This window comes from Phyllobates terribilis, unplaced genomic scaffold (genome assembly GCF_046119375.1).
Source record: "Phyllobates terribilis strain yellow unplaced genomic scaffold, ASM4611937v1 Scaffold_5__5_contigs__length_657084704, whole genome shotgun sequence".
Taxonomy (NCBI): domain Eukaryota; kingdom Metazoa; phylum Chordata; class Amphibia; order Anura; family Dendrobatidae; genus Phyllobates; species Phyllobates terribilis.
Window position 1 is genome coordinate 32,384,232 of NW_027362765.1, and position 231,954 is coordinate 32,616,185.

The 231,954-nt window shown below is 45.5% G+C and overlaps 5 protein-coding genes across 10 annotated transcripts in view; 4 read left to right on the forward strand and 1 right to left on the reverse strand.

The window, feature by feature from the left end:
- LOC141271855 (uncharacterized) overlaps window positions 1-15,332 on the forward strand; it is a 25,476-nt gene extending 10,144 nt beyond the window's left edge. For both annotated transcript variants that reach the window (XM_073682050.1, XM_073682051.1), the window contains exons 2-7: window positions 10,689-10,839; window positions 10,969-11,148; window positions 11,231-11,354; window positions 11,404-11,501; window positions 11,700-11,790; window positions 14,850-15,332. In XM_073682050.1, coding sequence (XP_073538151.1) covers window positions 10,762-10,839; window positions 10,969-11,148; window positions 11,231-11,354; window positions 11,404-11,501; window positions 11,700-11,790; window positions 14,850-15,040 — 762 coding nt within the window. In that variant the 5' untranslated portion in view covers window positions 10,689-10,761 and the 3' untranslated portion in view covers window positions 15,041-15,332. The remainder of the gene's footprint in view (window positions 1-10,688; window positions 10,840-10,968; window positions 11,149-11,230; window positions 11,355-11,403; window positions 11,502-11,699; window positions 11,791-14,849) is intronic.
- Window positions 1-18,330, forward strand: part of LOC141271404 (uncharacterized) — a 106,246-nt gene extending 87,916 nt beyond the window's left edge. The window contains exon 15 of the mRNA XM_073681490.1: window positions 16,698-18,330. Coding sequence (XP_073537591.1) covers window positions 16,698-18,155 — 1,458 coding nt within the window. The 3' untranslated portion in view covers window positions 18,156-18,330. The remainder of the gene's footprint in view (window positions 1-16,697) is intronic.
- A 41,477-nt stretch (window positions 18,331-59,807) lies between these two features.
- On the forward strand, window positions 59,808-225,034 carry LOC141271843 (uncharacterized). Of its 4 annotated transcripts, none has more exons than XM_073682032.1 (7): window positions 59,808-59,848; window positions 218,636-218,778; window positions 218,908-219,087; window positions 219,171-219,294; window positions 219,378-219,490; window positions 219,674-219,764; window positions 222,856-225,034. In XM_073682032.1, exons 2-7 carry the CDS (start codon window positions 218,701-218,703, stop codon window positions 223,953-223,955), a joined length of 1,686 nt encoding a protein of 561 aa, XP_073538133.1. In that variant the 5' UTR covers window positions 59,808-59,848; window positions 218,636-218,700; the 3' UTR covers window positions 223,956-225,034. The 4 variants fall into 4 exon arrangements, with proteins under 4 accessions (XP_073538133.1, XP_073538131.1, XP_073538134.1 ...); XM_073682030.1 differs by lacking the exon at window positions 59,808-59,848 and adding an exon at window positions 217,868-217,952; XM_073682033.1 differs by lacking the exon at window positions 59,808-59,848 and adding an exon at window positions 217,868-217,952 and having other exon boundaries at window positions 219,378-219,475.
- Window positions 125,140-128,486, reverse strand: LOC141271405 (uncharacterized). The gene is made up of 4 exons (XM_073681491.1): window positions 128,381-128,486; window positions 127,954-127,978; window positions 126,247-126,860; window positions 125,140-125,605 (listed from the first exon to the last, which is right to left on the reverse strand). The coding sequence occupies exons 3-4, from the start codon at window positions 126,537-126,539 to the stop codon at window positions 125,140-125,142; spliced, it is 759 nt and encodes a 252-aa protein (XP_073537592.1). The 5' UTR covers window positions 126,540-126,860; window positions 127,954-127,978; window positions 128,381-128,486.
- On the forward strand, window positions 139,024-170,410 carry LOC141271829 (uncharacterized). 2 transcript variants are annotated; one of them, XM_073681999.1, is made up of 11 exons: window positions 139,024-139,090; window positions 159,762-159,927; window positions 160,057-160,212; window positions 160,296-160,419; window positions 160,500-160,597; window positions 162,008-162,115; window positions 162,245-162,424; window positions 162,508-162,631; window positions 162,715-162,812; window positions 163,011-163,101; window positions 167,661-170,410. In XM_073681999.1, exons 2-11 carry the CDS (start codon window positions 159,850-159,852, stop codon window positions 169,313-169,315), a joined length of 2,712 nt encoding a protein of 903 aa, XP_073538100.1. In that variant the 5' UTR covers window positions 139,024-139,090; window positions 159,762-159,849; the 3' UTR covers window positions 169,316-170,410. The 2 variants fall into 2 exon arrangements, with proteins under 2 accessions (XP_073538100.1, XP_073538101.1); XM_073682000.1 differs by lacking the exons at window positions 160,500-160,597; window positions 162,008-162,115; window positions 162,245-162,424; window positions 162,508-162,631.
- Window positions 225,035-231,954: the final 6,920 nt, after the last annotated feature.

Sequence of the window (231,954 nt, forward strand, 5' to 3'; positions counted from 1 at the left end):
CTCAAACCTTTTTCTGCAATTCTCAGGTGTGATTAAATTCCAGAAAGCTTCTTAGCCGACTCTAGCAATGTGGTTGACAAGGACTATCGTCCTTGCATATGAATCAGAGGGGAAGGATCCCCCAATTTCTCTTAAAGCTCATTCCACTCAAGCAATCTCCGCTTCTTAGGCGGAGAAAGCGGGAGCTTCAGTAGGCCAAATCTGCCAGGCAGCAACCTGGTCTAGTATATCAACATTCAGTAAACATTATAAATTGGATGTATTGTCCAGTCAACAATTAGCCTATGGCCGTAAAGTCCTTCAGGCTGTAGTCCCGCCCTAAATGTTCCATTTTTTGATTTGGTATGTCTCCTGTCGTGCCGTTATGATGGACGTACAGGTAAAATAGGAATTATTCCTACCGTTAATTACTTTTCCAGGAGTCCATCATAACGGCACCATGTTTCCCTCCCCTGCTCTTGACACTAATGTGAATGTAACATTGGTATATGTGTATAATAAAATAGAGTTGCATCCATCCTGGTTTAAATGATTAGTACAAACACTTAGGCTGTGATGGGGGGGGCTTTCAACCTCTCATGTGTTTCCTGTCCCTAGAGGAACAGAGGACTTAACTCCTGTCGTGTCGTTATGATGGACTCCTGGAAACGTAATTAACGGTAGGATTAATTCCTATATTTTTAATAATGTAGTAATGATATAGTGTTTGAAGGAGGATAGGAAGATAGCAGAAGAGAGGGTGAGATTGAAGATTTTAGTTAGGTGAGTAGTGACGACTGGAGAGAGACTGGAGTAGGTGTGAGGGAATGGGGTCAGTAGTGCATGTATTAGGACAAGAGGAAGAGAGGCGCCTGGAGACAAATGTTGGGAGTAAAGGGAGTCAAGGCACTTGGTGGCTGAGAGCTGATTTCCTGACGGATATTTTCTCTGTAAAGTAGGAGGCCAGATCATCAGCACAAATGTCTGTGATAGAGGCCTGCGCTTTTGGACTGAGGCGGGAGTGAAAGGTGTTGAAGAGTTTTTTTGAGTTCTTAGATAGCGAGGAGATCAGGGTGGTGAAGTAGGTCTGTTTGGCGAGGTGAAGGGCAGAGTTATAGGTTTTTAATATAAATTTATAGTAGATAAAGTTCTCTAGTGTGCGAGTTTTCCTCCATAGGCATTCGGTACTCCTAGAGCATTGCTGGAGAAATCGGGTTTGCGATGTGAGCCAGGGCTGTGTTACTCTGTGTTTGCAGGTTATGAGGGGGAGGGGTGCTACTTGGTCCAGGGTGTTTCTAATATTGTCATTGTAGTAATATAGTTCTAACATTTCTTTAGATAATGACAGATCTCTTACCAGATCATCTAAATCTGATTGGCTGTACAAGTGCGGCTAACCTTCCGGTTGTTCTGGATCAGGGAAAACATCATGCCCATCAACATCTCCTTCATCAGGATCAGAACTATCAGTTTCAATTGCCGTTCCTGTTGAGGAAGGGGCAGTCACTGGATTTTTTACATCATGTGGTACTGGTTTACGAGCAGGCTCACAGTCCGGATACACAATTTGTGACTTGTTTCTCTTTGAATATCCAGCGATTTTAGTCATGCAAAAATAACAGTCTGGATGGTGATTTGTCTGCTCGCTCCAAACCATCTTCACTGCAAAAGCTATTCCTTTCCTTCTACCATTCAACCAGTGCGTTAGCCCAGAATAACAGACAGTGCAACAAATATGAGGTGCCCAGCTTTTCTCTTGATCTCCAATTTGACAGCCAAAGTAATACTTGTAAGCAAGATACACTCGCTTTGTAAGATTCTTGCGCTAATCATAAGTAGTATATATGCCACATGTGTAGCAGAAATTGTCTGGATTAACTCATTTGCTTGTATCCATCTTAAGTTTTAAAACTGATTGCACTATAACAGATCACTTTATTGAATTCTGTCAAGCTTGCCTTATATACTGACTGGTGACATCAGCTGATAAACCTGTCTGAGCACATCTGGACAGGTCTGAACATCAGGGCTGTGGAGTTGGTAAGCCAAACCTCCGACTCTGACTCCTCAATTTCCATGACACCGACTCCACGACTCTGACTCCCTCATACATGGCTCATGTTTAAGTGATAAATTTACTGTAGCACAGATTAATCTCAGCTAAAAGTCTAGACCCTTAGATCAGGAATAGGACAGACATTTATAGGACATTTCATAACTTTCCCAAATTCTTATGAAAAAATAATCCCCACAAGCTGCATTGAACTACTGTACTCAATTTATTATATATTTTCGGAGTCGGTCCATTTTATACCGACTCTGACTCCATCAAAATGGACTCCGACTCCACAGCCCTGCTGAACATGTCTGTTAAAATGTTTCTAATATTTAATGCATTAATATACGTGCAAAGCTGATTCACTTGTAATCACTTAAAATCTAGACATGTCAGGCAAATTTGGAGTTCGCATTTGGAATCGGCGCTTTCAATTTAGTATAAGGCTATGTACCCACGATGCAGAAATGCTCAGGATTTTTTCCTGAGCGTTTCTGCATCTCCCTGGCAGAAAAAAAACGCATGCGGATTGTACCTGCGTTTTCCTACCAGGGACATGCTTAAGTGAAGCGTTCTTCACTTGCATTTCCGCATGCGGGTTGACGAGCGCTTTCCAAGCGATTTTAGCATCACTTGGAAAGTGCTTGTCAACTTGGTCACACTATATAAATCCATGCAAACGGCATGGATTTATATAGTGTGACCGAGAGAATGTAAAAAAATAAAAAAATAAATGTGTACTTATCCTCCGATGGCCCGCGCTGTCTTGCTTCACCGTCCCGGCTGCCGGCTTTGGTGGATTGAAGGACCTGCCGACGTCGAGTGACCCGTCACATGACTCTGACGTCAGCGCAGGTCCTTCATTCCATCGCGAAGTGCCGGAAAGCAAGGAGGAGCGCAGCGCGGGCCGCCAGAAGGTAAGTATATATTTATTTTTTATTTTATTCCTTTTTTTACAGCTTTTTAATGGTACCTGGGTGTGGATGAGACTCTCCTCTCCTCTACACCCGGGTACCATCCGCACATTAGAACGTGCCAATTACGCAAGTACAGATGCAGTCTTGCAGAATTGGCGCGTTCTAATGCAAGTCAATGGCGGCGAAAACACAGCACTTCCGCAAAATAATTGGTAATGCTGCGTTTTTTTCCGCAATGATAATCCGCAGCGGAAATTTCCGCAGCATGTGCACAGCACATGCGGATTATCATTGGGGAACATGACAGGCCTTCTACCATGCGTTTTTTAAGCGTTTCTGCAGCCTTTTTGCCGCTGCGGAAACGCTTAAAAAACGCATCATGGGCACACAGCCTAAATCACGTGTTTTTCTCTCAATAGCAAAATCATTGTTGTGCAGTGTTACACTAGTATATACGATTTATCTCTATGTATATTTATAATTATTTGTATTCAACAGGCGGAGAAAAAGTAAGATATTTTTGTTCCTATAAGACTATTGAAAATAATGAAAATCAATTACAACATAGTCATTTTCTCTTTTTTTTTTTTTTTTTTGAGTCTCCCAGGACTTGAACCGACAGCCTCTATAATTGCAGACATGAGTTAAAGCCACAGGCTCTGTGATGTCACTGGGAGAATTTTGTATACTTGATCTGTATTGCAGTCACTAACCACACAGGCAGATTATACTGAGACATAGAGATACAGTACATTGTATATGGCAGTGTATTTTTATCTCTCTGTATTCTAGAGGGAGAATAAAAGAGATTTTTTTTTTCTTCACATAAAATTACTAAAAAAATAATGAATAACAATTACATAAATGTCTTTTGTACTGCGCTTTTTTAAAAAAATAATAAACCTCACTGATCAGCAAATAAAAAGGACATATTTGGTGTCCCTAAAATCGTAATGACCGCCTGCACAACACCAATCGGTAAATGGTGTAAAAAATGGTGGCATTGATATTTTTTATCTATTAAACCCATAAAAAATGTAACACTGAGGCCCAGTCACTTTTTCTGCATAGAAATTCTGTTGTGTTGAACTGTCCAAGCAAAGTGGATGTGATTTCATGAAAACTGCTCCTGCTGTAGTCTAAAGACGAACTGTGCGGTTTTGGTGCTTTTTTTTTTCTAGAGCAGGGGTGCAAATCTCCAGTGCTCAAGGGCCACCATCAGTGCATGTTTTCAGGATTTCCTTAGTTTTACATAGGTGATAATTTAATCACCTGCAGAGATGATGATTCCAATACCTGTGCAATGGTAAGGAAATCCTGAAAACATGCACTGCTGGTGGCCCTTGAGAACTGGAGTTGTGCACCCCTGCTCTAGAGGCTTCTATGTGGAGCTTAAAAAAAAACGCATGTAAAGAACTGCAGGTAATTTTTTAAGTTCGGAATCAAAGCTTTTCTATACTACAAAAGACATATTTAGGCTGTGTGCCCACAATGCGGATTTAATGCGTTTCTGCGGCTGCATTTCCGCCGAAAAAACGCATTGTCTGCCATGTTTCCCAATGATAATCCGCATGTGCTGCAGGTTATCATTGTGGAAAAATCCGCAACACAACCATTTCTTGTGCGTAAACTCGGCGAAATCGCCGCCATTGACTTGCATTGAACCGCATAAAATCCACATGTATGCATGCGGATGTTATGCGGTTCAATGCGCGGATGGTACCCGGGTCTGGAGAAGAGGAGACTCTCATCCGAGCCGGGTACCATTAGTAAAAGAAAGAATTTAAAAAAAAAACAAAAACATTATACTTGCCTCTCCGGTGGCCCCCCGGTCTCCTGTCCGGTGGCGTCCTCTGTCGTCGGCGTCTCGCGGTGTTCTGAAAGGACCTTCGCTTACATAATTTAGTCATGTGATGATCATGCGACCGCTGACCTGTCAGCTGACTAAATGAGGTTAACGCAGGTCTTTTCAGAACTCCGCGCGACGCTGAAGACAGAGGACGCCACTGGAGAAGGAGACCGGGGGCTGCCGGAGAGGTAAGTATAATGTTTTTGATTTTTTACGTCTTAATTTTTTTTTTTACTATTGATGCTGCATTTAAAGCCGCATAAGTTGGTCACACAATATAAATTGGAGGCCTGACAGGAAGTGGTGGAGGCGGAGCCTGCCGTGTGCTGCAAGAGTTGTGCTGTGTGTGGAGAGAGCTCCTGGGAAGGGAGGAGAGCCAGGTGGAGGTGACTGAGCGGACCGGGAGGACCAGTAGGAGGCGACCGGAGGGACGAGCGCAAGAGAGCGCTGTGGCAGCGTGCAGTGCCGGCCAGCGGAGGGTGCCAGGTGGTGGTGACCAGGAGGTGATCAGGAGGACCGGTAAGAGGCGACCGGAGGGACAAGCGCGCTGTGATAGCGTGCAGCGTCCCTAGAGGAGGTGAGTGAGGGGCAGGAGGCCACGATAAGCGGCCCTACTGAACCCAAGTTTGTACTGTACTGTATTGTAATTGTATTGTATTCCCTAGTCCATATTTAATTGATTACCCCCCCGTCCATATTTAATTGATCACCCCCGTCCATATTTAAATTGATTCCCCTGAACACCCCCGTCCATATTTAACTGATCCCTCTGACCACATTAAATTGACCCCCCGTCCTCATTTAATTGATCCCCGACCACCCCCCGTCCATATTAAAGTGATCCCCCTGACCACATTTAAATGATTGACCCCCCCAGCCCATAATTGAGTGATCCCCCTTGTCCTATTTAATAGATTCCCCTTGTCCACTTTTACTCATCCCCAGTCCCTATCTATTTGCCTTATCCCCCACCATATTTAATTAACCCCTGTCCATAATTAATTGATTGATTCCCCAGACCACAATTAATTATTTCCCCAGTCCATATTTATTGATATTATTGATACTTATTGATCCCCAGTCCTTAGTTAATTGACCCACCGTCCATACCTATTTATTTGCTTTACCCCCCATCCTATTTAATTAAACCCCCTGTCCATAATTAATTGATTGATTCCCTAGTCCACAATTAATTATTTCCCCAGTTCATACTTATTGATCCCAGTCCATAGTTAATTGACACACCGTCCATACTTAATTAATCCACCTGACCCACTCAGCTGATCCCCCGTCCATACTTAATTGATACTTAATTGATCCCCCGTCCATACTTAACTGATCCCGCGCCGATATCTAATCGATACACTTGCACATCCCTAATTGATCCCCGTCCATACACCTATATATAAATAATTGTGTTTTGTACTTGTACATATATACTGACTGTATCCCCATATTTAGAATGACGTCCATGTTGGCCGGAGCCGTGCAGTGTACATCTTGCGCAATGTATGCATTCCCTGAGCTACCGCTCAGGGATCCATACTGCTGCGAGAGATGTGAGCATATCGTGCACTTGGAAGCCCAAATCCTGGATCTAAGTGCTCAGATAGCGGTACTGAGGAGCATCGACAACATGGAACGGAGTTTGCTGCTCACCGAGCAGACACTCAATGGGTCAACACTGGGGGTGGAGCTTAGTGGGGAAGCGCAGGCTGAACAGGCAGGGAGCTGGATAACAGTTAGAAGGGATAGAGGGAAGAAGTATAGGAAGGCTGGTTCAGAACCGGCATTATTGGAGCACGACAGATCCTCTGACCGCCGGGGGAGTGTATGCTCCAGTAATGAGGGGGAGGGGGGAAGTGTAGGGCAGGCTAGACAGGTCCTGGTAGTGGGTGACTCTATTATTAGGGGGACAGACAGGGCAATCTGTCACAAAGACCGGGATCGCCGAACGGTGTGCTGCCTTCCTGGCGCTCGAGTCCGGCACATCGCGGATCGGGTTGACAGGTTACTGGGTGGGGCTGGCGAAGACCCAGCGGTCATGGTCCACATTGGCACCAATGACAAAGTGAGTGGTAGATGGAGGGTCCTTAAAAATGATTTCAGGGATCTAGGTAGGAAGCTTAGGGCAAGGACCTCCAAGGTAGTTTTCTCAGAAATACTACCAATCCCGCGAGCCACACAGGAGCGCCAACGGGAGGTTAGGGAGGTGAATAAGTGGCTAAAGAGTTGGTGCAAGGCAGAAGGGTTTGGGTTCATGGAGAACTGGGCCGACTTCGCTGTCGGCTACAGGCTCTACCGTAGGGACGGGCTGCACCTCAATGGGGAGGGTGCAGCGGTGCTGGGGAAGAAGATGGCTAATAGGTTGGAGGAGTTTTTAAACTAGAGACGGGGGGGGGGGAAACCAAGGAAATAGGTGGGATGTGAGGCAAGCAAGGGGGAAGGGGAGAAGTGAATATAATGAGGGTGGAGAGGGGGGTGGGGATAGTACAGTTAGATCGTTAGAGAAGAATAGGATGCTAAATAACCCCAAAGTTTTATCTTGCATGCTGACCAACGCAAGAAGCCTGACCAATAAGGCGGATGAGCTGCAGGCGCTTATATCGGAGGAGAGGTATGACATCGTAGGTATAACAGAGACTTGGCTAGACGATAGCTACGACTGGGCGGTAAATTTATTAGATTATAGTTTATTTAGAAGGGACCGGAAACAGGGGAAGGGCGGAGGAGTCTGCTTATATGTAAAGTCACGTCTAAAGCCCAGACTAAGGGAAGATATAGGAGAGGGAGAAGAGGGGGTCGAGTCCATGTGGGTAGAGATAGAGGGGGCAAAAAATAATAATAAAATATTACTGGGGGTCTGCTATAAGCCACCCAATATAACAGAGGAGAATGAGAAACTGCTATTAGGACAAATAGACAAAGTAGCAAAACATAATGAGGTGATTGTAATGGGGGACTTCAACTACCCGGATATTGACTGGGAAACAGAAACCTGTAGATCGCAGAAAGGAAAAAGGTTCTTGACAAATATCAAGGATAATTATCTCTCCCAACTAGTGCAGGAACCAACGAGAGGGAAGGCCGTGTTGGACTTAATATTGACTAATAGGCCTGATAGAATAACTGAGGTACAGATAGGGGGGCACCTAGGTAATAGTGATCATAATATTATCAATTTCAAAATGCCCTTCAGTAGGGTTATCAATAAGGGAACAACTAAAACATTAAACTTTAGGAGGGCGAAGTTTGATCAGCTGATAGAAAACCTTCAACTTATAGACTGGGACAAAGTTCTTAATCAAGGAAATACGAATAGTAAATGGGAAACCTTCAAAAGAATTCTGAATACTCAGTGCGAGAGGTATATACCGTATGGGAATAAAAGGGCCAGAAATAAGAGGAAACCAATATGGTTGAACAAGAACGTAAAAGGGGCGTTAAATAGCAAAAAAGAGGCATTCAAGAGATTAAAACAGGAAAACAGCAAGGAGGCACTAATGTGTTACAAGGAAAAAACGAGAACCTGCAAAAAACAAATAAAAATAGCAAAAGAGGAAACAGAGAAACGTATTGCTAGGGAAAGTAGATCAAATCCCAAACTGTTCTTTACGTATATAAATAGTAAAAGGATTAAATCGAATAATATTGGACCGATAAAAAGTGAGGAAGGCAAAATCATAGAGAAAGATGAGGATAAAGCTAATCTATTAAATAAATTTTTTTCGTCAACTTTCACAAAGGAAAAAGAACTAACAGGCGAAATGAGAAGTGACAAACTTAATCCTCCACTAAGTATGACAAATCTAACCCAAGCTGGGGTACAGAAACGCCTCAGTAACATTAAAATAAACAAATCACCAGGACCTGATGGCATACACCCACGGGTACTAAGGGAACTAAGTAATGTGATAGACAGACCCTTATATCTTATATTTAAGGACTCTGTTGAGACTGGGTCTGTACCACTTGATTGGCGACAGGCGAATGTAGTGCCAATATTCAAAAAGGGAGCGAAAAGTGACGCCGGAAACTATCGGCCGGTGAGTCTGACGTCCGTTGTGGGCAAAATTTTTGAAGGCTTTATTAATGAGGCAATCATGGAGCATCTTGATGCTAATAATCTATTAACCCCGAACCAACATGGATTCATGAGGAATCGCTCCTGCCAAACAAACCTGATTGACTTCTACGAGGAGGTTAGCTCTCGAGTAGATCAGGGGGAACCAGTGGATGTCGTGTATCTCGACTTCTCAAAAGCGTTCGATAGCGTGCCACATAATAGGTTGGTATACAAAATGAGAATGATGGGGCTGGGGGAAAATGTCTGCAAGTGGGTAGCTAACTGGCTAAAGGATAGAAGGCAGAGGGTGGTTATAAATGGAATATACTCAGATTGGGTAAGCGTCACTAGTGGGGTACCACAGGGGTCTGTACTAGGCCCAATGTTATTTAATATCTTTATTAACGACATAGTCAACGGGATAAATAGTAAAATATCAATATTTGCAGATGACACAAAGTTATGTAAAAAAATTAATACAAAAGAGGACAGTGCAGACCTACAGAGGGATTTGGATAAGCTGGGTAGGTGGAGCATTAAATGGCAAATGAGGTTTAACGAGGAAAAATGTAAGGTTATACATATGGGAAGGAAAAATGGAAGTCACCAGTACTCACTGAATGGGAAATCATTGGGGAATTCAGAGATGGAGAAGGACTTGGGCATCTTGATTGATAGCAAACTAAATTGGAGTGCCCAAAGTCAGGCCGCTGCTGTAAGGGCAAACAGGGTAATGGGATGTATCAGAAGAGGTATAGCTGCAAAGGATGAGAACATTGTTCTTCCACTGTACAAAGCACTGGTCAGGCCACACTTGGAATACTGTGCTCAGTTATGGGCCCCAATATATAGAAAGGATATAAACGAGCTTGAAAAGGTACAAAGGAGGGCAACAAAATTAATAAGGGGAATGGAGGGACTGCAATACCCAGAGAGGTTGGCAAAACTAGGACTATTCAGCCTGGAAAAGAGAAGGTTGAGGGGGGACATAATAAATGTGTACAAATATGTTAGGGGACAGTATAGAGACCTTGCCCGGGATTTGTTCAAAAGGAGGGATATTACGGTAACAAGAGGGCATTCACTAAGACTGGAAGAGAAAAGGTTCCAGCACCAGCATAGGAAGGGGTTCTTTATGGTAAGAGCAGTGAGAATATGGAATTCACTGAGTGAGGAGACGGTAATGTCGGATTCACTAAACCAGTTCAAGCGGGGACTGGATGCATTTCTAGATACCAGGCAGATTTCTGCATATACTTAAAAATAAAATAAAATAGTAGGTTGATACAGGGATTTATTCTGACTGCTGGTTTCAGAGTCGGGAGGGAATTTTTCCTCAGGTGAAGATTGGCTAAATCATTTGGGGTTTTTGCCCTCCTCTGGATCAACTTTAGCAATTACAGAACTAACAGGTCGAACTTGATGGACGCAAGTCTTTATTCGGCTTTACTAACTATGTTTACTATGTTTACTATGTTTAAATCCATGCCAGTTGCATGTATTTATATAGTGTGACCAAGTTGTCAAGCACTTTCCAAGTGATGCTAAAATCGCTTGGAAAGCGCTTGACAACCTGCATGTGAAATCGCATATTTAAAGCTCTTCACTTACGCTTCTACCTGGCAGAAAAAACGCATGTAAAATCCGCTGCATTTCTGCATCATGGGTACTTAGCCTAATAGCAAAATAATTTTCCAATGAACGATAAATACAAAATCTTGATTACATTTTCTCCAATGTGTCCTCTTATTAGCTCCAGTAATTGTGTTATTACACAGGATTCTTCATGATGTTACATCGGCTCCTCTTTTTCCCCTTCAGGTCCCTACAAAATCGGATCCTCTCAGTGTAGGTTTTTCTATATAAGAGAATTTTCCTGATTGACCCTTCAAGGATGGATAGGGACAGGGATAAGATGGCGGAGAGGATATTGCCCCTCACCCTAGAGATCCTCTTCCGGCTTACTGGAGAGGTGAGAGATTCTGATGATGTCACATTACATCATTCTTATCTATGGGAATAACAGATTGACAGAACTGGAGAGGTGAGGACTCTGGAAATGTCTGTAGTGAGATTTATAAATGTGTCTCTTCATAACCAGGATTACACAGTAGTGAAGAAGACCCCTAGTGAGCACTGTCAGGCCCCTGTGTCTGAGGGATGGGGAAGACCCCTGAGTCCAATCACAGGGCCTCCACCTCACCCCCTGATACATGAGGACATCAATGACCAGAAGATCCTAGAACTCACCTACAAGATGATTGAGTTGCTGACTGGAGAGGTGACACTGCTGGGAATGCTGGGACATTATACAGTAATGCTATGAAGGGATCGGGGGATGACGGTATCATTGTATGTGTCAGGTTCCTATAAGGTGTCAGGATGTCACCGTCTATTTCTCCATGGAGGAGTGGGAGTATTTAGAAGGACACAAAGATCTGTACAAGGACGTGATGATGGAGGTTCCCCAGCCCCTCACATCACCAGGTAATAGACAGGACTAAATGAATTCAGTCCCTGTATGTGTTTCCTCCAGTTCTATCCAGTAAGAAGACAACACCAGAGAGATGTCCCCGTCCTCTTCTTCCACAGGACTGTGAACAAGAAAATCCCAATGTTCCTCAGGATCATCAGGTAGATGAAGAGAAGGGGTCATGTGATCTCCACTATGATGTGTAGACGGCTGTGAAGGTCTTATTCTCAGTCTTGTTTTATCCACCAGTATTCTATGTATTATACTTGTGGAATGAGAATTGTGGAGATGGCAGGATTAGAGCTGATCATAGATGTGACTTCTCCGTCTGTCTGTGATTTTTACATTATTTGTTTCAGAATGAAGCTCTGACCCATATTAATACTACAAAGACATATGTGAGGGGTGATGAGCAGAGTCAAGAGGAGATTCCTACAGATAACCGCCCAGGTGAGTAGTAACCACTGAATACACAGGAGTCACAGATCTTTCTCATTCCCTGGCTGTGGCTGCTTTTTTGGATTTGTACTCCCATCGTATCACAATTAAGTGGTAACAATTCTTCTGGTAGACCACCACATGCTCTTCAACCTCAAAATGTCCCCATTACATTCTGCCCAGATCTCTAAACTGCAAAGTAAAATGACAGCGTACATTAGAAAGATATTATGTATATGATGGGCCTCTAAAAGAAAGCAGAGGCTAATGATGCTGTTGCCTTCCTAGAACCCTGATATCTCATTGGATGAATCTACCTTCTCTTCTGTGCTGCTGAATGTTCTCATATGGTCCCTACAAGACCAAGTTCAGTCTTTTTGGCTAAACTTTGGTTTTCTGATGGAGACTTCATTCCATATGCAGTGAGGGGCAAATGTGAATTTCTGTACAATATCAGCAGAGTTACTCTTTATCCTGAGTTTGCAGGTTTTGTGAACAAAAAACGGACTAACTTCAAAGAGGTTCACTATCAACTAGAAAAAAATGGTTATGCCTATGAATCATTCATCTCAAGCATTTCTCTAAGTTGTGCGTGGTTGACGGCCAGGGCCGGCGCCAGCACCCGGGCAAGTGCCGGGGCCCTGAGCAGGCAGGGGGGCCCACTTGCGGTTGGTCGTGCTCCCTGCCGGGCTATGGGTGGAGGAGAGCGGTGTCAGCGCCCGCTCTTCTCCCCTGCTTGCTCAGGGCCCCGGCAGCCGGATACTTACCTCTCCCCGTGCCTCCGCAGATCCGCTGTCTTCCAGCTCTGCGCTGCCTGTGACGTTTCAGGTCAGAGGGCGCGGTGACTTCTTTCCACCGCGCCCTCTCCTGAGTCGTCACAGGCAGCGCAGAGCGGGAAGACGCCGGTGACACTGGAGTCTGGACCTGAGCAGCGGCAGCAGGTGAGGAGTGGTGAGGTGAGTATTGGATTTTTTTTTTTAATGTATGGAGGCATGGGGCATATGGGGAGGTGACAGCCTTCATGGGGCATAATATGGGGAGGTGACAGCCTGCATGGGGCATTATATGGGGAGGTGACATCCTGCATGGGGCATTATAATGAGGGGGGTGACATCCTGCATGGGGCATTATAAAGAGGGGGGTTGACATCCTGCATGGGGCATTATAAAGAGGGGGGTGACATCCTGCATGGGGCATTATATGGGGGGTGTGACAGACTGCATGGGGCATTATAAAGAGGGGGGGTGACATCCTGCATGGGGCATTATAAGGGAGGGAACAGCCTGCATGGGGCATTATAAGGGGGCAACAGACTGCATAGGGCATTATGTGGGGGGAACAGCCTGCATGGAGCATTATATGGGGGCCAGTATCCTGTACGGAGTGTTTTATGGGGGCCAGTATTCTGTATGGAGCAATATATGGGGACCAGTATTCTGCATGTAGCGTTCTATGGGGGCCAGTATTTCGTATGGAGCGTTATATGGGGGCCAGTATTCTGTATGGAGCATTATATATGGGGGCCAGTATTCCGTATGGAGCATTATATATGGGGGCCAGTATTACGTATGGAGCATTATATGGGGGCCAGTATTCTATATGGAGCATTATATGGGGGCCAGTATTCCGTATGGAGCATTATATGGGGGCCAGTATTCTGTATGGAGCATTATATGGGGGCCAGTATTCTGTATGGAGCGTTATATGGGGACCAGTATGCTGTATGGAGCATTATATATGGGGACCAGTATTCCATATGGAGCGTTATATGGGGACCAGTATTCCGTATGGAGCGATATATGGGGACCAGTATTCTGTATGGAGTTTTATATGGGGACCAGTATTCTGTATGGAGCATTATATATGGGGGCCAGTATTCCGTATGGAGCGTTATATAGGGGCCAGTATCCTGTATGGAGCATTATATGGGGGCCAGTATTCCGTATGGAGCGTTATATGGGGACCAGTATTCTGTATGGAGCGTTATATGGGGGCCAGTATCCTGTATGGAGCGTTATATGGGGGCCAGTATCCTGTATGGAGCGTTATATGGGGGCCAGTATCTTGTATGGAGCATTATATGGGGGCCAGTATTCCGTATGGAACGTTATATGGGGGCCAGTATCCTGTATGGAGCGTTATATGGGGGCCAGTATACTGAGTGGAGCGATTTGCCGGTTTCTGAGCTATTGTAGAATTTACAATAGATATCGCTCATGTAATGTAAGAAGTGAAATCTTTGCATTGTAAAATATATATATTTCTCTGCGGTATCTGTGCATCATGAATCGTGGTATGTGTTAAAGGGGCCCACTGAGACTCTTTCACCCGGGGCCCAGAAAAACCTGGAGCCGGCCTGTTGACGGCTCTGATTTATTCATATTTGCCAGAGAAATATTGGCACGGCTTGAGACCCTGGTTTCATGGCCTGACTTTACGTCATGAATTTCACAATGATTTCAATAGCATTGGTGACTATTTTTAACCCACAGATACTTTCTGGAAATTAGCCTGCAGTGGATGTTTTAGAATGAAAATTGCAAATGTGCTACTTTAGTGTCCAACACATAGTGCCCAGATGGTGCTTCGCACACCATAAATATTTACGTTAATTCTTTCCGCCAAATATTTGAATACTAACTCTGGTTTGGGCGCACTGCAAGGCTCAGAAGTGAGGGGGAAATTTAACTTTGGGAGAGCAGATTTTTCTGGATTGGTTTATGGAAGTCATGTTGCTTTTCAAGAGTCTTCCAGCGATTTGTAATGTGGAAATGGATAAAAGTGGGTTTCGTTTTTTTATGATCAGAGTAGAATTTTTTGTTGGTATGATCTTGGCCTAAATAATATTTCTTGATGACCTATTGATTCTAGTATTTGGAAAACTGAACAAATAAAAAAGGTCAAACATCATGATCTACTGGTTCAAGCTCTGAGGTCTACTATTGGATTATGAACTTTTTTTAAAAAATTTTTTCAGAATTTGCTATTTTTTTCGGCATTTTAGAAGTGTTAGAAAAATATAAATTTGTAAGTATATTTTATTCAGAAATAATAATATTTTTTCTTGACAGATGACTGTACCAGGAGATCAGAGGGACAAGTGACATCTGTAATTTTCAAATCAGAAGACCTTGATATCACACAAGATATAACTGAAGTGAATGTCATTACTCTAGATCAGGGGTCTCAAACTCGGCTGGGTATATGGGCCGCACATGGAAAAAATTTGAATTTGGGGGGCCGCATTCTTTGTTCAATGTGACATTTTTAGTGATACCATTTTTTTTGTATACACCTTTTGAACATTTTTGCCGTGTTTTTATGGCTTGGGTCGTTATGGATGTGGCGATAATAAACGTGCACTTTTTTGTGTTTACTTTAGTTTACATATAAAACAGCATTTTTAGTGCCCAATATTTTTTCATGCTTTATTTTATTTTTTATTTTTTTTACAATTTTATTTCCCCCAATTGGCCACATACAGTAATATTGTCTTACAATTAGCATCATATAGTAATAATGGAAAACATCTTGTAGTAATGTTCCCCATCCAAGTCCCCATCTTGTACTAATGTTCCCCATCCAGGTCCCCATCCTGTGGCTATGTGCCCCATCCAGGTCCCCATCCTGTGGCTATGTGCCCCATCCAGGTCCCCATCCTGTGGCAACGTTCCCCATCCTGGCGCCCATCTTGTACTAATGTGCCTCATCCAGGTCCCCATCTTGGGGCTATGTGCCCCATCCAGGTCCCCATCCTGTGGCAATGTGCCCCATCCAGGTCCCCATCTTGTGGCTATGTGCCCCATCCAGGTCCCCATCTTGTGGCTATGTGCCCCATCCAGGTCCCCATCTTGTGGCTATGTGCCCCATCCAGGTCCCCATCTTGTGGCTATGTGCCCCATCCAGGTCCCCATCTTGTGGCTATGTGCCCCATCCAGGTCCCCATCTTGTGGCTATGTGCCCCATCCAGGTCCCTATCTTGTGGCTATGTGCCCCATCCAGGTCCCCATCTTGTGGCTCTGTGCCCCATCCAGGTCCACATCTTGTGGCTATGTGCCCCATCCAGGTCCACATCTTGAGGCTATGTGCCCCATCCAGGTCCCCATCCTGTGGCTCTGTGCCCCATCCAGGTCCCCATGTTGTGGCTCTGTGCCCCATCCAGGTCCCCATGTTGTGGCTCTGTGCCCCATCCAGGTCCCCATGTTGTGGCTCTGTGCCCCATCCAGGTCCCCATCCTGTGGCTATGTGCCCCATCCAGGTCCCCATCCTGTGGCTATGTGCCCCATCCAGGTCCCCATGTTGTGGCTCTGGTCCCCATCTTGTGGCTCTGTGCCCCATCCAGGTCCCCATCCTGTGGCTATGTGCCCCATCCAGGTCCCCTCTTGTGGCTATGTGCCCCATCCAGGTCCCCTCTTGTGGCTCTGTGCCCCATCCAGGTCCCCATGTTGTGGCTCTGTGCCCCCTGTGCTGTTCTTCACACACATAAAATAGAAAAAAAAAAAGATGATTCTCACCTGTCCTCCGTTCCCTCGGCGGCCTTCCTGCAGATGTGGCCCGCAGGCACCACAGAGTCCGACCCCTTGACGATCCCGACCTGGTCCAGGAGGAGCCGCCGACAGCAGCGCTGCATTGCCGCACAGAGACTGTCTCCCAGCACAGCATTTTCAATGTCAGCCGCCGGCCAATCAGAGGCCAGCAGCTGGCATCTGCATATGGCAATAACGTCATAATCGCTGAGCCGACACGCAGATATCAGCTGCTGGCCTCTGATTGGCCGGCGGCTGACATTGAAAATGCAGTGCTGGGAAACAGTCTCTGTGCGGCAATGCAGCGCTGCTGTCGGCGGCTCCTCCTGGACAAGGTCGGGATCATCAAGGGGTCTGTGCCTGCGGGCCGCATAAAGTAGTCTCAGGGGCCGCATGCGGCCCGCGGGCCGCGTGTTTGAGACCCCTGCTCTAGATAAACCCTCATCCTTTCACAGCAAAGACCTATCATCTGTTCATTTTAAACAGGTCCTATGTTCGAATTCATCTCAGACTATAAATAAAAATAAAAGTCACCAAAGAGATGTTAAAAATGGAGCTGCTCTTATAGCAAAAAAGCCATTTTCAAGTTTAGAGTATGGAAAAAGTTTTTCCCTCAAAACGTCTTTTGTTACACATGAAAAAATTCACACAGAGGAGAAAAGATTTCCTTCTTCTGAGTGTGGGAAATATTTTAATCAGAAATCAAAACCTGTTAGACATGAGACCGAACAAGTAGTAAAGAAGCCATATTCATGTTCAGAATGTGGTAAATGTTTTGCATGCAAATCATATCTTATTACACATCTCAGAACTCACACAGGGTTGACATCGTTCTCATGTTCAGAATGTGGGAAAAGTTTTGCAAAGAAATCAAATTTTATCACACATCAGATATATCACACAGGAGAGAAACTATATTCATGTTCAGAATGTGGTAAATGTTTTGCATACAAATCACATCTTTTTATACACCAGAAAGCTCACACAGGGGAGAAGCCATTCTCATGTTCAGAATGTGGGATATGTTTTACACATAAATCACATCTTGTTAGACACCAGAAAATTCACAAAGGGGAAAAGCCGTATTCATGTACAGAATGTGGGAATTGTTTTATAGAGAAATCAGCTCTAATTGCACATCAGAGATTTCACACAGGGGAAAAGCCATATTCATGTTTAGTATGTGGGAAATGTTTTGTAATTAAATCAAGTCTTGTTAGCCATCAAAGAACACACACAGGGGAGAAGCCATATTCATGTTCAGAATGTGGGAAATGTTATGCAGAAAAATCATCTCTCGTTACACATCAGAGAACTCACACAGGGGAGAAGCTAATTTCATGTTCAGAATGTGGAAAACGTTTTAACTGCAAATCAAAACTTGTTGTGCACCAGAGAATTCACACAGGGGAGAAGCCATATTCATGTTCAGAATGTGGGAAATGTTATGCAGAGAAATCATCTCTCGTTGCACACCAGAGAACTCACACAGGGGAGAAGCCATATTCATGTTCAGAATGTGGGAAACGTTTTCCACAGAAATCATTGCTTGTTATTCACCAGAGAATTCACACAGGGGAGAAGCCCTTTTCATGTTCAGAATGTGGGAAACATTTTAACCAGAAATCAGGTCTTGTTAAACACCAGAGAACACACACAGGAGAAAAGCCTTTTCCATGTTTAGAATGTGGGAAATGTTATGCAGGTAAAATAAATCTTGTTAAACACCAGAGAACTCACACAGGGGAGAAGACATATTCATGCTCAGAATTAAGCAAATATTTTACCCATAAATGGGATCTTACAAAGCATAAAATATCTCTTCTGGGAAGAAGCCATTCTCATCCCTAGAAGTTGAAAAATGTTTTGCTTAAAAATTATATTTTGTTGACAAGCAAGAAAAATTCCCACTGGAAGAAACCATATATTTTGGCAAACTGTCTCTCTTTTGTGTTTTCTTGTACAATCAAAGTAAAGAGAAATAAGTAAATGAGAAGAAAGGGAAAGCAATTTAGCCTGCCTGGAGGTGTGTTTGGGGTCATTGTCCTGTTGAAAAATAAATGATGGTCCAACTAAACGCAAACCGAATGGAATAGCATGACGCTGCAAGATGCTGTGGTAGCCATGCTGGTTCAGTATGCCTTCAATTTTGAATACATCCCCAACAGTGTCACCAGCAAAGCACCATCACACCTCCTTCTCCATGCTTCACAGTGGGAGCCAGGCATGTAGAGTCCATCCGTTCACCTTTACTGCGTCACACAATGACATGGTGGTTGGAACCAAAGATCTCAAATTTCCTAGCAGCTATTTTACCATGACGGCCTACTGCACAAAGTCTCCTCTAACAGTTGTTGTACAGATGTGTCTGCTGCTAGAACTCTGTGTGGCATTGACCTGGTCTCTAATCTGAGCTGCTGTTAACCTGCGATTTCTGAGGCTGGTGACTCGGATAAACTTATCCTCAGAAGCAGAGGTGACTCTTGGTCTTCCTTTCCTGGGGTGGTCCTCATGTGAGCCAGTTTCTTTGTAGCGCTTGATGGTTTTTGCAACTGCACTTGGGGACACTTTCAAAGTTTTCCCAATTTTTCGCACTGACTGACCTTCATTTCTTAAAAGTAATGATGGCCACTCGTTTTTCTTTACTTAACTGCTTTTTTCTTGCCATAATACAAACTCTAACAGTCTATTCAGTAGGACTATCAGCTGTATATCCCCCAGACTTCTGCACAACACAACTGATGGTCCCAACCCCATTTATAAGGCAAGAAATCCCACTTGTTAAACCTGACAGGGCACACCTGTGAAGTGAAAACCATTTCCGGTGACTACCTCTTGAAGCTCATCAAGAGAATGCGAAGAGTGTGCAAAGCAGTCATCAAAGCAAAAGGAGGCTACTTTGAAGAACCTAGAATATAAGACTTATTTTCAGTTTCACACTTTTTTGTTAAGTATATAATTCCACATGTGTTAATTCATAGTTTTGATGCCTTCCGTGTGAATGTACAATTTTCAAAGTCATGAAAATACAGAAAAATCTTTAAATGAGAAGGTGTGTCCAAACTTTTGGTCTGTACTGTGTATGTATGTATATGTGTGTGTGTGTGTGTGTGTATATATATATACAGTACAGACCAAAAGTTTGAACACACCTTCTCATTTAAAGATTTTTCTGTATTTTCATGACTATGAAAATTGTACATTCACACTGAAGGCATCGAAACTATGAATTAACACATGTGGAATTATATACTTAACAAAAAAGTGTGAAACAACTGAAAATATGTCTTATATTCTAGGTTCTTCAAAGTAGCCACCTTTTGCTTTGATGACTGCTTTGCACACTGTTGGCATTCTCTTGATGAGCTTCAAGAGGTAGTCACCGGAAATGGTTTTGACTTCACAGGTGTGCCCTGTCAGGTTTAATAAATTGGATTTCTTGCCTTATAAATGGGGTTGGGACCATCAGTTGTGTTGTGCAGAAGTCTGGTGGATACACAGCTGATAGTCCTACTAAATAGAGTGTTAGAATGTGTATTATGGTAAGAAAAAAGCAGCTAAGTAAAGAAAAACGAGTGGCCATCATTACTTTAAGAAATGAAGGTCAGTCAGTCCGAAAAATTGGGAAAACTTTGAAAGTGTCCCCAAGTGCAGCTGCGAAAACCATCAAGTTCTACAAAGAAACTGGCTCACATGAGGACCGCCCGAGGAAAGGAAGACCAAGAGTCACCTCTGCTGCTGAGGATAAGTTTATCCAGGTCACCAGCCTCAGAAACTGCAGGTTAACAGCAGCTCAGATTAGAGACCAGGTCAATGCCACACAGAGTTCTAGCAGCAGACACATCTCTACAACAACTGTTAAGAGGAGACTTTGTGCAGCAGGCCTTCATGGTAAAATAGCTGCTAGGAAACCACTGCTAAGGACAGGCAACAAGCAGAAGAGACTTGTTTGGGCTAAAGAACACAAGGAATGGACATTAGACCAGTGGAAATCTGTGCTTTGGTCTGATGAGTCCAAATTTGAGATCTTTGGTTCCAACCACCGTGTCTTTGTGCGACACAGAAAAGGTGAACGGATGGACTCTACATGCCTGGTTCCCACCGTGAAGCATGGAGGAGGAGGTGTGATGGTGTGGGGGTGCTTTGCTGGTGACACTGTTGGGGATTTATTTAAAATTGAAGGCATACTGAACCAGCATGGCTACCACAGCATCTTGCAGCGGCGTGCTATTCCATCCGGTTTGCGTTTAGTTGGATCATCATTTATTTTTCAACAGGACAATGATCCCAAACACACCTCCAGGCTGTGTAAGGGCTATTTGACCAAGAGAGAGAGTGATGGGGTGCTATGCCAGATGACCTGGCCTCCACAGTCACCAGACCTGAACCTAATCGAGATGGTTTGGGGTGAGCTGGACCGCAGAGTGAAGGCAAAAGGGCCAACAAGTGCTAAGCATCTCTGGGAACTCCTTCAAGAATGTTGGAAGACCATTTCGGGTGACTACCTCTTGAAGCTCATCAAGAGAATGCCAAGAGTATGCAAAGCAAAAGGTGGTTACTTTGAAGAACCTAGAATATAAGACACATTTTCAGTTGTTTCACACTTTTTTGTTAAGTATATAATTCCACATGTGTTAATTCATAGTTTTGATGCCTTCAGTGTGAATGTACAATTTTCATAGTCATGAAAATACAGAAAAATCTTTAAATGAGAAGGTGTGTCCAAACTTTTGGTCTGTACTGTATATATATATATATATATATATATATACACACACATATATATATATATATACAGTACAGACCAAAAGTTTGAACACACCTTCTCATTTAAAGATTTTTCTGTATTTTCATGACTTTGAAAATTGTACATTCACACTGAAGGCATCAAAACTATGAATTAACACATGTGGAATTATATACTTAACAAAAAAGTGTGAAACAACTGAAAATATGTCTTATATTCTAGGTGTAACGGGTCTGGGAGGCGGAACCTCTGGGCTACTATACAAGGGAGCGGTCCTTGTAAGGGAGCGGGTGGCGACCAGGCAGGCAGTCACAGCAGGTGACCGGAACAGTCTCTGGGTGTACGGGCAGGAGGTCACGGCAAGTGATCAGGGCAGTCTCTGGAAGAACGGGCTGGAGGTCACAGCAAGTGACCGGGGCAGTCTCTGGAAGAACGGGCTGGAGGTCACGGCAAGTGACCGGGGCAGTCTCTAGGTAAGGGGTAGGTATGACCTGTGATGGCTGAACCTCCAGGTAGGCTAGCAAGGCAGATGGAGGATGTGTGCTCCCAGGTGAGCAAGCGAGAGTCTCTGGAATAGCAGGTGGTCACAGCACGTGACGGCGGAGCCTCCAGGTAGGCAAGCAGGCAGGTAGTGGAGAAGCGCTCCCAGGTGAGCGGGCAAGAGTCTGGAATAGCTGGTGGTCACAGCATGTGACAGCGGAGCCTCCGGGCAGGCAAGCAGGCAGGTAGCGGAGAAGCGCTCCCAGGTGAGCGGGCAAGCTGGTCCATAGACAGACTGACCGGAGTTGTAAGGCAGACCGTCGGACCTCAGGCAAGCAGGCAGGTAGCTGATGTGCGCTCCCAGGTGAGCGGGCAAGTTGGTCCTTAGACAGACTGACCGGAGTTGTAAGGCAGACCGTCGGACCTCAGGCAGGCAGGTAACAGGAAATCAGGCAGGATTTGGACAGCAAGCTGGCAGGAATCTGGCAGGTAACTAGCAACGGGACCTGAGGGCTGAAGCAGAGTAGAACGGTGCAACAACATTGCTCGGGCACCTCCATTTTGGAGGAGGTGCCTTATATATGGTAAAGTCCTCCGGCCATTGGCCGGGGACTCCTTAGGACGGCGCGCGCGGCCCCTTTAAGAGGGAGGGAGGGTGCGCGCGCGCGCCCTAAGCACAGTGGCCGGGAAGGAGCGCGCGCTGCCAGCAGAGCGGGAGAGGGACGCCGGGCACGGAGCAGAGCGGTGAGGGGAACAGCGTCCCTGCCTAGCAGAGGGCAGGGACGCCGGCACTACAGTACCCCCCCCTTTAGGCCCCCCCTTTTTTAGGCCAGATAGAAATTTAGCTAGGATGAGAGGGGCATGGATGTTCTCCCGGGGCTCCCACGTTCTCTCCTCAGGACCAAACCCCTTCCAATCTACCAGAAAAAAGGTCTTTCCTCTTACCCTTTTGGTGGCAAGAATGTTCTCTACCTCAAACTCGTCCTCAGCAGAAACCAGAGCAGGAGGCGTACCTGTAGACTTGGAAAAAGAGTTAAGCACCACGGGTTTGAGGAGAGATACATGGAAGGAGTTAGGGATCCGTAAGTTGGCCGGGAGTTTCAATTTATAGGCCACCGGGTTGATCTGACTGATGACCTCCAGAGGACCGATGAACCGAGGCCCTAACTTGTAAGAAGGTATCTTGAGTCGAACATATTTAGATGAGAGCCAGACTTTATCTCCTGGACGAAATTGTGGAGGATCCAGGCGTTTTTTGTCAGCGTGTCTTTTCATACGCTCGGATGACAGAAGGAGTGCGGACCGGGTACTCTCCCATATGGAGGAAAATTTGCTAACGAGAGATTCCGCAGCCGGGTTGTCCACAGAGGTGGAGACAGGAAAAGGAATCCGAGGATGCTGACCAAAGACTACAAAAAACGGGGATTTGGAGGAGGATTCGCTCTCGTGATTATTATAAGAGAACTCGGCCCATGGTAGGAGATCCACCCAGTCAGAATGGTGGGCATTAACGAAGTGCCGGAGGTAACTGGTCAGGTTCTGATTGATCCGCTCCACTTGACCATTGGACTGTGGGTGGTAAGCGGAAGAGAAGTCCAGGGTGACGTCTAGTAGTTTACAAGTGGCTCTCCAGAAACGTGAGGTGAACTGTACCCCACGATCCGACACGATGTGGAGGGGCAGGCCATGAAGACGGAAGATGTGGCGGATAAAGTCTTTAGCCAGCTCGGGTGCAGACGGAAGGCCTGGCAGGGGAATAAAGTGAGCCATCTTGGAAAAGCGGTCAGCGACCACCCAAATGACCGTACAACCGGCAGAGACGGGGAGATCAGTTATAAAGTCCATTGCTATATGCTGCCAGGGGGCAGCAGGTACAGGAAGCGGAAGGAGGCGTCTGGCTGGCAGATGTCTCGGGACTTTGTTGCGGGCGCAGGACACACAGGCAGAAACAAAGTCTATTATGTCCTTGTGCAGGGTAGGCCACCAATAGTGCCGGGCAATAAGCTGGAGGGTCTTTTTCTGACCGGCGTGGCCAGCTAGTTTAGACGAATGGCCCCAGTGTAGGATCTTCTCCCGATCAGGTACTGAAACAAACGTCTTACCGGGAGGGAGACGATTTAGACTCACGGGAGCCACCTGCATTACTCTGGCGGGATCGATGATATGTTTAGGTTCTTCCTCGAGATCGGACACCAGGAAGGATCGGGACAAGGCGTCTGCTTTGACGTTTTTGTCAGCCGGGCGAAAATGAAGAACAAAATCAAAGCGAGCAAAAAACAAGGACCACCGGGCTTGGCGCGGGTTAAGTCTCTGGGCATGCTGGAGGTAAGCCAAGTTCTTGTGGTCAGTGTAAATTATTACCGGATGAAGAGCCCCCTCGAGTAGGTAACGCCACTCCTCCAACGCCAGCTTGATGGCCAATAACTCTCGGTCTCCTATGGAATAGTTGCGCTCAGAAGAGGAGAAGAGTTTGGAGAAGAAGCCACAAGTTACCATTCTCCCGGAAGATGATTTTTGAGTAAGTACCGCTCCGGCTCCAGAGGAGGAGGCGTCAACTTCCAGGAAGAACTGCTTGTTGCCGTCCGGGCGATGCAGCACCGGGCGGAAGAGAAGGCCTGTTTTAGGGAAAGAAAGGCCTCCTCTGCTTCGGGCGGCCACTCTTTGGGATTAGTACCCTTACGGGTGAGCGCGGAAATTGGGGCAGTCCGGGAAGAGAAGTGCGGGATGAAGAGGCGGTAATAGTTGGCGAAGCCCAGGAACCGTTGAATAGCCTTCAACCCCTCTGGTCGGGGCCATTTCTCGATGGCAGACAGTTTCTCAGGATCCATTTGTAGGCCGGTCTGAGAGATAATGTAGCCCAGAAACGGAAGCGAGGTCTGCTCAAAGAGGCACTTCTCATATTTAGCGTAGAGATGGTTCTGCCTGAGCCTGAGCAGGACCTGACGAACATCCCTCCGGTGAGTCTGGAGATCCGGAGAGAAGACCAAGATGTCATCCAGGTACACCACTACGCAGGAGTAGAGAAGGTCCCGGAAGATGTCATTGACCAACTCTTGAAAGACGGCAGGAGCGTTACAGAGGCCAAAGGGCATTACCAGATATTCATAGTGGCCGTCCCGGGTGTTGAATGCCGTCTTCCATTCATCCCCCTGACGGATACGAACCAGGTTGTACGCCCCACGGAGGTCCAGTTTGGTGAAGATTCTAGCCCCCCTCAGACGATCAAATAACTCCGGAATGAGCGGAAGGGGGTACTTATTCTTCACCGTGATCTGGTTAAGGCCTCTATAGTCTATACAGGGACGGAGAGAGCCGTCCTTCTTTTTGACGAAAAAGAAGCCTGCTCCCGCCGGGGAGGTAGATTTCCGGATGAATCCCCTGGCCAGATTCTCCTCAATATATTCGGACATCGACCGGGTCTCAGCAGCGGATAATGGATAAATACGCCCACGGGGAGGAGAAGTACCAGGTAACAGGTCGATAGGGCAGTCGTATGGTCTATGAGGGGGTAGTGTCTCTGCCTCCTTTTTATTAAAGACATCAGCATAAGTCCAATAAGGAATCGGAAGTCCAGGTAGATTAGCTGGGGTAGGAGAAGGACGGACGGGATGAACGGGAACCAGACAGGTCTTATGGCAGCCCTGTCCCCAGCGAAGGACTTCTCCGGTCTGCCAGTCAAGAACGGGTGCATGTTTCTGGAGCCAAGGTAGGCCTAGCAAGAGGGCGTGAGAGAGTCCAGGCAGAACATGGAAGGAGATACTTTCAGAATGCAGCATTCCCACCTGCAGAGTAATGGATTCGGTGATGAGTTGGATGGGGCGTGGTAAGAGCCCCCTATCCACGGCAGCAACAGACAAGGGTACAGCCAGAGGTTTGGTGGGCATGCGGTATTTCTCTACCAGGGACTGTGAAATAAGATTCCCGGCTGCTCCAGAGTCCAGTTGGGCTAGTTCGAAATAACGGTTCTCCCCGTAGACGATTGAAACTGACAACAGCAGGGATGGAGAGGATTTATTCTTGTCTAGGTGGACCTCTCTGAGCGAACCTAGACACAGGCGTTTCCCGACCTCTCCGGGCAGGCACGGATCCGGTGCTCCTTACTGCCACAGTAGAAGCAGGTCCCCTCGGCACGGCGTAAGTCCTGACTGGTCTTGACCATCTTGGTCTGGTCGACCTGCATAGGCTCAGGAGGGTGTACCTGGTTAGAGACAGAAGGAGTGACGGGTTTCTGAAAAGTAGGAGCTAGACGTGGTAACCTCCTCTCACGGGTGACCTCTCTGGCACGCTCCTGGAACCGTAGGTCAATCCGGGTGGCAAGAGTTATTAAGTCATCGAGAGTGGTAGGAATGTCCCGACCGGCAAGTTCATCTTTAATACGGCCGGACAGACCCTCCCAGAAGACGGAAACCAGAGCGTCGTTATCCCAGGCCAGCTCCGAGGCAAGGGTACGGAACCGTATGGCATATTGGCCCACGGTGAGACTTTCCTGACGGAGGCGTAGCAACGATTATGCGGATGAGGTCTTCCGTCCGGGTTCGTCGAAGACTTTCCGGAAAGCCGTGAGAAAAGCAGGCAAGTTGGACACCAGGGGGTCTCCTCTCTCCCATAGAGGATTTAGCCAGGCCAGGGCCTCCCCGGTGAGATGGGACATGATGAATGCAATTTTGGCTCGGTCGGAGTTAAACTGGTGGGACAATAGTTCAAAGTGCAGGGTGCACTGATTTATGAAGCCCCGAGCCTGGGCTGAGTCGCCTCCGAAGCGAGGAGGTGCAGAAAGCCGAGGTCCGGGGTAGGATATCATGGTGTTAGTGGACAGCGGAGCTGCCGGATTGCGAGACATGGCACTACCTACCCCTTACCTAGAGACTGCCCCGGTCACTTGCCGTGACCTCCAGCCCGTTCTTCCAGAGACTGCCCCGGTCACTTGCCGTGACCTCCAGCCCGTTCTTCCAGAGACTGCCCTGATCACTTGCCGTGACCTCCTGCCCGTACACCCAGAGACTGTCCCAGTCACCTGCTGTGACTGCCTGCCTGGTCGCCACCCGCTCCCTTACAAGGACCGCTCCCTTGTATAGTAGCCCAGAGGTTCCGCCTCCCAGACCCGTTACACCTAGAATATAGGACATATTTTCAGTTGTTTCACACTTTTTTGTTAAGTATATAATTCCACATGTGTTAATTCATAGTTTTGATACCTTCAGTGTGAATGTACAATTTTCAAAGTCATGAAAATACAGAAAAATCTTTAAATGAGAAGGTGTTTCCAAACTTTTGGTCTGTACTGTATATATACACATACACGCCTATTTAAATTTTTCACTCTTTGTTTAATTGTAGCCATTTGGCAAATTATAAAAAGTTCATTTTTTTCTCAATAAAGTACACTCTGCACCCCATCTTGACTGAAAAAAACAGAAATTTTTGCAAATGTATTAAAAAGAAAAACTGAAATATCACATGGTCATAAGTATTCAGACCCTTTGCTCAGTATTGAGTAGAAGCACCCTTTTGAGCTAGTACAGCCATGAGTCTTCTTGGGAATGATGCAACACGTTCTTCACACCTGGATTTGGGGATCCTCTGTCATTCTTACTTGCACATCCTCTCCAGTTCCGTCAGGTTGGATGGTGAAAGTTGGTGGACAGCCATTTTCAGGTCTCAATTAGGTTTAGGTCAGGGCTCTGGCTGGGCCAGTCAAGAATGGTCACAGGAGTCTGATTACTTTCCGTTCCCACTGGGTATATGGTCTTTATATGGTCAAGATCAATGAGTCTCATTTTATTGAATAGAGAAGCTCCAGGGACAAAGACCCCATCTCGTACTAACACGCTGGAGGCCCGAAGTATCCAGTCACGGAGCCCGGATTCTCTAATATTTGGCTCTAGTATTTCTTTTAGAATAAATCACTTTCTCATACAGTCCTGTAGTAATGACTTTGTTAATCATGTTTTGTAGGAGGGTTCGTCTGAATTCATCTAAATGTCATCAATTTATGCTCAAGAAACAATAAACGTCCTTCCGCACTTTTACCACGTGTGTCCAGTGTCAGTTCTTCTACTTTCCCTAATAAAAAAACCTTGTTGTCTCCGACCAAACCTGCGGATTGTGATTATACAATTGTAATAACTTTACTCCAAAAAAGTATTTATAATCCCGCAGCATGTGTATAAGATCAGCAGATTCCGCTTCGTCTTTTGGCCTCTGTACATATGCCATACTTGTGGAGAAACTGGTCATATATGCCATATGGATAATATATAGTTGTGACACACTGCTGCTTTCTCTTAAGGCTCCTTAACATGTCAGTTTTTATCGTATGTGTTTTAGCCTTGTTTTTCACTTACAGAACTCGTAGCTGTCATAGTCTATGGAGAGGTTCACATGTCCGTGTATTTTTGTGGACCGAGTATTCTGTACAAAATGACAGACATATCTAATTTTGATCCGAGTCTCAAACTCACCAATGCAAGTCTGTGGTCCAAGAAAAAAATCTGACAGTACTACGATGCCATCCGTGTGCTGTCCATTCTTGTTTATCTTGTATTATTTTATTATTATTGTTTATTATTAGAAGTTTGAGAAACCTCCATCAGTTCATTTTTTCATCCGAAAAGAACTAATGAAACTTTGACCTAACTGATGGTAAGAACTGATACTCTCTAATAAGATTCAGATAAAAAGAATGATGAAATTCAGACCATTGTTTCTTTTTTTTTCAGAACGAGAAAGCTCAATAAGTCCTTGGGGATATAGATCTGACTAGTGTTGATCGAGTATGTATCATTCAGGCGAGCACGCACCGAGTATTTTGGCGTGCTCGGCGTTTCATTCACTGTCACCGCACCTGCAAGTGTCACGGCTGTTAGACAGCTGTGACACATGCAGAGATTGTCTAACAGGCAATCTCTGCATGTGTCACAGTTGTCTAACAGCCGTGACACTTGCAATCGCTGCGACAGTGAATGAAACACCGAGCACGCCAAAATACTCGGCGAGCACCCGTGCGTGCTCGCTGGAAAGGGTTAATGATACATACGCGATCAACACTAGATCTGACCACTTCAAATATCTTTGTCCATTGTTCATCATTAAATGGTCCCAAAGTCCCTTTTCCATTTACCGCTACCAATCCACGATATTATTTATAAAATGGCGGTATCCAAATATTTGGAAAAGTCCAAAAGTTCTCAAGAAATTAGCAATTGTGCTCAGCATCATGTTTGGCTGCATTGAAAGTTTTGTTTTATTTTGTTCATCAAAACTGACTACATTGATAAAAACACATTAACCTTCGTCAGGCTGCATAATTTTACAACGTTAACAGGCTGCAGAGGTACAATTGTACCTTCATATATACCTCCACTGTGGGAAGACTTTCTCCTTTACTTGGTTTCAGAAACTAAAGTTCATTCAACTGCAAATGTTATGCTGATATCTATTGGCCAGTGTTGTTACTGCTCACTTATGTTGCTGTCAATTAAGTTGATTCAAACTGGGAGTGGCTTCTACTTCTCTTCCTGCCTCCCTCCTCTCAGTAGCCATTTTTCTGTTCATCTCATTGCTGTGAGCACACACATTTCTAGGCTTGTGAAGTCTTCAGTTTCTTGGATACGAAGGTAGGAAAGTCTCACAGCATCTAACAGCCAGTTATACCTTCATTCGCCTTATGTGGGGACAGAACAGACAGAAATTGTCTTTGAGCCTGGACTTGGCTTACATATATTTTGTATGAAACTTATCACTATAGGTATGATTTTTATACGAAAAATGGATAATAATTAGTATCTACATATTGTTTTACGATGTTTTACTTATATTCAGCACAAAATAAAGATGGTGGCTCTGTTACAATTTTCCTATTGGTTGAAAAAACAGTCGAAGATGGAATGAAAATTCTGAAACCGTATACGGTTTACATAATATATAAATGACATTAATAAATAATTATCACTAGAAATAGTTTACTTTTTTATCTGCACTTTAGAATCGAGTTTCATTCTACTTGCCACGTGTTACTGAACTAAATTACGAAGCCAAAATTCATCTACCAAGTCATCATGAGTGATAGTGATGCTGGATCTAGTTTCCGCCATAATCCAAGAAAACGTGTTTGCAGGTTAGTATCATTTTGTGAAAAGCCAATAATGTAGTATTGTGTAGTATTTCGGAAAATTATTTATTTTTCATATTTACAGATTTACGTCTGACGAAATAATGCGAATGCTAGAAGAATCTGATTCTGAGCATGAGGAAGAACCATATGTTGCAGCTGATGAGGAAAACTATGTACCACAAGTGGATGTTACTGAAGAAGATTCAGACATTGAACAAGAAATGGTCATAGAGCAGGAAAAAGAATACAACTCAGACGAAAGTGTTGAGGATGAGTCTGTGCCTCAAAGTGCAGGCGACATTTGGACTGCTAAGGATAAAACTCAGTGGTGTAGTGATCCACTGCCAAATGCACAAACAAAATCTCGTAATGTCCTACGACAAAGAGGTGGCCCTGCAGCAATCAGCAACCTGTATACAGCAAAAGAGCTATTCAAGTCAATCATGACTCCCGAGATGTGTGACATCATATTACGAGAAACGAATCGAAAGGCCAAGAGAGTTTGTGATGCTTACAACAACGAACTGGTACAACGTTTTCCTGATTCTTCTGAACGGCCACCACAAAAAACATTCAAGCAATTTACTGAAACTGAACTCCATGCATTTTTGGGCATATTTATTGCTGCTGGTGTGCACAGAGACAACAAAGAGAATCTGGAGGAAATGTGGAATGTTGCTGCTCTGCCTCTTATACGTGCAGCCATGTCTCGTGACCGCTTCAAGATGATACTCAGATTTATCAGATTTGACAACGAAAATACACGTGCAGAACGTGTGCAAACAGATAAAGCTGCACCAATACGGGACATCTGGACAATGCTGAACAGAAATCTGGAGAGAGCCTACAAGCCATATAATTGTATCACCGTCGACGAGCAATTATTTCCATTTAGAGGCCATACTAAATTTACCCAGTATATACCTTCAAAACCAGCTAAATATGGCATAAAGATTTTCTGGGCTTGTGACTCGTCAAACGCCTACCCATTACAAGGTCAGCTCTACACTGGGAAACAAACTGATGGTCCTCGACAAGTAAACAGTGGTGAACGAACAGTATTGGACCTAGTGAGCTCGTATAAAGGCTCTGGAAGAAATGTCACCACCGATAACTTCTTTACAACCATGGAACTAGCTAAGGTATTGAACTCCTGGAACATGACACTAGTTGGTACAGTCAGAAAAAAACAAAAGGTTCCTACCTAGCAACATGCAGCCTGCCAAAGAAAGGCCTGTAAACTCGACAAATTTTGCCTACAATCATGATGCAACAGTCTGTTCATATGTACCAAAGAAGAACAAATCAGTCGTGCTTCTATCATCTATGCACATGACGGGAGAAGTTGAAGAGACACTAGCAGCCAAGCCAGAGATAATAAAATACTACAACAAAACAAAAGGCGGAGTTGATGTTATGGATAAAATGTTGGGAGAGTACACTGTAAAACGACGAACATTACGTTGGCCTCTGGCATTTTTCTGCAATATGATTGACGTCACTGGGTTAGCATCCTACATCATCTACAGAGAACACAATCCAAGCTTCAGGACAAAGGATCAACGAAGAAAGTTCCTGAAAGATCTCGCAAATCAGCTGTGTATGTCTGCAATTGAAGATTGTAGTACAAACCGAATGATGATGAGAAACCATTTTCTTCAAGGTGCAGTAGAAATGGTGCTTGGACGATGCATTCTGGTAGCATCGCAAGCAGCAGCTGGCCCTCAAATACCTCATGGTAGTCGTGGACCCTCCCCTGTTGTTGGAAAGTCTTGTGTGGTTTGTGTGAAACCCATTTGCGATGAACACTCGGTAGCAAAGACAACATGCATTACTTGCGAAGAAAATCAATAAAAAAAGTTTCTTACATTTTCTTTTATAATGTAAATGAACAGTTTTTTTACTTGTTTATAATAATAAAATAGCATTATCATTAAAAAAAATATTATTCTTTTTTCCTTGCATTATCTTCATTCAAAATATATGAGGGTACATTTGTACCTATGCAGCTTATGGATGCAAAAATATCTCGACCCCTTATCTTGGAAGGGGGTGGAGATATTTTATTGAAATTTGGCCAATATATTCTGGACCAAAACTGCAGAGATGTCACGAAATTTCTGCCCTCTACGGCTTTTCGAAAAAAAGTTATTGCAATTTTAAAACGGAATAGTTACAATTGTACCTACTCAGCCGGACGAAGGTTAAAAATAAATTCTTCTACTTGCTGAACCTAAATCATTATTGGACAATAGATGACTAATTCCCTTAATACCTGATGAAATCCAGTTTTCAAACACATCTAATTGTGGGAATTAAGGTAGGGTATTGATAAAAAAAAAATAACAAATTCAGCTATTATAATCCATAATTTGCCAATATGTTAGATTAGTTGTTACATGCCACCTACTAAATACATATATTTCAGTAGCCCAACATTTCGGATTTTAAAAACATTTTTCAAGTTGTTATAAAATATTCTAATTTACTGAGATAATGATTTTTGTGCTTTCATTGGCTGTAAGCCATAATCATCAACATTAAAAGAAATAAACACTTGAAATAGATCACTCTGTTTGTAATGACTATATAATATGAGTTTCACTTTTTGTATTGAAGAACTGAAATAAATTAACTTTTTTATGATATTCTAATTTAGTGACAAGCACTTGTATACACCATGAATTTAATTTTTTCAAAATTCTGTGGAAGCAGGGTTGAAAAGCAATGTCTGACTTTCATTTTCATTTTCATAGATTTTTTATCTATTTTTACTTTTGTCAGATTCAAGTTATTTCTGTGACCATTGAGGGTTTTTCTTTCATTAAACGAGGGGTACCAACAATTTTGACCACGTGTGTATCTATCACAATAAATTACATCACACTTTTCCCTGTGCCAGAAGTCCACTGCCGTGGAGTAACCCTTGACTCTGACCTGTCCTTCAAACCTCACATTCAAGCTTTTGCCACCTTCTGCCGCCTCCAACTCAAAAATATTTCCAAAAACCATCCTTTCCTAAACCCTTAATCTACTAAAATGTTAGTCCATGGGCTCATCATCTCCCGCCTCGACTACTGCAATATCCTCCTCTGTGGCCTTCCTGCTAACACTCTTGCACCTCTCTAGTCCGTTCTTAACTCCACTGGCTGACTAATACATCTCTGTTTATCCTTGCTACTCCTCTGCAAATCCCTTCATTGGCTTCCAATTCTCCAAAGAATCTGTCTCCGCAGTATATTTCTGAACTAATCTCCCGATATCTCCCAACATGTAATCAATCTCTGGTCCTCTCAAGACCGCCTTCTCTTCTCCACACTTATACGTTCCTCACCCAATCACCTCCAAAACTTCTCTCGAATATCCCCCATCTTCTGGAATTCTGTGCCCCAACACGTCCGATTATCCACCACACTTGGAGCTTTCTGACAGAACTTGAAAACCTACCTCTTCAAGAAAACTTACAGGCTGCAATAACCCACATTACCACCACCTAAGCTGCCACAACCGCCCTATCTACTGTCTCCTTCCCCATTACCCTATAGACCAGGCCTGGGCAAAGTGCGGCTGAGGGGCTAAAAACACCGAGCCCTCCCCCGCCCGCTGTCTGCATCAGCGGAGAATGCATTTGTGAAGGGGGGGCTGCCGGCCCCTTCTTCCACCAATCAGCGTGTGAAACAGCTCATGTGATTACATAATTTCATCAGCTGTGCACCGTGGAGAGTCAGTGCATCGGAGACAGGAGCAGAAGCAGAGCGCTGGGGGAGCTAGGTGAGTATGTAGTATTCTTTGTTTTCATGTGTGTAGGATGTCTGGCTGGACATGTGCGGCTATGGGGATCTCCTGCTGTACATGGGGAGGCTATGTGATGCTCATGCTGGACATGGGGAGGCTATGGGGTGCTCATGCTGGATATGGGGAGGCTATGTGATGCTCATGCTGGACATGGGGAGGCTATGTGATGCTCATGCTGGACATGGGGAGGCTATGGGGCGCTCATGCTGGACATGGGGAGGCTATGGGGCGCTCATACTGGACAAGAGAAGGCTATGGGGCGCTCATGCTGGACATGTGGAGGCTATGGGGTGCTCATGCTGGACATGTGGAGGCTATGGGGCGCTCATGCTGGACATGGGGAGGTCATGTGGGGCTCATGCTGGACATTTGGAGGCTATATGAGGCTCATGCTGGACATGGAGAGGCTATGTGGGGCTCATGTTGGACATGGGGAGGCTGTGGGGCTCATGGGGGTCTCCTACTGGACATGGGGAGGCTATGGGGCGTTCTTGCTGGACATAGGGAGGTTATGTGGGGCTCATGCTGGACATGGGGAGGCTATAACAGAGAAATTCATGTCTAGTTGGCAAAGATGGCGCTGAGAGACGACTTCACCCCTCCCATCAGAATTCCTAAGGCGTTACTGAGGCCAAGAGATACATGGATGAGCAAATTGCAGTGTGTCAAGTTATCAGAAAGAGCAATGAATTTTACTAATCCCACCTAGGAGTAGAATACTATATAACCCCATGTCTACGTAATAAAGTATGCCATTTTGCGTGGTTCAGTCTCTGTGTGAAGTTTTTAACCAGATTAGCAAATTTGGTTGATTAGCTTCTTTGCATGTACTCGGACATCTTTAATTTGAAAGAGAGCAGTTACCTAGTGTATCTTAAAGCAGTCTCTGGTGAGGTGTATCTGAGCGGTCTCTGGTGAGTTTGTGGTGTCTAGATTGGCCCTTAGGGACAGCCCTGTGCAACTGGGCGGGTCCTCGCTGTGTGATTCCAAGAACTCTGGTGTGTAGTCACTCCTGGCTAACTGCTGCTCTGTGGTTTCTGAAGTGTTCGGTCTCATTAGAACGATCTTTGTACGCAGGGTCGTACAAGTATACACTTGAGAATTTAGGAAAATTTCTTGGTTTATAACGCGGGCACGCCTGGAGTGACGTTGCTGATAAGTCGTGTATTAAGACGCCATTAGGATGCGGGGTCAACCAATCCTCTATTAAGACGTGGAATACGCAGGGAGCCAACTGCATCGTTAAGCCGTATATTAAGACGTCACTAGGATGCAGGTGCGCGGGTGTTCAGTGCTTCATTAAGTCGTAAAAGAATCAATTCAGTGCTCGGTAGGGAGTGTAGGGACCTGTTACAATTCTACTTGTGTATCAGCTGCCTGGTCTGATCATAAGTCTAAGGGGACGGGACTCCTGGAGACAAAATCATGGAAAAACTAAAGACATTGTTTGTGTTGCAGTAGCGACAGGACCCCAAAGATATAGTTGCTAGAAGAGAAGGAAGGAAATATGTAGAGAAAACCAAAAAAGTAATGTCATTGTGTGGGTTGTTCCCAGGGGGTAGATTACAGTACGGGATGTTGAATGCAGCAATTTGTGAAAACGGGAAAACTGGAAGATCATGGGTTGTTGCAAAATGCATACATGTGGAAAAAGGTTGCACTGAGTTTATCGAAAGAAGGGTTTGTGGAAATTGAGGATAGGGATAACAAAGGGAACTTAACTGGTTATTTCTATGTTAGAGAGATGGCTCCGCCACCGCCCTATAATGGCGGCACAATGAATTGTTGGGTGTGTTCTAATTGTGGCCAGCAGAATCCATTGTCAGCAGATTATTGTGTTGCATGTCACATGCCCCATCCAGGAGGCCCACTCCTCGCTACTACCCAAGCCACTCCTAGTGCCCCATCCTCATCCGTTATACCTATGTCCGCCCAAAGTTCCAACCCTTCCTGCAGCGGCCATGTTACTACACCCATTGCATCACCTCCGGCCTCTGACCAGATGTCAGTGGGTGTGCTCCTTCCCAGTGGCATGCACCCTTCCGGTAGTGTGCTTCATTCCAGTGGCGGCCATCTTGGCGCACCCAGAATACAGGCCGCAATACACACTACACCCGGAATACAGGCCGAAATACACACTACACCCGGAACATCAATCGCAACATTTACTCCTATACCAGTGTGTCCAGTTGTCACTCCGGATGGTGCGTACTATGTCCCAAAGAATATGTCCCTCTCTATCCTCATTTGCCTAGCGCCGAAACTCTATTTAATTGTCCGGAGTTCCGGCAGGCCCTTAACCAAAGTAGAAATACTATGGAACTGGAGGAGCCGTGGGATGAAGAGGCGGCAGCACCACCTCCACCATCAGCACCATCAGCGTCCACACCAATAAGCGATCCAGAAGGTAAACCGGCTTGTGTGACATTTTGTACTCCAATATCAGAATTCTCTCCGGATCGGAAGGATTCCCGTGCCACCCTTTCAGATGAAGAATACCCACAGGTGTGGAAACCATGGACAGAAAGAATGATTTGGAAGTCATCAATGGTACGAAAAGCAGGTCTGGGGGATCTGGTAACACAGCGGGTGAATGCTATAGTTAATGCATCAAACCCTAGATATCAAAATAGAGGAGGAGGGGCTAAGACTATTGTGCAAGCCAGAGGTAATGCTATTCAGGAAGACTGTAACAGCATTGTACATTCTTCAGGACTGGTCAAGGCAACAGACCTGGTAGCCACCAGACCAGGGAGATTACCATGCAGGCTTATCATTCATGCAGTAGGTCCAGTATAATGATCAGTGTGTGTCACAACTTAGAGCTATAATCAACAATATTCTGAACTGTGCTGGAACAAGGAACCTTACTTCTATTGCTCTTCCTGCTATAAGTTCTGGAATGTATGGATTTCCTATGAAAGCCTGTGCCCAAGCAATAGTCCAAGCTATATGGGAGTATAGAGGACTAACTACGTTGGAGGAGATAAAACTAATCAGCAATGACTATCATAAATCTCAAATTCTCACCCCAGCTGTGGAAAGTGCCACAGCTAGATCAGACCCACTCAGCCGCCAGATGACCTCAGAAGATAACCCAAATGAACTATTTCCTGGACAAACAAGCCCACCTCCTGTTGCTGTGGAATTCTACAGAAGAATCAGACAAATTCAACAAACTTATTCAGCCACTTGGAAAGATCTTCATGAAATCACTAGCATTAGAGCGGGAGATGCCTTCTGGCCAATAATTCAAGTAGCTCTGAATGACAGCCAAGTGACAGACAAGGAGACTTACCAATCAGGAGGAGCTTTTTGTCAACAACTTCAGCAATGGGCCAAGGAGCGGCTCACAGACACATCTACCAGTGTATCGGACTGTACTCAAAAATCAGGGGAGAATGTCGAAAAATTTTACACCAGAATCTATATTCTGTTCAAGGATCAAGAGTTCGATGAAGGTCAGAGGATCCAACAGAATCTGCTAGTCACTTCATTTGTTAGGGGACTCAGAGAGGAAATCTCAGCGAAGCTTACAGACTCCAGACCAGAATATGTGGACATGTCCCTGCGAAAGGTACTCCTCATTGCTAAAGCTATAGAGAAACAATTGAATGCTATACCAAGGCCTGCTCCAGGACCTACTCCAGCACCTGCACCGACTCCTGTTCCTGTACCTGCTCCTGCTCCAGCTGCTCTAGCAGTCTATCAACCTGCAGATAATCAACAAGAACAGTTGCCATATCCCCCCAGGATACCCACAACAACTATACCGCTCACCCCCACAATGGATGGGTCCTCCACAAATGTACAGAGGACCAAGTTTAACACTAAGGGAACCAATCTGTCACCGTTGTAACCAACCAGGTCATTTCAGAAGAGGATGTCCAGAGAATAGAGGGGATTCTTTCTATGGCTCGATGCCACTCTCCCACAACCCGCAATTTGAAAGAAGAGATTCTTCACGCTATCAAGGGAATCCACGGTACTCCCGCCAAGAGTACAGACAGACATCACAGCAGCCACCACAGAGAGAGTATGAGACAATGCCAAGAGAACCTGTGCAGAATTACAGATACCAGCCACCGCAACAGATGTACCAAAATAACAGGGACCCACCACGCCTGTTTGTGGGGGAAGACCAGAATTACCCCGCATAGGACAGTGGCAAACCCGTGCTCACCTTGACCTCAGTTCAAAACGTCCCCACTAAATCTGGACTGATTTCTACTGTCAAAATAGATGTAGGGGACAGAACTTTACCTTTTCTAGTAGACACGGGTGCAGCCAGATCAGTAATACGGTCAAGAGATTTACCCTATGAATCGCTTATATCTGATGATTTCCTTTCATGTGTGGGAGTGGATGGAAAACCATACTCATCCCGACTAACATTTCCATTGCCTATTGGGAAAGAACAGAAGCTGCTGACCAGATTGCTCGTTTCAAACACCTGCCCGCTTAATTTGTTGGGAGCAGATCTACTCCAGAAGTTAAATGCTCAGATATCATATGATGAGAATGAAATGCATCTAGATGTCTCTACTCCGTTATCATTAGAGGAACAAACAAAGGTACATGCCCTCCAATAGCGTGTCATCCAATTTGCAATAACCGCCATACCACCGCATTATCTTGACTGCATACCACCTGAACTCTGGTCTCAAGGTCCTGATGATATAGGCCGGCTGCCTGTCCCGCCAGTCCAAGTTTTCTTGAAAGAAGGTGCACGGATTCCCAGACTCCCACAGTACCCACTGAAAGCAGCCCAAGAAGCGTCATTAGATGCCCAGATCCAAGAATTACTCAAGAAAGGAGCATTAATTCCCTGTGTTTCTCCTGCTAATACTCCATTGTTTCCAGTGAAGAAGAAAACTGCAACAGGAGAACCGGATAAATTTAGGATGGTGCAAGCTGTGAATGCAGTTACAATCCTGGAGACCCCAGTGGTGCCAAATCCACATACATTACTCAGTGTAATTGCCCCTGAGGCAACGCATTTTACAGTAATCGACTTGGCAAACGCCTTCTTCAGTGTGCCTCTGCATCCAGACTGTCAGTATCTTTTTGCTTTTACACACAGAGGAGTACAGTACACCTGGACCGTTATGCCTCAAGAAGCTCAGAACTCCCCTCATCACTTCACACTGACCTTAACTACCTGTCTCCAACCCTGGAAGAGTGAGAACCCTGAAGTCCCATTGATACAATATGTCGATGATTTACTCCTCTGTTGTTCCGATGACCAAACTTGCCACAGGTTCAGCTATTCTTTGCTCCGATTTCTGGCCACCATCGGATGCAAAGTTACTCTGCGAAAGCTACAATGGTGTTGTACCAAAGTTGTGTTTTTGGGTCATTGCATATCCCAAGGTACCAAGCATCTCACTGAAGAGCGGAAAACTGCCATCTGTGACATCCCGTACCTGAGAACTGTCAAACAACTCCAAGCTTTCCTGGCAATGGTCTCATACTGCAGGCAGTGGATCCCTAATGCGTCAGTTCTCATGCAACCTCTATATGATCGGGTCCACTCTTCTGAGCCTGACCTGCATTTTGACCAAGAAGCTGAGGATGTAGTGGACCAGTTGAAAGAACTCATAATTTCAGCCCCTGCACTGGGGATTCCCAACTATGAATTTCCATTCTTTCTATTTGTCTCTGAAGCGTGTGGTCATGCCTCAGGAGTTCTGGCACAAAAACATGGAAGCCACATGAGACCCATCGGATATTATTCCAGTAAATTGGATCCAGTGGCGCAAACAGCTCCAACATGTTTCAATGCAGTGCTGGCAACTACATAACTCCTCCACAGAACAGCAGATGTTGTACTTAAACTGGACCCTCATGATTTGAAAGCTATCATTGCACAAACCCTGCACAACCATCTATTTATGCAACGTTGTGTCAGAATCCAATGTTAGCTCCTTTTACCAGAAAATATAGCTCTTTGGCAATGTACTGTCTTGAACCCCTCCACTCTGCTTCCTCTGTCAAGGGGGGACTGCTCTGAAGACTTAGGGGGGCCCTCAGAAGACCATGAATACCCTGATTCGAGTGACCATTATTGCCTTGAGGTCATGAAGGCAGAAACATCTCACCTACCTACTGTCTCTGAGCAGCCACTGCCTGAAGCGGATCTGATACTGTATACTGACGGGTCCAGATATGCAGATGAATATGGAACTTACCATACCGGATATGCGGTGGTGTCCCCACCAACGGTTGTTTCTGCTGGACCACTGCCATCTTATATGTCAGCTCAAGATTCCGAACTGTATGCTCTGACTGAAGCCTGCAAGTGCGCATAGAGTTGAGTGGTCAATATCTACAAGGACTCCAGGTATGGATTCAGGATTGCCCACGACTTTGGCCTGATATGGGCCATGAGGGGCTACAAGACAGCCAGTGGAGCTCCAATCCAGAATGCAGCGGCAGTGAGAAGTCTGCTAGAAGCTCTGAAGTTACCTAGGCAAGTGGCTGTGATCAAAATTAAGGCTCATGGGAAACTGAATTCGGAGGAAGCCTAGGGGAATCATCTGGCTGACATTACAGCAAAAGCAGCAGCTATGGAACCAATATTTCCAGAGGATGCAGAGGTGTCGGGGGTACGGAGGTGTTTGTGCTCACCAGAAGTCAGAGACAACGAGGGGATGAGGAAGAAAAGAGAATGAGAAATTTGGGGTTGGAAGAAGTAGAGGAGGGAGATGAAGAGGACTAAGACTGGACTTTAGTGGACCGGCAGAATGCTGTAACAGAAGAAGAAAGACAAGGATGGATCGGACGGGGAGGAACGTTTTGTAATGGCGGAATCTGGAGAGTGGGAAGAAGAATATGTCTGCCAAGAGCGCTGTATCCTGCAGTGGTTCAGTGGGGTCATGGAAAGGTACATAGAGGGAAGAATCAGATGATTTCAGCTATCAATAAACTCTATATTGCACCCGAGATCCCAGTTCTTGCTACAAACTAAACTAGGAGCTGTGAGATTTGTAACACTTGTAATCCCGGGAAGAACAGAACATGTGCCAAAGAAGAAACTGGCAAAGTCACAGTATTCTTTCCAGAGAATCCAAATTGATCATATGCAATTACCCAAGAGTGGAAGATATGAATATGTTCTGGTGGTGGTGTATATGTTTTCCGGCTGGACAGAAGCACACCTAGTAGCAACATGACTGCTAGAACTACAGTGAAAAGGCTTCTGGCAGAACTTATGTACAGATTCGGGATTCCAGAAGTGATTGAAAGTGATCAAGGACCCGCCTTCACTGCAGAAGTTACCAAATCAATCTGGGAGATGATTGGGGCGGATTTGGGCCTGCATACTCCTTATCATCCTCAAAGTAGCGGAAAAGTTGAAAGGATGAATGGCACTTTGAAAAACAAAATTCTTAAAGCCAGTAAAGAATTGTCACTTCCAAGGCCGGAGGTGCTGCCTATTGCCCTATACTCAGTCCGAAATATCCCAAGACAACCCACAGGGCTCACACCATATGAGATCTTGTTTTGGGGGCCACCTAGAAGGGGTCGATATTACCCACAGCAGCTTAGTTCAGGGAATAATAAGCTTTTGCAAGTCCGACAATTTTGTTATCGGACTTGCTAAAGAGTTAAAACTAACACATGCTACAGTGTACTCTTCTATTCCATGCTCAGATCTTGAACCAGGTACTCACAGCATCCAGCCTGGAGATTTTGTCTGGATAAAGAATCACGTGCGAGGCACACTGGATGCCAGATTTGAAGGGCCCTACCACGTGTTGCTTACATCACCTACGGCTGTGAAGGTCGAAGGCCGAACATCATGGGTCCACGCATCTCATTGCAAGAAGGCGGTCTCGGACCCACAACCCTGATGTTCCTTTTTCTGATGACGGTAGCTATGGGGGAAGCCTTTGTTACGGTAACACGTGCATTCCAAGCAATTATTACTAAAGAGAATGATATTCCAGTTTTCTGGTACAACACTTCCTTGAATGTGGTGACTTTCCAATTTGATTACTGTGGAATAGTATCTTGTAGGGGGTATGAGAGATTGAGTAGTGACTGGTTAAGAGCTTTGTGGGTGGACGCTGACCAATATATCTGTGTCACTGACAATTACTGGGGACAAAAATGTGATTACTGGGGTGCTGTTGGGTGGAACACAGGTGACTACGACTGGGAATACAAACAACAATCTGCTAAGGAAAAAAAGGATAATAACAGGAAATCTTTGCTTGACCATTTCAAACTACTAAAAAGACCATTTAAACCTGGGTGTAGGGCTATGGGTACATGTAATGGGTAGACTATCACCATAGAGAATCCTACAGAGCAAGATGGAGGAATATATATATTAGGATCCTGGAGTGAAGGAAGGATGAAAGGTATGGGAAAGTTCAAATTGGCCAGTAATCCTAATAAAATGGGTCCGAAGATAAACCCATTAGCCCCTCGGCACCACAGGATGGAAGATATGGTAGCCATAGCCAATCCCACTTATGAGGATACCCTAACCATAGAAACGGGATTTTCAGATCTTAACTGGTGGTTAGAATGAATGAAGTATACAGCAACTAAACATAACTTTAGTGATTATTATGTATGTTCAAAGGCCATTCCACATTTGGGTACAGTCCCTCTAATTTTCCCAGAGGAGGTGCAAAGGTGTCTCTTGGATACGTATACCAACAGGACTTCAAATTCCAGTGTCTGCAGCCCCTGGAGAACAAAATATTTAATTACCGCCGGAATATCAAGCTCCGTGTTACGCTCACGCCCAGACTGACTGGCGTGAGCGTGGTTAGTGGTCCCACTGAGCCACGAACCGAGGAGTGCCTGGAGGAGTGTGACTAGGGGCCTCGCCAGATCCGACCACTGACACATGGCAGCTTAATCGACTCCGTGGTCCAAGGAGGGACATGGGAGGTGGCCCAGGTGCAACTCCAGGTCAGACCCCGGTCACAGCTGTTGACCCACACCGCGGAATGCAGGAACGGGCAGGTTTGGCTGGTATGCAGACAGATGGGTACTGGCAGGCACGGCTGGTATGCAGACAGGTGGGTACTGGCAGGCATGGATGGTATGCTGACAGGCGGGTACTGGCAGGCAGGTAAACAGGCTGGATAGGGACCAGTACAGACTGGGATACAGGAACAGAGCCGCAGGTGCGGAGAGCAAGCGGAGCAGAGCAGAGCCGCAGGTGCGGAGAGCAAGCAGAGCTGCAGGTGCAGAGAGCAAGCAGAGCAGAGCCACAGGTGCAGAGAGCAAGCAGAGCAGAGCCGCAGGTGCAGAGAGCAAGCAGAGCAGAGCCGCAGGTGCAGAGAGCAAGCAGAGCCGCAGGTACAGAGAGCAAGCAGAGCAGAGCCGCAGGTGCGGAGAGTGAGCAGAGCAGAGCCGCAGGTGCGGAGAGCAAGCAGAGCAGAGCCGCAGGTGCGGAGAGCAAGCAGAGCAGAGCTGCAGGTGCGGAAAGCAAGCGGAGCAGAGCAGAGCCGCAGGTGCGGAGAGCAAGCAGAGCAGAGCTGCAGGTGCGGAAAGCAAGCGGAGCAGAGCAGAGCCGCAGGTGCGGAGAGCAAGCGGAGCAGAGCAGGGCCGCAGGTGCGGAGAGCAAGCAGAGCAGAGCCGCAGGTGCGGAGAGCAAGCAGAGCAGAGCTGCAGGTGCGGAAAGCAAGCAGAGCAGAGCCGCAGTTGCGGGGAGCAAGCGGAGCAGAGCAGGGCCGCAGGTGCGGAGGGCAGGACAGGGCTCTGTTCACATGGAACAGACAGGGATAGGGAAACACGGGAAGATAACTAGAACACAAGAGGTAGATACGGAGGCAGGGAAACAGGACAAGCAGAACCAGATACACACAAGGTACTTGCTAAGAAGTAGCGAGCGGACACAAAACTCACAGAAGTGCAGAGACAACGGGTAGGAGTTAGATACTGGTTGAGACACTGCAGGAAAAGGTAAGGATCAGACATGGAGACAAACAGGTAATGGGCTAGGACACAGTTCAGACAGGAACTGACACAGGAACGAGATACAGGAACGAGCCTGGGCATTCAGCCCCCAGGTTGGCGGAAATAGACTAGAAGTCACAGATACAATTAACTGGCCTGGGTACTCAGCCCCCAGGGTGGCGGAAACAGACAAGGTTCAGGACAGGACCAGGCAACTACAGTTGCACAGAACACACTGAAAGAAAGTGTAGCTCAGGCACCTCCCACTGGGTGGAGGAGGTTTAAGTATCCAGTGACTCACAGCAATAGGCTGGGGACGCATTAGGACTGCGCACACTGTAACTTTAAGAATCAAGAAATGCCAGCGCTGCCTCCCTAACCCAGCAGACAAGAGACAAGCACACAGCAGGTAGAGAAGCATAGTGCGCAGCGTGGACTGGTAGGTAAGTTGGCGGTCTTGCATGGTGGGAGATGGTAAGCCATGCCAGCACGCCGCCAGGGATGTTACACTCCGGACAGGGAATAATCATCTACCCAGGAAGTTACACTTGTTTCCAAAATACCTGGGGGAGTGGGAATTTCTTAGGGAATTTTACACAAGGTTACTGTGGGAATTACAGTACTATAGAGGGTACAGAGGCCCAGGACCAGAAACAATCTCTGAGTGACGTGTACTGGATTTGTGGTGACATGAAGATTAGGACTAGACTGGAGGGCAAATGGACTGGGGAATGTGCCTTAACTAAAGCAATAATGTCTGTTTTCCTTATATCTGAATCCCAGGAATCCAAAGAGGAAATAAAGTCTGCGTTTGCAGGTACATACAGGGCCAAGAGAGAAGTTAACCCCAAAGGCAGTTTTGACCCACATATATATATTGATGTTCTTGGAGTGCCTAGGGGGGGTGCCAGACGAATTCAAGGCCCGAGACCAAGTGAAGGCGGGATTTGAGTCCATAATACCCATAATAACCGTCAACAAGAACGTAGATTGGATAACTTACATATATTATAGCCAACAAAAATTTGTCAATTACACCAAAGATGCCTTACAAGGGATAGCTGACCAACTAGCACCCACATCTACCATGGCCTTCCAAAACAGAATAGCTCTGGATATGTTACTTGCAGAAAAAGGAGGGGTATGCAAAATGATAGGTGAGCATTGTTGTACTTATATCCCAGACAATACCGGCCCCACAGGAAAAGTTACTAAGGCTCTCAAAAAATTGACAGATTTAAGTGAAGAACTGGAAAGGAATTCAGGTGTGACTGATCCCTGGGATAAATATTTTTCTTGGATGAGAGATTGGAAGAGTTGGTTAATCCAATGGGGAATTATTTTACTAAGTGTGATAATTCTAATTAGTGTATTGCTGATCTGTGTGATTCCCTATGTCAAGAGGTTAATTGCCAAAACAGTAGATGCAGCAGTACCTGTCAGCGTCTTGTCCGAAGAATCTAATGAAGAGGCCTATGAACAAACAGTTCCCCTTAGAACAAAGGGGTTGTACCAGAGAGATTACCGGAAGTAAATGGGTTTGTAAAGTTAATATCCATATTTCTGTGTTAGGGGTGGCCCTCGATTACCCAGTCAGTAGATATTTTAGGGTCTCCACCCCTTTCCTGTAGGTCTCCGTTTGAGTTAGATTTAGGAAACGTCGGTGGGTCCGTCTAAAAGGGATGGGGCGCCCGCCACATCGTAGGGTTCCAGAATAGTCTTAACATAGGGTCAATTCTATCTCCCCCTCTGATTTTTAGCATATGGATATTAAAAGCAAATAATTGATTTTAGGGGGGTCTATCAAGGTAAAATATATATATTATAGAAAATCAATTAGTTTATTTTAATAGATTACCTAATCAGTGTGAATTAATATAGATTTGATGCAATAATCTATGTGTATGTATGTATGCAAATGTGTATATGCACATGGATTATGATAATAGTTAATGAATATATAACTAACAGTTTCTGTTCTTATTGTAGGCATGAACAACTAAATGATTTCCTGGGAATGACGTATGCATGTGCATGGCTGATAACAGAGAAATTCATGTCGAGTTGGCAAAGATGGCGCTGAGAGACGAACTCACCCCTCCCATCGGAATTCCTAAGGTGTTACTGAGGCCAAGAGATACATGGATGAGCAAATTGCAGTGTGCCAAGTTTTCAGAAAGAGCAATGAATTTTACTAATTCCACCTAGGAGTAGAATACTATATAACCCCATGTTCACGTAATAAAGTATGCCATTTTGCGTGGTTCAGTCTCTGAGTGAAGTTTTTCGACCAGATTAGCAGATTTGGTTGATTAGCTTCTTTGCATCTTTAATTTGGAAGAGAGCAGTTACCTAGTGTATCTTAAATTGGTGAAACCTCCACACATACACACACGCATATACATACAGTACAGACCAAACGTTTGGACACACCTTCTCAGTTAAAGATTTTTCTGTATTTTCATGATTATGAAAATTGTACATTCACACTGAAGGCATCAAAACTATGAATTAACACATGTGGAATTATATACTTAACAAAAAAGTGTGAAACAACTGAAAATATGTTTTATATTCTAGGTTCTTCAAAGTAGCCACCTTTTGCTTTGATGACTGCTTTGCACACTCTTGGCATTCTCTTGATGATCTTCAAGAGGTAGTCCCACACACATCCTGATATGCATGGCACCCCACATCCTGGTACACATGGCACCCCTCATCTTGGTATGCATGGCACCCCTCATGCTGGTGATGCATGGTACCCCTCATCCTGCTATGCATGGCACCCTTCATCCCTCTTTCTGGTACGCATGGCCCCCTCATCCCTCTTCCTGGTATGCATGGCAGCCCTTATCCTTCATCATGATATGCATGGCACCCTTCATCCCTCTTCCCTGTATGTATGGCCCCCTCATCCCTCTTCCTGGTATGTATGGTCTCCCTCATCCTGGTATACATGGCACCCTTCATCCCTCTTCCTGGTATGTATGCCCCACTTATCCCTCATCCTGGTATGCATGGCCCCATTCATCCCTCTTCCCCTCTTCCTGGTATGCTTGGCACCCCCCCATCCTGGTATGCATGGCACCCCTTGATCCCTATCACGCTGCACACAAAAAATAAACAATTATACTCACCTCCTCTCTGCTCCAGTGCTGTGTCCTGCTCTGCTGCAGACACTGTTCTCACTGTATGAGCAGCGCATGACGTCACTGCCATGCGCCCTCACTCTGTGAGATGCTCTGCCGGAATAGTTACTGCTCCCCACGCCGGGACTATGGATGTGACCAATGACCATTCACTCTCCTTAATAGTGCGCACAATGTATCCGCAGCGCAGCTCCTGCTGCGGCTCGTCGGTCATGTGTGACCGCTATTAAAGAGCATGAATATTCACTACAACCCACGCCCATGGGAGTGGTTTGTAGTGAATATTCATGGTCTTTAATAGCGGGCAAACATGACCGCCGAGAAGATGCAGGAGCCGCGCTGCGGGTACAGTGTGTGTGCTATTAAGGAAAATTAATATTCATTGCTCTTCACACCCATGGGCGTGGAGAGCAGTGAATATTCATTTTCTTTAGCAGCGGGTACAGTGTAGGATGCAGCAGCTACTGCTTCCTGTGCCCCGCTCCTCCGCCACTGGTGCATCCCCACCACCCACAGCATATATATATTCGGACTATAAGACGCAACCCCCACTTTTCTCTAAAATTTTGGAGGAAAAAAGTGCGTCTTATAGTCCGAAAAATACTGTCGTTTTTTTTTCCGCCATATTCTGAGAGCTATAACTTTTTATTGTTTGGCAAACAGAGCTGTATGAGGGCTTATTTTTTTGTGGGACAAGTTGCAGATTTCTTTGGTGCCATTTTGGGATACATAATATTTTATATTTTTTGATTGCTTTTTATTCAGATTTTTCAGACACAGAATGAACAAAAACCAGCAAGTGAGGTATTGTTTTTATTTTTTTGCGCCGTTCACCATGCAGTAAAAGTGATAACATAGCTTTAATCGTCTGGTCGGTATGAATACAGTGATACCAGATTTATTTTTTTTTTTTCATGCTTTGCTATTTTTACACACTAAAAACAATATATTACAAAAATGAACTTGGTTTTTCATCAATATATTCTGAGAGCTTTAACTTTTTTATTTTTTTGCCGAATGAGCCATATTAGGGCTTGTTATTTACGGGACGGTTTGGCATTATTATTTATGCCATTTTTTTTACATATGACTTTTTGATCGCTTTTTATTCACTTTTTTGTGAGTCAGTATGATGAAAAAGTGACATTTTTGGCATGTTTTTTATTATATTTTTTTATGACATTGCCATATGGAATAAATAACAGCCAATTTTATAGAGAGGGTTGTTCCAGACGCGCTGATAAAAAAAAGAAAAAAAAAGTACACATTTTTTTTCTGATTTGTGTGTGCTTCTTTGTGTTTTTTTTTTTTTTACTTTTTTACATGTTGTAAGGTTGCAGCTGGACAGGTTGTGGATGGGAGGAATGTGTCCCTGAGGTGCCAAGCCTCGGTGATGTAGTATCCAGAGAAGCAGCACATATAGTGCTGAGTGATTGTTAATGGGCCCAGACTGTAGGACCGTGTTTAACGAGAAGCTGAAAGAGCTGGGTGGGATCGGCTGCTCACTTACCTCCAGCCCAGGTCTTGAAATGTCCTGATTTAAGGCAGCTGGGTCTTTCCAAGTCTGTCTGTGAGTATGGCAAGGTGATCAGGTCTTGCAGGTGCTGCTCAGACTATGCTGTAGGCAGAGAAAAGCACTTTATTTAACCCCTTTACGACCTTGGGATTTTCCATTTTTGCATTTTCGTTTTTTGCTCCCCTTGTTCCCAGTGCCGTAGCGTTTTTATTTTTTGGGCAATATGGCCGTGTGAGGGCTTATTCTTTGCGGGGTGAGTTGTACTTTTAAACGCCATTACTAGTTTTACCATACTGTGTACTGGAAAACAGTAAAAAAAATTCCAAGTGCAGTAAAATTGCAAAAAAATGCAATTCTACAGTTTTTTTGGTTTTTTTTTCCACGTTCACTGAATGCTAAAACTGACCTGCCATTATTATTCTCCAGGTCATTACGACTATGCAGATACCAAACATGTATAGGTTCTTTTTTACTTAAGTGGTGAAAAAAAAATCCAAATGTTGCTAGAAAAAAAAAAATTTTCTGAGACCCGTAGCGTCTCCATTTTTCTGGATCTGGGACCGGGTGAGGGCTTAATTTTTGCGTGCCGGGCTGACATTTTTATTGATACCATTTTGGGGTAGATATGATGTTTTGATCGCCCGTTGTTGCATTTTATTGCAATGTTGTGGCGAGCAAAAAAACGTAATTCTGGTGTTTAGAATTTTTTTCTCGTTACGCCGTTTACCGATCAAATTAATTCTTTTTTTATATTGATAAATCGGGCGATTATGAGCGCGTCAATACCAAATATGTGTATGTGGGGTTTATTTTTTTATTTTGAATGGGGCAAAAGCGGGGTGATTTAAACTTTTTTATATATTTTTTATTTAATATATATATATTTTTTTTTTACACTTTTTGCTTGCTTCTATAGTCTCCATAGGAGACTAGAAGCAGCAACTGTCTGATCGCTTCTGCTACATAGAGGTGATGAGCAGATCACCTCTATGTAGCAGAAATGCTCCTCTACTATGAGCGCCAACCACTAGGTGGCGCTCATAGCGATCTTTACATGACAACCACTGGGGTCTGCTGCAGACCCAGGGTTGTCATGCCCACCCATCAGTGACCTGTGATCACGTGACGGGGTCACCAATGGGGGGGTAGGTGACCCGCTTCCGGCGCTGCGCTGTTAAATGCCGCTGTCAGAGATTGACAGCGGCATTTAACTGGTTAACAGCCGTGGCTGGATTGCGAACCCACCCTCCGCTGTTGCGGGCACATGTCAGCTGTAAGAATCAACTGACATGTGCCCGGTTCAGTGCGGGCTCAGTGCTGGAGCCTGTGCTGAACCGGGGGGTGATGGCCTGGGGCGTACTATTACGCCCCAGGCCAGTAAGGGGTTAAACGGCTGAGGGCGCCGTGCTGTATGGACTTGTTATTTTGAGTTTTGTTCTGTGATATCTTTTTGTGTCGGAAAAAGGCTGTTTTGTGTTTGCTTCATGAGCGGTTTATGGTGTCAAAATAAATGAACCTTGATACTATTATGAAAGCGCCTCCTGTGCCTACCTCAACCGTAGCCGAGTGAGTAGCAAATCCTACAATGTTTTATTTTACTTTTTTACACTTTTTCACTGTGGGACATGTATAATTTTTACTTTCATTACTGGTCTCATACACTGCAGTACTCGTCTACTGCAGTGCATGAGACTGTCAGTGTCTCACTGACACAGCCTTTGAGACCCAGCTTATAGCTGGATCTGACAGACCACCGTACCCTGGGATCATCACTTGACCTCAGGGTACCACAGTAACCATCTCATAGAAAGCTGACACCGGCGGGAATTGCCGCTGCTGGGTGGTGCTTTTCCCTTATTCCTAATTCCCATTTTAAAACGGCGATAAGGAAATAAGGCCCCTTAAAGACTGCAGTTTTAATGCGTATCGGCGGTCATTAAGGGGTTAAATAACTCCTGTCCGTGTTGTTTTTGTGAACAAAGAAACTTTTAAAATGCCTCAAACTTCTGTGTGTGAATCAGACATGAGCTTAAACGAGATAAAAGATTACAGCCCGGGGAAGACGGGAAACATTCATATAAACGCTTGGTGTTGCTGTAGGACCCTGGCCAAACATTCCAACGTCGGTAAATGAGACATGAATGAAAAACGTATTCAGCTGCAGACTCTGAGGAAGAAACTGCGTGTGTGTGTGTGTGTGTGTGTGTGTGTGTGTGTGTGTGTGTGTGTGTGTGTGTGTGTGTGTGTGTGTGTGTGTGTGTGTGTGTGTGTGTGTGTGTGTGTGTGTGTGTGTGTGTGGCCTAATATACACTGCTCAAAAAATAAAGGCAACACTCAAATAACACATCCTAGATTTGAATGAATTAAATATTCTCATTGAATACTTTGTTCTGTACAAAGTTGAATGTGCTGACAACAAAATCACACAAAAATCATCAATGGAAATCAAATTTATTAACCAATTGAGACCTGAATTTGGAGTCACCCCCAAAATTAAAGTGGAAAAACACACTACAGGCTGATCCAACTTTGATGTAATGTCCTTTAACCCCTTTGCAACCCAAGGTGGTTTGCATGTTAATGACCAGGCCAATTTTTACAATTCTGACCACTGTCACTTTATGAGGTAATTACTCTGGAACGCTTCAACGGATCCCCCTGATTCTGAGACTGTTTTTTCGTGACATATTGTACTTCATGATTGTGGTAAAATGTCTTCGATATCACTTGCGTTTATTTGTGAAAAAACGGAAATTTGGCAAAAATTTTGAAAATTTTGAAATTTTCAAAATTTGAATTTTCATGCCCTTAAATCAGAGAGATCTGTCACACAAAAGAGTTAATAAATAACATTTCCCACATGTCTACTTTACATCAGCACAATTTTGGAACAAAATTTTTTTTTGTTAGGGAGCTATAAGGGTTAAAAGTTGACCAGCGATTTCTCATTTTTCCCACAAAATTTACAAAACCATTTTTTTAGGGACCACATCACATTTGAAGTCACTTTGAGGGGTCTTTATGACAGAAAATGCCCAAAAGTGACACCATTCTAAAAACTGCATCCCTCAAGGTGCTCAAAACCACATTCAAGAACTTTATTAACCCTTCAGGTGCTTCACAGGAATTTTTGGAATGTGGAAGAAAAAAATGAACATTTAACTTTTTTCACAAAAATGTTACTTTAGACCCAATATTTTTCATTTTCGCAGGGGTAACTGGAAAAAATGGACCCCAAAATTTGTTATGCAATTTCCCCTGGGCACGCAGATACCCCATATGTGGGTAAAAACCACTGTTTGGGCGCAGGGCAGGGCTCGGAAGGGAAGGAGCGCCATTTGACTTTTTGATTGTAAAATTTGCTTGAATAATTAGCGGATGCCTTGTTGCGTTTGGAGAGCCCCTGATGTGCCTAAACAGTGGAAACCCCCCACAAGTGACCCCATTTTGGAAACTAGACCCCCCAACGCACCTATCTAGGTGCATAGTGAGAACTTGGAACCCTCAGGTGCTTCACAAATTGATTCGTAAAAATGAAAAAGTGGAAAAAAAAATACTTTTTCATTTTTACGAATCAATTTGTGAAGCACCTGGGGTTCCAAGTTCTCACTATACATCTAGATAGGTGCCTTGGGGGGTCTAGTTTCCAAAATGTGGTCACTTGTGGGGGAGCTCCACTGTTTAGGCACATCAGGGGCTCTCCAAACGCAACATGGTGTCCGCTAACAATTTGAGCCGATTTTCCATTCAATTTGTTAGCGGACACCATGTCGCGTTTGGAGAGCCCCTGATGTGCCTAAACAGTGGAGCTCCCCCACAAGTGACCCCATTTTGGAAACTATACCCCTCAAGGATTTTATTAAGGGGTATAGCGAACATTTTGAACCCAGAGGTACGACACAGAATTTGATAACATTAGGTCATCATATTGAATAAGTTGTCATTAATCTTGAGCGCAAGTGCTCGCTACTTGAGTTTGCATCGGGTACTCAGGTATGCACCATGTATCACGGGTGCTCAAGTGAAATGCTCGAGTCCCTGCCCGCATGTTTCATGGTTATTAGACACCCCCAAAAAAACATGCGGGGATCGCTCGTGCATGGCAGGCAATCCCTGCGAGGTTTTTTTGGCCGTGAGGCATATGGGGCGGAGACTCTAGCATCCGCGATACTCAGTGCATACCCGAGCACCCGATGCAAACTCAAGTAGCGAGCACTTGTGCTCAACACTAGTCGCCATATCGTCATCTTTTTTTTTTTTTTTACATTGGAAAAAAGAAACAACCCCAACCCTAACATTAGCGCAACCCCAACCCCAGCCCTAGCGTTTATTTTTTACGCCGTTCCTCATGCGGTATAAGTGATGAGATTACTTTATTCTTCGGGTCGGTGCGATTACAGCGATACCAGAATCATATCGGGTTTTTATGATTGACAGCTGTCACACACTAAAAGACACATATTTTGTAAAATCTAGTTTTTGCATCGCCATATTTTGGCCGACAGAGTCATGCGATGGCTTGTTTTTTGCGGGATGAGTTGACGTTTTTATTGGTGCCATTTTCAGGCACATGACATTTTTTGATCGCTTTCTATTCCTATTTTTGGGAGGCAGAATAAACAAAAACCGACAATTCAGGAATTGTGTTTTTTTACATTTTTTTATTCTGCTCCGGGTGAGGTAAAATTGATAAGGCAGATTTATTCTTCGGGTCAGTACGTTTACAGCGGTACCACATTTATATCGTTTTTCTAGGTTTTGGCGCTTTTACACAGTAAAAGCTATTTTATAGAAAAAAATATTCTTTTGCATCACTTTATTCTGAGAGCTGTAACTTTTTGATTTTTCGGATGATGGAGCTGTATGGCGGCTTGTTTTTTGCGGGACGAGATGACGTTTTCAGCGGTACCATTTTTATTTATATTCGTCTTTTTGATCGCGTGTTATTCCATTTTTTGTTTGGCGGTATGATGATAAAGCATTGTTTTTTGCTTTGTTTTTTTTGTTGTTTTTTTACCGTGTTCACTGAAGGGGTTAACTAGTGGAACAGTTTTCTAGGTCAGGTCGTTACGGACGCGGCGATATCAAATATGTGTACTTTTATTGTTTGTTTGTTTTTCATGATAATATTTATTGATGGGTACATTATATTTTTATTTTTAGTGGATTATTTTTTTTATTTTATTTTTTAATATTTTTACAATTTTTATTTTTATTTTTTTTCACTTTCAGACAGTTTTTTTACTTTTTTACTTTGTCCCGCTATGGGACTTTCACTTTTTTTATTCTGATCGCTTGCATGGCACAGGAATGCAGCACCATCCCTGTGCCATGCAGGCTGTCAGCGCTGGACAGGGAGAAGATAGTTTGGAGATGCACTGCGCATGTCCAAACAATCTTCCTGCTGTCTGGTGACCCGGATGTTGTCATGACGACATCGGGTCGTCATGCCAACACCCGGGAAGCCGCGGCAGACAGCGCTGGAAGCCGGAAGAGGAGGTGAGTCAACCGCACCAGCATATGGTCTCACAAGGGGTCTGAGGATCTCATCTCGGTACCTAATAGCAGTCAGGCTACCTCTGGCGAGCACATGGAGGGCTGTGCGGCCCTCCAAAGAAATGTCACCCCACACCATTACTGACCTACTGCCAAACCGGTCATGCTGAAGGATGTTGCAGGCAGCATATCGCTCTCCACGACGTCTCCAGACTCTGTCACGTCTGTCACATGTGCTCAGTGTGAACCTGCTTTCATCTGTGAAGAGCACAGGGCGCCAGTGGCGACTTTGCCAATCCTGGTGTTCTGTGGCAAATGCCAAGCGTCCTGCACGGTGTTGGGCTGTAAGCACAACCCCCATCTGTGGACGTCGGACCCTCATACCACCCTCATGGAGTCGGTTTCTAACAGTTTGTGCAGACACATGCACACTTGTGGCCTGCTGGAGGTCATTTTGCAGGGCTCCGACAGTGCTCCTCCTGTTCCTCCCTGCACAAAGGCGGAGGTAGCGGTCCTGCTGCTGGGTTGTTGATGCTGGCCCCCTCCACGTCTCCTGGTGTACTGGCCTGTCTCCTGGTAGCGCCTCCAGCCTCTGGACACTACGCTGACAGACACAGCAATCCTTCTTGCCACAGCTCACATTGATGTGCCATCCTGGATGAGCGGCACTACCTGAGCAACTTCTGTGGGTTGTAGAGTCCGTCTCATGGTACCACGAGTGTGAAAGCACAACCAACATTCAAAAGTGACCAAAACAACAGCCAGAAAGCATTGATACTGAGATGTGGTCTGTGGTCCCCACCTGCAGAACCACTCCTTTTATTGAGTGTGTCTTGATAATTGCCAATAATTTCCATCTATTGTCTATTCCATTTGCACAACAGCATGTGAAATTGATTGCTAATCAGTGTTGCTTCCTAAGTGGACAGTTTGATTTCACAGAAGTTTGATTTACTGTTTGATATTCTGTTGTTTAAGTGTTCCCTTTATTTTTTTGAGCAGTGTATATGGGTTTTATCAGTAGATGTAAGGAAAATCCCAGAAAGCAGCAAAATGATAAAAATAGTAATACTCACATTAATTATCCCCCACTGCTTGGGTCTTCCGCCAGTCTCTGTATTTCCTATTGAGTCCCGAAGAACATGTGATTCCTACAGCCAATCAGTGACTGAAGCAGTGACTGACGTAGAGATTGGGAGCATAGAGGAGCTTTCTTAATCAGCAATTCAATTTGTGTTCCAGCCCATGCAAGACAAGAGAGAATACAACATCTACACTTTACATCTCCTCATAAGTTTCACCTTATTGTGTCAAGTAATTGTATTATTACTTGGGATTCTTTATGATGTTCCATCGTTTCATCCTCTTCCCATTCCGGTCCCTACAATATTGGATCCTTTAGGTGGAGATCTTCTATATTTACAGTATTTTCCTGATTGTCCTTTCAAGGATGGATATGGACAGAGAGAAGATGGTGGATAGGATATTACACCTCACCCTAGGGATCCTCTTCCGGCTTACTGGAGAGGTGAGAGATTCTGATGATGTCACATTACATCATTCTTATCTATGGGAATAACACATGGACAGAACTGGAGAGGTGAGGACTCTGGAAATGTCTGTAGTGAGATTTATTAATGTGTCTCTCCATAACCAGGATTACGCAGTAGTGAAGACCCCTAGTGAATTCTGTCAGCCCCCTGTGTCTGAGGGATGGGAAGAACCCATAAGGATATCAATCACCAGAAGATCCTAGAACTCCTCTACAAGATGATTGAGCGGCTGACTGGAGAGGTGACACTGCTGGGAAATTATACAGTGATGCTATGAAGGAATCAGAGGGGATGACAGTATCATTATACGTGTCAGGTTCCTATAGGATGTCACCATCTATTTCTCCATGGAGGAGTGAGAGTATTTAGAAGGACACAAGAATCAGTACAAGGACGTCATGATGGAGCTTCCCCAGCCCTTCACATTACAAGGTAATAGGATTAAATACACAGGGCCTATAATTATCTGTATGTAAAGAATGAATTCAGTTCCTGTATGTGTTTTTTCCAGTTTCATCTGATGCGCCCCCTGGGTCGTGGGGTACTCGGTAGCCGGGCCGGTCGATGCAGGGGGATGTCACAGTGGCAGTGACCCGGTCCGTGACCCAGGGCGGTCAATAAAAGGGGAAAAGTAAAAGGGGTATAAAGTTTTTTTAGAGATAATGTTCGTGACGCCACCTGTGGTATGCGGCTATATGGGGCCGCCGCTGCGGCGCAGATCCTCTAGAGATGATCGTGACGCAGCAGAGTTGGTTCAGCTCTCCACAGGCAGAACTTAGCTCCAGGGCAGGGCATAGTGATGCTATGAGGTAGCTATTGCTGGGGCTGTGTAGTGCAGGGCTGGTGATGGCGCAGCAATAATTCTAGGACACAGTGGGGTGCAGTCTTCAGGTTTTACTCACAGTTGTTCAAGACTTCAGGTTACAGTTACCGGTGTGTAATCGCCCACTTCGTCCTGTCTCCTCTGGGGTATGGGTCCAGCAATCTCTCAGGTACCTTAGGAGCACTTAACGGGACCCCGTTCTATGTACCTTTCCCAGTCGTTTCACTGCGCTGGCTCTCGCCCTCCTGCCCTGTGCCTCACAATCAGTGTCTCAAGCCGGTAGCCTCGGATCTTGTCGGGCGACATGCAGTTCCCTGGACCCTACGCGGCCACCTTTTCGGCGATGTAATTGTGGTGGTTGGCAGCTGAACCTTGCAAATATGGCAGCCTCCGGTTATCTAGCTGAGCCTGGTTGTTCTCCACTAGTTTAGGGGCCGGTCCCCTCTGCGGCCTGATCCCTCCAAGTCCGTGTAAATTCGGGTGCACGGGTGGCTTCCTGCACTTTCCGTGCCCCTGGGATCCCCTCTGTCTCTTGAGCCTTCCCTCTGCTCCCATCCTGTCTTACTCTCTCTCCTGGGCCCCTCAGACTAGGTCCGCTCCCCTCTGTCCTGAGCGGAGCTCCTTCTGAACTCCCACTCCCCACTGTTTCTCCTCTGTACTGACCTCACTGAACTCCTGCTCCCAGCACTGGAGCAGGAGACTGGCCTGTTCTAGAACCTTCTACCTTCTTTTTATACTCTTCCTGACGGTGCTCCCCTGACCTACTTCCTCCACCCACACCCACTACATGGTTCCCCCTCTCTTGGTTCGCCACCTTCCAACCAGGGGGCAGGGCTCAGCATTGTACACGTGCATCTTGCCCCTGCCTGCTGGTCTGGAATATTGTAGTGTTGGATGCAGGTGGGTGGGTCCCGGGCAGTACTCCTTCCTTACCTGAGAGTGAGGTACCACACCTCTGGGTGAGATGCAGTACCTCTGTGGCGACTGAACCCGCAGGGGCGCCACATACCCCCCTGGTAAAACACAGCATGTCCGCCGGCTGGAACAGAGCAAAAAACAAGGTATTTTAGACATACAAAATTTTTTTAGAATGCATTCACATAGAAGAATAATACACAATGTTTTCTTCCCTTTATGGGAAGCACTTTCTTTGAATGTTACATGTTTCTTATCAGCACTCGAGTATTCCAATTTGCTCGACCCGAGCAACGAGTACCCGAGCATTTTAGTGCTCGCTCATCACTAATTATATATATGATATTGCATTAAGAAATTAAAGTAAATGTGTTAAAAAATGTTTTTACATTTTGGAATTTGTTAAAAAGAGTATAAGATTAAGAGGTGTAATAATTTTTTTTTTTTATAACTTTTTAACTGAGTCACTGGGGGTTGCTGCCATTTTTATTTGCTGGTGTGTGATCATAATGCTTAAATACTGAAAATATGGCAGCCACATGTCATAGGAGACTGCGGTTGGCATCTAATAATAGATGAACTGGTCACAGAACACTATGCGCTGGACTACAATTTCCCATTGCCTGTAATTGCTGAGCGGAACAGTCATCTCATTGTAGCAATCAAATCATAGTATTTAGGTAAACCACAAGTGTCCCTCCCTCCCCACATCTATGCTTTCACTGTCTGACCCAATACTTGGCTGGACTTTTAGAGGGTGAGAAATGGTGACTCTAGAGTGTTTTCCTGTTATATTCTTAGCAGGTGCTTTATGGAATCACATCCACAAAAAAGCAGCAGAAAATATGCAGCATTTACGCTACTTGTGTCTAAATTTCCACGCAAAGTGTATGTGAGTCCATGAAATCTCCAACTTTCTGTTGTCTAAAGACGCTGCTGAACTCTGCTGTTTTGGTGCTCATATGTTATACAGAGTCATTACAAACAGAGTGATCTATTTCAAGTGTTTATTTCTGTTAATGTTGATGACTATGGCTTATAGCCAATGAAAGCACAAAAGTCATTATCTCAGTAAATTAGAATACTTTTTAACACCAGCTTGAAAAATGAATTTAAAATCCGAAATACTGGCCTACTGAAATGTATGTTCAGTAAATGCACTCAGTACTTGGTCGGGGCTCCTTTTGCATCAATTACTGCATCAATGCGGCGTGGCATGGAGGCGATCAACCTGTGGCACTGCTGAGGTGTTATGGAAGCCCAGGTTGCTTTGATAGCAGCCTTCAGCTCGTCTGCATTGTTGGGTCTGGTGTCTCTCATCTTCCTCTTGACAATACCCCATTGATTCTCTATGGGGTTAAGGTCATGTGAGTTTGCTGGCCAATCAAGCACAGTGATACTGTTGTGTGTAAACCAGGTATTGGTACTTTTGGCAGTGTGGACAGGTGCCAAGTCCTGCTGGAGAATATAATTTCCATCCCCAAAAAGCTTGTCGGCAGAGGGAAGCATGAAGTACTCTAAAATTTCCTGGTAGACGGCTGCGCTGACTTTGCTCTTGATAAAACACAGTGGACCTACACCAGCTGATGACATGGCTCCCCAAACCATCACTGATTGTGGAAACTTCACACTAGATCTCAAGCAGCTTGGATTGTGGCCTCTCCACTCTTCCTCCAGACTCTGGGACCTCGATTTCCAAAAGAAATGCAAAATTTACTTTCATCTGAAAACAACACCTTGGACCACTGAGCAACAGTCCAGGTCTTTTTCTCCTTGTCCCAGGTAAGACGCGTTGTCTATTGGTCATGAGTGGCTTGACACAAGGAATGCGACACTTGTAGCCCATGTCCTGGATACATCTGTGTGTGGTGGATCTTGAAGCAATGACTCCAGCAGCAGTCCACTCCTTGTGAATCTCTCCCAAATTTTGAATGGCCTTTTCTTAACAATCCTTTCAAGGCTGCGGTTATCCCGGTTGCTTGTGCACCTTTTTCTACCACACTTTTTCCTTCCACTCAACTTTCCATTAATATGCTTGAATACAGCACTCTGTGAACAGCCAGCTCGTACACACGCGGCTCCGCTCCATACACCTCGTACACACACGGCTCCGCTCCGTACACCTCGTACACGCGCGGCTCCGCTCCGTACACCTCGTACACGCGCGGCTCCGCTCCGTACACCTCGTACACGCGCGGCTCCGCTCCGTACACCTCGTACACGCGCGGCTCCGCTCCGTACACCTCGTACACGCGCGGCTCCGCTCCGTACACCTCGTACACGCGCGGCTCCGCTCCGTACGCCTCGTACACGCGCGGCTCCGCTCCGTACGCCTCGTACACGCGCGGCTCCGCTCCGTACGCCTCGTACACGCGCGGCTCCGCTCCGTACGCCTCGTACACGCGCGGCTCCGCTCCGTACGCCTCGTACACGCGCGGCTCCGCTCCGTACGCCTCGTACACGCGCGGCTCCGCTCCGTACGCCTCGTACACTCGCGGCTCCGCTCCGTACGCCTCGTACACACGCGGCTCCGCTCCGTACGCCTCGTACACACGCGGCTCCGCTCCGTACACCTCGTACACACGCGGCTCCGCTCCGTACGCCTCGTACACACGCGGCTCCGCTCCGTACACCTCGTACACGCGCGGCTCCGCTCCGTACACCTCGTACACGCACGGCTCCGCTCCGTACACCTCGTACACACCCGGCTCCGCTCCGTACACCTCGTACACACCCGGCTCCGCTCCGTACACCTCGTACACACGCGGCTCTGCTCCGTACTCCTCGTACACACCCGGCTCCGCTCCGTACACCTCGTACACACCCGGCTCGGCTACATCCACACTGTAAACCCCTCCTGACCCCACACATAAACTTCCCCTCATCCAGCACCATAACAACCAGCACAGCAGAGTCCTGCATCCACTGAGGCCCCTGATCATGTGACCCCTGACTCCTCCCCTCCTGTGACCTCATCACAGGTCCTGTGCGCACAGAGCAGCCATATATGTGGTGGCGGCTCTGCAGGTGGAGGTATGTGGAGATCCCCCATTACTGGGCGCAGGGGGCATTAACCCCCTCAGTGCTGAGGCTATTGTGACCTCTGCCTCCCTTATTCCTAGTGCTGTGACCTTTCTCTTTCCTCTGTATCAGGTTATTACGGGATGAGTTGTATTTTGTCGCCATTTTCGGCTCCATATAATGTAACTGATGTAACATATATTTGGTAACAGATGACAGATGGCCGCTCCTCTGTTATCTCCAGTAATAAATGTACAACTACTGTGATAACAATTACATATGGGGAATATTTGTTGTATGACTTTTCCACAATAATTTCTCATTACTTGGGAAGAAATATCACATTTATGTCATCAATCTCCGAGTATCAGAACGTTTGTTATTTTTCCTGGCTACCATGGTAACAATCGACGTCCTGCGATCACATAGCGAGATGCTGATGTAACGTTTAACCACCTGGATGAGACAGTCGCTATTGACCACAGCATCCGAGGAGTTAAACAACCCGTGCGATTGTCATCATGTAATAGTATGTGACAGCGAGAAAACTGCATCTGATGTACAGTAACGGCAAAGAGCAGGAGAGATGAAAGGGATTTTCCATGAATCGAGAAATAATAAATACAAAATCTCCTGATATGTTTCCCCTTATTATCTCCAATAGTTGTATTATTACTCAGGGTTTTTTATTACTTTACATCGGCCTCATCTTCTTCCCATTCAGGTCCCTACAATATCGGATCCTCTCAGTGGAGATCTTCTATATAAGAGAATTTTTCTGATTGACCCATCAAGGATGGATAGGGAGAGGGACAAAATGGTGGAGAGGATATTACACCTCACCCTAGAGATCCTCTTCCGGCTTACTGGAGAGGTGAGAGATTCTGATGACGTCACATTGCATCTTTCTTATCAGAAGGACAGAACTGGAGAGGTGAGGACTCTAGAAATGTCTGTAGTGAGATTTATTAATGTGTCTCTCCATAATCAGGATTACACAATATTGAAGAAGACCTCTAGTGAGCACTGTCAGGCCTCTGTGTCTGGAAGACCCCTAAGCCCAATCATGGTGCCTCCACTTCACCCCCTGATACATGAGGACATCAACGACCAGAAAATCCTAGAACTTGCCTACAAGATAATTGAGCTGCTGACTGGAGAGGTGATACTGCTGGGAATGCTGGGACATTATACAGTAATGCTATGAAGGGATCGGGGGGAATGACCATATCATTGTATGTGTCAGGTTCCTATAAGGTGTCAGGATGTCACTGTCTATTTTTCCATGGAGGAGTGGAAGTATTTAGAAGGACACAAAAATCTGTACAAGGACGTCATGATGGAGGTTCCCCAGCCCCTCACATCACCAGGTAATAGACGGGACTAAATACACACGGACTATGATTAGCTGTATGTAAAGATTTAATTCAGTCCCTGTATTTGTTTCATCCAGTTCTATCTGGTAAGAGGACAACACCAGAGAGATGTCCCCGTCCTCTTCTTCCACAGGACTGTAAACAAGAAGATCCCAATGTTCCTCAGGATTATCAGGTAGATGGAGAGAAGGTGTCATGAGATCTCCCCTATGATGTGTAGACGGCTGTGAAGGTCTTGTGTTCAGTCTTGTTTTATCCACTAGTATTATATATTTTATACTTGTGTAATGAGAACGGTGGAGATGACAGGATTAGAGCTGATCATAGATGCGACTTCTCCATCTCTCTGTGACTTTTACAATATTTGTTTCAGGGTAAAGATCTGCCCCATATTAATACTACAGAGACATATGTGAGGGGTGATGAGCGGTGTAAAGAGGAGATTCCTACAAATGACTACCCAGGTGAGTAATAATCACTAAATGCAGAGAAGTCACAAATTCAACTTCCAAATAGAAGCCATTTGTCCTGATGTCAGGATCTCTGCTACCTAATCCTGAAATTGGATAGGTATTTTATCTAGGAGAGATCTGCTAAAGCCATTTCAACAGAAGTAAGTTTCAGCTTTCTATCTTTCTACTGGTACAAAAAATGTATAAACTTTAGGAAAAGATTCAGATCTGTTAGTAAAATTGATTCCAATGAAGTAATAGTTGGGAAATATCCTCTTGGCTACATCTTTCTGTTACTGAGCGGCACATCCTCAGAAAGCCATGATTGTAACATTATTGCACTTTGTACTGTAGTCAGGGGCCCAAGTTTACCAGTGGAAAAAAGGACCCATCCTGCCAAGATAATTTTCCTATAAGTTTGGTAAATTAACCGTGCAGTTTCAAATATATAAAGCTGTAAGGGTTCTAGTCAAATCATTGTAATTCTGGATTTTCTCACAATTGACTTAATTTTAGGTCTTAACAGAGTTTATGGATTGTTAATTTGAATTTTTTTTTTTATATAATATAATTAGTATTGCATACAGTATGAAATATTTTTCCCAATACAGTGACAATCCCACTTGTCTTGGCAGCAAATTCACAGATCTTAAAGCTCCCATACACATTAGATAGCTGTTGGCGAAAAGAACATTCGGCCGACAGCTGTCTCTCACGACTCATCCTTACACAACAACACTCAGTTCGGTCCAGCATTCCTTTGTTCTCTATGAAAGAGCTGTTGCCAGACTAACCTGGTAGTGGCGTATTTCCATGACAACAAAAGGATCAGCCATTGGAAATCCAACAGGGGAGGGGGAAGGATGAATTGGGAAACACCTATACACTGTCAGCAGATCCCATTGATATTAGAGCTGTAGCGTCAGCGTCCCTGCCTCCTGCTAGGCAGGGACGCTGTTCCCCTCACCTCTCCGCTCCGTGCCCGGCGTCTTCCTCCCGCTCTGCTGGCAGCGCGCTGCTTCCCGGCCACTGTGCTTAGGGCGCGCACGCGCTCCCCCTCTCTTAAAGGGGCCGCGCGCGCCGTCCTAAGGGGTCCCCGGCCAATGGCCGGATTACCTCGCCATATATAAGGCACCTCCTCCAAAATGGAGGTGCCCGAGCAATGTTGTTGCATAGCCTATCACTCTGCTTCAGCCCTCAGGTCCCGTTACCAGATACCTGCCAGTTACCTGCCAGTTTCCTGCTTGATACCTGCCTGATACTTGTCTATCTGCTTACATTCCTGCGGTCCGACAGTCTGCCTACCAGCCCTGCCAGTCTGTCTATGGATCTGTTTGCCCGCTCACCTGGGAGCGCTCATCTGCTACCTGCCTGCTAGCCTACCTGGAGGCTCTGCCGTCACGTGCTGTGACCACCTGCCTGTCCAGAGACTCTTACCCGCTCACCTGGGAGCGTCCGCCTGCTACCTGCCTGCTAGCCTACCTGGAGGCTCTGCCGTCACGTGCTGTGACCACCTGCCTGTCCGGAGACTCTTACCCGCTCACCTGGGAGCGTCCACCTGCTACCCGCCTGCTAGCCTATCTGGAGGCTTAGCCGTCACTTGCCGTGACCACCCGCCTGTCAAGAGACTGTCCCCGTCACTTGCCGTGACCTCCTGCCTTTCTACCCAGAGACTGTCCCCGTCACTTGCCGTGACTACCTGCCCGCCTACCCTGGGAGCCACCCGCTTCCTTACAAGGACTGCCCCTTTGTATCGTTGCCCAGAGGTTCCACCTCCCAGACCCGTTACAGTTTGCTCAGGCCATGGAACCCGGTGGCACCCAAGCTCCCTCGCTCTCGGACTTATGTCATGAACTTTCCCGTCAGAGGTCCCAACAGGAGTCCATCCTGAGTCACCTGCGTCGTGTTAACTCCCGCCTGGACACATTGTCTACCTCTTCGGGAGCTGCCTCCATACGCACACTTACTACCCCGGCACTGCCGCAGCCCATCAACACCATGGCATCTCTTCCCGGTCCCCGCCTCTCCGCTCCTCCTCGTTTTGGCGGAGATCCCAGCCAGGCACGGGGCTTCATTAACCAGTGCACTCTGCACTTCGAACTGTTGGCACACCAGTTTTCCACCGACCGAGCCAAAGTAGCCTTCATCATGTCCCATCTCACGGGAGAGGCACTGGCTTGGCTAAATCCTCTATGGGAGAGAGGAGACCCCCTGGTGTCCAACCTGCCAGCCTTTCTCACAGCTTTCCGGAAAGTCTTCGACAAACCAGGACGGAAGACCTCATCCGCATCATCTCTGCTACGCCTCCGTCAAGGAAATCTCACCGTGGGCCAATATGCCATACGGTTCCGTACCCTTGCTTCGGAGCTGGCCTGGGATAACGACGCCCTGGTGTCTGTCTTTTGGGAGGGTCTGTCCGGCCGTATTAAAGATGAACTCGCCGGTCGGGACATTCCTACCACTCTCGACGACTTAATAACTCTTGCCACCCGGATTGACATCCGGTTCCAGGAGCGCGCCAAAGAGGTCACCCGTGAGAGGAGGTTTCCACGTCTAGCCCCTACCTTCCAGAAACTCGTCACTTGTCCCGTTACTCCCCAGGCGCACTCACCCGAGCCTATGCAGGTCGACCAGACCAAGATGGTCAAGACCCGTCAAGAGTTACGCCGAGCCGAGGGGAGCTGCTTCTACTGTGGCAGTAAGGAGCACCGGATCCGTTCCTGCCTGGAGAGGTCGGGAAACGCCTGTGTCTAGGATCGCTCAGAGAGGTCGTCCTAGATAAGAGTAAACCCTCTCCATCTCTGTTGCTGTCGGTCTCTATCATCTGCGGGGAGAACCGTTAGTTTGAACTAGCCCAACTTGACTCTGGAGCTGCCGGAAATCTCATTTCTCAGTCCCTGGAAGAGAAATACCGCATTCCCACCAAACCCCTAGCTGTACCCTTATCTGTCGCTGCCGTATATGGAGGCCTCTTACCACATCCCATCCAACTCCTCACCGAATCCATAACCCTGCAGGTGGGAATGCTGCACTCTGAGAGCATCTTCTTTCATGTTCTGCCTGGACTCTCTCACGCCCTCTTGCTAGGCCTACCTTGGCTTCAGAAACATGCACCCATGCTTGATTGGCAGACCGGAGAAGTCCTTCGCTGGGGACAGGACTGCCATAAGACTTGTTTAGTTCCCGTCCATCCTGTCCGTCCTTCTCCTACCCCAGCCAATCTACTTGGTCTTCCGGTTCCCTATTGGTCTTATGCGGACGTCTTTAATAAAAAGGAGGCAGAGACATTACCCCCTCATAGACCATACGACTGCCCAATCGACCTGATGCCCGGCGCTACTCCTCCCCGTGGGCGTATTTACCCTTTGTCCGCTGCTGAGACCCGGTCCATGTCTGAATATATTGAGGAGAATCTGGCCCGGGGATTTATCCGGAAATCGACCTCCCCGGCGGGAGCAGGCTTCTTCTTCGTCAAAAAGAAGGACGGCTCACTCCGTCCCTGTATAGACTATAGAGGCCTTAACCAGATCACGGTGAAGAATAAATACCCCCTTCCGCTCATTCCGGAATTATTTGACCATCTGAGGGGGGCTAAAATCTTCACCAAGCTGGACCTCCGTGGGGCGTATAACCTGGTCTGTATCCGTCAGGGGGATGAATGGAAGACGGCATTCAACACCCGGGACGGCCACTATGAATACCTGGTAATGCCCTTCGGTCTCTGTAACGCTCCCGCCGTCTTTCAAGAGTTGGTCAATGACATCTTCCGGGACCTTCTCTACTCCTGCGTAGTGGTGTACCTGGACGACATCTTGGTCTTCTCTCCGGATCTTCTCACTCACCGGAGGGATGTTCGTCAGGTCCTGCTCAGGCTCAGGCAGAACCACCTCTACGCTAAATATGAGAAGTGCCTCTTTGAGCAGACCTCGCTTCCGTTTTTGGGCTACATAATCTCTCAGACCGGCCTACGAATGGATCCTGAGAAACTGTCTGCCATCCAGAAGTGGCCCCGACCAGAGGGGTTGAAGGCTATTCAGCGGTTCCTGGGCTTCGCCAACTACTACCGCCTCTTCATACCGCACTTCTCTTCCCGGACTGCCCCAATCTCTGCGCTCACCCGTAAGGGCACTAATCCCAGAGAATTGCCGCCCGAAGCAGAGGAAGCCTTTCTTTCCTTAAAACAGGCTTTCTCTTCCGCCCCGGTGCTGCATCGTCCGGACGGCAACAAACAATTCTTCCTGGAAATGGACGCCTCCTCCTCTGGAGCTGGAGCGGTACTTACCCAAAAGTCGTCTTCCGGAAGAATGGTAACTTGCGGCTTCTTCTCCAAACACTTCTCCCCTTCTGAGCGCAATTATTCTTTAGGAGACCGAGAGTTATTGGCCATTAAGCTGGCACTGGAGGAGTGGCGTTACCTGCTCGAGGGGGCTCTTCACCCGGTAATTATTTACACGGACCACAAGAACTTGGCTTACCTCCAGAGCGCCCAGAGACTTAACCCGCGCCAAGCCCGGTGGTCCTTGTTTTTTGCCCGCTTTGATTTCGTTCTTCATTTTCGCCCGGCAGACAAAAACATCAAAGCTGACGCCTTGTCCCGATCCTTCCTGGTGTCTGATCTAGAGGAGGAGCCTAAGCACATCATTGATCCCGCCAGAGTAATGCAAGTGGCCCCCGTGAATCTAAATCGTCTCCCTCCCGGTAAGACATTCGTAACAGTACCTGATCGGAAGAAGGTCCTACACTGGGGTCACTCGTCTAAGCTAGCTGGCCACGCCGGTCAGAAAAAGACCCTCCAGCTTATTGCCCGGCATTACTGGTGGCCTACCCTGTACAAGGACGTAATAGACTTTGTTTCAGCCTGTGTGTCCTGCGCCCGCAACAAGGTTACGAGACACCTGCCAGCCGGTCGTCTCCTTCCTCTTCCAGTACCTGCTGCCCCGTGGCAGCATATAGCTATGGACTTTATAACGGATCTCCCTGTCTCTGCCGGTTGTACGGTCATTTGGGTGGTCGCTGACCGCTTTTCCAAGATGGCTCACTTCATTCCCCTGCCGGGTCTCCCGTCTGCACCCGAGCTGGCTAAAGACTTTATCCGCCACATCTTCCTTCTCCATGGTCTGCCCCTCCACATCGTGTCGGATCGTGGGGTTCAGTTCACCTCACGCTTCTGGAGAGCCACATGTAAGCTGCTTAATGTCACCCTGGACTTCTCCTCCGCTTACCACCCACAGTCCAATGGTCAAGTGGAGCGGATCAATCAGATCCTGACCAGTTACCTCCGGCACTTCGTTAATGCCCACCATTCGGACTGGGTGGATCTCCTACCATGGGCCGAGTTCTCTTACAATAATCACGAGAGCGAATCTTCCTCCAAATCCCCGTTTTTTGTGGTCTTCGGTCAGCATCCTCGGATCCCATTTCCCGTCTCCACCTCGGTGGACAATCCGGCTGCGGAATCTCTCGTTAGCGAATTCTCCTCCATTTGGGAGAGTACCCGATCCGCACTCCTTCAGTCGTCCGAGCGGATGAAAAAACACGCTGACAAAAAACGCCTGGATCCTCCACAATTCCGTCCTGGAGATAAAGTCTGGCTCTCGTCCAAGTATGTCCGGCTCAAGATTCCTTCCTACAAGTTAGGGCCTTGGTTCATCGGCCCACTGGAAGTTATCAAACAAATCAATCCGGTGGCCTATAAATTGAAACTCCCGGCCAACTTGCGGATCCCTAACTCCTTCCATGTATCTCTCCTCAAACCCGTGGTACTTAACTCTTTTTCCAAGTCTACAGGTACGCCTCCTGCTCCGGTTTCCGCTGAAAACGGGTTTGAGGTAGAGAACATTCTGGCCACCAAAACGGTAAGAGGAAATACCTTTTTTCTAGTAGATTGGAAGGGGTTTGGTCCTGAGGAGAGAACGTGGGAGCCCCGGGAGAACATCCATGCCCCTCTCATCCTTGATAAATTTCTGTCTGGCCTAAAAAAGGGGGGGCCTAAAGGGGGGGGTACTGTAGCGTCGGCGTCCCTGCCTCCTGCTAGTCAGGGACGCTGTTCCCCTCACCTCTCCGCTCCGTGCCCGGCGTCTTCCTCCCGCTCTGCTGGCAGCGCGCGCTGCTTCCCGGCCACTGTGCTTAGGGCGCGCGCGCTCCCCCTCTCTTAAAGGGGCCGCGCGCGCCGTCCTAAGGGGTCCCCGGCCAATGGCCGGAGGACCTCACCATATATAAGGCACCTCCTCCAAAATGGAGGTGCCCGAGCAATGTTGTTGCATAGCCTATCACTCTGCTTCAGCCCTCAGGTCCCGTTACCAGATACCTGCCAGTTACCTGCCAGTTTCCTGCTTGATACCTGCCTGATACTTGTCTATCTGCTTACATTCCTGCGGTCCGACAGTCTGCCTACCAGCCCTGCCAGTCTGTCTATGGATCTGTTTGCCCGCTCACCTGGGAGCGCTCATCTGCTACCTGCCTGCTAGCCTACCTGGAGGCTCTGCCGTCACGTGCTGTGACCACCTACCTGTCCAGAGACTCTTACCCGCTCACCTGGGAGCGTCCGCCTGCTACCTGCCTGCTAGCCTACCTGGAGGCTCTGCCGTCACGTGCTGTGACCACCTGCCTGTCCAGAGACTGTTACCCGCTCACCTGGGAGCGTCCACCTGCTACCCGCCTGCTAGCCTATCTGGAGGCTTAGCCGTCACTTGCCGTGATCACCCGCCTGTCAAGAGACTGTCCCCGTCACTTGCCGTGACCTCCTGCCCTTCTACCCAGAGACTGTCCCCGTCACTTGCCGTGACCTCCTGCCCTTCTACCCAGAGACTGTCCCCGTCACTTGCCGTGACTACCTGCCCGCCTACCCTGGGAGCCACCCGCTTCCTTACAAGGACTGCCCCTTTGTATCGTTGCCCAGAGGTTCCACCTCCCAGACCCGTTACAAGAGCGTTTGGCTAACTTTAACCTTATGTATATCGGAGCCTGAAAGAGGTTAGCAACTACCTTGACTCAGTTACTCTTTTTGCAATAAATGCCTAAGGATAATGCAACAAAGATCCCCATACCTTTTTCTGCCCATTTTCATATTGTCTTTCTGCTTTGATTCCTGTGCCATGTCATCAGATCTGTTCTCACAGCCATTCCTTAATCCTCAGAATCCTCTGCTCCCTTCTTGCTACATTTCCTATTAGCCCATGTGCTGGGCTACAAGCCAGCAGTGAGTACACACAGTATCAGCATGATCCCCTGTACAGGACACTGTTACAGGAAATAGAAGTAATACACAAAGCACCAGAACAACAGCCCTGCAATAAAGATTATCCTCTACTCCCCCTCATTGACGGGTGGATGGATGGAGAGTATACAGTAGTGTGTGCACATAGGTATACACCAAGCTATATACATACATGTAACATCCCTGGCGGCGCGCTTGCATAGTGCACCACCTCCCACTATGCAAGACCGCAATCTTACCTGTCAGTCCAGCCTACAAACCTTGCTCCAGTTCATGCTGTATGCATGTCTCTTGACTGACTGCTTAGGGCGGCGGCCCGGTTACTTCCTGATTCTTATAGCTGCTGTGGGCGCACCCCTAATGCGTCTCCAGCCTATTGCTGTGAGTCACTGGATATTTAAACCCCCTCCACCCAGAATTAGGGGCCTGAGCAACACCTTCACTCAGTTAGTCTTTGCTGCTGAATTGCCAGGTCCTGTCCTGTTTCTAGTCTGTTTCCGCCACTCTTGGGGCTGTATACCCAGGCCTGTTTACCTGTGACTTCTAGTCTGTTTCCTCCACTCTGGGGGATGTATACTCAGGCTCGTTCTTGTATCTCATTGCAGTAGCAGTTCCTGTCTGAACTGTATCCTAGCCTGTTACCTGTTTGTCTCTATGTCCGTACCTTCCCTTTTCCTGCAGTATCTGAACCTGCACCTAACTCCAACTCGTTGTCTCTGTACTTCTGTTTGTGAGTTTTGTGTCCACTCGCTACTTCATAGGAAGTACCTTGTGTGTATCTGGTTCTGCTTGTTCCTTTTCCCTTCCTCCGTATCTTCCTCCTGTGTTCTAGCCATCCTCCTGTATTTTCCAGTCTGTTCCATGTGATCAGAACCCTGTCCTCTCTGCCTGCACTTTCAGCCCTGTTCGGCTCTGCTTGCCCACCGCTCCGGCGGCTTCCCTCTGCTCTGGCTTGCCCACCGCTCCGGCGGCTTCCCTCTGCTCTGCCTTACCCACCGCTCCGGCGGTTTCTCTCTGCTCTGGCTTGCCCACCGCTCCGGCGGCTTCTCTCTGCTTTGCCTTGCTCACAGCACCAGCGGTTTCTCTCTGCTCTGACTTACCCACCGCTCCGGCGGCTTCTCTCTGCTCTGCCTTGTCCACCGCTCCGGCGGCTTCTCTCTGCTCTGCCTTGCCCACCACTCCGGCGGTTTCGCTCTGCTCTGCCTTGTCCACCGCACCTGCGGTTTCTCTCTGCTCTGCCTTGCCCACCGCTCCAGCGGCTTCTCTCTGCTCTGCCTTGCCCACCGCTCCGGCGGTTCTGCTCTGCTCTGCCTTGTCCACCGCTACGGCAGTTTCTCTCTGCTCTGCCTTGTCCACCTCTCCGGCGTTCCGCTCTGCTCTGCCTTGCCCGCCGCACCTGCAGTTTTCGCTCTGCTTTGCTTGCTCACCGCACCAGCAGTTCCTCTCTCCTCTGCCTTGTCCTCCGCTCCGGCGGTTTCGCTTTACTCTGCTTGTCTACCGCATCTGCGGCTCTGTACCTGTCTCCCAGTCTGTACTGGACCCTATCCAGCCTGCGCTCCAACCTGCTAGTACCTCCCTGTCTGCACTCCAGCCATGCTTGCCAGTATCTCCCTGTCTGCATACCAGCCGTGCTTGCCAGTGCCCACCTGTCTGCATACCAGCCTTACTTGCCAATACCCACCTGCCTGTATGCCAGTCTAACCTGCCTGTTCCTGCATTCCCCGGTGTGGGTCAACAACTGTGACCGGGGTCTGACCTGGAGTCGCACCTGGTCCCTCTGCTCGGTTCCTCCTTGATCCACGGAGTCGACTAAGCTGCCGTGCGACCTTGGTCGGATCGGGTTGATACTTATTTACGCCCCTCCAGGCACTCCTCCGGTTCATGGTACAGTGGGATCACTAATCACGCTCACGACAGTCAGTCCGGGCGCGAGCGTAACAATACAGTTATAAGGGAGTGCTGTAACTGCAGGGACATGGAGTCTGCAGCAGCATGCACAAGAGCAGTGTGAGCTCTGCTGAATGATGCCATGCCTACCAGTCAGTTACCAGAGCCCCGAACTGAGGTAGATTTTGACATGGATTTACAGGAAGTCAGGAGAGTTTCAACCAGAGATCATGTGACCAGAAGAGCAGCTCAGATTATTAAATACTTTGCTTTTCCAAATCATTCTGTAAAGTGCTTATTAACATTTTGGAAATATGATAAACGTGCCCCATCGGGGATAAAAATTCCTCATTCTGCCGATTGACGTAGTTCCCAACGGTTTGACTCCCACTGATCAATAAGTTTTCGTCTATTGTTTGGATAGATGATAGCTTGTTTTAACTGGGCAACCCTTTTAATAAAGATTGTGTTTTTGACAGATGACTGTTCCAGGAAGTTAAAAGGACATTGGATATCGTCAGATTTCAAAGCAGAAGTTGGAGGCATAAAACAACATCCATATGAAGAGCATGCCGTTATTCCAGATATACCCTCAACGCTTCACAGTAAAGATATATTGTCTGAACATTTTATACAGGTCCTATCAAATACTGTTAAGCAAACTAAAACTTACGAAAGGGGTGTTAAATCGCAAAGAGCCCACCCAGGAAAGAAACCATATTCATGTACAGAATGCGGGAAGTCTTTTAACCAGAAATCAGATCTTTTTAGACATCAGAGAATTCACACAGGGGAGAAACCATTTTCATGTTCAGAATGTGGGAAATGTTATAATGTTCTATCAAATCTTGTTAAGCATGAAAGAATCCATCGAGGGCTGAAGCCATTTTCATGTTCAGAATGTGAGAAATGTTTTAACCAGAAATCAGATCTTGTTACACATCAGAGAACTCACACAGGGGAGAAGCCATATTCATGCCCAGAATGTGAGATATGTTTTTATCATAAATCATCTCTTATTAGACATCAGAAAATTCACACAGAGAAAAAGCCATTTTCATGTTCAGAATGTGGGAAATGTTTTAGGCACAAATATAAACTCATTACACATCAGAGAATTCACACAGGTGAAAAGCCTTTTTTATGTTCAGAATGTGGGAAATGTTTTAGCATTAAATCCTCTCTTGTTTATCATCAGAAAAATCATTCAGGGAAAAAGCAGTTTTCCTGTTTAGAATGTGGAAATTCTTTTCACCAGAAATCAAAACTGGTTATACATCAGAGAAGTCACACAGGGGAGAAGCCATATTCATGTTCAGAATGTGGGAAACATTTCAGCAATAAGTCTGCTCTTGTTCTCCATCAGAGAATTCACACAGGGGAGAAGCCATTTTCATGTTCACAGTGTGGAAGTAGTTTTAAACAGAAATCAGATCTTGTTAGACATGAGAGAAGTCACACTGGGGAAAAACCATTTTCATGTTCACAATGTGGGAAACATTTCAGTGTTAAGGGAAATCTTGTTGCACATCAGAGAATTCACACAGGGTTCAAGTTACTTTTACTTTCAGAATATGGAAAAAATAGCATTAATTCAAATATCGCACAACAGAGAATTCAAAGAAATAAGCCATTTTCATGTTCAGAATGTGGAAAACTTTATAGCACTAAATCATATTTTGTTATACATCAGAAATCTCACATAAGAGGGAAGTCATTTTCATGTTCAGAATGTGGAAATTCTTTTAACAAGAAATTGGAGCGTGTTATACATCAGAGAAGTCACAAAGGGGAGAAACAATTTTCATGTTCAGTATGTGGAAAATATTTTAAAAAGATGTTAACTCTGGTTACACATCAGAGAAATCACACAGGGGAGAAGAAATTTTCATGCCGATGATGTATGAAATGTTTTGCTCTTAAAACAAGTCTTGTCAAGCATGAAACAAAACACATAACTGAAAAAAGTATACAAAATAAACAGTCAAAGTAAAATCACATATCATACATGAGAAAGAAAAAACAGGTTGGAGCAGACCTTTGGGCAAATTGTAGCCTACGTTCCACAACTGTCACTTTTGTTGAGTCTGTTTGGCCTGTTGCCAGGGACAGTCAAAGGACTGAGAAGGGTGAGTGAACCGATTAATGATTCTGATTCTGCTGTCCAGCCATCCTCTGTGGAGCTTAAAGATATTACAAGGAGATACCCAAACATCTTGATTCTATTATTATGCTGGTGATTAGTATTTGTTGTCCTTTGCTGCCAGCTACTGGCCCTTGTTATAATAGGCTTTGCAGCTGTAATTTCCTACTGTTCCTCTCTGTCTCTGTAACTCCTCCTATCTTCCTATTTCCTCACATCCTGTTCTTTCTGGTCAGTGTCCTCTTGGTAGAAACATGCATGAGAGCTGGAGAGAGGATTTTCCTGTTACCTAAATCTCCTATCTTCTATCCATCATCCTTTGCCCATCATGTTGCCTAGACATTGCTACCTTATCATTTATAAAGGTACTGTCAATAAACTACCTAAAAGTTCGTTCACTGCATCTTCCTTCTTGGATTATCTACGAGCAACTGATCAGGCTAGAGAGGAGAAAATAGTGAGTAACCTATCTACCATTGTGTGGACAGAGATCCATAGTCACATCCCTCAGACACATCTCGCCTACGTACGTCATTGGCAGAATAGTAACGGGAAACCTAAGCCATCTTCGCAAAGGCATGTCCATGAAAAGCTCAACAGGATCTAGTTTCGGACATCCGACCCGATGTCCGAAAAAAAAAAATGCGCGGGAGTGTGTTTTAGGTCCAGAATGACCATTTGAGCATAAAAGTTTTCTACGGAAAATTGCACGGTGATAATGTCCTATTATGAGCGCCGCAGGCAGCACCAAGTGAAAAACGGACCCGAAAACGAAGCAACGCCCGACCAATTTTTATTCCAAAGTTGAAACTTAACGGTGTTGCCATGAAATCTGAGCGATGGGGCCGCATTCCGTGCGTCCGTTTTTTGCGCTAAAGAGTGTCAAATCCTTGTCTGAAATCCTGAGCAATGTCTGAATTCCGCCCGGTCATCCGATCGACTCGATCCAGGTGTCATTCCGTCCATCTCGGCGAGCCGATCGATTTGAGTACAGACTCACACCTGATATCTTAATGGGAACCCCAGAACTATTAAAAAAAACTGCGGCCATTTGGATTTTCAGCAAGAATGGCCTTTTTCGGCATCAATTTCTCCAATACCACACTACTTTTAGCTGTGAGTCTGACATATTGTAAAGCTTCATGTCCTGAGACTCCTGATCCAAGACTCACCCCAATTCGTCAAATGGTTTGCCCGTAATGGGTGCCGATAGCGGATCCATTTTTTTCAATTTAATCCCCTTTTCTCCCATAAAAAAATTAAAATCTCAAAAACCTTGCGTCCCAAAGCCATAAAATGTAACATACACCAAGATGTATATATTATCAATTTCTTCAGAAAATTTGAAACCACAACGACAAATATAGCCCGTGCTGCGCCATTTTAAACATTGCCTTTTTCTATCATTCGGGTAAAAATCATAACCTTAAAATATTAATACCTCAAAAACCTTGCATCCTAAAGCTCTAAAATTTGACATACAGCAAGATGGATATATTAACAATTTTTTCTGATAATTTGAAGCAAAAACGTCAAACACAGCCCGTGCTGTGGCCTTTCAAGCGTTTCCGTTTCTCTCATGCAGGTAAAATTCATCACCTTTGGGAGCTTAGAACCCGTGAATGATAGCTGCTTTTACCTCTCTGAAAGCATTATCCAGTAGATCTCTTTGAGATCTTTAAATCAAGTCCAAAATTGTTACTATAGATCCATTTTTGCACCCCCAAACTCATGATTAAACAAAGGAGGGAAAAAGGGTTTACCGATATTAATGCCGCAAGTGGCACAAGCCAGAAACAAAGGTCACAGGGAAGTAGCGCCCGACCAATTTTTATCGCGAAGTTGAAACTTAACGGTGTTGCCATGAAATCTGAGCGATGGCGGCGCATTCCGTGCGTCCGTTTTTTTTTTTTTTTTAACAATAAAATTTTTATTGAAGTTTTTCAACATAACATAGGAGAAGGGTATCAGGTACATCACATGTGACATTTAGAGTATAATAAAGCATCTGAGAGAAAATATCAAGAAACTTCTAGAGTCATGAACCTGGGGAACAAGAGAGGAAGGGCGGCAGAATATACGCCAACCTCTCAGCAGGGGAGGAGGGAAGGGAAGGGAAAAACCAGGAAAGGGTATATTCTCCAAAATAAATACCATCAGAACTAGTTTCCATGGAAAAGCAAAATATGGTATACCGGTAACTGAACAAATTACACCTAAGATTTTTGGGCATGAAAAAGTGCTTTAACTTCCGGCCATGCGCACCACCGTTGTTGGGTCTTGTCTAATTTCGAAGCGTCCCATGACAGAATCATTTCATAAGAGTTATATGAGTCCATTCTCCACCAGATGTCATCCGTTGATGGAGCAGATTGGTATTTCCACTTGGAAGCAAGGGCTTGTCTGGCCGCAGTTAATACAAAAGAGCAGAGCCATCTGTTCTTGTACGGGAGGTCGGTAATGCCTATGTTCAGTAGGGCCAATGCTGGATTCATTGGGAAGTCATTTCCCGCACAGGATGATAATATTTTAAATACATCTTTCCAAAAGCTATTTAGATTAGAACATGACCACCAAGAGTGCAAAAGTGAACCTATTCCTCCACATTTTTTCCAGCATAAGGGAGATGTTCCCTGAGATAGGTGAGCTATACGGTTTGGTGGTAAATACCAACAGAGTTGGATTTTTTTTTGCAATTTCTAGGTGGTTTATGCATGATGAACTTTTAAGGGGCCATGATAAGGCTAATTGCCATTGGTCAAGAGTAAACGAAGTGCCCAAATCCGATTCCCGTTTAACCATGTACGGGAGCTTAGTATTATTAGAGGGAGAGTTGAGAAAGTTATATGCTACCGAAACACCACTGGAGAATCCTTTCTTCCCCAAAATAAAGTGTTGTATTGTGGATGGAGCTAGCCGTGGCACAATTGTTGGAGAAGAAGATAGAAAACTTCAGTTGAATATAGGAAAAGTGAAGATTACCGGGGAGTTGATATATGGAGGATAATTCGTCAAACGTTTTGATAGAACTAGCTGAAAACATAGATTGTAAATTAGGAATGCCGTAATCTTCCCAACGGCGGAAGTGGGAGAATGGGACCACCAAATCAACGCTCCTAAGCGAGATATATTTCAACGGAATGTGTATAATCTTTTTAAAAATCAGCTCTCTCCACATTTTAAGAGCATGTATCATTGTCGGGAGGGAGCAAGATTGAGACTTCGGAAGCAGAAATTCCGCTTCCAACATGAGTCTAGTGGAATGAAATTTGGTATCCGATTTTTCCATTTGAACCCAAGAGAGATTGGACTTAGTGTCCCACCACTCTCTAAGAGCATCAATCGTGCATGCTTTATAGTAAAGGTGGATATTCGGTAGTCCCAAACCTCCCTCTCCCAATTTATAAAACGGCAAGGAGCTCTGGAATCTGGATTTTTTGCCACCCCAAATAAAACGAAGTAGTAGAGTTTGGATTTCGTCTAGTAGTTTTTTTTGTATGGGAAGTGGTATACATCTTAGAAGATATAGAATTTTGGGTAAAAAGGTCATTTTACACGTTTGTATACGGGCCATCCAAGAAAGTTCTAAGGTGCTCAGTCTTTTGAGCTCTGGCTTGATTGAATTTAGTAGCTCTGAAATATTTTTAGTGACTACATTTTTTGAGGGGGAGATTAGGTGAATTCCTAGGTAGATAATAGAGTTTTTAGCCCAAGTAAATGGCAGAGATTTTTTTAAATTGGAAATCAATCCTGGGGGACAATCAATTGGAAGGGCCATTAATTTCGCGGAGTTCAATTTGTAAAGGGATACTTCTGAGAACTGAGAAAGAATGGATAGCAGTGCTCGGAGGGAAGTTTCGGGGTGTGTTACAGAGATAATTACGTCATCTGCATAGAGACCAACTGGGTGAGCCACGGACCCTATTTTTATTCCAAAGATATCTTTACAAGTACGAATCTCTTGCGCCAAGGGTTCCATTACCAATGCAAAAATTGCAGGCGACAACGGGCACCCCTGGCGGGTTCCATTCGAGATATGAAACTGGTCTGAGCTAAAGCCTGCTGCTAATACCTTCGCACTCGGGGAGGAGTATAACGCCATTATATCCTTCTGTATGTGTCCAGTTAACCCGAATTTAGTCAAGACTGCTTGGAGGTATCCCCAGTGTACTTGATCAAACGCTTTTTCTGCGTCTAACGAAACTAGCACACTGGGGACCCCAGATTTTTCTGCTCTGTGGATCAGGTTTGCCTCCCCGGCACAAAACCCATTTGATCTGGCGCTACCAGCTGAGGGAGGACCGTATTAATTCTTTGAGCTAGGATCTTAGAATACAATTTAAGATCACAGTTCAGTAGTGAAATAGGTCGAAAATTTTCAGGTTTATTTGGGGGTTTGCCTGGTTTTGGGAGGGTAACAATAGTTGCTTCCAAGAATAATGGGTTGATTTTACCCTTGCTTCTCCAGTGTAAAAATAGACGCTGCAAGTATGAGGATAACTGCTCCGAAAGCAGTTTATAAAATTCGTTAGCAAAGCCATCTGGCCCTGGAGTGGAGTGTAATTTAGACGCTTTAATTGCACTTTTTATTTCACCAACCTGTATAGGCGAGTTCAAAGATTCAAGTTGGGATTGTGAGATTTTCGGTAAGTCTGTAGATTTTAGAAATTGTTCTATATGTGGAGTCGAGGGATGATGGATGGTATTGTCCGTGTTCAGATTGTACAGATGAGAATAATAGTCCGCAAATGCGTTGGCAATCTCTATTGGGTCATAAATTTTATCCCCGTTCGGCTGGAGAAAATGGTCAATCCTCCCCTTAGCAGTCAGTTTTTTCACTCTACGGGCCAGTACAGCGCTTGCTCTATCACCCAAAAGCATAGTATTTTGCTTTAACCCGCTTTAAATTATGTTCATAGTTGAATAATAAGAGTTTCTGAAGGTCATTTCTACTCTCCAGCAAAGCATTATTAACTGCCGGGGACTTGTTTTGTTTTTGGTTGATCTCCAAAATTTTAATTTTATTTATGACCGATTGCACTTCGCACTCTCTGCGTCTCTTTTCTCGTGAAGCCAATTTTATACATAAACCTCTCATAAAGGCTTTTTGTGATAGCCATAAAGTCTCATCGGAAACTTCTCCATTGTCATTAATTTCGAAAAAATGTTTCAGTTCATTTGAGAGATATTCCCTATTATGAGCAGATTTTAAAAGAAAAGTATTCAAACGTCAGGTAAACGCAGAGGGTGGAGCGCCGCCATCAACGAGTTCCAATGTAATTGGGGCATGATCAGACCAGGTTATCGAATCTATATGTGAGGATTTACATAATGGTAAGGCTGTTTTATTTACTAAAAAATAGTCTATTCGAGAAAGTGATGAAAATCTAGGGGAAAAGTATGTATAATCCCTTTCGTTGGCATGATGGTATCTCCAAACATCGTGGAGAGCTTCTTCTGATATAATACCTTTTAAATCCTCCCGACCCGTATTTCGATCCGAGTCCGTGTCTAAATCTCTAGATACAGGGGCGTTGAAATCTCCGCAAATTATCAATGGTCCCTGAGAGACGGAACAAATTTTTTTAAGAACTTTAGAGAAGAAAATTTTGGGCTTATCATTAGGGCTAGGTCACAATCGTGTATTGGGAATTATTTAGTAAACAGGATAGGACTATGTATCTCCCTCTGGGATCAGTATAAAGGGACAACATGGAGTATGATATGGTATGTTTTATGAGTATCGCAACACCCGCTTTTTTATGTGAGGCATTAGCCTGAATTATTGTGGGGAAGTGAATATTGGATAATCTAGGTGCGTCTTGGGAAAGCAAGTGAGTCTCCTGTAAACAGATAACTTCGCATTTGGATGATCCTATCTCTTTCCAAAGGAGAGACCTTTTAAAGGGGGAATTTAAACCCCTTACATTAAGAGATAAGATCATAATACCCATGGTGGAGTTCAAAGTTCACGAATACGATCAAAGAATAAAGCATTTGTACATCAATACATATTACTGACATGGAGAGAGATAGAACAATACAATATCGTGCATTTAGAGAATCGGGACCCAATGGTTGAAGGCTCATTAACCAAACATAAACACATTTAGGGAAAAGATAAAATAGAACAACTAAAAACACATATATGAAATAAATGTTCAAATGATAGCGAACCATCTGGATATACACTATCGAGTGGGGGTATTCAAAGAGTACGGACATAACAGAAGAGGACAACCGAGGTTGTCAGGACCGTACTCCCGTGCCTTAAGGCAACAAAAGGAAACAGCAAGTACAGATTCAGAGATTAGAGGTGAACTCCTAAAAAGGAAAAATTGCAGACCTCAACGATTTACAGTGATCCAATCAGTTGGAATTTTTTGATACTGTTGCTCTGAGGGGAGAGGTGAAACAAACCCCTCCGGAAGAAGCTTCCATTTGGCGAGTTGTTTTTCTGCATGTCGCGGTGATAGGCAGACCACCACGTCATCATCTTTAATGATTAACAATTTGACCGGGTGTCCCCAGCGGTAGGGAATGTCGACGTTTCTCAAAATTGCTGTGTAAGGAGCAAACTCTTTGCGTTTTGCTAAAGTGGCGGCTGACAGATCTTGAAAAATAGTGATCCCTTGAAACGGAGCAGGCAGATCTGGTTTATCTCTGATGCAGCGTAGAAATTTTTCTTTGATGATGAAAAAGTGAATCCTTGCCAGAGTGTCTCTAGGCAGTGAAGGATTTACATGTTTAGGTTTAGGAACCCTGTGAATTCTGTCCACTACCAACTCAGAGTTTGATGCATCTGGGAGTACGGACTGCAGAAGATTGTGAAAAAATTGGGATAAATCAGAGTTTTTAACGCTTTCAGGAATCCCACGAAGTCTCACGTTATTCCTACGAGACCTGTCCTCCTGGTCTCCTATTTTATTTCTGAGATATTCTGAGGTATCTTTTAGTTCGTAGTATGCATCGACCAGAGAGTTGTGACAATCCGCAAAATCCACCATTTTGTCCTCTAACCGTGAGGTACGCTCCTCCAGATTTCTCACATCTTTTTTCAAGGCACTCAACATTTGTTTCATGTCATCTTTTAAAGACTTACGCAGAGTGCTCAGTAGTTCTTGCATCGTGTTTTTGGTTAATGGAGCATCTGCAGTCCCTGGGTCCTCTCCCGTAGTTGAACTTTCACGGGAGGAGCGACCAGAGGGTGGCGAGGAGACTCGTTGGGTTTCGCTCAGATTGGATGTAGATTGTGCCGCTCCTCGTGAGAAAAATTCAGTCAGTTTAGTAGGGGACGCTGTTTTACGAGGTCTGCCCCTGGTCATTTTTGGTTTTATTAATGGGATCAAGATATAAAAGTACTAAGCGTGTTCTCTGTCTTGGAGTATTAGCTTAGCTTCACTGTTCTCTGTGAGTAGAAATGCGTCATGCCGCTTTTTTAGAGGTCTATGCAGTAGGAGTCACCTCATCTTGGGGCTAACATGGTGGGCTAAGCACCGGACAAAGTCATGTTACTATATATTGGGAATGACTTGGTGTTATCTACTTTTCCCAAAAGCTCCAGCAGATGGCAGACTTGCATTAGAAAACACAGGGGAAGACCCTCACAGCAGTAGCGTAGAGACTATAGCTTATAGCATAGGTAACTCCACGCAGCTGTTTCCACAGGGATGGAAACACGGTGTAAATAAAAAAACAAAGTGGGAGTCCAACCCATGTGGGGTTAAATTGCAATTACAGTTCTGGCCCGTCTAGCCCTTATTGAGGAATGGGGAGTGGAGTGCTGCAAACCTCGCTCTCCGTATCCAGAGGAGAAGGACCGAGTAAGATGGCCGCCGTCTTATCTTCCTTCCCGACTGACTCCCTCACTCACCACCGACTCTGAACACAGGACTCCGGTGCCGGTTCCCGTGGTCACCTCCGTTACTGCTGATCTCCCAGAGACCGTAGAGCTCACTCAGTGACGGACCGCTCCGGGGGGAGAGCGGGCGGAAGCAGTGATCCAGGAGGCCGCCCGACCAGGCCTCCGACTCCGCGGTGTTCCACAACGGCCTCTCAAGAGCTCCGGACTCACACCCGACGTCTCTGCCGACTCCCGACGTCTACTCGGTGTTGTTCCCGGAGGGTGAAGCGGTAAGCAGCCGGGTATAGCCGAGATAGGACGCGGGTATCAGCAGGAGCCTTGCTCCACACGTCCGTCTCCTTCGGCCTTCAGACACGCCCCCCCGTGCGTCCCGTTTTTTTGCGCCAAAGTGTCAAATGCTTGTCCGAAATCCTGATCAATGTTCGAATTCCGCCCGTGCATCCGATCGACTCAATCCTGGCGTCATTCTGTCCGTCTCGGCAAGCCGATCGATTTGAGTACAGACTCACACCTGATATCTTAACAGGAACCCCAGAAATATTAAAAAAACAGGTGGCCATTTTGGATTTTCAGCAAAAATGGCCTTTTTCGGCATCAATTTCTCCAAAACCACACTACTTGAAGCTGTGAGTCTGACATATATTGTAAAGTTTCATTTCCTGAGACCCCTGATCCAAAACTCACCCCATTTCGTCAAACAGTTTGCCCGTAATGGGCACCGATAGCAGATCCATTTTTTTCAATTTAATCCCCTTTTATCCCATAAAAAAATGAAAATCTCAAATTCCTTGCTACCCAAAGCCATAAAATTTAACATACACCAAGATGGATATGTTAACAATTTTTCCTGAAAATTTGAAACCACGACAAATATAGCCCATGCTGCGCCATTTTAAACATTGCTTTTTTCTATCATTTAGGTAAAAATCATAACCTTAAAATATTAATACCCCAAAAACCTTGTGTCCTAAAGCTATAAAATTTAACAAACAGCAAGATGGATATATTAACAATTTTTCCTGAAAATTTGAAACCACAATGACAAATATAGCCCGTGCTGCGACATTTTAAACATTGCCATTTATTATCATTCAGGTGAAAGTCATAACCTTAAAATATTAATACCTCAAAAACCTTGCGTCCTACACGGCCTCCTCAGACCCAATCCTGGCAATCATGAACCTCTCAGACCCAATCCTGGTATGCATGGACCGCTCAGAACCAATCCTGGTATGCATGGACCGCTCAGAACCAATCCTGGTAAGCATGCACCTCCTGGACCCAACCCTGGTATGCATGGCCCCTTCAGACCCAATTCTGATATGCATGGCCCCCTCAGATCCAATACTGATATACATTCACCTAACAGACTCAATCCTGGTATGCATGGCCCCCTCAGACCCAATCCTGACATGCATGTCCCCTTCAGACCCAATTTTGATATGCATGGCCCCCTCAGATCCAATACTGATATACATTCACCTAACAGACTCAATCCTGGTATGCATGGCCCCCTCAGACCCAATCCTGACATGCATGTCCCTCTCAGAACCAATACTGGCATGCATACCCTCTTCAGACCCAATCCTGGCATGCATGGCCTCCTCAGATCCAATCCTGGTATGCATGGGCCTCTCAGACCCAAACCTGGCATGCATGGCCCCCTCAGAACCAATCCTGACATTCATGTCCCTCTCAGACGCAATACTGGCATGCATGACCTCCCTAGACCCAATCCTGGCATGCATGGCCCCCTCAGACACAATTCTGGCATGTATGGCCCCCTCAGACCCAATCCTGGCATGCATAGCCCCCTCAGACCTAAACCTCGTATTCATGGCCCCCTCAGAACCAATCCTGACATTCATGTCCCTCTCAGACGCAATACTGGCATGCATGACCCCCCTAGACCCAATACTGTCATGCATGGCCCCCTCAGACCCAATCCTGGCATGCATGGCCTCCTCAGACCCAATCATGGTATTCACGGCCTTCTCAGACAAAATCCTGGCATACATGGCCCCCTCAGATCAAATCCTGGCATGCATGGCCCCTCAGACCTAATTCTTCCATGCAAGACCCCCGCAGAACCAATCCTGGCATGCATTGCCCCTGAAGACCCAATCCTGGAATGCATGGCCCCCTCAGACCCAATCCTGTTATGTATGGCCCCCTGAGAGCCAATCCAGGCATGCATGACCCCCTCAGATCCATTCCTAGTATGCATGGCTCCCTCACCCAAGTATGGCATGCACTTCCCCCTCAGACCCAATTCTAGCATAAATTTGCCCCCTCAGACCCAATTCAGGCATGCATGGCCTCCTCAGATCCAATCCTGGTATGCTTGGCTCCCTCAGACCCAATCCTGGCATGCATGACTCCTTTTGTACCAATTCTGGTATGCATGACCGTCTCAGACCCAATTCTGGCATGCATGGCCTCCTCAGACAAAATCATGGCATGCATGGCCCCCTTAGACCCAATTCTGGCATGCATGGTCCCCTCAGACCCAATCCTGGCTTTCATTACTCCCTCAGATCCATTCCTGGTATGCTTGGCTCCATCAGACCCAATCCTGGCATGCATGGACCCCTCAGATCCAATCCAGGAATGCATAGGCCTCTCAGACCCAATCCTTGCATGCATGGCCCCCACAGACTCAATACTGGCATGCATGGACCCCTCAGACCCAATCCTGTTGTGTATGGACCCCTCAGAACCAATCCTGGTAAGAATGCATCTCCTGGACCCAATCCTGGTATGCATGGCCCCTTTAGACCCAATTCTGATATGCACGGCCCCCTCAGACCCAATACTGATATACATTCACCTAACAGACCCAATTCTGGTATGCATGGCTTCCTCAGACCCAATTCTGGCATGCATGGCCCCCTCAGACCCAATCCTGGCATGCATGGCCCACTCAGACCCAATCCTGGTATGCATGGCCCCCTCATACCCAATCCTGGAATGCATGGCCCCCTCAGAACCAATCCTGGCATGCATTGCCCCCGTAGATCCAATCTTGGAAAGCATGGCCCCTCAGACCCAATCCTGTCATGTATGACCCCCTCAGAGCCAATCCTGGCATGCATGACCCCCTCAGATCCATTCCTGGTATGCATGGCTCCCTCAGACCCAATTCTGGCATGCACTTCCCCCTCAGACCCAATTCTGGCATGCATGGCCCCCTCAGACAAAATCCTGGCATACATGGCCCACTCAGACCCAATCCTGGCATGCATGGCCTCCTCAGACCAATCCTGGCATGCATGGCCCCCTCAGACCTAATCCTTGCATGCATGACCCCCACAGAACCAATCCTAGCATGCATGGCCTTCTCAGATCCAATCCTTGCATGCTTGACCCCCACAGACTCAATATTGGCATGCATGGCCCCTTCAGACCCTATCCTGGCTTGCATGGTCCCCCATAACCATTTCTGGTATGCATTGCCCCTCAGACCCAATTCTGGCATGCATCACCCCCTCTGACTCAATACTGGCATGCATGGCCCCCTCAAACCCAATCCTGGCATGCATGGCCCCATCAAACCCAATCCTGTCATGCAAGGCACCCTCAGATCCATTCCTGGTATGTATGGCTCCCTCAGACCCAATTCTGACATGCACTTCCCCCTCAGACCCAATCCTGGCATGCATAGCCAATCATACCAATCATGGCATGTATGGCCCCCTCAGACCCAATTCTGGCATTCATGGCCTCCTCAGAGCCAATCCTGGCATGTATGGCCCCTTCAGACCCAATCATGGCATGCATGGACCCCTCAGAACCAATCCTGGTATGCACGCCCCGCTCAGAACCAATCCGGGTATGCACGCCCCCCTCAGACCCAATACCTCAGACCCAATCCTGGCATGTATGACCCCCTCAGACCTAATCCTTCTATGTATGGTCCCCTCAGACCCAATCCTGACATGCATGCCCCTCTCAGACCAAATACTGGCATGCATGGCACCCTCAGACCCAATCCTGATATGCATGGCCTCCTCAGATATAATCCTGGCATGCATGGGCCTCTCATGCCCAATATCGGCATTCATGGCCCCCACAGACTCAATACTGGTATGCATGGCCCCCTCAGACACAATCCTGGTATTCACGGCCTTCTCAGACAAAATCTTGGCATACTTGGCCTCCTCAGACCAAATCTTGGCATGCATGGCCTCCTCAGACCCAATCCTGGCATGCATGGCCCCCTCAGACCTAATCCTTGCATGCATGACCTCCACAGAACCAATCCTGGCATGCATTGCCCCCGTAGCCCCAATCCTGGCATGCATGGCGTCCTCAGATCCAATTCTGGCATGCATGGGCCTCTCAGGCCCAGTCCTGGCACGCATGCCCCTCTTAGACCCAATACTGGCATGCATGGCCCCCTCAGACCCAATCCTGGCATGCATGTCCTCCTCAGATCCAATCCTGGTATGCATGGGCCTCTCAGACTCAATCCTGGCATGCATGGCCCCCACAGACCTAATACTGGCATGCATGGCCCCCTCAGACCCTATTCTGACAGGCATGCCCCCCCCCAGACCCATTCCTGGTATGCATGGCCCCCCAGACCCATTCATTGTATGCATGGCCCTCTCAGACCCAATACTGGCATGCATGTCCCCCTCAGACCCAATCCTGGCATGCATGGCCTCCTCAGATCCAATCCTGGCATGCATGGGCCTCTCTATCCCAATCCTGGCATTCATGGCCTCCTCAGATCCAAACCTGGTATGCATGAGCCTCTCAGGCCCAATTCTGTCATGCATGGCCCCCTCAGACCCAATCCTGGCATGCATGGCTCCTCAGACCTAATCCTGGTATGCATGGCCCCCTCAGACCCATTCCTGACATGCATGCACCTCTCAGACCCAATACTGGCATGCATGGCCTCCTCAAATCCAATCCTGGTATGCATGGGCCTCTCAGATCCAATCCTGGCATGCATGGCTCCCACAGACTCAATACTAGCATGCATGGCCCCCTCAGACCCTATCCTGGCATGCATGGCCCCTCCAGACCCATTCCTGGTATGCATGGCCCCCTCAGACCTAATCCTGGCATGCATGGCCAACTCAGACCATAACCTGGCATGCATGGCACCCCCAGACCCATTCCTGGTATGCATGGCCCCCTCAGACCCAATCCTGGCATGCATGGCCCCCTCAGACCTAATCCTGGCACGCATGCCCCCCCCAGACCCAATCCTGGCATGCATGGCCCCCTCAGACTAAATCCTGGTATTCATGGGCTTCTCAGACAAAATCCTGGCATACATGGCCCCCGCAGACCAAATCCTGGCATGCATGGTCCCCCCAGACCTAATACTTGCATACAAGACCCCCGCAGAAACAATCCTAGCATGCATTTCCCCTGTGGCCCCAATCCTGGAATGCATGGCCCCCTCAGAGCCAATCCAGGCATGCACGATCCCCTCCAATCCACTCCTACTATGCATGGCTCCCTCAGTCCCAATTATGGCATGCACTTCCCCTCAGACCCAATTCTTGCCTGCATTGCCCCCTCAGATCCAATCCTGGTATGCATGGCTCCCTCAGACCAAATCATGGCAGGCATGGCCCGTTCAGTACCAATCTTGGTATGCATGACCGACTCAGACCCAATTCTGGCATACATGGCCCCCTCAGACAAATCATGGCATGCATAGCCCCCTTAGACCCAATTCTGGCATGTATGGCCCTTTTCAGACCCAATCCTGGCAATCATTGCCCTCTCAGACCCAATTCTAGTATGCATGGACCCCTTAGAACCAATCCTGGTAAGCATGCACCTCCTGAACCCAATCCTGATATGCATAGCCCCTTCAGACCCAATCCTGATAAGCATGGCCCCCTCAGACCCAATACTGATATAGATTCACCTAACAGACCCAATCCTGGTATGCATGGCTCCCTCAGACCCAATTCTGGCATGCACGGCCCCCTCAGACCCAATCCTGACATGCATGCCCCTCTCAGACCCAATACTGGCATGCATGGCCCCCTCAGACCCAATCCTGGCATGCATGGCCTCCTCAGATCCAATCCTGGTATGCATGGGCCACTCAGATCCAATCCTGGTATGCATGGGACTCTCAGACCCAATCCTGGCATGCATGCCCCCACAGACTCAATACTGGCATGCATGGCCCCATCAGACCATTCCCTGGCATGCATGCCCCCCCTAGACCCAATCCTGGTATGCATGGCTCCCTCAGACCCAATTCTGGCATGCACGGCCCCCTCAGACCCAATCCTGACATGCATGTCCCCCTCAGACCCAATACTGGCATGCATGGCCCCCACAGACTCAATACTGGCATGCGTGGCCCCATCAGGCCTTATCCTGGCATGCATGGCCCCCCCAGACCGATTCCTGGTATGCATGGCCCCCTCAGACCCAATTTTGGCATGCATGTCCGTCTCGGACCCAATACTGGCATGCATGGTCCCCTCAGAACCAATCCTGGCATGCATAGCCTCCTCAGATCCAATCCTGGTATGCATGGGCCTCTCAGGCCCAATCCTGGCATGCATGGCCCCCTCAGACCCAATCCTGGCATGCATGGCCCCCTCAGACCTAATCCTGGTAAGCATGGCCCCATCAGACCGAATCCTGACATGCATGCCCCTCTCAGTCACAATACTGGCATGCATGGCCTCCTCAGATCCAATCCTGGTATGCATGGGCCTCTCAGACCCAATCCTGGCATGCATGGCCCCTACAGACTCAATACTGGCATGATTGGCCCCCTCAGACCCTATCCTGGTATGCATGCCCCCCCCTAGACCCATTCCTGGTATGCATGGCCCCCTCAGACCCAATCCTGGCATGCATGGCCCCCTCAGACCTAATCCTGGCATGCATGGCCCCCCCAGACCCAATCCTGACATGCATGGCCCCCTCATACCTAATCCTGGTATGCATGGCCCCTCAGACTTAATCCTGATATGCATGTCCCTCTCAGACCCAATACTGGCATGCATGGCCCCCTCAGACTCAATCCTGGCATGCATGGCCTCCTCAGATCCAATCCTAGTATGCGTGGGCCTCTCAGGCCCAATCCTGGCATGCATGCCCCCCTCAGACCCAATCCTGGTATTCACAGCCTTCTCAGTCAAAATGCTGGCATACGTGTCCCCCTCAGACCAAATCCTGGCATGCATGGCCCCCTCAGACCTAATCCTTGCATGCAAGACCCCCGAAGAACCAACCCTGGCATGCGTTGCCCCTGTAAACCCAATCCTGGAATGCATGGCCCCCTCAGACCCATTCCTGTTATGTATTGCCCCTCAGAGCCCACCGAGGCATGCATGACCCCCTAAGATCCATTTCTAGTTTGCATTGCCCCCTCAGACCCAATTCAGGCATGCATGGCGCCCTCAGATCCAATCCTGGTAAGCATGACTCCCTCAGACCGAATCTTGGCATGCATGGACCCTTCAGTACCAATCCTGGTATGCATGACCGTCTCAGACCCAATTCAGGCATGCATGGCCCCCTCAGGCAAAATCATGGCATGCATGGCCCCCGTAGGCCCAATTCTGGCATGCATGGCCCCATCAGACCCAATCCTGGCAATCATGGCCCTCTCAGACCCAATCTTGGTATGCATGGACCCCTCAGAACCAATCCTGTTAATCATGCACCTCCTGGACCCAATCCTCGTATGCATGGCCCCTTCAGACCCAATCCTGACATGCATGGCCCCCTCAAACCCAATACTGATATACATTCACCTAACAGACCCAATCTTGGTATGCATGGCCCCCTCAGACCCAATTCTGGCATGCATCGCCTCCTCAGACCCAATCCTGGCATGCATGGCCCACTCAGACCCAATCCTGCTATACATGGCCCCCTCATACCCAATGCTGGCATGCATGCCCCCCTGAAACCCAATGCTGGAATGCATGGCCCCCTCAGAACCAATCCTGTCATGCATTGCCCCTCTCAGACCCAATACTGGCATGCATGGCCCCCTCAGACCCAATCCTGGCATGCATGGCCTCCTCAGATCCAATCCTGGTATGCATGGGCCTCTCAGATCCAATCCTGGTATGCATGGGACTATCAGACCCAATCCTGGCATGCATGCCCCACAGACTCAATACTGGCATGCTTGGCCCCATCAGACCCTATCCTGGCATGCATGCCCCCCCCCCCCCCCCCCCCGCACCCAATCCTGATATGCATGGCTCCCTCAGACCCAATTCTGGCATGCACGGCCCCCTCAGACCCAATCCTGACATGCATGTCCCTCTCAGACCCAATACTGGCATGCATGGCCCCCACAGACTCTATACTGGCATGCATGGCCCCATCATGCCTTATCCTGGCATGCATGGCCCCCCCAGACCCATTCCTGGTATGCATGGCCCCCTCAGACCCAATTTTGGCATGCATGTCCGTCTCAGACCCAATACTGGCATGCATGGTCCCCTCAGAACCAATCCTGGCATGCATGGCTTCCTCAGATTCAATCCTGGTATGCATGGGCCTCTCGGGCCCAATCCTGGCATGCATGGCCCCCTCAGACCCAATCCTGGCATGCATGGCCCCCTCAGACCTAATCCTGGTAAGCATGGCCCCATCAGACCGAATCCTGACATGAATGCCCCTCTCAGTCACAATACTGGCATGCATGGCCTCCTCAGATCCAATCCTGGTATGCATGGGCCTCGCAGACCCAATCCTGGCATGCATGGCCCCCTCAGACCTAATCCTGGCATGCATGGCCCCCCCAGACCCAATCCTGACATGCATGGCCCCCTCAGACCTAATCCTGGCATGCATGGCCCCTCAGACTTAATCCTGATATGCATGTCCCTCTCAGACCCAATACTGGCATGCATGGCCCCCTCAGACTCAATCCTGGCATGCATGGCCTCCTCAGATCCAATCCTAGTATGCGTGGGCCTCTCAGGCCCAATCCTGGCATGCATGGCCCCCTCAAACCCAATCCTGGTATTCACAGCCTTCTCAGTCAAAATCCAGGCATAAATGTCCCCCTCAGACCAAATCCTGGCATGTATGCCCCCTCAGACCTAATCCTTGCATGCAAGACCCCCGAAGAACCAACCCTGGCATGCGTTGCCCCTGTAAACCCAATCCTGGAATGCATGGCCCCCTCAGACCCATTCCTGTTATGTATGGCCCCCTCAGAGCCCACCCAGGCATGCATGATCCCCTAAGATCCATTTCTAGTTTGCATTGCCCCCTCAGACCCAATTCTGGCATGCATTGCCCCCTCAGACCCAATTCAGGCATGCATGGCGCCCTCAGATCCAATCCTGGTAAGCATGACTCCCTCAGACCGAATCTTGGCATGCATGGACCCTTCAGTACCAATCCTGGTATGCATGACCGTTTCAGACCCAATTCTGGCATGCATGGCCCCCTCAGGCAAAATCATGGCATGCATGGCCCCCTTAGACCCAATTCTGGCATGCATGGCCCCATCAGACCCAATCCTGGCAATCATGGCCCTCTCAGACCCAATCTTGGTATGCATGGACCCCTCAGAACCAATCCTGTTAATCATGCACCTCCTGGACCCAATCCTCGTATGCATGGCCCCTTCAGCCCCAATCCTGACATGCATGGCCCACTCAGACCCAATACTGATATACATTCACCTAACAGACCCAATCTTGGTATGCATGGCCCCCTCAGACCCAATTCTGGCATGCATCGCCTCCTCAGACCCAATCCTGGTATGCATGGCCCACTCAGACCCAATCCTGCTATACATGGCCCCCTCATACCCAATGCTGGCATGCATGCCCCCCTGAAACCCAATCCTGGAATGCACGGCCCCCTCAGACCCAATCCTGGCCTGCACGGCCCCCTCAGACCCAATCCTGGCATGCATGGCCCCCTCATACCCAATCCTGGTATGCATGGCTGCCTGAAACCCAATACTGGCATGCATGCCCACCTCAGAACCAATCCTGGCATGCATTGCCCCCGTAGACCCAATCCTGGAAAGCATGGCCCCCTCAGACCCAATCTTGTTATGTATGACCCCCTCAGAGCCAATCCAGGCATGCATGACCCCCTCATATCCATTCCTGGTATGCATGGCTCCCTCAGGCCCAATTCTGGCATGTACTTCCCCCTCAGACCCAATCCTGGCATGCATGACCAATCATACCAATCATGGCATGCATGGCCTCCTCAGACCCAATACAGGTATTCATGCACCTCCCGGACCCAATCCTGGTATGCATGGCCCCCTCAGATCCAATCCTGGCATGCATGGCCCCCTCAGGCCCTATCCTGGCATGCATGCCCCCCCCCCCCGACCCAATCCTGGCATGCATGGCCCCCTCAGACACAAGTCTGACATGCATGGCCCCCTCCGACACAATCCTGGCATGCATGGCCCCCTCATACCTAATCCTGGTATGCATGGCCCCCTCAGACTTAATCCTGATATGCATGTCCCTCTCAGACCCAATACTGGCATGCATGGCCCCCTCAGACTCAATCCTGGCATGCATGGCCTCCTCAGATCCAATCCTAGTATGCGTGGGCCTCTCAGGCCCAATCCTGGCATGCATGGCCCCCTCAGACCCAATCCTGGTGTTCACAGCCTTCTCAGTCAAAATCCTGGCATACATGTCCCCCTCAGACCAAATCCTGGCATGCATGGCCCCCTCAGACCTAATCCTTGCATGCAAGACCCCCGAAGAACCAACCCTGGCATGCGTTGCCCCTGTAAACCCAATCCTGGAATGCATGGCCCCCTCAGACCCATTCCTGTTATGTATGGCCCCCTCAGAGCCCACCCAGGCATGCATGACCCCCTAAGATCCATTTCTAGTTTGCATTGCCCCCTCAGACCCAATTCTGGCATGCATTGCCCCCTCAGACCCAATTCAGGCATGCATGGCGCCCTCAGATCCAATCCTGGTAAGCATGACTCCCTCAGACCGAATCTTGGCATGCATGGACCCTTCTGTACCAATCCTGGTATGCATGACCATCTCAGACCCAATTCTGGCATGCATGGCCCCCTCAGGCAAAATCATGGCATGCATGGCCCCCTTAGACCCAATTCTGGCATGCATGGCCCCATCAGTCCCAATCCTGGCAATCATGGCCCTCTCAGACCCAATCCTGGCATGCATGACCCCCTCAGATCCATTCCTGGTATGCTTGGCTCCCTCAGACCCAATCCTGGCATGCATGGACCCCTCAGATCCAATCCAGGAATGCATAGGCCTCTCAGACCCAATCCTTGCATGCATGGCCCCCACAGACTCAATACTGGCATGCATGGACCCCTCAGACCCAATCCTGTTATGTATGGACCCCTCAGAACCAATCCTGGTAAGAATGCACCTCCTGGACCCAATCCTGGTATGCATGGCCCCTTTAGACCCAATTCTGATATGCACGGCCCCCTCAGACCCAATCCTGACCTGCATGGCCCCCTCAGACCAAATCCTGGCATGCATGGCCCCCTCAGACCTAATCCTTGCATGCAAGACCCCCGAAGAACCAACCCTGGCATGCGTTGCCCCTGTAAACCCAATCCTGGAATGCATGGCCCCCTCAGACCCATTCCCGTTATGTATGGCCCCCTCAGAGCCCACCCAGGCATGCATGACCCCCTAAGATCCATTTCTAGTTTGCATTGCCCCCTCAGACCCAATTCTGGCATGCATTGCCCCCTCAGACCCAATTCAGGCATGCATGGCACCCTCAGATCCAATCCTGGTAAGCATGACTCCCTCAGACCGAATCTTGGCATGCATGGACCCTTCAGTACCAATCCTGGTATGCAGGACCATCTCAGACCCAATTCTGGCATGCATGGCCCCCTCAGGCAAAATCATGGCATGCATGGCCCCCTTAGACCCAATTCTGTCATGCAGGGCCCCATCAGACCCAATCCTGGCAATCATGGCCCTCTCAGACCCAATTTTGGTATGCATGGACCCCTCAGAACCAATCCTGTTAATCACGCACCTCCTGGACCCAATCCTCATATGCATGGCCCCTTCAGACCCAATCCTGACATGCATGGCCCCCTCAGACCCAATACTGATATACATTCACCTAACAGACCCAATCTTGGTATGCATGGCCCCCTCAGACCCAATTCTGGCATGCATCGCCTCCTCAGACCCAATCCTGGCATGCATGGCCCACTCAGACCCAATCCTGCTATACATGGCCCCCTCATACCCAATGCTGGCATGCATGCCCCCCTGAAACCCAATCCTCGAATGCATGGCCCCCTCAGAACCAATCCTGGCATGCATTGCCCCCGTAGACCCAATAATGGAATGCATGGCCTCCTCAGACCCAATCCTGGCATGCATGACCCCCTCAGATCCATTCCTGGTATGCTTGGCTCCCTCAGACCCAATCCTGGCATGCATGGACCCCTCAGATCCAATCCAGGAATGCATAGGCCTCTCAGACCCAATCCTTGCATGCATGGCCCCCACAGACTCAATACTGGCATGCATGGACCCCTCAGACCCAATCCTGTTATGTATGGACCCCTCAGAACCAATCCTGGTAAGAATGCACCCCCTGGACCCAATCCTGGTATGCATGGCCCCTTTAGACCCAATTCTGATATGCGCGGCCCCCTCAGACCCAATCCTGGCCTGCACGGCCCCCTCAGACCCAATCCTGGCTTGCATGGCCCCCTCATACCCAATCCTGGTATGCATGGCCCCCTCATACCCAATGCTGGCATGCATGGCCCCCTCAGATCCATTCCTGGTATGCATGGCTGCCTGAAACCCAATACTGGCATGCATGCCCCCCTCAGAACCAATCCTGGCTTGCATTGCCCCCGTAGACCCAATCCTGGAAAGCATGGCCCCCTCAGACCCAATCTTGTTATGTATGACCCCCTCAGAGCCAATCCAGGCATGCATGACCCCCTCAGATCCATTCCTGGTATGCATGGCTCCCTCAGGCCCAATTCTGGCATGCACTTCCCCCTCAGACCCAATCCTGGCATGCATGACCAATCATACCTATCATGGCATGCATGGCCCCCTCAGACCCAATACAGGTATTCATGCACCTCCCGGACCCAATCCTGGTATGCATGGCCCCCTCAGATCCAATCCTGGCATGCATGGCCCCCTCAGGCCCTATCCTGGCATGCATGCCCCCCCCCCCCAGACCCAATCTTGATATGCATGTCCCTCTCAGACCCAATACTGGCATGCATGGCCCCCTCAGACTCAATCGTGGCATGCATGGCCTCCTCAGATCCAATCCTAGTATGCGTGGGCCTCTCAGGCCCAATCCTGGCATGCATGGCCCCCTCAGACCCAATCCTGGTATTCACAGCCTTCTCAGTCAAAATCCTGGCATACATGTCCCCCTCAGACCAAATCCTGGCATGCATGGCCCCCTCAGACCTAATCCTTGCATGCAAGACCCCAGAAGAACCAACCCTGGCATGCGTTGCCCCTGAAAACCCAATCCTGGAATGCATGGCCCCTTCAGACCCATTCCTGTTATGTATGGCCCCCTCAGAGCCCACCCAGGCATGCATGACCCCCTAAGATCCATTTCTAGTTTGCATTGCCCCCTTAGACCCAATTCTGGCATGCATTGCCCCCTCAGACCCAATTCAGGCATGCATGGCGCCCTCAGATCCAATCCTGGTAAGCATGACTCCCTCAGACCGAATCTTGGCATGCATGGACCCTTCAGTACCAATCCTGGTATGCATGACCGTCTCAGACCCAATTCTGGCATGCATGGCCCCCTCAGGCAAAATCATGGCATGCATGGACCCCTTAGACACAATTCTGGCATGCATGGCCCCATCAGACCCAATCCTGGCTATCATGGCCCTCTCAGACCCAATCTTGGTATGCATGGACCCCTCAGAACCAATCCTGTTAATCACGCACCTCCTGGACCCAATCCTCGTATGCATGGCCCCTTCAGACCCAATCCTGACATGCATGGCCCCCTCAGACCCAATACTGATATACATTCACCTAACAGACCCAATCTTGGTATGCATGGCCCCCTCAGACCCAATTCTGGCATGCATCGCCTCCTCAGACCCAATCCTGGCATGCATGGCCCACTCAGACCCAATCCTGCTATACATGGCCCCCTCATACCCAATGCTGGCATGCATGCCCCCCTGAAACCCAATCCTGGAATGCATGGCCCCCCTCAGAACCAATCCTGGCATGCATTGCCCCCGTAGACCCAATAATGGAATGCATGGCCTCCTCAGACCCAATCCTGGCATGCATGACCCCCTCAGATCCATTCCTGGTATGCTTGGCTCCCTCAGACCCAATCCTGGCATGCATGGACCCCTCAGATCCAATCCAGGAATGCATAGGCCTCTCAGACCCAATCCTTGCATGCATGGCCCCCACAGACTCAATACTGGCATGCATGGACCCCTCAGACCCAATCCTGTTATGTATGGACCCCTCAGAACCAATCCTGGTAAGAATGCACCTCCTGGACCCAATCCTGGTATGCATGGCCCCTTTAGACCCAATTCTGAAATGCACGGCCCCCTCAGACCCAATCCTGGCCTGCACGGCCCCCTCAGACCCAATCCTGGCATGCATGGCCCCCTCATACCCAATCCTGGTATGCATGGCCCCCTCATACCCAATGCTGGCATGCATGGCCCCCTCAGACCTAATCCTTGCATGCAAGACCCCCGAAGAACCAACCCTGGCATGCGTTGCCCCTGTAAACCCAATCCTGGAATGCATGGCCCCCTCAGACCCATTCCTGTTATGTATGCCCCCCTCAGAGCCCACCCATTCATGCATGACCCCCTAAGATCCATTTCTAGTTTGCATTGCCCCCTCAGACCCAATTCTGGCATGCATTGCCCCCTCAGACCCAATTCAGGCATGCATGGCCCCCTCAGAACCAATCCTGGCATGCATTGCCCCCGTAGACCCAATAATGGAATGCATGGCCTCCTCAGACCCAATCCTGGCATGCATGACCCCCTCAGATCCATTCCTGGTATGCTTGGCTCCCTCAGACACAATCCTGGCATGCATGGACCCCTCAGATCCAATCCAGGAATGCATAGGCCTCTCAGATCCAATCCTTGCATGCATGGCCCCCACAGACTCAATACTGGCATGCATGGACCCCTCAGAACCATTCCTGGTAAGAATGCACCTCCTGGACCCAATCCTGGTATGCATGGCCCCTTTAGACCCAATTCTGATATGCACGGCCCCCTCAGACCCAATCCTGGCCTTCACGGCCCCCTCAGACCCAATCCTGGCATGCATGGCCCCCTCATACCCAATCCTGGTATGCATGGCCCCCTCATACCCAATGCTGGCATGCATGGCACCCTCAGATCCATTCCTGGTATGCATGGCTGCCTGAAACCCAATCCTGGCATGCATGCCCCCCTCAGAACCAATCCTGACATGCATTGCCCCCGTAGACCCAATCCTGGAAAGCATGGCCCCCTCAGACCCAATCTTGTTATGTATGACCCCCTCAGAGCCAATCCAGGCATGCATGACCCCCTCAGATCCATTCCTGGTATGCATGGCTCCCTCAGGCCCAATTCTGGCATGCACTTCCCCCTCAGACCCAATCCTGGCATGCATGACCAATCATACCAATCATGGCATGCATGGCCCCCTCAGACCCAATACAGGTATTCATGCACCTCCCGGACCCAATCCTGGTATGCATGGCCCCCTCAGACACTAGTCTGGCATGTATGGCCCCCTCCGACACAATCCTGGCATGCATGGACCCCTCATACCCAATCCTGACATGCATAGGCCTCTCAGGCCCAATCCTGGCATGCAAGGCCGCCACAGGCTCAATCCTGGCATGCATGGCCCCCTCAGACCCAATCCTGGTATTCACGACCTTCTCAGACAAAATCCTGGCATACATGGCCCCCTCAGATCAAATCCTGGCATGCATGGCCCCCTCATACCTAATCCTGGTATGCATGGCCCCCTCAGACCCAATACTGGCATGCATAGTCCCCTCAGACTCAATCCTGGTATGCATGGACCCCTCGGACCCAATTCTGGCGTGAACGGCCCCTCAGTCCCTATCCTCACATGCATGGCCCTTTTAGACCCAATCCTATTGACGTAACATGTTGCTGGGTGTGCCCTCTTCTCCGATCCACTAGAAATCGCAGTAGGGTTCAATGAAATAGCTGCATAGTGCGTATAGAAGCCATGAGGATTATCTAAATAGCTCTCTGTCCGTGAGCATCCTGCTCCCCCAGCAGCTGAGATCTGAGACCCCAAAGTCAGAGGAGCATTTTCAGATACTGATATTTAGTGTGAGACTTTGATAGTATGTGTCAAATACGGCACTCACTCTCACTGTCTCACACTTAGCATTAACCGGGCAGGGGTGCCTCGCTTCTTGGGGTGCTGCTCTTCAGGGAAATAGCGTACATACACATGTGAGGAGTCCCTTGAAAGGGGAGAGCTAGTGCTGCAAAGTGTATATCTCCGATTTTCAATTGGACCTTCGGAACCGGAGCAAACAGTACCAATTTTAGACATGTGAGGTACTGGAACCACTCTTACTATTAACAAGTGCCACCCCTCATTGTATAGGTCTTCTTGAGCTCTGTACACACTACAAGTTTGGGCCATCTTGGACCTTCACAAGCCAAGATATCAGCACTGGAAAGTAGCTAACCTCATTTAGTAGACATGGGCCGCCTGGTCAGAGGGGGATCACGGCTCTCAGGGTGTTGCTTCTCAGTACAAGGTGCCTCTCACTCAGGAGATGAATCCCTGGAAAGCTGACGGTCCAGTCTACATAACGTATATCTTGGATTGTTTATCGGACCCACGGTTCTGGAGAAATCCAGGTGAAAGTGAGATAGGGAAATGCCATTGATTCCTACCATTGACTTAACATGGTGCTGAGGGTGCCCACTTCCCCGAGCCACCAGAAACCGCAGGAGGGATCAAAGAAAAAGCTGCGTAGTGCATATTGAAGCCAAGAGGATTATCTAAAAACATCTCTGTCCCTTTGCAGTCTGCTCCCTTAGCGGCTGAGATCGGCCCCCCAAAGTCGGAGGAGCATTTTCAGATGCAGATCTTTAGTGTGAGACTTTGATAGTATGTGCCATATACGGCACTCACTCTCATAGTGTCACACTTAGCATTAATCAGGTAGGGGTGCTTCGCTTCTTGGGGCGCTGTTCCTGAGGGAAATGGCATACATACACATTTGAGGAGTCCCTTGAAAGGGGAGAGCGAGTGCTACAAAGTGTATATCTCTGATTTTCGATTGGACCTTCAGAACCGTAGCAAACGATACCTGATTTTGGACATGTCTGGTACAGGAACCGCTTTGACTATTAACATACTCTGTCCGTTTGCAGTCTGCTCCCCTAGGGACTGAGATCTGCGTCCCCAAAGTTGTAGGAGCGATTTGAGATGCAGACCTTTAGTGTGAGACTTTGATAGTATGTGCCATATAGGGCCCTCACTCTCACAGTCTCACATTTAGCATTGGCCGGGTAGGTGTGCCTTGCTTCTTGGGGCGCTGCTCCTCAGGGAAATGGTGTACATACACATGCATTTCTTGGCAACAAAAACGCTGCTGAAAAAAGTGCGTTTTTTGCCCCGTTTTTGCTGCCAAGAGATGCAGAAACCTTGATGATTTTTAGTGAGACTTTGATAGTGTGTGCCATATACGTCCCTCACTCACAGTCTCACAACTAAAAAATTACATCGCTATGTGCGCGCATTGAGTATTTGATTGCAGAATTTTCTGCAAGGTTTCTGCATCTATTGGCAGCTGATGAAAAAACGTGCATTTTTTGCCCCATTTTTGCTGCCAAGAGATGCAGAAACCTTACCGATTTTTAGTGTGAGACTTGGATAGTATGTGCCATATACGGCCCTCACTCTCATAGTCTCACATTGAAAAATGAGTTACCCTGAATCAAGGGAAATATTATGCCGGTGATTATCTTCACGAAGCGTTCAAGACCCTTGAAAGATAATGGCTTCCAGATATAGGATTTTCATGCAAGCATGGATCTCCCTGCCGATTTTTAGTGTGAGACTTTGATAGTTTGTGCCATATATGGCACTCACTCTCACGGACTATATCTCATCCAATATATTCAACCCAAGTCCGACGGTAATCCTGGGGTTAAAGGGATGTCCCACGTTTCTTTTTTCAAATATCTTTATTTAGCTCCAAAAAGCATTCATTACTGTACAAAAACGCTTAAAAACACATGCCAAAAATGCATTCAAAAACGCGCATTTTTTCAACAGCATTTTTGCTGTCAAAAGATGCAGAAATCTTGTAGAAGTTTTTGCAATCAAATACTCAACATGCGCACATTGCCTTAAAGAGATGTTCCACGTTTCTTTTTTCAAATATCTTTATTTAATTCCAAAAAGCATTCATTGCGGTACAAAAACGCTTAAAAAATGCATGTAAAAAAAAGCATGCAAAAACGCACCAAAAATGCGCGTTTTTTTTCAGCAGGAGTCCCATGTTTTTCCATGGAATATCGATATGTGCACACGTTGAGTATTTGATTGCTGAACTTTCTGCAAGGTTTCTGCATCTCTTGGCTGCAAAAACGCTGCTGAAAAAAATGCAAGATTTTTGCTGCCAAGAGATGCAGAAACCTTGCCAATTTTTAGTGTGAAACTCTGATAGTATGTGCCATATACGGCCCTCGCTCTCACAGTCTCACATTAAAAAATGACCTACTGTCATGGTTGCATTACTGACTGTGGCCTAGGGATGTTGTGAGTGACAGCTCAGCCGTCCTATGGAATCTGGAGTGTGCTGGGTTGTCAGCATTTTGATTGACAGCTCTGCTGTCCTACCTGGTTCAGTCTGTGGGTGTTTCCCCCAGGTGTTCTCATCCTTCAATCATTTGCAGGGTATTTGACTAGGCAGCTGCTAGGAGTTTGTCAGTTATAACTCTTCTTAGCTGGATGTGGTTGCTTAGTTCTGTGCCTCTGTGCCTCTGTGCCTCTGTGCCTCTGTGCCTCTGTGCCTCTGTGCCTCAGACCCTAGACCCTGTTGCTGAACCTAGGATTTGTCGTGACTATTCTTGTGGATTTCCCCTTCTGCTTTTTGACTCCTGGCATCTGACCCCATATTTGATCCCTGACAATCCATTTGTTGTATTCCCTGGTTTTGATGCACCCTCCTGGCACTTGATCCATGAAGTGTTTCCTGACCATGCCTTTGACTTACCCCTCTGTATTATGAGCCCTCCTGGTATCTGACCTTGAACCATCTGACCACCCTGTATCACGGCTTGCCCTTGAGTAGTGACTGCCACATTACAACTGATGGTATACTTTTTTTTTTGTCTTTCCTTGCCTGTATGGAGCCTGTTAACACTCTTTGTGACCAGGTGGTGAATTTGAATCAATGATGCAGGTTCTGCCTAGGGAATGCCAGTCTGGGATCATCACTGTACCAGTTGCAGGGACAAATAACTAGTCTTATGAAAACTTCCTTTAGTCCTTCACTGCTAGCGGAGACCTCAATGCCTGTCCCTTATGATGTCCAGTTGTTCTCCCCCCGAACCTGTAGTGGCCCTCCCTGATACATTTTCTGGGGACAGAACCCAGTTTAGGGTGTTCAGGGAGAGCTGTAGGCTATTCTTTACCCTTCAACCACAGTCTTCAGGCAATCAGTCCCAGTGGTGGGACTAGCTATGTCCCTGTTTTGAGAGGGGCCCCCAGACTTGGACATTTTCCTTGTCCCCACAAGCTCCAGAATGGTCTTCATTTGATGCCTTAGGGGTTATCTATGACGAACCTGACAGAATCCAGGTTGCTGAGGCTAGGATCATGAACCTGACACTGGGGAGCCACACCCCTGCGTACTACTGTACTGAGTTCCAACAGTGGTCCACTGAGTTTCTGTGGAATGATGCAGCCATGAGGTGCCAGTTTCATACAGGTCTGTCTGAATCCCTGAAGGGTGCTCTAGTTCTGCATGATCCCCCTTGTTCTTTGATGGAAGCCATAACCCAGGTTGTATGGATGGACCGCAGAATTCGTGAGAGGCATGGTAGTTTGCGGGATGCCTTGTATCCTTCCCCGGAGCAGACCCGTTTACTCATGGTAGGACAAATAGAAGTTGGAGCTGCCAGTTTTTGTGCCGTGGAGAAAAAACAGACACGACCTTGGACTCTGTTTCTACTGTGGTCTCACAGGACTTTTTATTTTTTTTATTTTGTTTAACGACTGTTCAGCTCGCCCCAAGTAAGTAAGATGTCTGAAAAATGTCTACGTCTGGGTGATAATCGAGGAGGTCATCCAGACTTCCAGGTACCCTTTTTCTCCTCAGATAAAGTACTACTCAAAACTATTTTGCCTTTCAAGAACTAGGCATTGCTAGCATTGGCTTCCATTGACTGCGGGTCTGCAGCTAACTTTATTGATTCTGAAATGGTTCATAAATTAGGATTAGGGACAGTTAGGCTGGCAAAACCCATCCAAATTTTTGCGATTGACCAAACTCTGCTGCTTCAGAACTGTGTCAAATTTGTAACTATGGAATTCATACTTTAAATAGGTCATGCACATGGGAAAGAAAAACAGCAGTCACCCATACATATTAAATGGGAAACCGTTGGGGAAATCTGACATGGAGAAGGACCTGGGCGTCTTGGTTAATAGCAAATTAAATTGGAGTGCCCAGTGTCAGGCAGCAGCTGCGAAGGCAAATAGAGTCATGGCATGCATCAGAAGAGGAATAGGGGCATATGATGAGAACATTGTATAAAGCGCTGGTAAGGCCGCACTTAGAATATTGTGCACAGTTCTGGGCTCCGGTGCTCAGGAAAGACATATTGGAGCTAGAGAAGGTACAAAGGAGGGCGACTAAGGTAATAAAGGGAATGGAGGGACTAGAATACCCAGAGAGGTTGTCAAAATTAGGCCTATTTACGTTGGAAAAGAGAAGGCTTAGGGGAGACCTCATAAACATGTATAAATACATCAGGGGGCAGTACAGAGATCTCTCCCATGACCTGTTTATACCAAGGATGGTGACAAAGACGAGGGGGCACACTATGCGTCTGGAGGAAAGGAGGTTCCTGCACCAGCATAGAACGGGATTCTTTACGGTCAGAGCCGTGAGACTCTGGAATTCTCTGGGAGAGGAAGTGGTGATGCCCAACTCACTTAAAGAGTTCAAGAGAGGCCTGGACACCTTTCTTGAGAACAATAAAATTACATCTTATGCTTAGTTAATTAATCCAGGGATTTAATCTGACTGCCAGATTGGTGTCGGGAAGTGAATTTAAATTGGCCTATACCGCATGGTTTTTTGTTGCCTTCCCCTGGATCAACGCTGCGGAATAGCTGCAGTGCACAAGAAATAGGCTGAACTGGATGGACGCTTGTCTTTTTTCGGCCTTATAAACTATGTAACTATGTAACTATATGACTTCACTCAGAATCCATCCCGTTTTGTCTTGGTTAGGGTACCTGCTGGGGTGGTACTGAGGCTTCTATGGTTACTCATTCACAATCCAGTTATTGATTGGTGTCAGAAGGAATTTAAGTGTGGCCCCAAATGTCATAAGAAATGTCTAAGCTCTGTGCAAGTATGCTCCACAAGTCTGGAGGGTCTACCGGGGTACTTGATTGACTTTAGACATGTGCTCTCAGAAAAAGAAGCAGAGATATTACCTCCCCCATCACCCTTATGACTGTGCTATTGATCTTGTCCCTGGTGCTAAATTACCTATATACCACCTGTATAATTTATCTGGGCCTGAACGTACAGCCATGAAAAGTTATGTGAATGAAAGTTTACAGAAGGGTCATATCTGTCCTTCCTTCTTCCCCTGTAGCTGCTGGATTCTTCTTTGTAAAAAAAGAAAGATGGGGGAGGTTGGTGGGGGTCTCCGTCCTTGCCTCGATTTCCAAGAACTGAACAAGATCACGGTTGAGAATACATACCCACTTCCACCCATCCCTGACCTTTTATAATCAGCTTACTGGGGCTAAATGGTTTTCTAAACTGGATCTTAGAGGGGCTTACAATTTAATACGCATTCGGAAGGGTGATGAGTGGAAACCGGTGTTTTTAACATCGGAGGGTCTATTTGAAAATCTTGTCATACCTTTTTGGTTAACCAAGAGTTTCAAAACTTTATGAATGATGTATTTTCTTATTGCATTGGGAGATTTGTTGTTGTTTACCTTGATGTATGTATTTTCTCGCCTGATTTGGATTCTCATCGTGAAAATATATGAATGCTACATAGTAACATAGTAACAGTTTTTAAGGTTGAAGGAAGACTAAGTCCATCTAGTTCAACCCATAGCCTAACATGTTGATCCAGAGGATGGCAAAAAAAAACATGTGGCAAACACTAAGCTCCACATTGGGGAAAAAAATTCCTTCCCGACTCCATACGACAATCAAACTAGTTCCCTGGATCAACGCCCTATCAAGGAATCTAGTATATATAACCTGTAATATTATACTTTTCAAGAAAGGCATCCATGCCCTTCTTAAATTTTAGTAGTGAATCACTCATTACAACATCATGCGGCAGAGAGTTCCATAGTCTCACTGCTCTTACAGTAAAGAATCCCCGTCTGTGATTATGATTAAACCTTCTTTCCTCCAGACGTAGAAGATGCCCCCTTGTCCCCGTCTCTGGCCTCAGAGTAAAAAGATCAGTAGAAAGGTCTTTGTACTGTCCCCTCATATACTTGTACATAGTAATAAGATCACCCCTAAGCCTTCTTTTTTCCACACTAAATAACCCCAAGTGTAATACCCTGTCTTGGTATTGCAGACCCCCCCAGTCCTCTAATAACCTTGGTCTCTCTTCTCTGCACCCGCTCTAGTTCATCTATGTCTTTCTTATATACCGGAGACCAGAACTGTACACAGTATTCTAAGTGTGGTCGCACTAATGACTTGTATAGAGGTAAAATTATGCTCTCCTCATGAGCATCTATGCCTCTTTTAATGCATCCCATTATTTTATTTGCCTATGCAGCAGCTGCCTGACACTGGCCACTAAACGTGAGCTTGTCGTCCACCAATACACCCAGGTCTTTTTCAGTGACAGTTTTGCTCAGTGTTTTACAATTAAGCATATAACTATACATTTTATTTCCTCTGCCTAAGTGCATTACCTTACATTTATCCCCATTAAAGCTCATTTGCCATTTATCAGCCCAAGCTTCTAGTTTACATAGATCCTCCTGTAATATAAAATCGTCCTCCTCTGCCCCAGTTTATTACAAAGATTGAGGGAAAATTCTTTGTTTGTGAAAGCTGAGAAATGTGTGCATTTTTTTTAATTTTTTTTTAATTTTCTTCTGTTCAGGTGGTTTCATTTCTGGGATACATTTTGTCGGCTGATGGTTTTAAAATGGATCCTGGGAAGGTGCAAGCTATAATAGATTGGGTTCAACCTTGTGACCTAACCTCGTGACCTGAAAGCGTTGCAACGTGTTCTAGGATTGGCCAACTATTATAGGAAATTTATTAAGGGGTTTTCTCGTTGTTAAAATTCTTACTGACCTCACATGTAAGGGGGCGCACCTCAAGATTTGGTCGCCAGATGCTATTGGGGCTTTTTAAAAATTGAAAAAGCATTTTGTCTGCTCCTGTTCTAATCCAACCCAATCTTCAGGAACCATTCATTATAGAGGTGGATGCTTCAGAGGTCTGACCGAGTGCCAAATGTGCATTATACTTCTATGTATGCCCCTGATGAGTATAATTGTCTTCTTCTTCTATACTTTAAAGAACAGCAGCAGAACAGGGGACATGTATACCATGATAAGGGACATATACCAGGATTGGCTGTATGTTTTATTTGGGATTGAGGGGGGGTCCCGGTCCAAATCTTACACCGGGTCCCATCAGACTATAGTTACATGTGTATTATACTACATGGATGACTGAGCTGTGCTGTATATTATATGGAGGACTATGGGCTGTGTATTATACTACATGGATGACTGAGCTGTGCTGTATATTATATGGAGGACTATGGGCTGTGTATTATACTACATGGATGACTGAGCTGTGCTGTATATTATATGGAGGACTATGGGCTGTGTATTATACTACATGGATGACTGAGCTGTGCTGTATATTATATGGAGGACTATGTGATGCATTATATTATATAGAGGACTATGGGCTGTGCATCATGCTACATGGATGACTGAGCTGTGCTGTATATTATATGGAGGACTATGGGCTGTGTATTATACTACATGGATGACTGAGCTGTGCTGTATATTATATGGAGGACTTTGTGATGCATTATATTATATAGAGGACTATGGGCTGTGCATCATGCTACATGGATGACTGAACTGTGCTGTATATTATATGGAGGACTATGTGATGCATTATATTATATGGAGGACTATGGGCTGTGCATCATGCTACATGGATGACTGAGCTGTGCTGTATATTATATGGAGGACTATAGGCTGTGTATTATGCTACATGGATGACTGAGCTGTGCTGTATATTATATGGAGGACTTTGTGATGCATTATACTATATGGAGGACTATGGGCTGTGCATCATGCTACATGGATGACTGAGCTGTGCTGTATATTATATGGAGGACTATGGGCTGCGCATCATGCTACATGGATGACTGAGCTGTGCTGTATATTATATGGAGGACTATGGGCTGTGTATTATACTACATGGATGACTGAGCTGTGCTGTATATTATATGGAGGACTATGGGCTGTGTATTATACTACATGGATGAATGAGCTGTGCTGTATATTATATGGAGGACTATGGGCTGTGCATCATGCTACATGGATGACTGAGCTGTGCTGTATATTATATGGAGGACTATGGGCTGCGTATTATACTACATGGATGACTGAGCTGTGCTGTATATTATATGGAGGACTATGGGCTGTGTATCATGCTACATGGATGACTGAGCTGTGCTGTATATTATATGGAGGACTATGGGCTGTGCATTATACTACATGGATGACTGAGCTGTGCTGTATATTATATGGAGGACTATGTGATGCATTATACTATATGGAGGACTATGGGCTGTGCATCATGCTACATGGATGACTGAGCTGTGCTGTATATTATATGGAGGACTATGGGCTGTGTATTATACTACTTGGATGACTGAGCTGTGCTGTATATTATATGGAGGACTATGTGATGCATTATACTATATGGAGGACTATGGGCTGTGCATCATGCTACATGGATGACTGAGCTGTGCTGTATATTATATGGAGGACTTTGTGATGCATTATATTATATAGAGGACTATGGGCTGTGCATCATGCTACATGGATGACTGAGCTGTGCTGTATATTATATGGAGGACTATGGGCTGTGCATCATGCTACATGGATGACTGAGCTGTGCTGTATATTATATGGAGGACTATGGGCTGTGCATTATACTACATGGATGACTGAGCTGTGCTGTATATTATATGGAGGACTTTGTGATGCATTATATTATATAGAGGACTATGGGCTGTGCATCATGCTACATGGATGACTGAACTGTGCTGTATATTATATGGAGGACTATGGGCTGTGCATCATGCTACATGGATGACTGAGCTGTGCTGTATATTATATGGAGGACTATGGGCTGTGTATTATACTACATGGATGACTGAGCTGTGCTGTATATTATATGGAGGACTTTGTGATGCATTATACTATATGGAGGACTATGGGCTGTGCATTATACTACATGGATGACTGAGCTGTGCTGTATATTATATGGAGGACTTTGTGATGCATTATATTATATAGAGGACTATGGGCTGTGCATCATGCTACATGGATGACTGAACTGTGCTGTATATTATATGGAGGACTATGGGCTGTGCATCATGCTACATGGATGACTGAGCTGTGCTGTATATTATATGGAGGACTATGGGCTGTGTATTATACTACATGGATGACTGAGCTGTGCTGTATATTATATGGAGGACTATGGGCTGTGCATCATGCTACATGGATGACTGAGCTGTGCTGTATATTATATGGAGGACTATGGGCTGTGTATTATACTACATGGATGACTGAGCTGTGCTGTATATTATATGGAGGACTTTGTGATGCATTATATTATATAGAGGACTATGGGCTGTGCATCATGCTACATGGATGACTGAACTGTGCTGTATATTATATGGAGGACTATGTGATGCATTATATTATATGGAGGACTATGGGCTGTGCATCATGCTACATGGATGACTGAGCTGTGCTGTATATTATATGGAGGACTATAGGCTGTGTATTATGCTACATGGATGACTGAGCTGTGCTGTATATTATATGGAGGACTTTGTGATGCATTATACTATATGGAGGACTATGGGCTGTGCATCATGCTACATGGATGACTGAGCTGTGCTGTATATTATATGGAGGACTATGGGCTGCGCATCATGCTACATGGATGACTGAGCTGTGCTGTATATTATATGGAGGACTATGGGCTGTGTATTATACTACATGGATGACTGAGCTGTGCTGTATATTATATGGAGGACTATGGGCTGTGTATTATACTACATGGATGACTGAGCTGTGCTGTATATTATATGGAGGACTATGGGCTGTGCATCATGCTACATGGATGACTGAGCTGTGCTGTATATTATATGGAGGACTATGGGCTGCGTATTATACTACATGGATGACTGAGCTGTGCTGTATATTATATGGAGGACTATGGGCTGTGTATCATGCTACATGGATGACTGAGCTGTGCTGTATATTATATGGAGGACTATGGGCTGTGCATTATACTACATGGATGACTGAGCTGTGCTGTATATTATATGGAGGACTATGTGATGCATTATACTATATGGAGGACTATGGGCTGTGCATCATGCTACATGGATGACTGAGCTGTGCTGTATATTATATGGAGGACTATGGGCTGTGTATTATACTACTTGGATGACTGAGCTGTGCTGTATATTATATGGAGGACTATGTGATGCATTATACTATATGGAGGACTATGGGCTGTGCATCATGCTACATGGATGACTGAGCTGTGCTGTATATTATATGGAGGACTTTGTGATGCATTATATTATATAGAGGACTATGGGCTGTGCATCATGCTACATGGATGACTGAGCTGTGCTGTATATTATATGGAGGACTATGGGCTGTGCATCATGCTACATGGATGACTGAGCTGTGCTGTATATTATATGGAGGACTATGGGCTGTGCATTATACTACATGGATGACTGAGCTGTGCTGTATATTATATGGAGGACTATGGGCTGTGTATTATACTACATGGATGACTGAGCTGTGCTGTATATTATATGGAGGACTTTGTGATGCATTATATTATATAGAGGACTATGGGCTGTGCATCATGCTACATGGATGACTGAACTGTGCTGTATATTATATGGAGGACTATGGGCTGTGCATCATGCTACATGGATGACTGAGCTGTGCTGTATATTATATGGAGGACTATGGGCTGTGTATTATACTACATGGATGACTGAGCTGTGCTGTATATTATATGGAGGACTTTGTGATGCATTATACTATATGGAGGACTATGGGCTGTGCATTATACTACATGGATGACTGAGCTGTGCTGTATATTATATGGAGGACTTTGTGATGCATTATATTATATAGAGGACTATGGGCTGTGCATCATGCTACATGGATGACTGAGCTGTGCTGTATATTATATGGAGGACTATGGGCTGTGTATTATACTACATGGATGACTGAGCTGTGCTGTATATTATATGGAGGACTATGGGCTGTGCATTATACTACATGGATGACTGAGCTGTGCTGTATATTATATGGAGGACTTTGTGATGCATTATATTATATAGAGGACTATGGGCTGTGCATTATACTACATGGATGACTGAGCTGTGCTGTATATTATATGGAGGACTTTGTGATGCATTATACTATATGGAGGACTATGGGCTGTGCATTATACTACATGGATGACTGAGCTGTGCTGTATATTATATGGAGGACTTTGTGATGCATTATATTATATAGAGGACTATGGGCTGTGCATTATACTACATGGATGACTGAGCTGTGCTGTATATTATATGGAGGACTATGGGCTGTGTATTATACTACATGGATGACTGAGCTGTGCTGTATATTATATGGAGGACTTTGTGATGCATTATACTATATGGAGGACTATGGGCTGTGCATTATACTACATGGATGACTGAGCTGTGCTGTATATTATATGGAGGACTTTGTGATGCAATATATTATATAGAGGACTATGGGCTGTGCATTATACTACATGGATGACTGAGCTGTGCTGTATATTATATGGAGGACTATGGGCTGTGTATTATACTACATGGATGACTGAGCTGTGCTGTATATTATATGGAGGACTTTGTGATGCATTATACTATATGGAGGACTATGGGCTGTGCATTATACTACATGGATGACTGAGCTGTGCTGTATATTATATGGAGGACTATGTGATGCATTATACTATATGGAGGACTATGGGCTGTGCATCATGCTACATGGATGACTGAGCTGTGCTGTATATTATATGGAGGGCTATGTGATGCATTATATTATATAGAGGACTATGGGCTGTGCATCATGCTACATGGATGACTGAGCTGTGCTGTATATTATATGGAGGACTATGGGCTGTGCATTATACTACATGGATGACTGAGCTGTGCTGTATATTATATGGAGGACTTTGTGATGCATTATATTATATAGAGGACTATGGGCTGTGCATTATACTACATGGATGACTGAGCTGTGCTGTATATTATATGGAGGACTATGGGCTGTGTATTATACTACATGGATGACTGAGCTGTGCTGTATATTATATGGAGGACTTTGTGATGCATTATACTATATGGAGGACTATGGGCTGTGCATTATACTACATGGATGACTGAGCTGTGCTGTATATTATATGGAGGACTATGTGATGCATTATACTATATGGAGGACTATGGGCTGTGCATCATGCTACATGGATGACTGAGCTGTGCTGTATATTATATGGAGGGCTATGTGATGCATTATATTATATAGAGGACTATGGGCTGTGCATCATGCTACATGGATGACTGAGCTGTGCTGTATATTATATGGAGGACTATGGGCTGTGTATTATACTACATGGATGACTGAGCTGTGCTGTATATTATATGGAGGACTATGGGCTGTGTATTATACTACATGGATGACTGAGCTGTGCTGTATATTATATGGAGGGCTATGTGATGCATTATATTATATAGAGGACTATGGGCTGTGCATCATGCTACATGGATGACTGAGCTGTGCTGTATATTATATGGAGGGGTGCATTATAATTCTATGGAGCCCCATGATTTCTATGTATGCCCCTGATGAGCATAATGGTTTATTTTATTCTATACATTAAAGAACAGGCCTCACAAATGAATTACTATTTTTATTATTACTGAACTATTACAATTACAAATAAACCAGTTTATAATTTTTTAATTAGTTTTATTTTTGTATTACTAAAATCTCTGTACCTAAATCTGTTGATCCAGAAGAAGGCAAAAACCCCAGGACACATTCAGCCAATTTGCATCACGGGGAAAAATTCCTTCTTGACCCCTAGAAAAGGTGATCAGTCCTAGAACCCTGGATCAAAAGTACTACTATAGGTGTTATAGTGTCGGCCATCACTACCTCTTGTGATAGAGCAGTCAGGCTGTGGAATGCCCTGACTGTAAAGAAACCTTTCCTGTTTACGAACATGTTTTAATACAGTGTAACATAAAATAGGTATTCAAATGTCCATTCAGCAAATTTGAATTTACTCTCCTTAAAGAAGTGCAGTGCTGAGACATCTTCCCGGTGTTAAATTTCCCTATTAAATAAAGCATTTTTCTATGTACATTCACATTGTGAGGCGTCATAATTAACCCTTTCTGTCTCCATGCAGAGAGTTGGGGCAGCCACGGCCTCGATGTGAATGCAGCATCATGGCATCTGATTCTCAAGCTGCTCCTAGGAGTCTGAGAAACGCATGCCCTGATGTCACATTCACATCGTGGCCACGGCTAACTCCGCTCTCTGCACGGAGGCAGAGGAAGGGGGAATGAGGCAGTCCCGCGATGTGAATCTATTTAGAAAAATGCTCTGTTTAATAGGGTAGATGTAACACTGGGAAGTTGTCCCAGTGCTGCACTTCTCCTTTAAGTTATAAAACATTTACTTTATTAAACAACTCCCATCACCCCAAACCCCCACAAATCAATGTGTCATTCTTAAACACTTTTGACAGGTCATAAGGTATGTCAAAAGTTACTGATCACAGAAGGTCTCATAAGTGAGACCCGATATGATCAAAAGCTTTTGACATGTCCTGACATATCCAACAAAATCCATAGAAATGTCCATTCAACAGAATAAGTGTCCTTTTAAAAGTGTCCTTTCCATTGTCCTGGTGTAAGTCAACACTTTTTCCATTTTTCAAAAATATCCTTTACCCTGGGCAAGTTACTTTTCCAAAGTTTCTGTGAAATACACCTCTTCACCTCCTCTTCATCTGGCTGATCATCCTTAAGAAGTCTGAATATATATAGTCCACTCGCATTCTGTTCGGTCTTCTCCTCCACCTATCATACAGATGTGGTCCATTCAGTGGGAACTTGACCAGGCATTCTTTTAAAGTTGGTGGTTCGGTCCCAATAGTTAGGGGATATAAGGAAATAAATCTTTGAAAATCCTCATCTTTGGTCTCTATGGCGGAAGGTCCAGGCTTATTTTTCTTTTTCTCGATTAAACTTTAATTCTTTTTCAATTGCAGCTCTGTAAAAGACATATTTTAGTGAAAAAAAACACAGGAAAATGCAGTACTTGTGAAAGAATGATCAAACAAAAATATTCTATTTTTCAAGTACTCACAGTGAGGAGGAAGGCTTCTCTTGCAGTCTGTCGAGAATTTGTGTTGTCATCATGGATGCCTTCACCATATTTTCCGTTGTCTTCTCCCTGTAGACACGTTCTGCTGTGGGATTTGAATGTGCCAGGTATTTTGCAAATATGTCTTTGTGATTAGTGTCCTTGCAATTGGAAGCAATTAATGTCTCTGCGTTCCTCCTGATCTCTTGGCTCGTCAGTCTTTAATCCAAATTTGTGCAATAGAAGAAATAAATGTTAAAATACATGTTTGTAATGTTGATATATAGAATCTAAGTGTCACTATTCAGAAATACTTACTTTTTATGAAATCTTGCGATATCATTAGAAACATTGTGGATTTTTCCCCCCGATGAAGAAATTCTTGATGTCCATTGATTTTTTTTTCAGGAATGTAGGCCGGACTTTTTCAATATAAATTTGAAACCACTAAAAAATAAACTGAAAATGTTAGATCAATCATAGAGAAGATAGATAGACAGACGGATAGGAGATAGAAAGATAGATATTTACCCTTTCATCTTCTTTATTCAAAATCAATACCGCAATCTGGTTTGCTGCTGTCTTGTGTTCATGTATTTCGACACCTACATGACTTTCAGGATAAGGATCTCTTTTCTTCCACTCCTCGACCTACAAGATAAGAAACTGTGAAATTTGCATTAATAAAGCTATAACTAATTGATTTATAAAAAAAAAAAAAAAAAAAAGGGAAATGTACTACAGGTTACTTACAGTCATATTTTGCACCACACCAGGTCGTTGTAATTTATTCAACATTATATAGCATTCAAGATAGTTGCAAATAACTAGCTTGTCACTATCTAGAAGCCTTTCATCCTGGTCCGCCTTGTTTATGGCCTTTTCAAAATCTGTCTTTGCAACTCTCAGGATAGATTGCATCTCGTCTGGTCTTTTCATCTCGTCCAATAAGCGGTTTTCTCTGGAAATACAAGAAATTCAAATTACATTGATGAATAAAGTAACAAGGCACATTTTCTTCCTAGTAACAAGGTACATTTTTTTCCTATTAATTCTTTTACACTTACTTCTTCAAGATATTCTCCCTGGAGATTCCTTTGCTTAGCCTCTTCTGAAATACTCCTAGCTGGCTGAGGTACATTCCCGCTGCTCCATATGTCTCCTGGTCTTTATGATGAAGGGATGTTGCATTCATTAGGTAAGATATGAACCGCTTAACATTTTTCATATAATTAAAGACAGTCTGGTGAGTGTTTCCGATTTCCAATAGTTTGTCAAAATAGTCATTGGTTTTCTCGATGTCATATATAAACTTCAGTGAAGGCTTCTCCTTGTCCATGAAGTACATAAAGCGAGCGATGTTCTCTACCTCCTGCTTGCAAGGTTTTTGATAAATATCTTGCAAAGCCAGCAATTGGTTCCAAATCCAGAGAATGCCTCGTGTACATCCCAGCCTCGGCCATTTTAAGTCATAGTGGATTGCTCCAGACAACATTGGGCTCAGTTGTTGCTGCTTCAGATTCCATCGGTGATTCTTCTTCTTCTCCTTCATCTTCCTCATGTGGCTCGGCTGTGTCTTCTTTGGTTTCCTTCCTTCCTTTGGCTGTGGCAGCTTCACAATCTCCCTTTGAGGTTGCATCTTCTTGTTCTTCGGTTGTCATCTCAGCTGTTAGGAGTCCTTCTATCCTCATGTTGTGAACCTTCTCGCAATGGCCATTCTTCTGGGGCATTCTTGTATGACATGGCTGATTAATGATTTTAAAACCACGTCCATTAAGAAATGCAATTACTTTTTCCAGGCACCCACCGTTACATACCGGCTCCTCCACCTCATTATACTCAATGGCCAGGCCCTTTTCTGCCACAGCAACCAGATTTTTCTTTGCTTGTGGGAGGGTAGCCTTGATCTCATCCTCGCTCCTGTTTCTTTTGCATTTTCTTCTTAGGTGGGTGCCAAGGTTCTCATCTATCTTGTAACAGATCGGGCAGGTCATCGGGGTTCTGTTGTGCACCTTGGATTCCATGCTTAAACCTAAGAATTAAAACAAAAGCAAAGAGATACAAAATGAAAAGGTTAAGTTGTTTTTTTTAAAAGCTGTTGGGTTGGTTAAAAGAAAAAACTGTATGTAAAGAAATCAAAAAGAGCAAAAAGTAAAAATCAGGTTGGACAAAGCAGTCCAGTAGACAGAGCAAAGCAGTCTGTGGAGATCAGTCCTGTAGAGAGAACAGAGCTTCACTGGATCGCCAAGAGCAGTCTGAGCAATTAGACTCTGATCTGGCCTTTTATACACAAAACTGAGACACCTTGACCAATACGATCAGTCTCTGTAATGATAGCCATTGAGAACGTTTGAAAAACATTCCCATTTTCTGGGTGTGAAAACTAGCTCTTAGGGGGCATGGCTGACACTTAAAGAGATAACTGTTTGCAAAAACTGCTCCAGAACATCGCCATCAATAATGTTAAATATGCTAAAAGTAAAGAAAAATATGATGAAAGATAGATAATAGTCACCGGAATAGAGCAGCACAACCATTAAACAGAGAAATGGTGCCAGGTGCCCGGTGTTAAAATCAGGACTCATAATAGAAGACACAAGGGACAACCTTAAGTACTCCATGGTAAAGTAAAATCAATGTAGCATTTTTATTCCATCATACAAGAGGATCCATGTTGTGGCATCACACCAGCTCACACTGTTATGTTCAAGCATGAGATTGCTGTGTGAGATGCTGAAATGTCATAACATGTATTCTCTTCTAAGATGGAATAAAAAACACAACTTTACCTTGGCATGCTGTAGGTTATTCTTTATAAGATAGATGGAGAAGAATAGAAATAGATTATAATAAGTAAAGGAGAAATATAATATAAATTATCTTTTTCATCCAAGTGACGTGGTAGGACGACTGGTACACATTTGGGCAGTGTCCCTCCTTCTGTCTGTTGGATCTTCATGCCTTTAAAAGACAAAGACAATGAAGATTGAAATTACAACCTCATGAGGATAAACAGTTTGAGGGTTTTGTTTTTTTGTTATTTTCCAATAACTAATGTCAAACAGTGAGTACTATTAGTGCCTTGAGGGGCTCCTTTCCTGCCCCATCCTCTATTTCTGGAACCTCATTATCCTGAGCAGGGGAGAGGGCGATTTTGGATAATTAGATGGGTATATGAATAAAATGACCATTAGTATACAATCAGGTGTTGCATGCACAAACTAGCTATAGACTGTTTCATAATTTTGATGTATTCACCTGGTAGTCCAGATCTCATCCGGTTCACTAATCTTCCTCTTGATCAGTCACGTCCACTTGGAGTCTTCAGTCCTCTTCCCTGCGGTCTCCCTCCTGGGCAGTGCAGGCTTCGGCATTCCTAAGGAAAAGTTAATAAACCTTATATTTTACTGTATTTAGAAGCAAAGTAGGAAATATATTAAAACATACACTGCCATACCAAGTCCACATTCCTAGATGTTTGAGTTCTCAAAATGCTAATGTTTTTAAAAGGTCACTGATTTTACCTGGGTGATTGTTGAGTCATGGCGACACTAAGGTGTAAAGGCTAGGTTCATAATTGGATTAAAAAGTTAGCATGTGGGGGCGTGGCCTGGCTATGGAGGAGTGAAGTCGCAGGGTTGTTTGCTCCCGTCCCTGGCCCAGCTTCGGGGCATGCCTATCACATCAAATCGAGCCAAAATACTGCCAATGCCAGCAAAAACGAAATGGAACATAACACAGACCAGTGTGAGTACCCAGCGGGCATCTCCAACGAACATTACACGCTATCTGAGAAGCACTGCACTTGCTTCCCCTGCACAAGCGGGATCTAAGATGGCGTCGGCGGGCCCTGCACAGCGCTCCTCGGCTCCTGCATCGGAGGCTCTGAGCCCACGTGGTAAACGCTCCCCATCAAGATCAATAGACCGGACGATGCCTTCGTCGGCGGAGGACTCTCGGATGTGGGAGAATACAGGAGACCTCACCGTCGCAGCTACGGAGGACCCCCCCCCAGTCCAAGATGGTGGACCCTGGTTTCGCGCCTCCGGGATTCAGGTGCGTGGTGGGGGATAGCTACGTGCTCCAACCCACAGACACTTCAGACTCGGCAGGGCTTACCTCTGCTGCGGGTCCGGACTTGCAGAGACCCTAGTGGTCCACCGATGACGAGAGATCCCCTGAGAGGGGCCCCTTTCACACATTATTGCGCTCCCCCTCTCCTGGCTGCTCAGAAGAGAGCCAACAGGATGATATATCTCAGCATGAAGCAGTGTGGAGAGATCTCAAAGCTCGAATACGAGCTATTCCAACCAGGGAGGACATGGAGTCCTATATGTCCAGACTGGAGTCCTCCTACAGAGCTGAAACCGCTGCCATTAGAGGGGACATGCAAGAGTTAACAGAAAAAGTGTCCGCTGCTGAGTCACACACAGCATCCATCGCCCAACAAGTTAAATCTCATGAACAAACTTTGTCCTCCCACTCATACCAATTGGAATACCTAACAGATTTGATAGATGATATTGAGAACAGAGAAAGGCGCAATAATATTAGGATTAGAGGACTTCCAGAGACAATTGAGCACAATAAATTGGATGAGACACTGCGCAATTTGTTCAACTCTATTCTGGGTCGGCCCTTAGAGAGTGAGTTGGAATTAGACAGGGCCCATAGATCCCTGGGTCCCAGACCCTCTGACATGTCAAAACATCGAGATGTGATTTGCCGGGTTCATAAATACAAAATCAAAGAAAGCATCTTAATAAGGGCCAGAAAAATGGATTCTATTCTTTATCAAGATCATTCTGTACAACTCATGTCTGATTTATCACGTCACACACTTCAGAAGAGGAGGACTTTAAGACCTCTATTAGAGGTTTTGAGACAGCAGAACATATTATATTCTTGGGGTTTCCCTTTCCGCCTACAAGTCCGCCATTCTGGGGTTTTACATGTGGTACGCTGCCCTGGAGACATCCCGGCTTTTGTTAAGGGCTTGGGGATCCCCCACGTATCTATATCATCCGAGGATTGGCCAAGTCTCCCAGGAGGCCCCAAGTCGGATCTCAACCCACAATCACAAAAAGTGACAAGAAACAAAGCCAGATAAGAATCTAGAAGAGAGATCAATAGGAAACACGTTTCGTATCCCCCAGATTGAAACATCTCTCACAAAAAGGATCTGTGGTCAATTCTCTAGCCCTCAGTGCTAGTCAAGCTGGTGAAAGAAATTAGAATGTTATGTTCCTCTAAAATGTTCTCAACGTAGTTGATGTTTTAAATACCTCACATATGTGACTGGATATCAGTGACAAAACTAATTATACTGTGTCAATGGTATTCAGTTCTTGGGAGGTGCAGATATCTTCTCACAAGGTTATGTGATATATTGATTTGAGATTTAATATAGCGATAAGCAGATGTTAATCTATGTCAGTTTTTGGCTGCCTTTATATCAAAGTTCTAGTACAAAAGGTTTGGCCTGTTGTTTGGGCTTGGGGGGGGCAGCTCCTCGGTAGAAAGCCCATTCTCTCAAGGGGTTTACACACTGCTGGCAGGTGTAAAATAGACTCATCTCCCCTCATCAGACTGTTTTCTTTATTCTAATTTTATTTTTTGTTCCCCTTTCACTTTCTCGTCCCTTTCTTTATATTTCTGTCTCCCATCTTACCCCACCCCCTTCCTCACCATTGGTAATCATGTCATCTATTAAAGTAGGTTCATTGAATGTAAGAGGCTTTAATGTCCCACAGAAACGTTCTCAAATTTTATACTCTATGCACAAACAAAAAGTTCAGGTTCTTATGTTACAAGAAACGCATTTTAAAATGGGGCATGTGCCTGTTCTTGGTGATCGGTATTATTCTCGATGGTTTCACAGCACTAATCCGGATTCACGCTCTAAGGGTGTATCCATAGCCATACACAAATCGTTGGCTTACACCTTCATAGATTCCCTCATTGATGATAAAGGCAGATATGTGTTTTTAAAACTTAAAATAGCGGAATCAATATATACAATAGCAAATTGGTACCTCCGTAACAAAGACCAGATCCCCATGTGTAGGTCCTTTCTAACATCCCTCTCTGAATTCGCAGAAGGTATTCTGATTGCAGGTGGAGACTTTAACTTCACATGGAATCCCGCGCTAGATTCATCCTCAGGAAGGGGTGTTGTCCCTTCAAGAAGGCTCCGATCACTGAAGCGGGCCATCCACGCCCTCAGATTGACAGACGTTTGGCGAATCTTAAATCCTCATGGTAAGGATTACACATATTTTTCTCCTGCGCATGGTTCATATAGTCGCATTGATTTCTTCCTGTTGAGTCATCACGCTCTTTCCTTAAACCCATCTGCCACAATAGGCGACATGTTGTGGTCTGATCATGCTCCAATTTTTCTATCCCTATCTATTCCTTCCTCTGTCCGATGCTCGTGGACATGGAAAATGAATGATCACCTTCTCAAGGATAGTACCTGCATGACGGAATTAAAAGATTCTGTTGATTCTTTTATGCAAATTCACAAAACAGATCAGACCTCAACTCCTCTGCAATGGGAAACTCTAAAATGTGTCATGAGAGGCGTGTTGATCAAACATGGTTCAAGACTCAAAAAAGAAAGAACACAGAGGGTGAATGACCTGTTGAGACAGATACACATATTGGAGACATCGCACAAACATACATTGTCACCTAATACACTTGCAGAACTATCAAAAAAAAGGAATGATCTTAAGATCTTGCTTGAGCAAAAGTATCTAAGACATAGGGAGCAAACTAAAAGTTTTTTTTATGAATCGTCAGATAAATGTGGACGGGCACTCTCAAGATTGCTTCATCCTCGTTCTGTGGCAACATACATTCCATATATCAAGAAACAGAATGGGGAGGATGCCCATAACCCTTCAGAAATTATCGAGATATTTCGCTCATACTATGAGAAATTATATAATATTAAAGGGCAATATTCTGATCTCTCTCCCTGTGACCTAACTGCCCGAATTAAAGAGTATATACAGGATACTTCTTTACCATCCTTAGATAGCCAGGTCTCTGGGGAACTGGAAAAAGACATTATGGAGGAGGAGGTCAATCTTGCTATTCAATCTACACCATCTGGTAAAAGTCCTGGTCCAGACGGATTTACCCCAGCATTCTATAAGTCCCTTAAAACTCAACTATCCCCTATTATGCATAAAACATTTAACTCACTAAATGATAAGACGTGTTTCGTCCCCCAATCATTGGAAGCCCATATTAGTATCCTTCCTAAACAGGGTAAAGATCTTACAAGCACGGCTAATTATAGACCCATATCATTAATAAACGTAGACATTAAAATACTCTCCAAAATTCTAGCAGAGAGACTGGCCCCATTGTTACCCTCCCTTATAAACACAGATCAAGTAGGATTTATTCAGGGCCGAGAGGCAAGAGATAACACCATTAAGACTATGTTGCTAATCTCCAAAGCTAAAAGCAATTCCGTATCTATGGGCCTTCTATCTGTTGATGCAGAGAAGGCTTTTGATAGGGTTCATTGGCAATTTATGAAGGAAGCACTAAACCAAATAGGCATTGGACCACGATTTTTACAGTTGATTTTCTCCTTGTATTCAGGTCCTACTGCCAGAGTTAGAGTTAATGGAGCCCTGTCCTCACCCTTTAAGATACAAAATGGGACTAGACAGGGGTGCCCTCTGTCCCCCCTTCTGTACGTGATAGTGATGGAACACCTGGCCAACGCTATAAGGAAAAATAGTAGTATTCAAGGGGTAAAAATAGGTACAAGGACTTATAAGACAGCACTATATGCAGATGATCTCCTCCTCTATGTATCTCAACCTCAGACATCTCTTCCTTCGTTAATGAAGGAGTTTGACAGATTTGGGTTCCTGAGTAATTTCAAAGTTAATTACTCAAAATCGGAGGCATTAAACGTATCGTTGCCGCAGAGAGAGGTTAGACAGGTGATGGACAACTTCCCTTTTAAGTGGAAATCGGAGGCGATAAAATACTTGGGAGTGCTCGTTTCTTCTGACTTGTCAAAAATGTATGCGCTAAACTACCAGTCTCTCTTGGAACGTACATGTAAAGATTTACTAAATTACAGTAAACTGAGAATGTCCTGGTTTGGCAAAATGAATGCTGTAAAAATGGATATACTTCCCCGCTTTTTATATATTTTTCAAACTGTCCCTATCTCTCCCCCATGCAGCTTTTTCAGCAGATTACGTACAGTATTAACTAGGTTTGTGTGGGGTAAAGGTAGACCTAGGATAAGTATGCAGACTTTGAACCGCCCTAAGGCAGCTGGTGGAGCTGGATTTCCGAATTTTAAAACATATTTTCAAGCCTCTGCTTTGGGTCGCCTTCTAGACTGGCACTATAATTCTTTGACAAAGCAATGGGTCACTGTTGAGCAGGAGGGAGTAGTTGTTCCTTTGAAGCACCTTCCTTGGCTCTTCGCCTCAGATGTTTCCTCAATTGGAGGTTTGTCTGAATTGACTAGGGGTACAATCAAAATTTGGCATGCAATTATGAAAAAATACTTTTCCTCTAGTACAATCAGCCCTCTTATGCCATTATTCTCCAATCCCTCCTTCCCTCCTGGATATTTGAGGGATTCTTTTATGGGATGGAGAGCTAGGGAGGATGTTCGCCTTCTGCAGATATTCGAAAATGGTAGATTTCCATCATTTAATACAATACAAGACAGATATCCGTCTACAAAACTCCAGTGGTTGGAATATCTACAGTTACAATCGTTTTTGTCGTCCAGGGGGGCAGTGCCCCTGTTCCAGTGTACACCATCTTCCTTTGAGAGACTGTTTTTGCAGGAAGCTCCTCCCAACCATGTAATATCCATGCTTTATAATTGTCTGATGGGGGTAAATATCTCAGGAAAGCTTAATTTTCAACATAAGTGGGAACAGGAATTGGGACATGTCATACCCTCATCAGACTGGGAAAAAAGTTTCTTGTTTACACACAAAATGTCGGGTGCAAATTATGCGCAGGAGAAAAATTTCAAAATTATGGCAAGATGGTATCGGTATCCTGTGAAACTCCACTCCATGTTTCCGGCAACTTCAGACATGTGTTGGCGATGTGGAGTGGAAAGGGGATCTATGCTCTGGTGGGAATGTAGTCGGATCAAACCTCTGTGGGATAAAATATTCTCTAACTATAACCTAATTACTGGAAATAGGGTTGAGAACTGCCCTGAGATAGCCCTACTTTCCATTCTGCCTTCATCGATTAGATCCCAAAAAAAAGATATTTTAAGATTTTGTTTAACGGCAGCTCGTGTGGTGATTCCACGTTATTGGAGGTCACCTCAAATCCCCCCAATCTCAGAGTGGTATAATGAAATGGCTAATATCTGCAGAATGGAGGAGCTTTCTGCTGATTTCAATGATTGTGCGGATAAATTCATGAAGATCTGGAGTGTTTGGATCTTGTTTCAAGACTCGTCGGAGTTCCACGGGCTATTTGGGTAAAAACTGATGAATAGGCGAATTGGATCCGGATTGGTGCTGGAGATCATTAGTGAAATTAAAATAGAACCTTAGCTCAGATTCCCCTGCCCCGTTCCCATTCCTTAAATCCTTCTCTCCTTTCCTATTTTCACTTTCTTATTACTTCTTCTCCTGCTCTCCCCCCCCCCCCCTTTTTTTTTTTCTCTCTCTCTCTCTCTTTCTTTCTTCTTTTCTCTCGTTTTGGCATTGTTGATATTTGATATATACTCTTGGTTCCATTGTTGGAACAGACAAAAGTAAGCTTATATTGCTGGATAAAGGTGCCTCAGTCTTATAAGAAAAATAGTAGATATGTGAATATATAATATTTTGATCGTCGAGACTGAGCACTGGCTCCTACTGATGTTGATTTTGTATGTTTATGTCTTTTATTATTTCAATAAAAAGAGATTATACTAAAAAGTTAGCATGTTACAAATACCTAGTTATGTATGGGCTGGTACCAGGGCTGTGAAAAGTGTAATTTTTTTTGTAACTGACAAACATGGTGGTGGAGGTTTATTGTGAAAAGGATGAACGTTTAATGTTATAGTAGTTATGAAGACCTAAATAGCTTTTCATAGCTGGGACACAGCTAACAAAAATAAAATAAAAATGTGATATTATAGAGTGTCCACAGGTTTGGGCAGTGTCCTCATCAAGGCGACGTAGGTAGACAATGGGAACACATTTTGGTAGTGTGTCCCTCCTTCTGTCTGTTGGATCTTCATGCCTTTAAAAGACAAAAAAAAATGAAGACTGAAATTACAACCTTATATGAGATCAGACAGTTTGAGAGTTTTTTTTTTTTATTTTATTTTCCAATCACTAATGTCAGACAGTGAACACTCATTACCTTGAGGGACTCCTGTCCTGCCCCACCCTTTTTCTCTGGGACCTAGTTATCCCGAGCTGGGGAGAGGGTGATCTTGCTCTGAAAAAAGATAATTAGATGGGTATATGAATAAAATGACCATTAGTATACAATCAGGTGATACATGCACAAACTAGCTATAGACAGGTTTATCATTTTGGTGTATTATTCACCTTGTAGTCCAGATCTCATCCGGTTCACTAGTTGTCCACTTGGAGTCTTCAGTCCTCTTCCCTGCGGTCTTCCTCCTGGGCACTGCAGGCTTCGGCATCCCTAAGGAAAAGTTAGCAAAACCTTATATTGTACTTTTTTTTTAACTGCCAAACATGGTGGTGGAGGTTTAATGTTCAAAGAATCAAAGTTTAATGTTATAGTAGTTATGAAGACCTAAAATAGCTTTTCATAGCTGGGACACAGCTGAAAAAAAAAAAATAACAATGTGATATTACAGAGCGTATATGAATTTACTACCCACAATATATTACCTTGAAGTGCTGTCTTGAGCCTCATCACTGGTTTCTTTCCCTGCCTGTGCCACCAGTTTGTATGCATGGCATATGTCCATCAGGGTCTTCTCTCTATGCGTCCTTTCTGCAGTCATATTGGTGTGTGCTACATATTTTGCAAAGAGACACTTCTCTGAGTCTGAATAGTTTGGGAGAGTCCATGTCTCACATACCCTCCTCACAAGTTGACTTGAGATCACCAGAAGTTTGTACCATGAAAAGAATACAGAAAAAATAAAATACATTGCACTACATTAATTATTGAAGAATGATAAAAACCAGGGGTGTTGGGGTCCCCCATTCACATGAATGGGGTCCATGTTCAGGTTGGGGTACTGTTCTGGTACCCGAGCTTGAACTTTTAATAAACTGTTCGGCGTTTGGCTGAACCCGCCAGACCGGAACAGTCAGGGGTTCGCCCATCACTACTTCTGAGCGCCATTCATTGCATATTTTGGGTGCTGCACATCTTATTGGCGCTCAACTGATCAGTGATTAATAAGAGATCAATAATATTAGCCCAGAACAGTTTGCTACCACTGCCATCCTACCTAGAAAGGAATACAGAAAAAAATACATAGCACTACATTTGCTATTGAAGAATGATAATGTGCTTTTTATTCAAGAATAATTGGTCATTTTTGTAAATCTTACTTATTATGGTACCGTGCAATGTCATTTGAGACATTGAAGATCTCCTTCCCCGAGGTTGAGAGTTCTTCCTCACAAGCTTTGGTCTGACTCTTTCATAGTAGACTCTGAACCACTAGAAATAAAACAAAAGGAAATATTAATAATTAATATAGTAAAATAATAGAAATGTGTCATCATTTATTAAATCAGAAATGAATAAGGAGCATGACTAAATCTCACCATTTCTTCTTCCTTAGTCAGCACAAATGTCGCCACTTGCTGTGTAGCGGTCTTGTGTAACTTTACACCGATAACAACGAGCTCTTCCCCCATCATATGTGTGGCTAATCCTCTCCTTCCACTCAGACACCTAAGGATGAAGAGACCAAAGGTTCGACATAAAGAAAAGTAAACCAAAAATGAGTATGAGTAGTGAATAAAGAGAAGAGAGGAACTTCCAGTCATGTTCTGTACGACCTCCGGTCGCTGCAGATGCTTCAGGACAAGCAGGGCCTGTAGATAGTAAATCGTTTTCAGCTGGGTGCTTTGACGAACACATCCATCTTTGGCAGCTTGAAGACACTTTAAAAATGATTGCTTTGCCACATCCAGGATCTTCCGTCACTCCTGAGGTGTACTTTGTGATGTTGTCAGTGCAAGGTACCTAAAAATAAAATTAATAATAGAATATTACAGTATATACAAGCCACACACAGCACAAATATATAAAAAAATATCTACTTCAATACTAAGTGTATGAGGGTTATGATATCTCATAAGAAGAAGAAAAAAGTGTAACAAAAATGAATGTAATAAGGTAATGAAGGGGACCAAAAACAAGGGGTGTTACTCACTATGCAAACAATTAATTACAATAGGAGAGGAAAGGCTGCATAGTATAATAGAGTGCACACAACACAATAAAAGGAAATCAGATATTATTATGTTACAAATATGAACAAAACAAACCATTAAAATCAATTCAAAACATTCATGATCAATATGGTGTAATGGGAGATAGCAAAAAATGGGAGGAAATAATTTACACGGAAGGACTGCCCAAATACAGCAGATTCAGGTAATTAAATGCCAAGGTAAATGCTATATGTGAAATACCCAAAACTGGTGAGTGTTCAGGGGGAATACAACAAAGTGTCAATGCCCCATAAACAATCAAGCAATTATGCAGAGTGTTTGCATCAAATAAGTGGAGTTATAATTAACCACTTGTACTCCCTAAGATAATCACATGGTATAAGATACACATACACTAAATAAACACCACCAAGAGTCAAGCTAAACAAACCACAGGGCCACCTATGGTAGCATTAACACATATATGGCTCAGTGGTTAGCACTGCAGTCTTGCAGCGCTGGGGACCTGGATTCAAATCCCACCAAGGACAACATCTACAAGGAGTTTGTATGTTCTCCCCGTGTTTGCGTGGGTTTCCTCCGGTTTCCTCTCACATTCCAAAGACATACTGATAGGGAATGTAGATTGTGAGTCCCAATGAGGACAGTGATGATGATGTATGTAAAGCGCTGTGGAATTAATGGCGCTATATAAGGGAGTAATATAAATATATCATGAGCAGACACTAATATGCATTTTACCTAATATAGACCTCCAAATACCAATATTGCCAGGGCCATTTTGCTTTGCAAAGGCAATTCTTAACTGTCAGATTGCTAATTGAAATAGCAGGGTAATTGCATTACCAAGCTGCAGGTGTCAATATTGCATTCCTTAGTAATTACCAAGCAGTGTTTTAAGGTTGAGGGAAATTAAATGGAGGAGAAAATATATACATTTAGATTTTACATTATCCATAATTTCATATTACTTCAATATAAATATTAGCTCATAACCCAGCTTTTGCTGACAACTTCTCTTGATATTCCCTTTGACAACCTCTTTTGTATATCCTCGGTCACGGTCCTAAAAAACTCACATGACCTAAACAGTGCACGGTTTTTTTCAAAGAGGTTGGAGGCTCTCACATTGTAAGTCATGAACCTACGCACATGTTTTAGGTAGTTGAAAATGGTCTGATTTGCCAGATTCAGGTCCCGCAGATTTGTAAAGAAGGAGTTGACTTTTTCTACATCTTTTACAAAGTCCAGATTGGCAACCTTGGGGTTCATGTAAAAGAGGAACCTGGCTACATCCTCAACTTCCTGTCTGAAGTGTCTCACCCCCAAGGTGTGCAGTAAATAGTTGGCGAAGCCCACCAGCAGTGGGTCCTGCAAAGAGTGGCGTTTGTATAGTCCAGCTGCCAGCATCTTCTTTCTTGTATCTGCTGTCCATTTTGTCTGCAAGGCTCTGTAATTGGTGAGAAATAAAGAAACAGCTCAGGCATTAGACATTTTTTAACCAATTCTCCCTTTACTACTTTTTGTCACAGAACATAACATATAGCTTACTAGCAAACCTGTATGATCAACCATCAGCCACAGTCAGGCTTGCAATATAAACTCATAAGCAAAAGGATGTCAACATGTAGATTAATTACATAGTGTTTCATGTATAAACATAAGAGTCAAATAAAATGGGTAGATCAGTTCAGCAGTTAGTAGACAAGGTGCACAAGGTCCAAGAGGAGTAGGTGCGGTGGACGAACAGAGATCTTGGGCCTACACTCAGGCTTAACAAGCAATATCAAAATAGGACGAAGTCCAGCAATCGTCAGATGGAAGGAGGAGATGAAAAATAAAAAATATCCAATATTTCTCCTCCTTCCATCTGACGATTGCTGGACTTCGTCCTATTTTGATATTGCTTGATAAACATAAGAGGCATAACAGTTGAAGGGAAAGGGAGGGGGAGAAGGAGGATGGGGGAGAAAGAGGATGGGGTAGAGAAAGCTAGGGTATACAAGGACATACAGAAGGGTGCACATTTTATGTCAGAAAAAGTAGACTTTAGCAGTGCTAAGAGGATATAGGCCATCTATACATACTGACCTCTGTGTGGTTTGATTGAAACCCGCTTCCTCCACATTTTCTTCGTTGTGACCATCCTCGGGTAGCAGTGTAAGTTTAACATCTCTGGGACCTTCTTCTCTACTGTCTTCTTCTTCTTCCGGTCTTCTTTCTTCTTCATCATCAGCATGCCAGTATTCTGTAGGCTCTTCAGGCTCCAATAGGGTGGGTACATACTCAACATCATCTTCACGCTCTTCATGTGCCGGTGTAACCTCCATTTCTCCTTCTGTCTCCTCTGGGACCAGTACACCTGCAACGTTCTCTTCTAGCATCTCAGTTTCAGCAGTGGTTGGTTGCTCAGATGAAGCACCAGCAGTAAGTGGTGTAGAGGTAGACAGTTTGTTGAATATTAAAAACCCTCTTTCTTCCAAGAAGAGGACAACATTCTCCAGGGATCCAAGAGACAAGATCTCTTCATAATCGATAGCTGTTCCCTTGGATGCAATGTTGACCAGAGTCTTTTTGGCCGATTCCAGAGTAGCTTCTCTCTCTCATCTTTACTGCTCAGTCTCATACATGTCCGCTTTAAATGGGTAGAGAGGATTTTCTGTGGCCTGAGGCATAATGGGCAAGTCTTCGGAGTTCGGTTGTGACTGTTAAAAAGGCAGAGGTAATAGTTATTAAATGCTCCATTTCTGATGGTCCAAAGCTTATCCATAAGAAAAGCATCTCATGAAAGTATGAAAGTACACAATTACACCAAAATCACTATGTACACTCTAATGTAAATTTATCAAAAGCAATTGTTTAGCTGAAGCTTATGTTATGACCAAAAATGATTAACATTTGATAAGATTTATTCAATTATTTAAAGGATATATCCAGGCCTGTATCTTCTGTACCTAGGGCGGGGGGTGGAGCCATGCTCGGGATTTAAAATAAAATATATATCTATCTATATATCTCTCTCTATATGTCTATCTATATCTTTACATCTATATATCTACATATATATCTAGGTCCGGTGCCTAGGGTGGTGGGTCGTGGGGGCGGAACCAGGCTCAGGATTTAAAAAAATAAATATATATTTTTTAAAATTTCCCCTCCCTTCCCCAGACTCCATAACAAAACCGGAGTCTTTGCAGGCATGTGGGGGGTGGGCGGGTATCCCTGTATTTATTTTTATTAGTGTCTTTAAGACGCTAATTCAAATGAAAGTCTGTGTGCGCCGGTAGGTTCGGGGTCTGTGGCGCTCCAATCAGCTCTCTGACCCCTTGGGCTGTGGCGTGCGCACGCTGCTGATGTCACTGCTGCACGATGAGAAGACCTCATCACGCTGCCGACATCAATGCAGAGTGCAGAATGAGAACCTGGGGAGGGGGAAGAAGCAATATGGAGAACCTGGGGAGGGGAGGGTGGAGCTTTATGGAAAACCTGGGTGTATGGAGAACCTGGGTGGGAGAACCTGGGTGGAAAACATGGGTGGGGAGCTCTGTTTGGAGAATGGACAGTGTGGGGGGGGTGAGGGGGTGCTATACCCATCATATATCACTAGGTCAGACAATGTGGTGGGAATATTTTATTGGAGAGAATAGTGTGGAGACCGTGTAAAAAAACGCTGTGTGCACATGCCCTTAGTCTGACTGATCTGTGTAGGGGGCATGCCCATTTAAAGTGCCTAAGACAGCATGAATATCAAATACAGCCCTGGATATATCCTCCATGAGAATGGATATTTGAACTTACACTTTAACAGAATTCATGCTTGAAACTGAAAAAAAAGCGAAAAAAGCAATATTAGGAAAATGGCAAAAGTGACATCCAAGGTAAGTAATCAATAGCTTTTCACAATGGTTTCAGCCCAGCAGGGGGTGAGGAAAAAGTAAGTCTGGGGGTTCTTTGTAAATAAAAAGTTTACAAGTGTGTATATATCCTCCAGACTTCCTGTATACAAACCCTGGACCAGACACCAGAACCGTATCCCTGTATACAGAGGTATATATATACATAATTACACCAAAATCACTATGTACACTCTAATGTTAATTTATCAAAATAATTTGTTTAGCTGAAGGCTATTTTATGACCAATAATTTTTAACATTTGATAATATTTATTCAATTATTTAAAGGATATATATATATACTCCATAAGAATAAATATTTGAACTTACTTTAGCAGACTTCGTGCTTGAAACTGAAGTATGGTATCCAAAAGTTTAAGAAAACAAATATATCTTCTAGAAGCAGTGTCCAAAAGTGCAATATCAATCTCTGAAAAAAAAAAACAATATTAGCAAAATAGCAAAAGTGATATTCAAAGTAAGAAAGCAATAGCTTTTCAGCTAGTCTGTCAAAATGGTTTCAAGCGTCCCAGTTTGTATTTGTTTCACAGGTAGGCGGAGTAAGGGTATGTGCACACGATGCAGAAATGAAGCAGAAAATTTCTGCATCATTTCTGCATCTCCCTGGCAGAAAAAACGCATGCAGATTGTGCATGCGTTTTTCCTGCAGAATACATGCGGATCCACATGCAGATTCACATGCGTTTCCGCATGCAGATTGACAAGCGCTTTCCAGGCGATGTTAGCATCACCTGGAAAGTGCTTGATAACTAGGTCACACTGTATAAATCCATGCAAACAGCATGGATTTATACAGTGTGAACCGAGAGAGTGTATATACTTACCTCCGATGGCCCGCGCTGTCCTGCTCACTCCGTTCTCCCGGCTGCCGGCAACTTTGAATTGAAAGACCTGCCGACGTCAGCGTCACGTGACCCGTCACATGACTCTGACGTCACCGCAGGTCCTACAACTCACTGCAAGTGCCGGGAACCAAGCGGGAGCGCTGCGCGGGCCGACAGATGGTAAGAATACATTTATTTTTTATTTTATTCTTCTTTTTACAGCTTTTTCAATGGTACCTGGGTGTGGATGAGACTCTCCTCTCCTCCACACCCGGGTACCATCCGCACATTAGAACGCACCAATTACGCAAGTACAAATGCTGTCTTGCGGAATTGGCGCGTTCTAATGCAAGTCAATGGCGGCGAAATCGCCGCGTTTCCGCAAAATTAATTGACATGCTGCGGATTTTTGACCGCAGCGTTAACGCTGCGGAAAAATCCGCATCATGGGCACAGCACATGCGGATTTCCATTGGGGAACATTGCTGCCCTTCTACCATGCGTTTTTCATGCGTTTCCGCGGCGTTTACGCAACTGCAAAAACGCCGCGGAAACGCATGAAATACGCATCGTGTGAACACAGCCTAAGGCTTGTGATTGTACATTTTGAAAAAGAATGGTTCTCCCCAGCCCATTCATTAGATGTTATCAGCTCAGCAGTGGGTGAGGAATAAGCAAGACTGAGGCTGTGTGCCCATGTAGCAGATTTGATGCAGAGCGTTTTTGCCTCTCTCTGGCAGAAAAAAACGCATGCAGATTTACATGCGTTTTTTCTGCCAGAGAGAAGCGTTTTTTCAGCGTTTTTACATGCGTTTTCGCATGCGTTTTTTCAAGCACTTTTCCAAGCGATTTTGAGCATCACTTGGAAAAGTGCTTGACAAGTTGATCACACAATACAAATCCATGCAACCGGCATGGATTTATAATGTGTGAACAACTAAGGCTATGTGCCCACGTTGCGGACCTGAAGCATATTTTTTACGCTTCTCCCTGGCGGGAAAATCGCATGCGGATATTACATGCGGTTTTCCCGCCAGGTAGAAGCGTTTGTGAGGCGTCTTTGCATGCATTTCCGCATGCGGGTTATCAAGCACTTCTCCAAGCATCACTTGGAAAAGTGCTTGACAACTTGTTCAGAATGGTAAAAAATAAAAAAATAAACTTTATACTCACCTTCTGATGCATTCTCTGCCCCGTCCGGAGGCTTGAGCGGCTCACGCTGTTGTGTGCAGGACCTGCGGTGACGTCATTGAGTCATGTGGTGGGTCACATGACTCAATGACGTGGCAGGTCCTTCAGACAACAGCGCGACGGAGGGAAAACATCAGAAGATAAGTATAAACTTTATTTTATTCTTTTTTTTACAGGTTCTTTGGTACTCAGGTCTGGATGAGAGACTCCTCTCCTCCAGACTTGGGTACCATCCGCACATTGATTCCGCTGCGCTTCCGCAAAATTAATGAACATGCTGCGGATTTTTGACCGCAGCATATACGCTGCGGAAAAATCCGCAGCATGGGCATTGACATTGCGGAATGCCATTGGGGACCATGGGGTGCGGATATACATGCGTTTTTCAAGCGTTTACGCTGCGGAAATTCCGCAGCATATACGCTTGAAAAACGCTACGTGGGCACACAGGCTAAGATGCTTTAAATGCAAAAAAAAAAAAAAAAAAAGAATTAAAACGTTAAAAATAAAAAAAACCCTGTATACTCACCTCTCCGGTCTCCTCCCGGCGACGATCCTCTCTCGTCGGCGTCCCGCAGTGTACTGTTAGGACCTGCGGTGGCGTCATTTAGTCAGCTGATGGTCACGCGACCATCACCTGACCGCCGACGTCAGGGGTCACATGACCATCAGGTGACTAAATGACGTCACCGCAGGTCCTGACAGTACACTGCGGGATGACGAAGAGAGAGGACGTGGCCGGGAGCAGACCGGGGACCGCCGGAGAGGTGAATATATAGGTTTTGTTTATTTTTAACTTTTTTATTTCTTTTTTTAACCGCGTGGTAGCCGGGATGAAGAGGAGTTGTAGTCTCCTCTTCATCCCGGGTACCACACGCACCGCGATTACGCTGCAAATTCGCGGCCATTGAATTTAATTGAAACGCAGCAAATCCACATATACCTGCGGGTTTGTTGCATTTCAATGTTCCTCAATGGCCGCGAATTTGCAGCGTAATCGCAGTAGAAATGATCATGCTGCGTTTTGCAACGCAATGCAAATTCGGCGCACAAATTAGCGCATCATGTGCACAGCACATCCAAATTCACATTGCTTTCCATGGCAGATGGTTTTACAAGCGTTTTCGCGGCGATTTCGCAGCCGTAAAAACGCTACGTGGGCACATGGCCTGAGGGTTTTCTGTTAATAAAGTGTTTGCAAGCATGTATGTATATATATACATATATATATACATACACAGACCCGAGAACCGACCTCCCTGTATACAGCCCCCTGTATACAGATAGATAGATATAAATCACTATGTACACTCTAATGTAAATTTATCAAAATCAATTGTTTAGCTGAAGCTTATTTTATGACCAAAAATGTTTAACATTTGATAATATTTATTCTATTATTTAAAGGATATATCCAGGCCTGTATTTTCCGCTAGGCACGTATTGAAGCCAAGAGGATTATCTAAAAACATCTCTGTCCGTGAGCATCCTGCTCCCTTAGTGGCTGAGATCTGAGCCCCAAAGTCGGAGGAGCATTTTCAGATACTGATAATTAGTTGTGAGACTTTGATAGTATGTGCCATATACTGCACTCACTCTCACAGTCTCACACTTAGCATTAACCAGGTAGGGGTGCCTCGCTTCTTGGGGCACTGTTCCCCAGGGAAATGGCATACATACACATGTGAGGAGTCCCTTGAAAGGGGAGAGTGAGTGATGCAAAGTGTATATCTCCAATTTATCTCCAATTTTCGACTGGACCTTTGGAATCGGAGCAAACGGTACCGAATTTAGACATGTCTTGTTCTGAAACCGCTTTGACTATTAACAAGTGCCACCCCTCATTGTGTAGGTCTACTTGAGCTCTGCACACTCTGAAAGTTTGGGCCATCCTGGATCTTCACAAGCCGAGATATCATCACCGGAAAGTGAGTAACCACATTTAGTAGACATGGGCCACCTGGTCAGAGGGGGGTCACGGCTCTTGGGACGCTGCTCCTCGGTACAATGTGCCTCTCACTCAGAAGACAAATCCCTGGAAATCTGACGGGCCAATCTACAGAGTTTATATCTTGGAATGTTTATCAGACCCACGGTTCCGGAAAAATCCAGGTTAAAGTGAGATAGGGACATGCCATTCATTCCTCCCATTGACTTAACATGGTGCTGGGGGTGCCCTCTTCTCCGAGCCACCAGAAACCGCAGGAGGGATCAAAGAAAAAGCTGCATAGTGCTTATTGAAGCCAAGAGGATTACCTAGGGCGGGGGGTGGAACCAGGCTTGGGATTTAAAAAAAACCATATCTCTCTATCTATATCTCTCTTTATATGTATATCTATATTTCAGCAGCAGAAGGGAAAGAAGGGAGACACAAATCCATTACTTAGTGGGTAGGCAGAGCCCCTTACGATAGTTCACCTCAGATTAGAAAAAGTGACGACCGGCCCCTCCAGTATAAAGGCTCCTCCTACTCCCATGTTCTCCAGTCTTTTATCTGAGGTCTCAGAGGATAGTCGCTGCCTCGGCAGCTCCTCAGAAGAGTTTGTTATTTTATATCCAGCGAGACTTGGGCCCTCCGTGGTCTAGAGGTCTCAGCACTACTGAGACCCCTGACCCTCCCCTGGCGGCTCTGTGTACCCCTTGAGGAGGTCCCCACAGAAACCCGCCGGCCCCGGGGGATACAGGGCGCTCCCTGGCGGAGATGCACACCACATCTGGGGGTCCCTGCGTGTTCCGCCGTAGGGGGGAGCAAAGGGCCACGGCGCCACACATCCCTGAGGATCTCTGTGGCGTTCAGCCGGGTAAGTGCTCTTTTGTATAAGAGCGCCTTAACGGCTGCGGCAGCAGATGCCGTTTCTATAAGTGTGACTGCCTGTGTGTTTTTGTCTATTGCAGACGCTGCCTTTACTGGGGAGCAGAGACGGAGGCCAGTAATGTTTATATGTGGCCCCGCATTGCTTAAGCTTCCTGCCGTGTATCAAGGCAGGAAGCTTTTTGTATAAGCGCACATTTTTTCTTTAACATTGGGGCAGGAAGCTCTCTGTATTAGTGCACGCTTTTTCTTTTCTTGCTTCCTGCCTTCATAGAGGCAGGAAGCTCTCTGTCCAGCGAGCTTTTGCTTGAATAGCGCGGGCTCTTTCGGGGGGGCGTGGCTTAGCGGGGCGTAGCTTAGCGTCTCCTGGCTTCCTGCCGTCATATCTCAGGCAGGAAGCTCTTGGTTTGGGCGCGCGCTGTGTCAGTCCCTGCTTCTCCTCCGGCTTCTGTGTTCCATCGGGCACCTCCTGCTCTCTGCTCCCCGTCCCCGCACACACTCAGGAGCGGTCGCCGCCGCACACACTCAGGAGGAGCGGTCGCCGCCGTATCGGTGAGTTCCCTCTGCCTTTGGCAGAGGTTCCCTGACAGCGTTTTTCACTTTGGCTAACCTGCTAGGGAGACATAGTGAGCGCTACCGCTTCTCTTTTGAAGCTATTTACTTCGCTGACCTTATTAGGCAGTGTAGTATTTTAGTTGCAGTGATATTAACCCCTTCTGAACAGGATGGTTCTTTAGGGTTGTTTTTTCTTTTCCTGGGGAAACACCTTGTGTTTGAGGGCGCTTCTCCCAGTTGATTAAGTTAAATTATTTGCTCTGCAGCTCTGGGTTAGCTCTCGCTAAGGGTGAGCTTTAACCCTTCAGAGCTTGAGGCATACAAAAAAAAAAAAAAAGGAGTTTTGAAAATAGGCTGCGCAACTTTCACACTTTTATTTGCCATCCTTATTGTAACATCCTGGCATCGGGTGTGGGTGGCATGTCGGATCAGGGGCCTGGGAGTGCGGACCGCTCTCCTGATCCGTTCCAGGTTCGGTCGCACGCTTCTGATACACCCAGGCCTTCCACGTCGTCAAGTTCGACCCTTAGTGATGTTAAGGTGGAAGCGCTCACTCGCTCCATTGATAGTCTTTCTAGCCTCCTGGGTCAGTGGGTATCAGCCAGATCGCATCCGTCGCCACGAGGCAAAAAGCGCCGCAGGACTGTGGCACTATCTCCCTCGCACAGCGCATCAGAGGTTTCGGTTTCACCAACGAGTTCGGTTGAGGAAATCTTTGATTCCGAGGAAGAGGATCGACGAGGTCGCTCTATTTCACTTTCAGGCCGCGTAGATGTGCTTATTAAGGACATGCGGGAAGTGTTACAGCTGTCTGAAGAGCCGGCAAGACCGTCTAAGTCGGCACGGCTATATCAGGAAACGCACCGTGCTCGTCCAACGTTGCCTGCGCATGAGGAACTTAACGAGGCAGTGGAGAGGGAGCGCCGGTGTCCGGATAAACGCTTCCAGGGGATGCGTTTTTTTGATGCTCTGTATCCCTGCGCTAAGGAGATGGTCACTGATTGGGTTCCTTCTCCCGAGGTGGATATATCTCTGTCTCAGTTGAGCAAGTCCTCCTTGCTTCCGGTTAAAGGGAAAGCCAATCTTCAGGATCCTCTGGACAGGAGATCGGAGTCAGCGGCGAAGTCCATCTATGAAGTCGCAGGTCATGGTTTCCGAGCGGCCTTAGGGGCCATGTGGGCCGGTGAGGCTTCCCTGCGGTGGTTGGATCAGCTGCGAACGGCATGGCAAGATGGGACTCCGCGTTCAGAAGTGGAAAGGCTTTTTCAGTTGATGGAAGAAGCCATGTGTTATGGCAGGGATGCAGTACTGGACACTACTTCAATTTTGTCCAAGGCTCAAGCTTCGGCCATCACAGTTAGAAGAGCTCTGTGGCTTAAGCAATGGACCGGAGATACAGTATCCAAGCAAGGTTTGCTTAGTCTTGCATATAGGGGCGGTCAGCTTTTTGGTTCGGACCTTTCGGAGCTGATTGCCAAGGCCAAGGACAAGGATGTTTCCCTGCTTCTAAAGAAGGCAGCGGCATCCACATCTGGCAGGTCAGGGCCCGGTAGAGGTCATCGGTCCTTTCGGACCAGGGGACGATTCGGTCAGCCTTCTTGGAGATCAGGTCGTCCTTCGGCCTCCGGCAGATCCTCCCAGAAATCTCGTACTCCTTGGAAGCAACAGTCCCGTCAGGACAGACGGGAGGTTGACAAAAGATCCGCTAAGGCTAATTGACGCCAGGGATCCCCCCGAGGGTTCTCGGGTGGGAGGTCGTCTGCTACAATTCGGGTCAATTTGGGCATCCCACATATCGGACGCCTGGGTGACGCGGGTTATGTCGGCAGGCTATTTCATAGAGTTTCATTCTCCACCTCCAGACAGGTTTCGTCAGACGTGCATTCCATCCGTGCCAAGGCTGGCTGCTGCGCTGTTACAGGAGGTCGACTCTCTCCTGCAGCAGGGTGTGCTGGTTCAGGTTCCTCCGGAAGACCAGGGAAGGGGTTTTTACTCCAACCTTTTTGTGGTCCCCAAAAAGGAGGACAAGTTTCGCCCGGTACTGGATCTCAGAGATTTGAACATGTACGTCCGAACTCGGAAGTTCCGCATGGAGTCTCTCCGTTCGGTGGTAGCGACCCTGTCGCAGTACGATTTCTTGGTGTCTATCGACATCCGCGACGCCTATTTGCATATCCCTATCGGCAGGGCTCACCAGCGTTTTTTGCGTTTCGCCATAGGTCAGACCCATTACCAGTTTGTGGCCCTACCATTCGGGTTGGCCTCGGCACCCAGGGTTTTTACAAAGATTTTGGCTCCTCTCATGGCGCTTCTTCGAAGACAGGGGGTTACGATCCTCTCCTACCTGGACGACCTGTTCATAGTGTCGCCCACAGCGGAGGAGGCGATAACAGCTCGCGATCTCTCCCTTCAGTACCTGATGGACTTCGGGTGGCTGATCAATTGGAAGAAGTCGTCATTGGAACCAGCGCAGTCCATTCTGTTTCTGGGGATGCATTTCGATACAGTTCGGGCAGTTGTGTCTCTGCCTCCTGTCAAACAGGCAAACCTTCGGCTTCTGGTCTAGGCTATGAGGTCGGCGGTGTCAATGTCCCTTCGGGAATGCATGCGCCTTCTGGGTCAAATGGTGGCAGCTATGGAAGCAGTACCGTTTGCACAATTTCATTCCCGGGATCTCCAAAATCTTATTCTGACACATTGGGATCGATCTCTGACTTCTCTGGATCGCTCGGTCGTTATCTCCCGCAGGGTGCGAGAGTGTCTTGGATGGTGGTTACGTCCAGAGACTCTATCCCTGGGGAAATCCTTCCTTCTCCCGAGGTGGTCGGTGATTACCACCGACGCCAGCCTGACTGGTTGGGGGGGGAGTTTGGAACGACCTCTGGGTTCAGGGGGTCTGGTCGTCAGAGGAGTCGTCTCTCCCGATCAACATTTTGGAGTTGAGAGTGATATTTCTCTGCCTCCAACATTGGACGGTCCTTTTGAACGGTCTACCGGTCCGGATTCAGTCGGACAATGCGACGGCGGTCGCGTATATCAACCATCAGGGCGGGACGAGAAGTTCCAGACTCATGATGGAGGTCTCTTGGATCTTGGTTTGGGCCGAGTCCAGGATTCCGGCAATCTCTGCGATCCACATCCCAGGTGTGCTGAATATCTCGGCGGATTTCCTCAGTCGGGAGCAGGTGGATCCTGGGGAATGGAGTCTCCATCCAGAGGTTTTTTCTCTGCTGTGTTCCCATTGGGGGACTCCTCAGGTGGACTTGATGGCATCCAGGCTGAATGCCAGGGTTCCGACGTTCATGTCCAGGTACAGGGATCCGGAGGCTGTGGCGGTAGATGCTCTAGTAGCCCCGTGGGACCAGTTCGAGCTGGTCTATGTATTTCCGCCGATATCCTTACTTCCTCTGGTAATCCGACGGATCAAACTCGAACGAGTATCAGTAATCTTGGTAGCACCGGATTGGCCACAAAGAGCGTGGTATTCGACGCTGGTATCTCTTCGAGCGGCGCTTCCGTTTCCACTACCCCTTCGCTCGGACTTGTTAAGCCAGTGGCCCATTCGTCATCCGGACCTGAGGTCACTTTGTTTGACGGCGTGGCTCTTGAGACCGAGATCTTGACCCGTCGCGGGATTTCGCCCCAGGTAATTGCTACCTTGCGGGCGGCCAGGGGTCCAGCTACGTCTAGGATTTATCACAGAACTTGGGAATCTTTCTATTCATGGTGTTCTGGATCTTCAAGAAACCTGAGGGTTTTTTCCATCCCCAACTTCTTGGCTTTTTTGCAATATAGTTTGGCCAGGGGTCTAGCGGTTAGTACTGTGCGGGGTCAGGTATCTGCACTTTCCGCACTTTTTAGAAGGGCAATTGCCTCACGCAGGGATGTGCGTTCTTTTTTTCGCGGAGTCGCACGTCAGCTTCCGCCGCGGAGGGCAGTTGTGGCTCCATGGCGGCTTAATCTAGTCCTGGAAGCCCTTCAGCATAGGCCTTTTTGAGCCTATGGATTCTGCTAAACTTTCGTTACTTTCTTGGAAGGTGGCCTTCTTGGTGGCAGTCACCTCTTTGAGAAGGGTGTCGGAGTTGGCGGCACTATCTTGCTCGCCTCCTTTTCGGGAATTCTTTCCGGATCACGTGGTGCTTCGTACCCGTGAAGATTTTTTACCTAAGGTAGTGTCACAATTCCACATTAATCAGGACATTGTGTTGCCTTCTCTTTGTCCAAAACCTAAGAATCCAAGGGAGCGGGCCTTGCACTCGTTGGACTTAGTGCGGGCATTGAAGTTCTATCTTACAATCACACAAGGTTTTCGGAAGTCGGACTCTCTTTTTGTGATTCCGGCTGGTCGTCGGCGTGGTCAACGTGCTTCCAAGGACACGATAGCTCGGTGGATCCGTTCGGCTATCCTGGAAGCGTACCGGCTCAAGGGCGAGCCTTGTCCGGTTAAAGTTATGGAGGACCTGGGGAGGGAGATGCGAAGCTGTATGTATGGAGGACCTGGGGAGGGAGATGCGAAGCTGTATGTATGGAGGACTTGGGGAGGGAGATGCAAAGCTGTATGTATGTCGGACCTGGGGAGGGAGATGCGAAGCTGTATGTATGGAGGACCTGGGGAGGGAGATGCGAAACTGTATGTATGTCGGACCTGGGGAGGGAGATGCGAAGCTGTATGTATGGAGGACCTGGGGAGGGAGATGAGAAGCTGTATGTATGGAGGATGGTAGAAAAAAAGCTACACCTCGTACACACGCGGCTCCGCTCCGTACGCCTCGTACGCACGCAGCTCCGCTCCGTATGCCTCGTACGCGCTCGGCTCCGCTCCGTACGCCTCGTACACGCGCGGCTCCGCTCCGTACGCCTCGTACACGCGCGGCTCCGCTCCGTACGCCTCGTACACGCGCGGCTCCGCTCCGTACGCCTCGTACACGCGCGGCTCCGCTCCGTACGCCTCGTACACGCGCGGCTCCGCTCCGTACGCCTCGTACACGCGCGGCTATGCTCCGTACGCCTCGTACACGCGCGGCTCCGCTCCGTACGCCTCGTACACGCGCGGCTCCGCTCCGTACGCCTCGTACACGCGCGGCTCCGCTCCGTACGCCTCGTACACGCGCGGCTATGCTCCGTACGCCTCGTACACGCGCGGCTCCGCTCCGTACACGCGCGGCTCCGCTCCGTACGCCTCGTACACGCGCGGCTCCGCTCCGTACGCCTCGTACACGCGCGGCTCCGATCCGTACGCCTCGTACACGCGCGGCTCCGCTCCGTACGCCTCGTACACGCGCGGCTCCGCTCCGTACGCCTTGTACACACTCGGCTCCGCTCCGTACACCTCGTACACACACGGCTCTGCTCCGTACACCTCGCACACACGGCTCTGCTCCGTACACCTTGTACACACACGGCTCTGCTCCGTACACCTCGTACACACGCGGCTCTGCTACATCCACACTGTAAACCCCTCCTGACCCCACACATAACCTTCCCCTCATCCAGCACCATGACAACCAGCACAGCAGAGTCCTGCATCCACTGAGGCCCCTGATCATGTGACCCCTGACTCCTCCCCTCCTGTGACCTCATCACAGGTCCTGTGCGCACAGAACAGCCATATATGTGGTGGCGGCTCTGCAGGTGGAGGTATGTGGAGAGACCCCATTACTGGGTGCAGGGGGCATTAACCCCCTCAGTGCTGAGACTATTGTGACCTGTGCCTCCCTTATTCCTAGTGCTGTGACCTTTTCTCTTTCCCTCGCATTTCGCACAGTACAGAGGTATGTCTGGGGCGGCCTCTACAGTAGATCTGAGGCTCCTGTGAGATTCTCGGTCCTCCCAGCAGCTCCTCTGTAGACGACTCACTGCTGAGGTTTCTAGCATGCCATGTCTGCAGTGAGGATCTCACCACCTCTAATGTAGAGGGCTCAGCACTGACAGGACCAGAATGGAGATGATTCCAGGATCCTCATAGACTCCATTTAGGGAGGAGCAGGAAGAAATGGCTTATCAGGAGGCTTTTCTTGAATATCCCACAAACAAAAGTACATTTTAATCAATAGATCTTGGAATAATAATAATTTCCACAATTGGATGTGATATAATAATGTTCCTGTGCTGAGATAATCTTATAAATGTGCTCCTGCTGTGTACTGTGTAATGGCTGTGTCTGACCGTACAGGAACATGGTCTGATCATACCACATCTCCTGGGCAGGGGAGGACGCAAGAGAGTATACAGACATTACAGCACAGGATCACAGCTGATTCTTTTTGTGAGGTAAAACATTTCCCTACCTGTTTTTAAACAATGTTTTACTTCAAAGAAAGAATCAGCTGTGATCCCATGCTGTGCTATCTGTATTCTCTCTTTTGCTTCCTCCCCTGCCCAGGAGCTGTGGTATGATCAGACCATGTTCCTGTACGGTCAGACACAGCCATTACACAGTACACAGCAGGGGAGCATTTATTAGATTATCTCAGCACAGGAACATTTATTTAAACATCCAATTGAGGAACTTATTAACATTCAAAGCTCTATTGATTAAAATTAAAACCTTGTTCGTGGGAAAAGTCATATATATTATACACACACACCAGCTTTACAATTGTATTGATTTTGTGGCTTTTAATGCTTTTTTTTTTGGTTATTGCTCAAATTTTTCATGGAGTACACATCAAAAATTGTACATTATTTTTTTTGTTAAAGGATTTTTTTACACACTTATATTTTTTATGTATTTCTATACGACCAACAAATTCTGCACAATTCCTTTTTTTTTTTGTTTTGATTAATAAAACTTACATTTTTCTTCTCACTTTTCATAATATAAAACATTACACATAGCGCTGATTGTTCAGTTTTGATAGAATTCTGCTTTTCCCGTATGTCCACAAGTCTCGGCCAGCGCCAACATTTTGAAGAGTGGGCGGAGCTTTTTGGGGAAGGGGCGTTACCATGATGGAGCGCAGCCGACAGAATCATCATAATTTACAACACAAAAGTGACAAATTGTGACAGGAATGTCCGGGGTCAATTACATTTCTGTTGTAATTTATGTCACTTTTGTGATGTCAAATTTGATGATTATGTCAGCTGCGCTCCATCACGTTCATGCCCACAATGCTCCACCCACTCTTTAAAATGGTGGTGCTGAGAGTTGTGTACATATGCTGGAAAAGTTGAATTATATCAAAACTGAACAATCAGCTCTGAGAGTAATTTTGTATACTATACTATGAAAAGCGATAAGAAAATGCCACAAATTTCTCTAGATAACCCTATTTTAAGACTGGCATGTAAAATGGCAGACTTCATGTATCAGGGCTGTAATCTTGAGTAACTGTCTCCCGTAGAAATAATGAAACTCCCTGCAGCAACTCCATTCTAGCGGCCTCACTACAGAGATAACTAGATTGGAGTTGCTGCACTGAGGTTTATGATTTCTGTGCACACAGTCATGTCTAAAAGGACATCCTCCATACAGCAGCTCCATTCTAGCTGTCTCAGTACAGAGATGACTAGATCGGAGTTGGTGCACTGAGGTTCATTTCTGTGCACACAGTACTGTTTATAAGGACATCCTCTGTACTGCAACTCCATTCTAGCTGTTTCAATACGGAGATGATTAGATCAAATTTGCTGCACTGAGGTTCATGATTTCTGTGCACACTGTACTGTCTATAAGGATGTCCTCTGTACAGCAACTCCATTCTAGCTGTCCCACAACAGAGATGACTAGATCGGAGTTGCTGTACAGAGATTCATGATTTCTGTGCACACACTACTGTACTGTATATTCTACAGGATGCACTAAGGCTTCTATGCATATAAAGCTAAAGTCGACAGGTTGTCAGCAATCTGATGTATATGGGGGCTTCCTGACTCTACTTCGAAAGTTTTTGTGAGGGGAGGGAAGGATTCAGTTTGTTGGAATTCCAATGGTTGATCCTTTTGTTCTCTCTGAAGATAAGTCACTGCCAGAGGAGCCAGACATCTGCTCTCTAAGAGAGAACACAAGAACATTTGGTGAAATGTTCCTATGTATGCGATACACAGTAGAGATAGCTGTCAGCACTACAATCATTTGGCCAACAGATATCTAATGCGTCCAAGGGACTCTGTCAGCACAAAGTGACTGTTCCTTAAGTACAGGCGCTCGGTGCACCCTTGACCTGGCTGAACAGTTCAGTGCTCTTTCCTACCTACTTGTTTTCAATCTATCATGCTAGAGCTGTTGATCAAAATGGAGGGAGGCGGTCATAGAGCGAAAACAAGTAGGTGGGAAGGAGCACTTAAATGTTTGGCTATGCCATGATATACCTAGCCCATATGCTTGGTTTGTACAGTTATTCTGTGCTAGCAAACACCCTTTAAAGGGGTTGTGCAGTGGAAACAAGTTATCACCTATACATAGGATAGGTGATAACTTGTTGATTAGTGAGTATCTTACCACTGAGACATGCACCAACTGGCAAAACGTGGAATTTTTATACCCGTTACAAAATGGAGCGGCTGGTTGGATGCCCAACCACTGCTCAAATTATTCTAAATGGGGCTCCTGGAAAAAGAAGAGTGCAGCGCTTGGCAGCCCCATACGGCAAGAAAGCAGCTCAGACTGAGCATGTGCACTGCTGTTCAATTTTAAAAGAGATAAAAGTGCCCCATTCTGCAGATCAGTGCAGGTCTCAGCTGTTGGACCGACACTGATCAACAACTTATCAACTATCCTGTGGATAGGTGATAAAGAGGTTGTCTGATGTAAACAAGTTCTCTCTATTCATGCATGGAAGCATCATTATAAGATAGTTTCCCCTCATAAATTGTGAGCTTTTAGTATTATTTATACCAGAGGTGGCCAATTAATTTTCCCAAGGGGCCGCATGAGAGACTCTGACTGTTGTAGATGGCTGACCCAATAGGCTGAAATGAATTCTGCTCACATAATTATTATCTTATAATAATTGTGTCACTTAATATTGAGCAGAATTAATCCTACTGACTCGCTGCTACTACGTTACGATAGGATGCAAGTTACAATTAGCTCTTTCTTGTAGCAGTGAATCAGCACCATATAATTAACTGCTTTTATTAAGTTTATAAATCATGTGTTCCTGTTATTCAGCCATTGTACCTTGATAAACAGCTCCCTCCTCACATACACAGTATATCCCCACAGACTCCCAACACAGAATGATACCCTCAAAGCCCCCCAACAGAATTTGATGGCCTGTCATAGATGTAATGGTAAAATGGGACCAATATCTAAACCATCTCATGAGAGAGGACGTACCACCCTCACAGGGGCGGACACTGACTGCTTAGGGCCCCTGTGCAAGAAATGTGTATGGACCCCCCACTTTTTATTTCGACAAAGCTACAGATGTAGTATTTATAGCCATCCACATCCTCTTACATAGGATCCTTTATTATGTATATTGCCATCCCTTATTACACAGTGTCTTCTTTTGTTATGTACAGCACCGTCCCTTACATATTGGATTATTTATAGCCCCCTGTCTTTATTACATGCCGTCTTATCTTGTTAGATATATAATGCAATGACGGCTGATGGAGCATGGGAAAGCTTCTTTTCTGATGGAAGAGCTGATGGACTGGTCTTCTGATCACTGGCTGCCCCATCAGCAGTCATTTTATATATAACAAGAGACGACTATGTGATAAAAGAGGGCGCTGTGACTGACAAAAATAACAAGAATACACTATGTAAGGGACAGCACTGTACATAACAGCATAGGAAGCAATATAAGACAGCACCATATATAATTAGAGAGGATGGTATGTAATAAGGGATGGTGTTATACATAATAAAAGATGAAACTATATAACGAAGGATGGCGTTATACATAATAAGTGAGTACAATATATACTAAGGGACTGTGCTATACATAATAAGGCTACATTCCTGCATCTGTATGCACTGTCGGTGTGCTGCCCGCTTTTACAGACTAATTGAGCATTTCCTATTCTCATCCTCAAAATTGGATCAGAACAGGACATCCTCTGACCCTCACAGATCTCATTTTCTGATCCATGATTTTCATGGATGTGTGAATGGACCTATAAAACTCTACAAGTACGTGGACCATCCGATAATAAAATCTGGCAGCACACGGACATTTTACACAAATGTGAGAATGCAGCCTAAGGGATTTTACATTATCACTCCAAGTCACACAGTGCAGATACAGAATAATATTTACATCCAGGTACTTACCGCTGACGTCTCATCTGATCAGAGTCGGTTTCTGCTACTTCTTCTCCATCTGGTCAGACTTTCATTTTGACATCTCCCAACCACATCTCGTCTTCTCACGATAATCTCCAGCCTAGAAAATAACAAGGTCACATATATTGTATAATATAATAATTTAAATTATTTAGTCTCTGTGACTCTCTCCAATTAACTGTAAGGCTATCTGCACAAGGAAAATGTACAAGCAAAGTGAAACACCCATCATTGCTCTCCCCCAGTACCCCAGCCATTGCTCTCTCCCAGCACCCCCGCCATTGCTCTCCCCATCATCCTCATGATTGCTCTCACAATTCCCATCATTGCTCTCCCCATCCCCACCATCCTCATGATTTCTCTCCCCATCCCCTTCATTGCTCTCCCCATCCCCTTCATTGCTCTCCCCATCCCCATCATTGCTCTCCACAGCCCCACCACCCCCATCATTGCTCTCCCCATCCCCATCATTGCTCTCCCCATCCCCATCATTGCTCTCCCCATCCCCATCATTGCTCTCCCCATCCCCACCATTCCCATCATTGCTCTCCCCAGCTCCACCATCCTCATGATTGCTCTCCCCATCCCCACCATTGCTCTACCCAGCCCCACCATCCTCCTCATTGCTCTCCCCATCCCCACCATCCTCATCATTGCTCTCCCCATGCCCATCACTGCTCTGCCCATCACTGCTGTGCCCACCATTGCTCTCCCTCACCTTCCCGCATACACTGGAGAGAGATACAGGAGAATCGGTTCCAAAAAAAAAAAAAAAACAAGACGAAAAACACAACTTACCTCTCTCTGCTCTCTCCCCTGCCGGTAACTTTCCCCCTGACACAGGCCCACGCTGCTTGATGACGTCATCAAGCTGCGCGGATCTGTGTCAGGGAGGAAGCGCCGGGCAGGAAGCAGAGGTGAGGACGGATCCCTGTAGCTCCACTGCCATTTTCCTCCCTGCCCGCCACACACAATGAGGGCAATCTGGCCATGGGCCCCCTCGGAGCCTGGGGCTACGAGAAGCAGGGGATATTGTCCTCAATATTAGCAGCCTGGGAAGGGCCCCCCTGCACCGCCGGGCCCCGGTGCAGCTGCACCGATGGTATGTCTGCCACTGCACCCTCATATTAAACATTGAAGCATGGCTTAATTTTAACTTGGGAAGGGAAAAAAGAGCCAGCATTCTAAACATCTGACCTCCTGCGATGAACAGGTAATTGAAGTAGGTCATCTGATGGAAAGCAGACATGTAGTCCTGACAAAGTCTGTACAAGGGGCTGGGAGGCGTGACTTTTCTTGCCTGTGGAAACAAGTTTCCTCTGTTCAAAGCCACATTTGGCCAAGGATATCAGACATTCTGGCACCGAAGTCCAGGTATAAATATTGTTTTTTTTTGTGAATACCTTAGGTCCTACAGTTATGTAAGACATATTTTCAGCATTTTGATGAACGTAACACATTTACTTACATCACTTTGTGGTCTGCGCATCAGTCCCAAATTAATATCGGACAGATGGCTAACAATATATACAGTGGCTTTCGAAAGTATTCATCCCCCTTGGCATTTTTTGTGTTTTGCTACCTCACAACCTAGAACTTCACTGTTTTTTTGCGGGCTTGCATCAGTTCATGTAAAGAACATGCCTACAGCTGTGAACATTTGGTTTTCATTTTATTATGAAGCAAACAACAAGTAAAACAAAGTAACTTAAAACTTCTGTGTGCATAAGTCAGTACTTTGTGGAGCCTCATTTTGTAGCAATTACAGCTGCAAGTCGCTTTGGATAAGTGTTTGAGCTTTCCACATCTTGACACTGGGATTTTTGCCCATTTCTCAAGGCAAAACTGCTCCAGCTCCGTTTCCTCTGCTGAACAGCAATCTTCAAGTCTGACCACACATTCTCAACTGGATTAAGGTCTGGGCTTTGACTAGGCCACTCGAAAACATTTACATATTTCCCCTTAAGCCACTCGAGTATTGCTTTAGTAGTATGCTTTGGGTCATTGTCTTGTTGGGAAGGTGAACCTCCGTCCCAGTCTTAAGTCACTGACAGACTTCCCCCTCAGCTAGGACCATTTTCCCTTTCTCTGCTGCTGGAAAAACATCCACATAGCATGCTGTTGCCACTACCCCATGTTTTACTGTGGGGATGGTGTTCTTGAGGTGATGAGCTGTGTTGGTTTGGCGCCAGAGATAGCGTTTACCTTGGTGGCCAAAAACTTGAATATGGTCTCATCTGACCACAGCACCTACCTCCATACATTTGTGGAGTCTCCCTCATGTATTCTAGCAAACTCAAAACGAGCCTTACAATTTTTGTGTGTAAGTAAAGGCTTTTTTCTGCCCACTTTTCCATAAAGGCCACCTCTATGCTGTGTACGGCTTATTGTGGTCGTATGGACAGATATTCCAGTCTCTGCTTAGGATCTCTGCAGCTCTTTCAGGGTTACCTTTGGTCTCTGTGCTGCCGCTCTGATTAATGCCCTCCATGCCTGGGCTGAGAGTCTCTTGACTTGTTTATGTGGTACCATGTTCTTTCCATTTGATAATGGATTTGATGGTGCTCCGGAGGATCATCAGAGATTGGGATATATATATATTTTTTTGTAACTAAACCCTGACTGGTACTTCTCAACAACTTTTTCCCTGACTTGTTTGGAGATCTCCTTGGTCTTCATGGCGTTGTTTTGTTAGTGGTGCCTCTTGCTTAATGGTGTTGCAGCCTCTGTGGCCTTTCAGAAAAGGTGTGTATATACTGACAGACCATGTGACACTTAGATTGTGCACAGGTGGACTTCCTTTCACTAAGCATGTGACTTATGAAGGTAATTACTTGCACCTATGTTCTTAAGGGCTTCATTGTAAAAGAAGTTATTAAAAATTGGCATGTGCATATGTATTCATTTGATCCCATAAATTTAATTTATGCCTATATTTTTTCACTTCTCACTTAGACTATATAGTGATGATAGTAAACAAACATCGGCCTTCATATTAGTAATTAGGTTACTAGGCAACTAGTGACTTTGAATTAATGGATTTAATATTAAGCCACATGCACTATTTCTCTGACCTGACTTTCACTCGATATGGCATATGTTGCTGTGATGTGGCAATCTTTATTGGGGGGCATATGATAGGGTGCAGCAGTTGTTTCTCCCAGCACACCGCACTTTATGTCTGTCATGATAATTTTCTGATTGAATATTTAGAATTTTACATTTGTATTAAATAAAATATCTATTTTATGCCATATTTACTCTGTCTCTTCTGGTTCTTACTTTATATAGTGATGATGCATCATCACTATATAAAGGGGCATTAACCCCTTCAGTGCTGAGATGATTTAGTGTTTTTTTTTTGTTGCCTCCTTCTAAGAATCATAACTTTTTTGTTCCTTTTCCTCCGATAGATACATACAACCCAACTATGGAGCAAACCATATTCTCCCATAGTATGGTGCCTCTTTCGCAGCTGTCAGCCAGTGTGATCTCTCCAATTTTTCCCCTCACGCAGAATGTGTGATGTCCTGATACACAGTCCAGGGGTTTTATACAAAGTGGGACCCTGGGCAGAAGTTTAAAGTGGGGCCCCGAATGCTCACATATTGCACCATCACACAGAGTCATTTTGGTTGTATTTACATGTGCTGAGGTCAGGACGCTAAACGAACGTGATTGACAATATTGAAGTTGTTCCATGCTTGTTACCCGACTTCTTTACAGCGGCTGAGGAGGAATGATGGGCACAGAACGATCACTAGGAAATCAATCTTTCCTAGTTTGCTGCTGCTACGGCCTATGGATCGTCGTTCTCTGAACAAGGCTCCATAGCCTTTTGACGTCGGATTTGGGGATAGTTGTGGGAACGTCATGGACTATGTCGGACCTGCTTGTTTTGTTATTTTCAAAAATAAATTGATGAACCTGGGAAAGTATCGAGGAATCTTTATTCAAATAACATTTATTTTTCTGTTTTTTTTTCTTTTCATTAGTGGGTTAGTAGTGGGGGTGTCTGATAGACCCCTCTTCATTACTAACCACAGGGCTTGATGCCAGATGTGAATTTTGACAATTGGCAGCTGTCATCAACCCTAACTATCATTACCCCGATTACCACCGCACCAGGGCAATCGTGAAAGGGGCAGGCAAAGCGCGATCTAATGTGATGTGCTAATTCTAGGGCCGCTGCGGGCTGGTATTTTTAGGCTGGGAAAGGCCCAATAACCAGGGACTTTTGCAGCCTGATTATGTCTGCCCGCAGCTGTCTGCTTTACCTTGCCTGGTTACGAAAAATAGGGGGGGACCCCACATCTGTTTTTTTAATTTAAGCACCCTTTAGTGCCACATAAAAAGCACTAAATGGTGCAAGCTTATTATATGTAGTATATATTATTGTGAAATTCTATATCTACTGGATGTTTATTCTATTACACCCCTACTCCCTTAGAAGTGGACAGAGCAAGGTTACACCTTTCTAAGGGAGCAGTGCTATAATGTGTGACCCCACTCGGTCCACTTCTATAGGAGTATTAATATGGTGGATGGAGCTTGGGTCACACATTATACCACTGCTTCCATAGAAGTGGACAGATTGGTGTCACCAGTAGCGTAGCTAGGGTTTTGGTTTCGGATGGTGAAACTTCTGAATGGGCCCCTAACCAGGTAATCTTGATTACAACTACGGTGGTGCACCCTAATAGTGCATGTAGGAGAACTTCAGCAGATGACCGCGCTGTTACTAAAAATAAAAAATACTCCATACAGTAGAATGGCCTCCCCATCGGCCTCCATGCAGTGTAATGCACACACCAATTGGCCTCCATACAGTAGAATGCACACACCAATCGGCCTCCGTACAGTAGAATGCACACACCAATCGGCCTCCGTACAGTAGAATGCACACACCAATCGGCCTCCGTACAGTAGAATGCACACACCAATCGGCCTCCGTACAGTAGAATGCACACACCAATCGGCCTCCGTACAGTAGAATGCACACACCAATCGGCCTCCATACAGTAGAATGCACACCCCATTGGCCTCCATACAGGAGAATGCACTCCCCATCGGCCTTCATATACTAGAATGCACTCCCCATCGGCCTCCATACAGTAGAATGCACTCCCCATCGGCCTCCATACCAGGGCTGTTGAGTTGATTTATAATGGACCGACTCCAACTCCTAAAATATATAATAAATTGGGTACAGTAGTTCAATGCAGTTTGCGGGGGATATTTTTTTCATAAGAATTTGGGAAAGTTATGAAATGTCCTATAAATGTCTGTCCTATTCCTAAACTAAGGGTATAGACTTTTAGCTGAGATAAATCTGTGCTACAGTAAATTTATCACTTAAATATGAGCCATGTATGAGGGAGTCGGTGTCATGGAAATTGAGTCAGAGGTTTGGCTTACCGACTCCACAGCCCTGCTCCATCCAGGAGAATGCACTCCCCATCGGCCTCCATACAGTAGAATGCACTCCCCGTCGGCCTCCATACAGTAGAATGCACTCCCCGTCAGCCTCCATACAGTAGAATACACTCCCTGTCGGCCTCCATACAGTAGAATGTACTCCTCCTTGTTCTCCTGCTGCTCCAGTCTCTGTAGCGAGCATCCACACAGTGGGCTCCATGTGGTGACGTCATCGCGCCCGCTGTCAGTGTCTGCATCAGTGACGTCAGACGCAGAGGGGGATTGATGGGAGCATCACGCTCCCTCACTCAACATTGCTTTCAACAGTATCGGCAACCAGTCAATACAGTTGACTTTGCGAGGACGGGCGGGGGGCTCAGAGCTGGGCCCACCCGGCTCACGGGCCTCACATTGGTCACACGGCAGTGCAGAGAGATCATGTCCCCCTGCTCTGCCGCAGAATTTAACTGCATCGGCGCAAGTCGATACAGTTAACAGTACCGTAGCTCCGGGTGGGCCCCTCATAGCATGGGACCCGAGGCATCCTCCCACTCTGCCCTCCCTACTGGGTGTCACACATTACACCACTGCTCCCATAGAAGTGGACGGAGTGGGGTCACATCTTACATACGTTAGATACTGCGTATCTAATTCCATCTTGTGTGATACACTGCGCTGAGCTCAATATCTAATCCCATCATGTGATACACTACATTTTGGTTAAGTGCACACGTAGCGTTTTTGATGCGTTTTTGCGGCGGTTTTTCCATATGGAAACGCTTGGTTTTTCGGTCTGACAGCTATTGCAATGGTAATCCTAATGTGCTGTGCACATGATGCGGAAATTTCCGCTCAGGATTACCATTGCGTTTTAAAACACAGCATGTCCTTTCTATGCAGCTTTTACGCAGCGTTTCCCGCAATGGGCCGCGGAAATACTGCAGAAATGCTGCGAGTGGTACCCGAGTCGGTTGGGGAGAACTCCTACTCCCCTCATCCGACCGCCGCTCCCGCTGATAACAGTGAGAGCGGCACGGCTGAGGAGAGTAGTAGTGTCGCTGCGCGCTCTGTAAAAAAACAAACAAACAAACAAAAAAAACACTATCCTCACCTGTCCGACGCCCCCTGGTGTCCTCCTGGTCCTCGCGATGTCTTCAGCCCTCCGGCCGGCGGTACACTGCTAGGAGCGCGATCGCTCCCAGCAGTGTACATCGTTGCTCTGCCAGGACCTGCGGTCACGTGAGCTCTCAGCTGAACATCAGCAGAGAGCTCACGTGACCTCACTTTACGGCATCGGTGCTGCGTGGAAAGTGCTCAAGAATGTTCCCACCAGTACTGATGCTGAAGTCACTGGGGCTGATCAGCTGAACTTCAGTTGATGAACCCCAGTGACCTCACTTCTGCAGCAGCATTGTACACTGACAGGAGTCATTTTACACCCATGTCAGTGTACATTGCTGTCTTCTACAGCAGCGACATCAGTGATTGCTGATGTCACTGCTGTAAAAGTGACCCGGATCGCCGAGGGACAATCATGGCGGCGGTAATAGTGGACTACGTCGTGACGGCGGACAGGTGAGGGATATGGTTGTTTTTTATTTTTTTCAGGAGACGAGGGATTCGGGGACTGAGTGTATAATTAAAAAAATTATTAAAACCGTGTGTATTTTTATTTCATTAAAATACTTTATTATGGCCATGTCTTTTATTGAAAAAGCGTCGTAAACTTTACTATGCGGTTAGTAATTAGACGCCCTCCATTACTAACCTAGGCTTCACGTCAACCGCCAATACAAGGCTGACATGAACCCCAACCCCATTACCGCACTCGCCACCGCTACATGGCAGTGGGAAGAGCAGAGGTTAAGCGCCAGATTTGGCGCATCTTATGGATGCCCTATTTCTGGGACTGCAAAGGGGTGATATTATTAGCTGTGGAGGGGACCAGAATCCATGGCCCCTTCCCTGGCTATTGATATCAGCCCCCAGCTGTCTGTTTAGCCTTTTCTGGTTAGATTTTATAAGGGTACCTTACGTCAATTTTTTTTTCTGGGGTCCGCCTATAATCTAGCCAGTAAAGGCTAAACAAACAGCTGTGGGCTGATATTAATAGCCAGGGAACATTGTTGGCTAATAGCCCCTTCCCCAGCTACTAATATCAGACACCAGTGATCGGCTTTCCCTCTGTTGGTTATGAAAATGATGCGGGAGACCACACCATTTTAATTTTAGGCTCTGTGCCCACGATCCGGACGTAGCAGTGCTTTGGATGCATTTCTTTGCTGCGTCCAAAACGTTGCATTCTATTGAACGCAGATAAATCTGCAAGTGTTTACAGAACCATGCGGATTTATCTCATTCAATACTTTATAGTGGTCAAATTTCTGTTACGGAGACTAGCGACTTCGCAAGAGAATTTGACATGCTGCGGTCCTGAAAGACGAGCCGCATGTCAGTGTCCACTGGTGTTTCGCAGCCTCTGATGCACGCATAGTGGACATGGGATTTCGAGAAATCCCATTCACTATGCTGTAACACTGCACGCTGTGGGTGTGACGCTGTATAAACATGCAGCGTCAAACCTGCAGCGGCTCCTGATTGTGGTCACGTACCCAAACTCACCCGCAGCAAGTAAATTTCTGTAGCAGACACGCCAGTCTCCGCTGCAGATTTTGACCGATTTGAAGTGTCATTATATGCAGTGGATTCACATGTACCGACAACAAAAGTGTGGCATTAGAACACCGCATTTTGGATGCAGTAAAAATATGCTGCGTCCAAAGCGCTGCTTGTTGCTGATCGGGGGGGATGTAGTGGCTAACGAAACAGCTGTGAGCTGTTAATAATAACCAGGGACCATGTTTGCCTAATGGCACCTTCCTAGGCTACAAATAGCTGCTCACAGCTACCCCAGAAATTCCATGAATGGGAATGCTAATGAAGATTGGGTTTATGGGATTATCTGAAGCCTAGCTCTTTTGTTTGGTGATGACAAGGTGTCAATCAGACCCTTTCAGCACCAAACCTAATTAAAGTAAAGAGTTAAAAAAAAACACAGACACAGAACAAGCACTTTATTTGAAATACAACAGACCCATTCTTAAATTAACCATTATACTCACCCCAGTTCTGACGGTAATCCAAGGGTTAATAAAGCAACGTCTCACGTTCCTTTTCAAATAACTTTATTTAGCTCCAAAAAGCATTCATTGTTGTGCAAAATCACGGCAAAACGCATGTTTTTTCTGCCAAGGAGATGCAGAAATTTTTGCTTCAAATCCTGAACGTGCGCACATACCATGAGCCCTGTATCTAATCACACACGTGATACACTCTGCGTATCTAGCCCCAGCTTATGATGCAGCGAGCACCACCATTTAACAGAATCTGCGCTGCCAGCCGTCCTCTGTGACACTGTACTTGTCAGTATCACTGGCACTCACCAACAAAATGGCTCCTCACTGTGATCATAAACTTCATCTTTTCTTATCCTGTTACAAACACCCAGAAGGGGAGGCGATGAGTGACATCACACACGTGAGCAGATTCAGCCCACATTTACTGCAGTTGTAATGTAAGCTAGTTGTACACTAGGTTTTCATGGCAAATTTTAGCAGCTGCTCCCCCTAGGGTTTAAAAGTGGAAATACCACACCTTTTTAAATTATTTTTCATATTTTACTTAATTAAAAACAAATGATAATATTTTTTAAAAAAATGAAAACATTAATACTTTACATTTTTTCAATTGTTGAAAACATTTTTTTTATGGAACCTTCCCTTTAACCAGTTTCCCAAGTCTGGAAATGGGGATCTGGAACGGTTGGCAGGTGTGCTATAGATTCGCGATGAGCGGATCAATTCGCGGGCCTCTTGCCTTTCATTGTCTCTGGCACGGCTTTTCATTAGTCAGGTTTGATGCAATCGCACCAGCCCATGACATGTCAAATGTCACGCTGGGGACACTGGAAGGTAAGAGATTCACAGGCCTCATGTCTAGCTGCCAGGTTCCACTGATCTGGGTGCTGCTCCGGAGTCCCGTGAATCAATCTGATAATCTGTACTATAGATATGAGAGCCGTTGTTATTTTCACTGTATTTTGATGTTATCTTCTGCGTGTCTTCGTTGCTGTTTATCTTTTTATCTTGCAGCTATGTTTTTTACTCCCTCCTGCAAAATCAATAAGAAAATTGTTAAAGAAAATGATGACTTTAACCAAAATGATCGTTCATCAAATAACTCTTTCTACACTGCCTGAAGACAGTGGTCATTGTCTCGAAAACAAAATATAGGAGGCTCTATTACTGTCTGTGTTTCTCAGGTAAAATGGAAGTTCTCTCTCATTGTACAACAGATATAATAGAGAAGGCCCAATCTCTCTCACTCAGTGTACCTCAGAATAAACGGAGGCAGCTCTGTCTATTACTCTCGGTGTTCCTCACATAAAATGGAGGCGGCTCTGTCTATTACTCTCAGTGTTCCTCAGATAAAATAGAGGTGGTCCTGTCTATTACTTTGTGTTCCTCATAAAATGGAGAAGGCTCTGTCTATTACCCTGTGTTCCTCAGATAAAATAGAGGCGGTTCTGTCTATTACTTTGTATTCCTCATAAAATGGAGGCGGCTCTGTCTATTACTCTCGTGTTCCTCAGATAAAATGGAGGCGGCTCTGTCTATTACTCTCGGTGTTCCTCAGATAAAATGGAGGTGGCTCTGTCTACTACTCTCGGTGTTCCTCAGATAAAATGGAGGTGGCTCTGTCTATTACTCTCGTGTTCCTCAGATAAAATGGAGGTGACTGTCTATTACTCTCGGTGTTCCTCAGATAAAATAGAGGTGGTTCTGTCTATTACTTTGTATTCCTCATAAAATGGAGGTGGCTCTGTCTATTACTCTCATGTTCCTCAGATAAAATAGAGGTGGTTCTGTCTATTACTTTGTGTTCCTCATAAAATGGAGAAGGCTCTGTCTATTACTCTGTGTTCCTCAGATAAAATAGAGGCGGTTCTGTCTATTACTTTGTACTCCTCATAAAATGGAGGTGGCTCTGTCTATTACTCTTGTGTTCCTCAGATAAAATGGAGGCGGCTCTGTCTATTAATCTCGTGTTCCTCAGATAAAATGGAGGTGACTGTCTATTACTCTCGTGTTCCTCAGATAAAATGGAGGTGGCTCTGTCTATTACTCTCGTGTTCCTCAGATAAAATGGAGGTGGCTCTGTCTATTACTCTCGTGTTCCTCAGATAAAATGGAGGTGACTGTCTATTACTCTCATGTTCCTCAGATAAAATAGAGGTGGTTCTGTCTATTACTTTGTGTTCCTCATAAAATGGAGAAGGCTCTGTCTATTACTCTGTGTTCCTCAGATAAAATAGAGGCGGTTCTGTCTATTACTTTGTACTCCTCATAAAATGGAGGTGGCTCTGTCTATTACTCTTGTGTTCCTCAGATAAAATGGAGGCGGCTCTGTCTATTACTCTCGTGTTCCTCAGATAAAATGGAGGTGACTGTCTATTACTCTCGTGTTCCTCAGATAAAATGGAGGCGGCTCTGTCTATTACTCTCGTGTTCCTCAGATAAAATGGAGGTGGCTCTGTCTATTACTCTCGTGTTCCTCAGATAAAATGGAGGTGACTGTCTATTACTCTCATGTTCCTCAGATAAAATAGAGGTGGTTCTGTCTATTACTTTGTGTTCCTCATAAAATGGAGAAGGCTCTGTCTATTACTCTGTGTTCCTCAGGTAAAATAGAGGCGGTTCTGTCTATTACTTTGTACTCCTCATAAAATAGAGGCGGCTCTGTCTATTACTCTCGTGTTCCTCAGATAAAATGGAGGCGGCTCTGTCTATTACTCTCGGTGTTCCTAAGATAAAATGGAGGTGGCTCTGTCTACTACTCTCGGTGTTCCTCAGATAAAATGGAGGTGGCTCTGTCTATTACTCTCGGTGTTCCTCAGATAAAATAGAGGCGGTTCTGTCTATTACTTTGTATTCCTCATAAAATAGAGGCGGCTCTGTCTATTACTCTTGTGTTCCTCAGATAAAATGGAAGCGGCTCTGTCTATTACTCTCGGTGTCCCTCAGATAAAATGGAGGTGGCTCTGTCTACTACTCTCGGTGTTCCTCAGATAAAATGGAGGTGGCTCTGTCTATTACTCTCGTGTTCCTCAGATAAATTGGAGGCGGCTCTGTCTATTACTCTCGGTGTTCCTCAGATAAAATAGAGGCTGTTCTGTCTATTACTTTGTATTCCTCATAAAATAGAGGCGGCTCTGTCTATTACTCTCGTGTTCCTCAGATAAAATGGAGGTGGCTCTGTCTACTACTCTCGGTGTTCCTCAGATAAAATGGAGGTGGCTCTGTCTATTACTCTCGGTGTTCCTCTGATAAAATGGAGGAATTAAAACTTAAAAAAATAAAAAAAATCATTATACTTACTTCTCCGGCGGCCCCCGGTCTCCTCTCTGGTGGCTTCCTCTGTCATCGGCGTCCTGCGGTGTTCTGAAAGGACCTGCGTTGACGTCATTTAGTCAGCTGACCGGTCACACGACCGCTGATGTCTGCGGTCGCGTGACATTCACATGACTAAATGACGTCACCGCAGGTTCTTTCAGAACACCGCTGGACGCCAATGACAGAGGAAGCCACCGGAGAGGAGACCGGGGGCCGCCGGAGAGGTAAGTATAATGGTTTTTTTTTACGTTTTAATTATTTTTTTTTACTAATGGTACCCTGGTCGGATGAGAGTCTCCTCTTCTCCAGACCCGAGTACCATCCGCGCATTGAACCGCATAACATCCACATGTATACACGTGTACATGCGGATGTTGTGTGGTTCAATGCTAGTCAATGGCAGCGATTTTGTCGCGTTTACGCACATGAAATGGTTGTGCTAAAGATTTTTCCTCAATGATAAACATGGCAGACAACTTAACATGCATTTTTAATGCATTTTTGCGGCGGAAATGGCGCCGCAGAAGCGCATTAAATCCGCATCATGGGCACACAGCCTTACTCTCGGTGTTCCTCAGATAAAATGCAGGCGGCTCTGTCTATTACTCTCGGTATTCCTCAGATAAAATGGAGGCGGCTCTGTCTACTACTCTCGGTGTTCCTCAGATAAAATGGAGGTGGCTCTGTCTACTACTCTCGGTGTTCCTCAGATAAAATGGAGGCGGCTCTGTCTATTACTCTTGGTGTTCCTCAGATAAAATAGAGGCGGCTCTGTCTATTACTCTCGGTGTTCCTCAGATAAAATGGAGGTGGCTCTGTCTATTACTCTCGGTGTTCCTCAGATAAAATGGAGGCGGCTCTGTCTATTACTCTTAGTGTTCCTCAGATAAAATAGATGCGGCTCTGTCTATTACTCTCGGTGTTCCTCAGATAAAATGGAGGCGGCTCTGTCTATTACTCTTGGTGTTCCTCAGATAAAATAGAGGCGGCTCTGTCTATTACTCTCGGTGTTCCTCAGATAAAATGGAGGTGGCTCTGTCTATTACTCTTGGTGTTCCTCAGATAAAATAGAGGCGGCTCTGTCTATTACTCTCGGTATTCCTCAGATAAAATGGAGGCGGCTCTGTCTATTACGCTGTGTTTTTCAGATAAAATGGAGGCGGCTCCGTCTATTACTGTGTGTTCCTCTAGACAACCAACAGGAGATTAGACCCCTAAAATATAACTTTTATTCGAATATGCTAAAAAGGACTCAGTAGTCACCATAACAACAAACACAAAAACAAGACAAAATGCCAGGGAACAGGGATAAGTCACACATCAGTCAGGAAGGATTACGGGCTCTATCTGTCTCTATTTTGTCCCTAAATTCTCTCCCTTCCTGACAGCGGAGGTTGGCACCCTAATTTTTGCTCCGTGGCGCCCCCGCTCAACGTCTGTGTCCCTAATATCCCTGATAAATATCTATCTTTATATTTAAAAAACCACAATCGTGAATAAAAGATAGAGAAAAGTGAACGTACAGATTAAGAAGCCGACAATTCATCATAGATATGCATTTAAGGAGACCCAAGTCTGTATATTGCGACAATAATAATAGCCCTGGGAATTTTTAGAAGGTAAGATTTGTCTCAAGATAGCTGGTTTATTACATTCATACATAAACCAGCATATACTAAATAACCAAAGCTAATAAAGCTGGTTCTGTTATATATGAGACTAATCCCCAGAAGTAATGCCCACAGACCGGTATCACATATGCATCCTGCTCTATGTCGTTCTAAGTTGTCAGAGCCAGAATGTGATAGAGACTGTAACACATACAAGCAAAACAAATGACCAATTATATTGATATGCAGCACTGACTGAGCGTCTGGAGAGAAGGATTGATTGCCTCTCCAGTTCCCCTGATGAACCCTGGAGAGTACCAGGGAGAAACGTGTTGGGACGAGATATGAGGGATCATCAATGATAAGTGTTGCTCCCTATCTATTTATATGATATCAGACTGTCTTTGCATTTCTGAGATAGGATATTAGGAATCACTAATGATTTGTGTTATTTCTTTGATATCTATGAGATGTGACATAATGCATTACCAATGATAAATGCTATTCCTTACTAAATGATATTGAGATTGTTTTAATGCATTTAGAATTGGTCATTTGTTTTGCTTGTATGTGTTACAGTCTCTATCACATTCTGGCAATTGGGCCCCGCTTATACATTCCTTGTTCAGGTGTTTACTGTGTGTTCCTCACATGACTTTTATCATTTCATCAAAACATAATATACACCACAACATGGTATCGATAAAACTTTTAGCTTTATTATACAGGTTTAGTATTGCCGTAATCATACTGACGCGAAGAATCATGTTCCTAGCTCATTTCTAGGAAGATCGTAAAAACAAAACCCAAGAACAATGGCTGAATAAATTTTTTTTTTCCCCATTTCATGGCACTTGGCATTTTTTTTCTCAATTTCTCAGTAAACGGAATTGTCTCATTCAAAGCTACACTTTGTCCAACAATAAACAAGCCCTCATATGGCTATGTTGATGCAAAAGTAGAAAAGTTTTGGCTCTTGCAGGAAAAGTAGAAAAAAAAATTAAAAGTGGAAAATCACTGGCTTATGAAGGGGTTTACCAACATTATGCAGCATATTTCCTATTGCTAAAACTGTGATTTTTCTAGTATTTTTTACTTTATTTTAACCTTTCTTTAAATCATTTCCAACAACCCTCATTAGTGCGATCATACAACATACAAGCCTCTGATTGCTCCGGTGATGCACTGTACTACTGTAGTGCAGTGTATTATCTCTGCCTGTCAGTGTAACACTAAGGCCATATTCACACGTTCAGTATTTGGTCAGTATTTTACATCAGTATTTGTAAGTCAAAACTAGGAGTGGGTGATAAATGCAGATGTGGTGACGTGTTTCTATTATAATTTTCCTCTAACTGTTCAACTCCTGGTTTTGGCTTAGAAATACTGATGTCAATTGTCAAATACTGACCAAATACTGAATGTGTGAATGTGGCCTAACGTTAATATACACATTAGATGACTGAATAATCATTTGTCTGACTGCAATCTCTCCTGACTTCCCCATTAAGGATTCGTGCACACGACTGATTATATTGGACGAGTGTAATTTGTGGTTTTCATGGATAGCACCCATACTCATGTCATTCTGTGGGGCTGTGCACATGTCCAATTTTTTGCTCAGACCAAGAGGTCCGAGGAAAAAATTGGTGACTTATCCGATTTTGATCCGAGTGTCTGATCAAAGGCAATAAAGCAAGTCTCTGGGTCCGAGGAAAAAATCGGTAACTTGTCCAATTTTGATCCGAGTGTCTGATCAAAGGCGATAAAGCAAGTGTCTGGGTCCATGGGAAAAAAATTGGGCCACACTCGCATGGCATCCGGGTGCAGTCCAATTTTTACGGACTGACAAAATGGAGAGTCTTTTTTTTTTTCGCACTCTGAGAAAAACTGATCCCATTCTTATCAAACTCTAATCACTGTCTGATCAGCGTAACCAGACCCTAATACACACATTCAGGTATAGCTTTCCTGTTGTGTCTATGAGAGAGCCGCTGGTAGACTCCACTGCCAGATGATTATCTCCAGATAAAAAGTATCGGTCTCTGAAATTCTTCATGCCAGATCCTTCTCTCCCCTGATATCCTCTAATGGTTGGCTGATCCCTTTGGCCCCACCCCCACCCTCCTCACACCCACTCTCCAAAGTCAGCAGTTTTGTCCAACTTCTTTGTAATGTGTATAAGAAGAAATTGCTTGTTGTGTATGTGGTCTAAAATAAGTAGTTTTTTTTTTTAGCAGAAATTAAGAAAACAAGCCCAGAATGCTGTAAGTTGATAAAAATGGTAATACTCACATTAACTTCTTTTCCAACACTGTTTGGGTCCCCTGTCAGTCTCTGTAATTCTTGTTCAGTCAGGATGAACGTGATCCCTACACCGAATCAGCAGTCGAAGCAGTGACCAACATAGCCAGAGATTGAGATAATGGAGGCGCTATCTTCATAGAGCTAGTCAACTTATGTTCCAGTCCATAAGTGAAAGGAGAATGCAACATCTACATGTTCTATATCCTTATTATCTCCAGTAATTGTATTATTGCGTGGGATTGTTTATGACGTTACATCGGCCTCAACTTCTTTCCATTCAGATTCCTACAATTTTGGATCCTTTCAGTGGAGATCTTCTATATAAGAGAATTTTGCTGATTGAGGATTCTCTTGATTGACCCATCAAGGATGGAGTTGGACACGGACAAGTTGGCGGAGAGGATATTACACCTCACCCTAGAGATCCTTTTCCGGCTTACTGGAGAGGTGAGAGATTCTGATGACGTCACATTACATCATTCTTATCTATGGGAATAACAGATGGACAGAACTGAAGAGGTGAGGACTGTGGAAATGTCTGTAGTGAGATTTACTAATGTGTCTCTCCATAACCAGGATTACACAGTAGTGAAGAAGACCTCTAGTGAGGGAAGGGAAAGACCCCTGAGCCCAATCACGGGGCCTCCACCTCACACCCTGAAACATGAGGCCATCAATGACAAGAAGATCCTAGAACTCCCCTACAAGATGGTTGAGCTGCTGACTGGAGAGGTGACACAGCTGGGAATGCTGGGACATTATACAGTAATCCTATGAAGGGATCGGGGGTATGACGGTATCATTGTATGTGTCAGGTTCCTATAAGGTGTCAGGATGTCACGGTCTATTTCTCCATGGAGGAGTGGGAGTATTTAGAAGGACACAAAGATCTGTACAAGGACGTCATGATGGAGGTTCCCCAGCCCCTCACATCACCAGGTAATAGACCGGACTAAATACACGCGGCCGATAATCTGTATGTAAAGAATGAATTCAGTCCCTGTATATGTTTCCACTAGTTCTATCCAGTAAGAGAACAACACCAGAGAGATGTCCCCATCCTCTTCTTCCACAGGACAATGCAGAAGAAAATCCCAATGTTCCTCAGGCTCATCAGGTAGATGGAGAGAAGGTGTCATGAGATCTCCCCTATGATGTGTAGACAGCTGTGAAGGTCTTGTGCTCAGTCTTGTTTTATCCACCAATATTATATGTTTTATACTTGTGTAATGAGAACAGTGGAGATGGCAGGATTAGAGCTGATCATAGATGTGACTTCTCATCTGTCCGTGAGTGTGTACATGTGTGTGTATATGCATCAGGATACATATGGTAAATGGTTGCCTCTCGGGTATTTCCATCACCAATTGTAAAGAAAAGTAACTGTTCAATGTATATATCTTTTACAGGTTATCTGTTTTATCTAGTAGCGCATTCTACTTCACTATTCTATGCATTTATTAGTGGGGTACCATAGCACCCAACCGTCCCAGATCCAGCGCGACAGTCTCAAATTAGGGGAGCTGTCCTGCCGTCCTGGGAAGTAAGAGCTGTGTCCCTACTTTTACTCAGTTTGTGTGACGGTCTGGTCTCCTGCCATGCAGTAACTGCGTGTTGCTGGGTTCATTACTCAGTTCCTCTTCCTCCTCATCAGTGGGAGGGGCCGGCATCTCTCTGTTCTTTACATACTTACATTCAGTTTATTAACCCATTCTTCTGTTTTATTGAAGTAGTTCAAACTCCCATATTGTAGCATTGGAGGCAGCAATAGCAACAAGTCACAGGTTGCCTGCCAAGTATAGGAGAATTCTCTCTACTTGAATGTGACTGGTATTCTTCATTACAGGAACATTGTACTGGTAAATAGAGCTTCATCTCTATATACCAGTGCTCTTCTATATACCTGTATTCTAGGAATAAAAGAAAACTGAGTTTGTTTTCTTCCTATAAAATTACTAAAAAAAAATAATGAAAAACAATTATAATGATTACAGTTGAATGCATTTTCAAACAAAGATAAACCCATACAGCTTTGAATAAAAATGTAATGCTGAGCCTGTATTCACACATAGTGCACATGCTATTTTTTTCTTCTGCTTTATCTTTTTGATTTCTGCAGGTGTCTGGACTATACTAATCCTCTCTAATTATTGCGTTTTTGCAGCGTTTTTCTTCGCATTTTCCCCCTTATTTGATGTGTTTTGGTGCAGATCTGAGCAGCATTTTTAATGCTTTTTTTATAGTATTTATAAAGATTTGATTCTGTACTTAAAAATGAAGCTACATCTTTTTTTACATGCATTTTCTTTAGGTTCCATATAGTAGCTTCTATTTTTTTCATGCAGAGCTCACTTCACTTTTTTCTAACAAAGCCACAGTCTCAGCTGGGGTCTTAGAGGTGCTCCAAACAGTACTGTCCCCACCACTCCACCTCTTATCTACTCTCCCCAACCATTGTTTCTCCAGAATGCCATCATATGTCATCGGCAGTCTCATTAGAGACCCACACTAACACTCTCTTCTTCAGATTTTTAGCAACCGCTTTCTATGTTTGGTTGAGCCACTACGAACTACATTGACAGAGGAGAGAATATTACACCTCACCCTAGAGATCCTCTTCTGTCTTATTGGAGAGGTGAGAGATACTGATGACGTCACATTACATCATTCTTATCTATGGGAATAACAGATGGACAGAACTGGAGAGGTGAGGACTCTGGAAATGTCTGTAGTTAGATTTATTAATGTGTCTCTCTATAACCAGGATTACACAGTAGTGAAGAAGACTTCTAGTGAGCGCTGTCAGGCCCCTATGTCAGAGGGATGGGGAAGACCACTGAGCCCAGTCATGGGACCTCCACTTCACCCCCTGATACATGAGGACATCCATGACCAGAAGATCGTAGAACTCGCCTACAAGATGATTGAGCTGCTGACTAGAGAGGTAACACTGCTGGGAATGCTGGGACATTATACAGTAACGCTATGAAGGGATTGGGGGGATGACAGTACCATTGTGTGCTTCAGGTTCCTATAAGGTGTCAGGATGTCGCCGTCTATTTCTCCGTGGAGGAGTGGGAGTATTTAGAAGGACACAAAGATCTGCACATGGATGTCATGATGGAGGTTCCCCAGCCCCTCACATCACCAGGTAATAGACAGGACTAAATACACACGGCCTATAATTATCTGTATGTAAAGAATGAATTCAGTCCCTGTTTGTGTTTCCTCCAGTTCTATCCAGTGAGAGGACAACACCAGAGAGATGTCCCCGTCCTCTTCTTCCTCAGGACGGTAAACAAGAAGATCACATTATTCCTCAGGATCATCAGGTAGATGGAAAGACGGTGTCATGAGATCTCCCCTATGATGTATAGACGGCTGTGAAGGTCTTGTGTTCAGTCTTGTTTTATCCACCAGTATTATATGTTTTATACTTGTGTAATGAGAACTATGGAGGTGGCAGGATAAGAGCTGATCAGAGATGTGACTTCTCCATCTTACTGTGGCTTTTACATTATTTGCTTCAGGGTGAAGATCTGACGCATATTAATACTACAGAGACATATGTGAGGGGTGATGAACGGTGTAAAGAGGAGATTCTTACATATGACTACCCAGGTGAGTAGTAACCACTGAATGCAGAGAAGTCACAAAGTTGACTTCCAAATAGAAGCCATTTGTCCTCATGTAAGGCCCTTTGCTATCTAATCCTGAAATTGGAGAAGTAGTTTATCTAGCAGAGATCTGTTAAAACCAATTCCACAGATGACTGTAAAAGAGCTACCTTAAAAATATGAAAAAAAATAAGTGTGTTTTCAGTTTTTTGTCTTTTTGTCACTGGTAGAAAAAATGTATAAACTTTAGGAAAAGTTTCAGATCTATTAGTAAGATTGTTTCCAATAAGGTAATACAGTTATATGAAAAAGTTTGGGCACCCCTATTAATCTTAAGCTTAATGTTTTATAAAAATTGGTGTTTTTGCAACAGCTATTTCAGTTTGATATATGTAATAACTGTTGGACACAGTAATGTTTCTGCCTTGAAATGAGGTTTATTGTACTAACAGAAAATGTGCAATCTGCATTCAAACAAAATTTGACAGGTGCATAAGTATGGGCACCTCACCAGAAAAGTGACATTAATATTTAGTAGATCCTCTGTTTGCAAAACTAACAGCCTCTAGTCGCTTCCTGTAGCTTTTAATGATATCCTGGATCCTGGATGAAGGTATTTTTGACCATTCCTCTTTACAAAACAATTCCAGTTCAGTTAAGTTTGATGGTCTCCGAACATGGACAGCCCTCTTCAAATGATCCCACAGATGTTCAATGATATTCAGGTCTGGGGACTGGGATGGCCATTCCAGAACATTGTAATTGTTCCTCTGCATGAATGCCTGAGTAGATTTGGAGCGGTGTTTTGGATCATTGTCTTGCTGAAAGATCCATCCCCTGCGTAACTTCAACTTTGTCACTGATTCTTGAACATTATTGTCAAGAATCTGCTGATACTGAGTGGAATCCATGCGTCCCTCAACTTTAACAAGATTCCCGGTGCCGGCATTGGCCACACAGCCCCAAAGCATGATGGAACCTCCACCAAATTTTACTGTGGGTAGCAAGTGTTTTTCTTGGAATGCTGTGTTTTTTTGCCGCCATGCATAACGCCTTTTTGTATGACCAAACAACTTAATCTTTGTTTCATCAGTCCACAGGACCTTCTTCCAAAAAGAAATTGGCTTCTCCAAATGTGCTTTTGCATACCTCAGCCGACTCTGTTTGTGGCGTGCTTGCAGAAACGGCTTCTTTCGCATCACTCTCCCATACAGCTTCTCCTTGTGCAAAGTGCGTTGTATAGTTGACCGATGCCCAGTGACACCATCTGCAGAAAGTTGATGCTGCAGCTCTCTGGAGGTGGTCTGAGGATTGTCCTTGACTGATCTCACCATTCTTCTTCTCTGCCTTTCTGATGTTTTTCTTGGCCTGCCACTTCTGGCCTTAACAAGAACTGTCCCTGTGTTCTTCCATTTCTTTACTATGTTCCTCACAGTGGAAACTGACAGGTTAAATCTCTGAGACAGCTTTTTGCATCCTTCCCCCTGAACAACTATGTTGAATAATCTTTGTTTTCAGATCATTTGACAGTTGTTTTGAGGAGCCCATGATGCCACTCTTCAGAGGAGATTCAAACAGGAGAACAACTTGCAAGTGGCCACTTTAAGTAGTTTTTCTCATGATTGCATACACCTGGCTATGAAGTTCAAAGCTCAATGAGGTTACAAAACCAAAAAAGTGCTTTAGTAAGTCAGTAAAAAGTAGGTAGGAGTATTTAAAACAAGAAAATGATAAGGGTGCCCATACTTATGCACCTGTCAAATTTTGTTTGAATGAAGATTGCACATTTTCTGTTAGTACAATAAACCTCATTTCAAGGCAGAAACATTACTGTGTCCAACAGTTATTACATATATCAAACTGAAATAGCTGTTGCAAAAACACCAATTTTTATAAAACATTAAGCTTAAGATTAATAGGGGTGCCCAAGCTTTTTCATATAACTGTATCTTTTTGGCTGCATCTTTCTGTTACTGAGCGGCACATCCTCATAGAGCCATCTGACTGTAACATTATTGCACTTTGTACTTTAGTCAGGGGCACAAGTTTACCAGTGAAAAAAGGGACCCATGTAAGGTTGGTAAATTAACCATAAAGTTTCAAATAAAGTGCATAAAGTTGTAAGGGTTCAAGTCAAATCATTGCAATTCTGGATCTTCTCACAATTGACCTAATTTTATTTGTTAGAGTTGATAGATCACTGATTTGAAAATTTATTTTTATGTAATATTATATAATTAACATTGCATGCAGTTTGGAATACTCTTCCCAATGCAGTGACAATCCCACTTCTCTTAGTAGCAAATTAGCAGGACTAAAAGCCCGCAGATACATTAGATAACTTGGCCAAAGGATCATTCAGCCATCAGCTATCACTCACAACCCTTCCATACACAGGAACACTCAGCTCGGCCCAGCATTCATTTGCTCTCTATGACAGAGCTGTTTCCAGACTCTTCTCTTCAGTAGTGGTGCATTTCCTTGACAACAAAAGGATTGGCTGTTGGAAATCCAACAAACTGGTTTCTTTTTTTTTTCAACATCATGATTTCGGTGGGGGAATCACATTAGACTGTCAGCATATCCCATTGATATCAGAGAGTTTGGCTGAATTTAGCCTTTTGTATATCGGACCTTAAAAAGGTTATCAAGTACCCTGACTGAGTTACTGTTTTAGCCATAAATGCCTAAAGATAATGCCCCAAAAATCCTTATATACTTTTATTCTGCCCAAATTCATATTATTTTATACCTTTCTGATTTGTTTCCTGTGCCGTGACAACAGCTTTGTTCTCACAGCCATTCCTTAATCCTCAAAATCCTCTGCTCCTTTCTTACTATATTTCCCAGCAGCCCTTTTGCTGGGCTGCAAGCCAGCAGTGAGCACACACATATCAGCATGATCCTTTACAGGACACTGTTACAGGAAATACAAGTAATGCACAAAGCACCAGAAAAGCCACCCTGCAACAAAGATTATCCCCTAATCCTTCTTACTCACCGATTGATGGATGGATGGATGGAGGGAGATGTAAATATATTCATATCATAGAGAGTATACAGTAGGGTGTATATACATTACATAGGGTATACAGCAAAGTGTGCACATGTATATACACCCTGCTACATACATACAGATACAAGGGAGTGTGCTGTGACTGGAGGCAAACCTGTGTCTGCACCAGCATGCACACGAGCAGTGTGAGCCCTGGTGGCTGAAGCCATGCCTACCAGTGAGTTGCCAGAGCCCTGAACTGACAGATTTTCATGTGACTTCAAAGGATGACAGGAGATACTTAGCCCCTGAGATCATGTGACCAGAAGAGCAGCTCAGTATATAACCACTCAATATAATTTTTCCTTGTACCCAATACAGTTTTACTGACCTATTTTGTTCCCACAAAAGTGACAAAATTTCTGTTTAGATGGTACTAAGAGGAATATAGCAGCAGAGTGAGTTGTGTCTGGTAGAAGGCTTCATGGTGGTCAGGACCAGATAGAGAAGAAAAGGGAAAGCAGGTGATTACCTGAAAATTAAACTTGGAAGTTGTTTGGGGGAATGAGGTCAAGCTAACCTTCTGCACTTTATGATAATCCAGCCCTGAACTTGCTCCAAAAGCATTGCTTTCTCATTACATGAATAATCTGACTTGATCTGTGTTAATGTGCTGTAGGGTTTGTTGCTCACTCAGCTGCTTGAGGTAGGCACAGGATGCAGTTTGTTTAAAAATGTCCACGACAGGTTTATTGTGACTTCATAAAGCGCACTTGAAAAGTAAACAAAACACAGCCTTGTCTGGCACAGAGCAACAAAACAGCTAAACAAATAGTCCATGCAGTACTGTGGGTTCGTCCGCTCACAGGCAGTGTCCTTCAGTACAAACACGCTGGAGGTCTCCACACGTCCAGCCACAGACACTGAATGAGACACTCTTGTCTCCATTTTATACACACGCCCTGGGGTAGGGATATGTGAGCAGCCAATCCCTCCCAACTCTTATGACTGCTCATAAAAAACGGCCCTTATACGCCCAGTTAACCCTCTCAGCACTACGTGTGCTGGAGCATGCTTTCCTGGTTTTACGTCACTGAAGCTACCAACCTCAGTGATACATATCTCCCCTCATGGACATGTCCGGCGGCCATCTTACAGTGCATACGACTGTCAATGAGAGTGTGAGATGAACAGCTCCTAATAATGTTATTCAACAATAATAATATGTAATTAACTTGTTTTCACTTGACATCCCCTTTATCACCTATTTAAGGAATAGGTCATAACTTGTTGATCAGTGAAGGTCCCGCCTCTGAGACCAGCCACTCCATTTATTCCTTATGGGACTTCGCTCAGCTTTTTCTGGCAGCCCCATAGAGAATGAATAGAGCAGCAGTCAGGGATCTGACTTACTACAATACTTTGCAACTTGGATAAAAGTCCCTCTTTGGGGATAAAAATTCTTCGGTTTTCTGATCGATGCAGGTCCTAGCAGTTGGACTCCTTTGGATAGATGATAACTTGTCTTAACTCAACAATCTTTTTAATAAAGGTTGTGTTTTTGGCAGATGACTGTTCCGGGAAGTTAAAAGGACATCAGATATCTTCAGATTTCAAAGCAGAAGTTGTCAATCTAAAAAAACATGCATATGAAGAGCATGATGTTATTCCAGCACCACTTCACAGCAAAGATATATTGTCTGAACATTTTAAACAGGTCCTGTATGTTAAGGAAACTAAAACTTATAAAAGGGCTGATAATCCGCAAAGAGCCCACATTGGAACCAAACCATATTCATGTTCAGAATGTGGGAAAAGTTTTAACCAGAAATCATATCTTGTTAGACATCAGAGAATTCACACAAGGGAGACAGGGGAGAAGCCATATTCATGCCCAAAATGTGAGAAACGTTTTCATTATAAATCCTCTATTAAAAGGCATCAGCTAATTCACACAGGGGAGAAACCATTTTCATGTGCAGAGTGTGGGAAATGTTGTAACTCTGTAGCAAATCTTTTTAAGCATGAAAGAATTCATTCAGGGCTCAAGCCATTTTCATGTTCAGAATGTGATAAATGTTTTAACGATAAATTAGATCTTGTTACACATCAGAGAACTCACACAGGGGAGAAGCCATATTCGTGCCCAAAATGTGGAAAATGCTTTCATAATAAATCAATTTTTATAAATCATCAGAGAATTCACACAGAGGAAAGGCCATTTTCATGTTCAGAATGTGGAAAATGTTTTAGACACAAAAATAACCTCATCACACATCAGAGAATTCACACAGGTGAAAAGCCTTTTTTATGTTCAGAATGTGGAAAATGTTTTGGCACTCAATCCTCTCTTCTTTATCATCAGACAAGTCACACGGGGAAAAAGAAATTTACTTGTTTAGAATGTGGAACTTCTTTTGTCCACAAATCAAAACTTGTTATGCATCAGAGAAGTCACACAGGGGAGAAGCCATATTCATGTTCAGAATGTGGGAAATGTTTTGCGTATGAATCAAGCCTTATTACACATAAGAGAAATCACACAGGGGATAAGCCATTTTTATGTTCACAATGTGGGAAATGTTTTGTAAACAAATATAAACTCATTGCACATCAGGCAATCCACACAGGTGAAAAGCCTTTTTTGTGTTCAGAATGTGGGAAATGTTTTAGCATTAAATCCTCTCTCATTTCTCATCAGAGATATCACACAGGGAAGAAGAAATGTACCTGCTTAGAATGTGGAATTTCGTTTCACAAGAAATCATCACTTGTTAGACATCAGAGAATTCACACAGGAGAGAAGCCATATTCATGTTCAGAATGTGGGAAATGTTTTGCACATAAATCAAGTCTTGTTGATCATAAGAGAAGTCACACAGGGGAGAAGCCATTTTCATGTTCACAATGTAGTAAATGTTTTGGACATAAATCAAGTCTTGTAACACATCAGAGAAGTCACACAGGGGAGAAGCCATTTTCATGTTCACTGTGTGGGAAACGTTTCAGTGTTAAGGGAAATCTTGTTGCACATCAGAGAAGTCACACAGGGGACAAGTTACTTTCAGAATATGGGAAACACAGCATTAATTCAAATATCGCGCAACAGGAAATTCAAACAAATAAGCCATTTTCATGTTTAGAATGTGGGAAACATTATAGCACTAAATCATATTTTGTTAAACACCAGAAATCTCACACTAGGGAGAAGCCAATTTCATGATCAGAGTGTGGAAATTATTTTAACCACTTCGCGCCAGAGCCTGTTTTTGCCTTCGTGACCGGGCCAATTTTTTTAATTCTGACCACTGTCACTTTATGAAGTAATTACTCTGGAACGCTTCAACGGATCGCCCTGATTCTGAGATTGTTTTTTCGAGACATCTTGTACTTCATGATAGTGGTAAAATTTATTCGATATCACTTGCGTTTATTTGTGAAAAAATCAGAAATTTGGCAAAAATTTTGAAAATTTTGCAATTTTCAAACTTTGAATTTTCATGCCCTTAAATCAGAGAGATATGTCACACAAAATAGTTAATAAATAACATTTCCCACATGTCTACTTTACATCAGCACAATTTTGGAACCAAAATTTTTTTTTTGTTAGGAAGCTATAAGGGTTAAAAGTTGACCAGCGATTTCTCATTTTTCCAACAAAATTTACAAAAACATTTTTTTAGGGACCTTATTTGAAGTGACTTTGAGGGGCCTTTATGACAGAAAATACCCAAAAGTGACACTATTCTAAAAACTGCACCCCTCAAGGTTCTCAAAACCACATTCAAGAAGTTTATTAACCCTTCAGGTATTTCATGGGAATTTTTGGAATGTGGAAGAAAACAATGAACATTTAACTTTTTTTCACAAAAATGTTACTTTAGACCCAGTTTTTTTATTTTCACAAGGGTAACAGGAAAAAATGGAATACACAATTTGTAGCGCAATTTCTCTTGAGCGCGCTGATACCCCATATGTGAGGGAAAACCACTGTTTGGGCGCACTGCAGGGTTCGGAAGGGAAGGAGCGCCATTAGACTTTTTGAATGTAAAATTTGTTTGAATAATTAGCAGACGCCATGTTGCATTTGGGGAGCCCCTGCTGTGCCTAAACAGTGGAAACCTCCCACAAGTGACACCATTTTGGAAACTAGACCCCTTAGGGAACTTATCTAGATGTGTGGTGAGCACCTTGAACCCCAAGGTGCTTCACAGAAGTTTAGAATATTGAGCTGTAAAAATAAAATTTTCACATTTTTCCCACAAAAACGTTTTTCATCCCTAATTTTGCCTTTTCAGCAGCAGAAGGGAAGGAAGGGAGACACAGATCCATTACTAGTGGGTAGGCGGAGCCCCACAGGATAGTTCACCTCAGATTAGAAAAAGTGACGACCGACCCCTCCAGCTTAGGCTCCTCCTACTCCCATGTCCTTCAGTCTTAAATTTGAGGTCGCAGAGGATAGTTGCTGCCTTTGCAACTCCTCAGAAGTTTTTTTTATTTTTTCCAAGGAGACCTGGACCCCCCCCCCCCGTGGTATAGAGGTCTCAGGGGGTCTCGGCACTGCTGGGACCCCTGACCCTCCCCCGGCCCCGGAGGATTCAGGGCGCTCCCTGGCGGAGACGCACACCGCATCTTTGGGGTCCCTGCGCGCTCCGCCGTGGGGGGGAGCAAAGGGCCACGGTGCCACACATCCCTGGGGGTCCCTGTGGTGCTCAGCTGGGTAAGTGCTCTCTGTGTGTGGAGTGCTTCAGCGGCTGCGGTGGCAGCCGCTGTTACTGTCAAGTGGTGACTGCCTGTTTTTTTTGTCTTGCAGACGGTGTATGACGTTGACACCACCGCTGCATTCACTGTAAGCAGGGGAGCAGGGACGGAGGAGCACGGCTCCGTTAGTAGGGGGCGTGGCTTCGCGTCTCTTGGCTTCCTGCCATCATAGCTCAGGCAGGAAGCTCCCAGGAAAGCGCGCGCTTTCACTTTTAGCGCGGGCTCCGTTAGTATGCACGGGGGGCGTGGCTTCGCATCGCTTGGCTTCCAGGAAGCTCCCAGTAAAGCACGTGCTGAGCTGTCCCCGCCCCTCCTGCTTCTCTCCACTTCCGGGTCCTGCTAGCTATCGATCATTACCTCGTGCACCTCCTGCTCTCTGCTCCCCGCTCACACACAGACTCAGGAGGAGCAGTCACCGCGGCCAGCTGGTGAGTCTCTTCTGCTTTTTAAGGCAGAAGATCCCCTTTTCTCACTTTTACAGCGCAGAGCACCTTAGCTGACCTGTTAAGGCAGACAAGGTGGGCTTTATCCGGCGCTACCGCTTCTCTGCTGAGAGAAACTCTGGGACGTGCTCCTCTGTCCTCTTTAGGCAGAGGGGCTTTGCGTGGTCTGCAGCATTAACCCCTTCTGAACGGGGTCTGGCCTCATCAGGGCAGTTAACCCTTGCTGGTGGTGCACGCTTCTGGTTCAGAGGGTGCATCTCCCCAGTCTGTTAGGTTAACTTTTGCTCTGCAGTGCTGGGAAAGCTTTTCTCCCTCTAAGGAAGAGCTTTAACCCTTCAGTGCTTGGAAAAAAAATTTCTGTGAGAACAGGCTGTGATAGCGAAATCGCACATCCTCGGTTACCATACCCATTGTAAGACGCTCGCAACTGACGGGGGCATGTCGGATCAGGGACCAGGGGGCGCGGACCTCTCTCCCGACCTGTTTCAGGATCGGTCACGCGTATCCGATACGCCCAGGTCTTCGACGGCGTCAGGTTCGACTCTGGTCGGGGGTCTCAGTGATGTTAAAGTGGAGGCGCTCACTCGCTCCATTGACAGTCTTTCTGACCTCCTGGGTCATTGGGTATCAGCTAAGTCCCAACCGACGTCACGAGGCAAGAAGCGCCACAGGCCTGTGGTGGCGCTGTCTCCTCCGCGCAGCGCATCGGAGGCTTCGGAATCACCGACAAGCTCTGCTGGTGAGATCTCCGATTCTGATGAAGACGATCGGCAGGGTCGCTCTGCTTCGCTTTCGGGCCGCGTGGATGCTCTTATTGGAGCCATGCGGGAAGCGTTACAGCTGTCTGAAGAGGTGACGAGGCCTGGCAAGTCGGCCCGGCTGTATCAGGAGTCGCGTCGAGCTCGTTCGACACTGCCGGCGCATGATGAACTTAACGAGGCGGTGGAGAAAGAACGCCTGTGACCGGATAAACGCTTCCAGGGGATGCGTTTTTTTGATGCCCTGTATCCCTGCTCCACGGAGACTATCGTTAATTGGGTCCCCTCTCCTGAAGTGGACGTGCCATTGTCTCAGCTGAGCAAAACTTCCTTGCTTCCTGTTAAAGGGAAGGCCACTGGACAGAAGAACGGAGTTAGCGGCGAAGTCCATCTACGAGGCCGCGGGTCATGGATTCCGAGCGGCCTTGGATGCCATTTGGGCTGGTGAGGCTTCTCTGAGGTGGTTGGATCAGCTGCGGACGGCGTGGCAAGATGGGACTCCGCTGTCTGAGGTGGAAAGGCTTTTCCAGCTGTTGGAAGAGGTGGCCCGATATGGCAGAGATGCAGTGCTAGATACTACTTTCGTTCTGTCCAGGGCTCAATCCTCGGCCGTCACAGTCAGGAGAGCACTGTGGCTTAAACAGTGGACTGGAGACGCAGTATCCAAACAAGGTTTGCTTAGTCTAGCGTACAAGGGCGGTCAGCTTTTTGGTCAGGACCTCACGGAGCTGATTGCCAAGGCAAAGGCCAAGGATGCGGCTTTGCCGCAGCGGAAGGCAGCGGCTTCTACGTCTGGTAGGTCAAGTGCCGGTAGTGGTCGTCGGTCCTTTCGGCCCAGGGGACGATTTGGTCAGCCCTCTTGGAGATCGGGTCGTCCCTCGTCTTCCGGTAAGAAGACCACCCAGAAATCCCGTACTCCCTGGAAACAACACTTCCGTCAGGACAAATGGGAGGTTGACAAAAAGCCCGCTAAGGCGGACTGACGCCAGGATTGCACTCGAGGGCTCTCGGGTGGGAGGTCGTCTGCTACAATTCAGGTCGGTTTGGGCGTCCCACGTATCGGACGCCTGGGTGACGCGGGTTATGTCGGCAGGCTATTTCATAGAGTTCCTTTCTCGACCCCCGGACAGGTTTCGTCAGTCTCGCATCCCGTCCGAGCCCAAGCTGGCTGCCGCACTGCTGCGGGAGGTCGACTCTCTTCTGCAGCAGGGGGTGGTGGTTCCGGTTCCGCCGGAGGACCGGGGAAGGGGGTTTTACTCCAACCTTTTTGTGGTCCCCAAAAAGGAGGACAAGTTTAGCCCCATTCTGGACCTCAAAGAATTGAATTTTCATGTCCGAACCCGGAAATTCCGTATGGAGTCTCTTCGCTCCGTCGTGGCGGCCCTTTCACAGTGCGATTTTTTTGGTGTCAATCGACATCCGCGACGCCTATTTACATGTCCCTATCGGCAGGGCTCACCAGCGCTTCCTGCGTTTCGCCATAGGTCAGGCCCATTACCAGTTTGTGGCCCTACCATTCGGGTTGGCCTCGGCGCCCAGGGTTTTTACAAAGATTCTGGCGCCGCTCATGGCGCTCCTTCGAAGGCAAGGAGTTACTATTCTCCCATACCTGGACGACCTGTTAATTGTCGCCCACAGCGGAGGAGGCGGTGACAGCTCGCGATCTCTCCCTTCAGCACCTGGAGGACTTCGGGTGGCTGGTCAATTGGAAGAAGTTGTCATTGGAGCCGTCACAGTCAATCCTGTTCTTGGGGATGCATTTCGACACGGTACGGGCAGTGGTGTCCCTGCCTCCGGACAAACAAGCGAACCTTCGTCACCATGTCCAGGCTATGAGGTCGGCAATGGCGATGTCCCTTCGGAAGTGTATGCGCCTTCTGGGTCTGATGGTGGCGGCAATGGAAGCCGTACCGTTTGCACAATTTCATTCCCGGGGTCTCCAAGATCTTATTCTGACCCGTTGGGATCGATCGCCGGCTTCGCTGGATCACTGTGTCGTTATCTCCCGCAGGGTGCGAGAGTCTCTTGGACGGTGGTTACGTCCGGAGGTTTTATCCCTGGGGAAATCCTTCCTCCTCCCATGGTGGTCGGTCATTACCACCGATGCCAGCCTGACTGGCTGGGGGGGGGGGGGTTGGAACGATCTCTGGGTTCAGGGTGTCTGGTCGTCAGAGGAGTCGTCTCTGCCGATCAACATCCTGGAGTTGAGAGCGATATTTCTCTGCCTCCGACATTGGACGGTCCCCTTGAGCGGTCTGCCAGTCCGGATTCAGACGGACAATGCGACAGCGGTCGCGTATATCAACCATCAGGGCGGGACGAGGAGTTCCAGACTCATGATGGAGGTCTCTCGGATCCTGGTATGGGCCGAGTCCAGGGTTCCAGCCATCTCCGTGATTCACATCCCAGGAGTGCTGAATATCACGGCGGACTTCCTCAGTCGCGAGCAGGTGGATCCCGGAGAATTGAGTCTTCATCTGGAAGTTTTTGCACTAGGTGGACTTGATGGCATCCAGGCTGAACGCCAGGATTCCGACTTTCATGTCCAGGTACAGGGACCCGGAGGCTGTGGCGGTAGATGCTCTAGTGGCCCCGTGGGACCAGTTCGAGCTGATCTACGTCTTTCCGCCGGTATCCTTACTTCCTCTGGTGATCCGGCGGATCAAACTCGAACGAATTCCGGCGATTTTGGTGGCGCCGGATTGGCCGCGGAGGGCGTGGTATTCAACGCTGGTGTCTCTTCTGGCGGTGCCTCCGTTTCCACTGCCTCTTCGCCCGGACCTGTTAACCCAAGGGCCCATTCGTCATCCGGACCTGAAGTCGCTTTGTTTGACGCCGTGGCACTTGAGACCGAGATCTTGACCCGTCGTGGGTTTTCGGCTGAGGTCATTGCCACCTTGCGGGCGACCAGAGGTCCAGCTACGACTAGGATTTATCACAGAACTTGGGAGGACTTCTATTCATGGTGTTCTGGATCGTCAAGGAACCCGAGGGTTTTTTCCATTCCCAACCTCTTGGCTTTTCTGCAATTAGCCAAGGGTCTGGCGGTTGGTACCTTGCGGGGTCAGGTATCTGCACTATCCGTGCTTTTTCGGAAGGCTATTGCCTCGCGCAGGGATGTGCGTTCGTTTTTTCGTGGGGTTGCACGTCAGTTTCCGCCTCTGAGGGCGTTTGTGGCTCCTTGGCGGCTCAACCTAGTCTTGGAGGCTCTTCAGCATGGGCCGTTTGAGCCTATGGATTCAGCTACGCCTTACTTGCTTTCTTGGAAGGTGGCCTTCCTGGTGGCGGTCACCTCTTTGAGAAGGGTTTCTGAGTTGGCGGCACTGTCTTGCTCGCCCCCTTTTCTTGAGTTCCACCCAGATCGCGTGGTGCTTCGTACCCGTGGCGAGTTTCTGCCTAAAGTGTTGTCGCATTTCCATGTCAATCAGGACATCGTGTTGCCCTCCCTCTGTCCGAATCCGAAAGGTCCAAAGGAGCGAGCCTTGCACTCGTTGGATTTGGTGCGGGCTTTGAAGTTCTATCTTACAATCACGCAGGGGTTTCGGAAGTCGGACTCTCTTTTTGTGATTCCTGCTGGTCGTCGGCGTGGTCAGCGGGCTTCCAAGGACACTATAGCTCGGTGGATATGTTCGGCTATCCTGGAGGCGTACCGGCTCAAGGGCGAGCCTTGTCCGGTTAAGGTTCGAGCTCATTCCACGAGAGCTGTTGGTTCGTCGTGGGCTTTTCATCAGGGGGCCTCGGCAGCGCAGCTCTGCCGGGCGGCTACCTGGCGCTCCGTTCACACTTTTACTAAATTTTATAAAGTGGACATGAGTGCTTCCGCCGATGCGGCCTTGGGACGCAGGGTCCTGCAGGCGGCGGTGGTTTAGGTTATCTCTTTATCTAGTTTTGGCGCTTGTTGCGCGCTTGCCTTAAGTTGTTGGGGTGTCGGCGATTCTGCCACTGTTTCCCACCCTTGAGTTCTGGACTGCTTTGGGACGTCCCACTAGTAATGGATCTGTATCTCCCTTCCTTCCCTTCTGCTGCTGAAAGACGGATTTTGGGAAGACCTTACCTGTAAAATCCTTTTCAGCGAAGGAAGGAAGGGAGACACCGCACCCTCCCATGGCAGAAGTGTATTATTGTTTTCCAGATACGGCGCGACTCCTCTCTGATGGCGGTCATCTGGGCTGGGGTTGGCGCGCTAGGGCTCTGTTCCAGCATTGCCAGCTCATCGCAGTTGTCAGGTCCAGTGAGTAGTGCCTGGGACTATGTGTGTTTTCTGTTATATGCATAACCTGTTCTCTCGCATTTCTGAATTTTCGGAAGGGGTTGTGTTGTTCCGCTGGTGTTGTCTGCTCTTCCTTAGCTTGTGTACAGACTGAAGGACATGGGAGTAGGAGGAGCCTAAGCTGGAGGGGCCGGTCGTCACTTTTTCTAATCTGAGGTGAACTATCCTGTGGGGCTCCGCCTACCCACTAGTAATGGATCTGTGTCTCCCTTCCTTCCTTCGCTGAAAAGGATTTTACAGGTAAGGTCTTACCAAAATCCGTCTATCATAAGGGTAATAGGATAAATTGCACCATGAAATTTGTTGTGCAATTTCTCCTGAACACGCCGATACCCCATATGTGGAGGCAAACCACTGTTTGGGCGCACGGCAGGGTTTGAAAGGGAAGGAGCGCCTTTTGACTTTTTGAATGTAAAATTTGCTTGAATAATTAGCGGACGCCATGTCGCATTTGGGGAGCCCCTGATGTGCCTAAACAGTGTAAACACCCCACAAGTGACACCATTTTGCAAACTAGACCCCTTAGGGAACTTATCTAGATGTGTGGTGAGCACCTTGCACCCCCAGGTGCTTCACAGAAGTTTATAATATTGAGCCGTAAAAATAAAATTTTCACATTTTTCCCACAAAAAATGTTTTTCATTCTCTAATTTTGCATTATCATAAGGATAACAGGAGAAATTGCACCATGAAATTTGTTGTGCAATTTCTCCTGAGTACGCCGATACCCCATATGTGGGGGAAAACCACTGCTTTGGTGTACGGCAGGGTTCGGAAGAGAAAGGAGCGCTATGTTACCTGGGATAGGTTGCAGACACCATGTCACATTTGAAGAGTCGCTGACATGCCAAAACAGCAGAAATCCCCACAAGTGACCCCATTTTGTAAACTACACCTCTCAAGGAATTCATCTAGGGAAGTAGTGAGTATTTTTTATTTTTTTAATTTATACCATTGGGCAGTGAAAAAAGCATAATTATATTTTTACCACAAAAAAACGTTTTACCCTCAGATTTTACATTTTCACACAGGGCAATGGGTAAAAATGGTGCCGAAATGTGTCACACAATTTCTTCTAAAAGTGGCAATATGTGGCTGTATCGTACCACTTTGCCATACTGCGAGATCTGGGAGGGACGGAGTGCTATTTGACAATTGGAGAACAAATTATTGTAGAATAGGCATTTGGATTTGGGAGCACAAAATTTTCTGAATTTCTTTTGGGGGGCAAGGGCCATTTCGCTTTTCCAGAGCCTTTCTGCTACCAGTAACTTGGAAGTCCCTTATATTTTTAACAGGACTAGGTTTTTTTGAGGACTGAGTTGAAGCTTTTATTGGGAACATTTTACGTAACATTTATCCGGCGCTCGAGGCTGAGCACTTACATCGGGGTTTCCATCTAAATTTCCAAGTGATGTAATTCAGATGAAACCCCTGCAGGATCCATTCACTATAATGAGGCAGCAGAGTTACTCTGGACTCCGTCTGGCCTCTGTTTAGCGGTGTTCTTTTTTCAGAAGTGCACAAAACTGTGGCCAACCGCACTTTTATGCACGCCTAAAAAAACTGACACCGTGGGATCACAGGCCAGATGGCATCCACAGTGGCCTATATCTGCCTCATTACAGGGAATCTTCCGTCATGGGTTCCGTCTGAATCACGTATTTCAGAGATTTACACGGAAACTCTAGTGTAAGTGCTCAGCGCAGAGCGCACAATAAATGTGAGCAGAGCCTTACTGCTATCTTTGGGAGACATAATAAACAAATCAGTAGCAGGTGAAGAATTGGTTTTATTTACCTCGTGCGGTATAAGTGATGAGATTACTTTATTCTTCGGGTCGGTGCGATTACAGAGATACCAGATTTATATCGGGTTTTTATGATTGACAGCTGTTACACACTAAGACGCTTTTTTTTGCAAAATCTAGTTTTTGCATCGCCATATTTTGAGAGCTATAATTTTTCCATATTTCGGCCGACCGAGTCATGTGACAGCTTGTTTTTTGCGGGACGAGTTGACATTTTTATTGGTACCATTTTTGGCTACGTGACAATTTTTGATCGCTTTCTATTCCGTTTTTTGGGAGGTAAAATTAACAAAAACCAACAATTCAGGAATTGTTTTTTGAGGTTTTTTTTTATGCCGTTCTGCGTGTGGTAAAAGTGATAAGGCAGCGTTATTCTTCGGGTCAGTACATTTACAGAGATAGTACACTTACTGTATATTTTTTTATGTTTTGGCGCTTTTACACCAAACAATTTTATAGAAAAAATATTTTTTTTTGCATTGCTTTATTCTGAGCGCTATAACTTTTTTATTTTTTGGCTGATGGAGCTGTATGGCGGCTTTTTTTTTGCGGAACAAGATGACGTTTTCAGCAGTACCATTTTTATTTCCATTTTGCTTTTTGATCGTATTTTTTTCCACTTTTTGTTTGGTGATATGATGAAAAAGCATAGTTTTTTGCTCCGTTTTTTATTTATTTTTATTACGGTGTGCACAGAAGGAGTTAATTAGTGTGACAGTTTTATAGATCGGGTTGTTTCGGATGCGGCGATACTAAATATGTGTACTTTTTTTGTTTTTGCATAAATATACGGATTTATTGGTTTAATATTTTATTTATTTTTATTTATTTTGTGATATGTTTTTTAACAGTTTGAAAACATTGTTTTGACATTTTTTTTTACATTTTTACTTAGTCCCTGTATGGGACATTAATTTTTATTTTTCTAATCACTGATCTCATCCAATGTAATAGACATGTATTGCATTGGATGAGAGCTTTGCTGATAGTTTCACACTGTCTCCTGCTGGACTTCAGCTGCAGGCTGAGCCATATATGGCAGATCTGGAGGCGGTCATGTGACCTCCAGCTGCCATAACAACGGCAGGTCCTGGAAGGCATCAGGGGGCCGTCGGAGAGGTAAGTTGACGACCCCCTCAACACAATACTGAAAGTATACAACAGAAACAAAGCAAAGTCACATGTCATACATGTTGGTCTTGCAAATTTAATTCACTGCTTATGTATAAAACGGTTGGCAATACAGATGGAAAAAAGTCAGTTTTTTCCTGGATAAACATTAAACGATTTTTTTATATTTCTCATGTGAACTTAGCTTTACCTGTATCTGCAAATCAAACCATGTAATTTACTGAGTTTTATAAAGTGATAAAATTAATATTGTACAGAATTTAGTGTAGCCAATTGGTTTGGCCCTTCACGTCAGTCCCAGTTTCTCATGTTTGGAGCGCTAAATGATGATGAATAAATGTCTGCATGTACCAATAGTCATCTTATCTAAAAAAGATAACACCCCTATATAAAACATATACATTGGATATTTCACATTAATTTTTATAATAATGTCTCAAAACGTGATAAAAAATAATAAATATTTCTTTTAAACTTATATGGTTGGGCTCGGCCTTTCTTTTATCATTTTGACTTTCACATGAGAAGGTGAGCAAAACCTATGACTTTGCGATGCCACTTATCATGTTTTTTGGACTATAAGATGCATCGGACCATAAGCCGAGGGAGTGGAAAGTGGGAAAAATATTTTTTCGAAAATGAGGGTCTGTCTTATAGTCCAAATAGGTCTCTTACCTGGGGGGTGGTGGAGTGGGGGTCAAAGGAGGCAGGGTCCCTCAGGAAGCCAGCAGAAGTGTAGCATTGCAGAGGGCCCTGGGAGGGAGAAGGCGGTGCCCCAGCAGCAGGGGGTTGCGGTGGTGGTGGAACGGCATAGCAGGAAGCAGGGTCCCTCCCTCAGGGGAGGGGAGTTCCTCTTATGGTCCGAAAAGTACGGTAGCTTCCAGGACACTTTACTTAGAAAAGAACATGTCAGACTATGAATCCCAGCAGTAACGTAAGAATCCGATGGGCCCCAGGGCAAACTTGGACACGAGTCCCCACCTGCATGTTCGTCATTTGTATGGGCTCTTATAGCATTCTAGATTCTGTGAAGACATACGTGTTAGCACTCTCATGTAACAATTTCCCCCATCCTGTAATAATGTCCCCGATCGTGGCCCCTTCCTGTAGTAATGTCCACCATCATGTGCCCCTTTCCTGTAATAATTTCTCCCATCGTGGCCCCTTTCTGTAATAATATCCTCCATTCTGGCCCTTTCCTGTAATAATGATCCCCATCCTGGGCCCCTTCCTGATATAATGTACTCCGTTCTGGTCTTTTTCCTGGTATAGTGTCCCCAATCCTGGGCCCCTTCCAGTAATAATGTCCTCCATCCTGGTATAATGTCATCATCCTGGGCACCTTCCTGGCATAATGTCTCCTGTTCCTGCTATATTGTCCTCTATCCTGGATCCCTTCCAGTAATATATGTCCCCCATCCTGGGCTTCTTCCAGTTATAATGTTCCTGTTCTGCAGTTCTTCTCCAGCAAATAAATAAAATAAACAAGGGTCCCGACATGTCAGCTGAATGTGTGTGTCACTGTTCGTCATCAAAAAATGCTTACCCTAGGGGGTTAGCTGTTACTTAAGATTGGGTAACCTCTGAAAGAAGGTTTGTTATTTCAGTCTAAGGCCTCGTTTACACCTTAGTATTTTGCATCAGTGTTTGTATGTTAAAACCAGGAGTGGAATTTACAGAGAAAAACTATAGTTGAAAGATTAACAAATGTTCTGTGTTTTGGACACAGTCCTGGTTTTGGCATGCAAATACTGATGAAATACTGATCAAAAATAGTGATGTGTGAATAAAGCCTCCAAGGTACAAATACCAGAACAAGACCATATTAGAGGTATAAAATAAATGTACATTTCCTATGATAGTGATTCTGGAACTCTACCACTTCTCAATAGCCTTCAAGGGGCATGGCCAATCGGAAGGTTAAATGGATGCATGATCTCAGAATTTTGTTCCATTAAAGCCAAAGGTGATTTTTAAGCAGCGTCTGGGTTATTATGTGTACCCTAAAACCTAATTTGGACACCCTTTACCACAGACAGCTAAACAAAGATGGTTAAAGTCAGGCCATGGCCCCACTATCAGTATTTGGTCAGTATTTTTTTCTCAGGAGTGGGTAATGTAGAATTGGTGACTTATTTGTATTATACCTTTTCTCTGATAGTTCCTCGCCTGGTTTTGACTCCCGCTCCTAAGAAAAAATACTGACCGAATACTGATAGTGGGGCTGTGGCCTCAGAAAGAGAATGGCAGGAAAATTCTGGATAACTTCTGAAAATGATGAGTTTCTCTTCCTCTGATACACAAGCCTTGCACACATCAGGGCAGGGATGTCAAACTCAAATACACAGATGGCCAAAATTTAAAAACTTGGACAAAGTCTTGGGCCATCCTTGATATTTATTAAAAAAAGAATAAAATATTTCATTTAATTTAACGTTATGTAAGAGCAGTAAAAAGCATATGGCCAGTGGCCTAATTTAAATATGTAATTACAGAGGATAAAAACCTTGAATAATACAGATAATAAAGTATGATGCAAACAAAAGTGCCCCCAAACACAGTATGATACCCCCAGAGTGAATAACTCCACAGTAACCACGACACGCGTGGCATGATGACCCTTTTGTACTCCCCTCTCTCACTTCCCCCGAGAAATAATGGTGATCCCATCACAGTATGATTGTCCTAATGTAATCCCCACACAGCTCTCCATGCACTATAATGGCCCCACATAGTGCTCCATACATGATAATGGGTCCCACATACAGTAGTGTTCAAAATTATAGCAGTGTGTTCATAAACTTGAGTTAAAGGGGTTTTCCCATGGACAAAAGTTAATTTTAATCAACAGATCTTGGAATAATAATAATTTCCACAATTGAATGTATTTAAATAAATTATTCCTGTGCTGAGATAATCTTATAAATGTGCCCCTGCTGTGTACTGTGTAATGGCTGTGTCTGACCGTACAGGAACATGGTCTGATCATACCACATCTCCTGGGCAGGGGGGGACATAAAAGAGTATACAGATATTACAGCAGGGGATCACAGCTGATTCTTTCTTTGAAGCCAAATATTGTTTAAAAACAGACAGTGAAATGTTTTATTCACAAAAAGAATCAGCTGTGGTCCCCTGCTGTAATGTCTGTATACTCTTTTGTGTCCCCCCTCCTGCCCAGGAGCTGTGGTATGACCAGACCATGTTCCATACACGGTCAAACACAGACATTACACAGGGGAACATTTATTAGATTATCTCAGCACAGGAACATATTATTTAATCACATCCAATTGTGGAACTTATTATTATTCCAAGATCTATTGATTAAAATTAACTTTTGTTCGTGGGAAAACCCCTTTAAGCACAAAACCTTTATACTACTTTTTATTTCCATGCATTGGGAACATTGCACACTGTTTTCTAATTCAAACCATGAAGAGAAATGTATATAATTTTAACTAATTTACAGAAAATATCAAAAAATGAACATTGGGCTGTTCTAAAAAATAGCAGTGTCTGTATTTGTCTGTACAAACTCACAATATGCACTCTTTTTTTTTTTAGGATTTAGCATTCCTGTGAATCACTAACACTAACCTAATACAAGTGCTTCTCACTAAATTAGAATATCATCAAAAAGTTAAACTGATATATTATATAGAGTCATTACAAACAGAGTGATCTATTTCAAGTGTTTATTTCTGTTAGTGTTGATGATTATGGATTACAGCCAATGAAAACACAAAAGTCATTATCTCAGTAAATTAGAATAATTAACAAAAAACACCTGCAAAGGCTTCCTAAGCGTTTAAAAAGGTTCCTTAGTCTGTTTCAGTAGGCTCCACAATCATGGGGAAGACTGCTGACTTGACAGATGTCCAAAAGGCAGTCATTGACACACTCCACAAGGAGGTTAAGCCACAAAAGGTCATTGCTAAAGAAGCTGGCTGTTCAGAGTGCAGTATCCAAGCATATTAACGGAAAGTTGAGTGGAAGGAAAAAGTTTGGTAGGAAAAGGTGCACAAGCAACCGGGATAACCGCAGCCATGAAAGGATTAAGAAAAGGCCATTCAAAAATTTGGGGGAGATTCACAAGGAGTGGACTGCTTCTGGAGTCATTGCTTCAGTAGCCACCATACACAGACATATCCAGGACATGGGCTACAAGTGTCTCATTCCTTGTGTCAAGCCACTCATGATAGACAACGGCAGAAGAGTCTTACCTGGATCAAGGAGAAAAAGACCTGGACTGTTGATCAGTGGGCCAAGGTGTTGTTTTCAGATGAAAGTAAATTTTGCATTTCATTTGGAAACCAATGTCCCAGAGTCTGGAGGAACAGTGGAGAGGCCACAATCCAAGCTGCTTGAGTTCTAGTGTGAAGTTTCCACAATCAGTGATGGTTTGGGGAGCCATGTCATCTGCTGGTGTAGGTCCACTGTGTTTTATCAAGACCAAAGTCAGCGCAGCAGCCTACTAGGACATTTTAGAGCACTTCATGCTTCCCTCTGCCGATGACAAGCTTTTTGGAGATGGAAATTTCATTCTCCAGCAGGACTTGGCACCTGTCCACACTGCCAAAAGTACCAATACCTGGTTTAAAAACAACAGTATCACTATGCTTGATTGGCCAGCAAACTCACATTACTTTAACCCCATATTGTCAAGAGGAAGATGAGAGACACGAGACTCAACAATGCAGACGAGCTGAAGGCTGCTATCAAAGCAACCTGGGCTTCCATAACACCTCAGTAGTGCCACAGGCTGATTGGCTCCATGGCACATTGCCGCATTGATGCAGTAATTGATGCAAAAGGAGCCCCGACCAAGAATTGAATGCATTTACTTAACATACATTTCAGTAGGCAAACATTTCGAATATTAAAAACATTTTTCCTGGACGTTCCTCTTGACAGAACCACCAGGAGGTCGTCCTTCTTATCCTTGATAGGGAAACACAGAAGAGGTTAAATGGCCCCTCCCCACCACCACCAGCTTCCAGTGTTTTTCCAGTCCCTATCAGGGACAAGAGGCAATAAGAGGGATTCTACCAGTCAGGATTTCTCAGATGCTCAGAGGGGTTCAAAACCTTACCTTCCCCGTAGAAGAAGCCAGGCGGATACCTCCTAAGGTCCCTCCGAGGTACGGTCAGGCTGGGTGCTCCCGGAGACAGCCTATCCCTCTCTAGAGGGTTCTGGGCTCCTGCTGCCATGCCAGAAGAGGCGCAGGTGCGCTGGTGACCTGGGCGGCTGGACCACGTGGGACGCGCTCCGGAGGCTTTCCGGCAGGGGGCGCGTATGGATCCGAGACCCACGTGGCCGGTGCACGCTTCCAATGACGGACTTCCGGGGGGGTGTGCTCTGGCCGGAAGTTGCGGTGCCGGCCGGCATTCTGGGAATACCTGCAGCCCCTGCATCCCGGCGTGCGTTCAAGCCTGGAACACACATGGCGCGGGAGAAGGGGATTGTTCCAGGGCAGTCCCAGCCGGCATCCAGATGAATAGGCTTCCACTCCCTGGAGAACCAACATCCTTTGCGCCGGCATACGTTCCACTATGGGACGCACAGGGCGCAGGGGGAGGAAAATTGACCTAGGATGCCGTGGTTTCCGAGGTAGAAGGATCTGACGAATCAAATGACCTGAAGCCAGGTAAGACCACTATTAAAGCACTAATGGGTTAGCTAAGGCTTACCTTAACATGGAAGGCCAGAATGCTAACCGGTCAGAGGTTCAGTCCATAGAACCATCCCTGGAACATGTGAGTAGGGCCCAGGCAGGATCACCTTACCCTTTAGTCGTAGCATAGCCTACATAGTGTTCATATTGTCTTTTTAGGGGGAGACACCTAGGCGTTCCACTTCAACTACTAGGAAGAAAGCTAGCAGATGTGCTACTTGTAATGTTAGACTCCCAGGGGGCTACAACAAGAAGCTCTGTGAGCACTGTATTGTTAAACTCCTCAAAGACTAACATGCCTCACTCCTAACCAGTACAAAGGCTATAATTAGGAAAGAGGTACAGAGTACAGTATCTGCCCTCATTCCGCCGCAGTCCCCTTGGCCTAAGAGACCTAGGTGGAATATAGAATCAAGTTCAGAAGAAGAGGAATTATCCTACTTCTATGACCATGAGATGGGCGAGGGCGAAAATCCCACGGCATTTGTACCTGAGGGGAAAAATAAATATCTGTTTGCATCAGAGGATACAGACGCACTCCTACAGGCAGTCAGAGACACTATGAAGATAGAGGACCAGTTTCAGTCCAGGACGAAATGTTTAGTGGCCTAAGAGTCTGCAGAAACAGGATTTTTCCGGTAAACAAACATGTCCAGGCAATGATCTCGGAGGAATGGGAAGATGTGGGGAAAAAGTTATCCAAAAAGATTTTAAATCTCGCCTTCCCTTTGACCCGGAAGAGATTAAAGTATGGGGAAGAGACTCCGAGGATCGACATACCAGTGGCCAGGGTAGCTAGGAAGACCACTATACCCTTTGAGGATTCTTCCAGTCTAAAGGATCCAATGGATAAAAGATCAGAGGACCTTCTTAAAAAGTCCTGTGAATCCTCTTCGGCCATTATTAAGACAAATATTGCTGCATCCTCAGTCGCAGATAATTTAAAGAACAAAACTCATAGGGAAGAAATTCTGAAATCACTTCCCTTGATGAAGATGGCAACTGACTTCATGGCTGATGCCTCGGCAGAGTCGATTCGGTTTCCCGCAAGAAACAGTGCACTGTCCAATGCAGCAAGAAGAGCTCTCTGGCTGAGAACATGGTCAGGGATAACGCATTCAAAAAATAAATTATGCTCAATTCCCTTCTCATGCCAACAGGTGTTTGGGCCAGTCCTGGATGAGTTTCTTGAAAAAGCTTCCGATAAAAAGAAAGGATTCCTTGAAGAATGCCTTACTTTCGGAAAACACGCTCTCACCCCAGACAGGACTATAGAGGAAAAGGGAAATCAGGAAGGTGGAGTTACTCCAAAGGCGGTAGAGGAAGAGGCTCCTTTCATAACCAAGGATCTGGCACCAACAGCCAATGACGCCAGAGGAGTCGGGGGAACACTTCAATATTTCTCCGGAGGCTGGCAAAAGATAACCAAAAATCAATGCATTCTGCAGACAGTCTCTCAGGGATACAGGATTGAGTTCACCCGTACACCTCCTGAAAGATTTTGCCTAACATCGGGCCAATCTCCAAAAGACCATCACAGGCTCCTAGAGGATGTAAAAGAACTCATGAGTTTAGAAGTAGTAGTACAGGTACCACATACCCAACAATATGAGGGCCACTACTCAAGTCTATTCATAAAAAAGCCAGGGGGAGAGTTCTGAACGATAATCAACTTAAAACAACAAAATCAGTGGGTTCTTTACAAACAGTTCAAGATGGAATCCTTAAAATCCATAATACCTTTAATAAAGAAGAATTCAGTAATGAGCACGTTAGACCTAAAAAGTGACTATGATCATGTCCCCATACATCCGTCATGCCAAAAATTCTTCAGATTCGCAATAAAGGATCAAGGAAAAATACAACTTCTTCAATTTCAATGTGTTCTGTTCAGTCTCTCCTCCGCACCCCGAATCTTTACAAGGCTGATGGTAGAGATAATGGCTTTCCATATTTAGACGACCTGCTACTAATAGCGGAATCTACGGAACAGATGAGCTCCCATGTATCCACAACCATTTCAGTTCTGGAAGGTCTGGGATGGCTGATAAATCTAAAAAAAATCAAAACCAGAAAAGAGGAAGATTTTCCCAGGAGTTCTTCTCGATTCCGAGCTGCAGTGCTCCGTCCTACCTCTACACAAACAGAAGACAATCAGGAGAGAAATTCAGGCCATCAAGAAAAAGAAATGGATCTCGATAAGAAAAGCAATTAGGGTTCAGGGCCTGATGACCTCATGTATCTCCTGCATCCAATGGAGTCAGTTTCATTCAAGGGCTCTACAACCAGAGATTATATCTTCCTGGGATGGCAGTACAGTGACACTGGACAGCAGGATGAGATTATCAATAAAAGCAAAAAAGTCTCTATCCTGGTGGATGATTCCAACAAATCTCACAAGAGGCAGACCCTGGATCATCTCACCTTCTGTAAATATCACTACAGATGCAAGCCACACAGGCTGGGAAACTCACATAGAAGGCCGTTATCTTCAGGGAATATCGCCTGCAACAGTAAGAGAAAGATCTTCAAATTACAAAGAGTTTAGGGCCGTGTGGGAAGCGTTACACAGATGTCAAACACACCTAAAAGGTCAGCACATCAAAATATTTTCGGACAATTCAACTACAGTTTCTTTCCTCCTTCATCGGGGAGGACCAAAGCATTATCATCTTCAGTCGATATCAGAAAGAATATTCTGTTGGGCAGAAAATACGGTCAGATCAGTCACAGCAGTACACCTAAAAGGAACAAGAAATTAGGTGGCAGATTTCCTGAGCAGGAGAACAGTTCAACCCTGAGTGGTCTCTGAACGAAGAAGTTTTTCTTCAACTGACACAATGCTGAGGTATGCCGACAGTAGATTTATTTGCCTCAAGACAAAACATAAAAACAAAGAGGTTCTTTTCACTGAACCCAAGAGACAGTCCAGGTGGAATAGATGCTCTGTCCCAGAGTTGGGATATGGATCTAGTATACGCTTTTCCACCCCTCACATTAATTCCAAAGGTGTTGAAAAAGATTCAGGAAAACCAGGCAACGGTGATTTTAATAGTTCCCTACTGGCCCAAAAGGAGCCAGTAGAATGCCGCTAGAAAACCCGATACTTCTGCCCACAACAGGACCTTCTGTTTCAGAGTCCACTATACCATCAAAATCTAGAGATGCTACGTCTATCGGCCTGGATCCTGAGAAAGAGATTCTAAGATCAAAAGGACTCTCAGAAGCAGTTATTTCCACAATGCAAGGAAGCAGAAAGCCGGTGACTTCGGCCATCTATCCGAAGATCTGGAAGAAGTTTTCTTCCCAGAGTAGGACTCCAATTTCCATCACGTCAGGACCTGACATTCCAGAGATACTATATTTTCTTCAAAAAGGGTTTGATAAAGGACTGAGACCCAATACTTTAAAAGTACAAGTGTCAGCCTTGGGGTCATTCTTAGACTATCCACTAGCAAATCACCCTTGGATGGTCAGATTCATTAAAGCTATTACATGACTCAGACCTACAATAAGGAGCTCGGTGCCCCCATGGGACCTCAATCTAGTACTAAACGCTCTATGCAAGAAACCATACCATCAGGCAGATTTAAAATTTATAACCTTTAAGGCTGTCTTCCTTGTTGCAATAAATACAGCAAGACGTATTAATGAGATCTAGGCCCTTTCTATTAAAGATCCAGGAGATTGTCTTGCCTTCCTTCTGCCAAAATTAAACAAATCAGATGGAACTTTCTTTCCACTCTCTGGATGTTAAAAGAATGATTCTTCAATACCTGGAGCTCACAGAGGACTGGAGAATTGATTCAAACCTTTTTATCCAATTCGGTGGAAGAAACAAAGGAAGGAAAGCATCAAAATCTACTCTCGCTAGGTGAATAAAGTCAAAGATCAGCTCAGCTTACATGGAAGCAGGACAATCTCCCCCAGAGAACATAAGAGCTCACTCAACAAGAGCAATGTCTGCTTCATGGGCAGAGAGAACGGGGGGCTCTGTGGATCGGATCTGCAGAGCAGCGACCTGGTCAAGTCTAAGTACTTTTTGTAGACATTACAAATTGTACGTTCTGTCAAATCAACAGACGGCCTTTGGGAGGAAAGTCCTCCAAGCAGTAATCCCGCCCTAAAGGAGTTATTTGCTATTTCTCCTGGTGGTGCTGTCAGTGGGGACGTCCTGGAAAGTAGGAATTAGTCCTACCGGTAATGGTATTTCCAGGAGTCCATCATGACAGCACCATTACATTCCCTTCCCTTGCATTTCCTGTCTGCTACATGAAGTAAATGTGTATAGAAGGAAATTCAATAAACACATTTGTTGCATCCATCCTGGTGTGGTACTTGGAAAGTCACTGGAGGGTGGTGGTGGGGAGTGGCTATTTAACCTATTCTGTTTTTCCTGTCCCTATCAAGGATAAGATCCTGGAGGTGCTTTCATGATGGACTCCTGGAAATATCATTACCTGTAGGGCTAATTCCTACTTTCAAGCTGTTGTTATAAAGTATTCTAATTTACTTTGACTATTCTTTTTATTTGGGGATTTTTACAATATAGGGGAAAGGGAAAATAAAATGTAATATACTGTTACATCAATCTAAAGAAAACAAACTTGTAACATAAAAGAAACAAAGAATAGAACATGGAAAGATATTCGGAGGGGGAAGGAGAAAAGGAAAAGGGGAAAGGAAAGGGTGGACAAAAAAAAGGGGGGAAGGGAAAGGTAAATGTAAATAGGGAAAGAGGGATAAAAAGGAAATAAAAGAGAGATCATCCATATTATAATCATAGTTATAAATTGAAAACCTATGAAGTTATATGTATTGAAATTAAGGAATCTATATATTTTCTGGCTAAAAATAACATTTATGTAGAGAGGTTATTCCTGCCTGGGGAGAAGCATTTATTCCAGGAAGACCATCTAGAATAATATTTTTTAAGAGAGTTGTTTCTTAAAGCAAAATAGTATGTAGCATCGGCGTCTCTGCCTCCTGCCCGGCAGAGACGCCATCCCCCTTACCGCCGCGGTCCTGCCCCAGCGTCTTCTGGCCACCCTGCAGCTGCTGCTGGTGCACGCAGCTTCCCTGGCCCTGTGCTTAGGGCGCACGCGCGCTCTCGCCCTCTTAAAGGGGCCGCGCACGCCGTCCTAAGAAGTCCCCGACCAATGGCCGGAGGACTTCCCCTATAAAAGGCACCTCCTCCAATATGGAGGTGCCCGTGCAAGGTTATTGCTCTGTATGCTAAACTCTGCTTCAGCCCACAGGTCCCGCTGCCTGTCTGAGTACCAGTCTAGTCCGTCTGACTATCAGTCCAGTCTGCCCGCCTGATTACCAGTCCAGCCCGACAGTCTGCTTACAGCCCAGTCCGCTAGTCTGTCTATGGGCTTGGCCAGTCCGCTTATCTGGAGCCTCCACCTGCTACCTGTCTCCGCCTGCCAAGGACACTCTCCAGCCTGACGGTCTGCCTCCGGTCAAACCCGCCAGTCTGTCTATGGGCTAGGCTAGCCTGCCTACTTTGAGAACTTGCCTGTTACTTGGAGGCTCCTGCCTGCACCTGCCGTGTATACCTGACAGCCTACCTAGAGGCTCCCGCCCGTCACTCGCTGTGACCACCTGATAGCCTACCTAGAGGCTCCCGCCCGTCACTTGCCGTGACCACCTGACAGCCTACCTAGAGGCTCCTGCCCGTCACTTGCCCTGACCACCTGACAGCCTACCTAGAGGCTCCTGCCTGTCACTTGCCATGACCACCAGACAGCCTACCTAGAGGCTCCTGCCTGCACCTGCCGTGTATACCTGACAGCCTACCTAGAGGCTCCTGCTAGTTTCCTGCCGTGTCTGCCAGCCCGTCTGCCCGGATCTCTCGTCAGCCTGCCTGCCGTGCTCATCTGCTGTACCGGTCAGTCTCTGCCTTCTGACCCGTGGGAGTCACTTGCTCTCATACAAGGTTGGTCCCCAGAGTAGCACCTGGTCCCTCTGCTCGGTCCTTCCCTGGTCACGGAGTCGATTGAGCCGCCGTACGGCCTTGGTCGGTCCGAGTTGATGCCTAGTTACGCCCCTCTGGTCCCTCCTTGCACCGCAGCACAGAGGTTCCATCACCTGGATCTGTAACAGTGTATTCAAAAGAATAATGAGTTGACATTTTTTCAATAATATCTGAAATAGTAGGAACATCAATAGACTTCCATTTAGTTGCAATAAGTAGTTTCGTTATAGCAAATATGTGAATTGGAATATATTTTATCTTCTGGGGGAGCAAGTTTGTATTGAGAGAAAGAAGAAATAGTTGAGGAGGGGTTTTAACTGTAGAGTTATTGATTTTATTTATTAATTTAGCTAATTTACTGAGATAATGACTTTTGTGCTTTCACTAACTGTAAGCCATAATCATCAACATTAAGAGAAATAAAGACTTGAAATAGATCACTCTGTTTGTAATGACTCTCTATAATATGAGTTTCACTTTTTGTATTGGAGAACTGACAAATTAACTTTTAGATGATATTCTACTTTAGTGAGAAGCACTTGTATTTAGTCGTATACCCACAGTTTTTTAGAACTGCTTCACATCTATGTTGCAAAGAGTCAACCAACTTTTGGCATCTGTCAACTGTTATTACAGCCCAGGATGTTTGACTACATCCCACAAATTTTGCCATTTGTTGGCTTTGCCTCAGAAATGGCATTTTTGATGTCACCCCACAAGTGTTCTATCGGATTAAGGTCCGGGGATTGGGCTGGCCACTCCATGACCGCAATTTTGTTGGACTGAAACCAAGATTTTGCTCATTTACTGATGTGTTTAGGGTCGTTGCCTTGTTGAAACACCCATTTCAAGGGCATATCCTCTTCAGCATAAGGCAACATGACCTCTTCAAGTATTTTAATATATGCAAACTGGTCCATGATCCCTGGTATGCGGTAAATAGGTCCGGCACCATAGTAAGAGAAACATGCCCATATCATGATGCTTGCACCACCATGCTTCACTGTCTTCAGAGTGTACTGTGGCTTGAATGGAGAGTTTGGGGATCGTCTGATGAACTGTCTCTGGCCCTTGGGCCCAAAAGAACAATTTTACTTTCATCAGTCCAGTGTTTCTCCATTTCTCTTTAGGCCAGTTGATGTGTTCTTTGGCAAAGTGTATCCGCTTCAGTACATGTCTTTTTTTTAACAGTGGGACTTTGTGGGGACTTCTTGCTAAGAGATTAACTTCACATAGGCGTCTTCTAACTGTCACAGTACTCACAGGTAACTTGAGACTGTCTTTGATCATCCTGGAGCTGATCATTGGCTGAACCTTTGTCATTCTGGCTATTCTTTGATCCATTCGAAAGGTAGTCTTCTGTTTTTTTCCACATCTCCCTTGTTTTGCTTTCCATTTTAAAGCATTGGAGATCATTTTAGCTGAACAGCCTATCATTGTCTGCACTTCTTTATAAGTTTTACCCTCTCCAATCAACTTTTTAATCAAAGTACACTGTTCTTCTGAACAATGTCTGGAATGGCCCATATTTCTCAGGCTTTCAAGGAGAAATGCATGTACAACTATTATTTTGATCACTACTGTAGTCCTCCATACAGTATAACGGGGACCTGCATTGCTTTCTGTGGAGACACAGGGGTCAGTGGGTGCTCTTGTCTGCTGGCCTGGCTGTCTTTACAAAGACCGCACGGACCAGTGCTCATACCACTGAACGCCTGCTCTCTTTTACTATGAACGGAACACTACTCAGGCAACACAGGTTGAGGGTAAAACAGTGGCGATAATTTATTGAACCACCAGCAAACAATAACATATAGAACAGGCCCAGCAAATACCCAAGATGGTGCAAACTAGAGTCTTACCTTTCCGTTGGCCCGCCAGAAATAGAGCAGCTACAATTTCGGGGCTTCCAGGGCTGACTACCCCCACCAGTGGCACCCCGCTTTTGGTGGGCACCCAAACCCAAAAAGAGGAGGTAACGACAAGCTTAGGAAACTAGCGGAGAGCAGTAAGGTCTGTGGCCAAGTTATCTGATTGTCCCAACCTGGATTCTTCAAGACATCTCTGAGGGTTCAGCAATAGTCAATGGAGCAGATCTGTATTCCTACATCTGGGACCGGGGTCCCCTAAGCTGCTATCCTGTAGAGTCACACAGAACAGAGGCAGAGACCCCCTTTTTATAGCTCACAATTGTCCTTTCAAGCCATCATTCACAGGTCAGGGATGATGATATTAACTCACAGTGCTTGAGTATCCACAGCTCATCCCCCAATGTTGATTTACAAACACCCAAACAATGCAAGTCAACAATCTGCATGGACTTATACAATGGTAATCAACATATTTAGCAAACATCCATTATTCAATGACCCCGAGTCCCTTTCTTCCAAAGCTAGCAGACAATAAGTTGCAGTAAATATCAACTCAAGTGTGAACATCCCGGCTTATTCGAACAATAGTGTTGACCAACCAAAGAAAACACATAAATTCAAAAGCCAACATAAATATAAAAGAGTATGACTCCTGACATACTGAATTTGTGTCTGCCATAATTAAGAAGAAAAGCTGTGTCGTCACACCTTTCATACAGTATAATGGCCCCACATAGTGTTCCATACAGTATAATGGCCCCACATAGTGCTCCATACAGGATAATGGCCCCACATAGTACTCCATACAGTATAATGGCCCCACATAGTGCTCCATACAGAATAATGGCCCCACATAGTGCTCCATACAGTATAATGGCCTCCATCATTGATTTCAACTGTATTGATGAAAGTGTGATGTCGGGCCAAATATACTTTGGGGACCCGCCCAGCATCATGGGCCAGATTTGGCCAGCGGGCCAGAGTTTGACATACGTGAACTAGGGTGTCCGAGGACCCAAAAGCCCACCAGCTTTCTACACTCAGCAGTACTGCTGCTTTAATCATGTCATTGAGCCACCCAAACACTCTAAGGGATAAAAAAAAGGCTCAGACATGATGTGAAGGCTGCAGCCAATGAGCAGCTACTGATTGCTGTAACGCTCACCCCAGCAGATGTTGATTCAAGCAGATGCAGTACTTACAACAGGGGAGCAGTACTGGTATCCTTTTATTCTCACCTCCCTGTGCCCATTAAAAAGGTGTTAGGCAATAGTGAACAACCCTTTTAAGATACTGTCTGTGTAGCCGAGGGTAAAAACTTTTCTTTACCAGGTCCAGATGGCATTGACCCAAAAGTTTTGCAAGCGTTTACTGTGATGGGGAGACAATTATTTCTAATATTTAATGATTCCATAATCACTGGGTCTGTTGCAGAGGTTTGCCTAAAATAGGTCAAAGACTGTGAGCGAAAAATATAGGCCTCTAGGTTTAACTTCTATAGTGGCAAAATATTTGTTTTTCTAAGACATAATATCCTGGAGTATGTCAATAAAAAGCAGTGGATACCGAGCCACATAAAAGGTTGGTACATAAAATTAGAACAAAGGGACTATGGGAAAAAATATAATTGTGTGTAATAACTGGCTTGGTGATAGGAAACAGAAGGTGTTTTTTAATGGAACACAAACTGATTCTATCACAGTTAAGTGGGGTGCCACAGGGGTCAGTATTGGGCTCTCTTCTTGTTAATGTACTTATTATGGACCTTTTAGAATACATGTAGAGTAGAATTTCAGTATTTGCATTAAATTCTAAGCTCTGCAAAGTAATCAATACAGATGAGGATAATTTAATACTACAGCGAGATATGGGGAAGAAATTGAGGTTTTATTAAATAAACATAAGATCATGCACTTTTGCTGAAGAAACAAAATAGATTTAAGGTTGAAAGAAAACACAAATCCATTGAGTTCAACCTATAACCTAACGTTGTGCCAAACAATTATATATTGTATGGTAAAACACGGGATGGGCATGGCTTAGACACAAATAGACCAGACACACTCTTACAATGCTCTGAGAACCACTGGATAGAACAGGCGCCATCCCCTCGCTACAAGTAACATTATGTGAGCTCACTCAACACCCAGAGCTGCAAGAAAACAAAAAACCTGACCAGCACCTCCATATGGTGTGAACAGGTGCATGCTGCAATGACTGCATAACATACAATGAGAAAGCACAGCAGGGCCAAGACATATGCAACACTGAGAACATAAGATCTAAACTGCATTATTGCTAAACAAAATGTACTTACCATAAATGAAGGTTCTTAGCGCATAAATTGGCCAATTCATATATGCCCATCAACCATGGCAAGGTGACCTCCGCATGATGGTTAACTATCCTCCTAAACATGCCTCTCTTGGGCTATAAGCATACAGTTTAAATGGGCAAACATGCCTCTCTTGGGCTATAAGCCTACAAGTTTAAGTGGTCAGGTAGAAACCAACCCTAATTAAAAGCACCCAGAGCTGTGAAGGAGCAGTTTGAGTTGTACATTTTGTGAATCCGGCACTTTTTTTAATCGCAGCTTACTTGAAGGACAGAAGCAGAGAACTAGCGTTCGCAAGATATGTGCTGATGCCTGTCACCAGGGGTGCCAGCAGCATAGCACAGAAGCCTTCAGAAAATCCACAAAAGACCCGAAGAAAATAGTGGCCTATGCCGCAGTCTGACGTAGACTTTGCCTGATTTAACTTCTACAGAAACTAAGGAGAGGAGGAATAACCATCCAGCTCTTCACAGTTTGGAATATTAGGAGTTAATCTGAAAGCCAGAGCCAGCATTATCTGCATCAGCAACATCTCAATCTGGATGATGGCAAATACCACATTGTGCGTTTCTTAATGAAAGGTGCAGAAATGTTGCATTGTAGCTGAATTCAGTACCACTATCACTGCTGCCGCAATGATCTTCCAGATCGGGGTGAAAATCGCTGAATGTCCTTCCACCCTACTTTAGCTCTTCCATCTCCTTGTATAAGACCGTAAAGAAATGTACAGTACTGTTCAAAGTTTTAAGCAGGTGAAGAAAAAAATGTTGCAAAGTAAGAATATTCAAAAATAGAAGTATTTAATAGTTGTTTTTTTTCAATTTATAAAATGCAAAGTGAGTGAATAAAAGAGAAATCAATAATTGGTGTGACCACCCTCTTCCTTCAAAACAGTATCAAGTGTTCTCGGTACACTTGCACACAGTTTTTGAAGGATCTCAGCAGGGAGGATATGTTGTTCCAAACATCTTGGAGAACTAACCATATATCTTCTGTGGATGTCGCTTGCTCAAATCCTTCTGTCTCTTTTTTTTGTAATTCCAGTATCATCACTTCCAGGATTCCTTGTTCTTATTTACGCTCAAAATAGCTCCTAATAATATCTACTGTATGCTTTGGGTTGTTGTCGTAATACAGAATAAATTTGGAGCCAAGCAGACGCCTCCCTGTTGGTATTGCATGATGGATAATTATTTGCTTGTATTTCTCAGCATTGATATAACATTAATCTTGAAAAAAATCATAACTCCACTTACTGAAATTCAGCCAGGAGCTTACAAGGAACATCCACCCTGCTACACTGTTGCCTGCAGACACTGATTATTTAAAATGCTCCCCACCACTTCTGCAATCAAAGTACTTTTTGTTGAAACCAAATATTTCACATTTTGGCTCATCAGTCCAGGACATCTGCTGCCAATTTTTGGCACCTTAGTTCCTATGTTTTCACCCATAGCTAAGTCATTTGGCCTTGTTTCCATCTTAAAATCTTAAAAAATATATGTTTTTGGGTTTTTTTGCTACAATTTTCCATGAAGACTGTTTATGACCAGACATCTCCAAACAGTAGATTGATGTGACATGGTTCCACTGGTTGCAACCAGGTCTGAGCTGAAGGCACAGCTGGACATATTTCAAAGGGAAGTAAGCATGAGGTGTCTTTCATCTGCTGCACTTTGTTTCTTTGGATGACAACTGATTCTACCATCCTCAAAATTGCTCATTTCTTGGTGTCCTCTTACAAATACCGGCAGATAATTATCCATTATGAAAAAGCATTATAGAGGCATCTGATTGGATCTAAATTTAATCTGCAGTAGAACAATCCCAAATATACAATTCAATTAAAAACTATCTTCAGTGTAAAAAAGAACAAGGAGTCCTGGAAGTGATAATATGGCCCCAACAGAGCCCATATCTCAACATTATCAAGTCTGCCTGGAATTACAAGAAGAGACAGAAGGATTTTCACAATCCTACAACCATAGTAGATTTGTGGTTGGTTCTCCTATATTAGGGATGCACAACTCCAGTGCTCAAGGACCACCAACAGTGCATGTTTTCAGGACTTCCTTAGCATTGCACAAGGTGTTGGAATCATCACCTGTGCAGGTGATTCAGTTATTTCCTGTGCAATACTAAGGAGATCCCGAAAACATGCACTTTTGGTGGTCCTTGAGCACTGGAGTTGTGTACCCCAGTCCTAGATGATTGAAACAACCAATATACTCCCTGCTGAGTTTATTTAAACCAAGGGTACCTGGAAAAATGTATGCTTTGATGCTATTTTGAAGGCAAAGGGTGCCATTTTGTTAATCGATAAACATATTACTACTTCCATTACTACTTCTATTTATAAAAGCATTCATATTTGAAAGCATTCTTTCCTCACCTGCCTAAAACTTTTACATAGTACTTTGTCAGTTTTTTTCTTAACATTGTAAGTTAATGGGGACATTCCTTTTTGGTACACATAAGACATCTTCATTATTCAAATTCCTGTTATTAGAAACTCTGGATTATTGGGAGTTGACCAATATGGCCCCATTCTTTTCAATAACAGTCTAAAGCCATCCAGTAATTGAGATTGTCAGTTTATTAATCTATTGATGATTCACTTTTTGGGCAGCCCCACACCCTGATCAGAGAGCTAACTGTTTTCCTTCACCGTAAATCTGTGGTTTAAGAAGGATCCACAAGTTCTCAATAGGGTTTTGGTCAGGTGAGGAAAGGGCCATGTTATCATTCTTCCATCTTGAAGGACTTTACAGGCACTGAGCTGTGGAGACTTCCATGCTGCAACGAAGCCTTGTCCTAGATAAAAATCATGGTTTTCTTGAGATGCAGACTTTTTCCTCTACCACTGCTTGAAGAAAGTGTTTTCTGTAAACTGGCAGCAGGTTTAGCTGATTTTGAGTTCATCTTAAACCCGAAAAGGTCAAACTAGATTATTATTAACAATTCCAGCCTATAACAATACCCACCTCTACCTTGCTGGCATTTGAGTCAAACTGGAAGTCTGTGCCCGATACTGATCCAATCATGGGCCCATTCATCTGCACCGTCAGGAGTCACTCTCATTTCATCAGTCAATAAAACCTTTGAATAATCTGACTTCAGATATTTCTTGGCACAGTCTTCATATTTCTACTTCTGTGTCTTGTTCAGTGGTGGTCGGGTTCAACCTCCTTACCTCTGCCATGTCTGAGCATTGAACACCATAACCACACTGGAGTATAATGGCTTCCTGGTCGCTTCATGTTTCATTCTTCTCACATCTTTGACAGCTATTGTGGGTCTTTTTTTTCTCAGCACGTTTTGGCAACCCTGTTGACTGTAACAAAACTTTTGATGGTTCTGTGATCGCGCCCAAATATCTTAGCAATTTCCAGAGTGGTGCATCCCTCTGTAAGACTTTTAACAATTTTTGACTTTTCAGAGTCAATTAAATCTCTTTTATTGGCTTATGTTGACTGAGGAAAATAAGCTGCCTAATAATTCTGCACATGTTAAACCTATCAGAGGGTTCCAAAAACATGACATCATCATATGGGCAGTCCAGAATTGTTTAAAGGCATAGTAATCTTAGTGTATGTAAACTTTTGACTTTGCAGTAAGTAATAAAAATGCCTTAAAATATTCTCTCTCTCTCTCATTATTTTGGCATTTGGCAAATAATAAAAATAATGGTAATCCTAATTGATCTAAAACGGAAAAGGTTTATTCTGATTTCATGTCAGATATTGAGAAAAACATGCATATTATTGATGAGCGAGCATGCTCGGGTGTTTTCCAAGTATCTTTAACGTGGTTGGGTGTTATGTTTGAGTCACGCCATGCGCACGATTTGCGACTGTTTGACAGCTTCCATACATGTGAGGAATGCCTGTTTCTTATGCATTCCTCACATGTATTACAACTGTCAAACAGTCGCCAATCATGCTCGCCGAAAGGGTTAACAGAACATACTCGCTTATCACTAATACTTATGTGTCTTTTTATATAGTGTATGTAAACTTCTGGTTTCAACTGTATGTGGAGTCAGGAATGAATTTTTCTCCTAACATGGCAAAATTAGCATCAGCCTCACTGGGTTTTTGCCTTCTTCTGGATCAACATGTTAGGTTATAGGTTGAACTTGATGGACTTGTGTCTTCTTTCAACTTTAAAACTCTGAAGCATCCTAATGATGGCAAGATGTTCACTACTCCAATGAATACATCGATAGTCAACTAGAGACTAGGGTTGAGCAAAAAGACTTGCAGGACCCTGGTCCAGTGGCCACGTCGATAGTCAGTCGGCACCAACAAGAAACCTGTGAATCTCACCCTTATTGCGACATCCCAGGTGCTTCTCCTGATGATTAGTAGGTCCAGCGTGAAGTCATGGGTACGTCAAGTGGCAATGATGACGTCGCACAGAGCCTACAAATCAGAAGAGGTGTCATGGATTCTGTCAGGTAGGAGGAGGGGGTAGCAGGTTTTAATTTGCTTTGCTGTCTGCTATTTTTTGTATTATCTTTTATTTTCTCCATTTTTAAGGATTTTATTGAGCTCTTCGTAGGGCTGACTCCTTAGATTTATATTTTGCAAATGCACAGTTTTAGTCATTTATTGCCCTTTGTAAAAGCAGTTGCTCCCAGAGAATGTCCTGAAGTGTTGGCCTTTGAGCCATGAAAATAAAAAAATAATTTTTCCCACAAAAATTATGTTTTAGTCCCAATTTTTTTAATTTCCCAAGTGTAACAGGAGAAAATAGCCCCCCAAATTTGTTGTGTAATTTCTCCTGAGTATGCCCATACCCCATGTGTGTGGGAAAACTACTGTTTGGGCGCATGACAGGGCTCAGAAGGGGAGGAGCATAATTTAACTTTTGAACACAAAATTGGCTGGAATCTAGAGCGGATGCCATTTTTCATTTGGAGAGCACTTGATATGTCTAAACAGCGTAAACCCCCCCTAAATCACATCATTTTGGAAACTAGACCCCTCAAGGAATTTATCTAGATGTGTAGTAAGCACCTTGAACCCCCAGGTGCCTCACAGAAGTTTTTAATGTTGAGCTGTGAAAATAAAAAATCACATTTTTCTCACAAAAATGTTGTTTTAGCCCCATTTTTTTATTTTCACAAGGGTGACAGGAGAAATGGCCCTCAAAATTTGTAGTGTAATTTCTCTTGAGTTAGCTGATACCCCATATGTGGGGGAAACTACTGTTTGAGCGCACGGCAGGGCTTGGAAAGAAAGGAGTGACGTTTTGGAACGCAGACTTTATTTTTCCACTGATGGAGCTGTATGGTGTCTTGTTTTTTGCGGGACAAGATGCCGTTTTCAGCTAAACTATTTTTATTTACAGTCATCTTTTTTATCACGTTTTATTCCACTTTTTGTTTGGCGATCTGATGAAAAAGCATATTTTTTGCCTTGTTTTTTTTTTTTACGGTGTTCACTGAAGGGGTTAACTTGTGTGACAGTTATATAGGTCTGGTCATTCCGGATGCGGCAATACCAAATATGTGTACTTGTTTCTTTACATTTTTTTTTTATTATTATTTTGTGATTTTTTTAAAAATATTTAACAATTTTTTTTTTACTTTGCCCCTCTATGGGACTTTCACTTTCAAGGCTCTGATCGCTGTTATAAAGCATTGCAATGCTTTATAACTGTCAGTGCTGCACTGACACAAGCCTCTTAGACCATGCTGTGAGCATGGTCTGATAGACTTGCCGTGGCCTGGTGACCTGGATATTATCCTGATGACCACGGGTCATCATGGCAATGATTGGACACTCGCGATGACGCTGCAGGGGGGCGATCGAAGGGGAATGGGAGCCTCCTCCCTCTTCCTGTCTTCTAAATTCTGCAATCGGTATCGATTTCAGCATTTAGGCAGTTAAACAGCCGGTGGCAGTGTGGGCACTGCTCCTGGTAGACTCCATACTAAATAAGGAAGGAGTCACTGACTGTGGTGGCCTCTCCCCGGGCCGTGGCGATTGGTGACCCCCCTTCGCTGCCCCTTACTGACCAGTGATCCTGAAGTCCCCGGAAGGGTCCAATAGAGCGGAAGGGATGGCTGCTACAAGCCGTCCCATGGATACATAAACGCCGGGACATCCCACCTTCCTCCCTTTCTTTGTTGGTCCCGGAGCCGAACATCAATATGGACAATCCTGGATCAGGTCAGATTGTTGAGGCACTCCAGGCTGGGTTTGCACAGGGGGGCGAGCGCTGGTTACAGGCCCTAATGTCTGGGCTCAGCGCTCATCCCCTTGGCCCCAGCTTTAAATCCCCGGATCACCCTGCCCCAGGCCCTCAACCTCTCATGGGACTATCTTGCACCCCAGACCCAGTCCCCTCTCCCTTTGGGCCCACTCACCCACTCCAGCAGGAGGAATTACCCACAGCTTCATTGCTGCCGCTGCCCGGCCCTGTCCCCCGTTCTCGCCCGACCACTTTAGCCACACAGCGGCAGAGATCTCAGGTGGCTGCGCGCCCTGGAGCTGGGGAGCTGGCGGCGGTTTTGAAGCGCCGTACGCGCGCTGTCGCTGGGGAGCGGGCGGCAGCGTCGGTCCGGCGGGCGCATGCCGGCGGGAGGGGGGGCGCTCAGCTGCGGTGGTGCGACGGGCGCTGGCCAGCGAGGTGGTGGGGGGTTTTGCGCAGCAGTCGCGCGCACGAACTGGGAAGCGGGCGCGCGACTCCTCTGGCCCGGATATGCTTCCTGGGGGAGTCGTGGCTAGAGAGCCGGCAGCACATCACGTGACCCGGCAGGCTGCGCCTCCCCAGTCCAGGATGCTGCGGGGCAGAGGAGGAGGCTGCTCCTCATGCGGCGGCGGGCCTTGCGCCTCACTCACAGCGGGCGCAGGGCTCCGCTGCACTAATACCTGAAGGTGTGCTGTCTGCAGGGTCGGCGGCGGGCGCAGAGCGGATTCAGGGCTCCTGCCCGCCGCCGGCTCTGGGGACAGCACAGAGCCCATTGTTCCCCACCCCCACGACCACTCCTGTCCCACATCCAGCCGAAGAGCGCCCTGTAGAGCGGAGGTCCAGCCGGCACTCCCGCCCTCCAGAGCGCTTTAGGCACAGCACCCCGCAGCCTCACAGAAGAAGCTGCCGTCCATATATTACTCAGTCCCCGCCCCCTCAACACACAGCAGGGGCTGTGGCAGAGCAGAGTTCCAGACAGGAATCCTCTGCTGGGGGCTGTGCTCTGCCTCCCCCCCCAAACACCCTCCCGCAGAAACCCCTAATAAAAATAACAGAAAAAGTTCCCAAAACAGAACACATGACATTACACAACCAGGGGACATTGCGGCCCCTGTAATCACCGCAGCCCATCTATCGCCCATTCCCGGTATCAATACCCCCCTGACGGACACTACGCGCAGCTTAAACGCTTCAGCGCCCATCCTCGCCTCCTCCATGTACCCCTATAATAGGGCAGCGACGCACGCGCTTGACACCGCTATAGCATCGCAGCGCCCATTTGATCATTTATTAGTTAATGTTCCCATGACGCCCTCCAGCTGGCCACAAATAGCACCGACATGTCCCGGCGGGACGCTTGTAAATGACGCAGAACCCCCCATACACCCTCAGGCACAGAGAGACTCCAGGAGTACTCACTCCAAGCGAACTCGCTGTAGTTTCTCCTCCGACAGATCTACGCCATCGCACACAAGTCACCGGCAAAGGAAGCGGTCGTATCAAACAAAGCGGAGATCGGCATCCCACAGGAGGGGTCGCAGGTCAAGGTCCTCAAGGTGGCGCTCACCATCCTCCATTTCAGAGATGTTGAGCGCATCGTCGAGCCCCAATAGCCGCCTGCACCGATCCCGTCCTCCGGGGGACAGAAATAGTACAATGGCACCCTCCAGAGCTTACAGCCTGCACAATGCATCGATTTCACATAGGTCTGCGAGCAGAGGCACGCCGCTCACCCCGCTCGAGTCTGGTGCCGGAGTTCCTCCACACATCGGAGACCCTCCTCCAGCCACAGGAATTGGTGAGTGCAATATGATGATAACTGAAATGGGAAATAGTAACACCAACTTAATAGCGGCCCTTAAGGCCCTGCTCGAACAACTATCCACGCCACCAGGCGCAAAACATAATTCTACGAAAACAACTCAACCATTAGCCAGCATACACAAGGACGCATTCTTTTGCGGGATTAGCCCACTAGGTTCACACATAGACGAGGAAACAAGAATTAAAATTTGGAATAATGACTACATTGACATTTGGTCACTAGTATCCACGGACCAACATACTATAGACAAAGAGAGAAGGATAGCCGACAGACCATTCGACAGAAACAGGCAAAAGGTCGCAAAGACAATGAGTAACTGGTTACAGGTGTTTTCTGTACTAGGTTGTATAATGGGCCAAAAGCATCCGGAACGCTGCTCTGAACTATTCATATACCAGGATACGGTGTATAACTCGTACAAAGCCCACGGCGGTTCAGCATGGTGGCGCTACTATGAAGAGTTCCGGAGGCGGTTGGCCCTGCAACCACAGCTGGGCTGGGGGGTAAAAGCTACAGACGTATGGTTGCGACTAATGCTGTCACAGAAACACCATCCCTTTCCAACAACGGCTACTGGACAATCGGCAACAGCAGGCCAAAATTCAGTGGTCGTACGTAGACCAGGGGCCTGCTGGCAGTACAACGAGGGACATTGTCGTTTTTACGCCTTATGCAAATACAAGCATGAATGCTCAGCCTGTGGAGGAGCCCACCCTGCAGCGAGATGTTCTCGCCCCGCAAGCAAATTATCAATTAAACTCCCACAGTCAGAATCCAAGGACCCCGGTGAGCATAAACTCAATGGGCCCCTGGCTAGACCAATATCCTAAGAAAGACGAGGCGGGGCAGTTACGTTTTGGTTTCACATACGGTTTTTTCATCCCCTTCAAACTCAATAAATCGTCCACCTTTGCAAATAACCTTAAATCTGCAAGAGAGCACCCCGAAATACTTAGAAAAAAAATACAAAAAGAAGTAGCCCTAGGCAGAATAGCGGGCCCTTTCCCATCACCACCATTCAGTAACCTAAGAGTTTCCCCTCTGGGAATAATCCCCAAAAAAGAGCCAGGCTCATTCCGTCTAATCCATCATTTATCTTACCCGAAAAGAGAGTCTGTGATTGACGGTATTTCGGCTGAAGACGCCTCAGTCTCCTACGGGTCATTCGACAGAGCAGTAATGTTAGTACGCGATGCGGGGCCCGGAGCGCTGCTCGCTAAATCCGACATAGGATCCGCCTTTCGCCTACTTCCGGTACACCCAGACTGCTACCATCTGTTGGGATGCCAAGTGGACAATGAATACTTCTACGACACTTGCCTCCCAATGGGTTGTTCTATATCCTGTTACTACTTTGAGCTATTCAGTTCTTTCCTATAATGGGTGCTGAGGTACGAAACCGGAAATAGGTCCTTCACACATTACCTAGATGACTTCCTATTCGTCGGACCCAAAAATTCAAATCAATGCCAATCATTACTCAACGAATTCACAAACATCTCGTGACGGTTTGGAGTCCCATTATGCCCAACAAAAACCATAGGCCTCACAACAAAGCTGTCGTTCTTAGGCATCGAAATCGACACTACAGCAAGGTTGTTCCGCATCCCAACAGAAAAAATTCAAAAAACACTACACCTGATCGAGGGATTTTGCGCGGCACGAAAAGTAACACTACAACAGATGCAAGTGTTACTAGGTCTCCTCGTGTTTGCGAGCCGGGTGATGCCAGTCGGAAGGGTGTTTTCTCGTCGCTTATCCCTCGCAACAAAACGTGCATTAAAACCAAGTCGTAGAATCAGAATCACCAGGCAGCTTCGGGCGGACTTAGAGGTGTGGAAAACCTTCTTACAATCATTCAACAGTCACACGTTATTTATGTCAGACGAGCAGTCCAACATTGAATTAAGATTATTCACTGCGGCGGCAGAATCAGGCGGATATGCAGCGATACTAGATAACCAATGGTGCACAGGCTTATGACCTCCGTATTGGTCTGAACAAGGGTTTACAAATAACCACACACTACTAGAACTCTTCTCAATAGTGGTAGCAATAGAAATATGGAGTACGCACCTGGCGAACAAAAATATACGCTTCATAACAAGAAACATTAGCCTAGCGCACTGCATTAATAAGATGGCATCATCGTCTCTCCCAGTGCTAAGCCTACTACGCCGGCTAGCATTCCTGTGCCTAAAACACAATATATGGGTTTGCGCGAGCCACGATGCTGAAGGGTCTAATGCTGCTGCTAACGCTTTATCACAATTCAATTGGCAGGTTTTCAGACAGCTCCTCCCCAACGCACATCCGTCGGGCACCACTTGCCCCCAATCCCTCTGGGATATAGTGGCGAACAGCTGATGCCATTAATCAGAGCGTCAGTCGCCCCGTCGACGTGGCAAGCTTACGGTAAGGCATGGGAAGAGTGGACACGACTAGTAGCAGGCAGACGGGTTGACCAATGTGAACAAGCCAGGTTACAAGTCACCATAGAATTTCTTAACCAGCTAATGATGAGGGGCATATCAGGGGCGTCAGCGCAGCGGTGGCAGACTGGAGTGGCATTTCACTTCCAACTACTGAATTGGGGAGATGTCACAAAGAGATTCATTATTACACAAGCCCTAAAAGGATGGAAAAGGGCTCAGCCAAGTCAGGAGTGCAGACGTCCCGTGTCACTAAAACTGCATACACAAATCATATCCCTAACACCAGTAACATGCGACTCACAATTTGAAGCAACACTACTGTCTACTGCATTTGCTATTGCCTTCTTCGGGGCGCTACGCATAAGCGAATTAGTCCCTCAATCCAAAATCATCACCAATGGAGGCTTATTACACCAGGACGTAGTCATAGCCAATAATGCAATACGCATACGCAAATCTAACACGGACCCAGCAGGCAGAGGCACTTGGGTGCTTTTACAACCCACTAACAGTACACGGTGTCTGGTAACAATAGTAAAAACATATACAGCCATCAGGCCACAAAGTAATTTCTTCCTATCACACATTGATGGAACACCATTATCAAGATACCAGTTCCAATCTATATTTAATAAATGCCTAACATCAGCAGGGTACCACCCCAAAGATTACGGGACACACTCATTCCGCATAGGCGCGGCCACGGAAGCCGCTAGAGCAGGACTGTCAGAGACGGAAGTGCAGAGAATAGGCAGATGGCGATCCGCGTGTTTCGCGAGATACACAAGACCGGACTTGTTATCCTAACGTCGTTTGTTTCTTTTACAGGTGACACAAAGCCAACAGTGTGGGTGATAGGCCACTCGTACATATACTGGGCAGAAAAAAGGGCGAAAGTCCGCCCAGGTGGGAGGAATATGGGGTTTCATAACACATATTTCAACTGGAGAGGTATTAGAGGTCTGCGATGGCCACAGGTGCTAATGGAGGTGATCAAGATAGGTAGAGAAGCGACAGGTCCGGTCATATTAGTGATACACGCCGGGGGAAACGACCTCGGTCATTACAAAAGCGCAGAACTAATAGCAATAATGAAGCTAGACACTGAGCGCTTCAGAGCATTTTTTAGAAAACTAACTATAGTATGGTCGGAGATGGTGCCGAGAGCGGTATGGCGAGGTGCACGAGACATCATGGCCATCGAACGGACAAGGCGGGTAATAAATATTCGGATGGCAAAATTTGTAAAAGAAATAGGTGGTGTAGTGGTGTAGTGATACGACACCGAGAGCTGGAAGGAGATAGAGCAGACCTCATACGGCCCGACGGGGTTCACCTAACCGATATTGGACTGGACATATTTCTGTCAGGACTCCAGGACGGAGTGGAACAAGTGTTAATGATGATGGGTGGGGGTCGGAGTCCTGCCTACGAGTACACAGGATCCTCCGTGGCCTGGAAATAGAAAGGACATGTTTGATAGTTACACTTGGCCAACTTGCCGGTGTGGAGACACAGGGCATGCTGCAACAAGCGGAATTATTGTGGAATAAAATGCCTTTCTAATGGAATGAGTGTAAAGAGTTAATAAAGCTGTGACCGATCCTCACCCATCCAGTTGTAAGAGTTACATTATTGTATTGTTAAAGGGGGGAGAGCGGTAGGGGGGCTGAGGGCCGGGTTTGGTTGGGGGTCCTCACAGTATGGCTGTGAGAACCAGGTGTCAGATGTAAGATGAACACCCGGTGGTGATCACGCACCCACAGAGCCGGTGACTGCACGATCGCCTTGACGTATCCATATGTCCAGGGTCGGGAACTCCTTCCCCTCCATGATGTTTTGATACGTCAAAGGTCATGAAGGGGTTAATACCTGTTTTTTTTTTTTCTGAAATTTTTCTTGTATTATACAGAAGGTTAAAAAGGTGGACCAGTACCTAAAATGTCCTTTCAAAATATCTATCTTTACATCCTTACCCACTGTGAGAGCAGGATTTATTTATCTGTCTTGACCCCATTTTGGTTATTCCATGTGCATCTCCTGCTTTGCAAAATGGAGTCTGACTGTTTATGTTTAGATTACGAGTCACAGGCATACCTTTGTCAAACAGGACTTAGAGACAAAACATAGGAAAGTGAAAGTAAGAAGTAGAACCACACCTAGACCCTTAAAGTTGGGTGTAGACGGCTGAGTGTCCCACATTATGTGGCAATGACAAAACCTGGCACCTCGAACAGGGACCCGCTACTTCAAAGGACTGCTGATTCAACCGTTTTGACGGCCCCGAACAGACGGACAACTTAGGACAGCTGCAGCAAAAAGGTAAGAAGCTTTATTCTTACACTACCTGAATTTGTACCTCTGTCCTGGTTCTGTTGTGTGTTGGGTAAGTGTGTCGCAGATCACTCGATCTGCTCATAGTAAGTCAGTTGTTATTGTTAGACAAAAAAACACAAGGACACCTTGTGTACTGTGTTTGAATTCCTGTGTTGTTTGTTGTGTGGGAAGTGTGGATTTGGTATTTCACTGGTCATCTGTCCATGGGATTGGATTGTAATGATTAGTTGTACCCTGTGGAGCCGACATTGGTGATCCCCAGCAGCAGCCTATTGTAATGCAAAGTAAACCCATAGGGTTCCGACCACTAGTTGTAGGAGCCTATGACTTTTGTCTGATTATATATAGTCAGGCCAGGAGAGAAATGACACTATAGCGAAAGGTTAGTGTCCCCGCTGCTTTACCTCGCTTTTCGTGTATAAGGCTATGTGCCGACGATGCAGAAATGCTCAGGATTTTTTCCTGAGCGTTTCTGCATCTCCCTGGTAGAAAAAACGCATGTGGATTGTACATGCGTTTTTCCTGCCAGGGACATGCGGAAGTGAAGCGTTCTTCACATGCATTTCCGCATGTGGGTTGACAAGCGCTTTCCAAGCGATTTTAGCATCACTTGGAAAGTGCTTGTCAACTTGGTCACACTATATAAATCCATGCAAACGGCACCACCGCGATCTGCCGGCAAGGGAGGACAAGCGCAGCGGGGGCCGTCAAAAGGTAAATATATTTATTTTTTATTTTATTCTTTTTTTTACAGGTTCTATGGTACCCGGGTCCGGAGGAGAGTCTCCTGTCCTCCACACCAGGGTACCATCCGCACATTGAAACATTTGGATTCTGCATCTACAGATGCAGTGATGCGGAATCCAAGCAATTCAATGCAAGTCAATGGCGGCGCAAAATAATTGGTAGTGCTGCGTTTTTTTCCGCAATGATAATCCGCAGCGGAAATTTCCGCAGCATGTGCTCAGCACATGCGGATTATCATTGGGGAACATGGCAGGCCTTCTACCATGCATTTTTTAAGCGTTTCTGCAGCGTTTTTGCCGCTGCGGAAACGCTTAAAAAACGCATCGTGGGCACACAGCCTTCCTGTTGTAAAAGACAGAAGATGGGTAAACTATCCACTAAAGGACAGACTGAGCAAGGTAGGGCTGCTGTCGAGGTGGTGAAGGAAAAGGAAGGAAAGAAATTTGTGCAGAATTTTGTTCAGGTCTGGTTGCCCACCAGGTGGCAGACTTAATAAGGATTTCTGGAAAAGTGTATTGAAGGAGAAGAAAGGATGTTTGAATGATGCTGGCTTGTTAGGCCAGGCTGAGATATGGTGGAAAAACCTCTAAATGTGTAGAGGCGAGTTGAAGGAAGAAAAACATGGTGAAAAGTTTTTGTATGTAAAAGTATCCAACAAAGATGCATTGATCCCACTGCCGCTCCCAGATTTAATACACCCACTTACATTGTCCCTGAAGGATGGACATGCTGTGTATGCAGATATCTGAACTTAGATTCGGTGGAGACCTGCCGTGTATGTGGTGCCCCCTGTTGGCACATGGAAACCAATAAATCTCCTACTCATAAGCCAGGATTGTACCCTTTGTTATTGCCCCACAACCATTTGCATACTATAAGCTCGCCGAGACCAGTCAATCCAGAGTGGCCCCCTGGCCAGTGCCCCAAGGCTTCGATCCCTAAAGTCTCGGCCATACCCCCAATGAATATAATGTCTGCACTGGATGGGACTAACGCCCCTTCAGGGCCTGCCCTGCCTTGCAGCTCCTCCCCTGACCAAACCGAAATGGATGCAGCAGTTATACATCAGTCTTTTGCAGCCATCCAAGATTCACTAGGACAATTACTGTCAAGGTGGGTAGCTCACCTCAACCCCTGCTGCTTCCCGCAGCTCTCGCCCAGATTGCTACCACCAGACCTCACACACCAGTCTAGGGGACCCGATACTGTTGAGCCCCAGGAGGGTATGTGGCATCCTTGGAATCCTAGTGAAATGCTGGCCATAATGAGTAGAATGCCAGACCCTAAATTGCTTTCCATTCCATTTGTTAGAGAAGTGGAGAAAATTAGAAAAGCCTTCTCTTGTTTCTGGGATTTAGAGGATCTGGTATCAGCAAAGGCAGGGATACTTTTTACCCCCATGTGGCGGGGGCAATAGGGGCCCCACCCGCAGATGATATTTCACTAGATTCGGAGAAGCAGTATGTGAGAAAACTCACCCAGTGGGGGCAAGCCAGGTTAGCTTCCCAGTCAGCCATCTTTCATGATATCCAACACCCTGCTACAGCGTTAATAGAAAAATATTATACCCAACTCTGGCAAGGATGTCAGGACTTAGGATACGAGAACACGTCTGAAGTCCACACCAGTTTACTGTCCTGTGCCTTTGTTGAAGGTTTAAAGCCCATGATTTAAAGAGGCACTAATAGTGTACCTCCTGGAGTACCGTACCATGTCCCCGGCCATGATACTCCAAGTAGCCAAGGGCGTGGAAGCAACCAACACCTGGAATAGCAAGGCAGCAAGACAAAAACCCAGTCCCGAGCCCCTCTTATGTACGACCAGACCCAGCAAAAGGACTAGACCAGGCAAGGACGAAGAAATTTCACGTTATAACTGTGGAAAGCCTGGACACATAAAGAAAAATTGCAAACTCCCTCCAAGACCCAGAGGCGAACATGATAACCCTCCTTTCCCATTCCTCTAGTAGGGGAGTCAGGGTCCCACTAGTGACACTGGTGCAGCCAACTCGGTAGTGCGCAGGAAAGATTTAGATGCTAGCTGCCTCTGTATGTTGTCTCTTCCTTGTGTTGGGGTACTAGGAAAAAACATACCCTATTACAGTTTCCTTCCAACCCAATCAGTCCACCTTTAGCAGACTCCTTGTCAATGACACCGCCACTGTGAATATCCTTGGTGCTGACCTGCTGCAGAAGATACGTGTCAACATATGGGCGGCACGGTGGCGCAGTGGTTAGCACTGCAGCCTTGCAGCACTGGGGTCCTGGGTTCAGGACAACATCTGCAAGGAGTTTGTATGTTCTCCCCATGTTTGCATGGGTTTCCTCCGGGTTCTCCGGTTTCCTCCCACACTCCAAAGACATACTGATAGGGAATCTAGATTGTGAACCCCGATGGGGACAGCGACGGTAATGTATGTAAAGCGCTGCAGAATATGTTAGTTCTATATAAAAATAAAGATTATTATTATTTATTATTAACATACAGTATCAGGAGGATGGTACTGTGTGCCTCTCTGGTACCCTAAACAATGAAGTTTGCCTGCGACCATAATCCTTGGTCCATGTTTTTCACTATATGCTCCGAAGAGGAGACCACCCAGTTTTCGTCTGCTATACCAGAATACTTCTGGTCCAATGGGCCACCAGATGTAGGCCGTCTGTCTGTGCCCCCAGAAAGAGTTGACCTAATGCCTGGAGTCCCTTTGCCAAGGAAACTACAGTACCCATTGAAATGGCACAGGCAGGGGGAATATCCAAGACAGTGAAGGAGTTTCTAGAAAAGGGGGTTATTGTCGAAATTACATCACCATGCAATACCCCACTGTTCCCAGTCAAGAAAAAGGTAGAGAAAGGTCAGCTTGCCCAGTACCACATGGTCCATGACTTGCAGACTGTTAATGAGGCCACTGTTCTCAATACACCCATTGTGCCTAACTTGTATATTTGTTTGGCGAAGATCCCTCACACAGCCACCTCTTTTCATGGGCATTGATCTGGCCAATGCTTTCTTCTCAGTACCACTCCACCCTCATTCTTGGTACTTGTTTGCCTTCACCCACCAGAGCAAACAGTATGCCTAGGTGGTACTCCCTCAAGGTGCCCAAAATTCACACAGCCAATACATGGCCGCCATGTCTTCTGTCCTAGAGGACTGACACAGACCATCCGACCAGGCAGTCCTTCTCCAGTATGTTGATGACTTACTCTTTTGCTGCCTCAGTAAAGAAGACTATTGAAAACACTGTCTTTCCTACAGTTCCTTGCAGACATTGGCTGCAAAGCTTCTAAAAGTAAACTCCAGTTTTGCTGTACAACAGTCACATTTTGGGTTACTTTATATCTGTGGGGGTGAAGCACCTCACTACAGACAGAAAGAAGGCTATTGAGATGCTCACCCCTCCTTCCAATCATGCAGCCCTGAGAATTTTCTTGGCATTGTCCTATATTGCCGCCCATGGTTTCCAAATGCCTCGGCCCTTATGCAGCCTCTGTATGATTGTCTATCCACCCAGCCTTTCCAACTGACGTCTGAAGTCTTAGAAAACTTCTATATCCTCAATGTGACATTGCCCCCGCCCCGGCCTTAAGCCTCACAGACTACTCAAAATCTTTCAGGATTTACTGTCATGAACAGACAGGCCATGCTTCTGATGTACACACCCAAACCCATGGCGGTCAACAGTGACCCATGGTGGTCAACAGTGACTGGTGGCCTATTACTTGACCAACCTAGACCCCGTAGCAAGAGATGCTCCCTCTTGCTTGCGAGACATAAATGCTGGGCAGCTCCTCTTGGAAAAGTCTGCTGAAATTGTTCTGACTTTCTCCCTCATTGTTTCTATCCCTCACGATGTTACTACCATTCTTTCTCAAGAACAAACAAAACATCTCAGTACTACTCACCATTTTATGCTTCAATGTGCCATCCTCATGCCTGATAACATCATCATTCACCATTGCACTACTCTGAATCCAGCCACCTTGTTGCCTCTGGAGGGGGGAGAGGGTGGTAGTGGCAACCTGGATGACCTGCTAGTTGAGCCAGAAGAGGAACATGACTGTGTACAACTAATGTTCCAGGAAACGGCGGGTTTCAGTCATGTTACAGATGTCCAGCTAGATAACCCAGACCATGAGCTCTTTGTGGATGGATCGCGGTATTGAATGGATGGCCGGTACTACACTGGATATGCTGTTGTTTCTCTCCATGAAACCATAAAAGCAGAACCACAGCCCCCATGCATGTCCACCCAGGAAGCTGAATTCCGTACCCTAGAAGAAGCCTGCAGACATGCTAAAGACCAAACTGCCACCATTTATACAGACAACCCCATTGCCTTTGGCATAGCTCATGACTATGGACCTATATGGAAAGCCCGATCTTTCCTCACAGCAGCAGGAAAGCCTATCAAGAATTATAAATCTGTCTAATGCCTGAAGGAGGCCCTACTGTTACCCAAATAAGTTGCCATAGTGAAAGTCAAAGGCCATGCAAAAGACGACTCAATCACAGCTAAAGGCAACCAACCGGCTGATGAGGCTGCAAAATCTGCAGCTTACCAACCAAGAGACAACCCTGACAGGGTGGTAGCTGCATAGGTGGCCTCCACTGCGGACCCACCTATGACCTTCTACAGAGGCCAGAAAAACAGGCTGGTGTTGAAGAATTTACCAGAAGTCAAGAGAAGGGAGCTGTGCAGTCACTAGAAGGACTGTGGCAGGTGGGGGATGGGTTCTGTATCCATGATGGCTCAAATCACGCACGGCAACACTCACCAAGAATGCCATGACATACCTCGTCCACTGTCATTGGTATGCTCCTGGGTTCAGTGTCACTGTAGCCAAACATGTTCAAGCCTGTCTGACCTGTGTGCTGAACAACGTGGGACGTACCACCAAGACACCTATGAGACACACACCGAGGCACCTGTTCCAGAGTCTTCAGATAGACTTCATTTAACTTCCCAAAGTGCAAACCTAGGAGTATGTGCTTGTGTGCTTGAGCGTACCTCGTCTGTAAAGCTACCGCCAAGGCTATAGCGAAGAGACTAATCTCAGAATTCGTCTACAGATAAGGACGGGGTGGTCAAGACCATAGAGAGTGACAGAGGCACCCACTTTACCGGAGAAGTGATGCAGTAAATAATGTCTGCCCTAGGAGTTGAACAGGCCTTTCATACTCTGTACAATCCCCAGGTAGCGGTAAAGTAGAGCGATTGAATGGGACCATGAAACTGAAAATCGAGAAAGCCATGGCTGAAACCGGCAGACCATGGACAGAATGCTTGCCCCTTACACTCTTCTCAATCAGGTATACTCCCAACAAAAAGACAAGCCTCAGCCCATATGAGGTGTTGTGTAAGTTGTGTTTTCCATAGCCGCTCCAAATGCAACATGATAGGCTGTCTTGTTATGTTATTGCACTCACAGAACACTTGTCTAACATATACTCTGAAGTTTACACTTCTCTTCCAGATCTTGATTCTGTGTAAGGGAGCCACCCCCTGCAGCCTGCAGACTGGGTGGTGGTCAAAAGACAAGTCAGAAGAGCCATTGAGCCTCAATTTGATGGGCCCTTCCAAGTTCTGCTGACAACAAAGATGGCCATAAAGGTCGAGGGAAAGCCCAACTGGATCCACTTCTCACACTGTGGATGCACACCCTGTGCCTTATCCTTTTTGCCTTGATAAATGAGATCTCATCGAGGGCTATGTCCTGAGAGAGAAAGAATGGGGAGCTAGTTACCACTTTCTAGTTTAATACTTCAGACCTTGTAGTCAGTTATAAACTTGACCTGTGTGGCATGGTCTCATACCCTAGCATGGAGTGGCAGCGTGGGGACCCCTATAGACTCACCTAAAAGTATATATGTCACCACCACCAACACTGGCTATGGGTCTGATTGTGAGTCCTGGAGTATGCTGGGATGGAACACTGGGGAATACTTCCAAAGACTCATTCCTAGTGCCCCTAACCTATGAGGATAAACTATCTGTGGAAACGGGATACTGAATTATTGATTAGAATGGGTAAAATACTCTGCACTCGCAATGAATAAGAGTGATTTTATAGTCTATGCCCAAGCTAGATCTCATCTAGGCACGGTGACCTTCTCTATAAGCAATCAGACAAACCCCATTGCTTTCTCATTCTTAATTTGGTTATTTTCTGCTATAGAGGGAGAAAAACTTCAGGGTGTAAACTGCTCTGGCAATTGTATCCCCCCATAAATCCTAAAAACGAAAAGGCCAATGGAGTTACCCTCTATCCAGGGAATTACACGTGTTTCTAGAGTTTAACGAGTACCATTGACCTAATGCATTTAGGTTCCTCATACTGCAGTCCCACCACCACTACTAACTTGGTATGAGGACATGCCCACCTGAATCAGCCGGTAGCTAGGGCTGACTTGCGGTGGATGTTTGGAAATGGTGACTTTTATCCAGTACTGCCAGCGAGATGGAATGGTACATGGAATGTGCTATTGTTAAATTCCTGATACCATTCCAGATTGTGACTCCGAATACAGACCAGCTCCATAAATATTCAACGGAAAACCAAAGACACAAGTGTGACACCAGCATTCCTACTTCTTTCGACCCTCATGTTTACATTGACAATATTGGAGTACCAGCGGAGTTTAAAGCCAGAGATCAAGTAGTAGTGGGATTTGAATTGCTATTCCCCATCATTACAGTGAATAAAAATGTGGACTGGATAAATTATATCTACTATAACCAACAGAGATTTGTTAATTTTACTAGCGATGCATTCTGGGCGATAGCTAAACAGTTGGGTGCCACCTCGACCATGACCTTTCAGAATTGACTCGCCCTTGACATTATTCTGGCAGAGAGGGGAGGGATCTGTAAGATGTTTGGGGCATCATGCTGTACCTTAATTCCCAACAACACTGGTAGCATAAGTAAAGCCCTGAGAGAAATTAATGCGCTGTCCAACGAAGTAGCTGAAAACTCCGGTATTAATAACCCACTCAGTAAGTTGTTAGAAAACACGTTTAGTAAATGGGGACCCCTCCTTGATAACATAGCTTGTACTTTGGTGATAGTTCTGGTGGCCATTGCAGTACTTGGTTGCTACCCTGTGTTCAGGGTATTGTTTCAAAAGCTAAAGACAAGGCCAAAGAGACGACCTGTTGCTGGATTGCACCCTGTGATAGTGAAAGATGGCGAGTACTATGACCAGCTGTTGGTTGCTAACTTTGATCAGCATATGAATGTGGCACCCGTATAGTTTCCTTGCTTGTTGTGGCTTGTGTGTGTGTGTCTATCCGATGGTGTGGGTGGCAGGCCGATCTGGAGAATCCAGTGAGTGGTGCAAGAAGGCCAACTTCTTATATTAGGGGAGGAGAATGTATCTGTGGGAGTCTGTAGGCGTGCACTTTGGCTGGAACAGCCATCCACTGCCACAAGTGAAGGGACTTGTGAGATCATTTCTTTATCTATCTTGACTCCATTTTGGTTATTCTATGTGCATCTCCTGCTCTGTAAAATGGAGTCTGACTGTGTATGTTTAGATTAAGAGTTACAGGCATTCCTCTGTCTATTGGGACTTAGGCTGTGTGCACACGTTGCAGATTTGGTGCGTTTTTTAGACATTTTTCTGCGCGGATTTGTGACAAAACCTGAAACAAAACCTGATACCAGCAAATTGAATGAGAAACCTGGAGTGTCATGCACACATTGAGTATTTGTGACTTGCATATTTGGTACAGAAAATAATCTGCTGCATGTCAATTCTCTGTGCATTTTTGCATGCGTTACTGGGTGCAGGGGGCATTAACCCCCTCAGTGCTGAGGCTATTGTGAACTCTGCCTCCCTTATTCCTAGTGCTGTGACCTTTCTCTTTCCTCTGTATCAGGTTATTACGGGATGAGTTGTATTTTGTCGCCATTTTCGGCTCCATATAATGTAACTGATGTAACATATATTTGGGAACAGATGACAGACGGCTGCTCCTCTATTATCTCCAGTAATAAATGTACAACTACTGTGATAACAATTACATATGGGGAATATTTGTTGTATGACTTTTCCACAATAATTTCTCATTACTTGGGAAGAAATATCACATTTATGTCATCAATCTCCGCATATCAGAACGTTTGTTATTTTTCCTGGCTGCCATGGTAACAATCGACGCCCTGCGATCACATAGCGAGATGCTGAGGTAACATTTAACCACCTGGATGAGACGGTCGCTATTAACTTCACCAATTGACTTCACTCAAATCGATCAAATTTCTGCAATCAAATACTTAACGTGTGCACATAGCCTTAGAGGTGACACATAGGAAAGTGAAAGTAAGAAGTATAACCAAACCTAAACCCTTAAAGCACCTAGACCACATGTCAAACTTTGGCCCGCTCCCTCCACCATCATTCTCCCTCTGCGTCTGACGTCTCAGTGCAGCAGGCGCGATGACGTCATTACAATGCGACCTCTTTGCAGAGGCACTTCGGGCTCCGTACACGTCATACACACGCGGCTCCGCTCTGTACACCTCGTACACACGAGGCTCTGCTCCGTACATCTCGTACACACGCGGCTCTGCTCCGTACACCTCGTACACACGCGGCTCCGCTCCGTACACCCCGTACACACGGCTCTGCTCCGTACACCTCGTACACATGCGGCTCCGCTCCGTACGCCTCGTACACACATGGCTCCGCTCCGTACACCTCGTACACATGGCTCCGCTCCGTACACCTCGTACACACGCGGCTCTGCTCCGTACATCTCGTACACACGCGGCTCTGCTCCGTACACCTCGTACACACGCGGCTCTGCTCCGTACACCTCGTACACACGCGGCTCCGCTCCGTACACCTCGTACACACGCGGCTCCGCTCCGTACACCTCGTACACACGCGGCTCTGCTCCGTACGCCTCGTACACACGCGACTGCTCCGTACGCCTCGTACACACGCGGCTCTGCTCCGTACGCCTCGTACACACGGCTCTGCTCCGTACACCTCGTACACGCGCGGCTCTGCTCCGTACACCTCGTACACGCGCGGCTCCGCTCCGTACACCTCGTACACACGCGGCTCTGCTACATCCACACTGTAAACCCCTCCTGACCCCACACATAACCTTCACCTCATCCAGCACCATGACAACCAGCACAGCAGAGTCCTGCATCCACTGAGGCCCCTGATCATGTGACCCCTGACTCCTCCCCTCCTGTGACCTCATCACAGGTCCTGTGCGCACAGAGCAGCCATATATGTGGTGGCGGCTCTGCAGGTGGAGGTATGTGGAGATCCCCCATTACTGGGCGCAGGGGGCATTAACCCCCTCAGTGCTGAGGCTATTGTGACCTCTGCCTCCCTTATTCCTAGTGCTGTGACCTTTCTCTTTCCTCTGTATCAGGTTATTACGGGATGAGTTGTATTTTGTCGCCATTTTCGGCTCCATATAATGTAACTGATGTAACATATATTTGGTGACAGATGACAGACGGCCGCTCCTCTATTATCTCCAGTAATAAATGTACAATTACTGTGATAACAATTACATATGGGGAATATTTGCTGTATGACTTTTCCACAATAATTTCTCATTACTTCAATCTCCGAATCTCAGAACGTTTGTTATTTTTCCTGGCTGCCATGGTAACAATTGACGCCCTGCGGTCACATAGCGAGATGCTGATGTAATGTTTAACCACCTGGATGAGACGGTCGATATTGACCACAGCATCCGAGGAGTTAAACAACCCGTGCGATTGTCATCATGTAATAGTATGTGACAGCAAGAAAACTGCATCTGATGTACAGTAACGGCAAAGAGCAGGAGAGATGAGAAGAATCAAGAAATGATGAATACAAAATCTACACGTTCTGTCTCCTGATATCTTTCCCTTATTATCTCCAGAAATTGTATTATTACGTGGGATCTTTATGATGTTACATCCTCATCTTCTTCACATTCAGATTCCTACAATATCGGATACTCTCAGTGGAGATCTATATAAGAGAATTTTCCTGATTTCCTGAGGATGGATAAGGACAGGGACAAGATGGCGGAGAGGATATTACACCTCACCCTAGAGATCCTCTTCCGGCTTACTGGAGAGGTGAGAGATTCTGATGACGTCACATTACATCATTCTTATCTATGGGAATAACAGATGGACAGAACTGGAGAGGTGAGGACTCTGGAAATGTCTGTAGTGAGATTTATTAATGTGTGTCTCCATAACCAGGATTACACCGTAGTGAAGAAGACCTCTAGTGAGCCCTGTCAGGCCCCTGTGTCTGAGGGATGGGAAAGACCCCTGAGCCCAATCACAGGGCCTCCACCTCACCCCCTGATACATGAAGACATCAATGAGCAGAAGATCCTAGAACTCACCTATAAGATGATTGTGATGCTGACTGGAGAGGTGACACTACTGGGAATGCTGGGACATTATACAGTAATGCTGTGAAGAGATCAGGGTAATGATTGTATCATTGCATGTATCAGGTTCCTATAAGGTGTCAGGATGTCACCGTCTATTTCTCCGTGGAGGAGTGGGAGTATTTAGAAGGACACAAAGATCTGTACAAGGACGTCATGATGGAGGTTCCCCAGACCCTCACATCACCAGGTAATAGACAGGACTAAATACACACAGTCTATAATTATCTGATTGTAAAGAATGAATCCATTCCCTGTTTGTGTTTCCTCCAGATCTTTCCAGTAAAAGGACAACACCAGAGAGATGCCCCCATCCTCTTCTTCCACAGGACTGTAAACAAGAAGATGTCAATGTGCCTCAGGATCATCTGGTAGATGGAGAGAAGGTGTCATGAGATCTCCCCTATGATGTGTAGACGGCTGTGAACGCCTTGAGCTCAGTCTTGTTTTATCCACCAGTATTATATGTTTTATACTAGTGTAATGAGAACGGTGGAGATGGCAGGATTAGAGCTGATCATAGATGTGACTCCTCCATCTGTCTGTGAATTTTACAATATTTGTTTCAGGGTGAAGATCTGACCCATACTAATACTACAGAGACATATGTGAGAGGTGATGAGCGGTGTAAAGAGGAGATTCCTACATACAACTACCCAGGTGAGTAACCATTACATGCAGAGAAGTCACAGATTATTTTCATTCACTGGCTTTGGCTGCTTTTTTGGAGTTGTAGGTCAGCCACATTATCAAGTGGTCAACATTCTGCTACTATACCACTACATGCTCCTGTACCCAAAAATGTACCCATTAGTGTGAGCATTTAATATTATTTACCGTATTTTTCGGACTATAAGATGCACCTTTTTCCTCCCAACATTTTGGAGTAAAGTGGGGGGTGCGTCTTATAGTCCGAATACTATATACATGGCTGTGCGTGGTGGTGGGTGTAGGGGAGTGGCAGCGGGGAATCAGCGGGGCACAGGAGGCAGCAGCCGCCTGCTGCAGCCTACACTGTGCCCGCTACTAAAGAAAATGAATATTCATTTTTCTTAATCGCCGGCATACTGTAGCCGCAGCGCTACATGGGTTGTAGTGAATTTCCATGGTCTTTAATAGCGGTAAAACAGACCGCAGAGCGGCAGCAGGAGCCACGCTGCGATACAGTGTGCGGCTGTTGAAGAGACTGAATGGTCACTGCTCCCCACGCACAGAGTCCCGGCGTGGGGAGTAGTGACTATTCCAGCACAGCGTCTCACAATGTGTGAGGGCGCATGGCAGGGACGCCATGCGCGGCTCACACAGTGAGAGTGTCGGCAGTAGAGCGGGACAGCGCTGGAGGAGATAGGAGGTGAGTATGAGTATTTTTTTTTTTTTTTGTAGGCAGCGTAATAGGTGCTTAAGGGGTGCCATACATACCAGGATGAGGGCTAATAGGGTGCCATGCATACCAAGATGAGGGCTCAAGGGGTGCCATGCATACCAATATGGGGTATCAAGGGGTGCCATGCATACCAGGATGGGGGCTCAAGGGGTGCCATGCATACCAGGATGGGGGCTCAAGGGGTGCCATGCATACCAGGATGGGGGCTCAAGGGGTGCCATGCATACCAGGATGGGGGCTCAGAGGGTGCCATGCACACCAGGATTGGGGATGAATGAAGCCATGCATACCAGGATGGGGGCTCAAGGGGTGCCATGCATACCAGGATGGGGACTCAGAGGGTGCCATGCACACCAGGATGGGGTATTAAGGGGTGCTATGCATACCAGGATGGGGGCTCAAGGGTGCCATGCATACCAGGATGCGGGATAAAGGGGTGCCATGCATACCAGGATGGGGAATCAAGGGGTTTCATGAATACCAAGATGTGGTATAAAGGGGTGCCATGCATACCAGGATGGGGGATAAAGGGGTGCCATGCATACCAGGATGGGGGATAAAGGGGTGCCATGCATACCAGGATGGGGGAATCAAGGGGTACCATGCATACCAGGATGGGATGGGGACCACTTATACCAGGAAGGAGGGGGCATACATACCAGGATGGAAGATATTAACAGAATTGGGGGACATTACCCCAATACCAGTGTCAGTAGCAGACCCCCTCCCCCATAACAGGGCATCATGACCCCATTTTTTGCTTACATTTTTTTTCCCCTATTTTACTCCTTTAAAACCTAGGTGCGTCTTATAGTCCGAAAAATACGGTATATTTAGAACACCATTAATTCCATGGTGCTGTACATGAGAATGGGTTTCATATAAAATACATATATAAATTACCGTGAATAAACTAATAATGTCAGACCAGAACAGAAAGAAGAAGGCACTGCTCTTGCATGCTTACATTCTACAGGATAATGGGGAAGGAGACAATAGGTTAGGGGGAATTTGTACTGGAATTGTTGAATCTGAGTGTCCAGAAAATAATCCCCCTTATTAATAGAGTAAATTAAATTCAACTTACTGGCCAAATGTGAATTTCAGTACTATAACAGCAGAGTTTCCCATTAACCTTCTTTTCAGTTTCTGTGAGAAAAGAACAGTCTAGCTTCAAATAGGTTCACGATAAACTACACGAAAAACATTACACCTATTTATCATGTAGTGTGGTTGATGACTGTAATGTCTCCATGTCATGAATTCCATGATGTTTTCTATCCTATGGAATGAAAATTATTGCAGAATCCCTCCTGAAACGGGGAGCACTAATACTTTTTCTACCTTTTCAGTGAGTACTTATGGAAGCTCCAATGGTCCATCATAAATTAGTAAAACTCCAGTTTTGTGGAGTATGTTGAAAAGTTCTCTGTAATTGTCTAATATTTTTTAAAGAAACTCGTTTGATAGAAAATATTGTCGCCTACGATAATTTTGATTGCAACGAGGTACCATGTTACATACTCTAATTCCCCCAGAGATGTCACAGTTTTTGTCTACAGTAGTTATTGCACAAGATACTTTCAGTTAATTACTTTCCATCGCAGCCAGTTCATTGTTTCTGAGATAGGTTTTTTTTTTTCTCTGTGACACATTGTACTTTTCGTTAGTGGTAATTTTAGGTTAATTTGTTTTGAATTTATATAGGAAAAAATTAGAAATTTGTGAAATTTGCCCCACATTTTGAAGAATTAGAAATGTTCAAACATTGATTTATGCCCTTAAAACAAACAGTGACACCACACGAAATAGTGGTCACCACCACCAGCCAAGGGAAGCTTTTAAATGTGTTATCCAGCTCTAGTAAGGGAGGCCACACCCAGGTTTGCACAGAATGCAAAATATAGGGAGAAAATAGGTCAACGCCGAACGGGGGCGCCGCTGCGTGGGATAAGGGTGCCAGCCTCCGCTGTCAGGGAGATAATAGTATCATTGTAGGGCTAACTCCCCAAACCTGCCTACTTGATAATTGGATGCTATTTTTTCGCCAAAGGTTTTATCAATTTTTTGTTTTGTATATGGTCATTTTTAAAAAATGTAAATAAAAGTGATGTTTTATTTATCTAATATTTACTGATGTTTAGAGTCTGTGATCTAAACATGATTCCAATGACAAAAGATGGTGGCTTATTATTCAAATATTTGGGAGGCGGAACGAACAAAGAGTGTCAAACATCATGCTCTACTGGTTGGTGCCCTGAAGTCTACTGTTGGATTGTGAAGTTTTTTTGTCTTGGTGAATAATTACATTTTACTACATAACCTTCAATTTATTTGGGTAAAAGAAATAATCTTTATTCTTGGCAGGTGACTATACCAGGAGATCAGATGAACAACTGACATCTGCAATTTTTAAATCAGATGACATTGATATCACACAAGATGTAACTGATGTCCATGCCACCTCTTCAGAAATACCATCGTCCGTTCACAGCAAAGAACTATCATTTGCTCCTTTTCAACAGGTCCTATGTTCTGATTCATCACAGATTATTATGAAAAATAAAAGTAAAAAAACAGGCATTAAAAATCGAACTGATCTTACAACAAATAAGCAATTTTCAAGTACAGAGGATGGAAAAAGATCTTCCCTCAAAACGTCATGTGTTATTCATCAAAAACTTATCATAGAGAAAAAAATTTCTTCTTCAGAGAGTGAAAACTATTTTAACCAGAAATTAGAACTTGTTAGACGAAAAAGAGTTAATGCAGAGGAGAAGCCATATTCTTGTTCAGAATGTAAGAAATGTTTTGCAGATAAATCATATCTTGTTACACATCAGAGAAGTCATTCGGGGGATAAGCCATTTTCATGTTCAGAATGTGGGAAATGTTTTACAAAGAAATCAAATTTTGTTCTGCATCAGAGAACTCACACAGGGGAGAAGCCATATTCTTGTTCAGAATGTAGCCAGTGTTTTGCACATAAACCACATCTTGTTACACATCAGAGAAGTCACACAGGGGAGAAACCATTTTCATGTTCAGAATGTGGGAAATGTTTTACAAATAAATCAAATTTTGTTAGGCATCAGAGAACTCACATAGGGAAGAAGCCATATTTATGTTCAGAATGTGGGAAATGTTTTATACGTAAATCACATCTTTTTATACATCAAAGAACGCACACAGGGGAGAAACCATTTTCATGTTCAGAGTGTGGGAAATCTTTTAATCAGAAATCACATCTTGTTAGTCACCAGAGAAATCACACAGGGGAGAAACCATTTTCATGTTCAGAATGTGGGAAACCTTTTAATCAGAAATCACACCTTGTTAGTCACCAGAGAAATCACACAGGGGAGAAACCATTTTTATGTTCAGAATGTGGGAAATATTTTACCAGCAAAAGGAGTCTTAATAAACATCAACTATCTAACAAAGGGAGAAGTCATTCTCATACCTAGAAGGTGGGAAACATTTTACTCAAAAATACATTTTGTTGACCGCAAAGGAAAACTCACACAGGGAGAAACAATATATTTTTGACAAACTGTACAAGAAAACAAATATACAGAGATTAAAAGTAACGACAAATAAGTAAATGAGAAAGCAAGTTAGAACTCTTATTAAAATTAAAACATATGCAGTTAGCAATATACAACTGTTATCTAAACTGCAAATTGAATGGAATATTTCATGTGCATTGAATATTTCTCAGTTATATATTTATATTGCCACTGGGATACCGTGACAAAGAGGGGCTAGAAGGTTGTGGCCCAATGCAGGTTTTCCTTGTTCTGTCATTAGAAGGGTTAAATAGTTCAGTTGATCTCCTGGAGCTCTCCATCCTGAATTGTCTCAACTGTTCTGTGTTGGCCACTCCCCTCTGGTATATATGTATGTTGCCAGTGACAGTTTGTCCACTTCCTGGTTTGGAGTTGAAGGAGAAATTCAGTGATTGGAGTAGGCGGTTGGGAGAGTTTTTTCAGGAGATTTATGCGTGGAGTTGGTTTGCGTGTTTATCCTTATCCTCTCCTATTTGGTTTCTACTTCCTATATTTCTCCTGTTTCCCACTCTGTTGTTTTGTGCGTGTATTTGTATGATTGTCGTTTACTTTTATCTCTTTCTTACTCTTTGGTTAGTGTTAACCTATACACTTCAGCCTCATACCTCCCTGGATGTCATAGAAAATGGATAAGGGTTAAGATAGGAGCATAGCAAGGTACGAGACCCCGGAATCTCCACCATCTGGGGTAATCCGGGGGGGGACAGGCATAGCTAAGGGCGCCCCTAGTTCGAGGGATCGGGTAGGTGCCCACAATCCCTTGTCACTACGTGACATATATATTCACTATATGGACAAAAGTAATGCTACCCCTCCCAAAAAATACCCAATATTTCTTCCTTCCTCGTTTTCCTAACTTCCAATTTCAGCAATCTGTCATTCATCAATCTATTTCAATCCACAATCACTATGTGTGAACAAACGTCTTTAACTTTTCTATACAACAATAATAAACATGTTCATATTGTAAATTACTATTTACATGTACGATTCATTCCTTCCTTCTTGGAAAGTCTGGTGTGATTCATTCCAATTATAATAAAATGTGTCCATAGTTCTTTATACAATGACATATTATCGTCATATTTAGGCAGTTTCTAATATTCTGAAAAATCTCTATATATGAACAAGATCAGTGAGTTTCATTATACCAAGTAGAGAAGCTCCAGGGACAAAGACCCCATCTCGTACTAACATGCTGGAGGCCAGGCCCGGAGTATCCAGTCATGGTGTCCGGATTCTCTCATTTTTGGCTCCAGCATTTCTTGTAGAATAAGTCACTTTCTCATACAGTCCTGTAGTAATAACTTTGTTATTCACATTTTGTAGGAGGGTTCATCTGAATCTATCTAAATGTTATCAATTTATCTGTGTAAGAAACAATAAACGTCCTACAGCAGTTTTACCATGTGTGTCTGTCCAGTGTCAGTTCGTCAACATACACTAATAAAAAACCTTGGGACCCCCTCCAACCAAACCTGCTGATTATGATTTTAAAATACAGTAGCGACCAAAAGTTTTGCATATTTTTTAAAAGTGTGATTACTTCTGTCTGGTTGCTGTGATGCCATTTCCCAAGTGATGAATTGAAAGTGCATGATATTGTTATCATGCAAGACCTTAATTTTAACCAAAATGCTTTTGAATATAGGTTTGGTTATTTAATTAAAGAAAACTGACAGCCAAAAGTTTTACATATACTATATATTGATCACAACATATTATTATTTATTATTATAGCGCCATTTATTCCATTGCACTTTACATGTGAAAAGGGGTATACATAGCAGAAACACTTAGAATAGTCTTGAACAAAACGAGTCAGTGACTGGTACAGGAGGAGAGAGGACCCTGCCCCCGATGGCTCACAATCTACAGGGGATGGGCGAGGATACAGTAGGTGAGAGTAGAGCTGGTCGTGCAGCGGTATGGTGGAGCGGTGGTTACTGCAGGTTGTAGGCTTGTCGGAAGAGGTGGGTCTTCAGGTTCCTTTTGAAAGTTTCCACGGTAGGCGAGAGGATGCATGGGAGAAATCTTGTATGCGATTGTGGGTAGAGGAGATAAGAGGGGAGTAGAGAAGGAGATCTTGTGAAGATTGGAGGTTGCGTGTAGGTAAGTACCGGGAGACTAGGTCACAGATGTATTGGGGGAGACAGGTTGTGGATGGCTTTGTATGCCAGGGTTAGGGTCTTGAACTTGAGTCTGGGCAATGGTGAGCCAGTGACAGAGGGGAGAGGCTTGGGAGTAGTGGGATGACAGGTGGATTAGTCTGGCAGCAGAGTTTAGGATAGATTGAAGGGGTACGAGAGTGTTAGAAGGGAGGCCACAGAGCAGGAGGTTGCAGCAGTCGAGGCGGGAGATGATGAGGGCATGCACTAGTGTTTTTGCTGAGGAAAGTGCAGATCCGGGAGATATTTTTGAGGTGGAGTCGGCAGCAAGTGGAAAGGGATTGGATATGTGGTTTGAAGGAGAGGTCAGAGTCCAGGGTTACCCCGAGGCAGTGAGCTTGTGGGACTGGGGAGAATGGGCAGCCATTAACTTTGATGGATAGGTCAGATGGGGGGGGGGGGTTGAGTGAGGTGGGGGAAAGATGATGAATTCAGTTTTATCCATGTTAAGTTTTAGAAATCTAGCATAGAAGAAGGATGAAATAGCAGATAGACATTGTGGGATTCTAGTTAGTAAGGAGTTGATATCGAGTCCAGAGAGGTAGATCTGTGTGTCATCAGCATAGAGGTGATGCTGAAAGCCATGAGACTCTTATGTGCTGTCCCAGGCTGAAGGTGTAGATGGAGAAGAGCAGGAGCCCTAAAACTGAGTCTTGGGGGACACTGACAGATAGGGAGCGAGATGAGGAGGTGGTGTGTGAGTGGGAGACGCTGAATGTCCTGTCTGTTAGGTATGAAGAGATCCAAGATAGGGCCAAGTCCGTGATGCCAAGAGATGAGAGAGTCTGTAGTAAGAGGGAATGGTCCACTGTGTCGAAGGCAGATGACAGGTCCAGGAGTAGGAGGACGGAGTAGTGTCACTTGAATTTGGCGGTTAGTAGGTCGTTGGTGATTTTAGTCAGGGCTGTTTCAGTGGAGTGATGCGGTTGGAAGCCAGGTTGTAAGCGGTCGAAGAGGGAGCATGAGGAGAGGTGGGAGGACAGTTCAAGGTGGACATGTTGTTCCAGTAGTTTTGAGACAGGGAAGAAGTGATATGCGGCGATAGCTAGTCAGAGAGGATGGGTCAAGGGAGGGCTTTTTCGGGATGGGTGTGATTGAGGCATGTTTGAAAAATGAGGGGAAGACTCCGGTTGTTAGTGACAGGTTGAAGAGGTGGGTTAGGGTTGGGATGAAGACTGTGGTAAGGTTAGAGATGAGGTGAGACAGGATTGGGTCAAGTTCACAGGTGGTAAGGTGTGATTTGGAGAGTAAAGAGGAAGGTTGAGTAGATAGGTGTCTGTGGAGACTAGGCAAAAGCCTTGTCTGATGGTGTCAATCTGCTTGAAGAATGAGGCAAACTCTTCGGCTCAGAGGAGAGGGAGGAGGCGCTGGGGGACAGAGGAGGGAATTGAAAGTGTTGAATAGCTGTTTGGGGTTGTGAGACAGAGAGGATATGAGAGATGAGAACTAGATTTGTTTTGCTGCTGTGAGTGTGGACTTGAAAATAGTGAGGGATTGTTTGAATGCGATGAAGTGCTCGTTGGAGTGGGATCTTTTCCAGCTCCGCTCAGCAACCCCTGAGGCCCTTCATAGTTCTTTCTTCAGGTTGGTGTGCCAGGGTTGCCTATTGAGTGTGCGAGCTTTGGTATGTGTCAGAGGGGTGACCGAATCGAGAGTAATTCATTTTTTACAAAGCCATAACTTAGTATTTTGTAGCATAACCTCTTGCTTTAATTACTGCACCACACCGGCAGGGCATTGAAGCTACTAGGGTATTCGAGACATCTTGAGGGATCTTGCTCCATTCTATTTGCAAATCTGCAAACAGTTCATCTTAATTGCTATGGGTACAGGCCCCAACTCGTTGCACTAACTCATCCCAAAGGTGCTCTACAGGGTTGGAATCAGGTGATTGGTTTGGCCATTGCAACAGGCGAACATTGTTCTTTGCTAACCAATTTTTGACTAAATTGAATGTGTGCTTAGGATCGTTGTCTTTCTGGAATTTCCATCCCCTGCCTACTTTGGTTTTACCATGTGGCAGCATTACATTTTCCAGTATGTCCTTGTACGTGGTAGCCTTCATATTTCCATCAATTCTATGCAGAGGGCCAATGGCAGATGCAGAAAAGCAGCCCTAAACCATTGCCACCACCATTTTTCACTATAGATGTTTGATACCTTACATCATTACGTTTTCCAATTGGGGGGTATATATAGTCCTTACCATCACTACCAAACAGATTGAACTTGGATTCATCCGATTATCTTTAGACCAATCTGTCTCTTTCTATTGGCTTTGTTCTTTGGCAAACTTAAGTCGGACCTTCCGGTTCTTTGCCGAAATTTTTTGCCGAGGTTTTTTGACTGGAACTCGTGCATTCAACCCTACTGCTCTTAGCCATTGCACCACAGTTTGACGACTTACTTTCTTTTGACCCCATATTCTTCGTTCATTTCGTGTGAAATCTGTACAGCACTTTTCTGGTCATCAGATACTGACATTTTCTTAATAATGTGATCAACTCTGGAGGACATTTTCCGTGGTCATCCACTTCTAGGTTTGTCAGCTGTTCCATAACCTTCATTGTCTTTCTTTAATATATGTGACACTTGACTCTGAGAACAGTTGCATTCCATAGCTACCTCTTTTTGGCTTTTGCCTCACTTCACTCTCAGAATAATAGGCTTCCTGACATCTGGTGATAAATTTGGCTTTGTCTGCTATGTTTTAACCTCAAAACACACAAAAAAAATAAATGTCGCACACACACAGCTCTGCTTCATACACATTGTAAACACACGATTCTGCTCCAAACACACACGGCTCCGCTCCGTACACGTCGTGCACACAAAAGGGGAAATGCAAAAATCTGGAACTTTAGGAAAGCTGATTTCAACAAATTAAGGGAAGAGCTTAATCGGCTAGACTAGGAGCATGTTATGGTAACTTGGGATACCGAATGTAAATGGGGCATGTTTAACCCCTACCCGACATGCGCCGTACATGTATTGCTCTGTGGGAGCTGCGTTCCTGCAAAGAGCAGTACACGTACGGCACGTTGATAGGGCGGGCTCATGCTGAGCGTCGCCGTGATCACTTGCGGGTATCAGCTCTCTGTGAGAGTTGACACCCCACAGCACCGCCCATGATCAAAGCTAGCACCGATCACAGGCATTTAACCCCTCTGATGCTGCTGTCAATAATGACAGTGACAATGCAGGGCATCGCAGAGGGAGTGGGCTCCCTCTGTGATCCCATCAACACTGTGATCACGTTGTGTTGATGGTCTCTATAGTTACCTCCGGTCCCAAGATGGCTGCGGGGTCCTTCAAGGTCCTGCAGGAAGGTGGCCACTCAGCGCCTGCTCAGAGAGCAGGAGCTGAGACGTCTCCTTCCTGCATGACAGACGCTGCTATGATGCTCTGCAGTGCAGATGCATTGCAGAGCATCAGATCAGCGATCTGACAGTTTGAAAATGATGTCCCACCCTGGGACAATGTAAAAAGGTAAAAAAAAATTAATACAAATTATAAAAATATATTTTTTTTAAATTACAAAATTTCGGCAGCAATAAGGAAAAATTATAGCTATCAAAATAAGGTGATGCAAAAACTTGTTTTTACAATAAAAAGCGTCTTTTAGTGTGTGACAGCAGCCAATCATAAAAACCCGATATAAATCTGGTATCACTGTAATCGCACCTACCCGAAGAAAAAAAGTTGTCTAATCACTTATACCGCACGAAGAAAGGTGTAAAAAATATATAAAACCAATGCTTCACATGCTGTTGATTGGTTCTTTGTGCCTCCCAAAGATCGCAGTAAGGCTAGCTCACATCTATCCGGTGCTGTGCACTGAGCGCTTAGATCGGGGTTTCCGTGTAAATCTCTGAATTATGTGATTCAGGCGGAACCCCCGGAGAAAGATTCCCTATAATGAGGCAGATGGAGGCATTGTGGACGCTGTCTGGCCTATCTTCCGGCGGTGTCCGTCTTTTTACTAGGCATGCATAAAAGTGCCGTCGGCCACAGTTTTGTGCACTTCAGAAAAGAAGGACGACGCTGAACAGAGGCCAGATGGAGTTCAGAGTAATTCTGCTGCCTCATTATAGTGAATGGATCCCTTGGGGATTTCATCTAAATCACATCACTCAGAGATTTAGATGGAAACCCCGATATAAGTGCTCAACGTAGAGCGCAGGAAAAACTTGATCCAAAATGTTATGTAAAATGTTCCCAAAGCTTCAACTCCATTCACAAAAAAAGCAAGTCCCCACTCAGGTCTGTCAACTGTTAACAATAATATAGGGGCTTCCACATTACTGGTAGCACAAAGGCTCTGGAAAAACTAAATGGCTCCTCACCCTCCAAAAGAAATCTAGAAAATTCTGCGCTCCCAAATCCAAATGTCCCCTCACTTCTGAGTTCCAGTGTGTGTCTAAACTGCAGTTAACGTCCACATGTTTGGCATTCCTGTAGCGATGATAGCCTGCCTAATTTATGGGTGCATGTCTCCAGAAGAATTAACTGGGCATAATGTACTGGTCACTACAGCGTACTGGTCACTACAACGGCAGTTTGCAAACTTCACTTAGCAACATCCACTGCTGCTTGTTTCTGGAAAACCCACATGGAGTCAAAATCGTCACTACACCTGTAGATAAACTTACAAAGGGGTATAATTTCCAAAATGGGGTCACTTGAAGGTGATTGTGCTCTTCTAGCAAGTAGGGGCTCTGTATATGGAGTCTGCAAACTATTCTAGGAAAATCTGCGCTCCAGGAGGCAAAAAGCGCTCCGTCCGTCCCGAGTCTCGCCGTGTGGCCAAGCAGTACTGTACAGCCACATATGGGGTAATTCTACGTTCAGCAGAAATTGTGGGACACATTTTGGTGCTATTTTTACCCATTTCCCAGTGTGAAAATGTAAAATCTGGGGCTAAAACAAAATTTTTGTGGTAAAAATTTAATTATTTTTTCTTCACTGCCCAATTGTATAAAATTATGTGACCCACCTGTGGTGTTAATATGATCACTGCACCCCTAGATGAATTAAATGAGAGGTGTAGTTTGTAAAATGGGGTCACTTATGGGGGAAGTTCAGCTGATGTGGCACCGCAGTGGCTCTACCTATGTGACATAGCACCCTCAAACCAGTCCAACAAAATCTGAACTCCAATATGGTGCTTCTTCCCTTCTGAGCTTTGCACTATGCCTCAAAAGTAGTTTTTGACCTCATACAGGGTATCTGCATACTCAAGAGAAATTGCACAACAAATTTTGGGGTCGATTTTCTCCTGTTACCCCTGTGAAAATTCAAAATTTTCTGCTAAAATACATTCTTGCGGGAATTTTTTATTTTTTTATTTTCACGGCTCAATGTTGTAAACTTCTGTGAAGCACTTGGGGGTTCAAAGTGCTCACCACACATCTAGATAAGTTCCCTGAGGGGTCTAGTTTCCAAAATGGTGTCACTTGTGGGGGGTTTCCACTGTTTAGACACATCAGGGGCTCTCCAAACGTGACATGGCGTCCGCTAATTATTCCAGCAAATTTTCCATCCAAAAAGTCAAATGGCACTCCTTCCTTTCTGAGCCCAGCCGTGCGCCGAAACAGTAATTTTCCCCCACATATGGGTATCGGCTTACTCAGGAGAAATTGCACAACAAATGGTATGGGGCAGTGTCTCCCGTTACTCTTATGAAAATGCAAAATTGGGGGCTGAAAAACATTTTTATGGGAAAAATG

Coding starts and splice junctions, on each gene's coding strand:
- LOC141271829 (XM_073681999.1), top strand. CDS start 159,850: ATGGAGTTGGACACGGACAAGTTGGCGGAGAGGATATTACACCTCACC. Junction 160,213..160,295: donor TTGAGCTGCTGACTGGAGAG/GTGACACAGCTG, acceptor TGTATGTGTCAG/GTTCCTATAAGGTGTCAGGA. Junction 162,632..162,714: donor CCAGCCCCTCACATCACCAG/GTAATAGACAGG, acceptor TGTTTCCTCCAG/TTCTATCCAGTGAGAGGACA.
- LOC141271843 (XM_073682032.1), top strand. CDS start 218,701: ATGGATAAGGACAGGGACAAGATGGCGGAGAGGATATTACACCTCACC. Junction 218,779..218,907: donor TCTTCCGGCTTACTGGAGAG/GTGAGAGATTCT, acceptor CTCCATAACCAG/GATTACACCGTAGTGAAGAA. Junction 219,295..219,377: donor CCAGACCCTCACATCACCAG/GTAATAGACAGG, acceptor TGTTTCCTCCAG/ATCTTTCCAGTAAAAGGACA.
- LOC141271405 (XM_073681491.1), bottom strand. CDS start 126,539: ATGCTAGAAGAGAACGTTGCAGGTGTACTGGTCCCAGAGGAGACAGAA. Junction 125,606..126,246: donor TTCAATCAAACCACACAGAG/GTCAGTATGTAT, acceptor CACCAATTACAG/AGCCTTGCAGACAAAATGGA.